General features: G+C 37.5%; 1 long non-coding RNA gene across 12 annotated transcripts; it reads right to left on the reverse strand.

The window, feature by feature from the left end:
• Positions 1 to 43,452: 43,452 nt before the first annotated feature.
• On the reverse strand, positions 43,453 to 239,625 carry LOC103350577 (uncharacterized). Of its 12 annotated transcripts, none has more exons than XR_011387802.1 (5): positions 239,444 to 239,625; positions 238,839 to 238,891; positions 183,549 to 183,626; positions 47,908 to 48,000; positions 43,453 to 45,960 (listed from the first exon to the last, which is right to left on the reverse strand). It is a non-coding gene; the product is annotated as an uncharacterized lncRNA (long non-coding RNA). The 12 variants fall into 12 exon arrangements; XR_007908941.2 differs by lacking the exons at positions 43,453 to 45,960; positions 47,908 to 48,000 and adding exons at positions 123,327 to 127,002; positions 129,373 to 129,442; XR_007908944.2 differs by lacking the exons at positions 43,453 to 45,960; positions 47,908 to 48,000 and adding exons at positions 137,876 to 142,235; positions 142,880 to 143,075.
• Between the last annotated feature and the right edge of the window lie 48,733 nt (positions 239,626 to 288,358).

The following is a 288,358-nucleotide window of genomic DNA, read 5'->3' on the forward strand; positions in this document are numbered from 1 at the left end:
AATGGCTGGTTGATGTCCACAGAATGAGTCATGCTAGCCACTTGAGTAAAATCTTCTGCTGCTGAGATCATCCTGTCATGAATATTCACAGGAGGCATTAAATCTTTATGCTCTGTGACATTCTGAGAACTTTATCCACATAACTATTCCCTAAACCGTCCTGTTATTAATTCTTTTCCTTCCAAGCCACCAGCAAGCTCATTAAGCACAACCATAATTCAAGGTGGATTCATGTCTCTGGCCATGTTTCCTTCTCTGAAAAGTAAGCCACCAGCTGCTCTGACCTAGTTTCTTACCATTGAGATTCTTCACTCTCTCTTTCAAGGCTAACCCAGCGTGGAACTACCGTGCTATAGCTATCTACTTTAGGATGATTTCCCACACTGCATAATCTATAAATCAAGACCAAACTGATCCTTCCTTAGTCATTGATTTTCAGGAATGTCTCATGGAGTGAAGAGAGAGGTTTGAGAGGGATAATATAGCACATGTAGCAGAAATGAAAGCCAAGGGCATTTGAGTCACCCACTTACTCATGCAGCTTAGTTGTTTCTTCACAACCTGCTTGAAAGGATCTTGTATATTTCACTTCCATTTGATGAGGGAGTCCTGTTGCCCATAAGCTCCCTTATAGCTTCATGGGACAAATAATATCAGGTTCGTGATGTGAAACTCACATGCCAATTTTTTGGTCTTTGGTCAAGGTTCTCTGTACACTGAAGTCTATTTCCATAACCAGTTGGCATTCAGTTTCAAAATCAAATGAGGACAATGGAGCTGACATCTGTCACTGTTATTCCTTGTGATTTATCTGTAAAAAATTTTCTTACTCTTACTACTGTATATTCCTCTGGTATAGAAATCATATTTCTAAATGGAGAAATTCTGGTGAGGGACTCAACGATGATTCCACTGAGGTTGAAACAACTACTGAGCAATTTGATACTCCTTTATAGAAATGGAACTTAATGCCACTCCCCTTCAGAGTGAACAAGATTTAGCAATTTATGTCTAGTATATGGAATACAACAGTAATGCCATTATAAAATGTTATAAATGATGGAAGGTCTTCTGTCTCTCTCTTTGATCACTTGCTCTTGGGAAGCTACATGTCATCTCAGAAGGATACAAATGGAAGCATTTGAAGAGACCCATGTGGTGAGGCACTGAAGAATTTTGTCAAAGCCAGCAAGGAATTAAGGTCTCCAAATTTAGACATGAGTGAACTTGGAAATGGATCCTTCCCCAACTGGTTCTTCAAATGACACTACAGCTGTAGCTGACAGCTTAACCATAACCCCAGGAAAGATGGCAGAATATTTCACTTTTACACATCTAGATCCCTGGCCCACAGAAATTGTGATAAAATAAGTGTTTAACACTGCTAAATTGTATCATAATTTATTATGTAGCAATAGATAGATTTTTCACATTTACTTGCTTATTTTAATTTGTACTTATTTATGGGGTACTATGTGATGTTTTGATGCATCTGTACATTGTATGATGTCTAATCAGGGTAAATAAATTTATCTCCTCAAACATTCAACACGTCCTTGTGATAAAATCAACCAAAATGCTATCTTCTAAGTTTTTTCTTTTTATAGAAAAATATTCAGTACATTATTGTTATCCATAGTCACTCTACTTTGCAGTAGAATCCCAGAACTTCTTACTCATATTTACCTATAATTCCATACCCCTTAATAGCCTTTCCTTTTCCTCTCTCCTTCCTTTCCTCCCTAGTGTCTTTAGTAGCCATCATTGTACTTTTATCTTCTAATGAGATCCTTTTTTTTTCAGATTACATATATTAGTAAGATCATGTAATACTTATCTTTTTGTGCTTGGCTTATTGCATTTAACTTGTTGATTACCCAGTTCCATCCGTGTTGTTGCCAGTGATAGAATCTCACCCTTTTAATGAATAATATTACATTATATATTTGTACTACACTTTCTTTATCTGTTTATCAGTGGATACATATGATGTGACCTCCATTCACTAAGGGCTGAAACTTGTGGCATTTGGCCTCAGTTTACATAAAGCTTAGTGGAAGGTAAGATTTCATAGGAAGATCTTGTGGACTACTGAAAGAGCTTCGGGTTTTGCTTGGATAAAAATGGAAAGCTACCAAGAGATTTTAAACAAAATAATCCTAATATATGTTGACAAGTACCACTATTTGCTGGTCATGCAATAGACTATAGGGGGCTAAAGTAGTGAGACATATTAAGAAATTTTGCAATAATCCAGATGATTGCTATAATAGAGTCTCAAATAGGGTGTTAACACTAAGTACTGTGAGCAGTTTGAAATTTGATTATTTGAAAGTAGAGCCAATAGGATTTTAAAGTAGATGAAATGTAGGTCAAGACAAAGACAGGAATCAAAATGACTCTGTAGTTTTAGCCAAGCAACAGAATATTTAGAGATGCCATTTATTGAGGTACAAGTAGAACTCATGTGGAAAAGAGTTTGGGAGTTTACTTTTCAACATGATACATTTGAGGTGTCTGTTATCTTTCCAGGCAAAGTGTCAAATAGGCATTGGATGTGGTGAAAGGAAGAGCATGAGGGATTCATTTGGGAATTATTGAAAAATATTTGATAGTTAAAGTCTTAGGAATCTATGAGACCACCAAAAGTGTGAGCACTGACAGAAAGGAAGACTCCAAGCATTGGGATTCTCAAAAGTAAGAGGTAGAGGAAAGAGGAGACAACAGAAAAGGAAAATGAAAATGAAGATAGTAATGTAGGATCTTTATTTTCCAAAATTATAGGATAGAAGTGAGTTTATTTGCAGATAACCCAATAAGACGTCTTTGCTTTATGTCTTTCAGTGGCTTCATTTTGTACTTTGAAGCCTTGATATTGTATTGCCAAAATAGTCAAAATATTCAGACTTTCTGCTTTCCTGCCCCGTACATTGCATGATTTGCTTCAGATCCAGGTCTCCATATTTGGAACACCAGCATTGTAACTGACAGTCACTTTTAGTTTAGCTCAACCAAAAAGAACTGAGTCCTTTAAAATGAGACATTTGATTCCTTTTGATATACTTCCCTGGTGCTGGTCACTCTTGTGTGTGATGATTTTTAGAAAGCTCCTTCAAAATAGGTGCAATAGCTATCTTTCTATATCACAAAATGTACAATGGATTAAATATTTTAGATTATGTTGTACAGAGAAACAGATAAATTTTCCATGTCAACTTATAGATTGGTGTATATTAATCTCTTATATTTGCATGCTGCCTGATAATTTAAAAATGTTTTTCACAGTAGTATTTATTGTCTTTGGTATCAGACATATACCATATAAAGAACTCTAATTTAGATAATAAAGTATAAATAAAGGAGATACATTTCTTCCTGGGAATTTATGATCTCTACTTTCTTCTTCTTTTTTGTATATTTTCCCATTTGTAATATGACAAATGTTTAAAGAATATTTCAATGAATTATAAATATGGTTAGTATCAAATTCCAGAGAAACAGTGAGATACACAAGTTTAATTTTTTAACAGCATGCTCCTTTGTTTGAGCTGTAAGTGCTCACAGATGGTAACATGATCAGAACTTTCATTTTGAGCAGAAGAAAAATATCATCTCAGCATTGATAGTGTCCTTAAAAATGACATATGCCCTAGTAGACAGAAGCCACTTCATGAAAATTGTGGAATGCTCTGTGAAATGTTTTAGCAACCCATAGAAAATACTACTTTACATTTTGTTTATAGCTTCTGCTTTCCTTTCAAATATATTTTTGATTGTTTGTTGGCATATACAAACAACTAACACTGCTAACTAGCACATAAACAGATAATGCTATTATATTGCCTTATATAGTTATTGCTTTTGTTTTGCTTCTGAAAATTATTCTATCCATTCAAGAAAGTCAGTGATGTAAGAAAATTTTATGCTGGCCCTTCAGCAAGACTGACTTTAATGTTAGGTTACATCTATGCTCTGTGTTCTCTCAGGCAATTATTGAAAAATGCATTTGCAATTTGCTTTATGTCTTTTTTATACTTTCATTTGCTGTCATGCATCATTCACTTTTTGGAAGTGCCTTCATTCCAAGAGGACAAACAGCCAGCGTTGCCTACTTCTGTGCTTTACCATTATGTTTTAGAGCACTCCCTTGGAATTGAAGTAGACTAATTTTTCTAAATAAAAAAAAACACTCACACCAGATTACACTGTGCTCCATAACTCTGCATAAACAGTTAGATGCTCTCTTACCCCATATGAAAATTTAAAAAGAAAGAAATAATTATCTTTGGTGATCTGACACCCGCAGGTTTTTGAAAGTAGCAATGTTTCATGGGCCACTCTATATAGGAAGAGCTGATGCTTACAAATTTGATTATTCACTATTTTTATCTCATTTTTGTTCATTTAAAGATAGACTATTTTTCTGAGTGATCAAATGATTTTTAGGCTGCTCCGTATCTTCAAGAGGGATATTTTTATATTTGTGTAGAACTAAACTCCATATTTTTAGTGTGAAAATAAAAAAAGTAATTTACATCAGTAACTATGAAAACAGAAGAAGTTATCAGTAGAGAAAGCTTAATCTCTTAGGTAGTTTTTCCACTATTTAAAAAATAATTTTCTCAAGAGTTAGGGAGAAAACTGCAGTGGAAACTCCATGGAAGTTAGAAGGATGCAGTGGATCTACGTGGAGGGTTTGCGTGTGCAACATGAGCATGGACACAACATAGGAATCCAGCAGCCACAAACCTCAGCACCAGCTTTGGAGAGTGAGAAAACACCAGATTGAGAAAAAACTAGTAGTCCAAGACATTGGCAAAAGCTGTGTGGAGAGCCTGGCGTGAGCCCAGAGCCCTGTTGGGGACAAAGTACCTGCCCACCTAGAGGAGAAATAGGAGCACATTTCTCTCTCCCCAACCTCCCAACAACAGTGCCTTACAACTAGATGATAGAGAGTGGGTGTCATTTTAGATATACACATCAGCTGTGCTAACTTGTATTCATGTGCCTAGCAACCAGCTGAGAGGAGACACTGAGTCTGGCTGGGAGGCTTGACAGGGGGCTGGGTGCCCAGGTAGGACTGTGAGGCCCCTAGCATCCCAGAATGTCACAGGTTCTAGGACTTAGGCTGCCTGGGCAGAGCACCCACTGGTGGCTGGTTCTGGGAGCATCTCTGCCTCTTTGTGGATGGAACAGACTGGCAGGGCAGAGTGGATCCCCAGCACCCCATGACTGTGGGAGCATTGTGTGCTGTGACTGTGAAAACACTGTGGCTGCGTGGGAGGATGCAGGATGTGGCTGGGTCACAGGACAGTCACTGTGAGCAGCTTCACATGCTCAGAGCTCCTTGATTGCCTGGGTCTGGTCAGTGCTGTGGGATCAGTATTAACAGTGAGTACTGCAGGGATCGTTTGTATGATTTTTGTGGTAGCAGTGCAAATAAATATTGTACCCACTGGGGCTAGCACCTAGGCATTAGTCACCTTGAAGGAGAAGAGCTGAGGGTGAGACTATGCCAACAGAGCTGATAAAACCCTCCCATTTGATAAAAAACAAAACAAAACAAAACAGGAGATCTACCACATCCAAGTTGGGTGTCACCTTGGATACTCCCCTAACCCTGGAGCACTGAACAGAGCTCCCTGGTGATACCTGGGACATGCCGCTGGGTATTCACTGAAAGAGCAGAATCTCCACTAAGCCACAGAGGCCTAATTCAAAGATAAAAGCCATCGGGGAAAAAAAAAGACACCAACAAGTATCTCCACAAATGCCTAAAAATAAACAGAAATTGAAGAAATAAGAAAAGAATAAGGAAGACAACATGACTGCCTCAAAGGGACACAACAGCACTTCGGTACTAGAATGTGAAGATGAAGTGATGAAATGCCATATATGGAATTAAAAAAATCAATCATAGTGTTACTCAGAAGTAATTACAAGCAAATCCATGAATTACAGAAATATATAATGACATAAATGAAATTTTTTCCTATGAAATTGAGATTTTAAAGAGAAATCAAAATGAAATATTAGAAATGAAGAATTCAGTGGATCAAATTAAAAAAATGCAGTGGAAAACCTTAAAAATAGACTTGGTAAGACAGAAGACAGAATATTCAAGATAGAAGACAAATCTCTGGAAATTCTACAGTCAGACCAAAAAAGAAATTAGAAAAATTCAAAACAGTTTTGTGGATTTATAGGACATTATCAAAAGATCCAAAACAGGTCTTAGGAGTTCTTGAAGGTATAGAAAGAGAGACTGGATTAGAAAGCTTTTTCAGTGGAATAATTACAGAAAACTTCCCCAGTTTGGAGAAAGAAAGGGATGTACAGGAATAGACATGACCAGAAAAGATCTTCACCATAACACATTGTACACATTGTAGTCAAACTTTCCACAGTAAAACATAAAGAGAAGATTCTAAAATGTGCATGAGACAAATGCCAGATTACTTTCAGAGGATCTCCAATTGGACTCATAGCTGTCTTCTCATCAGAAGACCTACAGGCTAGGAAAGAATGGTGAGATATATTCCAAGTCTCAAGAGAAAAAAAACTGTCAACCCAGAATACTGTACTTGAATTTATGAATGAAGGTGAAATAAAAGATCTTCCATAACAAACAAATTGAAAGAATTTGTCACTACTCATCTAGCCTTACAAAAGATGCTTAAGGATATGCTACACACAGACACATTGAAAGAAGGTCATCACTATGAAAGAATGTGAAGGCAGAAAATCTCCCAGTAAAAATACAAAGGAAATCCAAAGTAAACAATGAGAATACTTATGGGAAAATGGCAGGGCCCAAGTTGTTACTTATCAATAGTCACCTTGAATGTAAATGGTCTCAATTTTCCAGTTAAATAATACAGATTGGCTGAAAGGATTAAAAAAAAGGAATCCCATCTATTTGCTGCCTGCAAGAAATACATCTCACCAACAAATACACCAGCAGACTGAAGATGAAAGGATGGAAAAACATATTCCATGTTAACAGAAACCTAGCCATCCTAATATTGGGCAAAATACACTTTAACAGAAGACACTATTAAAAGGGACAATGAAGGGGTTGGCACTGTGGCTCACTTGGTTAATCCTCCACCTGCAGCGCCAGCATCCCATATGGGCACCGGGTTCTAGTCCCGGTTGCTCCTCTTCTACTCTAGTTCTCTGCTATGGATCAGGAAGGCAGTGGAGGATGGCCCAAGTGCTTGGGCACCTGCACCCTCATGGGAGACCAGGAGAAGCACCTGGCTCCTGGCTTCTGATCAGTGTAGCTCCTGCCGTGGTGGCCATTTTGGGGGGTGAACCAATGGAAGGAAGACCTTTCTCTCTGTCTCTCTCTCTCACTGTCTAACTCTATCTGTCAAATAAAAAAAAAAAGGACAATGAAAGGTACTATGTAATGATTAAGGGATCAATTCAACAGGAAGATGTGACTATAATAAATGTATATGAACCCAATTACAGGACACCTGACTATTTAATATAAATATTAATGTATCTTAAGGAAGACTCAGATTCCAAAACAAAAGCAATGGAGGACTTCCAATACCCCACTTTGAGCAATGGACAGATCAACCTGACAGAAATTCAGCAAGGAAACAAAAGAGTTAATTGACATTGTAGACCACATGGACTTAATGGATATATACGTAACTTTTCATCCTACAGTAGCAGAATACATATTCTTCTCAATGCCTGGGGCTTGGCCAGGTTTAAGCCAGGAGTCTAACACTCCTTCTGGGTCTTCTACCCAGATACAGGGGCTCAAGGACTTGGACCATCCTCTGCTGCTAGTTGTTCTCCCATGTGTATTAGCACGGACCTGATCAGAAGTGGAGCAGCCGGGAAACTAACCAGAACACGTCTGGGATGTTGGCTCTGCAGTCAGCAGCCTAACCCACAGGTTCACAAGGTCATCCCATAAAATATCATGTTCAGTAGAGTCATTACATGAAAATTATCTCATTGTTCTGCTTAAGCACCCATATTACTGTCCAAATTAAAGTTTCTTTGAATGACTTATACCTTACCTCAAACTCTGAAATTGCAAAATTAAACCTTAGGTCTTCAAGCCAACTGCTTTTATGTAAAAATGTCTGAGATATGCAAGCAAATATGAATTTCTACTTCAAATTTTTATCTCTGAATTATCTTTGACTCATGCTTTCTTTAACCTTCAAAAATCAGCATTCACTTAATCCTAAATCTCATATTATTCTTGCAGACTTTCTGAAACTAGTTTATTGCTTTCCAAACCTAAATCCAGTCTTTCTGTTAGGGATCTCCTACTAAATTGACTGCAGTATAGCTTTGGTTCACAGTGATGTCAATCAAACTCAGTAAGCAATTTCTCTGGTCAGAAATGGTCTACAGTTGTGATGCAGATGTCTGTAGGATGAAGTTCATCCTGGCAAGGAAACTCCTTGTGTCTGGTCCAACTCTATTTCACTGTTCCACAGTAAAAATTCACAACTTTGTCCAGGCTTCTCTCTTTGCAGTTTTTCAAAATGTTTTTGTGTTTTCTATGTTCTAACCTTTGTATTTATTCCTTTTCTCTGCATTTTTAAAGTTTTACAATACTTATCATATATATATTTATATATCAATGTAAAGCATACAATGGAAAAATGGAAAACTCGTGTTTTTCTACTTTACCTAAAATAGTGCTAGTACCCTCCACCCTCATCTCGTATGATTTATTTCTCTTTTTTATTTACTTTTTCTTAAATAATTTTTATATTTGCATTCATTGGCAAATGTATGCTAAGCAGAATCTGTTGATTCCTCAACTTGCCAGATGATAACTCAGCTTCTCCAGTATATTTTCCTATTTTTGCATCAAGCAATAATTATGTTCATAACTCCTTTTTGGATATCTTTAAATTGTATTTCTATTATTAGTATTTTCATTCTGAAAAATTTCTGATACTTTCTAGCTAAGTTAACTTCCATGTTTTCCATTTATTCAGTTCTATATCTTTCCTAGGAGTCATTATTCTAATTATTTTTTCTTCAGTGCTAATCTTTACTTTAAAACTTTAAAGTTTTGGCCTGTCCAATTAATACCACCTGAATACTCTTTTTGTATGATTCTTTGCTTTATTGCCAAATCTCATATTTTATATCCTCACTGTGGACCACACTGCTCATCAGGTTTTCCAAAAAGAAAATTTAAAAATAAAACATTTTGAATAATGGTATGCCTACAATTTGCTTTAATCTATCTTTAAACTTGATTGATTTTCAGAGACAGAATTTTAGGTTGAAAGTAGTTAAACTCAGAATGTTGAACTAATTCATCTGTCAATGTATTCTAGCATTCAATTTGACTGAGAAAACATCCATTGTTATTTAGACTATTGATCTCAAATATGGACCTCCTTTTGTCTCTTTAGAACACTGAATAGTTTTTCTTTAATTTTTGTACTCTAAAGTATTCAGTGATTTGCTTTGGATGTTATGCTGCCCCATCCCATTTATTATTTTATGAATTAGAAAGCTCACAAAACCTAGTCATGTGGCATTTAGTTCTAGGAAACATTATTCCCCCTTTGTTTTTGATAATTCATTATTTTCTTTTTCTTCACTTTCATTATTCTATATTTTATTATGTTAGTTAAGACTATTGAATATACTGAATTGGTCACTTAAATCTATGATATCTGTGTCATAATTTGAAATTTCATTTTGTGATATTTTTATATTTCTTTCAGTTTGGTACTTTGAACAGACTTGACTACCCAATTTATACAGATGTTTAAACCTCTAATCATAGGTTCATGGATTTGGAAGAGAGACAACTTAATTATGGTGTTTGAAAGTAGGGTCTTTGGGAAGTGATTGGATTGGATTAGTTGCCTCGGTGGAGCTCTGTGACAGTATCATGATGGGTTTATAAGGAGAGACCGGGTAGACGAGCATGTTCTCTGTCTCTGCTTCTGTTGATTGTCGTGGGATCTTTACTGGGCATTCTGCCATTCACTGGCCTCATCAAACATGAGACCAATGCAAAGACCATACTTCAAGATTTCTTTTAGGAATAAGGGATTCATCCTAAGATGAAGGACATAATGAAAATTTACTTATTCTGGTATAAAAAAGTACCATACCTTTACAAGTTCTAGGCAGTCCACCCGTCATTCAATATTCTAACTGTTCAAATTTCAGTATTCTCCAGAAGAAAATATAAAAATCAAGAGTGTTGGCAACATATCAATAATATAAATATATGTAACTATTACAATATATGGAAAAAATAGAGAATATGATCTACAGTTTAGGGGAAAAATAAGAATAAATAAAATACAAGCCATCAACTAGAATTAGCATGCAAAGAGTACAGATACTATACTATCCTTCAAAAGCAATTTCCAAGATGAAAATATATATGTGTAAGAAATTCATTAAGTTTTATTCTTTTGAGGGAAAAAATGAAAGAAAGTTGAGGAAATCTAGGAGAACCATCAGACTGTGATGCAGGTCTGAGTGTAAGTGAGAGAGAAAAGGAAAAAAGAATGATACTAGTATATTAGACTGTAGTGCTGTTCTTAAGAAGGCTTTTCAGTAGCCCTCAACCAATCTGGCAGACACACACGTTCACATTGTGCACATGCCCCTGGAATGTCACGAACGAGTCTTCAAAGAGGGCATACATGAACTTCTTCACACAGTGAGTGTCGGTCTCCCTTCCAGATAGCACACAGAAGCCAGAACAACTCTGCAGGGATAAGAGAAGGTGCACAGTGTTGAACTCTTTAGGGCACTGACTGGGAAAATATATGGGAAGCTGTCAGCACCAGCGCTGATCTTGCAGGACTGACACGAGACACAGAATCCCAAAACTCCTCTTTCCCCCAAGATGGAAAAGGAGGAATAGGACAGGCACCTCCATAAATATGGCTTAATAGAACCCCAAATATTTCGGAGTAGGCTGATTTTTCGGGGTCTTTTTCCCCAAAAGCTACTCATTTAAGAATAGATAAAAAAATTTTTGTTCTTAAATGTGAAGATAGTAACACAAGCCTTCAAGAACAATTGGAATTAAAAAAAATCATCCAAACAATAACATAATGTCTCAGTGCCTAAAATCAAAGAAACAGAGATCTAAAAATTGCCTGACAATGTATTAAAAACAATCATCTGCTGTGGCATAGTAGGCTAAGCCTCCTGCTGCAGCTCTGGCTTCGCATATTGGTGCTGGTTCTAGTCCCAGCTGTTCCTCTTCCAATCCAGCTCTCTGCTTATGGCCTCAGAAAGCAGTAGAAAATAGCCCAAGTGCTTGGGCCCCTGCACACGCATGGGAGATCAGGAAGAAGCTCTTGGCTCCTTGCTTTGGATTGGCCCAGCTCTGGCTGTTGCAGCCCAGCCATTTGGGGAGTGAACCAGCAGATGACAGACATTTCTCTCTGTCTTGCTCTCTCTCTCTCTCTCTCTCTCTCTCTCAAATAAAGAGCATCTAATCATCATCATCATCATCATCATCCTAAAGAAGGGCAGTAAAAACACAAAGAAATAACTATGCTATATCAGGAAAGTAACACATGAACACAATGAGAAATTCAACAAAGATAAAAAAAATCAAAAAAAGAAACATTAAACTGTGGTATACATCAAAAGTACCTAACAGATATTTATACATTTCTTAAAGCAGTTTTAGCATACACATTCTTTCAGCAGTGTGTGGATTCTGTGCAATCAATTATATATACAGCTGCAAAACAAGTGTCACCTGGTTCAAGAAAATCCAAATCGGATCATGCATGTTCTCTGACCACAATGGAATAAACTAGAAATAAACAGCAAAGGAAATATTAGGAATTAAACAAATACACAGAGAAAGAATTCATGCCTTTGAAAGAACAATGAGTTATTGAAGAAATAAAAAGAGAAATATAAGTTTCTTGAAGCAATTGAAAATGGTAGCACAGTGTACCAAAAGCAGGACTAACAGGGAAGTTTAAAACAATAAGGTCCTATGTTAAAAAGAAAGGAAGGAAGGAAGGAAGGAAGGAAGGAAGGAAGGAAGGAAGGAAGGAAGACCTGAGGCAGGCATTTGGAGCAGTGTTTAAGTCATCACATTGGAATGTCTGAGTTCCAGCCAAGATTCCTCCACTTCTGATCCAAATTCCTGCTCTTGCATCCCAAGAGGCAGTAGACATGGCCCAAGTATTTAAATCCTTGCCACCCATGTGGGATCCCTGGTTGGAGTTTTGAGTTCCTTGTTTCAGTCTGATCCAAGCCTGGTCGTTGCAAGCATTTGGAAGTGAACCAGTGGGTGGAAGATCTCTCTCTTTCTGTCTCTCTCTCTCGTTCTCTTTCTCTCTGCCTCTGTATATCTCTCTGCCTTTCAAATAAAATAAAAATAAATAAAAATTTCAAAATTTAGAAAGACCTCAAATAAATAGCCTAAGGAAACATCTCAAGGAAGCAGAAAAAAAAAAAAAAAGAGAACAAATCAAACTCAAAAATAGCAGAAGAAAAGAAATAAAAATGATCAGATTAGAAATAAGTTAAATAATTATCAGGAAAGTATCACAACAGATCCTTGGAATGAAGAAATTTTTTGAAAAGATGAACAAGAGATCCTTACTGAGAAACACTGTAATCAAAATGTCAAAATTATAGGAAAACAAGTTTGAAAGTAGCAAGACAAAAATGACTTGTCACCTATGAACTAACTTTGAAACATTTGTGGAAAAGTGAAATCAAAGATAAATTCATTTCAGTGTAAAAATTTTGAAATCCACGTATCTTTTTTCTATATTATGCATGTTCCTTGAACTTTTGGTTGTTGTCTTATATGCATAGATTTCAAAAAATGTTTTGCAATAAAATAAACTTATTTTTTAACTCTATTTCAGCAAGTTTTTAAAGTGCCTTCATACAAAGGAATCTTCATAAGGCTATCAATGGGTTTCTTTTAAAAATATTATTTATTTATTTAAAAGGCAGAGTTACAGAGAGGCAGAGTCAGAGAGAGGGAGTTCCGCCATCCAATGGTTCACTCCCCAAATGGTGGCAACTGTCTGAGCTGGGCCCATCTGATGCAAGGGGCCAGGAGTTTCTTCTGGGTCTCCCATGTAGGTGTGGGGGCCCAAGGACTTGGGTCATCTTCTACTGCTTTCCCAGGCCATAGCAGAGAGCTAGGTCAGAAATGAAGTAGCAAGGACTCCAGTGCTCATATGGGATGCCAGCACTGCAGGAGGTGGCTTTACCTGCTGTGCCACAGTGCCATTTCCTATCATTGGATTTCTCAGCAGAGTGAGTTCTGAAAGAACTAAATTGCCTACCAAGAATACTTTATCCTTAAGGAATTAAGGACATAAACCCTTTTCTGAAACAAACCTATGTTCATGAAACATATTGCATCCTTGTTGTTATTTCTTATAATGTTTTTATCTGAGTTTGCTATTATATGGGCATGAACTTTTCTTTGATGGAATAATTACATATTGCTTCTTAAGAGAACTTTAGTGGTTTGTGTCTTTCTAGATCATATCCTATTTTATTTAAAGTGTGCATCCCATATGGGTGACATTCCAAGTCCTGGCAGCTCCACTTCTGATCTAACTCTCTGCTATGGCCTGGGAAAGCAGCAGAAGATGTCCCAAGTCCTTGGGCTCCTACACCCACATGGGAGATCCCAGTGAAGCTCCAGGATCCTGGCTTGGGTCTGGCCCAGTCCTGAGTGCTGGACTGTTGGACTGCAGCTATTTGGAAAGTGAATCAGCAGTTAGAAGATCTCTTACTTGTTTCTCTGCCTCTCTGGAACTCTGACTTTCATATAAATAAATAAATCTTTTAAAAAAAGAAATGTAAAATTGTTATTTTGAAAAATCCTCCAAGCAGGGAACTATGGTGCTTAAAATCCTAAAGATGAGGGGTTGTAATTTTTGAGTAGAAAAACCAGTTAACATTAAGGATCTGTGCCTGGAAGAAATATATTAAACAAAAAGGCAGGATGAAGTTCAGCTTAGCTACAATGAAGTCATAAGAGGAAGGAGGATGTGAGAGTAGAAAATTTGTGAGGGACAAACTTTGCAGTGATGAGACAAGGAGTTTCATTTCTTTTCTTAGCACTCTGGGGTAACAATACCCTCTCCCAACCCCTCAGACAATGAGAAACCATTGAATTAATTCTGGTTGTAATGACCAGAACAAGTGAAAATTGCCGTAAGTGAAAGCATGCCAATGTAGCCATCCTCATGAGTGAGACAGTAGCTTGGATTAAAGAGAAGAGGGGCTGGGAGAGAATCAACAGACGATTGGAAAGAAATTTTGCAGGGGAAATGAACACCACATTGAGACTGAGAAAACCCATTTATTTAAGATATCATAAGTTTAAGAGATAGCTCCACAGTTTTTTGCTTACGCATTGGATGTGTTCTTTTTTTTTTTTTTTAAACTTTTATTTAATGAATATAAATTTCCAAAGTACGACTTATGGATTACAATGGCTTCCCCCCCATACCGTCCTTCCCACCCACAACCCTCCCCTTTCCCACTCCCTCTCCCCTTCCATTCACATCAAGATTCATTTTCGATTATCTTAATATACAGAAGATCAGCTTAGTATACATTAAGTATGGATTTCAACAGTTTGCTCCCACAAGAAACATAAAGTGAAAAATAATAGATGATTTTTTTTAAAATGATGATGAAATCAGAGCAGACCTATTGTCATGTTTAATCCCAGTGAGAGTCAAGTTGGGAATTGATAATTTCTTTTTTTTTTTTTTTTTTACAGAGGATCAGTTTAGTATGCATTAAGTAAGGATTTCAACAGTTTGCACCCCCATGAAAACACAAAGTGAAATATATTGTTTGAGTACTCGTTATAGCATTAAATCTCAATGTACTACACTAAGGACAAAGATCCCACATGAGGAGTAAGTGCACAGTGACTCCTGTTGTTGACTTTACCAATTGACACTCCTGTCTATGGCATCAGTAATCTCCCTATGCTCCAGTCATGAGTTTCCAAGGCTATGGAAGCCCTCTGAGTTCTCCGACTCTTATCTTGTTTAGACAAGGTCATAGTCAAAGTGGAGGTTCTCTCCTCCCTTCAGAGAAAGGTACCTCCTTCTTTGATGACCTGTTCTTTCCACTGGGATCTCACTCGCAGAGATCTTTTGCCAGAGTGTCTTGGCTTTCCATGCCTGAAATACTCTCATGAGCTTTTCAGCCAGCTCCGAATGCCTTTAGGGCTGATTCTGAGGCCAGAGTGCTATTTAGGACATCTGCCATTCTATGAGTCTGCTGAGTATCTCACTTCCCATATTGGATCATTCTCCCCTTTATTTACTCCATCGGTTAGTGTTAGCAGGTACTAGACTTGTCTATGTGCTCCCTTTGACTCCCAGTCCCTCCACCATGACCAACTGTGAACTGAAATTGATCACCTGGAACAGTGAGATGGCATTGGTACATGCCACCTCGATGGGATTGAATTGGAATCCCCTGGTATGCTTCCAACTCCACCACTTGGGGCAAGTCAGCTTGAGCATGTCCCAAATTATACATCTCTTCCCTCTCCCATTCCCACTCCCATGTTCAACAGGGATCACATTTCAGTTAATTTTCAACACTTAAGAATAACTGTGCATCAATTACAGAACTAAACCAGTCATATTAAGTAGAACAGATAAAAAAAAAAACTACTAAGAGGGATAATGTATTAAGTTGTTCATTAACAGTCAGGGCTATGCTGATCAAGCCACCGTTTCCCATAGTGTCCACCTCACTAGAACAGGTTTCCCTCTTGGTGTTCAGTCAGTCGTCACCGATCAGGGAGAACATATGGTATTTGTCCCTTTGGGACTGGCTTATTTCACTCAGCATGATGTGTTCCAGATTCCTCCATTTTGTTGCAAATGACTGGACACATGCAACCTACCTAAATTGAACCAGGAAGACATCAAAAACCTAAACAGACCCATAACTGAGACAGAAATTGAAACAGTAATAAAGGCCCTCCCAACAAAGAAAAGCCCAGGACCAGATGGATTCACTGCTGAATTCTACCAGACATTTAAAGAAGAACTAACTCCAATTCTTCTCAAACTATTCAGAACAATCGAAAAAGAGGGAATCCTCCCAAATTCTTTCTATGAAGCCAGCATCACCTTAATTCCTAAGCCAGAGAAAGATGCAGCACTGAAAGAGAATTACAGACCAATATCCCTGATGAACATAGATGCAAAAATCCTCAATAAAATTCTCGCCAATAGAATGCAACAACACATCAGAAAGATCATCCACCCAGACCAAGTGGGATTTATCCCTGGTATACAGGGATGGTTTAATGTGTGCAAGACAATCAATGTGATACACCACATTAACAGACTGCAGAAGAAAAACCATATGATTATCTCAATGGATGTGTTCTAAACATTATTTGAGATAGGAAAAAGTGGGGGAAAACAAGGGCTGCAGGATGCAACAGTCTGCTCAGCCAGTACAACACACCAGATGACTTTAGTGATAGACATTTATTTCCCACAATTCTGCGGACTGAGAAGTCTGAGGTCAAGGTTGTGGCCGATTTGATTCCTGGCGAGGGATCTTTTCCTAGCTTGCAAGTGCCCTTGCTGTGCCCTCAAATGACACAGAGAGTGAGCTCTGGTCTCTCTTCCTCTTCTTGGATGAACATTAATCTCTTCCTTGGGGTCCTATTTTCATGACTCTGCCTAATTTTAATTACCTCCCCAGGGCTCCACCTCCAAATGGCATCACATTAGGGATTAGGGCTTCGGTGCAGGAATTTTAGGGGAAACATTCAGTCCATGACACAAGTGGAGAAGTGATATGAAAGATTTTGCATGTGAGGCCTTAGAGTCCCAAGGGACATGGATAATAAGCAGATAAATCTTATCTAGTAACATGAATTTCTTAATTAACAAAAATCGTATAGGTTTTAAACATTTTGGATAATTATTCAATAAAGGACAAGTATCTAACATTGAATGGCACATGTAGGCGAAAAAAAAAAAAACAGTTTCATGCTCCATTCACCTCCCACAAATCTTTGAGGTAGTTATTATTTCTATTATATAGATGAAGAAATTGAGTCTCAGAAAATTTAATTTACTTAAAGATATACAGAAATGGCAGAGCTGGGACTGGATGGGAGGTCCTTTAATTTCAAATCCCAAATGCTTTCCCTTCAGTTAAGACTCCACCAAGTTAATATATTGACTTAAATTCTACAAATCATTTAAACTTCAGAGAATGTACTTTAACAAATATAAAAGAATACCTCGAATATTTGTTGATAGATGGAATGAAAAGGTAACAAAAAACTTTGAAATCCACGCATATGACAGTCTTCAAAAAAAGTCATGGAAAATGCGTAATATGTGGAGCTGGCATTCAGCCTGGAGGTTAAGATACTCATATCCCCTTTTGGAGTACCTGGGCTCAGTTCCTAGGTCCAACTCCTGACTGCAGCTTCCTGGTAATTCAGATCCTGAGACTTAGTGATGATGCCTCAAGTAATGGGGTTCCTGCCTGTTATGTGGGAAACCTGGATTTCCTTCTGGGCTGCTGACTTGCAAATACTTGGGGAATGAACCAGTAGATAGGAGTTTTCTCTCTTTCTGACAGTCTCTCAAATAAATAAAAATTTAAAATATGTGCATTATTGAAAAGCTATAAATAAACTTCAATTCTTTTGCACGTTTTTTAAATTCTATTTTCCAAGAAGTTTTTGAAGTTACTGCTTATGAACATATTATACATTTAGGATATAAATAATTTTACAGATAAGTAAAATAATTGAAATGATTATGTGTACCTAAACATTTGTCTCATTCATTTCATATACTATCTTAAATTTAAAAAATTATTTGCACAGCTTATTAAAATGATGTGCTAAGAAGTTGTGCTGGTGCCATGGTTCACTTGGCTAAACCTCCATCTGTGGTGCCTGCACTCCAGGTTCTAGTGCTGGTTGGGGCACTGGGTACTAGTTCAGGTTGCTCCTCTTCCAGTCCAGCTCTCTGCTATGGCCCGGGAGGGCAGTGGAGGATGGCCCAAGTGCTTGGGTGTCTCTCTCTCTCTCTCACTGTCTATAACTCTACCTGTCAAAAAAAAAAAAAAAAAAAAAAAGCTGTACCTTTCATTCCAATTCCTATAAAAATTTTCATACATTTCAAGTGAATGGACTTCAATTTAAAAACATCAAAAAGAAATCAAAGTTACTGACATATTAAGCTTTACTTCACACAATTATTTGATATGGATGTCTTAACACACATCATATATAAATATATATATATGTGTGTGACAGATACTGACAGTTTGGATTTATTCTGGCACACTGCCTTATATTTGAAAAATTTACTGCTAACATTTACCCTTATTTTTCCACTGGCTCTTTCCTTAAAAAGAAAAAAAAATCAGCTAGCATAATAATTCTACAGACTCTAATAAACCACACTGATGAGATTTCTGGTTTCCTTGGGAAGGTGTTTTGGTTTTCTTAATGTTTTATTTATTTTTGTTTGTTTCATACAGCTCTCAATTCTTATACTACCTATAGAATGAAAAATAGAAGTTTAGGTAAACTTATTGTGGTAATGACTGTTTTCTATCAGCTGTAATGATGCAGTGTTTATTTTGTCTTTTTAATACAAAGTCTCTATTCATATTTATTCATGCATTCATGCCTCCAGTTCTTGTATTATGTCCAGAGAATTTTATATTTTGAATTCAACATGAGTTGTTGGTTTTTATTTTTATTTATTTATTTATTTTTGCTTACTGTTATTTTGGATAATTTTTAAACAGAATACCATTAAAATAAGTTACCAGGGCTTTTAAAGTAACTCTTTTCCATTCTTGGACATGTTTCACTAATTCCTTATGTAATGTTCCCAGTTAATCAAATTTAATGACTGTGTTATTTTGATAATTGAATAAAAATGAAAACAACAGTACACAACTTTTTTTTAACTTTTTGAAGTGGAAAATTTCATAATATCATATGACATCTATTTCAATTTTACCAATGATAGCAATCACTGGTTTGAAGATAGCTTGTGGTGTCTCAGAATCTATAAGGACTGAGAAGATATTTGAAACTATGAGTCAGAAAATACAAACTCAGATGGTTTTTGCTTTGAGACTTTAGGGGTCCAGAACTGAATTGATCACACTCCTTCATTCAGGAAGCCTACCTGTTCATAAAAACCCCTCTTTTATAATTTTCCAATTTATCACTAACTCTAACATTTTAAAGACATATATGTTGTATTATTCCTGAGTACTATGTCCTTCCATCACACACACATATTCATTCCTCAGTGATAGATATGTGGGCTTAATTCCACTAACAATTATTTAAGTTGCAAAAACTGCTATAAATATTTATGATGGTGTTTATTAGAAGAAACGTGTAAGCAATACCTGTATTTTTTTAAGATTTATTTATTTATTCGAAAGGCAGAGTTTCAAAGAGAGAGGGAGAGACAGAGAGAGTGGTCTTCCACCTGCTGGTTCACTTCCCAAATGGCTGCAAAGACAGGGGCTGGGCCAGGCCAAAACCAGGAGCCAGGACATTCATCCAGATCTCCCAAGTGTGTTCAGGGGCCCAAGGACATGGGTCAACCTCTGCTGCTCTCACAGGCGTTTTAGAAGGGATCTGGATGGGAAGTGGGGCTGGATGGGAAGCAGGACTTGAACTGATGCCCATATGGAATACTAGCACTGCAGGCAGTGGCTTAACCCACTGAGCCACAGTGTGGGCTCCAGCAATTCTTTAAGGTGTACATCCAAAGACAGAACTATTGAGTTGTAAAATATTTGAATATTTAATATCACTGAATAATGAACATTTACTGTGAGAGAAATACAGCAACTTTTACTTCAGTCAAGTTTATATTCCATTTTTTACAAAAATTATAGGTTCCAACTGTACTTCTCCATTTTTATAGTTGTATTTTCCTAATGATGAATAGTAAGTTTTCTACATATTATAATTCCTTACCAGCAAGCACTAAAAACATATGTTATGCTTCTCAACTCTTTATTTTTTTCTCAGGGTCTTTCATTTAACACACAGAAAACATTTAATTTGGTGTTTATACTTTATCAGTGCTATGAAATCATCCATATTGTAAGATCACAAAAACATTCATACTTGTATATCTATTCTTCCTATGAGTTTGTAAATTTACCATTAAAATTTAGATCATTAGTCCACATGAAATCTGCTTACTTATTTCGGTGTGTGTTTTGGATATCTTCTGGTTGCTTTCATTTTCTAAGTGAAATAGGAAGTCATTATGTGTAGGGGAGGAAGTGCTGAAACTTCCCTCTGTGTTTGCGTGGCTGTGATTTTTATGCTTCAGAACTAATTTAAATTCAAGGTCAAAATATTTTCCTCCTCCACCCAGTGAAATTTTAGTTTGTGAAAGCAATAGAAAACTTGCTTCCTTGCCATTTCAGATGGGAGATGAGTCAGAATCAATTAATAAGTAAAAAAGGCAAGGACAAAATAAAAACGCATGGACTGTGCCAGAGATCGATTTTGCCTCCTCAGCACGTCTTTCACTTCCTTCAGCTGTTCAGCTACTGCGAATTTCATCATGCATTTCCTTTCTCATAGAAGTCCCCCCCCTTTTTTTTTCCCTCCTGTGTGGTTTATTTTGAGTCATCTTTTATTCCTTCTAAAATTCAGGCCAGAGAGAAATATCAGTTCAGTTATTCTACACATATATGGGTACACGCAGACAGTTAAAATGAGAAATTCTAGTGTTTTTATTCATTTGAAGCAGTATAGTACAACATTTTCATTTTATAGATAGCAAATAAAAAATCAGTTCTTGACGATAAATGGAATAACCTTAAATGTGGTGAACTTCTAGTGGGTTTGTGGATATTTTTGATCAGTTAATTTTTAAAAAGTCTCCTTTTAAAATTTAGAGATAATTATAAACATTGTTGATTAATTTCTATGGACTTATCTGAAATTATTTTGCTGTAAACATATATTTTGGAAACAATAATAGAAACATGTAATTCTATATTATAAAATCTTATGTCATTTAGAAAAGGAGAAATTTAATATGTTAAAAATTATAAGTCAGATATTAAAAACTGAAATGATTCAGAGACAATGAAGATTGCTCTTTTAGACCATGGTTTTTGATGAGTGCCAGCTTTGTGATACACTATATTGGGCTCTATGGAAAGAATGGTTAAGGAATAATTGTATTTGATTTTTTTCTCTCTTTCTATGTGTCTCACTCAGCAATGCTCCCTGCTTCTGAGGAAAATTTTCTGAAGAAACAGTCATGTCTCTAGTCCATAGTATATTAACTGGTCAATATAATGGAGGGGGGCCATTGAATCCTTATCTTGGGGATTTTTGACTGGATACTAGGTGAATCACAGTACCTTACATTTCGTATTACTGGGATCATAAGACTTACAGTTGCAGAGATGTACAGAGGCAATTTGATATAAGAACTGGAAAAGGGGAATGTAGAGGATTAAAGACATTCAAAAAGGATCTAGGATAAGATAAATTCATATTTGAAGAGATTTCCTTTGTCTAGGTATTAGTGGGCTTCATTATAGTTATACCCAAAGTTGTCTCATTTGTATCTTTGGACCATGTGAAATGTTTTAGTAGACTTAGTACATTCTTCTTTTTTTTTTCCCCCCTGAAAATTTTTCTAGTTTGGGTTTGCCCCCTACAATCAACAAAGCAGCCTCTAAAATAGCCATCCTCAAGCAGATGAAAAATTAGCCAAGAAGACAGACATGGAACTGTTAACTAAGTGATTTGGGCCATCATTTCATTCTGCTTAGCCTGGGGAGGATAAGAAATATTGGACAGGAGCCAGCCATGTGGCATAATGGGTACAACCACATCACCTGTGACTCTGGCCTACTGTGTCAGCACTGGTTCCTGTTCCATCTCTTCCACCTTTGAGCCAGCTCCCTTCTAATGGCTGGGAAATACAGTGGAAGATCGTCCAAGTGTTTGGGCCCCTAACACACGTCTGGGAGACCTGGATGAAGTTCCTAGCTTCTGGCTTTGGACTGGCCCGGCCCTGTCCACTGGGACCATCTGAGGAGTGAACCAGCAAATGGAAGATGTGCTTCCTGTCTCTCCCTCTTTGTAGCTCTGACTTTCAAATAAATCAATCTTTTTAAAAAAGAGGGACACTTTGGACAAAAGAGGTAGAATTTACTAAACGTTTTCAATTAGGGTTTTATTCAATGAGCTAATAACCAAGAACAATTTAAATGGTTGTTGTTTTCCTTAAGAATCAAACTATTTAGTTAGTAGAAAATAGAAACATAATGAAATAATTAGAACAAAACACACACTTGAGATTCCATATGGAAGAGGTGCCTATGGTAGAGTGGTTAGGGAAGCCTCAGTGAAGACAATAACCGCACAAAATAACTAGAGGGATGTACAGATTCCAGTTCATTTATCCATAAAATCTCCTGAGTTATCACTAATACACCAGACATAATTATAAATGTTGGCATTTAAGGTTAGGGTCTTGTCCTGAGAAAGCATCTAGCATATTGATGATGAAGAACATACATAAGCTTAAAGTTTGGAAATGAGTGGGTCACAACTCTTGGATTAGTCAAAGAATGATTACTGTTATCTATTTGCAAAATAATCACAAATTTGGGGCTGGCGCCACGGCTTACTAGGCTAATCTTCCTCCTGCGGCGCTGGCACCCCAGGTTATAGTCCCGGTTGGGGTGCCAGATTCTGTCCCGGTTGCCCCTCTTCCAGTCCAGCTCTCTGCTGCGGCCGGGGAGTGCAGTGGAGGATGGCCCAAGTGCTTGGGCCCTGCACCCACATGGGAGACCAGGAGGAAGCACCTGGCTCCTGGCTTCAGATCGGCAGCGCTGGCCGTAGCACCCACTTCGGGGGTGAACCCCCTAAAAAGAAAGACCTTTCTCTCTGTCTCTCTCTCTCTCTCTCACTGTCTAACTCTGCCTGTCAAAAAAAAAAAAATTACAAATTTGTTGTTTCAAAGCAGATCTAAAATTTCCTTTATGGCCATAGCTTCTCTTGTGTGGCACTCTTTTGTGATGTGAAACTGGAGGTGGCTGAAATGGGATTCTTAATTTTCTCAACAGCTCCTTCTGAAATGATGTGACATTTAGGTGCATTTGTATTTGAGCAAGAGCAAGGCAAAATCTGGTTTCCATAGCAAATTTCTTTTTTAAAACACGGAGCTTGCATTTAAGTTTGTAGGCTTCAGTTACTTAATTATTTTGTTTGTCTGCAAGAAGAGCTTTCTCTTGGGCTAACTCAAGGGATTTTACATCACAATATTATTTGGATGGACAACTGCTCCATGGTGAGCAATCAAATCCCAACTTCCAGAATTTAGAGGCAGGAAGAAATTATTTCATGAAAATAAAAAAAACAGGAGTATTGGGGCTGGGCCATTATTCTGGATTCAAGACAAAATTTTTCTCAACAAACTATAATCCTCCTTTTTTAGTGCTTTAATGAGTTGCTGGTTTCCCTCACCTTCTATTATGCATTATTCCTCTACAACATTGTCTATTCTTTCTGTTGACATTTCCCTACAAATGAACTCATATTTCTTGTAATTGAGCTAATTCATTAGTTCTCATACCTTTAGCTAACCACTCATGAGTTCTGAATCTATTTGAAGATCTCTGCATTCTTCCAGCTTCAGCTACTGCTGCTGCTTCTTACTTCTTTTCACTAAATTTTGAAAGCAATTACTTACCCTTTAATTATTCCTGGGAGAACCATGGCTTCTCCGGGCTTTCATGTTTAATGCTGACATGGCTGGTGCAAGGATCATGATGTCCTTGCACTAGGGAGACATCATTTATGGTTTAGTTTTAGGCATTCTTCTGATGATCTGTAGTGGCTGATGATGAGTGAAAACTGGGTAAGGGAACTGTAATCGACTTTAAAAAGAAAAAGCACAGATTTTAATTTGAGATTTATAGAATGGTTTCAATTATTTGAAAATGATTAAGGTACATTTCAAACATTCAGACACATATTAATCAGTTTTATCTGTTTTTTTTTTTTTTTCGGAACTTTCCTTCTTGTGTTTTATTTATCTTTCCCTTTCTGTACTCTGTAATTAGTATCTTCTGTGAATATCTGTATGCTGCCCAATAGTAATTTTTAATAAAACCCTCAATATTGTTCACAATCTTTCCATTTTTTTTTTAAGCAAAAAATATATCTGCATAAAAGCACCGCAATGTTTTGCTTTTCAGTTGTGGAGTTAGTAGAAATTATTCCAAAATATAAACATTTGATGCAATCAGAATATGTATAGATTTTTTGTTAAAATATTAGATACCACACTAATCAGAGAATGAGTAACTCTACTAACCAATGCAAATAAATGAATGGAAAATTAATCAATTTGTGTATGATGAGCAGAAAAACTTTTAAGACTTATTTTTACTATTCTACTAACTCTACACATGATTTCATCTTGCTGACAGGTATCACTATATTTTGGAAAATTTTCCTTTTGGAAAATTGTTTTCAAAATCTATTCAACAAATGGTTACTTTAACCCTATTTTTCTGCATTTATTGGAACAAAAATTTAAGGTCTTTAATAAAATATGATTCTTTAAAAGAGTGATTCTTTAAACACTATGCCATTGACTTGTTGCCTGCATATTTGATGAGAAGTTTTAACAATCTTTACTTTGAAAATGATCTCATTTCAAAAGTAATTTTGTCAGGATTTCAGAATATGGCATGGAACAATGTGAAAAGAATCTAAACTGCAACCCTTTTGATTTTAAAAAAATTTAATTCTAAGCAAAACCTTCTTCAGTGTGTGCTATTCAAAGACATTGTTATGGAATTGGCGTTTCACAGTGAATCTTCTCCAAGAAAACATTTTCATCTCCCAAGAATCCTCTTCTGTCCCCTGAGGAGCCTTCTAAGCAGGACCTTTCATACTAATGTGATTGCATCCACACTTTCCCTGCTGTCTCCACATTTATAGGCTCCTTGATAATCTAAAATCTTGAGCAGAAAATACCATTTTGCTTTGTGCTACATTTGGCTGTTTTTGAGTAAATGTTGGAGGTGGTGATCCTGTCCTCTTGTTGGAGAGTGACACGATCTTAATGCTTTCTTTATACTTAATTGTTTTGTATATTTATATAAAACATTTATAAGTTTGCACAATATACAAACATGCAAGCTGCATATATCTATATAGTATACAAAGAACATAAATCTTTTTATGTGAATATATATTTACTGGTAATATAAATTGATTGACTTCAGAAAATGCCATTCCATCTTTAGTGAAATCTTTGTAGCAGTAGTTTTGGTGAACTTGGAGTGGGAAATCTTTCCAGTGAAAGTCCAAAGAATAAACTTTTTTTAAAAAACATATTGTAAAAATACAGTTCATTAATCTGATAATGTTCTATTTGAATGTAGGGACAGAAAATGTATCATCTAAGTGACCTCATTACTAATTGACTGCATTACATGGACATTATTTAACAAAGGTAACAAAATGTCTAGAGGCAGGAAGGCCAGAAGTTTGATAAAAACACAGACACACAGACACAAGAAAACTTTAACTCAATCACTTTTAGAATATCCATTTGTTTGAGCACTCCTTAGATGTTATTCCTCAAAAAGTAATTTATACCTCAATGGAAGCCTGATGGAGTACAGGGAAAATGGTATTCTCTTCTCAAGACTAGATACAATCAAGGAGCGCATTAACATGGGTGGTAGCAGGGAAAATCTCTATACAGTAACATTAATATTTATGTGGATAGAGGACGTAGTGGCACGAAGCGTCTGTCTCTGTGAACATAAATCTCATGTACCAAGTATTCTCTGTGAAGTAGGTGGGGTGGGGGAGGCTTGTGCTACTTGTGTTATTACTTGTTAGTTTCTCTGTACTTTGGCTAATCCATACAAATCTAAATGGTTAGTAGGGTTCTAAGTTAGCAAAATATTGGTGCCTATCAGTTTCCTAACCTGGTTCCTCCCACCCTCCTTGTCTCACTCCACTTCCAGCATGGGTCAAAGGTTATTACAGCAAATGTGTTTTTATGCATTATTTTCAGATTTTCAATATTTGTTCTTAAGGCAGATTCATTAGAAGCAGGATTCTAATTATTATTTTCTTACCTATTTATCATGCTTATGAGATAATGTTTAGTAACATCAGGTCTACATAACTCTAATTGAAAGATCAGCAAGACTTTGTTCTCATGTACTTGCAGTTCATTAATAAACATTGCCTGCCTGTCCTCATTTTTCTTAAGAAGGAAAAATCACAAAGACAACTTTGGGAAATTTCCCTCAAATTCCTTATTGATGATATTTTTTAGGAAAGGATATTGATATGATTGGGAATATTTACAAGTGTCTGTTTTAATTTCTTTATGTTATTCATGGATACAAGCCAATTAAAATAAATTTTATTTTCTGGGGGTATAAGTTTTAACACTTTTTTTAAAAAAAATTATTTATTTATTTGAGAGACAGAGAGAGAGAGAGAGAGGTCTTTATCTGCTGGTTCACTTCCCAGATGGCCACAATGGCCGGAGTTGGGCTGATTCCAGGAGTCAGGAACTTCTGGGTTTCCCATGTGGGTGCAGGGGCCCCTGCACTTGGGCTGTCCTCCTGTGCTTTCCCAGGCCATCAGCAGAGAGCTGTATTGGAAGTGAAGCAGCTGGGACACAAACAGGAGCCCCTATGGGATGCCAGTGCTGCAGGTGGAGGCTTTTTTTTTTTTTTTTTTTTTTTTTTTTTTTTTTTTGACAGGCAGAGTGGATAGTGAGAGAGAGAGAGACAGAAAGGTCTTCCTTTTGCCCTTGGTTGACCCTCCAATGGCCGCCACGGCTGGTGCGCTGCGGCCAGCGCACCGCGCTGATCCCAAGCCAGGAGCCAGGTGCTTATTCTGGTCTCCCATGGGGTGCAGGGCCCAAGCACTTGGGCCATCCTTCACTGCGCTCCCGGGCCACAGCAGAGAGCTGGCCTGGAAGAGGGGCAACCGGGACAGAATCTGGCGCCCCGACCGTGACTAGAACCCGGTGTCCCAGTGCCGCTAGGTGGAGGATTAGCTTATTGAGCGCCGGCCTAGGTGGAGGCTTAATGTAGTATGTCACAGCACTGGAAGTCTAACACTTTTGCCTTTATTTGTGCTTGAATTGTGAAGCATGTCTAGCTTGTTCTTCAAAAATTCTGGTTAATATTAAGAAAGTTAGGTGAGTGATAAAATTGCCTCAGATGTTAGTTGGAATACAATGCCATTTGAAGTTCAGGTTTTTGGGGGTACCAAATAGCTACCGCCATAGAGTAATAAGGATCTCATGGAAAATGCAAAGACTATAACTGGAAGTCAGATGCTTCCAATGACAATGAATAGCCTAGCAGGAGGGAAGATTAAATTGCATAAATTGCAGAGTTAGGATTGTCATGTTACTACGAAGCTCTCATTACTGTTTTAGCATACTTTAATAACTCCTACTTAACATATTTTAATTAAACATTATCTACTTATTGTATATTTAAATGAATTCTATTCCTCTGTGAAAAATAAAATCTATGAGAACATATTATTGAAAGAAGGTTTTATTCTTTTATGTCAGAATTTATTTTATAGAACATTTCTGGGAGTAGAAGGGATCAAATGACATAAACTTTGCTTTACACCCTTCAAGTGTGTTAATATATATTGATGTGATCAACTCAGTAGCATTACTATAAGTGACTAAATTATTTATGTTGCTGATAATTTATGTTTTAGAAATGTCCGGACAAGAACTGAAAAAAGTCATCAAATGTGGGCTGTGCTCAATTTTGAAAGCATATTTTTACAATCATACTGCATCATGGATGTCCTTGGGACCTGCATGGCTTATGACTATGCAAAACAATAAACTGGTTTCTAATATCCATCCCACCAAGAGCCCTATCAAGTAGAGATTTGATTAATTTTCCTATAAAGACATTGTGGTAACAGTAGGAATGTTACAGTTTAACTATGCCTACTACAGGTAGATAGATGTACAATGGTTATGAAGGGTAAAACTGAGTCAAGGAACTGTGCAAAATAAAAAAAGTAAAAACCTCTATCTGTACATAAAATACACATCTTCAGGGCCTTTTAGAGTGATTTCTGATTATAAGAGTCAAAAAGGTAAACTGAGGGGCAGGGATTATGGTGTATCTAATATGTTAGCACTTGGAGTGCCCACATCCCATATCGGAGTGTCTGGTTCAAGCCTGGCTACTTCACTTCTGTTCTGCATCTTCAGTAATGTGTATCATGGGGAGCAGCAGGTGATGGTTCAAGTATTTGAGTCCCTGCAACGCAGGTGAGAGACCTGCGTGGAGCTCCAGGCTCCTTTATTTGGCCTGGAAGAGTGAGCCACTTAGTAGACAATTTCTCTTGCACTCTCTTGCTCTTGTTCTTTCTGTCATTCTGCTTTTTCAAATAAATAAAAACAAACTGTTTTTAAAAAAATATGAACTGAACAAATATATTATGATACTTAGGTTTTCAACAATCAGTGGCATATGGACACTTTCCAATGCACAACTGTAATAAGAGTTTTCTGTCTGTTCCTTCAATCCAAAGTAAATTAGAAGCAAACAGAAGGGGGGAAAAAGGGTAGCCCTGGATAGTTAATAATAATTACATCAAAAGTGACAACAAGCAACCTAAGAAAGGCAGAAGAGAGAGAAAAATTTAAAAGCAGAACAGAATTGTCAATCTACACAAAACAGTAGATGGCTACATTAGCAATCAAGTGAAATCATGAAGAAAATGTGTTCACTGTCCTAGTTTGAGGATGTATCAAAGGGATACATGTATCCTAAAACATGTTAGGACTATTGAAATTCAGCGCTAGGACACTAGAGTGCATATGCCTCAGGTATTGTGAAAGTTTTGCTTATATAGAAAATCTCGAATCCTATACTGATAAATAAAATTATATTTATAAATAAAACTACCCATGATGCAAAAAGAAAATTAAAAGTTGGAAAATGACAAGCTAAGCTATATTTTAGTCAATCTAGTCAATCAATAAAAAAGTTGACATTAGGCCGACGCAGTGGCTCACTTGGCTAATCCTCCACCTGTGGCGCTGGCACCCAGGGTTTTAGTCCCGGTTGGGGCACGGGATTCTGTCTCGGTTTCTCCTCTTCCAGTCCATCTCTCTGCTGTGGCCCGGGAAGGCAGTGGAGGATGGCCCATGTGCTTGGGCCCTGCACCTGCATGGGAGACCAGGAGGAAGCACCTGGTTCCTGGCTTCGGATCGGCGCAGCGCACCAGCCATAGCTGCCATTTAGGGGGTGAACCAACGGAAGGAAGACCTTCCTCTCTGTCTCTCTCTTTCTTACTGTCTAACTCTGCCTGTCAAAAAAAAAAAAAAAGTTGACATTAAAATAGAGTTCAAGAATCTATAAATCAGATTGTTTAACAAATAATATAAAATATAAAATGTTCACTACAGTTCTAACTTTATATAATATGTGATGCTATGATAATAAAATTCATTTAATGTTTTCAAAATAACCTGTCACAATAAATAATATACAATCTAAATAACATTCTGGATTATAATTCAGAAGGCATTTTACTTCATTTATTAATTTACCTATGCATTTATTTGAAAAAATTTCCAAAGGCTTTCTATATAACCACTTCAATTTTATTTCAATACACCAAAAGACTAAGAGATCCTAATGGTTTAGGAAGGCACCTCTAGTAACTGCCATGTTACCAGGAAGAGACCTCTATCCAGAGAGCTGGATGACAGATAATATTAGCTTATAACTTTGCTCTAAGCATGATAAGATTTACCAGTATTCACTGAAAACTCAAGCCTCAGATCTATTTATACAGGATGTAACTGGGTAAATTTGATAGGCAAATATTGAAACAAAGTAATTCAGTGAATCCAACAATAAAAATAAACTCATTGATAAGTCAAAGGTATATTAATGTCCTATCAAAGTAGTACTTGCAATAGCTGTGGTATTCTGAAAAAGGCCAGATATCTGAAGGTTTTTGATGCTATCACTAAACCACTCTCCATGAGAATTCTCAGCTCATTATCGTCTTTTGACTGTAAAGCGAGCTCCAAGTTAAAGATGTTTAATCATAGCGTAGGTGATCATCTTGGGGTATATGTTTGTTAGTCTGTTAGTGAGAAATTGACATAAGGAAGCTGAACAAAATTATAAAATCAGTGCTTAATGCTTACTTTTCAAGATTATAATAATTCAATATTACAAATCTTAGATAAAAATAATATGAATAATATGAAAAATACCCATGTACCTCCATGATTAAAGAGATGTTAACAATTTGTGTTATTTACTTCTTAACTACATCATTTAAAAACTAAAATGTTAAGGAAACAGCTAATGCTCTAAGACTCCATCCTTCAGCCCCATATGCTTCCTATGCTTGGACAGATCTCTGATGTCAACAGATGTAGTTCACACACGTGCCTTTCTGTTTTACGTTCATATATAAGATTTTTTTTTTATTTGACAGGTAGAGTTACAGAAAGTGAGAGAGAGAGACAGAAAGGTGTGCCTTCCATTGGTTCACTCCCCAATTGGCTGCTACGGCTGGCACTGCGCTGATCCACAGCCAGGAGCTAGGTCTTCTTCCTGGTCTCCATGCGGGTACAGGGGCCCAAGCACTTGGGCCATCCTCCACTGCCCTCTGTGGCCACAGCAGAGAGCTGGCCTGGAAGAGGAGCAACCAGAACTAGAACCCGGCTCCCATATGGGATGCCGTTGCCGCAAGGAGGAGGATTAACCAAGTGAGCCACGGCGCTGGCCCCATATATAAGATTGTTCATATTTTTTCACTGTGTAAAAATGACACATTTCCATTAATTTTTATTTTATTCAGCATTACAGTTTTGACAATTTTTAAAAAAGATTTATTTATTTGAAAGCAGAGTCACAGAGCAAAATAGAAAGAGTGAGATCTTCCATCTGCTGGTTCATTCCCTAAATGACTACAACAACCAGAGCTGAGCTGATCCGAGACCAGGAGCCAGGAGCTTCTTCTGGGCTTCTGACATGGCAGGGGTCCAAGAATATGGGCCATCTTCCACTGCTATTTCAAGGCATATTAATAGGGAGTTAGATTAGAAGAAGGGCAGCCGGGACTCAAACCAGTGTCAACATCAGATGCTGGCACTGCAGGTGGCAGCTTTACCTTCTACACCACAGTGTTGGTCCTGAGTTTTGACATTTTTGACATGTTCATACATATAGATAATATTTGTTGCTTTTTTTAAACTTTTATTTAATGAATATAAATTTCCAAAGTACAGCTTATGGATTACAATGGCTTCCCCCCCATACCGTCCCTCCCACCCACTACCCTCCCCTTTCCCACTCCCTCTCCCCTTCCATTCACATCAAGATTCATTTTCGATTATCTTAATATACAGAAGATCAGCTTAGTATACATTAAGTAAGGATTTCAACAGTTTGCTCCCACACAGAAACATAAAGTGAAAAATAAGAGATGATTTTTTTAAATGATGATGAAATCAGATCAGACCTATTGTCATGTTTAATCCCAGTGAGAGTCAAGTTGGGAGTTGATAATTTCTTTTATATTTGTTGCTTTTAAATACTATATTTTGTGTTATAAGAGTTTATATCCCAGTCAATATTTTCACTGCTGTCATGCTATCTAATGCTGTCCTGATATCTTTAGTATCTTTGCATACATAATTAAACAAGGACGAGTATTTTAAAGGAGGAGGTCTTGTGAATGAATTGAAATCAGAAGAAACGTAGACAAGGGAAGGAGAAAGCCTGGACGATCTGATTTTTGTCTTACCCTAATGACTTGATTTGACTCTACCTAAGAAAAGAGGGCTAGCTAGTGGAACGGTGTAAGTGAGGGAACTTTGGTACATTTACTCTATTTTAGCAGTCGTGATAAAGTGGAGCAGAGCTGAGGCATTGTGAACTATTCCTCTATAAACACAACTTCAGAGAACTAGGGAAGACTAAAAAAAAGGTTGAAACATTTGGTCCACTAAGGATATTGCAGGTGTTTTTTTAAAGTTCTTTTTTATTTAAAGGAACTTATTAATACATTATATTCTCAAGGTCATTAATAAGTTCCTCAAGGTCATAGGAAATGTCTAGTTATTACAACACAATCCCTATCAATTCTCATATTAATGGGATATTAACAAAGAGAACAGATTCAAAGTTCTTAGATACAGTTCTAATAATATAATGCAGCTTTGATGATATGAAATCCCACTGTGACAAACCATTTGTTAGTCTTCTTCAGAATGATTCATTTTTTCAACAAGGCCCAATTACCCAAACCACCCTGATCTCAAGTCTTTCCATAGGTATTTTGAAGTACTCCCACTAAAGGCAGAAAATACTTCACAGCCTAGAATTTGGGTTCAATAAATGACAAACTTTGGTCAGTATGGATATTAATAAATGGTCGTGGGGTCACTGTTGTGGTATAGTGGGTAAATCTGCTGCCTATAGTGTCGGCATCCCACATGGGTGCCAGTTCAAGTTCTGGCTGCTCTTCTTCTGATTCAGCTCTCTGCTATGATCTGGGAAAGCAGTAGAAGATGACCCAAGTCCTTGGGCCCCCACACCAACATGGAAAACCTGGAAGAAGCTCCTGGCTCCTGGCATTATGTCAGCCCAGCTCTAGCCATTGTGGCCACTTGGGGAGTCAACCAGTGGATGGAAGATCTTTCTCTCTCTCTTTTCTCTCTCCCTCTCTCCCTCTCTTCTCTCTTCTCTCTCTCTCTGCCTCTGTAACCCTGCATTTAAATAAAAACAATGGTCTTGCTCTTACAATTTTGCCATCACCATGACAAGGTCTTACCTGGTCTACCTACTGGTCCAATGCAAATGAATGCATATGGACTAGTTTTGGGAATATGAAGAGATCTGCAACAGACTCATGTTGTGATCAGCCCCTCAAACTACCATAGCCTCCCTAATAAACCAGCAGCTCTTCTGTGAAAACCTCTGATTAAATTTTTGAGTTGCTGTTATACCACATTATTGGGACTATAGTTAGCTAATTCCAATTTTTATTTAGGAGTCAGTACACTAAAAGTATCGATATTTTCCAAATTAATCTCTAGGTTTTTTTTTTTTTAAGTTTTTTATTTATTTGAAAGTCAGAGTGACACAGAGAGAGGAGAGGCAGAGAAAGCGAGGTCTTCCATCCAATGGTTCACTCCCCAATTCACTGCAACAGCTGGAGCTGTGGCCATCTGAAGCCAGGAGTCAGGAGATTCTTCTGGGTCTCCCACATGGATGCAGGGGCCCAAGGACTCGGGCCATCTTCTATTGCTTTCCCACGCCATAGCAGAGGGCTGGATCAGAAGTGGAGCAGACGATACTAGAACCAGTGCCCATATTGGATGCCGGCACTTCAGGTCAGGGTGTTAATCCACTGTGCCACAGCACTGGCCACAATATCTAGTTTTAAGCCCATCAAAATGAGGGTCTTAACAGGTTTCTGTTCTGTTTTGTTTTATATACATTTAAAGGATAATTCTGAAAATGCATAAAGAAATAAAAAAATAAGTATCCTCAAGGCAATTTGCCAGAGAAGAACATGGTGTATGAAGGGCTTACACAGTTAGGTAACAAGATCTATTATAAAGTTATAGTGATTAAAAACAGTAATATAATAAAAGCCATGACCCATTGGATAGGGAGGAGGTGTCAGAAACAGGTCCACACATATATTGTCAATTTATCACAAAGAATTCATTAAATGTAAAAGGAGAAGAACAATCTTTCAATGAATTGGGCTGGAACAACTGGATATCTCTATGGAAAACAGACTTGATGAATATATCACATTATACAAAAAGTGAATAAATTCCAAATGGATTGCAGATCTAGACAAAAAGTAAAAACAAGTAAAAAAAATAGGTTAAGACCTAATTCACACCCATAAAAAATTCTCAAAAAAAGACAAATAAGAACTAATGATCAATGAACAGAATGATAACTTTAAGTACATTAAAATTGTCTTATCCAAAAGACACACTCAGGGGCATTTGATGAAATGACTTAGGTTGCTCTTCAGGGTATCCACATTGCATATTATAATGCCTGGCTTGAGTCCTGGCCATAATACTTCTCATCCAGTTTGCTGCTAATGTGTATCCTGCAGGCAGTAGGTATCGGCTCAAATACCTAGGTCCCTACAGCCTACCTGGAAGATTCTAATAGAGTTCAAGGCACAAACTTAGCCTGTCCCAGCTGTGGCTGTGTGGGAATACAGGGAGTGAATGAACAGTTGAACAGTTGGATCTCTCTCCTCTCTCTCCTTCCCTTCCTCTCTATCTCTCATTGTGTGTGTGTCTTCCTTTTGAATAAAATGAAAATAAAGACATAAATAAATGGTATTAACTAAAAGACATATTAACAGTAAAAGATAACCTACTATATGTGATAAAGTGCTTGTAGAACACCCATCCAGAGATGGGCCAGTCTCTGGACAATACAGAAACACATACAGGTCTGTAAGAAGAAGAAACTCAAATGACAGCAAAATGAGCAAAGACTTGAGCATACTTTATGAAAAAAGGTGTCTAAATAACCATGAATATATGAAACAAAAATAAATTAAAATGGCCAATAAGCACATGAAAATACCCAGCATTAATCAACCAAAAAAGCTAAATTGAAACTGTAATAAGATACCAACACACAAGCAAAAGGATTGCAATTTAAAAGTACTGCAGTCCTTGTACATTGCTTTAGAAATGTGAAATGGTAACCATTTTATAAGATAATTGTTTCTTGTGCATTTAAACTTATATCCATACTAAGATGCAGCAATATCTTTCTAGATATATCTAGGATATCATAGATAACTGAAAACTTGCATCCCCAAATGACTTGTACCAAACATTCAATGGAGTTATGTTCTGAATAGCCCAAAACTGAAAACCCAAATTAATATTAATGGAAGAATGCACAAATTGCAATATATTTGTGTGATAGAATACTTCAAAACAATAAAATGGAACAAACTACTGTTATATATTATAAAGGGAGTGAGTCTGAAAACACATTATGCAGACTAGGAGAAGGTACATACTGTACTTGTCTAAGTCAGTGCCTGTGAAGTTCTAAAATAGAAAATACTAATGTATGAAGATAGAAATGAGAATAGCAGTTGCCTCTGGAATGAGGGATACATAAGCAAATTAGTTGGCATGACGGAACTATATATAATTATAGGAGCAGGGCCGTGGGTTATATGAATATTTGCATGTGTCAGATTCATCAAACAAGATCAGAGCTCTACATATTGTATAAATTATACCTCAAAAAAGAGAAAGAATTATCTTCCCAAACCAAAGTGTTTTATTCTTAGGAAGTTGTTAAAAGGGATAACACTTAATTTATAGAAATAAAAATTATATCATAGATAAGATCTAATATTACAGACATAATTTAAAGAGAAAAGGATTACTAGAAAATACTAAACACACAGGATGTTGTGATTTATAGTTATTAGGGAAGCATTCTCCAAAGATATGGTGAGTTCCTGAGTTCTGAAGGAGAGATTTTTGTAGATGAAAAAGAAGAGATTATCAGACATTCTAAGCTAATCTAAAAGCAGATACAAAAAGCTGGCATTAGCATTCTGTGCTTCATAATTTAAATAAATAGAAAAAACTAATGAAAATGAAAATATTTAAATGAATATATAAAATAGTCTTCCTGTTACCTATACTTTTTTAAACTTTTATTTAGTAAATATAAATTTCAAAAGTACAGTTTATGGATTACAATGGCTTCCCCCCCCCCAAAACTTCTCTCCCACCCGCACCCCTCCCATCTCCTGCTCCCTCTCCCATCCCATTCACATCAAGATTCATTTTCAATTATCTTTATATACAGAAGACCAATTTAGTATATATTAAGTAAAGATTTCATCAGTTTGCACCCACACAGAAACACCAAGTGTAAAATACTGTTTGAGTACTAATTATAGCATTACTTCACATTGGACAACACATTAAGGACAGATCTCACATGAGAAGTAAGTACACAGTGACTCCTGTTGTTGACTTAACAATTTGACACTCTTGTTTATGGCGTCAGAAATCTCCCTAAGCTCTAGTCATGAGTTTCCAAGGCTATGGAAGCCTTTTGAGTTCGCCGACTTTGATCTTATTCCGACAGAGTCCTAGTCAAAGTGGAGGTTCTCTCCTCCCTTCAGAGAAAGGTACGTCGTTCTTTGATGGCCCTGATCTTTCCACTAGGATCTCACTTGCAGAGATCTTTCATTTAGGTCTTCTTTTTCTTTTTTTTTTTTTTTTTTCCAGAGTGTCTTGGCTTTCCATGCCTAAAATACTCTCATGGGCTCTTCAGCCATATCCAAATGCCTTAAGGGCTGATTCTGAGGCCAGAGTGCTATTTAGGACATCTGCCATTCTATGAGTCTGCTGTGTACCCCACTTCCCATGATGGATCGTTCTCTCCCTTTTTGATTCTATCAGTTAGTATTAGCAGACACTAGTCTTGTTTGTGTGATCCCTTTGACTCTTAAACCTATCAGTGTGATCAACTGTGAACTGAAATTGATCACTTGGACTAGTGAGATGGCATTGGTACATGCCACCTTGATGTGATTGTATTGGAATCCCCTGGCACGTTTCTAACCCCACCATTTGGGGCAAGTCCGATTGAGCATGTCCCAAATTGTACATCTCCTTATACCTTTTAAAACAAGAGTAAAGTGAAATCATTCTTTACAATTAATAATTGTATTTTTTTTTTTATTATTTTTGACAGGCAGAGTGGACAGTGAGAGAGAGAGACAGAGAGAAAGGTCTTCCTTTGCCGTTGGTTCACCCTCCAATGGCCGCCGCTGCAGCCGGCGCACCGCGCTGATCCGATGGCAGGAGCCAGGATCCAGGTGCTTTTCCTGGTCTCCCATGGGGTGCAGGGCCCAAGCACCTGGGCCATCCTCCACTGCACTCCCTGGCCATAGCAGAGAGCTGGCCTGGAAGAGGGGCAACCGGGACAGAATCCGGCGCCCCGACCGGGACTAGAACCCGGTGTGCCGGCGCCGCAAGGTGGAGGATTAGCCTATTGAGCCACGGCGCCGGCCCAATAATTGTATTATGCTAGTACTTGGTTGATGTCAAATTCAACAAAAGTGCATTGACTGATAAGTCATAATCCTTCAATTCAGAATATCCAAAAATCCACAAACTAAGTTTACAATATTTATTGAACTTTAATCTTTTAGATAAATAGATATATTCATTAATTTGTGTTCATGGTGTCTTTGTTCAAGGACACTTCCATACCAAAATCCACAGCTGCTCAAGTCTCTTGAAAAAATGGTGTAATACTTGCATAGAACCTATTGTCATGTATACTTTCCTATACATTTTTCTATACTCTATCATCTTTACATTACTTGCAATATCTAAAAAATGAAAATGATAGATAATTACTTCTTTTATTGTGTTATTTGACAAGGAAAAACTATATCATGATCATTACAGAAACAATGATGTGGAAACCTGCAGATATAGAGGGCAAGCTACATATAATTGGCATGTTTACATATTACATATCCAAATGAAAATGCAAAAATTAATTTAGACACACTCAGTGTCTGAATAATGAATGAAAACATAGAAAGGATTCAGAACGAGAAACATCTGTAGAAAGAATGCCAAATGAGGGTGAACATTAGGCAACCAGAAAGCATATAGAGTTATGAGGAATACTATCATGATGAGAAATATATATTGATTTTTAAAATAAAATATCTAAGGTCAATTTTAAACTGTTGCCAGTGCTTGACTGTCCCTTTATCCATGTAAGTAATTTTTATGGCTTCAGCAAAAATCTGATATGTTAAAAACTGAATGAATAGAGGAAGAATACTATACCAATTTAAGGAAGACACTCAAACAATAAATGACCTGCAATACCACATACCATATGGGAACCCTTGTTCGAATCCCGGATGCTCCACTTCTGATTCACCTCCCTGCTAATGCATGTGGGGAAAGCAGCGGAAGTTGCTACCCTTCATTCTTACTACCCTTCATTCTTTTTCAATCCTGCCCTAACGTCCCTCTCTCACTCTATCACTTCTATTCTCTCTCTCTCTCCCTCAACCAGCATAAAAAGTCACCATCTGTACAAAATTTTCTGCCAAATTAAGGTAAAATGTTTAATGTCAATGTACCAAATTTCAATGCAGTCAGTGACTTTGCTATTAAATACAAAGTATGGGCTGATGAGTGTACTGTGTCCTTCTGTGATAGCTCCTTCTTGGGACAATAGTAGTTCCGCATCTTTCCACATGAATATGGGTGCAGAGTTAAAGAAAAGAGGAAGGGATGGTGGAAGGGGTGGCAGATGGGGACAGGAGAGCATATTTTATATCTGCTAATTCTTTTTTTAAATAAAGATTTACTTATCTACTTGACAGAGTTAGAGAGAGGCAGAGGCAGAGAGAGAGAGAGAGAGAGAGAGAGAGAGGTCTTCTATCCGCTGGTTCATGCCCCAGTGGCCACAATGGCAGGAGCTGAGCTGACCCAAAGCCAGGATCCAGGAGCTTTCTCCACATCTCCAATGAGGGTTCAGGCGCCCAATGACTTGGGCCATCTTCTATTGCTTTCCCAGGCCATAGCAGAGAGCTAGCTGGATAGGAAGTGCAGCATCTGGGACTCGAACCAGTGCCCAATGGGATGCTGGCATTGCAGGCAGCAGCTTTACGTGATATGCCACAGCACCGGCCCATATCTGCTAATTATTAAAAGCAGCCATTGAGCAACCTGTATAAAGGAATATTACTAAAGGGAAATGTGTTTATTACAAAGGATTTATTTTGCAATTAGCTATCTTCTCTGGTACATATTGAAATATCATAAAGCCCTAAAAATGAAATCTATGAGATGTTCTGAAAATAGAATATTGATTGGTTTCTCACAATAAAGTGACCTACCAGATTTCCTTTTCTTTTTCCCTTTAAACATTTTTCTATTTCTCATTAGTATTCTGATGACAAACAAAAGTTAAGAATAAAATTTAATTCTGCCTGCTATAAAACTAAGCTAACTAAATCAACTCAACATCTGAATCCATACAACCCCAATGAAGAAAACTCCAGATAGAATTTGCAAGTCTGGTGACTACCAATTTACTTCTGATTTACTAATCAAATTGACTGCTCCTCTAGTTGTTAATTATACTTCAACACACAAATTACATTTCCCTTCTGCATATAGGTATCTCCCTTACAATATTCAAATGAAATGCTATTATTACATGTATACTCAATGTAGCTTAGAATAATGAGGAACTCATTCTACAAGATTTTAAAGACATGAGCTGTTCTTTTGACATATTTGAGGACCAATACATTTAACTAGAGATCAGTATGAAAATGACAACCATTCATCACTTTAGGAAATTCTATTTTTGCTCCCAATATATAGCTAATATTATAAAGACCAATAACTGTATTTGCTCATTGGTTGCTATTCCCTCTCTTCTGAACAAGGTTATCTCTTTAGAAATTCATCTCTTACCTGAAACATGGTGTTTACTGTCTTTCTAGAATTGTTCTTATCATAAAACACTGTGTAACTTGTCCTAAAAATAAAACTCTCATAATTCTGCATTTTCCTCCAGCTATCAGACTATTTCTTTGCTCCCCTTATAAAAGTTTCCCTTTCTCTCTAAACCATTCCTATTAAGCGCTGGCCTCTACTATCCAATTAGGTGGCTTTTGTCATAAGTAAAAGTGAGCCTGCAGGACAAAATCCAATTGTCAATTTTCAGTTGTCACTTTATTTAACTGGTGAGTACCATTTTTTCCAAACAGATCACTCTCCTCTTCTTGTTGCACTTTGTCTTTAGTTGACACTCCAGTATCCAAGCTCTTGGTTTTCTTTCTATCTCACTTGGTCACCACTTCTCAGTCTGTTTGGATGTTCCTTTTCATTTTATCAACTTCTATGTATTAATTATCCGCAGGCTAGGTCTGGAGAATTTTCTCTTTCTGAGCTCATTCTCTAACTCATGGTTGTTGTAGACTAAATTTTATCCCCCACCCCCACCAAATACATATATTGAGGTCCCAATCCACATTATGAGGGTATTTGCAGATGAAGAGACTCTGGAGAGGTAATTAGTGTTATATGGGTCATAAAGATAGGATTCTAACATGATAGGGCTAGTGTCCTCACAAAATAAAGAGGCAATATCAAGCATCCTCTGTCCACATGTGCATAGAAGAGGAGGCCATGTGAGACCACAGCAGGAAGGCAGCTATATTAGAAATCAGGAAAAGAGACCTCACCAGAAATCAACCACGCAGGCACCTTGAACCTGGACTTCCAGCTTTCATATGTTTGAGGAAATAAATTTCTGTTGGTTGAGTGTCCAATTTTTGGTATTTTGCAGCCCAAGAAGATGAATACAGCAGCAGACCAATATATTGGTTCTGGAATTTTAGCTGCTATATTTGGTTTGCTAGAAGACATAGACAAGCACAGCATAGTGGAATCCACCTACTTCTGCAGTTTCTTTTTTTTTTAACTTTTATTTAGTAAATATAAATTTCAAAAGTACAGTTTATGGATTACAATGGCTTCCCCCCCCCAAAACTTCTCTCCCACCCGCACCCCTCCCATCTCCTGCTCCCTCTCCCATCCCATTCACATCAAGATTCATTTTCAATTATCTTTATATACAGAAGACCAATTTAGTATATATTAAGTAAAGATTTCATCAGTTTGCACCCACACAGAAACACCAAGTGTAAAATACTGTTTGAGTACTAATTATAGCATTACTTCACATTGGACAACACATTAAGGACAGATCCCACATGAGGAGTAAGTACACAGTGACTCCTGTTGTTGACTTAACAATTTGACACTCTTGTTTATGGTGTCAGTAATCTCCCCAGGCTCTAGTCATGAGTTTCCAAGGCTATGGAAGCCTCTTGAGTTCGCTGACTCTGATCTTATTTAGACAAGGCCATAGTCAAAGTGGAGGTTCTCTCCTCCCTTCAGAGAAAGGTACGTCATTCTTTGATAGCCCTGATCTTTCCACTGGGATCTCACTTTTAGAGATCTTTCATTTAAGGTTTTTTGGGTGTTTTTTTGTTAGTTTGTTTGTTTTTGTTTTTGCCAGAGTGTCTTGTCTTTCCATGCCTAAAATAGCCAGATCTGAATGCCTTAAGGGTTGATTCTGAGGCCAGAGTGCTATTTAGGACATTTGCCATTCTATGAGTCTGCTGTGTACCCCACTTTCCATGTTGGATCGTTCTCTCCCTTTTTGATTCTATCAGTTAGTATTAGCAGACACTAGTCTTGTTTGTGTGATCCCTTTGACTCTTAGACCTATCAGTGTGATCAATTGTGAACTGAAATTGATCACTTGGACTAGTGAGATGGCATTGGTACATGCAATGTTGGTGGGATTGTATTGGAATCCCCTGGCACATTTCTAACTCTACCATTTGGGGCAAGTCAGATTGAGCATGTGCCAAACTGTACATCTCCTCCCTCTCTTATTCCCACTCTTATATTTAACAGAGATCACTTTTCAGTTAAATTTCAACACCTAAGAATAAATGTGTGTTAATTACAGAGTTCAACCAATAGTATTAAGTTGAAAAAAATACTAAAAGGGATAAAGTATTAAATTGTATATCAACAGTCAGGACAAGGGCTGATCAAGTCACTGTTTCTCATACTGTCCCTTTCACTTCGATAGGTCACTGCAGTTTCTGATTTAGGAAGTCTGAATGTGGGCCCAAGAGCTTACCTTTCCAGCAAGTTTTCCAGGGGTTATGATGTGGTTTGTTCCAGCTCTACACTTAGATGCATTGGTATAGGGCATTTCATATAGGCCATGGCTTTGAATATCAACAATGACTTTACTTTTCTGCATCAACTGACCAGGCCATGGTCTGCTTAGAAGTGTGAATAAACTCTCTTTCTGGGTTTGTTTTTAATGGTGTTTCCAGAATGGAATAGCATCATATTGGTAGACTATGAACAAAGCAATTTTCCCTCCCCAGTAAGGGTGGACGTAATTCAATCCACAAAGAGCACAAACAAAACAAGAAGATAAAATAAGATTATGGATACTCTCTGCCTGACTTTCTGAGCTGCTATCCCAGTCTTTTCCTGCTCTGATTTCTTGATCTGAGATATTGGTCTTTTTTCACACTTGGATCAGGATGAACATCCTTGGCACTCCAGATTCTCAGGCCTCAGACTCAGATTGGAATTTTCACCTGGCTTTCCTGGATTTTGGCTTGCAAAGGGATGACTAAGGAATTTACAGTCTCCATAATTGTGTAAGCCAATTCCTTGTAGTAAATCTCCTTCTAGAAAGAGGTCAATTGATTGATAGACATAGATATTGATCTAGGTATGGACAGTTTTATCTGTATATAAAATTTTACATATAATATACAATTTTCCAGTATTTTTGCTTTATACTCTACTATCTACACATTAAAGAAAGATTGGAAAAAGTCAGCATACTGTTAGAACACTACTTTATGCATTTTATTTTTCTTAAGAGAAGTTAGCAAAGAACTCTGAAGGTTTCCTGCTATTTCAGAAATGCAATACAATTTATAAATTACTATCTTTACAAGTGAAGTGTTTTCTCTGTCTAGCTTTTAGCTTATTTTAACTTAGATGTATATCATTATACTGCTGTTATCAAAGAGAAAACACTTTCGATAACTGCTCTAATTTAGACAGTCTCCATAAAAGGGTTGCAAATATTTTACGAGATTATTTCAGAAGTAAAAGATAAATGATTATTAGTTGGTGCAATGATGTATCAATTTTTTTTTTCAAAAAGAACCAAGTCAATTTCACTGTTCTTTTGTATTTTTTGTTTCAACTTTGTTCATCTCTTCTTTAATTTTAATTACTAATATATAATCTATTGATTCTTATTATCTAATGAACCATAATGCATACACCAACTATGCCTCCCAGTTATATATCTAATGACCAGAGTGCTCTCTCAATTCCACAGTTACATAACCAAATGCCTAGTTGACTACTCCATATTATCTCAGACTTAATGTGTACTAAATTGAGCTTCTGATATTCCTAAAAATCTGCTCCTCTAGTGATAACATAGCTTAACTAAAAGACAATCCCACCCTTCTGATGATCAGACCAAAAACCTTGAAGACATACTTACTTCCATTTTTTAAATCTTATACTATATATTTAATCTATTTACAAATTTTTTTTAGCAATCTCTTCAACCAATATCTATAACTGGATGATTTCTCACAACTGTTGCTATTATTGCTTGTGTACAAAGAACTGACAACTTTCATCTTCATTATTAGAATTGTTTTCAAATTGGTTTTCTTCCTTTATTTCTTTTTTTAAGATTTTATTTATTTATTTGAGAGATAGAGTTACAGAGAGAGGGAAGAGACAGAGAGAAAGGTCTTCCATCTGCTGGTTCACCCCACAAATGGTTGCAATGGCTGGAGATGGGCTGATCCGAAGCCTGGAGCCAGGAGCCAGGAGCTTCTTCTTGGTCTTCCATGCCGTTGCAAGGGCCCAAGCACTTGGGCCATCTTCCACTGCTTTCCCAGGCCATAGCAGAGAGCCGGATCAGAAGAGGAGCAGCTGGGCCTCGAATAGGTGCCCATATCGGATTCTGGCACTGCAGACAGAGGCTTAGCCCATCACGTCACAGCACTGGCCCTCCTTTACTTCTTATTACTCTCTTTCTCATACCAAGGTTTTTTTTTTTAAACAAAACTCAGATGGATAGTTTAAAACCATAAAGAAAATTATGCCATTTATTTGCTTCAAACTCTCTCATTATTTCCTTTCTCACTCAGAGTTAAAGTCCTCCAATGGCCCCAGAAGCCACACAGTCTCATGCTAATGACCATAGTGCTGACATTTTTTTCCTACAACTTGAGTCCTTTAACTCAGTTTTAACCACACTGAAACACTGTTTTTCGAATATGCCAGTTTTATGTGTTTTCCCTGTACTTGCTTTTTCCTGTGCCAAGTAGTTATCATCATCTAACACATGATCAATTTGCTTTTATTTTTATCTCTCACATTAGAACGAAAGTATTATGAGAATGATTTTTATATCCATTTTGTTCATCACTATATTTCCAGAGTTCAGAATACTGATCATACATAATAAGTCCACAATAGATATTTGTTAGATTAGAAAAATAAGTGTAATATACAAGATATAAAAAAATCAAAGATGGAATTGAAATGTTCTTTTCTCCTTTGGAAAGCATTATAGCAAAATGATGAAGAACATGAGTTTTAGAGTCAGGTTGTCTGGGTTGCATCCTGGCTGTGTTGCTCATTTGACCTTGGGTAAGTTACTTAATGCCTCAGATCTCTCTACAGACTCATCTATAAAATGCAGATAACAGCATGCCTGTGTCACAAGGCCACGATCACTATTAAATAAATTAATATGCATATAAAGCACTTAAACGAGTTCCTGGAACAGAAAATTCTATGTAAGATTTTAGTATACTTCAGAGGCAGGTTTGCTGAATAAAACTTATTTCACGGATGCGTTGACTTTTCCCAGGTAGAAAATGGAGTGGCTATTAAGACAAGCATAGCACATCTTTATTCTGCCAGTTATCTTGACATGTCAGAAAGCAGCAATATTTCTCTGTTCATACTATAGAGTCCATGTGCTCCATGAGCAGAATGAAAGCCTGCATAACTGACATAGGATTTGTTTTTTTCATAGGATTTAGACTGTTCTATGATGCAAAGTTACTTCTCTTCTTGAGAGAAACATTAAATGCAATAGGGAACTGGCGGACTTTGAAATCAGTGTGGTAGATGGTGCTGTAATAAAATCTCAGTGTCAAGCCCTCCTCTATGAAGAAATTACTGCCCGTGTCAAGATCAGTGCTTTACTAGCTATATATATTATGCAATATAATATATATTATATTTAACATATAATATTGTATATAAAATATAATATTATATATATTAGAAACTCTTAAATATACTCCAGATCAATTCATTTTCCAATGTTGCCATAACAACATGCTATACACTGGATGGCTTAAACAACAGAAATTTAATTTCTTGGATTTTGGAAGCCAGAAGTCCAAGATCAAGATATCAGCAGGTTTGGTCTCAAGAGAGTCCACTCCTTTTGGCTTATAGATGATTGTCTTCTTGCTCTGAACTCACATGTCACATCTTCAATATATTTATACTCCTGGAATCTCTTCTGGAAGAGTTTACTGCATTTTTGCCATGGATAATATGTCACCATTAGTACTAGCATTTTAATGTAAAATAAATATCACTAGGTTTTCATGAACTTTCATTTCACTTCCCATGTTATTGGATATGCTCCAGGAGCAGTAAAATGTGAGTTTCATTTAGGAAAAATATTTTAGTAATTTTATTGTGAAAGTTGTATGAATTCCAAAGTCTTTACATTAGGTTACATAGGTTGATAACTTTTTATTCTTCTCTACTTCAAGAAAAATTAACTGATGCATCCTTTTTTTCTAATTCAGTACATGAAAGCTTTGAAATTTACGTGTGACTCATGGACAAATTTGGAAGGAAAAGACTGTATTTACTCTGGGAAATTCCAAGAGCATTTCCTTACCATGCAAAAATTATGAGCCAATTTAGATTATACGGGCATTCTAACAACTCTTCATCGGTGCTGACAACTTCAGCAGTTGTGATTTAAGAACTTGGGTCATTTCCTTTCATGCCTTTTCCAAGACTTATAATGAGTGGAGAACAAATGAGGAAAATAAATTTTTAGTGAATCTACTTTACTTTTGATCAGATATCAAGTCTTGATAACTTGAGACATCCTAGACTGATGGTGTTCGTTGAGGTTCTGAGAAAGAAAAATGCAATTAGAAGTGCGGGCATTTGTTGCAGTGGTTATGAGAGCACTAGGAGGATTGGCATGTTGGCACAGTGGGTTAAGTCACAGCCCGCAATATCAGCATCCTATATGGGTACTTGTTAGAGTCCCTGCTGCTCCACTACTAATCCAGTCCCCTAGTTAATGTGTCTTGAAAAGCTTCAGAGATGGCCAACTGCTTGAGTCCCTTCTATTCACATGGGAGACCCAGGTGAAGCTCTAGACTCCTGGCTTTGGTCTGATCCAACTACAGTTGGTGCGGCTATTTGGGGAGAGAATCAGCAGATGGAAGATCTCTCTCTCTTTCTTTCTCTCTCTCTAACTCTACTTTTCAAATAAAAAAAATAATTTCTTTTTTTAAAAAGACAACACCTGAAATGCCTGCATCCCATATCAGAGTGCCTTGGTTTCAGCCCTGAATCCACTTCTGATTTGAACTTCCTGTTAACGTGCACCCTGGGAGGCAGTAGGTGAAAGCCTATATACTTGAATCCCTGACACTCAGGTGAGATTGAGTTCTAGGCTCCTGGCTTGGCCCAGCATCAGCTGTTATGGGCATTTGGAGAACCAACTCATGGAAAATCTGAAAATCTGTGTTTCTCTCTCTCTCTCTCTTTCTCTCTCTCTCTCTCTCTCTTTGCCTTTCAAATAAAGAAAAAAGCAAAAACTTAGACCTGAGTTAGAAAGAAAGACTGAGGGTATTTCTTAAATTCAGATTTCATTCATTTGAAAAGCAAAGTGACACAGAGGTAGAGACACAGAAACACAGAGATAGAAACAGATATAGCAAGGCATCTTCTACGTGCTGGTTCAATCTCCAAATACTTACAATAACCAGGACTAAGCTTGGCTGAAACCAGCAGCCAATAATTCCAACCAAGTCTCCCATGTGGGTGGCTGGAATCCATGTATGTGGGCCATCATCAGCTGCCTCCCAAGCATATGTGCAGGAGGCTGGATCAGAAGAGGAGATGGGACTTGATCCCAAGCACTCCCATATGGAATGCAGCTGGCCAAAGTGGTGGTTTAACCTCTTGTGCCACAATGCCCACTCCAAGACTAAGAATTTTTTCATTGAAAGTTCCTCATCCTGAAAATGCTGCCCTTTGTTTCATGGTCATATTTTTCCCTTAAGTGTTATAAAAAATATAGTCTTATAAACAACAAATCTGACTTCATAGCTTTCCATGCTCAGTGCCAACATATGAGATAATTCAAAAAATTTGTGAAAAATGGTATGAAGAGATAAGTTTATTTTGGTGTAATTTTTTTTGAAATCTGCGCATACAAGGAGTATTCATAAAGTTCATGAAAAATATGTGTCATAAAAAACTAGGAATGAATTTCAGAAGTGTTTTGCACCAAAATAACTTTTCATTCCATTTTCCACAAAGTCTTGGAAATATCTATGCAGTCTGTTATGAAATGTTGGCCTGGAAGTGTGGGAAATGCAAGTATTGGCAGGACGGAAAAGCTGCCAACTTCCTGGCCAATGGAGTGAAATGTGAGCTCCTTTTCTACTTTAAAGAGATGAGATTTCAGCCAAGAGTATTAGGCCTGCACCAACTTTCTACAAGTGGGTATAATGTATAAAATTAATTTTAATGCATATTCAGTTGTATATATAGGGATGTTGCATCTGTAAAAATATAGTATTAATCCAAAAACACAGTATTCAGTCTTGGCAGGCTCAAATCTACCTTGACGTGAGCTGGGAAATTGCAGGTTTGACGATATTTGAGAAGAAACAGATTGATATGTGCACTAAGCAGTCATGCGTGTCTGGGTGTATCATTATGCTACCTTGGATCCATTCTTATAAATTACTTCCCCAGGCAAGAATAGAGGAGAAAAAGAAGTGAAGGGTAAAAAAATAAAGCAACAAATAACAGAATAGACAGCGGAGATTGTTATTACATGAAGGTGATGGTGAGTAGAGTGAAGACTTGTGGCAACAGCAGCATAGACAAAGGGCTCTCAGGAGATTGACTGGAAACACAGCCCTGTAATCTGGAAGACAAAAGGATCATCTTCACCTCAGGAATCTCCAAAAACATCAGAATTTCTCCCCATCAGCAATGTTGGTTTTGTGGTTTCAGTTATATGTGGTTAACCAAGGATCACAAATATTAAGTGGAAAAGTCTAGAAGTAAAGGACTCATAAATTTAAATGAGCACCATTCTCAGTATCAAGGTGAAATCCCACACCATTCTTCACCATCCCAATTGGATATCTGTCTCAGTTATCAGTGCTTTGTTCAAATAGCACTTATTTTATTGCTTATTAATGGCCCCCAAATTTAAAAGTAGTAATGTTGGCAACTTTATTATAATATATTGCAATTATATTATGTTTAAGTAACATACATATATATCATATTAAAATACAATTTATATAATATGTTAAAATGTTAATATTATAAATTATTATTGATCTATTATCATATGCTTAATTTATAAAATAAACTTTATCATAAGTGTATATGAATAGGCAAACACACTAAATGTAAGGATCAGTACTATCTACTATTTCAAGCATTGACTGGGTATCTGGGAATATACGTGCTATGGTTAAGGGGCAATGACTGTAATATCAATTTAATGCTTTCAATAGTCTAAAACTGAGGGTATTAAAAGAAAAATGATCAAAACTTCATCTTTTTGGCCGGCGCCACGGCTCATTTAGCTAATCCTCTGCCTGCAACGCCGGCACCCCAGGTTCTAGTCCCAGTTGGGGTGCCGGATTCTGTCCTGATTGCTCCTCTTTCAGTCCAGCTCTCTGCTGTGGCCCAGGAAGGCAGTGGAGGATGGCCCAAGTGCTTGGGTCCTGCACCCGCATGGGAGACCAGGAGGAAGCACCTGGCTCCTGGCTTTGGCTCAGTGCAGCACGCCAGCCATAGCGGCCATTTTGGGGGGTGAACCAACGGAAAAGCAAGACCTTTCTCTCTGTCTCTCTCTCTCTAACTCTGCCTGTCAAAAACAAACAAACAAACAAAGAAACAAAAAACAAAAAACTTCATCTTTTTGTGTTTCAGTAAGTGGAAAAAATTGTGTAACTCTTTCAACTCTTCTGTGCCATGACAATTTGCTAGTCAACACAACTGGGAAGTGTGTTGAAGGGTCCTTGAAGCTAGGCAAGCAGGCACTTATTCTATTTAATAAAAATGCAAAAGTTTTGGATTTTTTAAATAGTATTCTACTTTGTCAGAATTTTGGGGGGTGGTGAGGGGTTAATCCACGTGGCCTTTTATGAATCCATGCAATGTCTATACTGCAGATCAGGTTCCCTGGGGAAGTACCTCTGAGATGGAGATTAGCTGCACAAAATTTATCTAGAAAGCACTTGCAATGAACACCTATGGAAAGAAAAACGATGGGAAGGCAGAGGGAGAAATGGATTCTGGAGCAGTCCCAACAGACTCAGGCAAAGCACAACAGGCTCTAAGGCTGAGATAACCTTCAGAGCTGTCACATTAGCTGAGAATTTTTGTCCTTTGCTCAATCAGTTATTAAGCACATGCTGGCCTGGGAAGGAGGTCATAACCTGAGCTGGGAGCTTGGCACTGAATTCATATGGGTGGCAGGATCCCAGTGACTTGGGCTGTCCCCACTGCTTCCCAGTATCCCCATTAGCAGCAAGTTGGAGCCCTGCCACCCATGGGAAAGCTGGATTCAGTGCCAGACACCAAGTTTAGTCCTCAAAGTGTTACAGGCATTTGATTGGCAAATCAAGGGATGTGAGAACTAATTTCTCTCTCTCTCAAGCTCTCGCTCTCACTCTCCTCACTCTCTCTCTCCCTCTGCTTTCCAAATAAATCAATAATTTAAAAATTAAACCACGTATCTGATCCAGAATAGGAAATGTTATTAGGAAGTAATTTCATGAGCACACAGACTTATTATACAAGTTCTCTATGGGAATTTCAATCTCATTCAAATAGATAAACTAAGATATTTAATGTTGCTTTAGCTTGAAATGGTGCTAGAAGAGAAAGCCATTTAATTTAAAATTGACTTCAAATAACAAAGCACTGAATTCAAAGTGGCTCAAACATTAAGAAAATACACTGACTTAACAGGACTAGAAACTTAAACATTGAGTGGGATTCAGGACTTGCTTAATCTGATAGTTCAATTTCATTTCCCTGTGCTTCCTTTGGTTCTGTTCTTCTGTGTAAGGTAGTTGTTTTATAATATCTGCAAGAGTTTGGGTTCCAAACGAATTCATAAAACCATCCCTATGGAAATTATATCTTACTGTAACTTATGGTTTGAGTTTTATGCTTAGCATAACAGGAGACATTAGAGGGTATTATTTATTTTAAACTTTTTATAAAATATTTTTATTTACTTATTTGAGAGGTAGGGATTAGAGAAAGGTCTTCCATCTGCTGGTTCACTCCCCAAATGGCTGCAATGGCTAGAGCTGGGCTGATCTGAATCCAGGAGCCAGGAGCTTCCTCAGGGTTGCCCATACAGGTTCATGGGCCAAAGCACTTGAGCCATGAACTAATGGCTTTTCCAGACTATTAGCAAAGAGCTGGATTGAAACTGGAGCACCCTGGACACGAACTGGCACCCATATGGCATGCTGGCAATGCAGGTGGAGACTTAGCTTACTATGCTACAGTGTGGGCCCGAGAGGTATTTTATTTTAAACTAACATTGGTTTAACTAAACATAGTAGCCTTATATCTAGAGTAAATACAGTTATTGGTGCACAGATATGGACAGTAATTTTCAAATGTCTTGAAATGTGAGAAAGATTCTGTGAAATTCATCACTCCATATTATCAAGAATTTCTTAAACCCCCAACAACCATACTTATAAAACACTCTCCTGTAAATTGCAATTATAGTTGCATTTTCCATTTGCATTTGTGTAATCACTTAACTATGGTAGCAATATCATATGAAAAAATTCATACTTTTGAAAAGAGACAGAAACTCATCTATTTGTGAATCAAAGGAAGAGACTTATCAAATATAAACAACAAAATGTTATATATAAATTATCCAGAAATGAAATAAAATGGGAATAATTCATTAACAAGATCTAGATGTATATAAGGTACATTTATTTTAAGAAATTGTTCCAGTAAGTGTAATCCTATGAAATTTCCATTTCGGTTCTTGCATAGTCACTTAAATAATAACAATAAAGCCAAGCAGAAAAAGTCCAAAATTATTTTAGAGATAAGAAAAAATAAATTCTTGTTGTGTTTCTGGATTACTTCCATGGATTTGTTAACAATACAAATAATGTAAACATACAAAAATGCAAATAAGATTAAATGGAAGTAGTTAAATCATAAGCTTCATTATGAAACAATCTGTAGTTATAAAACTTATGATGAGAAATAATTCTACAAATCTTCCATTTGAAGAAAAAAATGATACTACAAAAGCAATTAAGTGAAATAGCAAAAATTATCAAATAACAGTATAGAAAGAAAACAAAAGACAGCTTGCTATGGTTTTGGAAATAGGTTCATTAGAAGATAAATGTAGAGAGAGACTCACTTCTTGTCACAGACTGTATGAATACAAGATCAGGTCTTGCACATAAGAATTTTTCACAGTGCCAGTGAGGATGTGATAGCCTAGGGAAGTCATGTGTAGAATGGATGTCTGGGGAGATCTGCTCTTGCTGTCTAGTAATACGAAAAGGGCAGGAGCCCTCTTCTTGAGACCCCTATGAAGTATGGCTTCTGACATGGGAATAGATGATAGACCAGAGCCCAGGCAATGACACCCCATTATGTAGGGGCAACTGAGTTAAAAGGAAAGTCCAAGGGTCGTCCAGGGCAAGGAGCAGTTCTACAACTTGGAGGATGCAACCCTTCAGAATGGAGTTGGCCAGCAGGGGGTAACCTGCTCCTGGGGTCATGTTCCCATTGGAGACATCTGTATGCTGGGCACCAAAGCCCAGATCTCCATGCCACTGCAGCCCAAAGCTGCTGCTTCCTCCAGGATGTGTTCATCCACAGGTTTCCTGGTGATCTTCTCAGCCCACTGCCAGATGTCACACAAGGAATGTTGGGGACATAGGGGGACATTTAATGGACTTTGAAACATTTGTGTTTGCTTTTTCCCTCAATTGAGATTGGCCTTAAGTTTCCTCTTTTTTTCCCCTTAAATTGTCAAGGTTTCTCTTAACTCTCAGCACTCTCAATCAATTACAGTGAGGTTTTGTTTCTCACAGGAAATAAGCTGGCTTTGATAACAGGCAGTGATTGTTTTCCATTTTTTCTTGAAAATTATTACCTTGTATATTATTAGTGTCCAACACCTCAAGTGCTTGGCTGAGTTATTCAATTGCTTTGGAAATATTCCCTTTTATGGAAAATTTCCTCTAAATTGAATATTTGGAAAGGAAAAATCCATTTCCTTTTCTCAATTCAATTCAGAAAAGATTAGATAATTTTAATGGAACTTTTTCATTTTTCTTGTTTTTTTAATATTTATTTTGAAAGACACAAAGAGAGAGAGACATCTTCTATCCACTGGTTCACTGCCTAAATGATTGCAATAGCCACAAGTGGGCCACCCAAAGACAGGCATCTGGAACTCAGTCTGGGTCACCTATGTGGGTTGCAGAAACTCAAGCACTTGAGCCACCACCCATAATGTGCATTAGCAAGAAGTTGGATTGGAAACAAACTCAGGACTTGAAGTCAGGGAATCCAATTTAGGATCTTGGCATCCCAGGCAGCAACTTAGTCACTATGCCACAAGCATGTCCCTCTTCTCAATTTTTGATTATTCTATTCTTAGTGAAGTTTTCTCACTTAGAAATATGGGAGATAATATGGACTCACAGTGGATCCATTATGCTATCTTTCACCTGAATTAAAAATTATATATATTTTTTGACAGGCAGAGTGGACAGTGAGAGAGAGAGAGACAAAGAGAAAGGTCTTCCTTTTTCCATTGAACCCCCCAATGGCCGCTGCAGTCGGCGCGCTGTGGCTGGTGCGCTGCACCAATCCGAAGCCAGGAGCCAGGTGCCTCCTCCTGGTCCCCCATGAGGGTGCAGGGCCCAAACACCCGGGCCATCCTCCATTACACTCCCGGGCCACAGCAGAGAGCTGGACTGGAAGAGGAGCAACCGGGACAGAATCCGGCACCTCAACTGGGACTAGAACCCAGGGTGCTGGTGCCACAGGCTGAGGATTAGCCTAGTGAGCTGCAGCACCGGCCTAAAAATTATATTTTCAAATAATTTCCAAGCAGTTTTTGTTTCTAGCTTCTGTTGTAATAAATTAACCAAATTTTAGTGGCTTAAAACAATTCAAATTTCTTATCTCATAATTCTGGAATAAGAGTTTCATAGTTTCAATGGACTAAAATCCACATAGCAATGCTGCAATGCTTCTGGAGACTCAAGGTAGACTCCATTTCTTGTTTTTTGTTTTCTTATTTTTGTGAGTTTTTTTTGTTACTGTTTTGTTTTGCTTATGTTTGTTTTTGCTTTTTGAAGCTGGTCACCTTCCTGGCTTGTGGTCTCATCACTAATTCCAGCTTCTGTGGCCACGTTTCCTTCTCTGACCCTCTTATCTTTCTGACCCTCTTACCTTCCAGAATCTCTGTGAGACCCATCCAAACACCCTAGGATAATCTTCCTGTCTCAAAATCCCTAACTAATTGCATCTGCAAAATCTCTTTTTGCTGTGTAAGCCACCACAGTCACAGGTTCTGCATACTAGGATTTGGTTGTGGACATCCATGGGAGAGTTAGTGTTCTGCCTCCCATAGTAAATGTTTAACTTGACCAGATCATTCAGTCCCTTCAGTCTGTGAAGTAATGTCTAGATTCTGATGCATTGTTCTATGGAATTCCACATCACCACCATTCATGGGGATCTTCTCCAATAGAATGTGTCTACGCAGAGACGTATCTTTTAGAACTTGTTCTGGTCCACTTTTAATTTCACTCATTCTTACTTTCCTCCTTCTGCTTCTTGCAAAAGCAGTTACACCTTACCCTGAAGATCAGATTTTCCAGATCAGATTTTATTTAGTGTCGCCTAAAGCTGTTATTCATTCTTCTGTTGTATTTTGAAGACTGTTTTGGTTGCAGCTTTCTTGAAATTGGAAGTGTTCTGGTGCATCCTTTAAGTAAATGAATGTGTCCTGTTCCATTTGCCAGCATAGCTTGTAAAAAGTTAGATTTCCATTCTTTCAGTCCTTTTTCTAAAAGCTTACCTTTAAGTCCAGATAAAGGACTTTCCAATTTTTTATTTAATCTCTCCAAGTTTCTTTTGTTTATTTATGTGCTTTAATTTTTATTTATGATAATATAATCTCAATTTGACTTTCCTTGATTCAAGGCTTCCAAATAATGATAAGCATCTAAGCATTTTTCTAGGTCAGGATAGAAACTTCACTGGTCAGTTCTGTATTTCTTTTTTTTTAAGATTTATTTATTTATTTGAAAGTCAGAGTTATGCAGAGAGGAATGGCAGACAGAGGGAGAGAGAGGTCTTCCATCCACTGTTCACTCCCCTATTGGCCTCAACGGTCGAAGCGGTGCCGATCTGAAGCCAGGAGCCAGACCTTCTTCCGGGTCTCCTGCATGGGTGCAGGGACCCAAGGACTTGGGCCATCTTCCACTGCTTTCCCAGGCCGTAACAGAGAGCTGAATGGGAAGTGGAACAGCTGGGACTTGAACTGGTGCCCATTTGGGATGCTGGCACTGCAGGTGGCAGCTTTACCTGCCATACCACAGCGCCAGCCCCAGTTCTGCATTTCTAATTGCAGGGTTAGAAAAGTGGAGTTAGTGAATTAAAATTCTGCATCCTGCTAACTAAGAACACCACCATCTGCCACAACAATCCTCAGAGATGTGCCTTATCTCAGATGTTTTATCAGCACTGCCCCACCTGGCTCAATGTCTCCAGGACCAGAGTAATAGAATAACACAGCCATTGGTAAATGTTCTATCCTACAGGGTTCTCAGCAGAACACCACCAGGTTGCCAAGACCCTGCTGATTACCACAGAGCCCTGTGAGCATTACTCCATGAACCATACCAGTGCTTGGCAACTCAGGAAGACCTCATGGAGTTGGAATGCGAGAATAAGTGCATAAGGAAGAAAATCTCCTGTTCTTACTCACTTGGTAACACACACAGACAGGAATAACATATCATGACCGTGGATTGCCCAGAAGCTCATGGCATAGATCTCTGGCTAATCCAGATCTGCTTGCTTTCCTAAGGACTCAGGAAATCAATGCAGTTCATCTTTGGAGTCATTTCTTGGGAAGCTCCACGATGGGCAATTGCAGGCCACCAACACTTACCAAAATTTCATCTTCTCTTGAATAAATTTTCACTATGTGACCTCAGGTTTCATCCTATGCACAAAACTCACAGAAAATTTGGAACTCTCATTGCCCCTCCTAATTTGTTTATGGTCTATCTTACTAGTACTTTAGGAGGGACCATAAAATGCTTCAATGCAGGGTGTGCTGCAGCAGGCTTGTGTCAGCTGGTGAGCTAGTGTGCATGTCTCTTTCAGATTCCACCAAGGACTCTGATGACTACAAATCATTTATGGTGGGAACATTTACACCACAGGAATTGCCAAATATTTCCATTCAAGCCTTGCTTTTTCTAAGCAGGCAGTGGTAATTATTTACAAGCACAGCCTTGCCTGAGAAGGTTTAAATCTTAGCTATGTCTTTTATCTGTTCCCAAGCTTAGGCTACCCTTCCTCATCCTTTGCTTTCTTCACCATTGTCATCAAGATGGCTACCCCAAGCCCCAAGGCTCAGAGGCTTTTGTCTCTCAGATTCCTTTCATAGCTCCTATTGAGAGAAATCTAGAGTGACTCCCACAACCTAAGGGAAACTCAGGGAGGGATCTAAACACTTCATATACATTTCTATGCAGCTGGTGTTTGCCCACATTGTTTCCACTACTGCCACTATGACACTTTCTCCTCTCAGAGTTCAAAATGGAATAAAAGCCTCCTTGATTTTATGCTTTATTTTTATTGGGTTCTATTTCATTTATTTATTCTCATTCCCATATTTAATTTAAGTGATAGAGAAATATTATTCTCTCATCCCCCATATACCTATATCCTTTTTTCCCTTGACTTTTCTATTTATTTCTATAAGTTTTTCTTTCTAAGCCAAGGCTTCCTATGATTTTAGTTATTCTACGTATAACTGGCAATAAGGAACAAATAAATGGTGTTTAAAAACTGCGTCTTTTTTTTATTTATCTGAAAGGAAAGAGAGAAAAAGACAGATGACAAAAAGAAAAGAGATCTTCCATTTGCTGGTTCACTCTCCCAATGCCTGAAACAGCCAGGACTGGGCCAAGCTGAAGCCAGGAGCCAGGAAATGAATCCAATTCTCTCACATGAATGACAGCCAATGACTTGAGTCATCACTACCATCTCCAAGGGTGCATATTTGCAGGAATGCTGATATCAGGAGGAGAGCTGGGACTTCAGCTATGACATGGGAGGTGGGCTTCTTGATCACTGCACCAAACACCCAAAATAGACATTTTAAGATTGGATGATTTGGCCGGCGCCGCGGCTCAATAGGCTAATCCTCCACCTAGCGGCACCGGCACACCGGGTTCTAGTCCCGGTCAGGGTGCTGGATTCTTTCCTGGTTGCCCCTCTTTCAGGCCAGCTCTCTGCTGTGGCCTGGGAAGGCAGTGGAGGATGGCCCAAGTCCTTGGGCCCTGCACCCCATGGGAGACCAGGAGAAGCACCTGGCTCCTGCCTTCGGATCAGCGCGGTGCGCCGGCCGCAGCGCACCAGCTGTGGCGGCCATTGGAGGGTGAACCAATGGCAAAAGGAAGGCCTTTCTCTCTGTCTCTCTCTCTCTCTCTCTCACTGTCCACTCTGCCTGTCAAAAAAAAAAAAAAAAAAGATTTGATGATTGTTTCTCGCTCTTGTCTCTTCTGTTGAGGAATAGTGTTTTTTTTTTTTTTATTTTTTTTCTTCATACTATTTGTTGAAATCTTTTACTTAGTGAAGGGTTAACTATCTGACCATTAAGTAAACTGAAAATAGATCTTTGTAAAAATTAAGAGTGGGAATGTGAGAGGGAGGAAGTGAATGAATTGAAGTGTGCATGGGAGGAAGGGTATGGGGGAAGTGTCACTATGTTCCTAAATCTGTATGTATGAAGTATGTGCAACTGTATAATTTAATTAAAATTCAACAATAAATAAAAATTGCATATCCTCAAAAAAGAATTTTTTTTTAATTTGGATGAGTACATATCATGGATCTAAGAGATTGAGCTAGGGATCATGGACTCTCCATGATTTCTTTTTTAGGCAGCAACTGTCTTCTTCTTCCTGAGGTACAAAAATTTCATGTTTTAATGTTAATCATAAAAGGACTGAAGAAAACCATCATTATTAGGGGAATTAACAATTATATGTTTAACATTTTGAAAAACATTTTCCATTGAGGAAAAAAATAACAAACAAAATACTACATTTCAACAAAATGTCAGCAATTAAAATGAATTTTATATATTTTGACTTTTAAGGACTAAAGATATCATTTATTTATATATTCCTAAGCTTTCAAATTTACAAGTGTGAAATGAGTATTAATGTCCTAGAAATGTCAAAACATTAAATAATGACAATTTAGACAAAATAAACTATACATTTATTGAGGTAATCTCATGTTTCTGAAATGTGACATGGAAAATACTTTATCCAGTAGCATAATTAGTAGCAAACACATAATCAGTAAATTTACTTTATTATAAAGAATGTGACAGGGCCGGCACAGTGGCGCAGTGGGTTAATGCCCTGGCCTGAAGCGCCGGCATCCAATATTGGTGCCAGTTCAAGACCCAGCTGCTCTACTTCTGATCCAGCTCTCTGCTATGGCCTGGGAAAGCAGTGGAAGATGGCCCAAGTCCTTGGGTCCCTGCACCTGCATGGGAGACCCGGAAGAAGGTCTTGGCTCCTGGCTTCAGATCTGCACAGCTCCGGCTGTTGCAGCCAGTTGGAGAGTTAACCATTGGATGGAATCTCTCTCTCTCTCTCTCTCTCTCTCTCATTTTCTCTCTTTCTCCCCCTGCCTCTCCTCTCTCTGTGTGACTCTGACTTTCCAATAAATAAATAAATCTTTAAAAAAAGAATGTATTCTGTGACTGTATTTTTTAGCATTGTAATTAATGTAATGAGGCTAAGTAGACTTGCCCAAATGATTGAAATCTATCCCTTAACTAGTAATTAAAAAGTATACATGAAAGAAAAACCAATAGTATATTAGACATGATGTATTTATTGGTCATATTCTGATTACTACACTTGAGATAGTCAGAGTTACCCTCAACACTATTCCATCCAAGTCTATCAGTGAGGGATGTTCTCATTCCAATTCAACTTTTATAATATCTTCAATGATTTTTCCAGGTTGTCATTCTTCGTATGTCATCATGCCTTGGTAATTGGTGTGACATTAGGGATGGGCAAGATGGCGGAATAGGAAGGGAGCACACTGATAGTCTGGGGAGAGATAGTTTAATAAAAGTGGAGATACTGCAGGTTCAAGGAAGAGTAGGGGAGGAAACAACACAAGAAACTCTTCCGGAACGCGTGACTCACAGCGGACCTGCGTGGAGAGCGTGGGAGCCCACAGTTCGGGACATCAGCGGCAGACTCAACACACCAGCGCTGGAACGCGAGGTGAGCCGAACCTCAATAGCCCGAGACACCGGCAGGCAAGCGGAGAGAGGAGACTAGAGGGAACGACCCCCGGGGGGGGGAAGTTCACAAGGCTAACTGGAAGAGAGAGAGAGAGAGAAAAAAGGGTGACTAGTACGGACACGGGTTTCTCTCTCTCCGCTCACCTCTCAAGGGCGAGCAAGACAAAGAGCAGGCGCTATCTTGGACATACGTCATAAGCAGAGCGACCTCAGGTCTGCACCGGCCCTGAGCCTAGCAGAAAAACCTGACTCTGGGCGGGGCGAATTAACAGGAGATTAGGAGCTAGTAAATTTGTGGTGCTACTGAACTGAGACTGTGAAAAAAGAGACGGTGGGGGAGAGAACTCACGGAATTCATGTGAGCACTCTCCAGAGACGCTACAATTCCGTAACTTTGGCAACCCAGTGGGAGGCTGAAGGAGAATTTGAGCCCACTCTGAGGGCCGAACAGATTCCCTGTGGGGATCTTGGGAAAGAGCTTCCGATCTCTGGCTCCTGTGGGTATATCATTTGCCTGCTAACTACCTCCAACTTCGTTCAGCTGTGCGGAATTACTTCCCTTTTGAATCAAAAAAAAAAAAGAGAGAGAGAGAGAGATTTACCACGCCTAACCTGGGAGTGTCACCTTTGGCACACCAAACAGAGCTCTCAGGCCACACCCATCTCAAGCCCTAAGGCTCCATCAAAAACAGATAGTCCACTTAATCTAGAGTCATAGTATAACAAGAAAAAGCACCACAGTGAAGAAACCAAATATCTCCAATATGCCAAATAACAAACGCAAAAACCGAGGTAATAAAAACAAGGAAGTCACCATGACGCCCTCAAATGAAAAAGACACCCCAATTCAAGATTATGAAGATGATGACATAGAAGAAATGCAAGAAGCAGATCTCAAAAAATTGATAAGAACATTAAGAAGTTCTCAAAAACAAATTCTGGAACTACACAAATCCTTAATGGACAAGATAGAAAATCTCTCTCGTGAAAATGAAATATTAAGGAGGAATCAAAATGAAACGAAACAACTAGTACAACAGGAAACTGTGATAGTGACTGAAGTGAAGAATTCAATAGATCAAATGAAAAACACAATAGAGAACCTTACAAACAGAATGGGTGAAGCAGAAGAGAGAATATCGGACTTAGAAGACAGAGAACAGGAAAGGATACAGTCAGACCAAAGAAAAGAAGAGGAAATTAGAAATCTGAAACATATTGTCGGGAATCTTCAGGATACTATTAAAAAACCCAACATTCGGGTTCTAGGAGTTCCTGAAGGCATGGAGAGGGAAAAAGGATTAGAAGGCCTTTTTAGTGAGATATTAGCAGAAAATTTCCCAGGTTTGGAGAAGGACAGAGAAATCCTAGTACAGGAAGCCCACAGAACCCCTAATAAACACGACCAAAAGAGATCCTCACCACGACACGTTGTAATTAAACTCTCCACAGTGAAACATAAAGAAAAGATCCTAAAATGTGCAAGAGAGAAACGTCAGATTACTCTCAGAGGATCTCCAATCAGACTCACAGCTGACTTCTCATCAGAAACTCTAAAAGCTAGGAGGGAATGGCGAGATATAGCCCAGGTACTAAGAGAGAACAACTGCCAGCCCAGAATATTATATCCTGCAAAGCTATCATTTGTGAATGAAGGTGAAATAAAGACTTTTCATTGCAAACAGAAATTGAAAGAATTTGTTGCCACTCGTCCAGCCCTGCAAAAGATGCTTAAAGATGTGTTACACACAGAAACACAGAAACACGGTCATCAATATGAAAGAAGGTAAAGGAAGGAAACCAAGGAAGGAAAGCTCACAGCAAAAGATCACAGGGAATTCAAAGCATATATTAGAACTTATCTTTGGCAAATGGCAGGGCAAAGTTACCACTTATCATTAGTCACATTGAACGTGAATGGCCTGAACTGTCCAGTTAAAAGACACAGATTGGCTGATTGGGTTAAAAAACAAAACCCATCTATTTGCTGCTTACAAGAAACACATCTTTCCAACAAAGATCCATACAGACTGAAAGTGAAAGGCTGGAAAAAGATATACCATGCCAACAGAAATGAAAAAAGAGCGGGCGTAGCCATCTTAATATCGGACAACATAAACTTTACCACAAAAACTGTTAAGAGAGACAAAGAGGGACACTATATCATGATTAAGGGATCAATTCAACAGGAAGATATAACAATTATCAATGTATATGCACCTAACTACAGGGCACCAGTTTATCTAAAAGATTTATTAACGGACTTAAAGGGAGACTTAGACCCCAATACAGTAGTACTGGGGGACTTCAATACTCCACTCTCAGAAATAGACAGATCATCCGGTCAGAAGATCAACAAGGATACAGTAGATTTAAACGACACTATAGCCCAAATGGATCTAACAGATATATACAGAACTCTCAATCCTACAGCTAAAGATTTTACATTCTTCTCAGCAGTACATGGAAGCTTCTCTAGGATTGACCACATACTAGGCCATAAAGCGAGTCTCAGCAAATTCAAAAGAATTAGAATCATACCATGCAGCTTCTCAGACCATAAAGGAATGAAGTTGGAAATTACCAACTCAGGAATCCCTAGAGCATACACAAACACATGGAGATTGAACAACATGCTCCTGAATCAACAATGGGTCATAGAAGAAATCAAAAGAGAAATCAAAAACTTTCTAGAAGTAAATGAGGATAACAGCACAACATACCAAAACTTATGGGACACAGCAAAAGCAGTGTTAAGAGGAAAGTTTATATCAATAGGTGCCTACATCAAGAAATTGGAAAGACACCAAATAGATGAGCTTTCCATTCACCTCAAGGATCTAGAAAACCTACAGCAAATCAGACCCAAATCTAGTAGGAGAAGAGAAATAATTAAAATCAGAGAAGAAATCAACAGGATTGAATCAAGAAAAACATTACAAAAAATCAGCCAAACGAAGAGCTGGTTTTTTGAAAAAATAAACAAAATTGACACCCCATTGGCCCAACTAACTAAAAAAAGAAGAGAAAAGACCCAAATCAATAAAATCAGAGATGAAAAAGGAAATGTAACAACAGACACCACAGAAATAAAAAGAATCATCAGAAATTACTACAAGGACTTGTATGCCAGCAAACAGGGAAACCTATCAGAAATGGATAGATTCCTGGACACATGCAACCTGCCTAAATTGAACCAGGAAGACATCGAAAACCTAAACAGACCCATAACTGAGACAGAAATTGAAACAGTAATAAAGGCCCTCCCAACAAAGAAAAGCCCAGGACCAGATGGATTCACTGCTGAATTCTACCAGACGTTTAAAGAAGAACTAACTCCAATTCTTCTCAAACTATTCAGAACAATCGAAGAAGAGGGAGTCCTCCCAAATTCTTTCTATGAAGCCAGCATCACCTTAATTCCTAAGCCGGAAAAAGATGCAGCACTGAAAGAGAATTACAGACCAATATCCCTGATGAACATAGATGCAAAAATCCTCAATAAAATTCTCGCCAATAGAATGCAACAACACATCAGAAAGATCATCCACCCAGACCAAGTGGGATTCATCCCTGGTATGCAGGGATGGTTTAATGTGCGCAAGACAATCAATGTGATACACCACATTAACAGACTGCAGAAGAAAAACCATATGATTATCTCAATAGATGCCGAGAAAGCATTTGATAAAATACAACACCCGTTCATGATGAAAACTCTAAGCAAACTGGGTTTGGAAGGAACATTCCTCAATACAATCAAAGCAATCTATGAAAAACCCACAGCCAACATCCTATTGAATGGGGAAAAGTTGGAAGCATTTCCACTGAGATCTGGAACCAGACAGGGATGCCCACTCTCACCACTGCTATTCAATATAGTTCTGGAGGTTCTAGCCAGAGCTATTAGGCAAGAAAAGGAAATTAAAGGGATACAAATTGGGAAGGAAGAGCTCAAACTATCCCTCTTTGCAGATGACATGATTCTTTATTTAGAGGACCCAAAGAACTCTACTAAGAGACTATTGGAACTCATAGAAGAGTTTGGCAAAGTAGCAGGGTATAAAATCAATGCACAAAAATCAACAGCCTTTGTATACACAGACAATGCCATGGCTGAGGAAGAACTTCTAAGATCAATCCCATTCACAATAGCTACAAAAACAATCAAATACCTTGGAATAAACTTAACCAAAGACATTAAAGATCTCTATGATGAAAATTACAAAACCTTAAAGAAAGAAATAGAAGAGGATACCAAGAAATGGAAAAATCTTCCATGCTCATGGATTGGAAGAATCAACATCATCAAAATGTCCATTCTCCCAAAAGCAATTTACAGATTCAATGCAATACCAATCAAGATACCGAAGACCTTCTTCTCAGATCTGGAAAAAATGGTGCTGAAATTTATATGGAGGCACAAGAGACCTCGAATAGCTAAAGCAATCTTGTACAATAAAAACAAAGCCGGAGGCATCACAATACCAGATTTCAGGACATACTACAGGGCAGTTGTAATTAAAACAGCATGGTACTGGTACAGAAACAGATGGATAGACCAATGGAACAGAATTGAAACACCAGAAATCAACCCAAACATCTACAGCCAACTTATATTTGATCAAGGATCTAAAACTAATTCCTGGAGCAAGGACAGTCTATTCAATAAATGGTGCTGGGAAAACTGGATTTCCACATGCAGAATCATGAAGCAAGACCCCTACCTTACACCTTACACAAAAATCCACTCCACATGGATTAAAGACCTAAATCTACGACCTGACACCATCAAGTTACTAGAGAACATTGGAGAAACCCTTCAAGATATTGGCACAGGCAAAGAATTTCTGGAAAAGACCCGGGAGGCACAGGCAGTCAAAGCCAAAATCAACTATTGGGATTGCATCAAATTGAGAAGTTTCTGTACTGCAAAAGAAACAGTGAGGAGAGTGAAAAGACAACCGACAGAATGGGAAAAAATATTTGCAAACTATGCAACAGACAAAGGGTTAATAACCAGAATCTACAAAGAGATCAAGAAACTCCACAAAAACAAAACCAACAACCCACTTAAGAGATGGGCCAAGGACCTCAATAGACATTTTTCAAAAGAGGAAATCCAAATGGCCAACAGGCACATGAAAAAATGTTCAAGGTCATTAGCAATCAGGGAAATGCAAATCAAAACCACAATGAGGTTTCACCTCACCCCGGTTAGAATGGCTCACATGCAGAAATCTACCAACAACAGATGCTGGCGAGGATGTGGGGAAAAAGGGACACTAACCCACTGTTGGTGGGAATGCAAACTGGTCAAGCCACTTTGGAAGTCAGTCTGGAGATTCCTCAGAAACCTGAAGATAACCCTACCGTTCGACCCAGCCATCCCACTCCTTGGAATTTACCCAAAGGAATTTAAATTGGCAAACAAAAAAGAGGTCTGCACCCTAATGTTTATTGCAGCTCAATTCACAATAGCTAAGACCTGGAACCAACCTAAATGCCCATCAACGATAGACTGGATAAAGAAATTATGGGATATGTACTCTTTAGAATACTATACCGCAGTAAGAAACAACGAAATCCAGTCATTTGCAACAAAATGGAGGAATCCGGAACACATCATGCTGAGTGAAATAAGCCAGTCCCAAAGGGACAAATACCATATGTTCTCCCTGATCGGTGACGACTGACTGAACACCAAGAGGGAAACCTGTTGGAGTGAGGTGGACACTATGGGAAACGGTGGCTTGATCAGCATAGCCCTGACTGTTAATGAACAACTAAATACATTATCCCTCTTAGTAGTTTTTTTTGTCTGTTCTACTTAATATGACTGGTTTAGATCTGTAATTGATGCACAGTTATTCTTAAGTGTTGAAAATTAACTGAAATGTGATCCCTGTTGAACATGGTGGTGGGAATGGGAGAGGGAAGAGATGTATAATTTGGGACATGCTCAGGCTGACTTGCCCCAAGTGGTGGAGTTGGAAGCATACCAGGGGATTCCAATTCAATCCCATCGAGGTGGCATGTACCAATGCCATCTCACTGTTCCAGGTGATCAGTTTCAGTTCACAGTTGGTCATGGTGAAGGGACTGGGAGTCAAAGGGAGCACATAGACAAGTCTAGTACCTGCTAACGCTAACTGATGGAGTAAATAAAGGGGAGAGTGATCCAACATGGGAAGTGAGAATCTCAGCAGACTCATAGAATGGCAGATGTCCTAAATAGCACTCTGGCCTCAGAATCAGCCCTAAAGGCATTCGGAGCTGGCTGAAAAGCTCATGAGAGTATTTCAGGCATGGAAAGCCAAGACACTCTGGCAAAAGATCTCTGCGAGTGAGATCCCAGTGGAAAGAACAGGCCATCAAAGAAGGAGGTACCTTTCTCTGAAGGGAGGAGAGAACCTCCACTTTGAATATGACCTTGTCTAAACAAGATAAGAATCGGAGAACTCAGAGGGCTTCCATAGCCTTGGAAACTCATGACTGGAGCATAGGGAGATTACTGATGCCATAAACAGGAGTGTCAATTGGTAAAGTCAACAACAGGAGTCACTGTGCACTTACTCCTCATGTAGGATCTCTATCCTTAATGTGCTGTACATTGAGATTTAATGCTATAACGAGTACTCAAACAATATATTTCACTTTGTGTTTCTATGGGGGTGCAAACTGTTGAAATCCTTACTTAATGCATACTAAACTGATCCTCTGTAAAAAAAAAAAAAAAAAAAAAAAAAAAAAAAAAAAAAAAAAAAAAAAAAGAAATTATCAATTCCCAACTTGACTCTCACTGGGATTAAACATGACAATAGGTCTGCTCTGATTTCATCATCATTTTAAAAAATCATCTATTATTTTTCACTTTATGTTTCTGTGTGGGAGCAAACTGTTGAAATCCATACTTAATGTATACTAAGCTGATCTTCTGTATATTAAGATAATCGAAAATGAATCTTGATGTGAATGGAAGGGGAGGGGGAGTGGGAAAGGGGATGGTTGTGGGTGGGAGGGACGGTATGGGGGGAAAGCCATTGTAATCCATAAGTCGTACTTTGGAAATTTATATTCATTAAATAAAAGTTTAAAAAAAAAAAAAAAAATTGGTGTGACATTTCTAATCTCTTTACCACTGTCTCACATATATCATCTTCTTTTCATCTAGTCCTAGTTTCTTCTATGCATCATTTAATCCAACCACATTGAGCTTGTTCTTATATCTGACAGTTCTTGAGCTTTTCGGTAGCTTACTAGCAAAGATCAGCAAGGTAGATTTTAGATATAGAAAACTTACCCTGGATTTGTACAACATGTCCTCCTACAATGGATGAGTTTAAGGGTAGAAAATTGATCCATGTGGGGCCAATTAGACTTCTAGAATTCAGAATTCAGAGTAAGACACCCTAATTCAACTGGTTCTCAGAATGCAGGAAGCACAAATGTGAGAACTATAGCACAAATAACTTGCAACTTCCATTGTCTGAGCATTTGAAAGTGTTGTTCTTCAAAGAGATAAGGTTCACCAAAAGCATCAGCTGCAAAGAACAAAGTCTCACAGCTTACTGTTCTCAGTCCCAATGTTTTCCTCATGTTGCTGTATTTTTGCTCTTGTATTTTATGATGCACACCCAAGTTCACAAAATGAATATTTGCTTTAAAGCTAATTTTTATGATTTGTGTTTCTTGCAACAGTAAAATCTTCACAAATATGTGATGTGATCAGGAGTTAAATATGGGAAGTCATTGGCAATTTTGGAAGACACTTAAATTTCATGCATCTCAACATTACCCTACGAATACCTTTTTATTGAATTATACAATAATTGTTTATATTATGTTCCATGATCATCTTTATTTTCAAATCATCTGATCCAATCTTTATCACTATGCTTATGTGACTTGATTAATTGTTACATTTTCCAAGGTAAGTTGTCCCCGGAAGTGTATCTTCCCATTTCCCAGATCCCTTCACATGCAGTTATTTTCACCAAATGATTGTGAAGAGAACTGATGTACATCACTTACAAGGTGGAATCCTCATGTGGATAGGGAGACTTCATGTTCCATTTTCCTGCCTACATGTATGCAGGGGATTTCCTACAAGTAGACCAACAACAGATTGCAAGTCCCTGGGCTCCAGCTTCGCCATGCAGAAGGCTACCTACTGACAAAAAGTATATGCATTAATTGCTATCTAAAAAGTATGCTTTTATTATGGGAAATATAAGATAAATAAAACCTAGGGATTTGCTTGTTATCACCAAATTCAATAGATTATAGACTGCACAGTGACTCAAATTCTGAAAAGGTAGAATAAATGTTTGTTGATTAACAGTATGAATTCCTCTAAATAAAACTAATTCTTCATATGTTAATTCCTTCTAATATGTGTTAGTATGTAATAAAGCAGGTCTAGAAAAATGTAATTTTAGGGGTAAGACAAAGTCCTGTATATCTTAGAACCTCAAGGCAACCATGATGTTAGAGATTAATGCATTTTAGTTAAGACTTTACCCCATGAAAGTACATATTATTGGATTTTAAGACCTGGTTATACTCCTTTAAACATTGATGGGAATTTCTCATTATTTGTTCTTTGAGATTGGAAAATTTCAAGGTACACTCAGATATACTGTTAGAAGTCACTTTATTATGTTGAACAGTATATGATAACAATGTAAATTCACTCAATGAAATGTAAAATAGTCCAAAAAATTTTTTAGAGATTTCCACTGACTCTTCTTTTTAAATTAAGATTTATTTTATCTATTTGAAAGACAGAGTTACAGAGAGAGGCAGAGATAGAGAGAGAAAGAGAGGTCTTCCATCTGCTGGTCCACTCCCCAAATGACCAAAAGGGCCAGGGCTGAGCTGTTCTGAAATCAGGAAGCAGCAGCTTCCTCCAGGTGTCCTCTTGGGTGCAGAGGCCCAAGGTCTTGGACCATCCTCCACTGCTTTCCCAGGCAATAGCAGAGAGCTGGATCAGAAGAGGAGCAGCTGGGACTGAAACCAGTGTCTATATGGGATGCCAGTGCTTCAGGTCAGGGCCTTAACCCACTGTGCCACAGCACCGGCCCCTCCATTCACTCTTTTTTTTTTTTTTTTTTTTTGACAGGCAGAGTGGACAGTGAGAGAGAGAGACAGAGAGAAAGGTCTTCCTTTGCCGTTGGTTCATCCTCCAATGGCCACCGCAGCAGGCGCGCTGCGGCCGGCACACCGCACTGATCCAATGGCAGGAGCCAGGTGCTTCTCCTGGTCTCCCATGGGGTGCAGGGCCCAAGCCCTTGGGCCATCCTCCACTGCACTCCCGGGCCACAGCAGAGAGCTGGCCTGGAAGAGGGGCAACCGGGACAGAATCCGGCGCCCCGACCGGGACTGGAACCCGGTGTGCCGGCGCCGCAAGGCGGAGGATGAGCCTATTGAGCCACGGCGCCGGCCCTCCATTCACTCTTAAAACAATCTCCTTAGTTATATTTTAAGAATATATTTATAGGGGACGGTGCCGTGGCTCACTTGGTTGATCCTCCACCTGCGGTGCCAGCATCCCATATGGGAGCCGGGTTCTGGTCCCGGTTGCTCCTCTTCCAGTCCAGCTCTCTGCTGTGGCCTGGGAAGGCAGTGGAGGATGGCCTAACTGCTTGGGCCCTTGAACTCGCATGGGAGACCAGGAAGAAGCACCTGGCTCCTGCCTTCGGATCAGCGTAACTCCAGCCGTAGCAGCCATTTGGGGGGTGAACCAATGGAAGGAAGACTTTTCTCTCTGTCTCTCTCTCTCACACTGTCTAACTCTATCTGTCAAATAAATAAATAAATAAGAAAACAAAAGAAAAAAGAATATATTTGCATATTTTTTAAAAAAATTATTTATTTATTTGAAAGGCAGAATTACAGAGAGGAAGAAAGAGAGAGGCCTTCTCCATTATTTGCCAACGGCCAGAGCTGCGCCGATCTGAAACCAGGAACTGAGAGCCTTTTCCGGGTCTCCCATGCAGGTGCAGGGGACCAAGGACTTGAGCCCTCAAGTGATCAGAAGTGGAGCAGCCAGGACTCGAACAAGTGCCCATATGGGATGTTGGCACTGCAGGTGGTGGCTTTACCTGCTATGTCACAGCACTCGCCCCGCTGTATATATCTGAGTATTGATTTTAAAATGATTATATTTGTATGACATCTTATTGCAATTTAGTTAGTTAAGGTTGGAATGACAAAAATATATTGTATTTTTGTTTTGTATTTAAAATTCTAATTACAGATTTTCTTTTATCTCCTTAAATCAAACCCAGTGAAAGCAGAAAGAGAGTTTGTACATCTTTCTTCAATATCTGTGGCCATTAGCATACATGTATGTATCATTATTGATACAAATATATTTTTATCAAACTTTGTTTTATATCTTTGTTAAACCAATGGTTAAGACTGTTATATTATTATAGTTTTAATGAACTGTTCTTATTTTAAATTTTATTGTACCTAAACAAATTCATCATCTTTCCATTTGATTACTGTTTATGGCCCTTGCCTTACTATTGCTGAGCTAGGGTCTTTTTGCTTCCTACTTTTTGATTTCTTCAATTAGTGGGACATTAAGCCTTTGACTTTAATGTCAATTAAAGATGTTATCAAAAAAACTAAAAAAGACAGGGACTGGCACTGTGGTACATCAGGTTAAAGCCCTGGCCTGAAGTGCCAGCATCCCATATGGCAATGGTTCTTGTCCCGGCTGTTCCTCTTCCTATCCAGCTCTCTGCTGTGGCCTGGGAAAGCAGTAGAAGATGACTCAAGCCCTTGGGCCCCTGCATCTACTTGGGAGGCTCCGGAAGACACTCCTGGCTCCTTTCTTTGGATCAGCGCAGCTACAGCCATTGTGGCCATCTGGGGAGTGAACCAGTAGATGGAAGACCTCTCTCTCTCTCTGTCTCTACCCCTCTCTGTAACTCTTTCAAATAAATAAATAAATCTTTAAAAAAAAAAAAACTAAAAAAAGACAGAAAAGGAAGGAAGGGAGAAAAGGAAGGAAGGAAGATAGAAAAAGAGGCAGAGGAAGAGAGAGAAAGAAAGAAAAAAGAAATAAAGGCAGAAAGGAAAAGGAAGGAAGGGAGAGGTGATAAATGGATGGTGGGAGGGAAGGAAACGGTAGAAGGAAGGAAAGGAATAGTGTTACATACTTAGTATTGTATCTACAAGCTAGACTGAATTTGTCGCCTTTGTGCTAATATTACATTAACATGGAAAAAGTATCAGAAAAATGTAGATTCTTCACACAGAGATAAAATAATACTGTCAACATAAAACAATCAAGGAGTAGGAAATATCAGTGTTTATCAAATACATAAAAAATTAATGTTTACCAATAATATTAAATAAGTTTTGATAAAATTACTTGATAATATTATGATTATATATATTTATACTAGCTATATTAAATATGTTATATAAAATAATCATAAGTTATTTTATTAGCTTATGCTTATTTTATAAAGAGAACCCACCAAATAACCAAAATGGTTACATAAAAGAAACTTTATTTTCATTTGAACACACACTGCAAGCAATATGTCATTAGGTTGAGCTATTTTTCCAGGCATTATCTGTCTCTCATTGTCATCAACCATTGTGAAGCAATAAACATCCAGATTCTTCATCATTCCTTCATCATCAATAAATTAAAACATATATTTTATATTCATCTTGAATTTGGTTTGGGAAATGAAATTGAAATAAATAGGAAAAGTTGAAATTAACAAAAATATATTTGCTCTTTGCTCTATCTTTTTTGGGAAAGTAATGATGGTCAGGTCTTGACATAACAGTCATTAATAGGCATTTTGGAAAGAGTAAGAAATAAAACAATGAACATTTAGAATGTTTCATTAACTCTGTCTTTTGCTTCCTTTGTGATCATGAACAAAGAATTTAATCTATCTTGTTTCTAGCTTTTCCATCTTAAAATGGAGATACTTTTGGTAGGATATCTCAAGCATTGTTATAAAGCAAAAGAAAAAGATAGTGTTATATCAAAGCATTTTGATCATAACTTTTTTTTTGCCAAATATTCTCCAATTATGCTTGGAGAAGATACTCTTTTTGTGAACACATGAAAATATCTCAGGTGTCTACTGCTGGGAAAAATAAATAAGTAAAAAGCTAGGACCTCAGAGCCTGCAAGAAATCACTTACTCACCAAACCAGGGGAGTTTACCTCTTGAAACACAATGAGATGAAAAACTTTCTCTAAAAGCTCTATTTAGAATACCATCTGGTCCCAATATGATTCATAAAACAAAGGCTGATGGGGCTTGGCATATCTGAGACTCTATCATTGAATCAGTGTTTGCCATGATACCAGTTTATGGATGAACAGCAAAATACAAAACAATGAACAGCAAATGGAACCCAGCTCAGGAGGTAATATAACCTAATTATAAATGAGGCATGACTAATAGAGTTTTAGTGACTAGACATATTTAGTGTTATGATCATCAGTTTGTAGGCAACATACTAAGAACCCATGAATAGGGTCTGAAATAATAGATCCAAAGAAAAGCAGCAGTACTGGAAGGGTGAACAGATTGCTAGGCTGAATTACAGTGGTGAGAGCCAAAGTGTAATTCCAAAACTTTAGAAAAAGTCAGGGCCATGTGCTACCTGACTTAACACAGAGATGATGCCAATGTGTCCAATCAAGTATACTTCTCAGAATTTGAAAGGGCTTGGTTAGTAATACTAAGTTTAATATAAGTAGAATTAATTATCTGAAAGAATCATGCTAGCTTAATATTCTCTTAAAGGGAATGCATTTTATAGGAGGGTGTATCATATATTCAGACACATGCATTGGTATTTGTCTAACTATTCCAAACTCTCCAAGTGGACAAAAGTCACATTATTGGATTGTCAGACTCATTTTTAAAAACTGATCCTCATGTAATGTTTCTACTTGTTGTGAGTACCTTCGCAAAATGAAATTTCACTATTTAATGCTATATAATACAAAAATTTTATGGCTTAAATTCTGAAAAAATGATCTTAATTTTTCATTCAATATCATACCCACGTGTAAGGTATATACCGTATGTCAGAGTACATGCAAGTGTGTGCACATACATACTTAATGGAACAACCTAGAAACAAGACATTGTCTGAGATTATTCAACCTCCAGGGGAAACTGGTTAGTTTCTAAATCATAGATATTAGAATCATTTGCTACCCACAGACAGTGCTTTTCCTTGATTCATTCTATAAATAAAAATAACAAGATATAAAATGAAAATTGCAACACTTGGTGGAATACTCAAATGCCATTTTCAGGGCAAGATGTAGGAAGAGAGAGGGGGTTCTACTGATAAATATCTTGATTTGCAGCAGAATGTCACATAGTAAAATCTGCAAGTTGAAAGGAATGCAATTATTTATCATTTTTTTGACAATCTGTAAGTGAACAAAGGAATGCAAACAATGAGAGAGCTGAGATGTTAGACAGTGACCTAATAAGACCTGAGAAAGGAATCTGGATGAGAAATATCTCTAAGTTCCATGAAACTAAAAAATTGATAGATATTTATGGTCCATTAAATTATCTTGGAGATTTTACTACCATGTCCTCCAGGCTCCATTCCGCCCACTTTTCCTCTTCTCTTCTCTTCTCTTCTCTTCTCTTCTCTTCTCTTCTCTTCTCTTCTCTTCTCTTCTCTTCTCTTCTCTTCTCTTCTCTTCTCTTCTCTTCTCTTCTCTTCTCTTCTCTTCTCTTTCTTTTTTCCAATTCTACTCCAGAGATACTCAACCAAGGAAAAAGGAAATTATATGACTGACTTTGCTTTAGATCCAAAAGAACATTCTCACTGTTGCAGAATCAGGATAGGATAAGTTGTACTACAATGACATTTTCTAAAATTCAGGGACTTGGTATCTCACGGGTTCATTTCTTGCTAGTGGAGTTTCCACTACACTTGCTCACATTCCATCTGCTGCAGTCCTGGATGACTTCAGAGCAGCAGTCTCAGTGATTCAGGGTACTTTCATCTTTGGATACATCGTCTTAGTACACAATTCCTCCTTAGTCACAGGGAGAGACTGGAAAATTGCTCATGAGCTACGCAGCCTCAGCCAAAAAGAGACAAATATCAGATCAGTAATCATTTTATAGTGTTTGTCCACCCACTGGGGCTTATAAAGTAGTATATTCTCTGTGCATAGACAGGGAAGACAGTCAAATATCAGAGAACTTTCCAAAGGACTATCACATCATAGCTGATTTTTAAGACAGTGATGTTGTTTTACAAAATGCCATTTATAACCTTAAAAAAATCTGAGCAAATGTAATATAAATTAAAGGACTTCACTGTTTTTCTGTAACTTGAAGAATCAAGGTTCGCAGATTTGTCTTGAGGGCAATTTGGTTAAATTTACCAATGATAGCTAAAACATATAACTGGAAAAGCAATTTCTATATACAGAGATGGCTATAAAATGATAAAAACATAAAAGGCAACCCCAAGATGCTCACTTCTTCAAACTTTATTAACCGAATTACTAAAACAATCATTATTCTGTTCTTGTGAATTTTCTATCTTCTTTTGTTAACATTACCTGGACCAGTTCAGGAATTCTACATCATTTTCAAAATGTCTTTTATGCAGTTTATTTCTTGTGTGGTTTCATGCCAACATGATTAGATATAATTATCAATAAATTTACCTTATTGTTTGTTTTGGGATTTATGTAACTACTGGTATCTTCATTTCTTTCTACATAGTCTGAAAATATGCTTTTAAAATAAGATTTGCGTATTTATCATAAAGGTGAGTTAGAAAACACCATAATTGCTACTTTTTTAAAAAAGATTTATTTATTTGAAAGGCAGAATTACAAATAGGCAAAGGCAGAGACAGAGAGTTCTTCCATCCACTGGTTCACTCCCCTATTGCCTGCAGCAGCTGGAGCTGTGCAGATCTGAAGCCAGAAGCCAGGAGTCTCTTCTGGGTCTCCCACGCGGGTGCAGGGGCTCAAGGACCTGGGACATCTTCCACTGCTTTCCCAGGCCATAGCAGAGAGCTGGATCGGAAGTGGAGCAGCAGGGACTCGAACCAGTGCCTATATGGGATGCCAGCACTACAGGCTCTGGCTTTACTCACCATGCCACAGCACCAGCCCCAATTGCTACATTCTTAATCCTGGCATTTTGTACATGTCTCATGCAATAAATGTCTTTATTGAAATTCTACCATTGGACTGTCTTGTCACTGGCACTTCATTTATTTCTTCTGCTTCAACAAACTTCCTTCTTACAAATAAGTCTTTCAACTCCATCTTACTTTCTTCTGAGGATATTCATTAACAACTTTTCATTTATTTTTAATGGAAAGGAAAAAACATTTTGAAGAACTCCACAGAAGCCAGCCATTTATGAGTGTATGCTGGTAGGCATGCCTCCAATTCAGTTAACTTTGATTAGCGCAGAGGTAAAAAGGAGGCCCCTTTGTGAGAAAAGCTACAGAGCAAGAAAGAGGAAGATGAGGCCCAGCAGGGGACAGTAGGAGAGAAGGAGTGACGGAAATGGAATTATGTATGTTCTCATTAACAGACAGACGGACAAGGTCCAAGCCCACGGTGTTAACTTTTCGAGTGTGTTTCACTATATATGTGATTCCTGTGATGACAGATTTTCATCCAATTTCAAAATTTTACCCTCCTCCTTAAATTGAAGTCTTTGGAAATCCTAACTCTGATATTTTTTGTATCGTGACAATTTCATCTTTTGCAAGTTTCAAAACTGATGTAAAGTATGCTGCAATGTGTTTTAGGAGACATTGATCAGGAAGAGAAAAAGAGGAGGGGGGGGTGTTTTGCTTAGTGGTTAGGATGCCCGCATTCCTCATCAGAGTGCCTGTGTTCAATTCCTTGCTTTGATTACTGATTCAAACTTTCCACCCATGCAGACCCCAGAGAGCATCAAGTGATGGCTCAAGAAATTGGGTCCCTGCAACCTTTATGGGACCTGGATTGAGTTCCTGGTTCCTGGATCTGCTGTATCACAGCTGTAGCTGTTATAGGCATTTGATGAATGAACCAGAGGTTGAAAGTTTGAAAAAACTGTCTCTCTCTCTTTCTCTCTCTCTTTCTCTCTCTCTCATGTATTTCTCTCAAATAATAAATTTTAAAAATTAAGAATAAAAGCAGAAATACTTTGCTAGAAAAATGTTTTCTTAAGAATAGTTACTATCTACAAGATGATATCGTTCTCATGAAAATTCAAGAATAATATTTAGAAACACTTCATGAAAGTTTCTTCTAGATATCATACTCAGATAACATTAGCACTGCTCAACAACATGATCCTATGTACTTCAAGTTTTATTTTATGGAGGAGGCTGACACATGGAGCTGCCACTTTATCCTAACAGAAATTTTGTTATTTTCACAAGAGGTAACAAAAAAGACTGGAAAGATGCCTTTTCTGTATGTCCACTCAATAGTAGTTGTAAAATGTCAAAGAAAGAAAATCATTTTGCGCTAGTGCTGTGGCACAGTGGGCTAAACCTCTGCCTGCAGTGCTACCATCCCATATGGGCAACGGTTCATGTTCCAGCTGCTCCTCTTCTAATCCAGCTCTCTGCTATTGCCTAGGAAAGCAGTGGATTGGCCCCTGCACCCACATGAGATTCCTGGAAGAAGCTCCTGACTCCTGGCTTCAGATTGGCCCAGCTTTGACCATTGTGCCCTATGGGGAGTGAACCAATTGATGAAAGACTTTTCTCTCTGTCTCTCCCTCTCTCTGTCTGCAACTCGACCTCCCAAATAAATAAAATCTAAAAAAAAAGAAAGAAAGCCAAAGATAAAAGAGTTTTTTAAAGCATCTGAAAAATTTGCACTTCTTAAGTCCTATTTACCAAAACACTAATATCATTTTGATGGTTTCCTTTCAGACTCTCATTATCCCATTTACAAATATTACTTGCACAGGTCATAGGCAACTTTCCCACAGTATCTTCCTGAAGATTCTCCTGCTTGTTTGCAGTTTAGCAATGATTACTGAATGCTCTAAGTGAAACAAGTCTTTTTTTCTTTCTTTTGAATTTTATGTGATTGTATGTTTAATTGTTTTGATTGCATTTTACATTTTTAACAAAATTATTGGAAATGTTTAATAAGTATAAATTTGCATTTGGTACAATGGTTAAGATGCCTTGTGAGATATTCACACCCCAAGTTGGGGTGTTTGGGTTTGAATGCCAGCTCATTTTCCAACTCCGGTGCCTACTAATGCCCACCATGGGGAGCAGCAGGTGATGGCTCAAGTTGTTGAGACCCTGCCATCCTTGTAGATTGAGTTCCAAACTCCTGGTTTTGGCCTAACCCAGCCCTGGCTACTGTGGTCATTTGGGGAGTCAACCAGCAGATGGAAAATCTCTGTTTCTCTGCCTTTCAAACAAATAAATATAAATAAACAAATAATTTTTTAAAAATTTATTTGACAGGTAGAGCTACAGACAGTGAGAGGGAGAGACAGAGAGAAAGGTCTTTCTTCCGTTGATTCACCCCCTCAAATGGCTGCCATGGCCGGCGCTGCACCGATCTGAAGCCAGGAGCCAGGTGCTTCCTCCCAGTCTCCCATGCGGGTGCAGGAGCCCATGCACTTGGGCCATCCTCCACTGCCTTCCTGGGCCACTGCAGAGAGCTGTACTGGAAGAGGAGCAGCCGAGACTAGAACCAGCGCCCATATGGGATGCCAGCGCCGCAGGCAGAGGCTTAACCAAGTAAGCCACGGCACCGGCCCCAATAAATAAATAATTTTAAAAATTTAAGAAAATATAAACATTGTTACTGCATGTTTACTCTTTCTACTTTATGTGGCTATAGTAAGTGAAACTTCTTTATTGAAAGTATGTCATGCATGGCAAATTCATGTTTATAAATAATCATAGAACTAAATAGTGGAACTTTATATTACTAAAATTACTACATAGAGTCCACATGCAGACTCATATGTAGATATCTTTAATAATTAAATATCAATATCTTTATTAAATATTTAAATGACTAAATGGCTAGAAACATAAGTAACAACAATAAAAGTATTAATTCATTTTAACATAGTATTTTTTCATAATGTGGCCAAGTCTATGCTACTTTATAATCTAATTTATAAAATCATTAATTAAATAAAATGCTCAAAGTAAAAATAAGAAAGATTCAAGATAAAATAGATAAATCTAAGACTTGATATCAGAAATTTGTTGTATTTCTTAAGGAATGACAGCAGGTAACAATTTAAACCATAACTGTACCCTAATAAAGTTTTCTTATGTTTCAATAAGTAGCATTAGAAGATAATTCTGTTAGGGCTGTTATGTCAGCTGTGCTCCTTTAATGAGCCAGCCTCCTTCTAGCTCAAGGTTCATCACTGCTAAGAATGAAAGCTTTGCTGGCTACAGCATTCTGGGTGGTCAGCTTTTTTCCTTTGGGACTTGGACTATATAGCCCCATTCTCTCCTGGCCTATAGGGTTTCTCTTGAGAAATCTGCTGTCAACCTGATGGAAGTTACTCTGAAGTGATCAGACATCTCTGTCTTGCAAATTTTAGCATAGTTTCTTCATGTTTTATTTTTCAAAGTTCAAATATAGTGTGCTGTGGTGAGGATCTTTTCTGATCATGCCTACTTGAGGTTGTATGCCTTCCTGTATCTGGATGTCTTTCTCTAAATTGGGGAAATTCTTTGCTATTACTTCACTGAATAGATTTTATAAGTCTTTCTCTTATTTCATACCTTCAGGAAATACTAAGACTCATGTATTTGGTCATTTGATCATATCCCATGGATCCTGAACAATGTCTTTTGGTCTTTCTAATTTTTCTTACTTTCTTTTTTTTTCTGTATTTGAAGATATTTCAAAATAACTGTCTTCTACATCAGATAGCCTTTCCTCTGCTTCATGAAATCTGTTGTTAAGGCTTTCCAATATGTTTTTTATTTGACTTATTGAATACTTCATTTCAAATAATTCTGTTTTTTTTAATAAGTCTCTGCACAATTTCTCGTCCATGTCATGTACTGATTTCCTTATTTTATTAACTGTTTCTCTGTGCTTTATTTTTAGAAATATTTTAAAGATTTATTTCATTTATTTGAAGGCAGCATGAAAGAGAGAGAGAAAGGGAGAAAGAGAGAGGGAGAGAGAGAGACAGGAATTGCCCATCTGATAGTTCGCTTCCCAAAGGACTAGTTTGCAGCAACTAGGGTTGGGCCCTGCTGAAGCCAGATCAGGGAGCTTCATCCAAGTCTCCCAAGTGGGTGCAGGGACCCAAACACTTGAGCCATTTTCTGCTGACTTCCCAGACACATTAGCAGTGCGCTGGATTGGCAGTGGAGCAGCTGGGACTCAATACCGGATGCCAGCATAGCAGACAGCAGTTTTACCTACTAGGTCACAGTGCCAGCCCATTCTCTATGCTTTTGAGTAACTTACATATATTCTTTTGGACTTTTTTCAGAAATTTCATTTAATCTCCTTTTCTTTTTTTTTTCTTTTTCTTTTTTTTTTTTTTTTAACTAAGAGGGATAATGTATTAAGTTGTTCATTAACAGTCAGGGCTATGCTGATCAAGTCACCGTTTCCCATAGTGTCCATTTCACTTCAGGAGGTTTCCTTTTTGGTGTTCAGTCAGTTGTCACCGATCAGGGAGAACATATGGTATTTGTCCCTTTGGGACTGGCTTATTTCACTCAGCATGATGTGTTCCGGATTCCTCCATTTTGTTGCAAATGACTGGATTTCGTTGTTTCTTACTGCGGTATAGTATTCTAAAGAGTACATATCCCATAATTTCTTTATCCAGTCTACCGTTGATGGGCATTTAGGTTGGTTCCAGGTCTTAGCTATTGTGAATTGAGCTGCAATAAACATTAATGTGCAGACAGCTTGTTTGTTTGCCAATTTAAATTCCTTTGGGTAAATTCCAAGGAGTGGGATGGCTGGGTCGAACGGTAGGGTTATCTTCAGGTTTCTGAGGAATCTCCAGACTGACTTCCATAGTGGCTTGACCAGTTTGCATTCCCACCAACAGTGGGTTAGTGTCCATTTTTCCCCACATCCTCGCCAGCATCTGTTGTTGGTAGATTTCTGAATGTGAGCCATTCTAACTGGGGTGAGGTGAAACCTCATTGTGGTTTTGATTTGCATTTCCCTGATTACTAATGACCTTGAACATTTTTTCATGTGCCTGTTGGCCATTTGGATTTCCTCTTTTGAAAAATGTCTATTGAGGTCCTTGGCCCATCTCTTAATTGGGTTGTTGGTTTTGTTTTTGTGGAGTTTCTTGATCTCTTTGTAGATTCTGGTTATTAACCCTTTATCTGTTGCATAGTTTGCAAATATTTTTTCCCATTCTGTCGGTTGTCTCTTCACTCTCCTCACTGTTTCTTTTGCAGTACAGAAACTTCTCAATTTGATGCAATCCCAATAGTTAATTTTGGCTTTGACTGCCTGTGCCTCCTGGGTCTTTTCCAGAAACTCTTTGCCTGTGCCAATATCTTGAAGGGTTTCTCCAATGTTCTCTAGTAACTTGATGGTGTCAGGTCGTAAATTTAGGTCTTTAATCCATGTTGAGTGGATTTTTGTGTAAGATGAAAGGTAGGGGTCTTGCTTCATGATTCTGCACGTGGAAATCCAGTTTTCCCAGCACCATTTATTGAATAGACTGTCCTTGCTCCAGGAATTGGTTTTAGATCCTTGATCAAATATAAGTTGGCTGTAGATGTTTGGGTTGATTTCTGGTGTTTCAATTCTGTTCCATTGGTCTATCCATCTGTTTCTGTACCAGTACCATGTTGTTTTGATTACAACTGCCCTGTAGTATGTCCTGAAATCTGGTATTGTGATGCCTCCGGCTTTGTTTTTGTTGTACAAGATTGCTTTAGCTATTCGAGGTCACTCGTGCCTCCATATAAATTTCAGCACCAATTTTTCCAGATCTGAGAACAAGGTCTTCGGTATCTTGATTGGTATTGCATTGAATCTATAAATTGCTTTTGGGAGAATGGACATTTTGATGATATTGATTCTTCCAATCCATGAGCATGGAAGATTTTTTCCATTTCTTGGTATCCTCTTCTATTTCTTTCTTTAAGGTTTTGTAATTTTCATCATAGAGATCTTTAACGTCCTTGGTTAAGTTTATTCCAAGGTATTTGATTGTTTTTGTAGCTATTGTGAATGGGATTGATCTTAGAAGTTCTTCCTCAGCCATGGCATTGTCTGTGTATACAAAGGCTGTTGATTTTTGTGCATTGATTTTATACCCTGATACTTTGCCAAAATCTTCTATGAGTTCCAATAGTCTCTTAGTAGAGTTCTTTGGGTCCCCTAAATAAAGAATCATGTCATCTGCAAAGAGGGATAGTTTGAGTTCTTCCTTCCCAATTTGTATCCCTTTAATTTCTTTTTCTTGCCTAATAGCTCTGGCTAGAACCTCCAGAACTATATTGAATAGCAGTGGTGAGAGTGGACAACCCTGTCTGGTACCAGATCTCAGTGGAAATGCTTCCAACTTTTCCCCATTCAATAGGATGTTGGCTGTGGGTTTTTCATAGATTGCTTTGATTGTATTGAGGAATGTTCCTTCCAAACCCAGTTTGCTTAGAGTTTTCATCATGAACTGGTGTTGTATTTTATCAAATGCTTTCTCGGCATCTATTGAGATAATCATATGGTTTTTCTTCTGCAGTCTGTTAATGTGGAGTATCACATTGATTGTTTTGCGCACATTAAACCATCCCTGCATACCAGGGATAAATCCCACTTGGTCTGGGTGGATGATCTTTCTGATGTGTTGTTGCATTCTATTGGCGAGAATTTTATTGAGGATTTTTGCATCTATGTTCATCAGGGATATTGGTCTGTAATTCTCTTTCAGTGCTGCATCTTTTTCCGGCTTAGGAATTAAGGTGATGCTGGCTTCATAGAAAGAATTTGGGAGGACTCCCTCTTCTTCGATTGTTCTGAATAGTTTGAGAAGAATTGGAGTCAGTTCTTCTTTAAATGTCTGGTAGAATTCAGCAGTGAATCCATCTGGTCCTGGGCTTTTCTTTGTTGGGAGGGCCTTTATTACTGTTTGAATTTCTGTCTCAGTTATGGGTCTGTTTAGGTTTTCGATGTCTTCCTGGTTCAATTTAGGTAGGTTGCATGTGTCCAGGAATCTATCCATTTCTGATAGGTTTCCCTGTTTGCTGGCATACAAGTCCTTGTAGTAATTTCTGATGATTCTTTTTATTTCTGTGGTGTCTGTTGTTACGTTTCCTTTTTCATCTCTGATTTTATTGATTTGGGTCTTTTCTCTTCTTTTTTTAGTTAGTTGGGCCAATCGGGTGTCAATTTTGTTTATTTTTTCAAAAAACCAGCTCCTCGTTTGGCTTATTTTTTGTAATGTTTTTCTTGATTCAATCCTGTTGATCTCTTCTCTGATTTTAATTATTTCTCTTCTCCTACTAGATTTGGGTCTGGTTTGCTGTAGGTTTTCTAGATCCTTGAGGTGAATTGAAAGCTCATCTATTTGGTGCCTTTCCAATTTCTTGATGTAGGCACCTATTGATATAAACTTTCCTCTTAACACTGCTTTTGCTGCGTCCCATAAGTTTTGGTATGTTGTGCTGTTATCCTCATTTACTTCCAGAAAGTTTTTGATTTCTCTTTTGATTTCTTCTATGACCCATTGTTCATTCAGGAGCATGTTGTTCAATCTCCATGTGTTTGCATAAGCTCTACGGATTCCTGAGTTGCTAATTTCCAACTTCATTCCTTTACGGTCTGAGAAGCTGCATGGTATGATTCTAATTCTTTTGAATTTGCTGAGACTTGCTTTATGGCCTAGTATGTGGTCAATCCTAGAGAAGGTTCCATGTACCGCTGAGAAGAATGTAAAATCCTTAGCTGTAGGATTGAAAGTTCTGTATATATCTGTTAGATCCATTTGGGTTATAGTGTCATTTAAATCTACTGTATCCTTGTTGATCTTCTGTCCTATTGATCTGTCTATTTCTGAGAGTGGAGTATTGAAGTCCCCCAGTACTATTGTATTGCGGTCTAAGTCTCCCTTTAAGTCCATTAACAAATCTTTTAGATAAACCGGTGCCCTGTAGTTAGGTGCATATACATTGATAATTGTCATATCTTCCTGTTGAATTGATCCCTTAATCATTATGTAGTGTCCCTCTTTGTCTCTCTTAACGGTTTTTGTGGTAAAGTTTATGTTGTCTGAAATTAAGATGGCTACGCCTGCTCTTTTTTCATTTCTGTTGGCATGGTATATCTTTTTCCAGCCTTTCACTTTCAGTCTGTATGGATCTTTGTTGGAAAGATGAGTTTCTTGTAAGCAGCAAATAGATGGGTTTTGTTCCTTAACCCAATCAGCCAATCGGTGTCTTTTAACTGGACAGTTCAGGCCATTCACATTCAATGTGACTAATGATAAGTGGTAACTTTGCCCTGCCATTTGCCAAAGATAAGTTCTAATATATGCTTTGAATTCCCTGTGATCTTTTGCTGTGAGCTTTCCTTCCTTGGTTTCCTTCCTTTACCTTCTTTCATATTGATGACCGTGTTTCTGTGTTTCTGTGTGTAACACATTTTTAAGCATCTGTTGCAGGGCTGGACGAGTGGCAACAAATTCTTTCAATTTCTCTTTGCTATGAAAAGTCTTTATTTCACCTTCATTCACAAATGATAGCTTTGCAGGATATAATATTCTGGGCTGGCAGTTGTTCTCTCTTAGTACCTGGGCTATATCTCGCCATTCCCTCCTAGCTTGTAGAGTTTCTGATGAGAAGTCAGCTGTGAGTCTGATTGGAGATCCTCTGAGAGTAATCTGACGTTTCTCTCTTGCACATTTTAGGATCTTTTCTTTATGTTTCACTGTGGAGAGTTTAATTACAACGTGTCGTGGTGAGAATCTCTTTTGGTCGTGTTTATTAGGGGTTCTGTGAGCTTCCTGTACTAGGATTTCTCTGTCCTTCTCCAAACCTGGGAAATTTTCTGCTAATATCTCACTAAAAAGGCCTTCTAATCCTTTCTCCCTCTCCATGCCTTCAGGAACTCCTAGAACCCGAATGTTGGGTTTTTTAATAGTATCCTGAAGATTCCCGACAATATGTTTTAGATTCCTAATTTCCTCTTCTTTTCTTTGGTCTGACTGTATCCTTTCCTGTTCTCTGTCTTCTAAGTCTGATATTCTCTCTTCTGCTTCACCCATTCTGTTTGTAAGGCTCTCTATTGTGTTTTTCATTTGATCTATTGAATTCTTCACTTCAGTCACTATCCCAGTTTCCTGTTGTACTAGTTGTTTCGTTTCATTTTGATTCCTCCTTAATATTTCATTTTCACGAGAGAGATTTTCTATCTTGTCCATTAAGGATTTGTGTAGTTCCAGAATTTGTTTTTGAGAACTTCTTAATGTTCTTATCAATTTTTTGAGATCTGCTTCTTGCATTTCTTCTATCTCATCATCCTCATAATCTTGAATTGGGGTGTCTTTTTCATTTGAGGGCTTCATGGTGACTTCCTTGTTTTTATTACCTTGGTTTTTGCATTTGTTATTTGGCATATTGGAGATATTTGGTTTCTTTACTGTGGTGCTTTTTCTTGTTATACTATGACTCTAGATTAAGTGGTCTATCTGTTTTTGATGGAGCCTTAGGGCTTGAGATGGGTGTGGCCTGAGAGCTCTGTTTGGTGTGCCAAAGGTGACACTCCCAGGTTAGGCATGGTAAACCTCTCTCTCTCTCTCTCTTTCTTTTTTTTTTTTTTTTTTTGATTCAAAAGAGAAGTTATTCTGCACAGCTGAACGAAGTTGGAGGTAGTTAGCAGGCAAATGATATACCCACAGGAGCCAGAGATTGGAAGCTCTTTCCCAAGGACCACACAGGGAATCTGTTCGGCCCTCAGAGTGGGCTCAAATTCTCCTTCAGTCTCCCACTGGGTTGCCAAAGTTACGGAATTATAGCGTCTCTGGAGAGTGCTCACGTGAATTCCGTGAGTTCTCTCCCCCACCGTCTCTTTTTTCACAGTCTCAGTTCAGTAGCACCACAAATTTACAAGGTCCTAATCTCCTGTTAATTCGCCCCGCCCAGAGTCAGGTTTTTCTGCTAGGCTCAGGGCCGGTGCAGACCTGAGGTCGCTCTGCTTATGACGTATGTCCAAGATGGCGCCTGCTCTTTGTCTTGCTCGCCCTTGAGAGGTGAGCGGAGAGAGAGAAATCCGTGTCCGTACCAGTCACCTTTTTTTTTTTTCCTCTCGCTCCCAGTTAGCCTGGTGAAGTCCCCCCCCCCCCCCCGGGGGTCGTTCCCTCTAGTCTCCTCTCTCCGCTTGCCTGCTGGTGTCTCGGGCTATTGAGGTTCGGCTCACCTCGCGTTCCAGCGGCTCAGTCCCGCGGCTCGGCTTCCGTGCGGTGGGCGACCTTGTTCTCCCAGTAGGTCCTCCAATTCACGACCACTCAATCCAGAAGGGTTTCCTCTGCAATATTTTCCTGGTTCTTTTTTCTGAGGCTACCGTAACTCCCCTTTTATTAAACTAAATTTTCCCGGACTATCGGTGCGCGCCCTCACTATTCCGCCATCTTGGCTCCCTAATCTCCTTTTCTTTTAGTCTAATATTAACGTGTTATCTTGTTCATTTTGGGGAATTATATTACCTTTCTTGCTAATGTTTTGTGGGTTTCTGCATTGATTTTTGCGCACCTTGGGGATCTCTTGTTACTGTCTCCTCTGGAGGATCTTTTTTTTTTTAATAGAATAAAGGCTTCATTCCTTGGAATGTGTTTCTGGGATTCAGTGGCATGCCTAAGGCTTATACTTGAGTTCCAGGGGAGTGTGTTATGTGAGGCCATGGAGCTATGACTGTTAGTTGTGGGTCTGAAAGGATTTCTTTTTTTAACTTTTATTTAACAAATATAAATTTCCAAAGTACAACTTTTAGATTATAGCGGCTTTTCCCCCCATAACCTCCCTTCCACCTGCAACTATCCCATCTCCTACTCCCTGTCCCATCCCGTTCTTTATCAAATTTCATTTTCAATTATCTTATATAGAAGATCAATTTAGTATATACTAAGTAAAGATTTCAACAGTCTGCACCCACACAGACACAAAAAGTATAAAGGACTGTTTGAAGACTAGTTTTACCATTAATTCACATAGTACATCACATTAAGGACAGAGATCCTACATGGGGAGTAAGTGCACAGTGACTCCTGTTGTTGATTTAACATTGACACTCTTATTTATGGTGTCAGTAATCACCCGAGGTTCTTGTCATGAACTGCCAAGGCTATGGAAGCCTCTTGAGTTCACAAACTCCAACCTTATTTAGACAAGGTCATAATCAAAGTGGAAGTTCTCTCCTCCCTTCAGAGAAAGTTACATTCTTCTTCAATGGCCTGTTCTCTGAAAGGATTTCAGAGTGACGTTCAAGATGGACGGGGTGGAGCACCTCTGACTACTTTCAGTGGGAGGATAGGACGTTGGTGCTTGCTGGTATGTCACAATTCCAGCCCTTCTGTTTGCCAGGGTGAGCAACCTGATTCACAGCCTAGAGAGAATTTACAGTGCCAGCACATGTTCCCACCCAGGCACACACACCATTAAGAGCACTGCCCCTCTCTTTAATGTGTTCTCTTACTCTCCATGAAACCTGTCTCCAGGATGCAGGGAACTCTGAGTCTCCACAGTCAGACCAGACAGATAATGGGAACCCAGCAACTATCTATGACCCTCTCAGTTACGTGGCCTATGCACAGAACTCCCAAAATCACAAAAGACATGCATCAGCTGTCTGCCCTGGAAGCTGCCCTGACTCTGGCAGCCTCCTGCAGCCGGACTGTCCAGTTATCCAGTCTGGACAGAGTTCAGTTGTGACTCCACCATGCAAATTGTGTCTGGCAGCTTGGTGGAGGGAACGAGGAAGGCAACTTGGCCCTTCACAGAGGTAGTTGCCAAGACCTCTGCCAGTTTCCCAGGCCATACTTGAAGGCACCAGAGACCATGGACGTGTCCTTCAATCAAAGCTGCCAGGGACGGGGACTGCATTAGTCTCTTCTCACCTTATCCTGGCAAAGTGGCATTTCTCAGCCAGGAGTCAGCCATGTAATGCAGGAGCAGCTAGCAGCATGGCTGGTGCCAGCATGTCCCCTTATTTTTGTCTTATTTTCAAAATTATAAGAATGTTATATTTAAAATATTAATGTAATGAAATATTAATGTTACATTACTTTACTCATAAATGAGTAAAAATAACTGAAACATGAAAAAAGTGAATTTCTCTAAATTACTTAATATTAAAAATTTAGAGACTAATTTTGTTGCATAATTTGCTCACTTTTGAGCTCATTTCATATAGAGTAAGCATGACAGGTGGTATAATACAAATGTGAGGACTTTTTTTATTAAAAAACTGATATAGGTTCCTTTTAACAGTGCTGACGAAGAGTTAAGGGAAATCAATATAACATCCTGTGTGTAACACATACTTCTCATTTTAGAAATGCTCATATCACTTAAGTACATTTAAAATTATGGTAAAAGAGAATCCAAATGCATGGTTACTACACTAAACTTTGATGATTACATTTTGAAGACTATTTTCTTACAATTCTTTAAAGCAATAGCTTATCAAAAATATGTCAGTGAGTTCCTTTCTTTGTGATTTAAATAGAAATCATAATATGAATTGGAAGCAAAAGATGATATCACAATTTCAATTTTTATTTTTTGTCATATAAACATAAACCACAAAGTATCCAGATGTATTGTATTTTTATGAGGAATTTTGTAGTTGTGAAATTATATTCAATATCCAACTCATAAAAATGATGTGATAAAAAGCTTTCTTCCATCTATTTTTTTTTTTTTGACAGGCAGAGTGGACAGTGAGAGAGAGAGAGAGAGACAGAGAGAAAGGTCTTCCTTTGCCGTTGGTTCACCCTCCAATGGCCGTCGCGGCTGGCGCGCTGCGGCCTGCGCACCGCGCTGATCCGATGGCAGGAGCCAGGTGCTTCTCCTTGTCTCCCATGGGGTGCAGGGCCCAAGTACTTGGGTCATCCTCCACTGCACTCCCTGGCCACAGCAGAGCTGGCCTGGAAGAAGGGCAACCGGGACAGAATCCGGCGCCCCGACCGGGACTAGAACCCGGTGTGCCGTCGCCGCTAGGCAGAGGATTAGCCTAGTGAGCCGTGGCGCCGGCTTCTTCCATCTATTTTTGAAGTTACATTATTTTTTGTTGTTCTTCTCCAACCTAGCCCAATATAAAAAAGTAAAGTATCTCATGAACAAACAAACTGAGAATCAGTCAAGATTGGCTCCAATAATGCCTGTCAAATTGAAAACTGCATGGGGCTAGTGCTGTGGCTCAGTGGCTAAAGCCACTGCCTGTAGTGTAGGCATCCCATATGGGCGCCGGTTCAGGTCCCCTCTGCTCCACTTCCCATCCAGCTTTCTGCTATGACCTGGGAAAGCAGTGGAAGATGGCCCAAGTTCTTGGGCTCCTGAACCCGTGTGAAAGACCTGGAAGAAGCTCCTGGCTCCTGGCTTTGGATCAGCGGAGCTCCAGCTATTGTGGCCATCTGGGGAGTGAACCAGAGGATGGAAGACCTCTCTCTCTGACTCTTCTCTCTCTGTGTAACTCTGACTTTCAAATAAATAAATAAATCTTTAAAAAATAACTTAGATTGGTTCAGATTTATTGCATAAGCAATAAATGCTTATTGGGCTTAGGGGGAGCATATACGTGGCAATTGCAATGATCTCCTGCATTATTTATGGCAATAAATTGTCTGACTTTGTGTTGTGATTCAATTTTTGGTTACGTGTATTAAACATAATTTTGTTACAGTGCCAAGACCAAAATATTAGATTTTATAATTCAAAATTTTATTTTATTTAATTTTTGGCTAGGCTCTTATTTAATCACATAGTTGAATTTTTTCCAAATAAAGAAAACCAGAAATATACCCTAAACATAGTAAAGCATTAGATAACTTTGCTTACTGGTAAATTCACTTTGTAAATTAAAAGAAAAAACAAACCATCATATAGATTAGCAAAATGTTTGTCATTTGAGTCATCCAACAGGGCTACCCAAATGTGAGTAACATCCTAGACTTTTCCTTGCTGCAGATTCATATGGTATTAGAAATTCCAAATATTTAGACCATGATTCATCTAAAGATGATTGAAAGTAAGCTGAGTCCTTGCTAAATTTAATTTTAACTTGGTATTATCATCCTTTCTCACTAGTAGTATGTTGTTAGGAATTTAAAATATGCAAACCCCTATCTCATTTGACATACAAAACTGTATTTAGATTACTTTATGACATAACATGATTTTCATTATTATTAATATATGTATTATACAAAAATATATTTAAAAGAAAAACCTTATTCCACTTACTACACTTAAAATGATGTGTTTTCCTAGAAAAATAATCCCATAATTCTGAATAATGAATTTTCAACTCACTTTTAAATCAAAATTTAAACTTAATATCCACATTCAGTGTAAACCTAATCATTGAAATACTCCACTGGGATGCTTCTTTGCCTTGCATTTGAAGAATGTTATCTTTCAGGTCGCTTTCTTTGCTGCTGCTAATTGTGAGGACAAACACGGATTCTAGTTCTTGTTATTCTTATTGACCAATCCAGCATCTGGAACATTCCTTCCTTTCAGAACATGTTTATTGAATTCTCATAAACAAATGAACATAACCTGATGTGACTTTCTGGCATGATATCCAACAAGGAGACATCTATTTCTATTGTCATTTCACAAAGAGGAAATAGTGACACTGAGAGGTTAACTGGCTCAGGTGTTTTACCATGAAAATGTAAGTTAATTTGATCCCAGGATTCAATGGTGCAGTGAGTCACATATCCAGTGATCTATTTGCATAAAGAAATAAGGATGATTCCAGCTGGGAGTTCTCCTGGGAAAATGGAAAATAAATTTCCACATGTTTGAGTTGTGTATAAGAAATATACCACTAACAACAAATACATAATTGTTTATAAGCATTTCATATTAATCACAATAATAATGTTTTTCTTTTATTAGGTAGCTGGGACTAAGTAATTTCTTTTTTAAATTTTATTTAAGGTGTATAAATTTCTATGTACAAATTTAGGAACATAGTGATTCTTCCCATCCTACCCTCCCTCCCACACATGCTCCCACCCTTCTTTCTCTCCTCTCTTCTTTATTTAGAATGATCTATTTTCAATTTCTTTCATACTCATAAGATTAACCCTACAGTAAGTAAAGAGTTCAAAAAATAGTATGAGGGAAAAAAAAAAAAAAAAACACTGATCCTCAACAGTAGGGACAAGGGCTGTAAGCAATCATCCAATCTCAAAATGCCATTTTCACTCCAATACATTATATAATACTCTATTAGCTGCCACAGATCAGGGAAAATAAAACAAATGGTGTTTTTCTTTTTTGGGACTAGCTTATTACTAAGTATAATGGTTTCCAGTTATATCCATTTTGTTGCAAAAGACAGGATTTAATTTTTTTTACCACTGAGTAGTATTCCACAGTGTACATATGCCATAATTTCTTTATCCAGTCCTCAGTTGAAGGACATCTGGGTTGATTCCATATCTTAGCTATTGTGAATTGAGCTGCAAAGAATGTGTTGGTACAGATAACTTTTTCATATGCTGATTTTTATTTCCCTTGGATAAATTTCCTGGAGTGGGATTGCTGGGTCATATGGTAGATTTATTTTCAGCTTTCTGAGGTATCTCCATACTGTCTTCCATAATGGCTGCACCAGTTTACATTCCCACCAACAGTGGATTGGGATACCTTTACCCCGGCACTACATAGTTTCTAAACTGTACCTCCCATAAAATCTTTAGCACAACTTTCTCAAGTAGAAGTCATAGGGAAGAGCCAATTTCATGAATGTTATGTGTGTTGTTTGAATAGTTACTTTAAACTGTAGTAGAAAACTTCACACTACCTAATGCAGTAAGTTATGTGCTGGACAACCACACCTGCAGAGAACTTACTAGGTAGAGGTTTGCTTGGTTCCCATGGGACAGAATCTAATAATGTCCAAACTAAAAATAACAATTTTGGCTCAGTTGAAAGTACAGATCCCCTACTCAACAGAAGCCTGATGTTTCATCAAAGTCCTGAGAGTAAAGAGGTAAGTAACAGCTTGAGTGAGACTAATGTACTGACACCTCAGAAGTCTTTGTCAGGAATCTACAAATATGGACTCTGAATACCCAAGCTCTTCAGCCCCTGATTTACTGTTGCCAAGGGCTGGGATATCAGCCCTTCCCACCAAACCATGAAATTCTAATTTTCACCTCAAGTGTTCTGGATGAGGCTGGTGCTATGGCACAGTGCGTTAAGCCACAACTTGCAGCTCACTCCAGGATTCAATAAGAATGGGATTTCCCTACTATATTTTAAGATGGGAATAAAGGGATACTTAGAATAAATTTTTCTATTTTAGAAATATTTATATTTATTTTTAAACTATTGGTTGAACTCTGTAATTAATACACAATTACTCTTAGGTGTTTAATTAATGCTATAACTAGTTTCTGTGTGGGTGCAAACTGCTGTAATCTTTACTTAATATATGCTAAATTGATCTTCTGTATATAAAGATAATTGAAAATTAATCTTGATGTGAATGGAAGGGGAGAGGGAGTGGGAGAGGGGAGTGTTGTGGGTGGGAGGGAAGTTATGGGTGGGGGGGAGTTATTGTAATCCATAAGCCGTACTTTGGAAATTTATGTTCATTAAATAAAATAAAATAAGAAAATTGTTAAAGGAAAAAAAGAAATATTTATATTTATTTTAGAAATATTTCTATTTAGAAATATTTTCAATATTTTCTATTTTCCATTTGGAATTCAAATAATTCTACCACATTAAATCAAAATATGTAGATGACAGATATAATCAAAATGATATGGAGAAAAAATGTAACATAAAACCTTAACCTTACTTGATATTTTATTCTGTAGAGAAAGGTAAGAAAGAAAACAGATTTTGAAAGAATTGCCATAATAGCTTGCATGTGGAATAAGCAGTTTTTCTCATGTTAAATGAACTCAGACATGGAAGTACATGTTCTCTCATGAGTGGGAACTAAAACAAACAAACAAGCAAACAAACAAAAAATAAAAACCAGAAAACTAAACTCAATCCAAACACAGAATGGGAGAAGATGGGATGAGGTTAGAGACAATTTGGATAAAAGGATTAGGGGAAGCTGGAGGTGGATTAATTGTGACAAATCTATTATACTCATATTGAATGCTAATTATAAGCAAAAGTGGGTGTGGTTTATAGATTGTGACAAACACACTACTATAAGATGTTAAAAATAGAGGAAGCTGGATGTGAGCTATATCAGAACTCTGTTATTTCACAATTTTTGTTTGTAAACAAAACTACTCTAAAATAAAAAATCTCTTGAAAAAAAATAAGAGCTTTTGATGCAGCTTAAGGAATAGTACCACATTTTTACTTAAGGTAAATTTCTATGAAGTATTATTTTATTATAATACTCTATGACAAGAGCTGAACAGTGTGGGGAACCTGTAACTGAATAAATTTTTGATTGCTGTCTAAGAAGTTTAGTACTATAATATTTAGCAAAATGTGAAAATAACTAATGACTTTAATGCCTCAGCTACCTGTCAAGTGTCTTAAAAAATTGATAAGTATGAGTTAGCAAATACAAAATTTGATGTAAGATTATAAGACTAATAGTATCTTTTATGGGGTAAAAAAAATACTGTTTGATGTTCAGAGAACAGGGAATTTTCAGTGGTGAATTGACACCTTCTTCCCTTTAAGTGAAAAATGCAATCTCTGTGAGCTAGAGGATTTGGCAAGATTTTATGTTCTATAATATGAAACTTGTAATGTAGCCAAATAACAATGTTGTTTTAATATTTTAGTGCCAGAACAATTTATTTATATATTTATATATATATATTATATACACTAAGTGAATCAGCTCATTGAATCACATAAAAGAATTTTATAATTCTGAAAAAAACAGAAAGATACCATGCACAATGCAACATTATAGAGATAGAGTTATGGCCACAAAAATTAAATAACTTGTACTGTGTTCACCCAAAGACAAGAATGATAATCCTCTCTCCCAACTCATATAATCCAGCATGGAACACTTAAGCCTGTCACAGACTGGTAGTAACACTGATCCCTTGGTGTGGGGGATAATTAAACTTTATTAAATCATTCTAAAACCTTATAAAAGCAAACACCAAAATCTTATAAAAAAAGGATTGTAATCTACAAAACAACTGAACTTGTGGGAGTTGGTTTAAAAGCTATGATGGCTAAATTAGAAGATTTACATGGAAATTTTAGCTGCTTTCCATTTGGTATTATTTCACCATGTAATTACTTTATCATTTTCAATTAATGTAAGTGAATGGTTCTCCTCAAAGCAATTTTAGGGTGGGTTTTACTTAAAACACTAAATGCTTAAAAAATTTGCTTGAGGTTCATCATATATTGCCCTAAAAGGGTGTTAATGGTACTTTCAGAATTTCTTCAGTATGTTTATAATTACTGAAATACCTCTTGAAATCCGTACCTTTCTACCTAAATTTCCGAACAAATTTGGTGAAATGAAATTACCTTTAAAATAAATAAATGTGATACATTCAACAGATCTGCCTATTAAATTAAAAACTGTTCACTTGTTTATCATTTTATAATTATAAATATTACTAGCTAGTGATTTGTGCTATTAAATCTGTTTCTAGGTACTATGCATATCTCATTCAGATGCTTTGCTCCTATTCTCAGACACAGAGCGATCCTTCTCTTTCCCGCCTCTTCTTGTCAAGATTGCTGTAAAGAATGGATCTAATACTGGTAAGTTACAACATGGTATGAATTAACATTGTGAATTCTCATAGTGCCACTTGAAATGTTACTTTAATCATGAAGTTGAAGTTAACCCTACCCAGTTTACAAGATTCTAGATACCAATGTGAAAAAGAACTCTGCAGAGTTATGTATTTAAGATATAAAATAGTTAACCTCATGTATTCTACTTCTAAAAATAATTGTTTCCAATAGCTTATTGGTTAGGTCATATTAACTCAGTGTAATTTATCTATACCTTAATAATGGTGGCTTGAAAAGTTGATAGTGTTTGGGAAGAGAAGTGTGGACTTTCAGAGCATCCTTTCATCTGAGGACTCCATGTGCAACCCCAAAAACACAGCGAGAGTCCATTCCCATTGAAATATAGGCTTTCAGTAGGAACACTGGTCATTCTACAACCTTCTGATGTTGGATTCCAACTCCCATTTCACTCTCTTTTCTTAACAACTCAAGTTTGTGTGGTGCTGACACTTGGGAAAGTTCTGTTTCTTTCTTGTATTTTCTCCTCTTGAGAACTTCTCTTCTAGTAGAGGGGAGGGAATTAGCAGTTCTATTATGACTATTTCATAAGTCATACATCTAAAAGACATACGACATGTTCATTGTGAAAGACCTTACATTTGCACTGTTTGTCTCTTTTATTTGAAAGAGGATAGAAGATAAAAAGACAAATGATTTAGTAAACCAAATGCTCATGCTGCCAAAGTACTCCAAAAATTGGAAACTTGATCACCCTAAAGCATTCTTCTACTTTCTATCTGTAGACTAATGAAATTCAAAAGGAAATTTCAAATTGTACACTTTTAAAGATTTGTTTCTTTTAAAAGCAGAATTATACAGAATGAGAGAGAGAGAGAGAGAGAGAGAGAGAGAGAGAGAAAGAGAGAAATTGGTGTGTTTTCTATCCGCTGGCCCACTTCCCAAATGGCTACAACATCCAAGGCTAGTCCAGGCTGAATTAAAGAGATTCATTTGAGTCTCCCACATAGGTGACAGGGGCCTAAGCACTTGTAACAGCTGCTGTTTATCTGGATGCTTTAGAAGGGAGCTGAGTGGAGCTCATAAGTGGAGCAGCCAAGACTTGAACCAGCACTCATCTGATATGCCAGCACCATAGACATCAACTTGACATGCTGTACCATAGCTCCAGACACTGAAAATATATTTTGATAAAGTATAACCCTGTTAGAAATGTGCCAGGGTATTCCAATACAATCCCATCAAGATTGCATGTACCAATGCCATCTCACTAGTCCAAGTGATCAATTTCAGTTCACAATTGATCACACTGATAGGTCTAAGAGTCAAAGGGATCACACAAACAAGACTAGTGTCTGCTAATACTAACTGATAGAATAAAAAAGGGAGAGAACAATCCAACATGGAAAGTGGGGTACACAGCAGACTCATAGAAAGGCAGATGTCCTAAATAGCACTCTGGCCTCGGAATCAGCCCTTAAGTCATTTGGATCTGGCTGAAGAGCCCATGAGATTATTTTAGGCATGGAAAGCCAAGACACTCTGGCAAAAAAAAAAAAAAAAAACAACAACAACTAAATGAAAGTTCTCTGCAAGTGAGATCCTGGTAGAAAGAATGGGGCCATGAAAGAAGGAGGTACCTTTCTCTGAGGGGAGGAGTGAACTTCCACTTTGACTATGACCTTGTCTGAATAAGATCGCAGTTGGCGAACTCAAAAGGCTTCCATAGCCTTGGCAACTCATGACTAGAGCCTGGGGAGATTACTGACGCCATAAACAAGAGTGTCAAATTGTTAAGTCAACAACAGGAGTCACTGAGTACTTACTTCTCATGTAGGATCTCTGTCCTTAATGTGTTGTTCTATGTGAATTAATGTTATAACTAGTACTGAAACAGTATTTTACACTTTATGTTCTGTGTGGGTGCAAACTGATGAAATTTTGTTTAATATATGCTAAATTGATCTTCTGTATATAAAGATAATTGAAAATGAATCTTGATGTGAATGGAATAGGAGAGGGAGCGGGGGAGGGGAGGGTTGCAAGTGGGAAGGAAGTTATGGAGGGAGGGAAGCCATTGTAATCCATAAACTGTACTTTGGAAATTTATATTTACTAAATAAAAGTTAAAAAAAGTATAACCCTATTAGTAATTTTTTATTATCCTCAAGGTGAAATAATCATCAAAAAATGAAACTCGCTGGTTTTGTGGTGTAGCAGGTTAAACTACCTTCTATGACACCAGCATCCCACATGGTTGATGGGCCCAGTCTGGCTGTTCAAATTCCAATCCAGTTCCTGGGAGGGCAGTGGAAGATGGCTCACATGCTTGGGCCCCTGCCACCCACTTGACAGATCTGGCTGTTATGGCCATTTGGGGAATGAACCAGTGGATAGAAGATCTCTCTCTCTATCTCTCTCTCTTCTTGTGTGTGTGTGTGTGTATGTATGTGTGTATGTATGTGTTTGTCTCCCTCTCTGTAATGCTGCTTTTCGTAAATAAATAAATAAATCTGAAAAATGAAAGTAGAAGCAGAATGGCTTTTTGTCAAACAGATGGCAAAAGAATATTTTAACACCCCTTAAATTTCTGTTTATTACTGAAATGCTCAACCAGATTATTCAAATAATTCATTGTATGCTCTTGTAAATATTTTAAATCTTGCCCTTCAGAATATTTTAATTGTCTTTTGTAATAACTCCCAGACTCCCCTGTATATCTAATTTTATGAATAATACAATAATACAACTATTGTTGAACTTTTTCTAAAGGCAAGACATCAAAAACAATCAACCAAATTAGATGACAAACTGCTACATTTCTAGGACTCTGTGAAGTTTCTTGAAAGAAAGATCTGAAGTAGATCTGGGTCCAAGTTATGTGAACAAAAATGAAAGGACTACAAAGAAATATGTTGGAATTGCATAACTTGCAACGTTCTACCACGGTGTTATGAGTTATACTTTATTTCCACAAATGATTTTGAAGAAGGTTGACTACAAAGGAATAATAGAATGTGTAATGTTAAAATATCACTAATTATATTGACAAATATGTTGTGAATATTATATTTTAAATTTTTGGTCAGTTTTCAGAGCAGTTATTCTTCATATTCTATGAAATACTTTTAATCAATAGGAATTACATATCTTATTGCATCACATGTTCTACAAAAAGCCTTTTGTAAAATAACATATTCTGTTATACCACCAACTTCCTTTAATGTTTGTACAGATTCTTGAAACTACCTTATAAATTAAGTACACAGAGTTTTTCAAATAAATGTTGAAAAATGATGAGTGACATGTAAATCTACAGTACTTACACCTACTGAAATATAGAATCAAAGTTTCTCTCAAATAAATGTCATAAAATACTGCCTATGTGTGGTTAAATAAATCCATTTTTTTCTGCAAGGATAAATTTTAATGACTCTGATCTTGGATCTAGGATTTTCTGTACCTAACTGACTCCCTTTGTGCTAATATCACTTATCACAAACAAAAACCCATGATGAAATTCTATTCCATCTCCTCTTCCTTTGCAATTATCCATCTCTCCATAATGTACATGTGAGCTAGAATTTAGTTTCATGCAGTGACTTTGCAACCAAAACTTAAAAACTCATGTGAATAGATAATTGGCATTTACATTTGAGTTTTCACGAATGGCTTAGGTATTTGTAATGAAACAAATGCCATGTGTGTGTGTGTGTGTGTAATGAACTAATTTCACAGTTTCAAAATTCTTATTCCCAAGATTTTTCTTCAAAGTTTATGTTTATTTTATTTATTTTTAATTTTATTTAAGTTAATACAAGTTTCATGTATTCATATATACAGATTTAGGAATATAGTGATACCTCCCACCTCTACACTTCCTCCCACCAAAGCTCCAAACCTTCTTCCTCTTCCATCTCATATTCCCACTCTTAATTTTTAAAAAGATCTATTTTCAGTTTACTCAAAATAAAATAGTTCAACAAATAGTATGAAGAAAGAAAGAAAAAAACACTGTTGCTCAACAGAAGAGACAAGGGCTGTAACAATCATCAAATTTCAAAATGTCCATTTCATTTTACTCCTAAACATTGCATTTTAGATACTCTATTAGTTACCATGGATAAGATTCTTCCATTGTAGAAAAGGTTCACATATACATATAAGAAATTTTCATCTGCCTTTACATTTACTTCAAAATGTTCAAAAATATAATAAAATACATCATGCATATAATTTCATAGCTCTCTTAAAAACATAATTTTCCGTTTTATTGGAAATTTTCACTGTATTCAAGGACATTATTTTGAAACAAAACTTTAATGATGTCAAGTAAATATTGACATCAGCAAATGAAAGTGTTCCACAAATGTTTTTAATAGAAATTAGAGATGTCAAATATTTGTGATTTGCATTCTATAGTAAAGTTATTATTGCACACTTTAATTGAGAAGATGTTACCCACAGATTCTTTTCATAAGTTTGAAATTTAGAGGTTTTGAACCAGAAAATGAGCCCCACCCATTGCCTTTCTGAAACCAAGAAACACTAGGGCCACGGAAACGAAAAACAATGGAAGTGTTGAGAGCAGAATCTGAGTCATTAAGCTTACAGTCAGATGTCATTGTTAACACATACACTGTCTTAGTACCAAATACGTTTTACTGACTAGTCAGCTTGTAAGTAATGCAGCAAAGTAATACAAATCCATTTATCAGTCCTATTCTCCTCAATGTATTTATGATATATTTTTGCTTTTTAATCAGCCTGACCTCAAAAGGAATTTGGCAAAGTTCTTCCCAATTGCTTGCTCATAAGGCTGACCTACATTTAATTTTAACAATTTTATGTGTGCTTTCCCCACAGTGCAGCACTCCCACTTGCATCTACCAAGTATGATTCTCCAAGATATCTTTCCTCCTCTCTTTTATTCTTCTTTCACTTTTTTGTTTATTGCTAGCCTACCAAAAGACAAAAAAAGAAGGAATGAGAGAGGGAGAGGGAAGGGAAAGAGAGGGAAAGGAAAGAGAAAGAGGGCAAGGGAATGGAGGGGAGGAGAGGGGAAGGGAGGGACCACTGGGTAGTCAGTGGTCACAGCATTAGAACAATAATTTCTTTTAATGAATAACATTCAAACCGGAATGTAATTCTGTTATTTCTACTTTTCTTAGACAGCATCTTTCTCCATCTGTCCTTAGAATAGAACCAAATCCTGCTTTAGTTAAATTTAGCATCTGTGATAAACATGTGGGGTAATTCAAAGACCAGCAGTCTGGATGGAGTCAAACTCTTAGAAATGTAGAAAAGCTCTTTTTTTTTAACCCACCATAAGGGAAACACCACCAAAAACTGTGCCAGTGAGAACCCCAGATGTAACATGTAGAGCGGAATACCTCCCCAAGGCCAATCTTCTTGTCATCTTTCTTTCTTAGAGTGATCTCCAAAACCAGAGATCTTTTTATTTCTTCCTAAGGAGTGAGGTCATCTATTTCTCCCAAAGGCTACCCAAGGAAATGCTTGCACTTCCTGAAGCACCATGCCCATCATGCCCTATCTCCTATAATTTCTGCTCCCAAAGGTTTTGGTCATTTCAAGGGTTTTGCTACAAATCTCTTCAGGGAGATAGCACCTTCCAAAATATAAGAATGTTGCTCATTTTTATTTTTATAAGTCTTGATCTGTTTATGGTTTCTTCTTCCCTCCAAGACAGAAAATGAAAGTCCTGGAGGATCTTTAGCCCATTACTTTGCATATCCCAAGGAAAAGTCTTTGTAAATTCCCCTTCTCCATATGTTTTCTTATTGGTATCATTTTCCTACTATAAGAATGTCATAAGAAGAGGTAAGCTTTAATTCTATTACTTCCAATAATGACTATTTGTGAATTTCTAGACTGGTAAAGTTCATTAAGCCTTTGCTCTTCTCATAGAAGTCTATCTTTATACAATACATTACACTGAAAGGTGACAGATGACTTACAAAGAAATTTCAACACAGCAAAAAAAAAAATAATTCCACATTTATAAAAAATAAAAAGGGAGGGACAGACATTTAGTACATGGTTAAACATTGGTTAGAATGCAGACTTTCCATTTTGGAGCCTGGATTGAGTCCTGATTGTGCTTCAGATTCGACTTCCTGCTGATGTTCACCCTGGGAAGCAGCAAGTCATTATCCAAGTGGCTAGGTCATTGCCACCCAGGTGGCAGACCCAGATTTATCCCATTCCTGGCTCCTGGCTTTAGCCTGACCCAGCCCCAGCTGTTGAGGGCACTTTAGGGTGAAGCAGTGGATATGAGATCTCTCTCTCTCTCTCTCTGTTATCTGTCTTTCAAATAAACAATATAAATAAATATTTTTGAAAATAAAATAAAATAAAGGAAATTAGAAAATTTCAAAGAACAAAATTAAAATAAATTGTCAATAAAACAATAGAAAATTGCATTGCTTGAATAACTTCACTTTCATTTTAAATTAATTTTACTTTGTTGAAGGAAGAATGCCCAGGATACCTAATTTAAGTAACAGAAGAATGAATTCAAGTGTATTTCAAAGGAGTCCTGAAAAATCAAGTAAAACAATAAATTCATCTTAGTGCAAAAAAATTACAAATCAGTGCATTTTTTTCATAATACACACTTTCAATGGACTTTTGAAGGCACCTGATATAAAGACAAATGTGGACTTGGGTTCCTGTTAGGATCAGATGCCACCCTAAGGACTGTTACTGTGCTCTTAGTCCTAGCATATCTTTGTACTTTCCTCTGATTTCTTTGTTTCATTTTTTTCTGTGTTTCTTTCCATTTGTTTTGCTTTGTTTTGGCTGCTTAAACTTTTTTTTTTAATTTTAAGGTATTAGTAATTCCTCTGCTTTGTCCTGGCTGTTTCATTTCTATAGTATTACATGGTCTATCTACCTGTTGTCCTTTGGTAAAATATTTGGTTTCTCCTTCCCTTTCATCTCCCACCATGCTGCCAAGTGCATAGTCTTTAAGGATTTCTCCCCTTCCAAAAAGATAATATTGAAAGAATTCGTTGTATTGACCCTGTTCATCTATTCATTTTAGTTAATGACCATATACAACTAACCAGTCCATGATTTGGCTACTTGGGTGTAAAACAAAACAAGACAAATGAACAAGAAACTCATTCCAGTATAATCACTGAGATGAAGAGAGGGTCACATGATTAAAGTTTTAAAAAGTGAAAATAAATAAATAATAAAGTAAAAAAAAGGGGGATGCCCACTCTCACCACTGCTATTCAGTTATATGCTTTATTTTTCTTGCTTGATTGTTTTGCCTGTTATATTTTTTATATTCAGATAAATCCCTCAAAATCTTCACAAAAGAGATGGTAAGAGTCATACTTGTTTTGATCCCGATCTTTAAAAAATATTTTCACTATTTCAATATTATAATCCAGCATATGATTATTTTTTGCAAAAGCTGTTTTTGTGATCCAAAAGAATGTGCACCCAGGTCTTGGGATGACGTGTTCTATATAAACTACTTAGCCCAAGCTCATTCCTTTGTTCTTAAAAGTTTTATCTTTGCTGCTCTCCTTTTGTCTAAGCATCAAAGACCAAGATAAATGTCTTCTTATATTCCTGAAATACGCTAAACAATGCGATCATTAAAAAAGGAGTGATGGTATTGAGGATTTTTATGTCAAATCATAACTGGACAAAGTTGAAAGCATTAGGAAAAGCGTTAGCAGACTGGGGAAAACAAAATGACCAACCATTTTACATCCTTTAGTCATTTTGTTTACAATTGGAACTCTAGGAACTCAAAATTAACTTCCTTGCCAGTGAGCTTGTTATAGACATCAGAGAAAGTTTTCACCTTATGCTCCACGTTATTCTGCTGTGCTTTGCCCAGATGAACTTTTAGGATCCAGCTGCCATCCAGCTTCACCTGAATTCTCTTGGCCATGATATCAGCTGGGAAGATCAAGTCCTCAGAGACCACATCATGCAAGGTTGTCAGAGTGCAACTCCTCAGGTGCTGTTTTTTGTATAGCTTTCCAGAGTTGGCTTAGGAAGAACTCTCCTGTGAGCAATAAAGACAATATGCTTCCCAGTACACTTATTCTGCAATTCACATACCAGCTGGACGAGGAATGGGAATTAAGATGGACAGCTTTTTAGCCACCATCATTAGGTTTCAGAGTCAATAAGGCATTCTTAATATTCATTGTATAGAAGGCACTGAAAATAAAATACTAGACTTATAAAATATCAATAAAACATTTTACAATATGAGTGAAGAAACAAGACATACGTCAATTTTGGTAGAGGATGGCATTTAATACAAAAGTTCTAAAAGAATGCAACGCAAGACCAGTTGAATCCAAGGAAAAAGGTCATTTCTAGCCAGCGTAATCAAAAATGCCCACAGAGAAGGCAGTGGAGTCTTAAGGAATGAAGAAAATCATGACAGGCAAAACTGGAAAGAGAGTATAGTTTTTAAAAGCAAAAGAGACAGTAAAATAGATTTTTCCAGAAAAGGGAGTTTCCTCACTGAGTATAGAGTTCATCATATGCCAGATGCTGATAAGATGTCCAGGTAGGGGATTGTTGTAAGTTGAATTGTGTCCTCTCAAAACTCCTATGTTGAAATGTAACTCCCAGTCCTTCATGGGACTGTTTGGAAGATAGGACCTTTCAAGAGATAATTAAGTTAAAACCATGCCATTAGGATCGGCTCTAATCCAATCTGGCATAGAGACATCAAAGATGCACACACAGAGAAAAGGAAATGGGAGGACACAGCAAGAAGGTGATCTCTGTAGTTCAAGTAGAGAGGCCTTGAATGAGTCCAAATTGGTTCATAATTTATTTTGGAATTTAAGCTTCTGAACTGGGTGAAAATAAATATCTATTGTTGAAACTGCTCGGTTTGTAATATTTTTAAATGGCAGTCTCGGCAAACTAATGAAAGAATGCAATGAAAAAGTAAAGGATTATGCCTGTTTCTTTGATTAAACTTCAAAAACCATCACAGGGGTCGGCACTCTGGTGTAGTGGGTAAAGCTGCTGCCTGCAGTCCTGGCATCCCATGTGGGCTCCGGCTTAAGTACTGGTGGCTCCACTTCCTATCCAGCTCTCTGCTTTGGCTTGGGAAAGCAACAGAAGATGGCCTAAGTCTTTGGGCCCCTGCATCCAACTGGGAGACCCAGAAAAAGCTCCTGGCTCCTGGCTTCAGATCAGCATAGCTCCAGCCATTGCGGGCCAATTGTGGAGTGAACCAGCAGATGGAAGACCTCTCTCCCTTTCTGTCTGTCTCTCTCTCTTTCTCTCTCTGCCCCTCTCCCTTTCTATATACCCTTCTCTCTCTGTGTAATTCTGATTTCAAATAAATAAATAAATCTTTAAAAAATCACAGATATATACTTTCTCTTTTAAAATAGTTATTATTTGTCAGTCTCAGCTGGTTGTTAACATAAAGACCTCCAATTCTTAACTTCTTGCTTTATCTATTATCTGTCATTCCATTTTCACTGCTATAACAGGATTGTAAGTTTTTCTTTTTAAGATTTATTTACTTATCTTAAAGCAGAATTAAAGAGAGGCAGAGGGAAAGAGGTATTCCATAAACTGATTCACTCCCCAAGGCCGCAACTGCTGGAGCTAGGCCTTTCTGAAGCCAGGAGACAGGAGCTTCTTCTGGGTCTCCCATAAAGGTGCAGGGGCCCAAGGACTTGGGCCATCCTCCGCTGCTTCTCCAGGCCACAGGAGAGAGCTGGATCTGAAGTGGAGCAGTCAATACCTGAATGGGTGCCCATGGGGGATGCTGGCACTGCAGGCGGCAGCCTCACCCACTACGCCACAGCGCCAGCCCCTGGGACTACAAATATTAAAAATATCTAAATATATTATAACTTCAACCACATCGGATCTCCCATTGTTCTACTAGCTCAAGAAAAGTTCACAAATATCTATATATGAGGGAGATGAATTAATGAGGGCAAAAATGGAAATAAGAATACAGACAACATTATAGACTTATAGAATAATACTTAATTTTAGAAATGAAATATGAGGTTAATACAGTTCTATATTATTTGATGGTCAAAAGCAGATTTACTCTTGAGAGAATTCAGGTTCCCCTACTTATTATCTACCAATTAAGACTTTTTCCAAAGATGTTAACCATACTTGGGGAAAGTGATCAGTATGGTACTCATCTCCCATTCATCTTCTGGTTTGAAATTGTTGCAGCATTTTTGATAAGCACATCATCCTTATATGGAGAGGACAGCCATGACTCATACAAATTAATTTAACTTTGGTTTTGAATAATTTACCTGTTTGTTTAATAGTCTTCTAGGCTTCTAGCAGTAGTAATTTGTGAAAGCAATAACAGTCCCTATAATTTTAATATCAACTGATATATTTAACTACAAAGTGTTGTTTAATGGTGAATTGGTTTTTTCCTGAAGGATGGCACCTGAGCCTCCTGTTTATGCTTCCTCTCCTGTGATAGTTGGTATTCTACAAAGAAGATCTATTCCACAAATATGGAAAACATAAATTATAGCCAGAAAGTGTCACAAATGCCGGTTACTAGAAAAATGAATGAATAAGCAGCAATTAAAAAAAGCCATGGATCAATGATGAGGTGAGTCATGAGAAAGGGTTATGATCCATTTAATTATGTGACCTTGAGTTATAAAGAGGGAAAGGTTAGGAAGATAGTTCACGCTTACTCATATACCAATAAAACAAACCTTTTATGTTTCGGATAAAAAAAAATCAAAGGATACCAAAGAAGCAGTTTATTTTGTTGGGACAGCAAGATGAATAAAATTATATTAAATAATGATTTTTCATATTATCTTGTACTGTTAGATGTTGTAGAGAAAAGAGAGCTGCAAACAATCCTTTTTTAAAAAATGTAGGCATGCAAAAGGGAAGACTAAGAATACTTGGGACGTGGAATTGATAAAAGACAATTATTATACTACTTCATGTTACTCTATATTCTTACATTTTTCTGTGCAACAATTTAGTGACATCCAGTAATATTGCTTTTTATAGAGAAGAAATTGACAATGCATTTGGCTTCAGAAGTGTTTCTGAACTAGTTCCAAAAGAGACAAAGAGGAAAATATGTGTATGTGTCTATATCTATATGTATCTACCTATCTAATCTAGCTATTCCTTCTTTTTTATTTTTTTATTTATTTTATTTAATTTTTTTTTGACAGGCAGAGTGGACAGTGAGAGAGAGAGACAAGGAGTAAGGTCTTCTTTTGCCATTGGTTTACCCTCCAATGGCCACTGCAGCCGGCGCACTGCGCTGATCTGGCAGGAGCCAGGTGCTTATCCTGATCTCCCATGGGGCACAGGGCCCAAGCACTTGGGCCATTAGCTATTCCTTCTTGAGTTTGAGAAAACACATTTCTTGGGATAGCTAGACTAGGTCTCCAAGTCAGAATTTTAAAAAATAACTTTGTAATTCACATATCCAGCCCATTTATTAACAATGTGGAGATCCATTTTATTTAAGTTCAAAACATTCACATTCTTATTGAGAAAAAGAGAAAGCACAAATCACAAGTAAAATCAAGCTGATTAAATTACATATTTACAGCTGCTAGTTGTCTTCATCATCAACAACATATGTTTTTCAAAGATTCTTCATGAATAAAGCTAAGTATAAGTTTCTGGGTAAATGAAGGCATCAGATACAGTGTTTTAAAAATAAGATATATATTTTTCTCATTTGCAGACACTGCCTACTTTGAGCTCAGATAGATTTATGACAGATGTTTGAAACTCCATGATATTGTAGAAAGACTGTATAGTGAGCTTCCAGAAACAGTTCTCCCCACACAACAGTGCAGATCTTGCCCAGTGAGGGGAGGCTGAAACTGTGAAGCCTAGACTTCCCAGCCTCTGTCTGTACCCACACAAATAGCAAGAAGCAGGATCCCATTGTCTCTCCCACAAGGCTCATTTCCAATTCACACTTTCATAGTGTATGTCTGAAGGTGTGGGACCTGAGTTACATACGCAGATTGGAGTAGGGAAGATAAATTTATTTCATTTCACTATATTATGGGAAAAACAATATTTTAAGACGAGGAATTATCAAAATTAGGGGAAACTGCATTTAAAAGACTTTAGGTAGCCACAAATGGTATGTATTTATATACAGAACCAACCTGTATTTTATTGACATTTCCAAAGTTTAGTTTTCTAAGTTCATTAACTATTTATAACATGTAAACATTGGTAATACCTAGAAACTCTGATTTTTAGAAAAGTATGTCATAAGCAGGGTGCTGGGGAAACACCTGTGATGCCAGCGTCCAATCTGGACACCAGTTAGAGTCCCTGCTGCTCTACTTCTTATCCAGCTCCCTGCTAATGGCCTGGAAAAAGCAGTGGAAGGTATTACAAGTGTTTGAGTCCCTGCCACTCATGTGGGAGATCTGGATGAAATTCCTGGCTCCTGGTTTCTGACTTGGCCAGCTTGGGAGTGAACCAAGAGATGGAAGATTCTCTCTCTCTCTCTCTCTCTCTCTCTCTAACTCTGACATTCAAGTGAATAAATAAGTCTTTAAAAATAAAAAGAAAAGTGACCTCATCCAGGGAAGATGGTAAAACACTTTTTTATTATCAACTCTTCAGTAGCATTATGCTTACATTTCCTACATGTTATTTACATTATCTTTATCCCACCAACTAAAATGGTAATTGTGCTTCTAAATGGCCTAAACCAAATAAGCCAGTAAGTTGCCAAGAACTGCTTAAAATATTCACTCCTATAATTTCTAATAATAATATATCTATAAATACTGCCAGTGCTTTTTTCTCTGTGTGAATAAAATACAGTGGCCTTAATCTTTTTTTAAAAAAACTCTAAATTCCTTCAACAGTTCAGCTCTTTCCTTTCTATTTGTAGTGATATTTGTTTTGAGTCTGCTGAGATACAAATATTGATTTATTTCACCACAGGAGTAACTTTGAACAACACCGGAAAGCAACATGTTCTGGATAATGAAAAAGATTATTTTCATTTATCCTCTTCGAAGCCATTCTACATGGTATTCTCTCAGGGGATCATGGAAAAATTTAAAAGATAACCTCATGAGGGAGCCTAGCAGAGAGTGCCACACAATCAGGACACACACAGTAACTGCTTCTCCATTCAATTTCTCTCCTTAGTCCTTCCTCAGTTAAGTTCAGAAAAGAGTTAACTACATGCCTCCTACCTGCCAGGTGCTTTATGGACACTGGGGTGAATAACTTCACAGCACTGATTTCAAATCTTTTACAGACAATGAAATCAACATCCATTTCCATAAAGATGTGGAATGAGCCCTGAGAGGTCACCTAGAAAAGTTGCCACATGGAAGAAGAAAGTAATTTCTACTGCCACTTTCATGAAGTAAGTGGTGAGGGCTATCTGGAAAGATAAATTGGAGTTCAACAATTCAGGAACATATGCCAGGTCAGTAAAACACATTCTTCTAATATATCATCCATTTTAGGCAACAAAATAAAGACGATGTGGTCAAACCCAACAACCCATCAACTACTGGTGTAACAACTTTACACAGATTGGAATGCTTCCAACTACTCTCCAGTCATATCTGATAGTAGATACTCACTGAAAACTTGAATCATAGTATTCTTTTTTTTAACTTTTATTTAGTAGATATAAATTTCCAAAGTACAGTTTATGAATTACAATGGCTCCTCCCCCCATAACTTCCCTCCCACCCACAACCCTCCCATCTCCCGCTCCCTCTCCCTACCCATTCACATCAAGATTCATTTTCTTTTATTTTTATTTTTATTTTTATTTTTTGACAGGCAGAGTGGACAGTGAGAGAGAGAGACAGAGAGAAAGGTCTTCCTTTGCCGTTGGTTCACCCTCCAATGGCTGCCGTGGCTGGCATGCTGTGGCCGGTGCACTGCACTGATCTGATGGCAGGAGCCAGGTACTTATCCTGGTCTCCCATGCAGCTGCAGGGGCCCAAGCACCTGGGCCATCCTCCACTGCACTCCCTGGCCACAGCAGGAGCCAGGTGCTTCCTCCTGGTCTCCCATGGAGTGCAGGGCCCAGCGCACCGGGCTGATCCAATGGCAGGAGCCAGGTACTTATCCGGGTCTCCCATGGGGTGCAGGGCCCAAGGACTTGGGCCATCCTCCACTGCACTCCCTGGCCACAGCAGAGAGCTGGCCTGGAACAGGGGCAACCAGGACAGAATCCGGCACCCCGACTGGGACTAGAACCCCGTGTGCCGGTGCCACAAGGCGGAGGATTAGCCTAGTGAGCCACGGTGCCAGCAAGATTCATTTTCGATTATCTTCATATACAAAAGATCAATTTAGTATATATTAAGTAAAGATTTCATCAGTTTGCCCCCACACAGAACACAAATTACCAAATACTGTTTGAGCAGTATTCATTAATTCATATTAAACTACACATTAAGGACAAAGATACTACATGGGGAGTCAGTGCACAGTGACTCCTGTTGTTGACTTAACAAATTGACACTCTTGTTTAAGGCGTCAGCAATCTCCCCAGGCTCTAGTCATGAGTTGCCAAGGCCATGGAAGCCCCCTGAGCTCGCCGACTTTGATCTTATTTCGACAAGGCCATAGTCAAAGTGGAGGTTCTCTCCTCCCTTCAGAGAAAGGTACCTCCTTCTTTGATGACCTGTTCTTTACACTGGGATCTCACTTGCAGAGATCTTTCATTTAGTTGTTGTGTTTTGTTTTTTTTTTTTTTTTTTTTTTTTTTTTTTTTTTTTTTGCCAGAGTGTCTTGGCTTTCCATGCCTAAAATAATCTCATGGGCTCTTCAGCCAGATCCGAATGCCTTAAGGGCCGATTCCAAGGCCAGAGTGCTGTTTAGGACAACTGCCATTCTATGAGTCTGCTGTGTATCCTGCTTCCCATGTTGGATGGTTCTCTCCCTTTTTTATTCTATCAGTTAGTATTAGCAGACACTAGTCTTGTTTATGTGATCCCTTTGACTCTTAGACCTATCATTATGGTCTATTGTGACCTGAATTTGATCACCTGGACTAGTGAGGTGGCATTGGTACATGCAACCTTGATGGGATTGTATTGGAATCCCCTGGCACATTTCTAACTCCACCACTTGGGAAAAGTCAGCTTGAGCATGTCCCAAATTGTACATCTCCTGTCTCTCTTATTCCCACTCTTATATTTAACAGAGATCACTTTTCAGTTAACTTTAAACACCTAAGCATAATTGTGTGTTAATTACATAGCTCAACCAATGGTATTAAGTAGAACAAATATCATGCGGAGTGAAATAAGCCAGTCCCAGAGGGACAAATATCATATGTTCTCCCTGATTGGTGACAACTAACCAAGCATCAAAAAGGAAACCTGATGAAATGAAATGGAGACTATGAGAAACAATGACTTGATCAGCCCTTATCATCACTGTTGATGTACAATTTAATACTATATCCCTTTTAGAATCATAGTATTCTTAAATTAAGTCATGGGAAAAATCCCAATTTTATTGCCTAATATGAAAATGAAAAAAATTTACATTGAAAACATAAGCACACAAAGAAGAATAGCTTTCTTGCCATCAACACATAATGAATGCTTATGGAAAGTACATATGTCTCAATGCACTGGTTAAGACAGTGTGTCTATGTTTATTGTGATTGAACTCTAGGATTGAGGTTAGGGTTAGCACAAAGAAGAATCAGCCACGAGGGGACAAGTTGAAATGGCAATATTATTTAAAGGAAACAGAAAAAGAAGGTGAAATATAGCAAGGGAGAAATACGTATGTGAAATTAAAAGATTTTTTTTCCAGTAAGGGAATTGGAAATTGAGATCGGTTCTGACTGTGAAACTGCAAGGCAAGCATATAAAGAAAATCATTTAGTTGACAGGACAGAGAGCAAAGGAATCTTTGAGTGGTTTCTAGATGTTTCTTTAGACTATAAAGATGTCTAACCACTCTGCAATTCCCAATATTTTGTTATTTTCCAAACTAAATACTTCAGGTTCTTGTCAGATGTGATATTATTTCAAAGTAACTTCATAAATATTTCTGAGGAATTTCTTGAAGTGCTTTTTTGTCACCGGTCATATCTATGGTTACCACATAGAATCAAGATTTATTCTGGTATATTTTGATAGTCAAGGGCACTACTCACAAAGACTATATTGGAAATGGTATTCACTCTCCTCTCCTGGAGTGGTACAGTGTTCACAGTGTATAACAGTGGACCTATGACTTCTTCACAAACTGGTGCAGGGACCTAAGGACCTGGGCCATTAACCACTGATGTCCCTGGTACATTAGCAAAGAGCTGGATCAGAAGCGGAGCAATTAAAGTGTTGTTAAAATGGAAAAAATAATTTGTATTCATTGAGTATTCTCAGTATACAGAAAAACATGAACCGGTGCCCATATGGGATACCGGTGCTGCAGGCAGGGGCTTTAAAGTGCTGCACCACAGTGCTGGCCGCTAGACTTCAGAGTTTAAAGTATAAATCATTAATTGAGGGTTTGTTATGGACTGGATTAAAGTAAGGTATATCCAACTCAAAAAATACTTTGTGTACCTCCTCCTTCTGATTCAAAATTTTATATTGATTCCATTGGATTTATTAAAAAAAAAACAAGTTCTACGTGTATACAAGTGTCTACTGAAGAAGGAAGTTAAACAAGATAAAGTTGTGCTATTACGTTATGGTAATCTCAAATCTGATACCAAAAACAAACTCCCTGATAACTGCTAATTACAAATAGGACAACTTTGAAATTGGCCACCCGACCTATGAAGAAGTCTGCTTCCCCCTGCTGGAAGTATCCAATAGCTGCACTTAATTCAGAAATTTTCTCTAACATTATCAATGATGTAGTAAGAGGTCACAATTATTAAGCTCTTAATAAATGTTCTTTGTATGGGGAGATAGAACAAATTTCACTTTTAATAGTGGACATGATTAAAGATTTCTATGACAGCTGAGGATACTGCAAAAATTTTATCTAGGCCTTTTCATAACCATAGCATACATATAGCAACACATTTGAGGCTATGGAATATGGTTCAATACTCTAATACTTGGAATGTTTTCTTCTGACCCCAATCATTCTCAAATATGTGCCCACATCTCCCACTTATTTGAAAAATCCACAATCATTTTGTAGAATCTCTAGTTAAAGGAAATACATCTTTGTTTTCTTTCTGTAGATGTCACATAATTTTCTTCTTTCTGTACTGTTCCTTTCGTACTTCATTTCTTTTAGAGAAATCTTCAATGTCTTGTGGAGGCCTTTTGTTCTTTAACCAGTTACACATTTATTTCCCTGTAATGTATCCTATAGGAATTAAACTGTCTGAGTCCTTCCATATATCCATGTGTATATATATTTTATGTAAATATTAAATACTTACACAACTTAGAAGTCAATGGAGGGATAATATTTCAAAATAATTTTATATGTACCCACAAAAATAAATGCATCAAATTTCAAATATATATGATGTTCTTTAATACTTAATGGAGAACGTTAAGAAAAGGTCGCTCTATTAAACAAAAATTAGTAAACACAGTGATTGTAATAGCTCCTGAAGCTTCTGAGTAAACAACATATCATAATTATGTCTGGGAATCATTTGGATGTTTTCCAATTGTCATCAGGAAATGAGGTGTATCCTCAGGAAAATAATTAAAAGAAAATTGTAATATAATTTTCCAGGGAAATAATAAACACTCACCGATAATGGTTATCAAAGACAAATTGGTGCTGTTCAATTAAGTTCATTTCCCAAATTGAGTTTGTGTGTTACTTAAGGAGGTGTGTTGTGTAGAAAGATTTCTAAGACAGAAAAGATCTCTAGTGATAGATGGCAGATGAGAAAAACAAGACCATTTTCAGTTTTGAGATTTAATAGAATAATATCTCATGGGGAATATTTGATAAATATTTAAAATCTCAGTCCATTTCAAAATTTTAAAGCCTGAGGTAAAGATATATAGTTTTTAGTAAGAATAATGTTTCATCTTATTTGACCATTCTTTGTTCAGAATAAGTCAAGTCACTATTGTCTATAAGTTACATTGCTAATTAGTGACCTTGAACTTGACTTCATAATTTTCACACTGTCAGTCACTTTTTAAATTTCACAGCACAGACACCAGAATTTAAAATAGGCAAGGATGTAACCCTGGGAGATCAAAATTCAAAGTAAAAAAATAGACAAAATGTCAAATTCCTTAGTGCCAATCCCGGGATCCAAAATAGACAAAGATCTAATGCTGGGAGAACAGAATTCAAAGTCAAAAAAGCATCTAAAATTACTTTGACAGTCTCACACAGGAGCCTTGTGTTATCCCTATGCAAGTTTCAGTTCTGCTATTATTATAACAGTTTAAACTGAAGTCACACATTGATATAAATCAAGAAAGATAATTTGAAAGATTTATTGTGGCCTAATTTGGAAATTTAAATTGATCAGTGGATGCTGGTACAAATAATTCTTAGAGGTCTAAAGCTCACAAAGTTCTCCAAAAGTAATTCTTTTTTTATCGATACATGCTGATAACATTTTTCTTTATAGTGAGAATACTCAAGGAATACAAATTAATTAATTTTTCCATTTTAACACCACTTTAATTGCCAATAAAATGGATGGATTAACAGCAATTTGGAATGATATAAAAAAAGAAGCTAATAGGACCTAAAGTGAAGACCTCAGACTAAGAAATTGTTATACAAAGACAAAAGTGAAACACTAGAAGATACTGGAGTAGGCATTAATTTCTTGGCATTGATTTGCTTTTGTTGCCAAAAGCACAGGCAACAAAACCAAACTAAGCAAATGATGTTACATCAAACTCGAAGTTTCTGTTCAACAAAGAAAACAAGTAAAGCCAAGAGACGTCTGACAGAATGGAAAGAAAAACCATCAAGCTACTTATCTGAGAAAGGAATATATTCAGAATATGCCAGGAACTTAAAAAAAATACAAAAAAGCATGAATCCAGTTAAGAAATGAGCAAAGGATCTGAATTTTAGATATTTCTGAAAAACAGAATACAAATGCTCCAGAAACATATGAAAACATGCTCAATATCACTAGCCCTCAGGGAAATGCAAATCAAAAATACAAGGAGATATCACCTCACACTGCTAGAATGACTAATATCCAAAGACAGAAAATAATAATGCTGGCAACGGAGCAGAGAAGGGGGAACACTTATACACTGTTGGTGGGAATGCAATATAGTAAAACCACTGGCGAAAGAGTGTGGAGACGTCCTTCCTTCCCTCCTTCCTTCCTTCCTTCCCTCCTTCCTTCCTTCCTTCCCTCCTTCCTTCCTTCCTTCCCTCCTTCCCTCCTTCCTTCCCTCCTTCCCTCCTTCCTTCCTTCCTTCCTTCCTCCCTTCCTTCCCTCCTTCCTTCCTTCCATCCTTCCTTCCTTCTCTCCTTCCCCCCTTCCCTCCTTCCTTCCTTCCCTACTTCCTTCCTTCCTTCCTTCCTTCCTTCCTTCCTTCCTTCCTTCCTTCCTTCCTTCCTTCCTTCCTTCCTTCCTCTCTCTCTCTTTCTTTCCTTTCTTTCTTTTCTTTCTTTCTCTCTCTTTCTTTTCTTTCTTTCTCTCTTTCTTTCTTTCTTTTCTTTTTCTTTCTTTTCTTTCTTTTTCTTTCTCTCTTTCTCATTCTTTCTTTCTTCATTTATTTTCTAAACAATTTTTTATTTACATAAGGTGAACAAATTTCATGTATTTCACATATACATATTTAGGATCACAGTGATACTTCCCACTCTACCCTCACTCCCACCCATGTTACCAAGCTCCTTCCTCCTTCCTTTCTTATCTTCCTTTTAATCTTTACTACAACATACTTCCAAGTTTATTTTATAATCATACAATTAACCCTCTACTAAGTAACAAATTCAACAAAAAGTAAGAAAAAAAGCTGTTCTGCAATATTAGAGACAAGAGTTGTAAACTGTAATAAATTCTCAAAATGTCAATTACTTTTTTGTACTCTATTAGCATAGATCAGGGAAAATATACCATATCTGTCTTTTTGGGACAGATTATTTCAATAAATATAATGGTTTCCAATTGCATTCATTTTGATGCAAAGAACAGTATTTCATTCTTTTTTTTTTATCACTGAGTAGTATTCCACAGTGTGTATATACCATAATTTTTTTATCCAGTCATCAGTTGATAAACGTACGGGTTGATTTCATATCTTCGCTGTTGTGAACTGAACTGCAATAAATGTAGGGATACAGATAACTCTTTCATATGATGATTTCATTTTGTTGGGTAAATTCCTAGGAGTGGGATGGCTGGGACATATGGTAGATCTATTTTCAGCTTTCTGAGGAATATCCATACTGTCTCCCACATTAGCTGTACTAGCTTAAAGCCTCACCAACAGTGGATTCAGTAACCATTTCCCCAACTCCCTCACCAGTATTCATTGTTGTGTTGATTTCTGTATGAGAGCCATTCTAACTGGGGTGAGTGAAACCGCATGGTGGCTTTTGTTTGCGTTTCCCTGCTAGGTAGTGATCCTGAGCATTTTTTATATATCTATTGGCCATTTGAATTTCATCTTTTGATGTTGTTTCAGTAGGAATATAAACTAAACTGGTGTCTGCCTCAATATTGCTAACATCATAACAAATGACTTAGACTTAGGAGAAATCAATCTGAAGAAAACACCTAGGGAAGATAGCAAATCTCTTCCAAGAAACAGAATTAGGCATTCAGATATAGCTTGTCCCTTAATATAAGTTAACTTTAAAAACAAGTTATGAACAACCTGGAACCACTTATAAAAGCAAACATTCAGAAACTGGCCCCCTCTCTTCCCATTCCTCTGCCGAAATCCCATTAAGTCTAGCAGTTTGTATTGGCATTCCTCCACTGCAATTACATAAATCAGAAACACTAAAGACATCAATTTTTCCTTTTAGCTGACCTTTCCAAGTCGGGAACTCTGAGATAAGAGACTGGGGGACAAAGAGATTTTCAGGATTTAGAAATCACATACTGCTGAGACAGAGACTGGTTGAATCCCACTTTCCACATTGCCATTTATGGAGGGAATTTTCTCCCAGCTGACTCTGCCAATGCATTGTGGGAAAGGTGGGGTCTGAATTCCTATTCCAGGTCCTTTCCTTTAACCTAGAGAAGCGTTCTAAATACAGGCACATATGAGATGTACAAAGTGAAAAATACACATGCACACACACACACACACAAATACACACAAGCATAATTCAGGATTAGAGTAAGCCAGGAAGGGAAAAGGATGGGGGAGGGAAGTAGAGACAGTGCCTCAGCATCCTGTCTTGTTCTCCTCTGTGCAGAGAGAGCTCAATGACTATTTTAAATGAATAAATGTTCATAAGAGATTGAAATAACTATAATGTGTGTTATCAAAAATTATAGGATAAAATGTTACAGCTTAATATGCTGCTATAATTTTGTTTTTGTCTTTAATCATTTTGTAATTATAAAAGATATTTTACAATAAAATTGAAAATATTACACTTACTCTTTATCATTTAATAATACATATTTATGGGATGAAGTGTGATAATTTGACACATTTTATGTGTGATGGTCATGTCAGGTTAGTGAGCATTTTTTATTTTAATTTAAAATCACTAAATTTCACATCAATGTAATTTAATTTCAAATTTCCATGATAAGCCGGCGCCGTGGCTCAATAGGCTAATCCTCCACCTTGCGGCGCCGGCACACCGGGTTCTAGTCCCGGTTGGGGCGCTGGATTCTGTCCCGGTTGCCCCTCTTCCAGGCCAGCTCTCTGCTATGGCCAGGGAGTGCAGTGGAGGATGGCCCAGGTGCTTGGGCCCTGCACCCCATGGGAGACCAGGAAAAGCACCTGGCTCCTGGCTCCTGCCAGGATCAGCGCGGTGCGCCGGCTGCAGCGGCGGCCATTGGAGGGTGAACCAACGGCAAAGGAAGACCTTTCTCTCTCTGTCTCTCTCTCTCACTGTCCACTCTGCCTGTCAAAAAAAAAAAAAAAAAAAAAAATTTCCATGATAATTTCTAACACAGTCTGAAAGCAGAAATACTGGCAAAAAAAAAAAAAGAAAATTTGGTGATGCTAAAATAGCAAATTATTTTATGGCTTTTAAAGAAATTTTTCTGCTGGAGATTTCACTCAGTAGTTCAGACATCAGTTAAGATGTTCACATTAGGGCCAGTGCCGTGGCATGGTTGGTTAAGCTACCACATACAAAGCTAGCATCCCCTATCAGAGTGCCAGTTTGAGTCCTGGCTGCTCTGCTTCCTATCCAGCTTCCTGTTATTACATGTGAAAGTATTGGATGATTACCCAATACTTAGACCCTTAAGTGAGACCTAGGTGGAGTTTCTCGCTCCTGGCTTTGGCCAGGAAGCCTTCTCTCACACCCTGTCTCTTTCTTTCTTACAGTCTATCTTTCAGATAAATGACTGTAACAATTAAAAGATGCCCATATCCGATATTGAAGTTGTGCGGGTTCAATTCAACATTCCAGCTTTTGATTCTAGTTTTCTCTAAGTGCAGTCCCTGGGAGACAGCAGATGATAGCCCAAGTAATTGTCTCTGCCTCCCATATGGGAAGCCTGAATTGAATTCCCAGCTCCTGGCTGTGGCCCCAACCCCATCCATGACAACTGTGAGCATTTGGGAGTTAAAAAAGTATGGGAGCTCACTCAATTTTTCGTGTGCGCGTGTGTGTGTGTGTGTATGTCTGCCTTTTAAGTAAATAAATACATGGGTATTTTAAACAGTGAAGTAAAAGACATAATTTTAAAAATTCAAGTTTCAAAGCACACTAGAATAAAAACACATGAATAAAATAAATACAATATTATTACCCAGACACTCAGTTTTCTAATAATGGCAAGCTAGGTATAATAATGAAAATTTAATATTTTTTGGAATCCAATAACTCTTTTGATGTTGTCACAGATTTCTTAAATATTTATATATTACTTTTTATTGGCATGATGAATTATGAAATAACTTTTATATAACAATAGTTATTCCACATCATTAGCATTCCTATCATGAAAATAAAATTAAATATCTACTATAGGGAGATGGATTCACAAATTTATTGTTGCTCAAATTGGTAAATTTCCTCTAAGCTAAATTTATTGCTATCTTTACTTTTATAATTTCTTAAAGAGAAGTAGCAAGAAAATGTTGGTAAAATGTTTGTAGGTTATAATTTCTATGGAGACAAACAAGATAGTCATTGACCTGTGTTCTTACCTTACATTTTTTATTAGGTGAAGGTGTTTGGTATTCCTTAAGATGTCATATAATCTTCAAAAAATATTTGACTTTTAGAATGCTATAGTTAAGAGTTATAATAAATTGATTTCTTTATTTGTATTTGATAGTCACTTCTTTGCTGAAATACAATCTCTCTTAAAATACTGGTGAGTGTTATAAATGTGTAGCTGTTCCTAATTAGCACTAGAACTGAAATTCTGGCAAAACCAAGGAGTACTCTTCAGATTTATATTCACTGTTCCAAGAAAATAGAAACATAGCATTCCACACAGCAAATAAATCAAAACAATGCTCAAACTAAAATATACTAATAGATCAGGAATGTGAAAGCACAATTCCAGTTGCTATTTAGTATTTACGCAGCAAAGACTTGTTTCTTTTTATTAGTTAGGTTATTGCACAGTTGTCCATTAACATTGACCTCATTGACCTAATAATTGCTCTAATAAAACTGCATTGTAGCCGGCGCCGCGGCTCACTACGCTAATCCTCCACCTAGTGGCGCCGGCACACCGGGTTCTAGTCCCGGTGGGGGCGCCGGATTCTGTCCCGGTTGCCCCTCTTCCAAGCCAGCTCTCTGCTGTGGCCCAGGAGTGCAGTGGAGGATGGCCCAGGTGCTTGGGCCCTGCACCCCATGGGAGACCAGGAGAAGCACCTGGCTCCTGGCTTCGGATCAGCACGATGTGCTGGCTGCAATGCACCGGCCGCAACACGCCAGCCGCAACGCGCCGGCCGCGGCGGCCATTGGAGTGTGAACCAACGGCAAAAGGAAGACCTTTCTCTCCGTCTCTCTCTCTCACTGTCCACTCTACGTGTCAAAGATAAAAAAAAAAAAAAAAACTGCATTGTAAACTATTCCGTAATTTGTCAGAAGTTATGAATTTGTAATGCATCAGATCATTTCAAATCTTTTTAGATACACATTGAGAAACTGTTAATAGACTCAATGTTGATTAATGATTTTTTCCCTAATTTTCCATTCAACAACCAGAATTTATAAAATAAAATGCCTTACTAAGTGCAATTTATTTTTTACATCATTTAACAAATATTACAAAGAAAACCGTGATGCTATAACCAGAGCTTTCAGTTTATGAACTACTATAGTCAATGTCATGGCTTCTGTTAGTAAGTCATTATCTTATTAATTAAAAAGCCTATTTGATTTCTCCCAAAGAAAAGTCAAACATTTTGAAGACAATAAATATCACAAGACTTTTCAAACAAGAGACAAAACTTTAAAGAAAGTAATTATATAATATCAGTTCAGCACTACATACCTAAGGCCATGTGAGAATGCAGTTGTAAGCCATAGTTTTGACTATCGTTGGCTTTGCATAACATTAGTGATTTCAAATATCTTCTAAAGAGTAGAACAAAATCTCATTAAAATAAAATATCAAACGTATTTAAAAATCTGAGAATTCCTGTGTCAGTCTACTTCATTCTTTATCCCCACATCCTTTATTCCAAATAATTGCACAAATTCTAGCCCTCCCATGACATAATCTGAAAACCATGGGTTCTTTATTTTATTTTATTTTTTTTACAGGCAGAGTGGACAGTGAGAGAGAGAGAGAGAGAGAGAGAGAGAGAAAGGTCTTCCTTTTGCCGTTGGTTCACCCTTCAATGGCCACCGTGGCTGGCGCGCTGTGGCCGGCGCACTGCGCCTATCCGAAGGCAGGAGCCAGGTGCTTCTCCTGGTCTCCCATGGAGTGCAGGGCCCAAGCACTTGGGCCGTCCTCCACTGCACTCCCTGGCCACAGCAGAGAGCTGGCCTGGAAGAGGAGCAACCAGGACAGAATCCGCTGCCCCGACCGGGACTAGAACCCAGTGTGCCGGCGCCACTAGGCGGAGGATTAGCCTATTGAGCTGTGGCGCTGGCCAACCATGGGTTCTTATCATTTATGAAGACATCGAAGATAAAAAGAGTTAAATTCTAATAGAATTAGGGTTAACACTCAGTTCTCCAATTTTATTTTGTCTTTCTATTAGCAAGAATCCTTCAGTTCAAGGCAATATATGTGGTTGCAAGGATGGGTTTCAAAATTTAAAACTCTAAGTTTAATCCTGGCCTCCCTACTGTTACTATAAGCAATTCTTGAACATTCTAAGTGTCATCTTCCTCATTTTGATGAACATGAGCAAACAAAACTACATAAAGGGTTCACCACAGCATCTCCACATACTAGCTGTTCAGTACTTTCTTTAAAGTAATTATATATTAGCTATAATTACTGCTACTTCAAAGTTACATAGTGTACTTGGGAACTAAAATTTCAAAGTTCCACAATGTTTCAGTTCCTTTACCCAGATTCAAACTATGCCTGATGCATGCCATGCACAAAGGGTCTCATGTATCACAGCTTTTAAGAGTAAGGTGAGGTGTCTGCTCCCTCACAAATCCTAAACCACCATTCAGTGAATTTTTTCTCTTGTTCAATGCTGTGTTAACCACACTGGTTTTGTCTTTGTTTATATTTGTGGTCACTCATTTTTAGTGCTCTGTGTCCTTTCCTTGCCAACGTGTTTTGTCTGGGACCTCTGAACTCCATTCTAGTGAATCACTGTCATGTTAAATCCAGAGAAGATAGCGTTAGGGACAATTAGCTATTTACTTCCCAGAAGAACTCTTGGTTTCTGTGCAAAGTAATATGCTTTCATTCTATGTATCTCCAATACTTAGAAAAGGCCTTCTGTATTTGCTACAATATGCTCTCAAGCTTACTGAACAAAAAAACATTTGGTACCTTGTTAAGCACCTCCAGCATTGGACTGCACATACATGAGCATATCGGTCTGAGTATAAAACCAGACAGATTCTGATGTATGAAAATACAAGGAAGGGTTAGTTGTGACTGGAGGTTGTTGATGAGTCCACAGGAGAAACTGTAATTAATCACTTGATAATTTAGCTTATTTTCATCAAGTAAATGAGGAATTATTATGAAAATTAATGGAGGATTGCATTTTGTTTGTTGGAAACTAACAAAAATTGTTAATTATTTCAAAAGAAAACATAGTGTAAACAGTAACACTGTTTGGGATATTTGCATTGTTAATATAAAACAACTATAAAAATGTGTGAATCTTCATGTTTCACTCAAGGAGATTCTATACAGAGTGTAAAAATTCGAATCCTTCAATATGTCTTCCAATGAAGTCGTGTCAAATATATAGATATGAAATTTGTGTTACTTTGTAAGAAATTAATATTTTATATGTTATATAAAAACAGATATGTCTTGTTATTTTTAAAATCACTTAGGTGAGTTATATAATCTATGAATTTAATTTCATAATCAGAAAGGTAGAATTATGGAATATTTGTTGTAAAGGAAAACTGACAGCTGAGAAGTATAGGTCCAAAAGAACCTAGATACCATTTTTATTAACAGAAACATTTTTCTGATTATGAAAGTAATATAAACTTTTAATTAATTTCCTGCTATAAACATATACCACAGACTTGGTGGTTTAAGACAACAGAAATTTGGGACTTACACTCTGGCATAGTGGGTAAGCCTGCAGTGCCGGCATCCCATATAGGCACCAGTTCAAGTCCCAGCTGCTCCACATCCCATCCAGCTCTCTGCTATGGTCTGGGAAGGTAGTAGAAGAGGGTCCAAGTCCTTGTACTCCTGCACCCACGTGGCAGACCCAGAAGAAGCTCCTGGCTCCTGGCTGCAGATCAGCCCAGCTCTGGCTGTTGTGGTCATTTGGGGAGTGACCCAGCAGATGGAAAACCTCCCTCTGTCTCCCTCTCCCTCTCTATCCCTGCCTGTCTCTAACTCTGCTTTTCAAATAAATAAATCTTAAAAAAAAAAAAAAAAGACAACAGAAATTTATTTTCTATCAGATGTAGCGAATAAAAGCCCAAAATCAAGATGGCGGATGAGCTATGCTTTCTCAGAAGCCCCTGTGGAAGAATCATTATTTGTCTCCCCCGGCTTCTGGTAACTAGAAGTGATATTTGGATTCTTACAGCTTCACTCCAGTATCTTCTCTGTCTTTAGATAGCCATCTCCCCTTTGACTCTATTGGTTATATTGAATTAAAGCCCACCTCCATCATCATATCATAAAGATCTAAGACAGAAATCACCTCCTCAGGGACTCTATTTCCAAACAAACTCACAACCACAGGTTCTGGGGATTAGGATTTCAACATATTTTTGGGGAGACACAACTCAATTCATAATAGGCTTATTGTAAGGGGCCAATGTTGTGGTGCACTGTGCTAAACTGCCACTTGCACTCTCTATAGGTGTGCTGGTTCCAGTCCTGTCTGTTCAGCTAACAATCTAGCTTTCTGCTAAAGCTCCTGAGAAGGCAGTAGGTTATGGCACAAATACATGGGCTTTGCCACCCATATGAAACGGCAAGAAGGAGTGGTGTTCTGGCTTCTGGCTTTGGCCCAGATCTGGTTGTTTTGGCTCTTTAGGGAGTGAAACAGCAAAATGAATCTCTGTCTCTCCTTCTCTCTCTCTCTCTCTCTCACTCTTTCTGTCTTTCTGTCTGCATCACTCTGCCTTTCAAATAAATAAATGAAGAAATTTTTTAAAATACACTTAGTATTATATTAAAATGTAGAATGTATAGAACATTTTCAAGTACTTCTTATGAAAATTTGCATTTGAACATAATTTGTCCATTGCATTTCATTTTTCCTTTATAAATAAAGGAAATGTAGACTAATGTTTTTAAAGTAAAAATTATATGAATAAGTTTAGGCTCTTACTGAATTTAATCAAATTGCTTTACCAAATGCCAATGCTAATTATGCTCTCCTCAGTAGTGTAACACTTACGTGAAGTCATCTGTCCTCCAGCACTGCTCATAGCCTTGGCCTATCTACTTAATGAACTTCAGGGTTTTCTATAATGTGTTTACATATACTACTGGTAAAACTTAATGTTATTGTTGCAAAGTGATATATTATGAGAAAATAAGTCAAGCTAATTAATGGATAGTATTTCTAATGAAATATTTCATTATGAAAGTTTGAACAAAGCTTTTTACTGGCATAGTATTTGCCACTACAAAATCAAATAAGAACTCTAGAGAATGTTGTAGATGAGGTATACAATATTATCTTGGAAAAAAATGAAAAATAAAAATATTTCGTATTTATTCAGTATTTATTTTTGTAATATAAGTTAAACTATAGGTAATACTAATGCAATCTCGCAAAAACAAAGAATCACTCATTTCTAAATCTTGGTTCTCTAGAAACCAATCTTAAGGCCAAGCTTACTTGCAATCGTTTCACTGCAGTTAGGAGTACAATCACAGATATGGCAGCAAAATAAGGAAAAGTGATTAGTAAGCAGAAAAGGTGGAATGTAAATATGGTTGTGTCTTGCATAGATGGCCCAGACTTTAGAGAAAACACAACAAGTTATTTTTTCTTTTCTTTTTTTTTTTTTTACAGGTCGAGTTAGACAGTGAGAGAGAGAGAGACAGAGAAAGGTCTTCCTTTTCCGTTGGTTCACCCCCCAAAATGGCCGCTACAGCCGACACGCTGCACCATATGAAGCCAGGAGCCAGGTGCTTCCTCCTTGTCTCCCATGTGGGTGCAGGGCCCAAGCACTTGGGCCATCCTTCACTGCCTTCCTGGGCCACAGCAGAGAGCTGGACTGGAAGAGGAGCAACTGGGACAGAACTGGTGTCCCAACCAGGATTAGAACCCAGGGTGCCAGCGCCACAGGCAGAAGATTAGCCAAGTGAGCCGTGGTGCCGGCCCAGGTTATTTTTTCAAATTGGATATTTCCAAGAGATGGTATGAAACCACAGCCTATCAGAGCATGTTATCACAGAACCAATACAAGGAATGCATAATTAAATGACAACTTACTTTTTCACACTTTCCATGGACTGACACGTTATGGAGAAGGTGAATTTTTCAGTTATATGTCTCAAGTCTGCATATACAAGGAAATCCTCATAAGATGGACAACAGAAGTTACTTACTAGAGTTAAGCTAGATATTAGATCTTAATAAATCATTCAAAGAAGGAAATACCTTCTGAATCCAGAGAGGTGGCTTACCAAAGAGATAATTGTTTATTTTTTTTTTAAGATTCAATTTATTTGTTTGAGAGGTAAAGATACAGACAGTGAGAGGGAGAGACAGAGAAAGGTCTTCCATCTGTTGGTTTAGTCCCCAAATGGACTCAAGGGCTGGAGCTGGGCTGATCCAAAGCCAGAAGCCAGGAGCTTCCTCCGAGTCTCCCATGTAGGAACAGGGCCCCAAGTACTTGGGCCATCTACAACTGCTTTCTCAGGCCATAGCAGAGAGCTGGATCAGAAAAGGAGAAGCTGGGACTAGAATCGGTGCCCATATTGGATGCTGGCACTGCAGGCAGAGGATTAATCTATTGCACCACAGTGCTGGCTCTGTTTCTTTAAAAAAAAAAAAAAAGATTTTCTTCACTTATTTGAGAGGTAGTTACAGAGAGAAAGGGGGAGAGACAGATAGAAAGGTCTGCCATCCACTGGCTCACTTTCCAAATGGCTGCAACAATGGCTGGAGCTGGACTCGTCTGAAGTCAGGAGACTTCTTCCGGGTCTCCTACATGAGTGCAGGAACCCAAAGACTTGAGCCATCTTCCACTGCTTTCCCAGGCCATTAGCAAGGAGCAGGATTGGAAGAGAAGCTACATGAACAAGTGCCCATAAGGGATGCTGGCACCACAGAGGCTTAGCCTACAGTGCCAACCTGAGATATTTGTTGCTTGAGGAATGACACAATCTCTCTCCAAGTAACTCTTCCCCAACATTATGCTCTGAGTTCCAGAATAGTACATCTGGCAGCCTACTTGGCATTTTTACTTAGATACCAAATGAATAGTAGTTCTTAACTTTTCTAGAAATTAACTACTGAGAGCCTTCTGCTGTAACATTTCTTGAGCAAAAATCTAACACATGTTCCTTCTGCCATACTCTCATCTTAATGAACACAACTCTCCTTCATTCATTCTCACATGCCAGAAACCTGGGAATTATAATTGACTCTTTACTCCTTCTCACTTTTTTTTTTTTTTTTGACAGGCAGAGTGGACAGTGAGAGAGAGAGAGACAGAGAGAAAGGTCTTCCTTTGCCGTTGGTTCACCCTCCAATGGCCTCCGCGGCCGGCGCGCTGCAGCCGGCTCACCGCGCTGATCAGATGGCAGGAGCCAGGAGCCAGGTGCTTTTCCTGGTCTCCCATGGGGTGCAGGGCCCAAGCACCTGGGCCATCCTCCACTGCACTCCCTGGCCACAGCAGAGAGCTGGCCTGGAAGAGGGGCAACCAGGACAGAATCCGGCGCCCCAACCGGGACTAGAACCCGGTGTGCCGGCGCCGCTAGGCGGAGGATTAGCCTAGTGAGCCGCGGCGCCGGCCTCCCTCTCACATTTTAAATGTTATCCATCATCAATCCTGTAACTGTTAAATCTATAATTATATCCTTGTGTCTATAGCTATTCCTGAAAATATGAATTATAATTTCTTCCTAATATTTTCCAAACATCCACTCTTAATTCTCTAACCTCTATATTCCTACCGATACCAATCTTTTCTGAGCATGGCTAAGAGAAACATGTGTCTAAAACATGAATTTTACAATGTAGCATGAATATTTAAAACATTAGATATAATATTGTGTTTTATAAGATATTACAAATTTATATACATTATTCCTAGAATAAATATTAATAAAGGAGAAAATAAAATGATTATAGTGGTCTTACACAAAGATTTACTGAAAAGATATTAGATTGCTCACAAGATCAACAAAACCCTGGAGCACAAGGTATTCAAAAATTAGGAAAAAAACAGATGGCTAATTTATGTTAACTTCATGGGGCCATGACAGTCCAGATATTTAGTAAAGAATTGTGCCAGGTGTGCCTGTAAGGATGTTTCTGAATGAAATTAATACTCAAATCTGCAGACTGAGTAAAGTATTTGGGCTTCATCCAATCTCTTGAAGGCCTACACATAACAAAAAAGCCAAGTAAGGAGAATTCATTCTCTCCACCTGGTTGTCTTTGATCTGAGTCATCCATCCTCTCCTGACTTTGGACTCAGACTCAAACTTGAATTTACATCACTGGCTCCCCTGGGTCTCCAGCTTGCCAACTGCAGATCTTGTGACTTATCAGTTTCCATAACCACATGAACCAATTCCTTATCATATATATCAGTATACCTTGAACATATCTCATCCAGATATGTGAAATGCAGAATTCTCCAAAATCTACAACTTTCTGAGGACCAACCGATATGATGCCATATGTGGAAAGGTTTGTATCTCATGTGATGTGTTGCAGTCAAAATGCCAGCACTCTAAAAATATTGTATAAAATAGCCTTCAGGCTATGTGTACAAGGTATATATGAAACACAAATGAATTTTTGTTTAGATTTGAATTCAATACCAAGACTCTTCATTATATATATATACACACACACACATATACATATATGAATGTAAATATTCTAAATTCTGGAAAAAATCTGATGGCACCATGTGCTTCCTTTATACCACTTACATATTTATAATTTCAAATTTACCTTTGTGATTATTTGGTTACCATCCATCTCCCCCACTAGACCTTAAGAAGAATGAATAACCCATGTCTTTGCTTGCTAATTTTTATAATCCCACAGTCCTTAGATCATAAGGAGTGACAAATTACTGGGGCAGACTTTCTAAAACATGACATTATCAGTATCATACAGCTGGTATTGTGGGAAGCAGAGGAAGCACCTGTCTGGTTTGGAGAAAGGCAGTAAGAAATCACCTGGGTCTGATTTCCTAAGAGTACTCTGTCTTGGGATACAGATTCTGTTAATAAGATTGGAAGTAAAACTCTCCTCACTGTCCCCATTTTGCTGTAATATTCCTGGAGACTGTCCATTGTTCTAAGAGACCCACAGGGATGTGAATATTCTCTGATCCAAATCTAAAAATTATCCATGCTGGGGTTCTGAATTACTCCTGAAGCTAAATGACTGTTGCCAGCTAGAGACCTTGATAGGAACACTGTCACTAGGGGAACAAAGAATGAAGGTAGTGATATTGAGAATTTCTGTGTTTTCAAACTCAAATTATATGTATGCATATTTATATGTATATATGATGTGTTATTACATATCATATGTAATGTATATCTAAATATATGCATATATGAATATGTAAACATACTTATATGCATATATATATACAAGTAATAACTATATTTATATGCTTTCAAATATATGTTTAAAAAGTTGAGACAGTATGAAACGTCTTAAATAATTCTCACATTGGCTTTGCCAGGGATAACAATTTCAAAATTAAAATTTTCTGTGTCTGTTTCACTAACTTATTTTAGCTAATCATATTATACCTAGAAAATAATATATATTCTTTTTGAAGATTCATTTCTTTATTTGAATGGCAGAGTAGCAGAGAGAGAGAGAGAGATTTTCCAACTGCTGGTTCAGTCCCCAAATACCTGCAATGGCCCTGGCTGGGCCAGACTGAATCCAGGAGCCTGGAGCTTCTTCTGCATCTCCCATTTAGGTTCAGGGGCTGAAGCACTTGGGTCATCCTCCACTACCTTCCTAGTACATAAGCATGGAGCTGTATCAGAAGTGGAGCAGCTGGATCTCAAATTGGTGCCCATATAGTATGCTGCCACTGCAGGTGGCAGCTTTACCAGCTACTCCACAATGCTGGCCCCAAAATATATAGTCTTAGGATGCCATGCTAAGTTTCATTTTTTGTTAACTGAACTATATCTTAATTGTATCATAAGCTCTTTACTCCTTTGGAAATCACTTTTATAGCTGTTAAGTCTAAAAAGAAAAAAACTCAAGAAAAATCAATTCTGAACAAGTTAAAAAGAGAAAAGCAAAAATCAAAACTGTAACAAAATGAATTGATGTCACTAATGGATAATATTGAGAGATGCTGCTTACAGGAAGCTGAATATCATATCAAAATAGAACGTGACACTGGGGAAATTCCGATGGAAGATCCAGTTTCTGCAATAAATGTCATAATAAACAAGTCAGGAGAAGTCAGATGTTATCCATTCCTACAGTCTTTTCAGATTCCCAAGAGAAAAGTGACCCTCTCTGCTGCTAATTTCAGGCTGCTGTCTACATAAAATATTGTCAACACTCCAAAATGGGAAGAAATGAAGACAGATTTTAGAGAAAAGTCAAAAAACACTTATACACTATAAATATAATACATTCTACCCAATTAGTTGACAATACTTTATTCCGTCACCTTTCATTCATTCAAAAAGTGAAAATATAGTTTTCCTTCTCCTTTGAAAAGATAATAATCATCATGGGTGGAAATGGGCTCAGGGTGCCAGGAACAGAGTGAGGCATCTTCATTAAGGCACATCAGGTAACCTGCGCAGCCTGAAAGGTCCACATATCCCGACGGCTCAGGATGTGTCTTCATCTTTTCATCTAGGATGTGTTTTATTTTCTTTTTTTCTCAAGTAATTTCTTTGTGCAAGAAAGGTAATATGCCCTTTGAAATTTCCTACAGTCTGGATTTTTGTTGAGTCTATGAAACTCTCAGTTTAATTTTCTTCATTTTTCAGAAAGATTACTTTACATGAAGAGCACCTTCTTCCACCTGGGGACATGTAAGTGGTTGTCTCTATTTTTGTGACAAGAGCAGGCATTCAGATATGCTTGATTCCTTTTCTCTTTGTTTCCAGTTGTCAAATTAATGGTTAGTTCACTGACATAGTCCAATGATGAACTATTAATTAATGTATTAGCATCATTATGAGCCCACAAAAATATGTGATGTAGTGCAGTCTAATCTTTTTATTATTTTTATGGATGATCTCATTATCTTTTGGAATCAGTGACAACCTCTCCATCTGAGCACTGTGCACACATCTCTTGCTTTCTGTGTGGTGTGTTCCAGTCTTATCATGCATATTTCCTGCCCAGTCCTTAAATCAAACATTTCTCCAAAGGAATCCAATTTTTCCTTTTTTTTTCTTTTCTTCTTTTTACTGTGAAAGTATAGTTATACAAACTTTCAATGCCTGTTAACATTGTTTTCCTGAAAAGACAAAACAGGCATCACTTCTTTTATCATGAATTTGAACCAGAGGAAATGTTTAACTTTACCCTGGAGCTCTTGGATCAACAACCAAAGCTATTTTCAAATGAACTTCATTGTTAGGCAATTAGACAATTCAAGAATAAGGAAGGAATATCACATATTTCTTAAATGTATTGTCAACAAAGAAAATGACCAACTCCCATTGACTCCTATCCTTCCAATTTTATATTTAGCTTCAAAATTTATACAAAAATAGATGTATACATTTCTGAAATGATCATAAACTTTTTTCAAATACCATCACCCTCCATTTGTACATAGTGGTTATTTGCTTCTGCTTCTTGGTCTCAAAGTCTGGGCTTTTGTCATAGTGTGCCACCACTGATTGCAAAGAAAGATATCTCCAAATAGTCTTAACTTTGGGACTGAGAAGTCTGTAAATAATATTGTAGAAATCAATTAAATATCTTGTTCTTGAAAAAAATAGCTTGTATGTTAGAATTTCTATTTTCAGTTTTAATAAAAGACACTACTTTGCAGGCTTCAGTGTGCCAGATACTTGAGAGAGAGACTGTCACACATACTATTCTGTTGCTAACTTTGGATACATTTTTTAAATCCTCCTGCAATTACAATACATCAGATCTTGTAGAAAATGAAAATAAAACTGAGAATCTGACAAGTGAGTGAGACTATTAGAAAATTATGGTTTTTAAGAGTTTAATTAAAATAAAACAGTGATTACAGTATACCACATAAAGGAATAATCAGCACCTCTTATATTACCTACTCCTATTCCTTTGAGGAATAGATGGGTTATAAATAAGTGAATTAACAGTTCCACCTTCTAATAATGACATTCTTACAAAAAAACTAAATCTTTCCATTTTTCTTTTCTTTCCATGAGATTTTAATAAAATTCTTTGCTTTCTTTCTGATAATAAGAGGATCATGACAAATATAATTGATTCTTATATACATGAAAGAATATCAGGGAAGAAGAGAGGGAGAGAGTGAACACATTTCCCTAACATAGTGACCTGGGAGTTTTAACGAGCTCAAGCACCCATCATTTCTAGATGCTTTAAATAATTTTGAAGCTTTAGTGGACAAAAGTTCTGGACAATATCCAATAAAGCCAGTAGCATTGATATGACTGCATATGTACTTTCAAAATAATACTTTATTAACAATGGCTTTGTGCCAATGTATGCTACACATTTTGAAAACTTCAGTTTAGCTCTACCATTCTTTCTTAAAACTCATATTTCAACTTTACCAATAGCTATAGGAGGATAGTTCTAAAGAGGAGGGGTTCATATTTTTTTTTCAATATTCTTGATTTCTTTCAAGATAGTTTCATTGTTAAATCCTCTAGCTCATTCTCCACTCATTCTTTATCTTTACAGCTTTTGTTTTCAAGAATATTTTTCTTTTAATTTTTTTTAAATTTTAAAAATTTAATTGAGAAGTAGAGATACATAGAAACAGACAAAAATACAGAGAGAGAGAAAGAGAGAAAAAAGACAGAAACCAAGTGTGTTCAAATCTGCTGACTCACTATCCAAATGAAATGCCCACAACAGCCGGAGCTGTAGGGAAACATGAATTCAGTACAGCTCTTTCTCATGGGTGGTAGGAATCTAACTACCTGAGCTATATCCTGTTCAACTCCTGGCTAGGGTGTGCACTAGCAGGAAGTAAATTCAGGCATGTAGCCTGGTCTTCTGTTATTGAGTTGGATTATTTTGGAGAACCAAATTAGAATTTAGTTTTACTTAAGCCATCACAAGCTAAGTATGTTAATTAGGACTTGAAGAGACAAAGAAAAATTCAACAGGAGAGGTCAAATCTGTGTAAATTTGGAGAGAGCAACAAGAACTAAGGATTGATGGTTATAGTGCTGCTTGACACTGGAAGGGTTTTGGTGGAGAGGAATATGCAACCAGAAATGAAAGAAAAATTCAGGAGGGCATGGGAGGAAGATGACAAGAAAATAAACTATCTTAGGGTCTTGAGAACAATCCACATGTCAGTGGCCTACACAAACCCCAGTATTGGTGAAAGACAGAACTTGCTGTGGAGATGGACCTGCATTGTGGGTTGACAGGAGAAAGAGCAAAAAACATACTATTACATATTAACGAAATGTTATACTGTGCACTTTGCTGTTTCAATTGAATATTCTACATCACTTTCTTGAAAGATATTTTAATCACAGTTTTAACTATTATCTGCATATAACTTGCAAGAACTTTTCGAAGTGATCGTTTGTGAAGAATGTGTTCTCTCTGCTTTACTATAGCACATACCATCATCTCACATGGCCCCACAAAAATTCTTAAACTGATCATTAAACTATATTACCAAATTTGCACTTCTTTTGTAAATCTGGATAAAGTGCATATTTCTTCACCAACTCTTTGCCTTTCTGGAGCTGAAAGGAGAGAAACAAAGGAGATACCTTTTCATATTTGCACACAGCTCTTTAATTTGTAGCTACTTCATTGGCTTCAGAAAGAAATTAGCTGTTTTTCATGACTTTTATTCATTCATAAGATAGCATTTGGGGAGTACTTGCCATACATGAAAAATGCAAATAAATGAATTTTCTTGTGTATTAAAATATAAACAAGAAATATGTCAGTTCTTTGCAGCTCTGATTTTTCTATCAGAGTGTTGATTATAGATATATTTCTACCTTTCTCAACATAGGTTATTTTAAAGATACACAGTGTTAATTTTTGTTATTTTGTATGATAGGTTTTTTTTTTTGCTTTCACAAGCTTTCAAGTTTTCATTTTAAAAATACACAGTGCCATCACTCTAGTTCTGACATGAGAGGATAAAACTAGCATCATTGCTCTAATCTTCTTAAATCTGTCAATCATAATTTTTAGATGTTTTTGTAATTTTTCTTTATGTCACATGATTCCATCTTTATTTCAACCTAAATGTCATAAGCATTTTTCATTCTTATTAAAAATATTTTAAAATGAAATATTTAACTATTAATAACCACATATTACCCAATAGCTATGAAATGTAAGAAATATATTTACTTATTTGAAATGACAAATCTGCTTTATGCTCTCCTAAATAGTCATCCTAATTTTTTAGTGCAATTATTTCTATTGTACCTTGATAACTCTTGGCTTAGTAAATAGGTAATTTCACACCTGAATGCTACTAAAACATTCACAATTTCTTCAAAGACAGTTAACAAAGCTTCCTGCTTCAACAACTGGTATCTCTGAAGAGCTAACAAATTGTCAGAAGGCAAATTAGAACACTGAATTTCTAAGAAACATTTTTGTGAACTTCTGATAAGGTTGTTTTCTAAGCTATGCACTGAGGACCTTCTGTGTTAAATATATATAAGCATACTATTATGAAAGAGGAAAAAGACAAAAAGGCTAAGGCAGAGTGACAGAAATGGGTAAATGTTCTGGAAACCATAGCAATCAGATGCACTCTTTTCATTGGTCTTATTCAAAGTGCAGGTTAGACATCACTTTACTTAGTCCTGCAGTGTAGGTCAGAGTTCAGGCTCTTAGCACGGACCCCTTGAGGTCATCCCACTCTAAACATTTCATTAGAAATGACAACTTATAAATTATAAGAAGTTGAGAATTAAAATACAGTGAAAGCAACCACAAAACTTGTAGCATGGATATAAAATTTTTCAAAGAAACAGGTAGCATTTGAGTCCTTAAAACAATAAGAAAAATTTAAAATAAGAGCAAAGATTCAAATCAAAGTATAAAACAATAATAGAATAAATCAAAGTATAAAGAAGGAAATAAAAATAGGAGCCCAAATTATTTAGTAAGACTTAAAGAAACCTAATAACAAGAAATATCAATACAGCAAAAAGCAAAAACAAAGTTAATTAACATGGTGACTGAATCTCTAGCAATCATCCCACTACAGAGAGGCCATTTATGTAAGCAGTTACTTTCACAACAACTTCAAAAGTCTGATGCATTGTTTTAGAATAATAAGAAGAAAAAACAAATTGAATAAAGATGGAAAGACATCTCCCCTCAAGTAGCACAGTAGGGAGACAGTCCAGTGTTCTCAAGAGGAGCCTTTAGACATGCTCCAACATTGAGCAGAGCCTTGTGCCCTGGTGGAACACCACGTATGACTGGAAGTCTCACATAGGTCTGGAACCCTTGAGACTGTGTAGGGCCTGATGATTGCTATTCACATATGTCCTGGCCTAGTGCCTATCTAAACAGCAAATGCACTGCTTTTATCACTCTTCACCAAACCTAGGCAGGCAGCAATAAAAGCATATTGTACTGTGCTGTGCTGGTAAAATTCAACACTGGGCAGATAGTAATGGTCTCCGTCTCCAGACAATTGACTTTAGATAGATCCTAGACTTGTTCTGGTGCCAAGTGGAGTTCTGTAACTCTATTTCATTGTCTTATAACCAAGCCAGCATCCCCTGTGGCTAGTAGGAGTGGCCTTGGGCAGACAATCCGTAGTGGCGTGGACTTTGTGGACTTCCCACATGCAAGCAGTAGTCATCTTAGTACAATATGGGCATTATGGTATTGGTGGCCATAGAATTAGGCATCTGGTTTTAACCTCAGCTATAGGAAAGAGGCTTACCAGGATGGACTACCCCTGTCTAAACACTTCCCAGTTCATTCTGAATAATATACCAACTGAATTTTTAGGATAAATTTGAGCTTGGGTAACCCTCCAGGATTTAAACATCAACAAAACACCAACAACAGAACTGTGGCAAACCTCAACTTCAGGTCTCATTTAGTGACAAAATAGCAGGAGGGTCTATCAGCTCAGTGAAAAGAAATATATTACTTAGAATTCCTAGGACATTTTGGGAGTAGAGCCATTGATGATGGAATAGAGACTATGATTACAAAGATATGAGGCCCCAAGTGGGTGAGGACAGAGTCTAGAAAAAAGGACAGAGTCATTATTGGGGACCTAAGAAAGGTGCTGTCTAAGCAACAAATAAGTTTCCAGATTAAGAGGCCAATAGAAACTGACAGAATGGGCCTGATAATTATCTGCTGAGTTATCTCTTCATATGGAGCATATCCTAAGGGAGATGTGAACCTCCTTGGGAAGACACCCTAGCTGGCCTGGGAGGAGAGCTGGCCAGGTGAAAGCAGGTGGCATCTCTAACAGAAAATTTACAATTCTGCTGGCAATGTTGCTGATCCTACTTGGCCGTCCCCTCAGCAGTGGTGGTTACTTTGGAAGCTGGTCCGAGTAAAAGGTTTTTCAGCTTAGAACCAGCAAGGTCTATGGCTCTGACCTGAAGTCCTTCAACTCCAGGGCAGTTCTATTTTCCAGCAATCAACTCATGGCTGGCAGAGCTGCCAGGGCTCTTCATAAACTGACTTCTGCTGAAGCCTTGACTTTCCATATAAACCAAAGCTGTGGACTGGCCTGTTGGGTCTCTTTGACATGCATCTTCTCAGACCTCAAAGGAATTTGTAAGTGTAAAGTTGTCTAGTTCTGCATACCTTCCTATGGACTTACTTCTAAGGGTACAGTTTAAAAATTTGTCATGGGACTCTAAATCCCATTGAACTTGGTGGTAAAAATGCCATCTTAATTGTTAAAGTGATGGTTTTAAGTGTTAGAGTGAACATATAGATAGGATTAAGTGTTAAAGAGATTATGTAAATAGGATCAAGTGCCTGGTAATACTAATAGATAGAATTAAAAAGAAGAAAATGTCCAACATGGAAAGCAGTCCACACAGTAGACTCATAGAAGGAAAATCACTTAAAGTAATATTCTGACCGCAGAATCATCCCTTAAGACTTTCTGATCTGTGTGGAAAGCTCATGAGAGCATTTCAGGCATGGAAAGCCAAGACAACGTGGCAAAAGTTGCTCTACATGAAGGATCTCTGTGAGACCCTAGTGGAAAGAAATGGCCATCAAAGAAGGATGTACTTTTCTCTAAAGGGAGGAGAAAAGTTCCACGTTACTTATGACCTCATCCAAATACTGACAGTTTGTGGACTCAAAGGCTTCCATAGCCTACATGGCTCATTTCAAGAGCCTTGGATGGTCACTGATGTCATATATAAGAGTGTGAATTGTTAAATTAACAACTGGAGTCACTGTACACTAACTCCCCATGCAGGATCTCTGACCTCAATTATTTCGTATGAGAGTTAACTGTGAAACCAATTCTCAAACAGTTTATGTGTGTGTGTGTGTGTGTGCGCGCGCGTGCAAATTGTTGAAACATTTACTTAGTATAGAGTTGGTCTTCTCTATACAAAGTTAATTGAAAATAAATCTTAATGGAAAATGGGACTGGGAAGAAGAGAGGGAGAAGGAGGAGGGATGAGAGTATAGATGGAAGGGCTGATGTGGTGGGAAGAATAACTATATCCTAAAGTTGCACTTAAAATTTGTATTCCTTAAAAAATAAATGTATATAAAAATAATTCTTAGGACAACAACAAGCACAGATTGCTGTAACTAATTCTTCAATGTATGGACAATACTGTATGTCAACTCATATCATGAATACTGAACACTATGACCATATCTAGCAAACAGAAGATGTACCAGAAACTACCTACCTGGTAACTAAAAAACTCAATTACTCTGATAGAGAATTCAAAATGTTAGTTTTAAAAATTCAATGAAGGGCCAGCAATGTGATGTAGTGAGTGAATCCATCACATGCAAAGTCAGCATCCCTAACTGTTCTGCTTCTGATCCAGCTCTCTGATAATATGCCTGGGAAAGCAGCAGAGGATGGCCCAGTTGCTTGGGCCCCTGAATCTAAGTGGGAGACCCAGAAGAAGCTCCTTGCTTTGGCCTAGCCTATCCCCAGGCATTGCAGCCATTTGGTGAGTGAACTAGCAGATGAAAAAGTGCTCTCTCTGTCTCTCCCTCTCTCTCTATGTCACTCTTTCAAAATAAACAAAATAATTTTTTTTAAAAAAGAGAACTCAATGAATTTCAAGTGAACACAGAGAAGTAATTTAAGATTCTAATAGAGAGACTTGACAAACAGCAGTAATTTTCAAAAATATGAGAGAAATACCTGAAGTAAGCAAGCTTGCTAAGATAAATTAAGAACGCTATAGAAAAATATCATAGTTGGGAAATAACAAACAGTGAACTCAATGACAAGGTATTTAAAAATACACAGTGAATATACAGAAAAGAAAAGAGTATCAAGAAAAATGATCAAAGCTTGTAGAAAAACTGGGACAACAGGAATTTAGCAAATAACTGAATTATTATGATTTAAGAAGAACTTTAGAATGGCAAAGGGGTAGAAAGTATATTCAAAAACATGATGATAGAAAATTTCCCAAACCTAGAGGAAGATATAACTATGTAGGTACAAGTAGGTAAGCGTTTATCAATCAGATTAAATTTAACCTCAAGATGTAAGTCTACCCCAAGACATGTTATAATGAAGCTCTCCAAGGTTAAAGATAAAAAGAAGATTCTTAAAACTACAAGAGAAAAGAAACAAATAAAGGTGCCCAATTCACTTGACTGTAGATTTCTCAGCAGAAACTGTATAATCAAGACAGTAATGACATAGATCTTTAAGTAAAAAAGGGAGAAAAAGTGCCATCCAATAATACTGCACATAACAAAGCTATCCTTAAGATGTAAGGAGCTTGGAGGCAGCAGGGAGAAGCAAGGAGGGGGCCACGAAGTCATAAAGACATTCTTAGCAAACATAGCTAAGTAAATTTGTGTCTTCCATGCATATATTATAAGAAATGCTAAAGTTAGTTCTCCAAATTGAAAGAATAAGATATTAATGAGTTAGAAGAAAATAACAGAAAGTAGAAAATACAGTCACTATACAGAATACTCAGAATGCTCTAATATTATCAACACAGTATATAAATTATTCATATCTTTAATCTGAAGACTAAAAGGCAAAAAATTAAAATAAATGTTATGTTAATGTGTTAAGAAACAGACAACATAGAGACAAAATAGGAAATCAACATACAAATGTAGGGAAGAATGAAGTGCAAGTGTAAAGTCCTTTAATAGTATTTCTTCTCTCTTTTTTGTTGCTTTTTTCCTACCTTAATAATCAATATCAAGTTAACCACATTTTAAAATAAATTATTATAATGTAAGAATTTTTGTCAAGGCTCTTGATAACCACAAAGCAAAAATATACAACACATGTATCAATCATCATCATCATCACCACCATCAAAATATACTTCTAGGGAAAAATCACTTCATTATAAAAGAAGGCGAAAAGGAAAGGACAAAGAGAGAAAGAACTTAAACCACAATTGGAAAATATGTATCAAAATAGCATCAGTAAGATTTAACTCATTAAAAACTACCTTATATGTACATGAACTAAAGTCTCCAATTAAAGGACATAGGTTCACCAAATGAATTTTAAAAGACTCAACTATATGCAGCCTTCAAAAAAGTGAGTCCACCTTAGGACATACATAGACTGAACATGAAAGTATGGATTAAGATATTACAAAGAAGTGGAAGTCCAAAAAGCAGGCATAGCCATACTTATAAGTATGATAAAATAGATTTTAAATCAAAATCAATAAGAAGAGGACAGGTCATTATATAAAATAAAAGTTGACTTCAGCATGATGAAATAACAATTATTCACCCAGTATTGCAGTGGATACCTAAAAAGAGAGATTGAAAATATTTTGAGTGGAGGACTTTAACTCTCCACTTTCAGAAATGGACAGATCATCCATACAGAAAACAACCAAACAATAGAGTTAATGTACCCCAAATCAATTTGATCTAGTGTATATATATATATACTAGTATATATATATATAATATATATATGTATATATATATTCCATCCAACATCTCCAGGATACACTTTCTTCTTAATGGCACATGAAATATTTTTCAGGATGGAGCATGCAGCATGTCACTAAACAAATTTCAATCATATCGAGTGTCTTTTCTGATCACAATTCAATAAAACTAGAAACAAATAACAAGAAGCACTTTGGAACCTACAAAATGATATGAAAATTAACCAACTTATTCTTAAGCAATAATGGATGAAAGAAGAAATTAGTATGGAATTTTAAAAATTACTGAAATGTACAAAAATGGAAACACAACATAATAAATCCTATAGGATACAGAAAAAGCAACACTAAGAAGAACGTTTACAGTACTCATGACTGCATTGAAAAATGAGAAAGAGGGGCTGGCTCTGTGAAGTAGTGGGTAAAGTCGCTGCCTGCAATGCCAGCATCCCATTTGGGCACCAGTCTGAGACCCAGCTGCTCCACTTCTGATCCAGCTCTCTGCTATGGCCTGGGAAAGCAGCAGAAGATGGCCCAGGTCCTTAGGCCCCTGCACCCATGTGGGAGACCTGGAAGAAGCTCCTGGCTCCTGTCTTCAGATAAGCCCAGCTCTGGCTGTTGTGGCCATTTGGAGAGTGAACCAGTGGATGGAAGACTTCTCTCTCTCTCTCTCTCTTTCTCTCTCTCTCTGCCTCTTCTTCTCTCTCTGTGTAACTCTGACTTTCAAATAAATAAGTAAAGTTTTTGAAAAATGAGAAAGTTATGAAATGAATAACTTACTATTAAATCTCAAGAACTAAAAGAGAGAGAGAGACAGAGAAAGAGACAGAGAGAGAGAGAGACTGAGAGAGAACAAATCAAACTCCAAAATAGTGGAAGGAAAATAATTAAATCAAAATAAGAATAAACTAAAATAGATTTCTTTCAATGAAAAAGATCAGTGAAATGAACAATTTGTTCTTTGAAAAGAGAAAAACAACTGAGAAGTCCTTAGAAGAGAAACTAAGAAAATAAGAGTAGACTCAAACAAATAAAACCAGGGATGAGAGAGGACATTTTGCAATCCCCTATGGGTGCTGGATTCAGTCCCGGCTGTTCCACAGCTACCTGCTAATGTGCCTGGGAAAGCAGCAGAAAATGAGCCTAGTCCTTGGGCCCCTGCCACCCATGTGGGAGACCCAGAAGAAGCTCTTGGCTCCTGGCTTCAGAGCAGTCCAGTTCCAGTTGCTGTGACCATTTGTGGAGTGAACAGCAGATGGAAGATCTTTCTCTCCCTCTCTCTCCCTTTCCTCTGTGTAAACTCTGCCTTTCAAATAAATACATCAATCTAAAAAGATCAAACAAGTTGATTCATGAGGTTTAAAGAAAGAACTCATCTCCATAACATAAAAGGTTAGGTGAAGCAGCAAGTGTTGACGTCGAAACTGCAGCATATTACCTAGATTTACTTAAACTAATTAATGAAAACCAGTATAGTACACACACCAACAGTGTGGAAGTGGAGCCTGGTTAAAGATTGTTATGAGCAATGATACAACAATAAATGTGATAACCAAAAAGAAATGGACAAATTCTGGGCATGTACATCTTGCCTCATGAACCAACCTCTGTAGCTTCAAACTTGTCTTTTGTAGCTTCCTATTTCCTTCAGCCTTCATAGAATTGAGCAGTTGGGGCTTTCCTCTGGGTTAGACTTTGGTTGAAAGGAATTCTGTGACTTCTTTGATCTTCTATCCAGACCACTAAAACTTTCTCTATATCAGCACTAAGGCTGTCTTATCATTCATGTGTTCACTGGAGTAGCACTTTTAATTTCCTTCAGGAACTTTTCCTTTGCATTGCAATTTGGCTGTTTGGCACAAGAGGCCTAGTTTTCCGCCTATCTCAACTTTCAGCTTGCCTTCCTCACTACACTTGATCAGTTCTACCTTTTTTTTTTTTTTTTTTTTTAAACTTTTATTTAATGAATATAAATTTCCAAAGTACGACTTATGGATTACAATGGCTTTCCCCCCATACCGTCCCTCCCACCCACAACCCTCCCCTTTCCCACTCCCCCTCCCCTTCCATTCACATCAAGATTCATTTTCGATTATCTTAATATACAGAAGATCAGCTTAGTATACATTAAGTATGGATTTCAACAGTTTGCTCCCACACAGAAACATAAAGTGAAAAATAATAGATGATTTTTTAAAATGATGATGAAATCAGAGCAGACCTATTGTCATGTTTAATCCCAGTGAGAGTCAAGTTGGGAATTGATAATTTCTTTTTTTTTTTTTTTTTTTTTTTTTTTACAGAGGATCAGTTTAGTATGCATTAAGTAAGGATTTCAACAGTTTGCACCCCCATAGAAACACAAAGTGAAATATATTGTTTGAGTACTCGTTATAGCATTAAATCTCAATGTACAGCACATTAAGGATAGAGATCCTACATGAGGAGTAAGTGCACAGTGACTCCTGTTGTTGACTTTACCAATTGACACTCCTGTCTATGGCATCAGTAATCTCCCTATGCTCCAGTCATGAGTTTCCAAGGCTATGGAAGCCCTCTGAGTTCTCCGATTCTTATCTTGTTTAGACAAGGTCATAGTCAAAGTGGAGGTTCTCTCCTCCCTTCAGAGAAAGGTACCTCCTTCTTTGATGGCCTGTTCTTTCCACTGGGATCTCACTCGCAGAGATCTTTTGCCAGAGTGTCTTGGCTTTCCATGCCTGAAATACTCTCATGAGCTTTTCAGCCAGCTCCGAATGCCTTTAGGGCTGATTCTGAGGCCAGAGTGCTATTTAGGACATCTGCCATTCTATGAGTCTGCTGAGATTCTCACTTCCCATGTTGGATCACTCTCCCCTTTATTTACTCCATCAGTTAGCGTTAGCAGGTACTAGACTTGTCTATGTGCTCCCTTTGACTCCCAGTCCCTTCACCATGACCAACTGTGAACTGAAACTGATCACCTGGAACAGTGAGATGGCATTGGTACATGCCACCTCGATGGGATTGAATTGGAATCCCCTGGTATGCTTCCAACTCCACCACTTGGGGCAAGTCAGCCTGAGCATGTCCCAAATTATACATCTCTTCCCTCTCCCATTCCCACCACCATGTTCAACAGGGATCACATTTCAGTTAATTTTCAACACTTAAGAATAACTGTGCATCAATTACAGTTCTACCTTTTTTTTTTAAAAAAATCCTTTTTTAAAAGATTTTATTTATTTATTTGAGAGGTAGAGTTACAGACAGTGAGAGGGAGAGACAGAGAGAAGTTTTGCTTCTGTTCGTTCACTCTCCCAAATGGCCACAGCAGTCAGAGCTGGGCCAACCTGAAGCCAGGAACCAGGTGCTTCCTCCCAGTCTCCCATGCGGGTACAGGGGCCCAAGCACTTGGGCCATCCTCCACTGCTTTCCCAGGCCACAGCAGAGAGCTGGACTGGAAGAGGAGCAGCCAGGACTAGAACCGGCACCCATATGGGATGCCAGTGCCACAGGCAGAGGATTAATGCACTGCGCCAAGGCATCAGCCCGTTTTCTACCTTTTGATTTAAAGTGACAGACATGCAATCTTTCCTTTCGCTTAAGCTCTCAGATGTCATTGTAAGGTTATTATTAGCCTAATTTCAATATAGCTTTGTCTCAAGGAATAGGGAAGCAGAGGAGAGGTAGAGAGAAGGGGAAATGGTTAATCACTGATGTGGTTAGTACATTTAACGCTTATTCATTAAGTTCACAACATATAAGGGTGCATGTCCATATGTGAGTGGCATTCTAAAGCAATTCTATTAGAATTACAGAAAAATTATTAGAATTATGGTGACCACCGTTCACCATAACAGATATAGTTAACAATGAAAAATTTTGAAATATTGTAACAATTACCAAAATGTGAGGATGCGTGTATGACATAGCACTTTGCTGGTTGTAATACCCATATCCCATCTTGGAGTGCCTGGTTTGAATTCTGGGTACTTTATTTTCCATCCGGCTTCCTGCTAATGCATACCCTTGGAGGCAGCAAATTATGGCTCAAGTACTTGGGTCCAAATTCATCACGTTTAATCTCTACTTTATACCCAGGAGAATTTAGCCAAGTTCTCTACCACTTAGAAACAAAGATTGCCTTTTCTCCATTGTCCAATACCTCATTCCTTATTTCCATCTGAGACTTCAACAGAAGCATCATGTATACAGATTCTGATTGACCCTGTAATTTATCACAGCCCAAGGAAACTAATACTTTTCCTCCCTTTCTCCCCACCTCCAATCCCTGCCAACTACATATCGGTTTTCTGTCAATGTAGTTTAATATACCAAATGTCACAAATAACATCATACAACACATATCCTTTTAAGTAAACTTATTTCACCACACAAAATCTATAGCAAAATTACTTCAACTGCTGAATATATAAATCATCTGTGCTACATATAAATGCTCCTTGATATGTGATAAGATTATATCCTGATAAATCATCACAAACTGAAAATATTTCAATTGAAAAATGCACCTAATATATGTAACATACCAGTCAGAGTGTCGGTGGTTTCCTAACAGGATCATGTGATTATCTGGGAGCTATGGCTATATGTCACCACCGAGCATCATGAGAAAGGCTCATACTGTGTGTTGCTAGCCTGGGAAAAGATCTAAATTCAGTGTTCAGTTTCTACTGAATGTCTATCACTTTCACACCACTGAAATGTCACAAAAGTTTCCAAGGTCACACAGACCAGTCTGGTATCACTCTGAACTTGATCCTGGAAATACCGGTTGTTCAAACTGTATAAGAGTTAAGTTACCCAAAGAACAAAATAAGGATTTCTCTCAAGAATATATCCTTCATTTATTCACATAGTAAACACGATTTCATTCATTCTTCCTTCAAACAGTACCCACTATTGTTTAAATGCTCTTTTTTACTCCTTCCCCCATTGCCGTGTACTCAAGAAATTCCAAGGATCAGAATCCACTGTCAACATATCAGGAGCTCATTAGGAATGAGACTCTTGGATTTGATCACATTCTCCAATTGGCATGTGAAGGATTTCCAGAAAGACCATTTGGGGATACAGGTAAAACATGGTTTATTTTGAAAAGTTTTCTTTCTGCTAATAGTGAACAGGGAGATACATTTTTTTTACTCGAGTGAATACTGTTGTATTCAGAATTATGCTTCAAGTTGATAAAGGTCTCCTGCCAGCAACCTGGCAATGAGGTTTAGGCTCCAGTTCTCTACATGCAATGGATGACCCTTTCTTGCCACTTTGGATCACTTGAAAATTGTAAGTGATAATGAGAAAGGGCTCTTCCTATCAGTAGATCTGACTCCTCTTGAGGTGGTGCTTCAAGCCAATCTCCTGTTATTCCAACACTACTCTAGTGGTATAAGAGTGAGAGACCCATTGTTAGTTTTTATCCTCAACTTACAATGGAGTTGCATCTCAATAAACCCATAATAAGTCAAAAATACTGTTAAGTCTAAAATGCATTCAATACACCTAACATCCAAAATATCACAGCTTAGCAACATAGTATACTCTAAGACATTGGTTGTTTCCTGTCATGATAGTTTGCCAGTCTAGGATTTACAGCTTAATCTGCTGCCCGTAATTGAAGAAGGTATCATACCACTTATTGCAAGTCCAGGAAAACACAAAAACTCAAACTTTGACAGAGGGTTTCTACTGAATGCTTATAGCTTTCACACCATTGATAAAATTAAAAATGCTAAGTTGGACAATCCCAAGTCAGAGACTCAGTGTGTGCATGAGTGTGTTTGTGTGTGTATGTGTGCATGTTTAAACACAACAAATAGAAGACTACAAGATGGTGGAATAATGACAGGTGGTCTGCTCTAGACTAGGTGAAAATAGGAAAAGAAGTAGAGAAGGAACATTCTCAGGGGAAAGTTGCAGGGAAAACTGCAGTGGAGATCTTGCAGAAGCAGGAGAGAGACCATGTGGAAGGCGCAGACACGCAGCAACAACCATGGACCAAACAAACAACCCCAGCAGCCCTGAGCCAGAGAAAGCACCAGCTTTGAAAAACAAGGTGAGATTCAGAGCTCTGTGCTGCTGCTGATATAGCCAGAGGGAGAGCCTAGCAGACTACATTGTCTTTGAGTTCATCCCAGAGCCCTGAGGGGAACATTGCACTTGCTCACCCAGAGAAAAAGAAAAGGGGCACATCTCCCTCTCCCCATTTCCCACCTCAACAGTGCCCAGCAACTGGCTCGAAGAGAGTGGTTGATATTTTGGACATCAGTAGGTAGCAGCTTCTGCACGACTTCTGTGCTCACCCAGCAACTGGCAGGGACAGTCTCCATTTTATCAGCAGAGGCAACCGCTGTCGCTTTGCTGCATCCACTTGGCAATGGGCAGGGAGAAGGACCACTTCCAGCATTAACACTGCCTCCAGGGACTGTTGTGAAACAAATACGGCTGCAGCTGGGGGGTATTATGAACACATAAATCCAGGGATTTTACCAGAGGGAAAAATCTGCTTTCCCCACTGACTTTGAGTCTGGCTGAGAGGATTGACAGGGCGAGGCAGCCATATCTCACTGAGTGGCGTCCCTAACTTCCCAGCAAATCACAGACTCTGGGGCTCTGGGGCTCAATCTGCCTAGACAGATCACCCACAAATAGCAGGCTCTGAACCCCCTCAGCCTCTCTGTGAATGGGACAGTGGAGTGGAGTGGAGTGGAATGGATCCTGTACCCTGTGACTGTGGGAGCACTGAGTGCTGAGACTGAGAACACTGTGACTCCTTGAGAGGACATAGTTGTAGCTGGGTCTCTGGCCAATCATTGTGACTGGCTCCACATGCTCAGACTCCCAGATTGTCTACAGTGGGTCACTGCATCGAGGTCTGGGCTCACACTGAGGACTGTGCAGATCTGTTGTATGCTCATGTGGAAACATCGATGAGTTTTACATACACTGAGGATTAACACCCAGGCATTAATCACATTGAAAGAGAGGAGGGAAGGGTGTGATCAAGCCAAACAGAGATGACCATGCCCCCTCCCATTCTCTTAACAAGAGGAGATCTACCACACCTACCTTGGGTGTCACCCTCGCAAAGACTTCTTGGAAAAGACCCCAAAAGCACAGACAATCAATATAAAAATTGATAAATGGAATTGGGGCCAGCGCTGTAGTGCAGTAGGTTAATCCTCCACCTGTGGTGCTGGCATCCCATATAGGTGCTGGTTCAAGTCCCAGGTGTTCCTCTTCCAATCCAGTTCTCTGCTGTGGCCTGGGAAAGTGATAGAAGATGGCTGAAGTGCTTGGGCTTTGGATAAACACAGCTCCAGCCATTGCAGCCATTTGGTGAGTGAACCAATGGAAGGAAGACTTCTCTCTCTGTCTCTCCCTCTCACTGTCTATAACTCTACCTTTCAAGTAAATAAATAAAGTCTTTCAAAAAATGGGAATACCTCAAGCTGAGAAACTTCTGCACTGCAAAAGAAATACTCAGCAAAGTGAAGAGATAACCAACAGAATGGGAGAAAATAATTGCAAACTATGCAATTCATAGAGAGTGAACATCCAGAATCTATAAAGAGCTCAAGAAATTCAACAACAACAAAACAATCAAGTTAAGAAATGGGCAAAAAACTTAAGTAGGCATTTTTCAAGAAAGAAAATCCAAATGGCCAGCAGACACATGAAAAAAAATGTTCAGGATCAATAGCCATCAGGGAAATGCCAATCAAAATCACAATGAGGTTTTACCTCACTTCAGTTAGAATGGATCACATACAGAAATCAACAAACAACAAATGCTGGCAAAAATGTAGGGAAAATGGTACCCTAATCCACTGTAGGAGGGAATGGAAACTGGTATATCCACTGTAGAAGATAGTATAGAGATACCTCGGAAATCTCAATGTAGACCTACCATATGATCCAGTCATCACACACCTGAGAATTTACCCAAACCAAAAGAAATTGGGATATGGAATGGTGATTTGTATACCCTCATTTATTTCAGCTCAATTCAAAATAGCTAATATAGGAAATTAACACAGATGTCCATCAACTGAACACAGGATAAAGAAATCATGGTATATGTACACTATGGAACACTACACAGTGGTAAAAAACATGAAATCCTGTCATTAGCAATGAAATTGATGCAACTGGAAACCATTTTACTTATTGAAATAAGCCAGTCCCAAAATGACAAATACCATGTAATCTCTCTGATCTGTGGTACCTAATAGAGTACCTAAATGGTAATCTATGAAACTGAAATTGACCTTTGAGATGCAATGATTTTGAATGGTCCTTGGCTTGACTGTTGAGGAACAGTGTTTTGTTTGTTTGTTTTAATGGTCCTAGTATTTGTAGAACTCCTTACTTAGTGTAGGGTTATCTTATGAGTACAAAGTTAACTAAAAATAGATCTTTGTGAAAAACAAGAATGGGAATAAGAGAGGAAGGAGGAAGAGGGGTGGGAGTGTGGATGAGGAGAGGGAGATAGGATGGGAAGAATCATTATGTTCCTAAATTTGTATATATGAAATGCATGAAGTTTGTATTCCTTGAATAATTTTTTTAAAAAGATAAAAAAGCTATAAGCTATTCATTTTTCTCTTTCAGAGCAAAATAATTTTTATACCAGAGCTTGGATGTTTTATTATGTTAATTAAAGGATAAGATTGCAGAGAAATAAAGCATTTGAGAAGAATAGAGTGGACTTAGCTTGTCACAGAACAAAGTTAAATTATAAATAAAATGGGATCTGGTGTTGTGGCTCAGTGAGTTAAAGCCTGGCCTGCAGTTCACAGCCCAACTGCTCCACTTCTCATCCAGCTCCCTGCTAGTGTGCCTGAGAAAGCAGCAGAGGTTGGCCCAGGTGCTTGGGCTCGTGCCCTCAACATTGGAGACCTGGAAGAGGCTCCTGTCTCTTGGCTTTGGCCTGGCTCAGTCCTGGCTGTTGCAGCATTTTGGGTTTGAACCAGCAGATGAAAAATCCCAATCTCTCTCTCTAACTCTGCCTTTCAAATAAATAAACAAAACTTATAAAATAAAAATAAAATAAATTGTATTGTCCCAAAAAAAGATTTATAAAATCATATGCTTCAGAAATACATGTTTTATTATAATGTACATAAAGTACATACTTGCTTGTTAAGTGCCATTTTTAATTTTTAACTAAAATTTTGGGGTTCTAAATACTCTTTTCATAGTGTGGCTGTATATGTATATGCATTTATTTACAAAGTTTAAAGTGTATCATAATTTTAAAATTAAAGAAACATGTACACTGGCAAACAAAAGATTGGTACTCAGGAAAAAAGGCCTTTAACTACATAAAATAACAAAATAAATACTCAAAATTTTACTTTCTATAGAAGTCAATGCTCCTTGTTTTATTTTTATTTTTTAATTTGCTTTTTTAAGATGTGTTTTTACCATTAGATGGTATGAGAAGAATCAACACAAAAGACATTTTGCAAAGACCTGCTCAGCAACTTTTCCAGGGTGAAGAGGGGACAGAACACAATGAATAAAGACAAACACCAGAGACTATGGGATGGGAGGGGCAGAGGGAGCATGCCTGCGAGTGGGGAGGGAATGTCTCCGCCTCTCAGGCACTTTTATTCCTTCTGTCTACCATTCAGCCTTGCAGCATCATCAGCAAGTGTGTGTTTGTCCAAATCGGCATAATTTTACCTATGTGAACAGACCCTGGCCTGTTTGTCTTAGGCAATATCTCAGGAAGAAAAAAAGATCATCTTGTTGGAGGAAGATGTCTAAGGCCTCTGCGGCCTGAGCCTTTCCACAACTTAAGGCATGAGAGGACTGTTCCCAACATCCTTAGCCTTCCAAGGAATGTAGACGTGATGTTCTTGTCTCCTCAAGAGATCTACAGCATCGTTGGCCTTCCAAGGGATGCAGACATACTCCTATCTTTTTCCTCAAGAAATCGCCAAAATGCATCCAGGCAGTCCCCAGAAATATTTGATTTAGGCACTTACTATTTTGTTTTTTAATCTACCTAATCATTTTGTAGGTAAAGGTAGAAATATTTTGTTGACATTATTCTTTCATTGTACATATAGATAGATAAAAATAGAGTGCTAAAACCATACTTACTATTAAGTCAATCAAAACAATAAAATATATGATTATAAAATCAATTGGTTAAATCAATTCTATTAAGCAAAGAATAAAAAATGGCTTACCTTACTCCCCACTCACACCTAGGGATTTGTACCTAAGGCCTGACTATCCAGAGAACTGCAGGTAGACTTCCACCAGTGTTATGCAGTGGAGCTCAGATTATGGTGTAGTTCAAGGTTTTCAGAAGAACTTGTTAAAATGCAAATATGGCCCATCACAGTCTCTACTAAAATAGAATCTCAGCAGATGGGAGGCTGTCATCTGTATGTTGACAAGTTTTCCCAAGTGGTTCTGATGCATCCCAGGTCTCATGCTGGTCTAGCTAATTATTTTAGGATGTCCCTGCAGGTTTGACACCTTCTTCCCTTTTTCCTAGATTGTGAAAAAGTGGGAGTCTACTTATATAATACTGGATAGTTTAGGATCTTCGAAAAGAATACTGCCTTAGTTCCTAAAGCATGAAATGCTTATAAAAGAGCCAGCAGATGCTCATTCCTACAGATGCCACACAGCTATGAAATGCCAAATCCTGCCATCTTCTTGGGCACTGAAAAAGAAGGGCATGTTTGGTATACATAAATATCCAACAAAATGTACATTTACAATGACTTTGAGACTTTAAAAATCTTATCCCCTGTGAAGTGACTCATTCATGTGAAAATCTCTGAACAAGATTGATGTTGATGTTTTCACTTTTCTCAACACTTCCATAGTCACTATTACTGGGATTAAAGATCTTAGATATTTTACAAACACATATATGAATTACACCAGTTTGCAAGTTCTTAAAAGGGCACAATTCTTATTTCTCTGGTCATAAATACAATTTTTTCCAATGTGACAAATTTTTTTGTGTAATGGGGATGGGATGGGATTTATTCTTAATTCTATGTGATTATTATAGTATCCTCAGACTACATTCACTAGCTTTGATTGTTAGGAAAATCTCATATTTTTGCATTGAATTTGTGATTAAATATTATCATAAAAACTTTTTATTTATTTGTATTATTTATTTGAAAGGCAGTCACACAAACACACATACACACACACAGAGAGAGAGAGAGAGAGAGAAAGAGAGAGAGAGGTTCTATCTACTGGTTAACTCCCAAAATGCTCACAATAGCTGGGGCTATTACAGTCCAAATCCAGGAGACAGAAATCAATACAAGTTTTGCACATAGGTGACACATACTTAAGCCATCTCTTGCTGCCTCCTGGGGTGCTCTTTAGCAGGAAGTTGGAACTGGAAGTGAAGCCAGAACTCCAACTAAGGTACCCTGATTTGGGGTGCAAGTTTCCTGGGCAATATCTTAACCACTGCACCAAATGCCTATCACAAATTTTTTTTCAACTTTTATTTAATGAATATAAATTTTATAAGTACAACTTTTAGATTATAGTGGCTTTTCCCCCCATAATCTCCCTCCCACCAGCAACCATCTCATCTCCTACTCCCTCTCCCATCCCATTATTCATCAAGATTCATTTTCATTTATCTTTATATACAGAAGATCAACTTAGTATATACTAAGTAAAGATTTCAACAGACTGCACCCACACAGACACACAAAGTATAGAGTATTGTTTGAGTAGTAGTTTTACTGTTAATTCACATAGCACAACACATTAAGGACAGAGATCCTACATGAGGAATAGGTGCACAGTGATCCGTTGTTGATTAACAATTGACACTCTTATTTATGACGTCAGTAATCATGAGTTGCCAAGGCTATGGAAGCCTCTTGAATTCACAAAGTGGAAGTTCTCTCCTCCTTTCAGAGAAAGGTACCTCCTTCTTAGATAGTCTGTTCATTCCGCTGGGATCTCACTCACAAGGATCTTTCATTTAGGTCATTTTTCTTGCCACTGTGACTTGGTTTTCCATGCCTAAGAAACCCTCATGGGCTTTTCAGCCAGATCCGAATGCCTTTAGGGCTGATTCTGAGGCCAGAGTGCTGTTTAGGACATCTGCCATTCTATGAGTCTACTGTGTATCCCGCTTCCCATGATGGATAGTTCTCTCCTTTTTAATTCTATCAGTTGTTATTATTAGCAGACACTAGTCTTGTTTATGTGATCCTTTTGACACTTAATCCTATCATTATGATCAATTATGAACTTAAACTGCTTTCAGATTATCTCCCTGTTCAAATTAAGAATTTCTATTGTGTAATATGCTATCATTCTGGTTAGGTGCAATATTTTAAGATTTAAGATAATTTTGATGCTTGATAGTCTCATCAGTTATAGTAACTAGGATAAAACTGTGTCATTGAAAGTTTTCATAAGTTTTCTGTAGTGTCATCCAAGTTTATTAAAAATTGGCCGGTGCTGCGGCTAACTAGGCTAATCCTCCACCTTGCGGCGCCAGCACACCGGGTTCTAGTCCCAGTCGGGGCGCTGGATTCTGTCTCGGTTGCCCCTCTTCCAGGCCAGCTCTCTGCTGTGGCCTGGGAGTGCAGTGGAGGATGGCCCAGGTGCTTGGGCCCTGCACCCCATGGGAGACCAGGAGAAGTACCTGGCTCCTGCCATCAGATCAGCGTGGTGCACCGGCCACAGCGGTCATTGGAGAGTGAACCAACGGCAAAGGAAGACGTTTCTCTCTGTCTCTCTCTCTCACTGTCCACTCTGCCTGTCAAAAAAATTAAAAAAATTTAAAAATTCAAATTTATTGCAAATTATGAACAGCACAGAATCAGGGATACAGGTCTAAAAGACCAACCTCTATTGTCATTTTCTAGTAATAATTTTAAGTATGGACATCAGGTTATTTCCAAATTCTTCTAATAGTATTATTACACAACATGAAATTTACCATATACTACAAATAATATTTAATTATATTTTTCATACTTAGAAGTATATCCAACTGAAGGTAGCCATATATTTATTCCTCTGATGAGGGTAGAAGTGAAGAAATAATTAGCCTCATTTATCAGGAAGACATAAAAGAATTTTCTATTGGAATACAAGTGAAAAGTCTTGGATTTAGTAAAAAATTTCATATCACCTGGTGACAAATTTGTATTGTCCTTCTGAAATGGGTATTTAGAATCTTAAACACAAAACTGTGTAACTCTGGGTGTGTTTGTGTGTATACATGAAAAAGTTTAAAATGAAGTGGTTCTCATGATATAATTACAAAATTAAGCATATATTAGTTGTACAGTTTTATAGTTTCTGATAGTAAAGAAAAGTAGTAATAATCATGGTGCTCTCTCTGGCCTCAGAATCAGCCCTTAAGGCATGCGGATCTGGCTGAAAAGCCTATGAGAGTATTTCAGGCATGGAAAGCCAAGACACTCTGGCAAAAAAAAAAAAAAAAAAAAAAAAAACCTAAATGAAAGATCTCTGCAAGTGAGATCCCAGTGGAAAGAACAGGTCATCAAAGAAGAAGGTACCTTTCTCTGAAGGGAGGAGAAAACTTCCACTTTGACTATGACCTTGTCTAAATATGATCAGAGTCGGTGAACTCAAAAGGCTTCCATAGCCTTGGCAACTCATGACAAGAGCCTAGGGTGATTACTGATGCCATAAACAAGAGTGTCAATTTGTTAAGTCAACAACAGGAGTCACTGTGCACTTACTCCTCATGTAGGACCTCTGTCCTTAATGTGCTGCACATTGTGATTTAATGCTATAACTAGTACTCAAACAGTATTTTTCACTTTGTGTTTTTATGGGGGTGCAAACTGTTGAAATCTTTACTTAATATATGCTAAACTGACCTTCTGTATATAAAGAGAATCAAAAATGAATCTTGATGTGAATGGAAGGGGAGAGAGAACGGGGAAAGGGGAAGGTTGCAGGTGGGAGGGAAGTAATGGGTGAAAGCCATTGTAATCCATAAGCTGTACTTTGGAAATTTATATTCATTAAATAACGGTTAAAAAATGATGGTTCTCTATTGAAATAATTGATTGATTTATCCTGAGTTGATATCACATTTGAATCATTATCATACACATTTTATAAAGAGACAGAATCACTAATACTTTGAGAATGTGCCTGAAGTGACATGGCCGATGGGAAGTAGTTTTTGTATTCAACCTCTCCAAACAGAAATAAAATTCCTTTAATGTTGGTATTAAATGAAATATTAACATGGAAGTGCAAAATGTTATTATTTAGATACTGTGTCACAGAAGAATCACCAGAATTCTTTGCAAAAAGTAATTGTCTTCTTGGGCTAGTGGGTAAGGCTAAGTATATGAGCTAGTGGGTGATACTTAATGTTTATGCAATGGTGAATATCAAGCACAAGAAGAAATAGGGCATGAAATAATTGAAGAACATAATATCCAGAGTAATGATAGAAAATTTTATCTTAAAGTAATGGTCCAGCGAGAAATCATGGTGGAACATAGCTTAAGAGTCTTTTGAAAAATGGAATTAGATATGATATTCGAGGATTATTTTTTATTTGCTGTTTGGTTTTTCCTCTCTCAGAAGCCCCTAAATACCTCATAAAAACATGGTTAATGGTTAATGTTTTGAGTACTTAAAAAAAGTAGCAATATAACCAATAGCCTGAGAACAAACTTTCTTCTAACTGTAAATCTCCAGAAATAGCCTGGTCTCAAAGAACACCGAGTGAACACTAGCAAGGTGCTTAACTTTTCTATGTTTTGTTTTCATTGTACATTTTACATGTACACATAAAAAGACTGCAGGCCTTTCAAGGAAGATGCACTGAAAAATTATTTGTCTTCTGAATAAGTGAATGACAGGGTTTTGATCAGGACTTTTTAACAAATGTATTTTACAAAGAGAATTGTGTTAACTATATGAAACTATTTTTCTAAGAAAAAATTGTTAACAATAATTGCACATATTTTGGACTACAGTGTGATATTTTAATACATGTATTCAATTTTTACTGACCAAATCAGGATAATTAAACTTTTGGAGGCTTGGAATTCCTTTATTTTATTTGTGTATAAAATATATGCTCAGTTATTATGACTACAGTCACTTCACTACAATATATAAATTACTCCTTTGATTTCACTCTGATTTGGTACTTATTGTCTAAACTTCTTCTATTCCCACCAACCCCTGTGTTCTGATTGACTTTCCTTAGCATCCACATATGAGGAAGAGGATGTATTATTTGTCACAATTAATAAATCACACCTAGTTTCCTCTATTTTTTATTTTTAAAAATTGTCATTAGCTTGAACAAAAAAGGACATAAACATTGGAAAGTTAAAAGAATCCATTGAACTCCCAAACTATTAGGGTAAGTAAAAAGGCTAAGAAAAAATATTCAGGTATAAACATGGCCCATGTTTCATGTGAAAGGAAACCATGATCCTTGAAAATGTGACAAAGATCCTAGAGAGCAGAATCAATAGCTTTTGAGAATTACACTCAGAAATTTAACATGTGTGTCACTGAAGTCAGCATTATCATGAAACTGTGAGTGTTGCATGCCTCTAGTTCTTCTATTTTACCCATTTTTTAAAATTTTATTTGTTATACAAGTTTTATGTATTTCATTTATACAAATTTAGAAAAAACAGTGACACTTCCCCTACACCCTCCCTCCTGCCCGTGCTCCAACCCTTTCTCCTCCTCCCTCTCATATTCTCTCTTAATTTTTACAATCTATTTTAAGTTTACTGAATTATTGTATAGTTAGCCCTACTATAAATAAAAGAGTTTAATAGTATGAGATAAAAAAAAAACACTGTTTGTCAATGGAAGGCACAAGGGCTGTAAAAAAATCATTGACAACTAACCGAGCACCAAAAAGGAAACCTGTTAGAGTGAAATGAACACTATGAGAAACGGTGACTTGATCAGCCCTTGTCCTGACTGTTGATGAACAACTTAATACATTACCCTTCTTAGAATTTTTTTGTTTGTTCTACTTAATACTTTTGGTTGAATTCTGTAATTAATACACAGTTATTCTTAAGTGTAGAAACTTAACTGAAAAGTGATCCCTGTTAAATATAAGAGTGGGAATAAGAGGGGGAAGAGATGTGCAATTCGGGACATGCTCAAGCTGACTTGCCCCAAATGGTAGAGTTAGAAACATACTAGGGGATTCTAATTCAATCCCCTCAAGGTAGCATGGACCAATGCCATTTCACTAGTCCCAGTGATCAATTTCTGTTCACAATTGATCATAATGATAGGACTAAGAACCAAAGGGATCACATAAACAAGAATAGTGTCTGCAAATACTAGCTGATAGAATAAAAAAGGGAGAGAATGATCCAACATGGGGAGCGAGATACACAGTAGACCCACAGAATGGCAGATGTCCTAAACAGCACTCTGGCCTCAGAATCAGCCCTTAAGGCATGCAGGTCCGGTTGAAAAGCCCATGAGAGTATTTCAGGCATGGAAAGACAAGACACTCTGGAAAAAAATAAATAAATAAATAAACCTAAATGAGAGATCTCCACAAGTGAGATCCCAGTGGAAAGAACAGACCATCAAAGAAGGAGGTACCTTTCTCTGAAGGGAGGAGAGAACTTCCATTCTGAATACAACCTTGTCTAAATATGATCAGAGTCGGTGAACTCAAAAGGCTTCCATAGCCTTGGCAACTCATGACAAGAGCCTAGGGTGATTACTGACGCCATAAACAAGAGTGTCAATTTGTTAAGTCAACAACAGGAGTCCCTGTGCACTTACTCCTCATGTAGGATCTCTGTCCTTAATGTGCTGTACATTGTGATTTAATGCTATAACTAGTACTCAAACAGTATTTTTCACTTTGTGTTTTTATGGGGGTGCAAACTGTTGAAATCTTTACTTAATGTATGCTAAACTGATCTTCTGTATATAAAGAGAAATGAAAATGAATCTTGACATGAATGGAAGGGGAGAGGGAGTGGGAAAGGGGAAGGATGCGGGTGGGATGAAAGTTATGGGGGGGGAAGCCATTGTAATCCATAAGCTGTACTTTGGAAATTTATATTCATTAAATAAAAGTTTAAAAAAATCATTGAATCTCAAAATGTCTTTTTCACTATAATACATTATATTTCAGGTACTCTATTAATTATCTCAGATCAGGGAAAACAAATGATATCTGTCTTTTTGGACTAGCTTATTTCAAAAAGTATAATGGTTTCCAGTTGTATCCATTTTGTTGCAAAAGATAGGATTTAATTTTTTTACAGCATAGTAGTACTCCATAGTATATATATTCCTTAATTTCTTTATCCAGTCTACCGGTGATGGATGTCTGTGTTGATTTCATATCTTAGCTATTGTAAATTATGCTGAAATGAACAAGGTGGCTTCATATGCTGACTTCATTTCTCTTGGATAAATTCCTAGGAGTAGAATGGCAGGATCATATGGTAGGTCTATATTCAGATTTCTGAGGTATCTCCATACTGTCTTAAACATGACTGCACCAGTTTACATTCCCACCAACATTCTCACCAGCATTTGTCATTTGTTGATTTCTATATGAGAGCCATTCTAACTGGAATGAGGCAAAACCTCACCATGGTTTTGATTTGCATTTGCTTGATGACTAGTGATTTTCTATATGACTAGTGTGTGCTGGCCATTTGAATTTCCTCTCTTGAAAAATGCCCGCTCAAGTCCTTTGCCCATTTCTTAACTGAATTGCTTGTTTTATTATTGAATTTCTTGAGTTCTTTACAGATTCTGAATGTCAACCCTTTATCAGTTGCATAATTTGCAAATATTTTCTCCCATTCTGTCAGTTGCTTCTTCACTTTGCCAAATGTTTCTTTTGCAGTGCAGAAGCTTCTCAATTTCATGTAATCCCATTTGTGAATTTTGGCTTTGATTGCATGTGCTTCTGGGGTCTTTACCAAGAAGTCTTTGCCTATGCCATTTTCCTGCTGAGTTTCTCCAGTATTCTCTAGTAGTTTGATAGTATCAGGTAATAGATTCAGGTTTTGATATATTTTGAGTGGATTTTTGTGTAAAGTGTAGGGTGTGGGTCTAGCTTCATACTTCAGCATGTTCAGATCCAATTTTCCCAGCAATATTTGGTAAAGAGACTGTCCTTGCTCCAGGGATTGATTTTAGCTTCTTTGTTAAAGATAAGTTGGTTGTAGATGCATGGATTGATTTCTGAAGTTTCTGATCTGTTCCATTGGTCTACAAGTTTGCTTCTCCAGCAGTACCAGGGTGTTTTGATATAAAACCCTGTGGTATTTATTGAAATCAGGTAATGTGATGCCTCTGATTTTGTTTTTGTTGTAAAGATTGCTTTAGCTATTTTAGGGTCACTTATGTTTCCATATGAATTTCAGCATCATGTTTTTCTAGATCTGAGAAGAATATCAGTGGTATTTTGATTTCAGTTGCACTGAATCTATAAATTACTTTTGGTAGTGTGGACATTTGGATGATGTTGATTCTTCCAAACCATGAACATCAAAGATATTTCATGAAATGTTATAATTCATATCTCCCTATTTAATATTTTCCCGATTTTTATTGCAGAAGGGTCTGCTTACTACTGTGAAAAATCCAAGAACTCTCTGGGCTTCAATTGTCAAAAAAATAAATAAAATAAAATCACAGTCAGTATAAATAACCTCTTGGAGAAGAAATTGAAGCCTTAAGAACTTTCAGCAGGCTCATTGTCTGCTCTGTTGTAGGTCTCTCTTGCCACATGTTACTACACTTCCAGTCTCTAGTGCCCACTGTTGTGACATGGCTCCAGAGCAGTCCACCACCATTGATTTTTCAGGGAACAAGAAAAGAAGAATTGTATTTCCCTTGTTTATACTGGGCAATTGTCAACTCATGATACGATAAGCCTCATATGTCACAGACAATTAGTTTCCTATATGCAAGAACCTCCATAACGTCCCTTTCTGCCTTCCTACTCCAAAACCACACATCAATTTGGCTAGGAAAAGCTTCCTGGATCACACACATAAGAGGAGCAAATTCTTCTCCTAGATATACTAGATGTTTGTTTTGTGCCACATGCCTGCTGAATTTCCTCTCTCATAGTTGGGTGGAACAGTAGGTATTGTGTTAAATACATCAGGACTATGCCGGAGCATCGGAAGTATTTTTGTTCCTAGTATTTCAAAGAAAACAGAATAGTCATTAATTTCGCCCCTCTTCCCGTTTGGAAGATACACTCTCCTGTGAAAATTTTTTTTTCTTTCCTCAGCCACTATTAAAACATAGACATGGAGCCAAATGAAAAGATTTTATCAATCCAAAATATGTCCCAATATATGTAATTTTCTCATAAGGATGAGTGCCTTCTTGCCAGAAAGCCAATGATTTTAACTTTACCTAAAACTCAGCTAAGAAATCTCTTCACTAAAAAAAGTACACACTTTAAACCTTGTATATATTTTAATTTAATACCACTGGAAGAAAAATAGACAAAGTAAATCTCACAGTAGCTAAAATTTCCCAAGAGAAATTGATTGTATATTTTAAAAGCTGCCTAACTGAAGAATCACATTCTATTGACAGCATGAGAAAATGTGACCATTGACCATATAAAAATTTTACTAATGTGACTATAGTATTGTGAAATAATTGTCCTCCTTTTATATTCTTTTCTTTTATCTCACAAAACAAAAGCCTACAAATTACTTTAGTGCCTTGGGGAACATTTGTAAGGAAACAGAATATAGAAGTAACCTTAAGGTTTGGTTTTTATTCATTCTAAACTCTTAGAAGAATTGAGAGATTTAAAAAAAGTTAAATAAAGGAATGGAATTTGGATAAAGATTCTGGCAATGTGGGAAAATGATACTCCTCTCCCTAAAAACTAAAATAAGAAAGAATTCAACCAGTGGAACAGAGAGACGTTCTTGTGCCATAAGAGTAAAGAGAACCTGTCGCCTGCTGGCCAGCAGCTTCTAAAGGATAATGACTGAAACATGAGAAAACAATTTGCATTGTGCCTAAGCAGCAGAAAATAGGACAGGAAGCCTTACAGACGACTTCAGTTACAGTAAGAGATTAGAAGAAACGTGCTGGTCCTGAAAGGGTATGTGGTAAAGAATCTTACAGCTGTGAGAACGTGATATTATGAATTAAATAAACCTTACCCAGTACATTGACACTGTATTCTACTGAAAAGACAAACTTTTATAGAAGAGGTGAGAAACCCATGAAGAACTGAGGTGATTTCCACTGGCCTAGAGTAATCGGTATTGGATATAGGGACAAATACCATATGTTCTCCCTGATCGGTGACGACTGACTGAACACCAAGAGGGAAACCTGTTGGAGTCAGGTGGACACTATGGGAAACGGTGGCTTGATCAGCATAGCCCTGACTGTTAATGAACAACTTAATACATTATCCCTCTTAGTAGTTTTTTTATCTGTTCTACTTAATATGACTGGTTTAGTTCTGTAATTGATGCACAGTTATTCTTAAGTGTTGAAAATTAACTGAAATGTGATCCCTGTTGAACATGGGAGTGGGAATGGGAGAGGGAAGAGATGTATAATTTGGGACATGCTCAGGCTGACTTGCCCCAAGTGGTGGAGTTGGAAGCATACCAGGGGATTCCAATTCAATCCCATCGAGGTGGCATGTACCAATGCCATCTCACTGTTCCAGGTGATCAATTTCAGTTCACAGTTGGTCATGGTGGAGGGACTGGGAGTCAAAGGGAGCACATAGACAAGTCTAGTACCTGCTAACGCTAACCGATGGAGTAAATAAAGGGGAGAGTGATCCAACATGGGAAGTGAGATACTCAGCAGACTCATAGAATGGCAGATGTCCTAAATAGCACTCTGGCCTCAGAATCAGCCCTTAAGGCATTCGGATCTGGCTGAAAAGCCCATGAGAGTATTTCAGGCATGGAAAGCCAAGACACTCTAGCAAAAGATCTCTGTGAGTGAGATCCCAGTGGAAAGAACAGGTCATCAAAGAAGGAGGTACCTTTCTCTGAAGGGAGGAGAGAACCTCCACTTTGACTATGACCTTGTCTAAACAACATAAGAATCGCAGAACTCAGAGGGCTTCCATAGCCTTGGAAACTCATGACTGGAGCATAGGGAGATTACTGATGCCATAGACAGGAGTGTCAATTGGTAAAGTCAACAACAGGAGTCACTGTGCACTTACTCCTCATGTAGGATCTCTATCCTTAATGTGCTGTACATTGAGATTTAATGCTATAACGAGTACTCAAACAATATATTTCACTTTGTGTTTCTATGGGGGTGCAAACTGTTGAAATCCTTACTTAATGCATACTAAACTGATCCTCTGTAAAAAAAAAAAAAAAAAAAAAAAGAAATTATCAATTCCCAACTTGACTCTCACTGGGATTAAACATGACAATAGGTCTGCTCTGATTTCATCATCATTTAAAAAAAAATCATCTATTATTTTTCACTTTATGTTTCTGTGTGGGAGCAAACTGTTGAAATCATACTTAATGTATACTAAGCTGATCTTCTGTATATTAAGATAATCGAAAATGAATCTTGATGTGAATGGAAGGGGAGAGGGAGTGGGAAAGGGGAGGGTTGTGGGTGGGAAGGACGGTATGGGGGGGAAGCCATTGTAATCCATAAGTCGTACTTTGGAAATTTATATTCATTAAATAAAAGTTTAAAAAAAAAGAAATTAATTTTGATTATACCAAAAATTGTTACTGTTTACCTAAATATATTCATGGATACCTTTACAGTTTCTGAATGTATGTCCTAGAATTAATCAGTGAAATATTAAATTAACAATATCCCAAGCTGCACATGGCAAATTCGTAACTTCCTGAAGACTGAAGAAGTATTGAATATTTTGATATATTTTACATTTAGTAGATTTACTCAGGAATGTTGAGCTCAGTTGAAATAACGGACAAAAGATAACTCTCATTACAAAAAGTAATAAGCAATAAATTTTTATAGGTACAGAGTTGATAAATAGCAAGTATTCCTTGAAACAAGTACATAAAAGTCTCATGAAAAAGTTAAAATGGAAAAAAGGAAATAATTCAAATTTGCAATATAGAAAATGAGGTAAGCAACTAAATTTGCTCAATGTAGTCTATTTTAATAAATATTTTGCTGAAGAAATGGAATCAATATTGCTATAATCCTTATTTTAAGTCATGCATGCATTAGATCAGCATAAAATACCATTAGTATCAAAATTAATTTCAAGACAGTATGACCTACAGATCCTTTGTCCTGACTTGCTTATGTCTATATACATCACTAAAATAGACCTTTTAAATGATTGACCCAAGAGAGATACATTCAATGGTAATTTTCTCTTTCTATCTTTGAATACAAAATTTAGCAAATTATTGAAGATTGCTTTTTTACAAGAAACAAAAATTAGTGACAGAAGGACAGAAAGGAAAAGAAGAAAGGAGGACAAAAAGGAAAGAAAACATCTAAAAAAGAAAAAAAAGGGACATAAGCATATTCTAATGGCATTAATGTCCAGCTGGGTCATTTGAGAGTTATTTCAGTGATATTATTGAGTAGGTGGAAGACTGTAATTATCTGGTAGAAATGAAAGTTTAGGAAACAAAAATAAGGATGAAGCACATTATTTCAAAGTCCTACTCTGAAGGACCATGATCAAACTCACAGCTCAGTTTTACATCTTAGTTTTATTGGACCTGTTCTGAAATGTACTTACTATTCACCCTAGGTTTCCTTAATCCTTTATTTTTGGCCTGAGATTTCTTCCAATACTGTCAGTTCATCAATAAATCTTTTAAGAAGGTTTTCTTTTTTTCCTACACAGTTTTGATCCAAATAAAGTGTTCTTCCATTTCTTGTGAATTCTCTTAGAATGAGCTATTATTGAGCTGTTTATAATGATTAGTTGTGTCATCATTTGCAATCCTTCAATTTTATTTATTTTGGTCTTACTGGGCTAACCGAACTCTCAAAGCATTTAATAGAAACACTATATAAAGGATATTACATAGGAGAAGATGAATGGTCAGATGGAAGAGATGCATAGGGTGATGTATGAGGCATACCACCCTCCAGGAACCTCCTTGTGTTCAACTGTCCAAAAGCTCCTTGAACTCAATCCTTTTTTGTTTTTAGTAAGGCTTCATTACACAGACATACTTGATTACATCATTGACCGCTGGTAATCACTTCAATCTTCAGCCCTTCTCCCATTTCCAAAGATTTGGGGATGGGGCTAAAAGTCTCAACCCTCATCATGCCTTCGTCTTTCTAGCATCCAGCTTCCATCTTAATGATACTGAGGCCACCGTCTACCAGCCATCTCATTAGGATATAAAACGCTCTGGAGATTCAAAGATTTTAGGAAACTGGAAAAAGATCAAACATATATTCCATAATATCACAGCATTTAACTGAATTCTGTTAGTGCTTTTAAGACATACAACTATTCTGTTTCCTCTTAGTTTAATAGAAGATGTTTCTCTACAATTTTTCCCTTTATGTCTAAATTTTTTAACTTATTGGTCTAAAACAGGGATCAGCCAGTTCATATTTTTTTGAAAAGGTCCAGATAGTAAACACTTAGGCTGGCAGGTCACAAATGAGCATTATCCCCAGTTATTTGTTTCTTCAGTTTTCTTTGAGTTTTGTCTTTGTTTAATACCCTTTTAATAGTGTAAAATTCATTCTTAGCTTGAGGATTGTACAAAAATGAGTTTAGGGCAAACTTTGCCCTAAAATTCATTGTAATAAATTTTGTTTTTAAAAAACTCACTGTCCTTATCTGGTTTCTGTTGCTATAAGTGAGTGCTACATAAAGAAAAAAAGTTCATGTAGCCACAGCACTGAAGGCAGGGAAGTTCAAGGTGAAGTGGCTATATGATGTGAGGTCTTTCTTGTTTGGAACATCTTTTCAGAGTCCCATGGTGGATCAAGGCGTCACAAGGTAAGGCAGAATGTCTTAATTCAAGTCTCTCCTCATAGTTCCAGTGGATTAGAAAAACACCATTATGGTTTTGTTTAACCCCAATTAGCTCCCAAAGATCCCACCTACAAATACATTAAATTGATTGAGTACACTTTTTAATATCTCACAATGGGCATGAAATTTCAATAGGAGTTTTGGTGGGGACATTAAAACCATTCATCTATAATCCTTGTAATAATAGCATTTTGTCATTACTGGTATCGGTTAATGTTGACTTTTCTATTTAGCTACAAGATTATCAATTTTTTTCAAAAGTTATTTATTTACTTATTTATATACTTAATTCTTTGGAAGCAGAGTTACAAAGAGAGGGAAAGATACAGATCTACCATGCACTGGATCATTCCCTCAAATGCCTGCAATAGTCTTGGCTGGACCAAGACAAAAGCCAGGATCCAGGAACTCCATCCAGGTTTCACATATGGGAGACAGGAACCCCAGTACTTGGACCATCACTTGCTGCCTCCTAGGCACATAGTAAGATTATTCATTTTATTAGTTTTTTTAAAAAAATACAAATAATGAGAATATAGCTTGTCTGAACTATGTAATTATTTAAAAGTACTTAGATATCAGCTATAAAATTAAGATATTTGAATTGTATAAAAACGGATAACTTTGGGGGCATAGTAGGTAAGGATGCCGCCTGCCTTGCTAGCATCCCATATGGACGCTGGTTGGGGTCCTGGTTGCTCCACTTCCAATCCAGCTCTTTGCTATGGCCTCGGAAAGCAGAAGAAGATGGCCCAAGTACTTGGGCCCCTGCTTCCATGAGGGAGACCTAGGGGGAAGCTCCTGGCTCCTGGCTTCGGATAGGCACAGCTCTGGCAGTTGCAGCCAATTGAGTGAATCAGAGGATGGAAGGCCTCTCTCTCTGCCTCTCCTCTCTCTGTGTAACTCTGACTTTCAAATAAATAAGTCTTTAAAAAAAATGGATAACTTTGTCATCAGTAAGCTATCCACTTTAAAATAAAGACAAAAATAAGACAGTACATCATAAAGATTGTGGAAAAAGAATAAAAAACACACGTGTTTTTGATGCAAAAAATTCTTAAACTCATAGTTTTTTTTACAATATACATGTTCCACTATCTTATTAAAGATCCTTCATATTTAAAAGTAAGTGGATGGACAAAAACTGACATGTGAACTCTAAACAAAGAAGATTGGAGGGCTATATTATTATCTGACAAAGCAGAATTAGGGACAGAAAGTATTACCAGGATTTAAAATGATACTTTGTAATGATATAAGAATAATTAAAAAATCCAAATGACTATGCATCTGATGATAAAGCTTCAAAATACATGAGGAAAAATCGAGAGAACTGGTAAAAGAAATTGGCAAATCCACTATTAAATTTAGGATTGTTGGCCAGCATTGTTGTGAAGTGGGTAAAGCCTCTGCCAACATGCCATAGGGGCACTGGTTTGTGTCCCACCTGTTCCACTTCCAATTCAGCTCCCTGCTAATGGCCTGGGAAAAGCAGCAGAAGTTCCTGGGATCCTGCCACCCACAGGACACCCAGAAGAAGCTCTTGACTCCTGTCTTTGTCCTGACCCAATGCTAGCTGTAGTGGCCATTTGGGGAGTGAATTAGCAGATGGAAAATCTCTCTCTTTCTCTCTCTCTCTTGCTCACTCTGTGTGTCTCCATCTCTCTCTTTAATTCTGACTTGCAAATAAATTAATTCTTTTTATAAAAAAATTGGGGGATGTTAAACCCTTGTCCCAGCAATTGCTAGAACAAACAAATAATAAATAAGTGGAGATAAATCTTGTGCAATGTTGTCAAACAACTGGACGTAATTGACACATCTTGAACATTGTGCATATTTTATTCAAACAATAACCAGAATAGATCTTTTATTTGGCTGAAAAATGGGCCTCAATAAATTGGTTTTTGTTGGTGGTGATGTCTTGCTCAGTAACAAAGCGGCTTTATTCATGGACAGATTTGGCCCAGCAGATTGTTCTACGAGCTTTTGATCTACCATTACTGTGCTTGTGTAGCCTTTGGTAGCCTGAGTTTTATGAGAGAGGATCGAATATTAATGTCTCAACTTTGGCAAATTTGTTGTTTAGGACTTTGTTTCCTCTGATCATATCCAAGCTTCTTTAGACAGGGTCTGTATATACCTAGGTTGATAAAAGTGTTGGAGAAACTATGATTTTTGTACTAGATCAAAGTGTTCATGCTTTTGCTCCCACTGACTTTTGACCTGGAAATTACTACCTTGTCAGTATTCAATGCTTTTAATATGTACTTTTAAAATTTTGATCCAGCACTTTGAATTATTTACAAAATTATGAATACTCTATCCTATTTTATTACCAACATCATAATTCTAGTAAGCTGCTTATGAGACTCTGCCCCAATAATGTTGATTTTTCTACCTATTATTCATGGTTTGATGAATAAATGGTATTCCCTAACATACTCACTCAGTTATCTACTTATTTTACATTTCTTCTGTTAGACTTTTAAGAAAATCATTAACCCAGTTTTGCTTGTGCTATATTTTAGGTACTTTTCTATTTCAACCAAGTGATTTTAAAATATTTTAGATAAAATAGTTTTTAACTGTGCCAATTCTTAGAATAACTAAGAATAAAACAAGTAGTGTTGACTGTTTACCATAATTCTGGAAAGCTGTGTGATAGTGTGACTTAATAGCTTTCACATACATTTGAGTTTTACAGTAAGAACTCAGAGAGAAATTTTTACTAAAATGTTCAATTACTTCATCTTCTCTATCTTTTCATCCTGTTATATTCAAATAAGTCTTTTTTAAACCACCTCCTATTTCACCTTTCTTGAAAATTTTCTCTTTTCTCAATTTGAAAAATCATAAATTATGGACTTTGATGTGATTGAACTTTATTATAAATTACAAACTGTTTTTGTATTTATTAAGAATCCTTCTACATAGCATACTAAAAACATGGAGAATTTAAGTGCTAGGTGAAACCTCCTTTCATAGCATGTGCAGGAAGAAAAGCTCATAAAACATTTTCATTCTTTTGTCTGTAGAGGATCCAGAACTCAGAGATCATGTTGAAATTCTGACAATGAGTGAAAAGTTTAAAGAAAGGCTAGTGATGTGTGTGCTCCTCCACTGCTCATCAAGTTCTTCTTCATGTTTACTCACAATTAAGACAAATAAGCAAGAATATAAATATTTATTATCAAGTTTTCTGCATGCATTTTTAACCACTAACTTTGTATAGTTTGAGCACACGGATCGTAATACATATTTACTATAAGAGATTGTATTTTAAGTTACAAGGAGCAAAAATTTACCAGACTTTTAAAATTTTCTTAAATCTCACCAATATCATTTAATATTTTTGAGACAACTTTACCTGGCTCTTAACCTATACAAAATAATGTTACTTTCAGCAGAACTAACTCAAATACAATGTGAAGCTCAATTTCTCTAAAAAAAGAAAAAAACCCACTCATTTCTTCCACTCATTTACCCATAACGTTAAAGGTAATTCATGGATTCTAAAATATCACTGAACTTGACTTCATTAAATGTTTTACCCTTCAGATGATTTTCAATTTCATTTTGCAATAATTTTGCATGGAGGTCTCACTTTATTACTATTATAATTATATAAACTCATTTTTAGAATATTCAGTGATTTGAAATTACATTATGACCAGAGGTAACATTATTTTTGCTTGACAAGAAGTAATCACCAGTTCTTTATACTAATAAATTTCAGTCCCCTACACAAATGCATTGCTTTGGGGCTTCAAATTATACTTGCTCAAATAATACCATTTATCCTTGGTGAGTCTCTTCTATATAAGATTATGTGTTGGTTTATAAACCAGTGCTTGTAACACACTGTTTCTGTTGGTATGTTATACATCTTTAATCTGGACCTTCAAGACTCATTTTAGTTTTAAAATTGTTCTGCTATTTTCTAAATAAGTTTCATGTAGAATTCTTCAGTACTGAATAAAATTTTTTCTGATATTTCACTGAATTTCTAGTCTAATTTGAGAAGAACTGGCATTTTACAAATTTGAGCCTTCACAAGAATAACAATTCAGTTGGCAACAGAGGATGGGAAGGCAACCAGAAATGAAGGCAATTTGTCTTCAGATTTCATTTTGCTTCCTTGAAATCAGTGAGGATTCGATATACTGGGAAAGGAGTCAAGAGAATATCATAGACAAAAACCCAAACAACGGACTCTGATGCCAGACTTTGTCCAAATTCTAGACCTAGTAATAACTAGATATGAGATTGTAGATATACCACTTAATATATTTTAACTTCAGTCTCCTTATCTACAAACTAACATTAACAAGGGCCCTTATGTATGGCACCTGTAAAAATCACTGTTTTCATATGTAAGGTGCTTAGAATAGAGCATGCAGCAGGCATTAAGTAAGTGTAAGTTATTTTTATTATTTTTATTCTTAGGGTAAAACAACTATTGTGCTTTGAGGTCATGAAAAAAAGAGAGCATATATTGTGTTTGGGATTGTTTTGGTGAATCACACAAGTGCAGCCCAATGTGGAATAAGGTGAGAGTCACTTTCTGCAAGTTTGGTCAGATCTAAGAAAGAAACAGAATGGGGGTGGGGTGGGAGAGAGAGAGAGAAAGACAGGAAGGAAAGAAGGAAAGAAGGAAAGAAGGAAGGAAGGAAGGAGGGAAGGAAGAAAGGAAGGAAGGAAGGAAGGAAGAGAGAGAAGAAAGAGAAATTGACAATGACCCAAATATCTTAAAATGCAGGACATGTTAGAAATTAAGTTAGTTTTCCAATATCATTTCCAGTCTTCACAAGTGAAGAAATCAAATTCACTGGAAGTTGGGTTAAAGAAACTGATGAAAAGAATTCCTTTGGATAAAATTGTTAGAGAGCTATGAAATTTTGACTTCTGCTCACCCATGTCAAACGAGGATAGTCAGTCAGGGATTGCTGTATCACTCTTATTAATACAAGTAAAAAGTTAAAATACTGGGGTATGGTACAAGGAGAATGCCTAGGTGTCCAGGAACAGCAAATAAATCCATACCACGAAGGACAACTCAAATTCATCAAGGGAGAGCCAGCTTTTAGTTATCATCATAAGCACTCCACCTAAGATAACCAACTGGAAAGACCAAAGGCCCTGCTAGATGGTTTATAGCAAGGGGTCCTGGAGGCTGACATTGGAGTTGAAATCAGCAGATCATAGAACACTAGGCCTCACCAAGACGGCTACACTGAGAAGTTCTTAACAAGATCTCTAGAGAAACCCTCAAATATCCCCTCAGCTGAAGGAGTCAGCAATTGACATTGATACATCTAGAAACTGCAGACACAGCTTCACATTGCACCACTAAAGTAAGGCTTTCTGCTCCTTGTATATCTTCTACCTCTCTATTCCAATCCTGGAGCAACCAGATACAATTGGGAGAATAATAGAAGAAAGAAAAAAATAAGAAAAGAGCTTAGCTGTCTGAGCAGATCCTGTCAGAAGGAAAGATGAAATTTAGAAATGAATGATGTTTATTTAGTGCTCCTTAGATTGCATTTTCCCTCTACCTTAAAGAAAAGGAAATATAAATGATTTTTAAAACCAGGAAAAGAAGCTCAACTTCACCCATGTGTGCGTTGAGACTATATGCATACTAAAGCCACAGTATGACTTAATATTTACTTATCAAACTGGTACTGACAGAATATTTGTGACACTGTTGAGGAAGTTGTGTGGAAAAAGGCACAATTACATATTGATGGTAGATGAGTACATTGGAACATCTCTATAGGGTACGATCTATGAAAATTCAAAGTGCAAATATCAATTTACCAGGAAAATTTCTTCCAGAAGTGGTTCCTGCATATAAGCTGGCACATGTATAAAGTAAACTAATGCAGAAGCATTTTCATGACAGCACGACTTGCTATGCAAAATATGGACAAATATCTAAATGTTGAACTGCAAAGAACTAGGTTAAAAATATTTAATGTACCTTCATAGCAGAGAAACAAGAGAACATTTTACTATTATCAAAAAATGTTGAAGAAACTCTATAAGTATAAAAAATAAGTTGATACAATATTAAATGAAATGAATCATGATATAGAGCAACAGATATACTTTGCAAATACATTTGAAAAATATATCTATATTCATATTTTTATGTATGAGTGCTTTTAATATGATTACATATTTCAGAAAATAATGTTTGTTTCTACTGATATTTGATTGATTAGGTATAAGGGAAAGACAGGCAGTTCTTTTCAGCATATATACTTTATTTATTTATTTTTAAAGATTTATTTTATTTATTTGAAATTCAGAGTTACACAGAGAGAGAAGGAGATGCAGAGAGAGAGAGAGATGTCTTCCATCCACTGGTTCACTCCCCAAATGGCCGCAACTGCCAAAGCTGTGCCAATCCAAAGCCAGGAGCTTGGAGCCAGGAGCTAGGAGCCAGGAGCTTCCTCCAGGTCTCCCTTGTGGGAGCAGGGGCCCAAAGACTTAGGCCATCTTCTATAGCTTTCCCAGGCCATAGCAGAGAACTGGATCAGAAGTAGAGCATCTGGGACTCAAACCGGCGCCCATATAGGTAGCCGGCACTGCAGGTGGTGGCTTTACCCACTACGCCACAGCATTGGCCCCCAGCCTATATACTTCAAAATATTGTACCTTGTGCATTTACCACCTGCTTATATAATAAAAATAACAAGATAATTTCTCAATAAAAAAGGAATATTTGGAAAATCCTTAAAACATTAAGTAATAAGTTTTCAACTGTGATTCAAATGAAATTTTATTGGGAATTGCCTAAAATAGTCCCTGACAACATGGCGCCTTGCGGATGTTCGGGGGGCGTGTTTATGGCCGCTGAGATTAATCGACAAGAGATCAGACCACCTGCAGGGATAGGTCCGCTTTAGTTCCGGACACGTGGACAGTGCATGATCCCTATACCTCGCTTAAGGTGCCCCTGTGCGTAGTCCACCCGTGCCTGCGTGACCTTTTCACTGATCGGCTCCCCTATTACGCATGTCTTTTGTAAGCCTTATAAGCCTGTACACTTCCTCAATGAAGTAGTTCCTGCTTCGACAGAACTCACGGGTGCTTGCTGTGCTCTTGACCCGTTGACCTTACCTTTCCCGTTCGCCTTGTCAGGGAGCGCTTGTACTGTCTCCTGCTGGTCAGGGGCCAGCCTCAGGCTTAAGATCCCAACAAGATTTTTGTGTTATTCTTAATGACTCACCAGATATAAATAATGACAAAAAAATGTTTTTATTTGAAAGAAAAACTCAGTCACAACATTAACTGGAGGTAGATCAAAACTAGGATACATTATTTTAAGAGGCAGAAAACGTGAGTGTTTGGCAGTGTCAAAAAAACAGATATGTATGATTGCAACTAAGCAATCCAAGGCATATATGTGGCTGGCATCTGGAGTATCTTTAAGGGCTCTAGAACTAAACAGATGTGATGTTTTTTCATAAATAAAATAAAATAAGGTGACACTAGAGCAGAAATAAAACTGTGACATTCTGACATTCTTTAATTTTTTTTACAGATTTTTGAGGCTATTGACAACCTAACACACCAGCTGGTTATGATCCTCACAGAGTAGATAAAGAATAAGACCACCAGCTTCTTTATGAGAGAGACATCTGATTACAGGGAGGAGACAACTGCCTTCACACTTCAAAGCAGCCTGTGACAATATGATGGGGAGTGGAGTATGGACAGATTAAGTAGTCATCAAGCTGAGAATGCAATTTTTAAATTGATTTTATTTCTTTGAAAGGCAAAAACCGACTGAGAGACATCTCCCATTCACTAGTTCCAAAAGCCTGCAAAGGCTGGGAAGGGGCCAGGTTGAATCCAGGAGCCAGGAACTCAATCCAGATCTCACACATGGGTGGTAAGAATCCAAGTACTTGAGTCATCACCAGCTACCTCACAGGGTAAGTATTAGAAGCAAGTTGGAACTGAAAGCAGATCCAGGACTGAAACTCAGGGACTTGACAGGGGACACTGTCCATAAAATCAGCATCCTATCTCTTGGACAATTGACCACCCCAAGCAAAGAAATTTAAATGAAGCAGAAACCCAATCCATCCACAAGAAGGATAAAAAATACAGGCTGACAAGTAAAGATGAAGAAAAACACTAGAAAATAAACTTAATTCAAGCACAATTTGGGAATATTAAGTAATAATTGAAATAAAAAATCTACAAATTAAAATTTAAAATAATTTGTTGACATTGAATTGCATAGAATTTGCAAAATCTGTGGTTACCAACTGCTGCCTTTGGCTATAATGATGCAACAGTGGACATGGAATTTTCTCAAACTATTTATCATTATTCAAAAATTGCCTAAGCATTCTTTGTCAAATCTTTATTTTTTTCATATTTTAAAAAGTTCCATCTTCCAATCAAAATTCATTTGAAACACATGCATCTGTGTAATCTACATTTTTGTCCATAATGAAGCCCAATTTCAAGAGAGGTCTGGCACAGATTCTTTTGAAAAATGTTTGTTATGCAATTATGAGATTAAAAAATATAATTCCTTAAAATTGAAAGCAATTATCTAAGGTTAAATGGTGGTAGGCAAAATGGAAATGCTCTATCACCATAATGACCTACAAACATACATGAAATTACCAACAAGGTCAAGTTGTGTGCTTGAAGTGACAATTGCAGAAAGACTTCTCTCCAACTTCTCTCTCACCAATGAGGGACAGCAGCCCTCTGAGCCAGCAAACACAGTCCACATGACTCCCCACCCACCTGGCGGCCTTTCTCAAGCTCCACAGGCACTTCACCTCCCCTCTCAAGAGCATTGAGAGATTATTGTCATCAAAATGCCTTATGCTCGAAAAAAATGCTACTAACACTTTAGCTCTATCACTTTTACGTCAGGAAACTTTGGTAAATGTGGTACCACTTTCAAATGAGTAAAAAACAAAAGTTGCTTTTCTTAATTGATATTTTTAAAACACTATACTTTGATTGAAATAAGAATATTTCATGTTGATATTTAAAAAGAATTTGACACACACAACATATTTTTTCAATTTGTCTGGGAATTTTAAAAAGATAGCTGAATTACCATGAATATTAATATTATATATGAGTTGATAAAATAAGCAATCTGATTTCATACTTTACATAGAAATTCAAAAATTGCCAAGATGGTCTTAAAGCACAAATAGGAAGAGTTTATCCTACCAGATGTCAAGTGTTTGTAGAATGATGCAATAGCTAAAACCAGGATAGATAGACAACTGTAACAGAATTGGGAATCCAGAATGACCCATAGAGATAGGTTTAGCTGATGCACAACAAACGTGCCAGAATACTAAAATGATAAACATGGAAGTATTCACATAGGGAAAAAGTAAACCTTAATGCTTAAGTAAGAAAGCAAAATATCAGATGGATTAGAGGTAGCATCAACATGTTTAACTTTGTGAGAGTAAAACAATTAACCACTTTAGAAAATGACTTAAAATGTCACTTCTTAACCTTAGGATGCTTAAACAGACAACAAAAATACTAGATACAAGGAATACAAGTGGTGATTTCGATTTTATTGAAAATGAGGACTTCTTCATCAGAATCCATACTTAAGACTAAGTTAAAAAAATCAAGCCACAAGATTAAATATTTTCATTTCAATATGGCCAATAAAGGATTCATCTCCATAATATATAAATAATTTCTACAAGGAAGCAAGAAAGATATAGACTATGTAATTGAGTACAAAATGGAAGAAGCATTACAAGAAAGAAGATATCCATGGGGCCAGCGCTGTGGTGTAGTGGGTAAAGCTGTCGCCTACAGTGCTGACATCCTATATGGGTGCCTGTTCAAGTCCCAGCTGCTCCACTTCCAATCCAGCTCTCTGCTATGGCCTGGGAATGCTGTAGAAGATGGACTAAGTCCTTGGGCCCCTACACCCATGTGGGAGACCTGGAAGAAGCTCCTAGCTCCTGGCTCCTGGCTTCAGATCGGTGCAGCTCCGGCCATTGTGGCCAACTGGGGAGTGAACTAGCAGATAGAAGACCTCTCTCTCTCTCTTTCTCTGCCTCTCTGTAACTCTGCCTTTCAAATAAATATAGAAAGAAATCTTTTTTTTTTAAAGATATCCATATGTAAATAATCAATTAACTTTCAACAAAACAACCTAGACAATTGAAATAAGGGATAGCTTTTTCAAAATCATGTAAAACAAATAAACACCTATATAAGAAAATTAACTTTTAACTTGTATGATATAAAGAAAATTAACTCCAAGAGGATAACTACTAAAATTTAAAGCAAAAACTCACAGGAAAAAAACAGAGGAAAGCAAAACTTTATAATCTTTGATGAAGAAAAAAATCTTAAATATGTTTCCAAAGGCATGAGGCATAAAAAATAAAATTCATTAATTGTACTTTATTAAAAATTGAAACTCCCTTGAAAAGATATCTGCCTACAAAAATGAAGATATGAGCCACAAAATGGAAGAAAGTATTTACAATGCATGAATCTTTATCAAGGATATATAAAGAATTCCTATATGGCAAAGATAAGATAAAAATGTCATTCAAAAATATGGACCAAAGGTTTGACAGAAGAAGATATATGAATGATAAATAAATACATAACAATTTTCCAACATCATAGTCAATAAGAAAATGAAATTAAATAAGACACCAATACATGCTTAATAGAATATGTAAAATTTAACTATTGCTTGTATGATTATAATCTGGTAAAATCCAATTAGAAAAGACTTGTCTGGATCTATGAAAAATGAACACAGAGGCATTAAATAAGCCTTCAATTCTGTCCCTGAAAGATATATATGTATATATTTATGCACAAGAATTTTTAAAGTAATATTAATCCAACTGTCAAAAAAATTTTTTTTTAATTTTTTGACAGGCAGAGTGGATAGTGAGAGAGAGAGACAGAGAGAAAGGTCTTCCTTTTGCCGTTGGTTCACCCTCCAATGGCCGCCACGGCCGGTGCGCTGTGGCCAGCGCACCGCGCTGATCTGATGGCAGGAGCCAGGTGCTTCTCCTGGTCTCCCATGGGGTGCAGGACCTAAGCACTTGGGCCATCCTCCACTGCACTCCCAGGCCACAGCAGAGAGCTGGCCTGGAAGAGGGGCAACCGGGACAGAATCCGGCGCCCCGACGGGGACTAGAATCCGGTGTGCCGGCACCGCAAGGCGGAGGATTAGCCCGGTGAGCCACGGCACCGGCCAACTGTCAAAAATTTGAAGCAAACTAAAAGTCCACCAAAAATAGTATGGGTAAATAAATGTCATTTTATTTATTTATTATTTATTATTATTTACGTCTCTTAAACATCTGAATTTCCTGATCATCTAGAAATTTAGCTATCCAACTCTTAACCACAAACCAGTTTGATTCTTAGAGGAGAAAAACTTAGAAACATCAAACAATATTCATTTGGTTATTTGTCATATGTTATCCTTAACAAAATTGCTAAATTTTGCTATTTGGCATAATGCAATATAAAAACAAATAAAATTAGCAAACAAAATACCAACACATTCTGTTAGGAGATCTAAGCTTTAGTCTGGCCTTTGTAATTGTGTGAACTTGGATGAGCCATTGAAATCCTCATGTATCACTACATTCATTGGAAGATTTTGTGTAAGAGGTTCCTTAGCCTCAGCAAACATTGGTAAAGATAATCTCAGTTACTTATATGAGTAAAACAGATTTAAACATGACTACATTGCCTGAGACAATTCTTAAATATGAAGTATTCAAATTTTATGATGAAAAGATAATTGCTACTCACAAAAAGAAAGCATCAAAGTGAAACACCAAGACAGGCATCATGCCAGACAGTAAAGCTGCTTATATTTAGAGATTTTGAATATGAAACATGATAACTTGCTGTTTTAGAAATAAGCATAACTATTTCATTTCTTAACTGTGGATGAGCACCTAAACATTCATCCCAATATGTTTTTATATAAAAATTAGGAAACTCTTTCAATTTTGTTTCAATGCAGTACAAAAATTATATTATGAGAATTTCATTTATAAGATAAATATTAAAGGGCCGACTTTGTGGTGCAGTGGTTAAAGCCCTAGCCTGAAGTGTTGACATCTCATGTGGGCAATGATATGTGTCCCAACTGCTCAGCTTCTGATCCTGCTCCTTGCTAATGCACCTGGGAAAGCAGAGAAGGATAGCCCAAGTGCTTGGGCTCCTGCACCCATGTGGGAAATCCAGAACAAGCTTCTGGCTCCTGGCTCCTAGCTCCTAGCTCCAGCCTGGCCCAGACCCTGACACTGTGGACATTTGGTGAGTGAACTATCATATGAAAGACCTCTCTCTGTCTCTACCTCTCTCTAACTATGCCTTTAACATAAATAAAAATAAATTTTAAAAAAGGGTAAATATTAAGAAAGTCAAAAGCAAACACTATGCGATGCAACAATTGGTCAAGATATAATATAGAATTTAAGATATGAAAAAAATAAAATTGTATGTACCCAGAGCAATTTGCTAAAGAAGTTGTAGTCACAAATACAAGATGAAAATTCTAGGAACCTGAAGCCTAAACTCCAACAGTCCTGAACATATGATATGTACTAATTCACTCTGATTAGAAAATTATTCTAAGTCCATGCTTTCAGAAATGTCAACTCCCTCCACGATAGCAGTGCGCATGCTTAGCTTATTAAAAGGACAGTTGAACGATATAATTTAAAGATAATCAATGACCCCACTTAATATTTGCAATGACTGACTACAATATATGAGTATAGCCATCATCTGATCAAAATAATTTTTTTCCAGTAAAATAAGTTTGTTCTAGTTTTTCTAGGTCATTTAGATGCATTGATAGCTCATTTATTTGATGCTTTTCAACTTCTTGATGTAGACACTAATTATTATAACTTCCTGCTTAATAATGCTTTTACTGTATCCCATAAGTTTTGATATGCTATATTCTCAGCTTCATTCCTTTCCAGGAATTTTCTAACTTTGTTTTTGATTTCTTCTATAACTCACTGTTCATTCAAGAGCATGTTGTTCATTCTCCGTGTGTTTGTATATTTTGTACAGATTCTTAAGTTGTTAATTTCCAGCTTCATTCCATTGTGGTGGGAAAAGATGAAGGTTATTATTCCAATTCTTTTTTTAATTTGCTGAGACTTGCTTTATGGCCTACTGTGTCCATTGATGAAAGTTGAGTGTTGATGTCCCCCATTACTATTGTATTGTAGTCTATGTCTACCTGGAGATCATTAACACTTGTTTGAAATAGCCAGGTGCCCTGGCATTGGATGAATATACATTTATTATAGTCACATCTTCTGGTTGAACTGATCTCTTAATAATTACATAGTGCCCTTATTCATCTTTTAACAGTTTTTGTGTTGAAGTTCATTTTGTCTGATATTAGTATGACTACATTTGTTTGTTTATGCTTTATGTTAGAATGGAATAACTTTTTCCATCTTTTCATTTTCATTCTGTGCCCATATTTGTTGGTATGCTGTGTTTTTCATAGGTAACAAATAAAATATTATTTTTAGTATATTTAACTAACCTATATCTTTTAATAAGAGAACTTAGGCCATTTACAATTAAAGTTATTATTGATAAAGTTATTATTGATAACAATTTGGTCCTACTTTTTTCCATAAATATTTGTATTATTAATTTCAATTTCCTTTATACTTTTACTAGGAGATTTTCTGCCTTCAAATTCTTTGTAATGATGACTCCCTGTTTCTGTATGTAGTACTTCCATAAGAATCATTTGTAAAGGTAGACAGGTGGTGAAAAACTTTCAATTTCTATTTGTTTTGGAAGGTCTTTATTTCAACTTCATTTATAAATGAGAACTTTGCTTGGTACAGTGTTCTGGATTGACCATTTCTTTCATTTAGGACTTAGACTATGTCCATTCTCTCCTAGTGTGTAGGATTGCTGATGAGAAATCAGCTGTTAATCTAATTTGAGATCCTTTGAGGTAATCCAGCATGGCTTTCATGCATGGTTTAGAATTTTTTCTATGTGTTTTACTGTTGAAAGTTTGACTATAATGTGTCGTGATGAAGATCTTTTATGATCATTTTTTTTTTTGACAGGCAGAGTGGATAGTGAGAGAGAGAGACAGAGAGAAAGGTCTTCCTTTTGCCGTTGGTTCACCCTCCAATGGTCGCTGCGGCCGGCGCATCACGCTGATCCGAAGCCAGAAGCCAGGTGCTTCTCCTTGTCTCCCATGCAGGTGCAGGGCCCAAGGACTTGGGCCATCCTCCACTGAACTCCTGGGCCACAGCAGAGAGACTGGCCTGGAAGAGGGGCAACCAGGACAGAATCCGGCACCCCGACTGGTACCAGAACCCGGTGTGCCGGCACCACAAGGCGGAGGATTAGCCTATTGAGCCACAGTGCCGGCCTATGATCATTTCTATTAGGATTTCTGTGTGCTTCCTGTACTTAGATGTCCCTTTCTTTCTCCAAATTAGGAAAGGTTTCAGCTATTATTTAACTGAATCATCTTTCTAGACCATTCTCTCTTTCCACACCTTCAGGAACTCCTAAAACCCATATGCTTGACAGTTTGATAGTATCACACAAATCTCATGACCTACTAAAAACACTCAAGAATCAGCAAAAACAGATCTCTGAACCTAATAAATAAACTTTAGAGATTTTATGAAACAGAAAGTAGAAGTTTAAATGGTTAAAAAAACTTTCTTAACATATTCTACATACTTTAGTCATTTAATTATTATAGTTATATGAAAACTGGACACAAGAGAAAAATCGGACAATTATAAAATCGGGCCATGTTTGAGGAAGCTTCAGCACAGAGCAACACTTGACTGAACAAATAGTGATGCTCTGTTCTAATGGGCCAGTAAGGGTTAGGAGTGAATCAATCAGGTCTATTCAGCACAATAATTAACAAATCAGAGTGTCAGGCATTTGCTATAGCAACTAAGATGTTTTTTGGGACTTCTGCATCCTGTATCAGAGAACCTGGGTTCGAGTACTAACTCCACTTCTGATCCCAGCTTTTTGCTAATGCGCATCCTGGGAGGCAGCAGGATGACTCAGGTTAGTTGGATCTCTACTGTGTAAGAGACCTGGATTAAGTTCTTTTTCCTGCCTTCAGCCTGGCCGTGTCCTGATTGTTGTGGGAATTAAGGGAGTGAACCTGTAGACTTTCTCCTCTCTCTCTCTTTCTCTCTTTCATCTATAATAAAGAACTCAGAAAAACCAACAGAAAAATTATTGTGCATTGGAAAAAATATTATTTGTATAAGGATGAAATTTTTAAGGTTGAAAAAGTGATTAGATTCCACTTATCAGAATACCTGTTTTGTGGTAATTTGACAGAGATCAACTCAATGCAAATAATACATTTTTGAACTCTACTATATACCAGAAGTTTCTTATGAGGTGCAAGTGTGATGGGGAATTTAATGAAATCTAAAAGATATTGAATAAAGAAAAACTTCCATGAGTTTAGTTTTGTGAAATTATCTAAATAAGGTACCTTACTCAAATATACAAATTAACTGAGATATTAAATGAAAATCACATGTAATATATTTGAAGGAAATAAAAAGACTGGGGAATATCAAAAGGGTAAGGACTCTAGCAAGTTTTTTTTTTTTTTTGAAGAATGAGATTTACCATATGATGCCTATGCCCAGAAAGGCCTGAAACAAAGACTAATATTAATGTGTAATAGAGACCCAGCCAGCATCAGCTTTTCATCAAAGAAGCATGAGAAAATTTGGCAAGAGGTATTTTCCCCCAATTTAAAAGAAAAATAAAATCCCTGTTTCAAAACAAGAACTGTAATAAGCAGGGAGATTTCAGACATGGTAAAATGCCAGGGAAACTATACATAATATAGCTACGTTAGACTACATTTTTAAAGCCTTAATGCTTTTGAGCTCCACTTAGTCCAGATTGCTACTTTATAGTTACAAAAATGAGATTTGCTGATAATTACTCACCTCCAGACATTGGCCTGAAACCTAGATCTCCTGACTGCCAGTCTCCTTTGACAAGATGCCTTTCAAAACTTAAAATATGTCACAAATTGAGGACAACATTTGCATTTGCTTCAATGATGTGCTGTTCACATATTCCCATAGATACCCATGGAAACAGTTAAATAACGTGTACCATCAGTTCAGCATACCAAGCACAAAAAAACAGTGAAATTTCTAACTTAGATCATTTCTACAAACTGAGAAAGCATTCTAGCAAGACAAAGCAATTTAGTATAATAACAAGAAAAAATTACCTTTGTATGCTTCATTATTCTTTCAAAGGTACTAGAGAATATTCCTAAAACCACAGATCCCCAAACACTAGCACAAAGCTGGAATCAGCCTGATGTCTGTAACATATTTTATTGACAAAATGGAATCAAAATGTAACTGAAATATTTCTTCATTTTAGAAACACCGAAGAAATTTTTAAAAATTATTTGCATAATAAGATGCTACTGAAACTGGAGCCAGATTCTGGTTCTTTAATAGGTCTTAGGATATGTTATTACATTTATATGCAATCTTATGTTAAAAGTAAGGCTATATTCTATATTTAAATAATGGGCTGTCGATAAGTGTAACTTATTGAAGTTCTGAAATTACCATATTCTGCTTTGAAAATAATTTAATTCACGCTTTAAATGCATACTTATTATTTACAGAGACTCAGATGAGAAGTTTTAGATCTGAAAAAAGGCTTTGGACTACAAGGCTTTTTATCTCACCAGAAAAACTAGATCTAAATTCTACATATGTCCCTAAATTACTGTAAATATTAGTAAGTTAAATATTTGTAAAATTTGCTTCTTCATTTTCTTTTCTGCCAAAAGGAGACAATATCTTCAGGGATATCGTTAAGTTTAAATAAATTCTGTGTGTAAAATTTATTGAAAAATAATAGATGTATTCAAATCCTTATTTTTAAAAAATAATTTTCATTTGCTTATGTATACATTATCTTTACAGAGAGTGTTTTTATTTTATTTTTGAAATTTATTTATTTGAAAAGCAAAAAGACAGCATCTTCATTCACTTGTTCACTTCCCAAATACTCGAAATGGGAAAGGAGCTAGGAGTTGGGAACTCAATCCCGGGTCTGCCACGTAGGTGGCGGAAACTCACTTGAGTCATAGTAGCTCAGAGGCAGCAGGTGATGGGTCAAGTGGTTAGGTCCCTGCTACCCATAAAAGAAACCCAAATTGAGTTCTGGATTCATGACTTCATACTATTTCAGCCCTGGCTGTTGTAGATATTTGGGTATTTGGGGAGTGAACCATCAGATGGGAAATCTCTCTCTCTTTCTCTCTCTCTCTCTTTCTCCCTCTCTCGCACATGTGCTCTCACTCATCTTGCTCTCTTTCAAATAAAATGAAAATAAATGTTTTTTCTTTCTTTAAAAAAAGATGCTTTTGTCACAACAGTCAAGTTCAGCATATATAAAGGGAAAAGAGTCATACGTTATTTTACTGCCACATATCCAAAAACTATTGCATTTGAGATGGAACCAAGATGATGACTCAGAGGCTCTGGCAACCACCTCTCCACAGATACCAATGTGAAAAGCTACACACACAATAAATTACGCTCATAAGAGCTTCAGAAGCCAAGTAAGAGACCACAGTGTAGTATTTTATGATAATCACAAAGGAAGTTGCATTGAAGAAAATAATAAGGAAAAGAGGTGATGCTGTCACCTCTTCCCCTGCTGTAAGGAGCATGGTATGGATAGACACATCCTACTGTGGAGAGGGAGGGCAAACTGAATCCCAGTGCCACATCCACTGAGAAAAAATTAAACTGAGGTCCCAGCCCACGCCCACCTGCCCGTACCTTTTAAGTTTTTGGAGTCTCTGCTACCTCCTCCCCCTTCAAGCGCCAGCAGAAAGCCAAAATCCAGCCACAAGGGTTGCCAGGAACAACACGGAGCTTAAAGCTTGACCTACCCTGCTGAGACCCAGCACCTGATAAAACCCAAAGTCCTCTGGCCACTGGCATGTGCTCACTGACTGACATTCTAGACTTGTCTGGCATCAGGCAGAGACCAGAGTTCTGGAGGGTGGAACCCAGTTTTGACATAGGTAATAGCCAGCCTCTGGTGGACTTAGGTGACATTCCCAGGAACTCTATAAAGGGACCAGGGACTGTGAGATCCAGATGTCAGTCTGGGGAAGTCTGAGTGGCGACAGAGTTATTTTATCACTCTTCCAACCTTGTGAAAACAATAAGGGGCCATGAGACTAGGTCTTGGGACTCAGTACAGGGCTGGTAAATCCCAATGTTAGACAGATCCGGATTGGCTTTGTTAGGTCAATGCCTTTTGAAGTCTCTGCACTTGCCCCATAGACTAAGTAAAAATAAACAGACTGCTTAGAATTTCTAGGACAGGCACAAACAAATCCAGATTACTATCACTAATCCTACAATGCACAGATTTATTGTACAGCAATAAGCACCAAGAACCTCCATGGAACCGTGATCTCCTCTAAAGGTCCAGAAACAAACCATCTAGCAATTAAAATTTGCAAATGTTCAGAAAATTTCAAAGCAGCTGTTTTAAATAAACTCAAGAAAACTCAGAGAAATGACTCAATATTTTAACAGGGAGGTTCAATAGAGAGGTAGAAGTAGTTAAACAAGATCAAGAAAAAATCCTTTTACAGTAAAGCACAGTAAGTGAAATTAAAACTGGGATGGAGGCATCATAAGCGCGGTGGATCAAAGAGAAGAAAGAATCAGTGAGCTTGAAGACAGGATACACACAATTGAAAATACACAGTTGTGAAAGAAAAAAGGGGAATGAGGAAAGCCTACAGAAAATATAGCATAATGGGAAAATTGGATGTCTACATTCAGAGGTATCAAACTAGACTCCTGTCTCTCAGCTTACACAAAAATCAACTCAAAATGGATTGAAAAACTAGATATGAAACCTGAAACTTTGAAACTGTTAGGGGAAAACAATTCAGGAATAGTCAAGGATTTTATAGACCTGACCCCAAAAGCACAGGACATGGAAGCAAAAATAGACAAATTGGATTTCACACTTAATCTTAGCCAAAAGGCCAAGAAGCGATTACAAATTGGGTTTCATCAAACTAAAGAGCTATTGCACAACAAGGGAAATAATCAACAGAGTGAAAAGACAATCTACAGAATGGTAGAAAATATTTTCAAGCTATACACACCTGTGAAAGGGTTAATGTCCAGAATATTTTTAAAAACTCAGTAGTAAAAATAATAATAAATCCAATTTATATATGGACAGATCTAAGCAGACATTTCTCAAAGAAAAATATTAAAAAGGCCAACAAGTACAAACACTCATCAGGGAAATGCAAACCAAAACCACAATGACATATCACATTACTCCAGTAAGACTGGCTATTATGAAAAAGAAAAAAAAAAGATAACAAGTATTGGCCAACATGTAGAGAAAAAGGAGCCCTTGTACACTATTCTTAGGAATGGAAATATGGAAATTGTGGAAAACAGTATGGAGTCTCTTAAAAAACTAAACTAGAGCTACCATATGACCTAGTAATCCATCCTGGATATATATCAAAGGAGGATGAAATCCATGTATCAAAGAAACAGTTGCATTCTCAAATTCATTGTAGCAATGTTCACAATAGCAAAGAAAAGCAAACAACAGTAAGTGTCCATCCACTTGTGAATAAATGAAGAAAATGTGTTGTATATACACAGTGGAATATGAGTATATCATAAAAAGAATGCAGTCATTTGCAGCAATAAGGATAAAATGGAATATTATTAAGTGAAATAAATAAGATGTAAGAGGACAAATAACACATGATGTCACTCATATGTGAAGTCTAAAAAATATGTTATCTCAAATAAGCTAAAAATGTAATGGTGGTTATCAGACACTGAGCAGGAAAAGAGAGGGGTGAGGGAAAGGTTGATTGATGGGTATGAGGTCACCACTAGATATGAGTAAGAAATTCTAGAGGCCCAGCATTGTGGAGTGGTGGGTAAAGCTGCTGCCTGCAGCACTGGCATCCCATATGGGTACCAGTTTGAGTCCCAGCTGCTCCACTTCTGATTCAGTTCTCTGCTATGGCCTGGGAAAGCAGTAGAACATGGCCCATGTCCTTGGGCCCCTGTATCCACATAAAGGAAACCTGGAAGAAGCTCCTGGCTCCTGGCTTTGGATAGGCACATCCTCTGGCCACTGCAGCAATCTTGGGAGTGAATCAGTGGTTGGAAGACCTCTCTCTCTCTCTCTTGGCCTCTGCCTCTTTGTAATTCTGCCTTTCAAATAAATAAATAAATAAATCTTTAAAATGAAATTTGATTTCTATTGTACCATAGGCAATAACATATAATGGTAATATACTATATATTTTTACATTAAAAACCTACTGAATTACATTTTCATAAGCATAAATGTAGTGATTATAATTATAGACACAAAAAGAAAAATATTATTGAAATATGGCAGAATACTTCAAATATATTTACTATTACTTTATCTAAATGGGTTTGATTCATGTTTCATTCTCCATATCTTGCATCTGTTTAAATACTATGTCATTGACAGTTTGAAATCCAAAGGTTGAGCTTATGAGGTGACTCTACAAACATTGAAATATGAATCAATTGTAACCAATGTATGTAACTCGGGGGAGTAGAAATATGGTGAGCTACTATGAAAACACTAAGTATCTACTAAAACTAAACATACTCCTGCTTTATGACCCAGCAATTCTACTGTAAAGTATATACCTGGGAGAAATAGGAAATCATGTCCACCAAAATAAAAGTCAGGGAGAAGTTCAGAGAATTTGTATGTGTAATGGTCTAAGTAGAAATGTACTAAATATCCATCATATGAGTATATATCTGAGGTTCTATGATGGCATACTACATTGCAATAGAAGGAGAGCAACTGATACAAGTAAAATTGTGAATCACTTCCACAGTTATAAAATTAAACAGGGCCAGCACTGTGGCATAGCAGGTAGAGCCGCCGCCTAAAGTGTTAGAATTCCATATGGGTTCGAGACTGAGCTGCTCCACTTTCAATCCAACTCTCTGCTATGGCCTGGGAAAGCAGTAAAAGATGGTCCAAGTCCTTGGGCCCCTGCATTGCGGGAGACCCAGAAGAAGCTCCTGGCTCGTGGCTTCGGATCAGCCCAGCTCCTGCATTTGGGGTTTACTGAGGAGTGAATCAGTAGTTAGAAGACCTCTCTCTCTACCTCTCCTTCTCTCCCTGTGTAACTCTGACTTTCAAATAAATAAAAATTTTTTTAAAAAAAATTAAACAAAAGAAGTCAATCACAAAAGCATCTGTACTGTGTGATTCCACACAGTAGGTAGGAAGTTAAAAAAAAAGGCATAATTTTATTTGGTGATTGAAATCATTATTACTCATGCAAATGAGATGCTGAAGTCTACAAAAAATAAAAAGTATTCTACTGGTATTGGTATTAGGCAGTAGGCCGATCTGGAAGGGTGTTTGCAGGGACTGTTAGAAAAGGCCACAAACAAAGTGAGAAAAATCAGAGAGAGTGATTCAATGTATATACTGGCAGAACACTTAGTAAAACTCTGATCTGAAATAACATGGGATACAGAAGGCATTTGCATTGTCATTGGTGCAGTGGGATGCACAGGAAAGGGAATTATAGAATATTAAGAGAAATATTGGAGTCCCACATCATTGCGAGTGGAATGTGAGAGAGATGACAGATGCCTCTTCCCACGCCTCTGCATTCACAGACCCATTCATGCATAAAGCGTTTCAGTCATCCTCAAGGGCCTTCCTGGGATGGTTTATTTTTTGTTTTATGTTTTTTTTTTTTTTATGATGGGCAATGGGGTTTTTGGTTTTTGTCATAAGCTTAGTAAATGCTCTTTAATCTGAGTTTCCCACTCTAATAATTTAAAATGTTGGTAGCAGATATTTTAGAATATTCATAAAATTTAGAAATATGTGAAACAAAATCATCTCACAAATTGAACCCAGAAATCAACTTGATTTACTGGTTCTGCTCCAGACTGCCTTCAGCTTTTGCCTGAAGTTAGTTTGTTTGGGCAGGAATTCTTGATCTGTATTAGTGATTCACAATTAATGAACTGGATTAGAATATCCTGGAGAGATTTTCAAGAATACAAATGTCTGGATCCTACATCTGTACTTCATTTTCAAACATTAGAATCATCGGATTTAATGAGTTTGATTGGTTTGAAATGTGGCTTTGTCATTGGAGTGTTTTAAAGCTCCCCCAATACAACAGTGCTCTCTATTTCATACATGGAAAGCCAAGACACTCTGGCAAAAACAAACAAACAAACAAACAAACAAACAAAAACCTAAATGAAAGATCTCTGTGAGTGAGATCCCAGCAGAAAGAACGGGCCATCAAAGAAGGCAGTACCTTTCTCTGAAGGGAGAAGAGAACTTCCACTTTAATTATGGCCTTGTCTAAATAAGATCGGAGTTGGCGCACTCAAGAGGCTTCCATAGCCTTGGCAGCTCATGACAAGAGCCTCAGGTGATTACTGATGTCATAAATAAGAGTGTCAATTGTTAAATCAACAATAGGAGTCACTGTGCACTTACTCCTCATGTAGGATCTCTGTCCTTAATGTGTTGTACAATGTGAATTAATGCTATAACTAGTACTCAAACAGTACTTTATACTTTGTGTTTCTGTGTGGGTGCAAACTGTTGAAATCTTTACTTAGTATATACTAAACTGATCTTATGTATATAAAGATAATTGAAAATGAATCTTGGCCGGCGCCGCGGCTCAATAGGCTAATCCTCCGCCTAGCAGCGCCAGCACACCGGGTTCTAGTCCCGGTCGGGGTGCCAGATTCTGTCCCGGTTGCCCCTCTTCCAGGCCAGCTCTCTGCTGTGGCCCGGGAGTGCAGTGGAGGATGGCCCAAATCCTTGGGCCCTGCACCTGCATGGGAGACCAGGATAAGCACCTGGCTTCTGGCTTCGGATCAGCGTGGTGCGCTGGCCGCAGTGTGCTGGCAGCAGCGGCCATTGGAGGGTTAACCAACGGTAAAGGAAGACCTTTCTCTCTGTCTCTCTCGCTGTCCACTCTGCCTGTCCAAAAAAAAAAAAAAAAAAAAAAAAAGAAGAAGAAGAAGAAGAAAATGAATCTGATGTGAATTGGATGGGAGAGGGAGTAGGAAATGGGATGGTTGCAGGCAGGAGGGTGGTTATGGGGGAAAAAGCTATAATCCAAAAGTTGTACTTTGGAAATTTATATTTATTAAATGAAAGTTAAAAAAACTGGATCACATAGCAAAAACAAAAACAAAAACAATGCTCTCCACTGACCTGATTTAATTGGTACAGAGAGGAGCCTGGGCATTGATATCCTTTAATTACTCAGGTGAATACAATGAAAATGAATACCCATTTTATTCTAAGGTATATTATTTCCCTGAATCCATGCACATTAATTTTCCAGGTTATACCCTTGGATTAATATATTATGTGAGATAAAATATGGCATTTCTGTGCTCCAACATTTTGCATTTTTTTCTGCTTTTTGTGAGATACATTGTACCTATCAGAAATTTCATACATGTATATCTATATTTGTTACATATATATGTATATATATATATAGTGTGTATGTGTTGCATATGTGTGCCTCTGTGTCTGTGTGTTTACAAGTTTACTTACTCAGAGACTGATTAAGTGGAAGAATGTGAAGTTTCAGTTCTCCTGTGAGTCAAAGCCATTCAATGTTTCCAAGGGTACCTAAGGCAGGAGAGAGAGGCTTTTAATGAAATTGGGTGACCATATCAATCCCACATGTGTGATGAATGCAATTATTTCAGGAAAAAACACACACTCCAAAGAGGAAGGCACAAAGCATAATTGCTTCTACTATAGTAATTTAGCTTATTTAGTTTTGGAGAGAAAAGAAGCAAGCCAGCATCCTCCATTAGCCTAACAACTATTACACAGTTTTCCCTTTCATCCATTTCTTTCAGACTTTTCTTACTCTTGAAGCTTTCTGAAGGATATCTGAGTGATCTAATATTAACTGCCCCCACACTATTTTAACCACTGCTATTAGCACAGTGGATGAGCATTACAACTTGTGAAGCTCCAAGAAGTATTGGTGATTTTTATTTAAAAGGACTCCTAAATTGTTTGCTCTTTCCTCCAATTTATATTCCAGGCAGAATTTTTCTCGTGACATTTTAGTTTCTTAGGTCAAGCTAAAAAAATACTATAATTGGTGACAAAATGTAAGAACCTTGAGTCTTAAACCTTTGCATATATAGTTTACATAAATTCAGAAAGATAATGTGATGAGGTGAAATATAATAGTGGAGTAGTTCCCACTTTGGGTCTCTGAAACAACCAAATAATCATCAGAGGAAAATTAGGTGGAGGAAGGGGAAGGGACGGACTTATGACCACTAATCAGAAAATCTGTTACTATTTAGTTGAATGGAAGATATACATAAATATCTGTACATGATCTCTGTAAATAGAACATCCAGAATTGAGAAGTTAGCATTCAATACAGTACTTACCAGACTAAACTTGTAGTATTAGAAGTTCTGAAAATATTTTATTATGTTAGTAAACTTACTTTATTGTGTTCCATAGTAGTAGCCAAACAAAATGTATCCAGGCCGGCGCCGCGGCTCACTAGGCTAATCCTCCGCCTGTGGCACTGGCACACCGGGTTCTAGTCCCGGTCGGGGCGCCAAATTCTGTCCCGGTTGCTCCGCTTTCAGGCCAGCTCTCTGCTGTGGCCCGGGAGGGCAGTGGAGGATGGCCCAAGTGCTTGGGCCCTGCACCCCATGGGAGACCAGGATAAGCACCTGGCTCCTGCCTTCAGATCAGCGTGGTGCGCTGGCCACAGCACCCCGGCCGTGGCGGCCATTGGAGGGTGAACCAACGGCAAAGGAAGACCTTTCTCTCTGTCTCTCTCTCACTGTCCACTCTGCCTGTCAAAAAAATAAATAAATGTATCCAGTGGGAAGCCAGCTTTACCACATGTGGAAAAGTTGCAAAAAACACAGAAAGAGAATTATATTGTATGTTCAAAATGCCGTAACACGAGATGTATGTAATTGTCAGAAGACATACTATGAATGAAAATAAACAAAAGATTTTAAGAACCTTCATGTGATAATTCTATGAGACCCTGGATACTTGTGTGTAGGCTGACAACACCTGAAACAGAAGCTATGGAAGGCACTTATATACAGTAGAGTCCAATTCATGAGAAGGTACAAAAACTCTGAACTTTTGCAATTTGTACAATTTGAATAAATAACAATTGTGTTTGAAATTAATGGGATATAAAAGTAATTTGTCACCCTACTATTCAGTGCTAAAGTGTCAAACCACCAAATGCTAAAAATATAAAATCAGTTTTTATAACATTAACACATCTGTTCTCAATTTTTCTGGCAAAGGACTTTTTAAATTGTTACTAGCCAAGTGATCTTTTTTGAGAAAGGCATCATTTAAATACCAACTTTGCCATCGGTAGAAAACACAGTGTTGCTAAGATAGCTGGTTTCTTAGCTACAAAAAAAAAACTCTTTTCAAAGGCAATGAATTTCCCTTCCTAAGTTTTAGAGAATTGATATTGAAAAGGACTAAAAAGCGTTCAGGTTGACTATACAGAATTAACAAAGTATACATTGGGGAAAGAATGACTTTTCCTATAATAATCCATTAGATCTTAGCACCTTTAAGTGTCTAACCTATAGAAATTACAATCCCTTAACATTTTCTCCCGATTTCTAAATGTAGAGAGAAATTTAAATCAATATAGATTAATAAAGGAATAATTAGTCTTAAACTGTATTCTTGTCTTGTATTTTGTAAAATTATGACTTAGCTAATGGATTCAAGATTTCTTTGTACCAAGAACAGTTGCTTTATACTATCCTTCCTTCTTTTTTTTTAAACTTTCATTTAATGAATATAAATTTCCAAAGTACATCTTATGGATTACAATGGCTTCCCCCCCATAACGTCCCTCCCACCCGCAACCCTCCCCTTTCCCACTCCCTCTCCCCTTCCATTCACATCAAGATTCATTTTCAATTCTCTTTATATACAGAAGATCAGTTTAGCATACATTAAGTAAAGATTTCAACAGTTTGCTCCCACACAGAAACATAAAGTGAAAAATACTGTTTGAGTACTAGTTACAGCATTAAATCTCAATGTACAGCACACTAAGGACAAAGATCCTACATGAGGAGTAAGTGCACAGTGACTCCTGTTGTTGACTTAACAAATTGACACTCTTGTTTATGGCATCAGAAATCACCCTAGGCTCTTGTCATGAGCTGCCAAGGCTATGGAAGCCCTCTGAGTTCACTGACTCTGATCATATTTAGACAAGGCCATGGTCAAAGTGGAAGTTCTCTCCTCCCTTCAGAGAAAGGTACCTCCTTCTTTGATGGTCTGTTCTTTCCACTGGGATCTCACTCGCGGAGATCTTTCATTTAGGTTTTTTTTTTTTTTTTTCTCCAGAGTGTCTTGGCTTTCCATGCCTGAAATACTCTCATGGGCTTTTCAGCTGGATCTGCATGCCTTAAGGGCTGATTCTGAGGCCAGAGTGTTGTTTAGGACATCTGCCATTCTATGGGTCTGCTGTGTATCTCACTTCCCATGTTGGATCATTCTCTCCCTTTTTTCTTCTATCAGCTAGTATTTGCAGACACTATTCTTGTTTATGTGATCCCTTTGGCTCTTAGTCCTATCATTACGATCAATTGTGAACAGAAATTGATCACTGGGACTACTGAGATGGCATTGGTACATGCCACCTTGATGGGATTGAATTGGAATCCCCTGGTATGTTTCTAACTCTACCGTTTGAGGTAAGTCAGCTTGAGCATGTCCCGAATTGCACATCTCTTCCCTCTCTTATTCCCACTCTTACATTTAACAGTGATCACTTTTCAGTTAAGTTTCAGCACTTAAGAAGAATTGTGTATTGATTACAGTATTCAACCAAAAGTATTAAGTAGAACAAACAAAAAAAAATACTAAGAGGGATAACATAGTAAGCTGCTCATCAACAGTCAGGGTGAGGGCTGATCAAGTCACCGTTTCTCATAATATTCATTTCACTTTAACAGGTTTCCTTTTCTTTAGGAAAATGAGTGCAGTTATCTTTCAAGAAGAATTCTATGATCTCTCTGGGCCAATCTAGACAGGCATAAGGGGAAAAAACTGTCAATTTTAAACCAATTTCACTCTGTTTTTGTTGTTTTGTTAAGATTAGATACATTAAATAATTTTTTTAAAAAAACTTATTGGTATAAATTTCCCTTTAAGGGCTGGTAGATTAGACAAAAGGTGAGAGAACACAAAAATAAAATAGTTAAATAAAATAAAGACTCCTTTCCACATCTCCTCTCACTCTAATGACTAATATGTTTAAATGTTTTAAAGATATTAGTCAATTTTTTTTTAATTTTTAAAAAGATTTATTTATTTATTCAGAAGGCAGAGTTACAGAGAGAGAGAAAAAGAGACAGAGAAAGAGATCTTCCATTTGCTGGGTCACTTTCCAAATGGCTGCAACAACTGGTGCTGGGTCAGGCTGAAGCCAGGAGCCAGAAGCCAGAAGCCAGGAACTTTCTCCGCATCTCCCATGTGAGTGCAAGGGCCCAAGGACTTTAGCCATCTTCAGCTGCTGTCCCAGTTGCATTAGCAGGGAGCTAGATCAGGCACCAGATCCAGCAATCAAGCACTGGGCACCTGCATGTCTTAACCTCTCATCTAGCCATCTGCTCCTCGAAAACACTTTATTATGCATGAATGTCTAACTTAAGGTAGCACACTTCCAAGTCCTACATACCAGATTTCAAGTACACAGAAACTGCAAAAAATGGTGGGAAATTGGAATTAAAAGATAAGTTTGGCGCAAAAAATTTTGTGAAATTTGGGGCAGGCACTACGATGCGGTAGGTTAAAGCCCTGGTATGCAGCATGGGCACTTGTTCAAGTCCCGGCTGCCCCACTTTTGATCCAGCTCTCTGCTATGGCCTGGGAAAGCAGTAGAAGATGGCCCTGCACCCATTTGAGAGACCCAGAAGAAGCTCCTGGCTGCTGGCTTCAGATTGGTGCAGCTCCAGCCTTAGCAACCATCTGGGGAGTGAACACTAGCAAATGGAAGTCTCTTTCTCTCTCTCTCTCTCTCTCTTTCTCTCTCTCTCTCTCCTCCCTCCCATGTCTCTGTAACTCTACCTTTCAAATGAATAAATAAATCTGTAAAAAATTGTGAAATTCATCCACAAAAGGGCTTTTCAAAAAAAGCTAATGGAAAATGTGTATTATGAATAGAACCCTACCATTCAACCCAGCCATCCCACTTCTTGGAATTTGCCCAAAGGAAATTAAATTGGCAAACAAAAAAGCTGTCTGCATATTAATGTTTATTGCAGCTCAATTCACAATAGCTAAGACCTGGAACCAACCCAAATGCCCATCAACAGTAGACTGGATAAAGAAATTATGGGACATGTACTCTATAGAATACTATACAGCAGTCAAAAACAACGAAACCCGGTCATTTGCAACAAGATGGAGGAATTTGGAAAACATCATGCTGAGTGAATTGAGCCAGTCCCAGAGGGAAAAATATCATATTTTCTCCCTGATCGGCGACTACTAACTGAGCACCAAGGGGGAAACTCGTTGAAATGAAATGGACACTATGAGAAACAGTGACTTGATCAGCTCTTGTCCTGACGGTTGATGTACAATGTAATACTTTATCCATTTTAGTATTTTTTTTTGTTCTAGTACCATTGGTTGAACTCTGTTATTAACACACAATTATTCTTAGGTGTTTAAATTTTAACTGAAAAGTGATCCCTGTTAGGAATTTGGAAAACATTATGCTGAGTGAAATAAGCCAATCCCAAAGGGACAAATACCACTTGTTCTCCTTGGTAGGTGACAACTAACTGAGCACCAAAAAGGAAACCTGTTAAAGTGAAATGAATATTATGAGAAACGGTGACTTGATCAGCCCTCACCCTGACTGTTGATGAGCAGCTTACTATGTTATCCCTCTTAGTATTTTTTTTTGTTTGTTCTACTTAATACTTTTGGTTGAATACTGTAATCAATACACAATTCTTCTTAAGTGCTGAAACTTAACTGAAAAGTGATCACTGTTAAATGTAAGAGTGGGAATAAGAGAGGGAAGAGATGTGCAATTCGGGACATGCTCAAGCTGACTTACCTCAAACGGTAGAGTTAGAAACATACCAGGGGATTCCAATTCAATCCCATCAAGGTGGCATGTACCAATGCCATCTCAGTAGTCCCAGTGATCAATTTCTGTTCACAATGGATCGTAATGATAGGACTAAGAGCCAAAGGGATCACATAAACAAGAATAGTGTCTGCAAATACTAGCTGATAGAAGAAAAAAGGGAGAGAATGATCCAACATGGGAAGTGAGATACACAGCAGACCCATAGAATGGCAGATGTCCTAAACAACACTCTGGCCTCAGAATCAGCCCTTAAGGCATGCAGATCCAGCTGAAAAGCCCATGAGAGTATTTCAGGCATGGAAAGCCAAGACACTCTGGAGAAAAAAAAAAAAAAAAACCTAAATGAAAGATCTCCGCGAGTGAGATCCCAGTGGAAAGAACAGACCATCAAAGAAGGAGGTACCTTTCTCTGAAGGGAGGAGAGAACTTCCACTTTGACCATGGCCTTGTCTAAATATGATCAGAGTCAGTGAACTCAGAGGGCTTCCATAGCCTTGGCAACTCATGACAAGAGCCGAGGGTGATTACTGATGCCATAAACAAGAGTGTCAATTTGTTAAGTCAACAACAGGAGTCACTGTGCACTTACTCCTCATGTAGGATCTTTGTCCTTAGTGTGCTGTACATTGAGATTTAATGCTGTAACTAGTACTCAAACAGTATTTTTCACTTTATGTTTCTGTGTGGGAGCAAACTGTTGAAATCTTTACTTAATGTATGCTAAACTGATCTTCTGTATATAAAGAGAATTGAAAATGAATCTTGATGTGAATGGAAGGGGAGAGGGAGTGGGAAAGGGGAGGGTTGCGGGTGGGAGGGACATTATGGGGGGGAAGCCATTGTAATCCATAAGATGTACTTTGGAAATTTATATTCATTAAATAAAAGTTTGAAAGCAAAAGAAAAAAGAAAAAAAAGAAAAGTTATGCATGAATGTTAAAATATTTTTGTTTTAAAATAAACTTATTTTTTAATTCCACTTTCCCACCAACTTTTTTAAGTACTCTCACATACAAATCATTAGAAGTATTATGAAAATAGTTTCATTAAGTCTGAAGATTACATAATACAGGATCTCAAGGTGGAAAACAAACACTTCAATATTATACATGTATTTTAGAAATGAATAAGCAACTCAGCTAATAAAAATCTCTAGTATGTTTAGCTTGTGATATTTACGCTACTTGCTTAAAATCACATAAAAACAGAGGCAGAAACTGCATTTGAGTGTCTCACATTTGGACATTAGATACTCCATGTCCCTACCTTTTAGAGTGTAAGGGAGGGTCTGTAGGCTGAATTTGTGGCCATTTTGTGTATGTGGATTTTTCCTTTCCAGGGGTCAGCATGGCCTAATTCTCTATGGAATCCTTTTCATACCCCAAGTCTAGGTGTTACTCTTGTCTTCCCTTTCTCACCCACCAAACCACCCTGGCCACAGTAATGATATCTCCTCTCAAGGCATTAGATAGTTTAACATTCTCAAATTCCCCTCATCCCTTTTCATGAGGGCAAAAATTTCTGATCCCTCCCTTGTATTCTTCCAGCATTTTTTATATACCCAATGACTCTTGTTGTAGTATGTCATTGTACTGTCTTAGAAGAAAGTTAAAGAGCAGCAGCAGCGACTTGGAGGACAACAATGGAATTAGGGCTCTTGTTAAAACAGTCAACAGATCTGTAGCTGAATTTTTGAGCCGGGTTGTGTAGTACACACCCACCTGGATACACATGAGCTGGACCAGGCAGCCGTTTCTGGAATAAATTCACTAAACTATTCAGCAATTTGTAAAACTATCCCTCTTGCTTCCTGAGGTTGGAACTGTACCCTTTATCATATATTATCATCATCCCTGCACCCATCATAATTCCTGGAAAACAGGAGATATGATTCACAACCCTACCATCCTGCAGTTTGATTTTGTTGTCACCATTTTGTAAAATCTTAGAATAAATACTCAAGACTTCTTGAATTTTGTATCTAAGTAGATTACAATATGAATAAACCCTCAATACATTTAATTCTTTTAGTTCTTTGCTAGATTGGTTTTAGTTCAGTAGACAGCACCCTGCATTCTAATTCCAAGTAATGGAGTCATTTTGTAGGCTGTGTCACTACTTCTCCTAATCTAACCCTACATTCTCAACAGTGCTAGACTTCAGGGACTTTTTATTCCTATTGCTAAGTTGAGTGTCTGTACATATTAGCTATTTGCTTAATGTCAATGTAAATTCATTATTTATTTGATATAAATAAAATTATAATGAATTGGTACAATTTCAACATTTTAAAAATTCTGACAAGCAGTGAGGGAGTGAGAGCAAGAGTGAGAGTAAGAGCAAGAGAGAAAAAGAGAGAGAAGGGAGTGAGCTCCTGGGCTGAAGACAGGTCTCCCACGTGGATGGCAAGAAACCAACTACTTGAGTCATCACATGTTGCCACCCAGAGTATGCATTAACAAGAAACCTGCATCAGGATCTGGAGTCAGGAATTGAACCCAGGCATTCTAATGTGGGCTGTGGGCATTTTTTCCTAGAAACCCTTTATATAAGGTATACAAACTTCATATACGTCATAAATACAAATTTAAGAACATAGTAATTCTTTTCATTCTACCCTCCCTCCCACCTGTACTTCTTCCTCACTCTACTATTCCCATTCTTATTTTTACTAAGACCTACTTTCAATTAATTTTATACACAAAAGATTAACCCCACACTAAGTAAAGAGTTCAACAAATAGTACAAAAAAAAAAAAAAACTTCCTCAACAGTCAAGACAGAGACTGTGCAAAGTCGTTGCATCTCAAAGTGTCGATTTCATTTCTATACATTACCTTTTAGGTATTCCATTACTTAGCACAGATCAGGAGAACATAGGGAATTAGTCTTTTGGGGACTGGCTTATTTCATTAAGTATAATGCTTTCTAGTTACAACCATTTTGTTACGAATGACAGGATTTTTTTTGCTGCTGTGTAGTATCCCATGGTGTACATATGCTATAAATTCTTTATCAAGTCTTCAGTTGACAAGCATCTGGATTGATTCCATATCTTAGCTATTGTGAATTGAGCTATAATAAACATAGGGGGACAGATAACTCTTTCATGTGTTGATTTCATCTCATTTTGGTAAATTCCCATGAGTGGTATGGCTGGGTCATATAGTAGGTGTATATTCATTTTTCTGAGGAATCTCCATACTGTCTTCCCACTGGCTATACCGGTTTACATTTCTACCAACAATGGATTAGAGTACCTTTCCCCCACATCTTTGTTAGCATTTGTTGCTTGTTGATTTCTGTTTGAAAGCCATTCTAACTGGGGTGAGATGAAACCTCATTGTGGTTTTGATTTGCCTTTTCCTGACGGCTAGTGATCCTGAGCAATTTTTCATGTGTGGCCATTTGGATCTTCTCTTTTGAAAATACATGCTCAAGTCCTTTGCCCATTTCTTAATTGTATTGTTTGTTTTGTTGTTGATGAGTTACTTAACTCTTAACATATTCTGGATATTAATCTGTTATCAGTTGCATAGTTTGCTAATCATTTCTCTCATTCTGTTGGTTGCCTCTTCACTTTGCTGAGTGATTCTTTTGGGGTATTGAAGCTTCTCAGTTTAATGTAATCCCATTTGTCAATTTTGGCTTGATTGCCTGTGCCTCTGAGGTCTTTTCCAAGAACTCTTTGCCTATGCTAATGTCTCGCAGAGTTTCCCCAATAATCTGTAATAATTTGATGGTATTAGGTCATAGACTTAACTCTTACAACCATTTATAGAGGATTTTTGTAAGGCGTAAGGTAGGGGTATTGATTTGTCATCCGCATGCAGAGATCCAGTTTTCCAAGCACTAATGTTTAAAGAGACTGTCCTTGCTCAAGGGATTGATTTTAACTCCTTTGTCAAAGATAAGTTGGTTATGGATCTATGGATTGATTTCTGGAGTTTCTATTCCATTCTACAGGTCCAGCCATCTGTTTTTTTGCCAGTACCAGGCTGTTTTGATTATAACTGCCCTGTGGTAAGTCTTGAATGAAACCTGGTATTGTGATGCCTCTGGTTTTGCTTTTGTTGTATAATATTGCTTTAGATATTTGGGGTCTCCTATGTTTCCATATGAATTTTACCATCATTTTTCATATATCTGAGAAGAATATCCTTGTTTTTTTTGGTTGGTATTGCATTGAATCTCTAAATTACTTTTGGTAGTATGGACATTTTGATAATACTGGTTTTTCCAATCCAGGGATATGGAAGATTTTTTTCCATTTTTTGTGCCTCTTTAATCTCTTTCTTCAATGTTTTATGATTTTCATTGTAGAGATCTTTGATGACTTTGGATAAATTCATTCCAAAGTATTTAATTTTTTTGTAATTATTGCAGGTGGGATTATCTTAGAAGCTCCCTCTCAGCAATGGCATTGTCTGTGTGTACAAATGCTATTGATTTTTGTGTGTTAATTTTGTATCCTGACACTTTACCAAACTTTTATCAGTTCCAATAGTCTTTTGGAGGAGTCTTTTGGATCCCCTATATATAGAATCCTGTCATTTACCAAAAGAAATAGTTTGACTTACTCTTCCAAATTTATATGCCTTTGATTTCTTTTTCTTGACTGATGGCTCTGGCTAAAACTTCCAGGACTGTATTGAATGGCAATGGTGAGAGTGGGCATCCTTGTCTTGTTCTGGACCTTAGAAGAAATGCTTCCAACTTTTCCCCATTCAAAAGAATTAGGGCAGTAGATTTGTCATAAATTCACCTGATTATGTTGAGGAATGTTCCTTATACACCCAATTTGTTAAGGTTTTCATCATTAAAGAATGTTGTATTTTCTCAAATTCTTCCCCTGCATATATTGAGATAATCATATGCTTTTTGTTCTTCAGTCTGTTAATGCTACTTATCACATTGATTGACTTGTGAATGCTGAACAATTCCTGCTTACCAAGGATAAATCCCATTTGGTCCAGGGTGAAAGATCTTTCTGATGTGCTGTTGGATTTGTTTGGCTAATATTTTGTGAGAATTTTTGTGTCTATATTTATCAGGAAAACTGGTCTATAATTCTCTTTTTCCTTTGTATCTTTTCCGGTTTAGGAAGTGAGATGATGCTGGCTTCAAAGAAAGAGTTTGGGAGAATTTCCTCCATTTCAAATGTTTTTTGACTAGCTTGAGAAGAATTGGAATTATTCTTTAAATGTCTGGTATAATTCAGCAGTGAAGACATTGATCCTTGGCTTTTCTTTGTTGGGAGGGTCATAATTACCTATTCAATTTCTGTCTTGATTATTAGCCTGTTCAGGTTTTCTATGTTTTCATGACTCAACCTAAGTAGGTTGTATATGTCAGTAATCTACCCATTTCTTCTAGATTTCCAGATTTATTGGCATTCAACACTTTGTATTAATTCCTGATGATTCTTTTTATTCCTCTGGTATCTGTTATATTTCCTCTTTCATCACTAATTTCATTGATTTGGGTCTTCTCCCTCTTTCTTTTGGTAAGCTAGACCAGAAGTGTGTCAATTTTCTTAATGTTTTCAAAAAACCAGCTATACATTTAGCTGATATTCTATATTTTTTGTTTCAATTTTGCTTATTTCTTCTGTAACTTTAATTATTTCTTTTATCCTATTAATTTTAGATTTAGTTTGCTATTGTTTTTCTAGGTTCTTGAGATGCATTTTAGCTCATTTATTTTGTGCCATTCTAATTTCTTGATGTAGGCACTCATTGCTGTAAACTGTCTTCTTAACATTGCTTTTGCTGTATCCCATAAGTTTTGCTATGTTGTATTGTCATCTTCATTTGTTTGCAGAATTTTTTTTATTTCTCTTTTGATTTCTTCAATGACCCATTGTTCATTCAGGAGCATGTTGTTCAGTCTCTATGTGTTCGCATATGTTCTAGAGGTTCTTAAGTTATTGATTTCCAGCTTCATTCCATTGTTGTCAGAGAAGGCACATGGTATGATTTTGAATTTTGAATTTTTGAATTTGCTAAAACTTGCTTTATAGCCTAGCATGTGCTCTATCATAGAAAAAGTTCCAAGCACTGGTGAGAAGAATGTATATTCTGCATCTGCAGTATGAAAAGTTATGTAGCTGGCCGTCGTTTCCACTTGGTCTACGTTATCAAATAACTCTATTGTTTCCTTGCTGATTTTCTGTTTGGTTGATCTGTGCATTGCTAAAAGTGGGGCATTGAATTCCCCCAAGGTGAAACCCAAGTTGAGAGTGGTAAATCTCCTGTTCTTTTTCATCAGAGGGGAGGGTTTTATCAGCTCTCACCCTTACCTCCTCTTCTCCATGGCAACCAATGCCTGAGCACTAACCCCAGTGGGTGCAATATTCATCCAGAAGGGATCTGTGCAGTCCTTGGTGTTAGCAGTGATACAACAGAAATGATCCTCCCCAGGCAACCAGTGGGAAGGCAATCAGTGGGCCCTGAGCACGTGGAGCTGCCCACAGCAATTGCCCAGAGATGCATCAACATTCTGTGCCCTTTTATTCAGCCACAGTGTTTTCATAGTCCCAGCACAGAAGACTTCCACAGTCACAGGTACCCAGCCCCCTGTCAATTCTCCCAGCCAGACTCAGGAATCTCCCGTCAGCTGGTTGTTGGGTATGCAGACACAAGCTAGTGTAGCTGTTATGTATATCCAAAATGGTACCCACTCTCTCGGCTAGTTGCAGGGCACTGTTGTAGGGTGGTCAGAGAGAGAGAAACATGTTTGTTTTTCCCCCTTTAGGTTGGAAGGTACAGTGTCCCCAACAGGGCTCCAAGCTAGACGCATATCAGGCTCTTCCCACAGCTTTATCGCCAGTGGCTTGAGCTGCTGCAGTCTGGTCTCATCTCACTCTCCAAAGCTGGTACTGAGGCTCTCAGTTGTTGGATTCCTGTGTTGTGTCCATGTTCGTGCAGTGCATCTAGGCCCTCTACATAGATCCACAGTATCCCTCTGACTTGCGTAAAGTTTCCACTGCAGTTTACTCCCTAACTCTTCCTCAAGACTGCACTCTTTCTTCTTTAAAACTATCTTCTCCTAGGCTAGAGCAGTAAGCTCCCTCTGTATTCCACCTTCTTCAAGTTGATCCAGGATGCGAGCAACTTAACTTCTAGGCTAAACACCCACTATCCACATTTTTATTCAAATAAATTGCAAAAAAAGTTAGAATTTAAAAGCCTTAGATTTTATTTTAACCTATTTCAATACTTTACCTAAAGATGGCCAGATAACTTCAGTTGATTGATTCAACAAATATTTAATACATGTAAATTATGTATGAAATCATATCCTATGTGCCAAAGATAAATGATTTGTTTTAAAAATGCTGAAATTGACTGTACATATGCAACTTACATTTTCACAAGAAAGCATACAATAAGCATTTATCAAATAAATAGTATGTTATTAGACAGTGTTAGGTGCCATGAATATAAATACACTAAATAACTCACTTAAGTTCATGTAGGCTGAGAGCTAAATTTGAGCTCCCACTATTATCTCTTATTCCTGGTCTGAGGTTTCTTAATCTAGTGTTACGCCAATAATTATAGTATCTCCACATCAAGACATTATAGAACTAAACTGCAGTTAGTATGCAAGATTGCAACTGAGTGATAGATTGTATAAATAAAGATAAATTTAAATTGCTGTAATAAAGATACTCCATAGAACACAAATAGTCTCAAAGCTGAGTTCATAGTGTTAGGGAAGCTCTGCTTGTATTTCAATAATCAGAAGCTCAGATTCCAGGGCAGGCAGTTGGCACGTCCGTAAAAGACATTATTTAGGTGTGCCCACATCCTGCCTGGGTTTGACACCTGGCTTCACTCCAGATTCCAGGTTCCTATTAATGAGCACCCTGGGCACACAGAAGACAGAAGGTAATGGCCCAAGTAATTGGGTCCATGCCACCCACATGGGAGACCCAGATTGAGTTCCTGACTCCTGGTTTTGGCCTGGCCCTACCCCAGATTTTGTGGGCATTTGACAAGTGAACCAGCAGATGGAGGATCTCTCTCTCTCTTTCTCTTTTGTCTTTCAAATATATTAAAAACAAAAACCCAAAATAAACAAAGCTCATATTCCTTAATCTCTTTGTAATATAGAGTATAATTTTATCCAGTGCCTAGAGGCTGCCACAACTTTATTCTGCCTATAGAAAGCAGAAAGGGAAGTGAAGGAGCACACGCTAATATATTAAGGCCAAGAACTAGGAGTGGCCAAATTATCTTTTTTTTCCACATCCGAGGGATTGAAATAAAGCACCAATAAAGCATCACTGAATCTAAAGGGGGCTACAAAATAAAACACAACCGGAAATCTGTCTGCCCAGCTTAAACTCTAGTCAGGGGTAAATGGATTCTCTCAGCTTAGAAAGAAGGAAATTAATGTATCAGGGAGGGAGGAAGTTAGTCATCACTGAGACGCTATTATTTACTTTTGTTTACTTCCACTTTTTAGAAAAGAAATCAGGAACATAGGGCAATATTGGCAAAGACAGGGTTTTCAAAAGCAATGAGGCATTCAATGTAAGGAATCTGGTGACTGGTGACATTAGCTTGGTGAGCAGTGGCCCAGTTTCTACTGCCTGAGAAACTGAATCTTAAGGTTTAGAAAAATCTTTACATAATTCTCCAAGAAAGGTATTCAAAAAAAAAAAAAAAAAAAGAGGGGAAGGAGAAAAGTAAAAACAAAAACATCACACATGGCATCTGTTTACGTAGTGTGCAGTAAAATTTATTCAAGTGAGTATTAAAGTCCACTTTAATGAACCATAACTGCATTTTAAATTTGCTGTTCTGATCAGCATTCCAGCTTACTTCATAAACTCAGAATATTACTTGCAACAGCTGAGGTTACATATTAGCTTGCCATGAAGTCAGTAAGGAGGGCAGCTGTCTAAAACTAGCAATTTAGCAATCCCATAGCAATTCAAACAAAATTGCTGAGTCACAGAGATGAGAGTGGTAATTGTCTGGGGTACTGGGGTCAATTGTTTGGACTTCCTCTATTTGTCAGAAGGCAGTGTATTTAGTACTTTGAGCAGATGCGTTTTAGTGCTATTAACAACTTCCTGACCAGCTCTTCATCTGTGAACCTCCATGTAAGAAGACATTTCACAGAGTATCACTACAACAGGAAAATGTTCATGATGATATCGTATTACTTTACCTAACTTCTCATTTTCTCCTCCATTTAATTCACTCTTAAGCAAACTTAAGGAATTAGTCAAGTCCTGTCTCTTTCAGTAGAGGAAAGATATTTACAAGGTAAACAAATCTGATAACACTACAGCAGAAAATAGAACTATAAGTAAAATGTAAGTGAGCTACTTCAGGAAAAATGAAAATCTCTTATATTAGCAAAAATAATCATAGCATGGACTGGTCAATGTTAAAAAATTAAGGCTATAAAGAAAATAGCACATCATTTGTATTTATTAGAGTTATTAGTGGAGGACTCAGAATTAAGAGAAGGGTGAAAAAGATTGGATAACAAGGAAGGAAGAAGAATAGAAAAAAATCTAAGAGTGCTACCATTTGGGACACAAGCATTCCATAGTGGAATGCCTAGTTCGAGTCCTGCTTACATTTCAATTTTAAACCAACTTCCTACTAATGCATCTAGAAGGCAACAGATGATGGCCCAAGAACTTGGATTTCTGCCACCCATGTGGGAGACCTGGATGGAGTTCCTGGCTTCTGGCTTCAGCTTTGTTGAGCCCCAGCTTTTGCAAGCATTTGAAAAATAAAAGAAGATGAAAGATTTCTCTCTCTCTCTCTCTCTCTCTCTCTCTTTCTTTGCCTTTCAAATAAATAAATCTTTCAAAAACCAGATTACCATAATTTATTAAAAAAGAATATATTAAGTATCTACTACATGCCAAAAGCTACTGTCAATATCTTATGATACAACCATAATTATGATACAACCCTTTTATTGTAGGGATGTAGATAGATAGGGGAAGAGTTGAGGTTTGACAGCCTCCACAACAGCAAAAGTCATTGATTGATAGCTCCAGTCAAACAACTGGTAGATGGCCCCTTGACCAAAAAAAGTTGATGATGTGTGGTTCAACAGCTGAGGACAACCTGCAAATGGGACAGCTGGAGCCTGCCAATATGACAAGTCCCCCTGTATGCCCTATCTAAATGTTTTCTATGTGCCATGCAGGCCTACTGCCCCTGCACCAGCAAACCCCACCATAATTTTCTGTTAGCAAAAACTGCATGTTCTATAATGTTCTGAACCTAGAACTAGCTGGAAATACTCAGTTTGGTTGCAGGATTTGTACCCTTGGTGACATTTAGGACATTATGATGAAGTTACCATAGAGGGCACTGCCATTCCTGTGGTGGAATGAGAAGGCCATGCCAAGATGGCCACTGGCAATCAAGCATCAGTTACTTAGGAATGGCTTCGAAACCCACCTGGCAACAGAGCCTGCCTGGCAACAGGCTGTGATTGGTTAGGGCATAAACCGCCCCTTGACCGGATTGGCTGCCTTGGCTATTTAATCTGCTGTACCAACTGAAATAAACGAGCCTGCAGGCTGCTTGCATCTGGCCCGCTTTCACCCGACTCCCGGGGTCTGTGTGGTCACTCCGCACCTCTTGCCCCCACCACACTCCTCCTCTCAGAACGAATCCACAGCAACACATTCCTATCATGCACCTGTTATCATAAAACTTCCTATATTTCCTAAAACATGGAAATTGAGAGTGTTGCTGCAAGCCCTTCCCTCAAATCCACTTTCTTTTAGATATAACTGGGCTCCACCCCAGACATCATCCCCTGTTTTTCTGGAGGGTATAAAGGGGAAGGCTAACTTTGTTGGGAGAGAATTTTTTGTTGTTGTTGGAGATGTTTCCTACGTTGAGGACTTTTACTTGTTGAGGGGCTTTCTCCCTTGATGAAGTCTTTTCACTGTTGGATAGTTTCCTTGAGGGTTTTTTCTGTTGTAGGTTTAAATTACCTTCCAGGGATCATACAAAGTATCACTGCTGCAGTAGTTCAGGAATTTCTTTTATACATTTAGTAGAAATCACATAATCTTTAAAGATCAATATTTTTTTTTATTTTCTCTTTTGTATTTTATTGTTGACCTCCTCTATTAATCAATTATGTTAATTTTCCATTGCCACATAACAAATTATCACAAATTAAGTAGCTTAAAAATACTTGTTAATAATCAGAAACCCAGATAGAACATAACTCAGTTATGTCTTAAGTTTAGTCTTAGAATACCAAAGCCAAGGTCTATTCAAAGATGTGTTGCTTGCTGGAAACTCTGGGATTATATGTACTTCCAAGGTCATTTAGGTTGGACCCTGGATCAGTTTTTCAGCATTGTCTCACTGAGGCCTGTTATCCCATTTTGGCTGATAGAGTGAATTGAGGGCATAGCAGACTTTCATCTTAGAATTTGCTTGAATTTCTTCTAATGCTTTCCATGTGGCAAAGCCTCCAGAAATGGTGAGTAGACTTCCTGTCATGCTTCAAATATCTCTGAATTCTTCTACTGCATTTGCTCTGACTCCAGCAGAGAAGATACTCTGTTTTTATGGACTCAGGATTGTATTGGACCCATCCAAATGAATTGGGGTAATCTTCTACCCTTAAAATATATAACCAAATTAAAGTTTCTGCCATGTAGAGTAACATATTCACACATATTAGGTTTAGAGTGTGAACATCTTGGGGAGTAGATATCAATAAATCATCTTCACTGGATGTCAAAGGAAATATGGAATATTTTAGTTTTTCTTTCCCTTTGCTGTTTTTCTTTTTAAGAGACCTTTCTAATACCTTTCATTTTCTATATTTTATTATGAGAAAAATCATAATTGAAATGATAAAACATTACCGAATATTAGAATGACATTTTATAATAATCTTATAAAATTAAACGTTTTAAAGACTGCTTTGTTATATTTCTAACTTACATTCCTAATTTTCACTATATTTTAAGCCATGTTAACACATATTACATAAATTACTAAGACAATCATTTCTTGAGCACAGTGGATCATTCAAATAGCCTCATACTTTTCATTTTTAAAATTTTTATTTATATGAATGAACAAATCTCATGCATTTCATGTATACAATTTTTTTTAAATTTTTTATTTTTATTTATTTATTTTTTTGACAGGCAGAGTGGACAGTGAGAGAGAGAGACAGAGAGAAAGGTCTTCCTTTTGCCGTTGGTTTACCCTCCAATGGCTGCCACGGCCGGCGCGCTGCGGCTGGCGCACCACGCTGATCCAAAGCCAGGAGCCAGGTACTTATCCTGGTCTCCCATGGGGTGCAGGGCCCACACACTTGGGCCATCCTCCACTGCACTCCCAGGCCATAGCAGAGAGCTGGCCTGGAATAGGGGCAACTGGGACAGAATACGGTGCCCCGACCGGGACTAGAACCCGGTGTGCCGGCGCCACAAAGCGGAGGATTAGCCTAGTGAGCCGCGGTGCCGGCATCATGTATACAATTCTAAGAACACAAATGATACTGACTACCCTACCTTTCCTCCCTCCCTTACTCCTACCTTCAGTTCTCTTTCTGTCTTATTTTTCTTTTACTTTCTGCAACAACATATTTTTAATTTACTTGATGACAAGCTTAACACTCTACTAAGTAAGGAATTACAAGTAAGTATAAAACCACTGTTCCTCTGGAGGATAGGCAAGGGCTATAAACAATAATCAAATTTCACTCACATACATTACATTTTTTGGACTCTGTACATTCATTAACACAAATCAGGCAAAACTAGATTTGTCTTTTTGGAATGACTTATTTCACTAAGCAAAATGGTCTCCAATTAGAAGAGAACTCAGGGAACTTCTTAATAAGGAAGCATAGAAAAAGGATACAAAACTATGAAAATATGCAAGTCATTGACATTTTTATCCCATGAAAACAGCATTTTAATTTTTGAATATTATAAAACTAATTGATCATATATTCATTCTTGGAACTCTCCCTGTACAGTTAAATCTACAAAACATGCTACTGATGGTTTTAACATCAATATTCATTTATAATACCATCTTGAATGCCAGCATTAAGTTCCTTGGTCACAGTAGATTTTTATTATTTACTTACAATACTGGCAATTTCAATTCGTGATACCCCAATTATTTTCTTGTTTGAAACAATAAGACTTGAACCCAATGGACCGTACTCATGCACAGAGTGGATTTCTTCTACTATACAGTAGGAAATTATGAACCTAGGCCATCTTGTGTTTCCCCCTGTGGTGGAGAAACCCCTGTTTCCCTAGTGCCTCATAGTACTCTGAAATAGAAATGTTGCCTCCAAAGCCAAGGGCTTCAAATCCTTTTGAAATACATCAATATTAGAGAAAAAAAATCTATGAATCTCTACACTGATCTTTGGCTGTTTAACCATTTTTTATAAATGTAGAGAATCATAAAATATTCACTTCTTGACAAAAATTATTCAAAAAGAAGTAAAAATCATGAATTCTTGATAAAATAATATATATTAAAGTATATGAAGATATTAATACAAATAAATAATTCCAATAAATTCACAAAAGGAATAATATTCATAATAAATTTGTGGATCACAAAACCTCAAAGTCTTAAAATATATAAAAAGATTTTTTAAGAAACCTTTCCCATTGGAAAAAAAATAATATTCTGTTAAACAACTTGGGTGAACATTTTTTTGAATTTACTTATATCTCAGAAATATCACACATTGAAGTTCTAATCCCTAGTATCACAAAATATGAACTTATTCAGAAATACAGTCCTTGAAGATGTAATTAATTAAGCTAAAATGAAGTCATGCTGGAGCAGGAACAGCCCTGAAACCAATCTGAATGAAGTCCTTATAAGGAAACCTTTGTACCAGACATGTGCAGCAGGAACATGATGTGAATGGACAGAGAAGATGACCTGCTGACACCACGTGGAGAGGCCTGGAACAAATGCTTCTCTTCCATCCCGCTAAAGGAACCCAGCTTACATGCATTTTGGACTTCCATTCTCCAAAACTGTGAGACAATTTCTGTTAATTAAGCCATTCAGTTTGTGATATTTTGTTATGGCAACACTAGCAAATGAATATAACAGTTTTTCTATAAACTGACAGTAAGTCAAAACACTATAATAGAATGATTATCTTATAGGATATTTAAATAATCAGAATTTTCTACTTATAATATTTATTTTTTGATGGTGGAAAAGGAAGAGGCCTTTATCTGGAGAAAAAGGCAAAAAACATTTTAAAAGAAGTATGAAAGAGTGAAAAAAAAGCATGAATTAATAAAATAGCAGTTGGAAAATTAAAGAATCTGGATATTTGAAATAAATACTGTATATATTCTTTGCAACATCTGACCAACAAAAAGCACTTGGAAGAAAAAGAGTACTTTAGTACAGAGCAGTAAGTTATACAATGAAATATAAAATCTTTATGCAAAGATTGATTTTTTCTATTGAAAGAATAATTGCTGAAATTGATTCAAACCATGATAGATGGGATATCTCTGTATGTTTCTGTCCCTTTACCTTTCACATAAATATACTACCTTTCCTATAAATAAAAAATAAAATATTTTTCAAAATTATATAAAAGTTCAAAATTTATTTTAAAAAATCTTTAATAAATGTAATCATCTTGAAAGATAAGTTATTATCAAAGTCTGTGATGAAAAATCAACATATGGAAAATATAGAAAATAGCAACTAAATTTTTAAGAACACTTTGGGAAGAAAAAAGTTAACTAATGAAATTTTTTTTTTTTTTTTGACAGGCAGAGTGGACAGCGAGAGAGAGAGACAGAGAGAGAAACAGAGAAAGCTCTTCCTTTGCCATTGGTTCACCCTCCAATCCACGGCCGGCGTGCTGTGGCCAGCGCACCACGCTGATCCGAAGGCAGGAGCCAGGTGCTTATCCTGGTCTCCCATGGGGTGCAGGGCCCAAGCCCTTGGGCCATCCTCCACTGCCCTCCCAGGCCACAGCAGAGAGCTGGCCTGGAAGAGGGGCAACCGGGACAGAATCTGGCACCCCGACTGGGACTAGAACCCGGTGTGCTGGCGCCACTAGGCGGAGGATTAGCCTGTTGAGCTGTGGTGCTGGCCAACTAATGAATTTTCTATTTTGCTTACTTATGGATCTACAATAAAAGAGAAATCACTTGGGGGTTCCAAGATGGCAGAATAGTAACAGGACAGTCTGAATCACATAGGGTAAAATTAATATTGAATTGAAACTACACTCCTGAGATAAATCCATGGGGATTTTGCAACAGGAAACCCTTAAAGAACAGTAGAGACGGTCCAGGTCCACAGTGAAACAGTGAATTACAACAACAACAACAAAACACAGTGGAGGCTCTGACCTGGAGAGGAGAGCACCAGTCCCTTAAGACCAGGTGAGAGGGGAATCTGTGCATCCACCAAGCCACAGATAGCACTGGAATTAGTGTTTGGTGAACTGCTTTTGAAGTTCAATGTGGGAAAAAAAATGAATGAACAAATAGGTAGGTGGTACACCTCCCTCCCCTTTCCCCAACCCTGCAGGGACAAGCAGCCAGCTGGAGAAGCCATTCTGCCCTTTTGTTTTTGTTTTTCTATTTTTGGACATAGGCAGGTGGCTGCTGCCCCTGCTTCCTGTACATGTTCCCACCAATAGTGGGGGTCATTTCATTCTCCACCCAAACAGTGAGGGACACAACAATACAGAAGAATTTCTTCCCTCTCCATGCAAGTGGTATGGCAAGAGTAAGCCCTGCCTATCAAAAGCTTGTGCATGCCTACCATCATTGTAAAGTGAGCCAGGCTCCAGTAGGCAGGGGTTCCATGCAAAAACCATGACCCACAGACCTATCTCAACTCATAACAGTGGGAACTGTGTTCATAGGAAAGTCAGCACAGATCAAAGGTGCAGTTCATTAAGCAGTGTGAACTAGTGCTGAAAACACCAGGGGCTAACATCAGGGTGTCATGCAACTGTGAGGTGAAGGGCAGGTCACACCAACAGAGGTGAACACCCTCCTCCATACATATAAAAAGAGGAGAGCTACAAAGCCCCATAGGGGCCTTACCTTGGATATTTGCTCCCTGGAATTATGAATACTTAACAGAGCAACCAGGTCATACCCAGCACACACCTCTTGTTACTCACTGAAAGTATTGATGTCCCACTAATCCACAAAGACACAAAAAAGGTAAAAGCAACCAGACCAAAAAATGCTAGAAACAAATGAGTAAATATTAATAAGAATAAGGGAGACACTACTAGCCTCCAAATAGAACTCTATAATACTTCAGTAGCAGAAGGTAAAGATGAAAAGATTGAGTATATGTCAAGAGTGGAATTCAAAAAATTAATTATCAGATAACTTAGAAGCAAACAGAAGCAAACTCATGAATGAAATGAAAATTTTCCCATGAAACTGATATATTAAAGAGAAATCAGAATGAAATACTGGAAATGGAGAACTCTATAGATCAGATAAAAATACAGTGGGAAGCTTTAACAACAGAGTAGGTGAGACAGAAGAAAGAATTTCAGAGCAAGAAGACAAATTTCTGGAAATTTTATAGTCAGACCAAAAAAAAAAAAAAAAAAAGAAGAGGAAGAAATTAGAAAACTAAAAAACACTGTTGGAGATCTACAAGATACTATCAAATAACCCAACACATATGTCCTAGGAGTTCCTGAAGGTGTGGAAAGCCAGAAAGGATTAGAAGACATTTTAAATGAAATAATAACAGAAAAATTCCCCCAGTTTGGAAAAGGGACATCCAAGAACAGGAAGCACACAGAATGCCCAATAGACATGATCAGGAAAGATCTTCACCAGGACATACTGTAGTATCACTTTCCACAGTAAAACATAAAAAGATACCAAAATGTGCACAAGGAACCCCAATTAGACTCACAGCTGACTTCTCATCAGAAATTCTACAGACTAGGAGAGAATGTTGAAATATATTCAAAGTCCAAAAAAAAAAAAAAAAACTGTCAGAATACTGTACCCCACAAAGTTCTCATTTATGAATGAAGGTGAAATAAAGATCTTCCATAACAAACAGAAATTGAAATAACTTGTAACTACCTGCCCAGCCCTACAAAAGATGCCCACAGTTGTGCTATACACAGAAACATAGAAACCAGAACATCATTAAGAAAGAAGGTGAAGGCCGAAAATTTCCCAGTAAAAGTAAAAGAAATCCAAAGTGAAAAATAGAACTATTAATGGAAATATGGCAGGGCAAAGTAATTACTCAACAATAGTCACCTTGAAAGTAAATGGTCTCAACTCACCAGTTAGAAAGCACAAGGTGGCTGAATGGATTAAAAAAAGAAATCCCATCTATTTGCTGCCCTCAAGAAATACATCTTACCAACAAAGATGTATGAAGACTGAAAGGAAAGGATGGAAAAAGATAATCCATGCTAACATAAACCAAAAAAGAGCTGATATAGCCATCCTAATATCAGACAAAATAGATTTTAAGACAAAAATTGTTAAAGAAGATGAAGAATAGCACTATGCGATGATTAAGTGATCAATTCAACAGGAAGATGTGACTATAATAAACATATATGCACCAAATTGGAGGGCAGGTGTCTATTTAACAGAAATGTTAATGGGTTTCCAAGGAGACATAGACTCCAATACAATAGTAATGGAGGATTTCAATACCAATTTTTAGCAATGCACAGATCAACTAGACAAAAAATCAGCAAGGAAACAACAGACTTAATCAGCAATATAGACCAAATGACCTAATAGATATCTACAGAGCTTTCCACCCTATAGTGATAGAATACACACTCTTTTCATCAGCACATACAACTTTCTCTAGAATTAACCACATGCTAAGCCATAAAGCATGTCTCAGCAAATTCAAAATAATCAAAATCATACCATGTATATTCTCTGACCACAATGGAATGAAGTTGGTAACCAACAACTCAGGAATCCCCAGAACATATACAAACACATGCAAACTGAACAACATGCTCCTGAATGAACATTGGGTCACAGAAGGAATCAAAAGAGAAATCAAAAACTTTCTGGAAGTAAATGAGGATAACAACACAACATATCAAAACTTATGGGATACAGCAACAGTAGTGTTCAGAGGAAAGTTTATAGCAATTGGAGCATACATCAAGAAATTGGAAAGGGCCGGCGCCACGGCTCACTAGGCTAATCCTCCGCCTAGCGGCGCCGGCACAACGGGTTCTAGTCCCGGTCGGGGCGCCGGATTCTGTCCCGGTTGCCCCTCTTCCAGGCCAGCCCTCTGCTGTGGCCAGGGAGTGCAGTGGAGGATGGCCCAGGTGCTTGGGCCCTGCACCCCATGGGAGACCAGGAAAAGCACCTGGCTCCTGGCTCCTGCCATCGGATCAGCGTGGTGCGCCGGCCGCAGCGCGCCGGCCGCGGCGGCCATTGGAGGGTGAACCAACGGCAAAGGAAGACCTTTCTCTCTGTCTCTCTCTCTCACTGTCCACTCTGCCTATCAAAAAAAAAAAAAAAAAAAAAAAAAAGAAAGAAAGAAATTGGAAAGGTAGCAAATAAATGAACTATCAAGGCATATCAAGGACTTAGAAAAGCAACAGCAAACTAAAACCAAAACTAGTAGGAGAAAAGATATAATTAAAATTAGAGAAGAAAGGAACAAATCAAAAGCAATAAAACAATACAAAAATCAGTAAATCAAAGAGCTGGTTTTTTGAAACTAACCAAAAAAAGGAGGATGAAGACCCAAATTAACAAAATCAGAGATGAAAAAGGAAATATAACAAGAGACACCATAGAAATAAAAAGAACCATCAGAATTTACTACAAAAACTGTAGACCAAAATATTGGGAAACCTAGAAGAAATGGATAGATTCCTGGGAACATATAACCTACCTAAATTGAGTCATGAAATTTTGAAAACCTATACAAACCAATACCCAAGACAGAACTCATATCAGTAATAAAGACCCTGCCAAGAAGGAGAAGCCCAGGACTAGATGGCTTCACTGCTGAATTCTACCAAACATTTAAAGAACTAACTCCAATTCTTAAGCTATTGCAAACAATCACAAGGGAGGGAATCCACCCAATTCTTTCTATGAAGCTAGCATCACCTTAATTCCTAAACTTGAAAAAGATACAACAGAGAAAGAGAAATGCATAGCAATCTCTCTGATGAACACAGATGCAAAACTAGCCAACCAAATGAAACAAAACATCAGAAAGATCATCCACCTGGACCAAGTGGTATTTTTTTCTGGTATACAGGGATGGTTCAACATTTGCAAATCAATGAGATACATAACATCAACAAATTGAAGAACAAAACCATATGATTGTCTCAATAAACACAGAGAAACTATTTGACAAAATACAACACCCTTTCATGATGAAAACTCTAAGCAAATTAGGTAAGAAGGAATAGTCCTCAACACAATCAAGGCAACGTATCACAAACCCATGGCCAGGGTCCAACTGAATGAGGAAGAGTTGGAAGCAATCTCTCTAAGATCTGGAACCAGACAAGGGTGCCCACTCTCACCACTGCTTTTCAATATAGTCCTGGAAGTTCTAACCAAAGCCATTAAACAAGAAAAAGGAACAAAAGGGATACAAATTGGGAAGGAGGAAGACAAACTATCCCTATTTGCAGATGGCATAATCCTATACATAGAGGTTCCAAAAGACTCCACTAAGAGACAATTGGAAGTCATAGAAGAGTTTGCAGTTCAGAAAGATATAAAATCAACATACAAAAATCAAAAGCCTTTGTATACAGAGACAATGCCACAGCTGAGAAAGAGCTTCTAAGATCAATCCTATTCACAACAGCTACCAAAAAATCAAATATCTTGGAATAAATTTAACCAGGAATTACAATTATCTCTGTGATGAGAATTACAAAACACTAAAGAAAGAAAAAGATGAAGACACAAAAAGGGGAAAAATCTTTCATGTTCATGGATTGGAAGAATCAATATCATCTAAATGTCTATACTACCAATAGCAATTTACAGATTCAATGTGATACCAGTCAAAATACCAATGACATTCTTCTCAAATATAGAAAAAACAATGATGAAATTCATAAGGAAAGACAGAATACCCCAAATAGCTAAAGCAATCTTACACAACAAAAACAAAGCCCAAGGAATCATAATACCAGGTTTGAAGACATATTTAAGTATAGTTATAATCAAACCAGCCTGGAACTATCACAGAAAATTATGGCTAGATTCATTTAAAAGAATAGATACTCCTGAAATTAATCCAAGCATCCACAGCCAACTTATCTTTGACAAAGAGCTAAAATCAACCCCTGCAGCAAAGACAGTCTCTCCAACAAGACTGGATCACCACATGCAGAAGCATGAAGCAAGAGCTTTATCTGACACCTTCCACCAAAATGCACTCAAAATGGAATAAAGACCTAAATCTATGACCCATCACCATCAAATTATTAGAGGACATTGGGGAAACCCTATAAGATAGCCATAGAAAAAGAATTCTTGTAAAAGAACCCACAGGTACAGGCAATCAAAGCCAAAATCGATAAATGGGATTATATCAACTGCAACATGATCAATCAGTAAAATTAATAGACAACTGACATAATGGGAAAATATTTGAAAACTATAGATCTGATAAAGGATTAATAACCAGGAAATATAAAGAGATCAAGAAAATCAACTACAACAAAGCAAAGAATCTGGTTAAAATATGGGCAAATGACCTACACATCTTTCAAAAGATGAAATCCAAATGGTCAACAGACACATGAAAAAATGCTCAGGATCACTAGCAGTCAGAGACATACAGATCAAAACTACAATATTTCACCTCATCCCCATTATAATGGCCATCATACACAAATCAACAAAGAGCAAATGCTGGCAAGTATGTGGGAATAAAAGTATCCTAATCCATTGTTGGTGGGAATATAGACTGGTAAAGGCACTATGGAAGACCATGTGGAGATACCTCAGAGGTCTGCAAATAGACCTAACATATGACCCAGCCATCCCACTCCTAGAAATCTACTCAAGGGAAATTAAATCAGCATATGAAAGAGCTATCTGTAATACCATGTTTATTGCAGCTTAATTCACAATAGCAAAGACATTGAATCAACCAAATGACCATCAACTAAAAACTGGATAAAGAAAATACGTATACCATGGAATACTACACAGCAGTAAAAAAATGAAATCCAGTCATTTGCAACAAAATGGATGAAACTGGAAACATCATACTCAGTGAAATAAGGCAGTCCCAAAGGGTCAAATTTGATATGTTTTCCCTGACATGTGATAACTAATAGAGCACCTAAAATACAACATATAGAAATGAAATTGACACTTTGAGAAGCAATTATTTTGAACAGCCCTTCGCTTGACTGTTGAACAGCTTTGTATTCTATATTTTGTTTATCTTTTCCTTTATAATATTTTCCTTACCTTTTTCTCTTTCATATGATTCATTGAACACTATACTTAACATAGAGTTAATAATATATGTATAAAGTTAATTAAAATGTATCTTATTAAAAAAAGTGAGAATATGAAAGCAAAGAAGAAGGAAGTTGGAGTGAGGGTGGGAGGGCAGGCATAGGAGAAAGAATTACTAAGGTCATAACGTTGTAATTGTGAAATGTATGAAGTTCATATGCAAAGCAATATATATAGATTCATATGGACTAATTTCTAAGGGTACTGCTTAACAACTTGCCATAAGACCCCAAAATCCCTTTAGCTGGCTAATAAAAATAGTAATTTAAATGTTATAAAGATCAAATGAGTAGGAATAAGTGGAAAAATGACCTTATAGATATGATCAAATGCTAAAGTGGTCATATAAACAGGACTAAGTGTTTTGAAACACTAATTGACAGAATTCAAAAAGAGTGAAGGCTCCAACATGGAAAGCAGTCCACATAGCAGACTAATAGAATGACTATCACTTTAAGTAGCACTTCAATCTCAGAATCATCCCTTAAGACATTCAAGTTTGACTGGAAAGCTCAGGGGGTGCATTTCAGGAATGAAAAGCCAAGACACTCTGCAGCTCATGTCAAGCACCTTGGGTGATCACTAGTGTCCTATATAAGAGTGTAATTTGTTAAATAAACAACAAAAGTCATTGTATTAACTTCCCATGCAGGACATTTGTCCCTAAAGAGTTGTAACATGAGACTTAATAGTAAAACTTGTTCTCAAGAATTGCTTCCTTTTAGTGTATTCAATGGAGGATATTCTTATGTCTCATAAGGTATAGTTCTGTTTAAGAGCTCACAAAAGATGTATCATCCTTGAGTTCTTCTTTAAAGACTATCAAGTTTCTAAAAGGAAAGATGGGGGAGGAAGGAAGGGAAAAGAAGAGTTAAAAAAAAAGTGAAATCACCTTCAGGAAAAAATAACAAAGAACAACCCTTGTATAGAGGAACAGACTCTTGAGGAACAGTTCTCAGGTTTTTTTTTATTCCATTCTTTCTTTTTTTCTTTTTTCTGTTTCGTTTTCATTCTTGAACTAAACAGGAGAGGGAGGAGAAGGGAGAGTGAGTGGGAGGGTGGGTGTACTTGGAGAATTACTATGTTCTTAATGCATTTATGAGATACATACAGACTTTTCATTGCAAACAGAAATTGAAAGAATTTGTTGCCACTCGTCCAGCCCTGCAAAAGATGCTTAAGGATGCATTACACACAGAAACACAGAAACACGGTCATCAATATGAAAGAAGGTAAAGGAAGGAAACCAAGGAAGGAAACCTCACAGCAAAAGATCACAGGGAATTCAAAGCATATATTAGAACTTATCTTTGGCAAATGGCAGGGCAAAGTTACCACTTATCATTAGTCACTTTGAACGTGAATGGCCTGAACTGTCCAGTTAAAAGACACCGATTGGCTGATTGGGTTAAGGAACAAAACCCATCTATTTGCTGCTTACAAGAAACACATCTTTCCAACAAAGATCCATACAGACTGAAAGTGAAAGGCTGGAAAAAGATATACCATGCCAACAGAAATGAAAAAAGAGCGGGCGTAGCTATCTTAATATCGGACAACATAAACTTTACCACAAAAACTGTTAAGAGAGACAAAGAGGGACACTATATCATGATTAAGGGATCAATTCAACAGGAAGATATAACAATTATCAATGTATATGCACCTAACTACAGGGCACCAGTTTATCTAAAAGATTTATTAACGGACTTAAAGGGAGACTTAGACCCCAATACAGTAGTACTGGGGGACATCAATACTCCACTCTCAGAAATAGATCAATAGGACAGAAGATCAACAAGGATACAGTAGATTTAAACGACACTATAGCCCAAATGGATCTAACAGATATATACAGAACTTTCAATCCTACAGCTAAAGATTTTACATTCTTCTCAGCAGTACATGGAACCTTCTCTAGGATTGACCACATACTAGGCCATAAAGCAAGTCTCAGCAAATTCAAAAGAATTAGAATCATACCATGCAGCTTCTCAGACCATAAAGGAATGAAGTTGGAAATTAGCAACTCAGGAATCCCTAGAGCATACGCAAACACATGGAGATTGAACAACATGCTCCTGAATGAACAATGGGTCATGGAAGAAATCAAAAGAGAAATCAAAAACTTTCTGGAAGTAAATGAGGATAACAGCACAACATACCAAAACTTATGGGACGCAGCAAAAGCAGTGTTAAGAGGAAAGTTTATATCAATAGGTGCCTACATCAAGAAATTGGAAAGACACCAAATAGATGAGCTTTCAATTCACCTCAAGGATCTAGAAAACCTACAGCAAACCAGACCCACATCTAGTAGGAGAAGAGAAATAATTAAAATCAGAGAAGAAATCAACAGGATTGAATCAAGAAAAACATTACAAAAAATCAGCCAAACGAAGAGCTGGTTTTTTGAAAAAATAAACAAAATTGACACCCCATTGGCCCAACTAACTAAAAAAAGAAGAGAAAAGACCCAGATCAATAAAATCAGAGATGAAAAAGGAAATGTAACAACAGACACCACAGAAATAAAAAGAATCATCAGAAATTACTACAAGGACTTGTATGCCAGCAAACAGGGAAACCTATCAGAAATGGATAGATTCCTGGACACATGCAACCTGCCTAAATTGAACCAGGAAGACATCAAAAACCTAAACAGACCCATAAATGAGACAGAACTTGAAACAGTAATAAAGGCCCTCCCAACAAAGAAAAGCCCAGGACCAGATGGATTCACTGCTGAATTCTACCAGACATTTAAAGAAGAACTAACTCCAATTCTTCTCAAACTATTCAGAACAATCGAAGAAGAGGGAGTCCTCCCAAATTCTTTCTATGAAGCCAGCATCACCTTAATTCCTAAGCCAGAGAAAGATGCAGCACTGAAAGAGAATTACAGACCAATATCCCTGATGAACATAGATGCAAAAATCCTCAATAAAATTCTCGCCAATAGAATGCAACAACACATCAGAAAGATCATCCACCCAGACCAAGTGGGATTTATCCCTGGTATGCAGGGATGATTTAATGTGCGCAAGACAATCAATCTGATACACCACATTAACAGACTGCAGAAGAAAAACCATATGATTATCTCAATAGATGCCGAGAAAGTATTTGATAAAATACGACACCCGTTCATGATGAAAACTCTAAGCAAACTGGGTTTGGAAGGAACATTCCTCAATACAATCAAAGCAATCTATGAAAAACCCACAGCCAACATCCTATTGAATGGGGAAAAGTTGGAAGCATTTCCACTGAGATCTGGGACCAGACAGGGATGCCCACTCTCACCACTGCTATTCAATATAGTTCTGGAGGTTCTAGCCAGAGCTATTAGGCAAGAAAAAGAAATTAAAGGGATACAAATTGGGAAGGAAGAACTCAAACTATCCCTCTTTGCAGATGACATGATTCTGTATTCAGGGGACCCAAAGAACTCTACTAAGAGACTATTGGAACTCATAGAAGAGTTTGGCAAAGTAGCAGGGTATAAAATCAATGCACAAAAATCAACAGCCTTTGTATACACAGACAATGCCATGGCTGAGGAAGAACTTCTAAGATCAATCCCATTCACAATAGCTACAAAAACAATCAAATACCTTGGAATAAACTTAACCAAAGACGTTAAAGATCTCTACGATGAAAACTACAAAACCTTAAAGAAAGAAATAGAAGAGGATACCAAGAAATGGAAAAATCTTCCATGCTCATGGATTGGAAGAATCAATATCATCAAAATGTCCATTCTCCCAAAAGCAATTACAGATTCAATGCAATCCCAATCAAGATACCAAAGACATTCTTCGCTGATCTAGAAAAAATGATGCTGAAATTTATATGGAGGCACAAGAGACCTCGAATAGCTAAAGCAATCTTGTACAACAAAAACAAAGCCAGAGGCATCACAATACCAGACTTCAGGACATACTACAGGGCAGTTGTAATCAAAACAGCATGGTACTGGTACAGAAACAGATGGATAGACCAATGGAACAGAATTGAAACACCAGAAATCAATCCAAACATCTACAGCCAACTTATATTTGATCAAGGATCTAAAACTAATTCCTGGAGCAAGGACAGTCTATTCAATAAATGGTGCTGGGAAAATTGGATTTCCACGTGCAGAATCATGAAGCAAGACCCCTACCTTACACCTTACACAAAAATCCACTCAACATGGATTAAAGACCTAAATCTACGACCTGACACCATCAAGTTACTAGAGAACATTGGAGAAACCCTTCAAGATATTGGCACAGGCAAAGAATTTCTGGAAAAGACCCGGGAGGCACAGGCAGTCAAAGCCAACATCAACTATTGGGATTGCATCAAATTGAGAAGTTTCTGTACTGCAAAAGAAACAGTCAGGAGAGTGAAGAGACAACCGACAGAGTGGGAAAATATATTTGCAAACTATGCAACAGATAAAGGGTTAATAACCAGAATCTACAAAGAGATCAAGAAACTCCACAAAAACAAAACCAACAACCCACTTACTTAAGAGATGGGCCAAGGACCTCAATAGACATTTTTCAAAAGAGGAAATCCAAATGGCCAACAGGCACATGAAAAAATGTTCAAGGTCATTAGCAATCAGGGAAATGCAAATCAAAACCACAATGAGGTTTCACCTCACCCCGGTTAGAATGGCTCACATGCAGAAATCTACCAACAACAGATGCTGGCGAGGATGTGGGGAAAAAGGGACACTAACCCACTGTTGGTGGGAATGCAAACTGGTCAAGCCACTATGGAAGTCAGTCTGGAGATTCCTCAGAAACCTGAAGATAACCCTACCGTTCGACCCAGCCATCCCACTCCTTGGAATTTACCCAAAGGAATTTAAATTGGCAAACAAAAAAGAGGTCTGCACCCTAATGTTTATTGCAGCTCAATTCACAATAGCTAAGACCTGGAACCAACCTAAATGCCCATCAACGGTAGACTGGATAAAGAAATTATGGGATATGTACTCTTTAGAATACTATACCGCAGTAAGAAACAACGAAATCCAGTCATTTGCAACAAAATGGAGGAATCTGGAACACATCATGCTGAGTGAAATAAGCCAGTCCCAAAGGGACAAATACCATATGTTCTCCCTGATCGGTGACGACTGACTGAACACCAAGGGGGAAACCTGTTGGAGTGAGGTGGACACTATGGGAAATGGTGGCTTGATCAGCATAGCCCTGACTGTTAATGAACAACTTAATACATTATCCCTCTTAGTAGTTTTTTTATCTGTTCTACTTAATATGACTGGTTTAGTTCTGTAATTGATGCACAGTTATTCTTAAGTGTTGAAAATTAACTGAAATGTGATCCCTGTTGAACATGGGAGTGGGAATGGGAGAGGGAAGAGATGTATAATTTGGGACATGCTCAGGCTGACTTGCCCCAAGTGGTGGAGTTGGAAGCATACCAGGGGATTCCAATTCAATCCCATCGAGGTGGCATGTACCAATGCCATCTCACTGTTCCAGGTGATCAGTTTCAGTTCACAGTTGGTCATGGTGGAGGGACTGGGAGTCAAAGGGAGCACATAGACAAGTCTAGTACCTGCTAACGCTAACTGATGGAGTAAATAAAGGGGAGAGTGATCCAACATGGGAAGTGAGATACTCAGCAGACTCATAGAATGGCAGATGTCCTAAATAGCACTCTGGCCTCAGAATCAGCCCTAAAGGCATTCGGAGCTGGCTGAAAAGCTCATGAGAGTATTTCAGGCATGGAAAGCCAAGACACTCTGGCAAAAGATCTCTGCGAGTGAGATCCCAGTGGAAAGAACAGGTCATCAAAGAAGGAGGTACCTTTCTCTGAAGGGAGGAGAGAACCTCCACTTTGACTATGACCTTGTCTAAACAAGATAAGAGTCGGAGAACTCAGAGGGCTTCCATAGCCTTGGAAACTCATGACTGGAGCATAGGGAGATTACTGATGCCATAGACAGGAGTGTCAATTGGTAAAGTCAACAACAGGAGTCACTGTGCACTTACTCCTCATGTAGGAATTTGCCCAAAGGAAATTAAATTGGCAAACAAAAAAGCAGTCTGCACATTAATGTTTATTGCAGCTCAATTCACAATAGCTAAGACCTGAAACCAACCCAAATGCCCATCAACAGTAGACTGGATAAAGAAATTATGGGACATGTACTCTATAGAATACTATACAGCAGTCAAAAACAATGAAACCCATCAACGGTAGACTGGATAAAGAAATTATGGGATATGTACTCTTTAGAATACTATACCGCAGTAAGAAACAACGAAATCCAGTCATTTGCAACAAAATGGAGGAATCTGGAAAACATTATGCTGAGTGAATTAAGCCAGTCCCAAAAGGACAAATATCATATGTTCTCCCTGATCTGCGACAACTAATTGAGCACCAAAGGGGAAACCTGTTGAAGTGAAATGGACACTGTGAGAAACAGTGACTTGATCAGCCCTTGTCCTGACTATCGATGTACAATTTAATAATTTATCCCTTTTAATTTTTTTTTCTACTTAATACTATTGGTTGAACTCTGTAATTAACACACAATTATTCTTAGGTGTTTAAATTTTAACGGAAAAGGGATCCCTGTTAAATATAAGAGTGGGAATAAGAGAGGGAGGAGATGTACAATTTGGGACATGCTCAATCGGACTTGCCCCAAATGGTAGAGTAAGAAATATGCCAGGGGATTCCAATTCAATCCCATCAAGGTGGCATGTACCAATGCATTCTCACTAGTTAAAGTGATGAATTTCAGTTCACAATTGATCACACTGATAGGTCTAAGAGTCAAAGGGATCACACAAACAAGACTAGTGTCTGCTAATACTAACTGATAGAGTCAAAAGGGAGAGAACAATCCAACATGGGAAGCGGGATACACAGCAGACTCATAGAATGGCAGATGTCATAAATAGCACTCTGGCCTCAGAATCAGCCCTTAAGGCATTCGGATCTGAGCCCATGAGAGTATTTCAGGCATGGAAAGCCAAGACACTCTGGAAAAAAAAAAAAAGAACACCTAAATGAAAGATCACTGCGAGTGAGATCCCAGTGGAAAGAATGGGGTCATCAAAGAAGGAGGTGCCTTTCTCTGAAGGGAGGAGAGAACTTCCACTTTGACTATGACCCTGTCGGAATAAGATCGAAGTCGGCAAACTCAAAAGGCTTCCATAGCCTTGGCAACTCATGACTAGAGCCTAGGGAGATTTCTGACGCCATAAACAAGAGTGTCAAATTGTTAAGTCAACAACAGGAATCACTGTGTACTTACTCCTCATGTGGGATCTCTGTCTTTAATGTGTTGTTCTATGTGAAGTAATGCTATAACTAATACTGAAACAGTATTTTACACTTTATGTTTCTGTGTGGGTGCAAGCTGATGAAATCTTTACTTAATATATACTAAATTGATCTTCTGTATATAAAAATAATTGAAAATGAATCTTGATGTGAATGGAATGGGAGAGGGAGCGGGAGATGGGAGGGGTGCGAGTGGGAGGGAAGATATGGGGGGGGAAGCTATTGTAATCCATAAACTGTACTTTGGAAATTTATATTTACTAAATAAAAGTTAAAAAAAAGTGAAGGATTCTTGATAACAATCATATGGTGGGAAAAGAAGGGTCTATTGTCATTTACACAGTATGATTCAGGGGAGCAATATTTAAAACTGTAAACTAATGTCAGTCATACAATTTTATACTCTATTTGTATTGGCTTCTATATTTAAAAATGTGATATTTGTCATTGTTTGCCTTATTTCACTTAACTTAATGATCTTCAGTTCTATGCATGTTGTTGCAAAATTCAGGATTTCATTTTTTATCACTGCTTAATATTTCATCATGTACATATGTCATATTTTCCTTATCCAATTATCAGTTGATGGACATTTACATTGATTTCATATCTTTACCCTAGATCCTAGCACCTAATGAAAATTTAATTATCATTTTATGGATTTTTGAACAAATGTTAGTAGATCCCTTTTGACTTTCACTTAAATGTTTCAAGAAAATATTTATTCTGTATTTAAAATTTTAAATTGTAACTATAGGGTTAACACAATGTACTGTGAGTAGTTAAAATGAGCATTGTATTATGCCAGAGTTCGAGGGCTCCAATGAAAGCTTTAATAATAAGAAATTACTTTAAGAATGCTAAGGTATACAAAGAGATTTATATTTTAATCAAGAACTAAGAGCTACAATATATATCTATGTTCTTGGCAATATATTCAAATTTATATAGCAATAAATATTTAAGTAGCATTTGAGAAGGCTCCAAGTAGACAATAAAATGCAAGGGAAACAAATTGTTGGAATTCATAAAAAAGAAATTATTTGCCACATGAACAGAATAATAAGGGGAGTAACATGCTTAGGTAGTTTCCAACAGCGGAGCACAGAAGCCAAAATTCAGCCATTATTGGTGAAAATATGAACAATTCATATTATGTGAGTACTTACTATGCACTCAGCACTATGGTGATCATTTCCCACACCTATCACTTAATTATCATCATGTTTTTAGTATATAATAATTATTACTAGCAATTTTCAGATTAAAACCTGAGGCATGGAAAATTTTATTAATGTGCCTAAAGCTCCACAACTAGGAAGCGGGAGGTGCTTCACAGTGAGTAATCTGATTCAGAATCTCAAAATTACAGTTTTCCTGGTGAAGACCTGAGAATGTGTCCTGGGTGGGACAACGGAATGGCAGAGTGGGGGGGGTGGGTTTGAAGAAGTTAAAAGGTAAATAGGGCCGGCGTCATGGCTCAATAGGCTAATCCTCCGCCTGCGGCACCAGCACCCCGGGTTCTAGTCCCGGTCGGGGAGCCGGATTCTATCCCGGTTGCTCCTCTTCCAGGCCAGTTCTCTGCTATGGCCCGGGAGTACAGTGGAGGATGGCCCAAGTGCTTGGGCCCTGCACCCCATGGGAGACCAGGAGAAGCACCTGGCTCCTGGCTTCGGATCAACGCGGTGCGAACTCTGGCGAAATTAACTCAGTTGAAGGAACTGAGTATATTATCCTAACTAGATTGTAACTGATTATGTCACAGATTTATGGCCAACACTCTGCACCAGTCTTTTCTTTCCACCCTCATGTAAAGGACATTTTTACTAGGCTTCTGTCTTTTAGTTATTTGGCTATCTGAACCAATGTTGGTGAAAAGCAATGCTTTTGCAAAAGCCCAAATAACACTAAACATTTCCTCTCTTCATGAGGCTCTCTGTGTATCATTATGTACATGGGGATACAATAAGCATAGGATAATTATAACTTGTGCACATGATGTCAGATGACTATTATTGCCACATTCTGCAGATAAAGTGTCTTCAAAGCACTTTTCTATAAAGTCATTGAAAGTTAAATATAGTACTTCAGCCTGGTACCACACAAATTATGGAGTTGGTCAGTCATGGAAATAAAATTACATTTAGTGTTCCCACTGGCATTATAAGAAGTAAAACTGAAGAGGGTGATCTCACACTGAAAAACAGGTGTCCCAGATTCTTAATGTTGTTGGTTTTCAAACTGAACTCGTCATGATTTTTAAAATGAGTCCTCAGAAGCCTGAGAGAATTATTGCATTTGGCTCAAGAGTTGGCTATTTTCTACTTGCGAACAACCATGGTTTGACAGATTCTGGCTCATTAAGAAATAATTAAATTCTCTGTGATCTAATTTGAGTTCGCAACTCATGTCTGCATTTGTTTTTAATTTTTCTTGACCTTCATTTAACAAATGCCCATACACACTGGCTGAGAAGTGTAACGTGTCAGAGTTTGGCAGTTCATTTCATTTCCTCCTCAAACATAAATGTCTTCAACTGGAAATCATGTATTTCTAATTTATTCTAGCTAGGTTCACTTCTCACTCATATGCTATTTTTAAAGAAAAAAATTAAAAGGGTATTCAGTTGTTACTGGGGATACTGACTCAGCCCTTGAAATACATTGATTAGGTCACTTTTTCATATGCTTGAAACAAATTACAACGTAATTACAAAGCAACCTTAACTCACACATACAACAATTAGAAAAGTAATCAACTCTGAACCAAGTGCCAAGTTGACTCATTATAGAATAGTCTTCAACACGTCCAAAGAAAACACTCATTTTGTACTGTTTTGTTTCATAATTTTATGAAAGAAAATGTATAAAATAGAAAATCTAAATGTATCCAAAGGCATAATTTACAACTCTTTCCCACAGGAAGTAGCAAATAAAATCTAATTACTTATTTCAAAAATAAATGTGAAGAAAGAAGCAAAAATTAGAAAAAGAACAGCTGATTCCAAATAAAACTGACTTTCACTTCTGAAGACTTTCACTTATTAAGAGAATGAAAGTACTCCAAAAATTATTAAAACAGAAAGAAGAGCATATAGAATATATGAAGAGTAGGCATAGACTACACTAGTTAAAGTAAATTAATTTTGAACACAAAAATTACTTCATCACACTCGAAAGAGATAATTCATAATTAGAAGGTTTTTAAATCAAAATCTTATTAAGCAGGTGTATTATTTATTCATTTTCCTAGGCAAATGCATCTGACTGGATTTATTTAGGTCAATATTTTATTTGTTGATCTTTTCTCCTTTTATTTCATTTTAATAGTTTTATTGCGATGCAATTCACTTACCATATAATTCATCTATTTAAAATACACAATTCAGTGCCATATTAAGTGCATTTATAGAAGTGTGCCATCATCACAATGAGGGTGAAAAAAGTGCCTGATGTGAAATGCCAGCCTCCATTCCAGATGAAATGTTAGTTACAGCCATTGTTCAAGTCCCTCCTTCCCACAAAATGATAGATCCATGATTTGCTAAACCACTCCTGACATTCTTTTATTTTTCTTTATAGACAGTACATTCAAAAATCATCTCTTCTAGCTATCTTGAGATATGTTAATTATATTCACCTTGCTATGACATAGGACACCAATTTTTCTTCAATGCTCTATGTGTAACATAGTAACTTTCTCTTTCCCCTTACTCTCTCCTCAGTCTCTAGTAAATACTATTCTATTCTCAACTTTTATGAAGTCAACTGTTTTTAGATTCCATATGAAAGTGAAATCATATGGCTTGTTTCTTTTTTTTTTTTTTTTTTTTTTTTTTTTTTGACAGGCAGAGTGGACAGTGAGAGAGAGAGACAGAGAGAAAGGTCTTCCTTTGTCCGTTGGTTCACTCCCCAATGGCTGCTGCAGCCGCGGCCGGTGCACCACACTGATCTGAAGCCCTGGTCTCCCCTGCAGGTGCAGGGCCCAAGGACCTGGGCCATCCTCCACTGCACTCCCTGGCCACAGCAGAGAGCTGGACTGGAAGAGGAACGACCAGGACAGAATCCAGTGTGCCGGCGCCACAGGTGGAGGATTAGCCTATTGAGCCACAGCGCTGGCCGTGGCTTGTTTCTTTCTGTGCCTGACATACTTCACTTCACACAATGTCCACCAAGTCCACTTGAGTTATCAAAAGTGACAAGAATTCCATGCTTTTTGCGGGGGTAGAATAGTATCCCATGTGTATATCACATTTTCATTCTGCATTAATTTGCTCATGGATATTTAGATAGAATCTATATCCTGGCTATTGTGAATAGTGGTACAATAAAAATGGGGTCATAGGGGTCTTTCAACATGTTGATTTTGCTACCGTTGGGCATATATTCCATGGTGGGAATGCTGGATTGCATCATAGTTTGTTTCTAGTTTTTCGAGGAAACGTCAAATGTTTTACATAACTAAGGTGTCTTAGCGTATAAGAATTCCTCATTCTCCTCATCATCATATTTTCTCTTTTGATAAAAGCCATTCTTTACCGTGTATTTATTTATTTACTTCCTTTTATTCATTTGAAAGGTATACAGATAAAAGTTATCGAGTAGTCTACTTCTGAAATGTCCACAAAGCTGGGCTAGACTGAAACTGGGTGTTCTGTATGAATGGCATGGTCTCATGGACACAAGCTATCACCTGCTACCTCCAAGAGTGCACCTCAGCAGAAAGCTAGAATTGGAAGAAGAACTAGCATTCAAATTCAGGCACTCAAAAATGTGATGTGGGCAACCTAAGCCGCTTGACAACTGTGCCATATGCTTACTCTTGATAATGGTTGTTCTCAGTATAATGAATGGTGTCTCATTGTGTTGTTGATTTGTGTTTCCCTGATGGTTAGTGATGTTGAACAATTTTTTTTCATATATCTGTTGAGCATTTGCTTGCTTTCTTTTGAGAAATTTTTTTAGATCTTTATCCTATTAACAGAATGAAGTAAAATGATACTACTTTTCCCACATATTCACAGATCCTCTTGCCATGGCCTACAATTTCCCAGCCACTGTCAGAGTTGGCCAAATAAATTGATTTGATCAATGAACTGTAAGCAAATAATACGTGCGGCATCCAAAGAAGAAAGTTTACATGTAATTTCATGGTTCAGGTCAATTTTGTTGGTTAGTTTCTTCCCTGGCTTCTCCTATGGGATTAGTTTAACACAAATAGGGATTATTCCTTCTGCATGGGTTATTGAATCAGAACATGTGGGTCAGGGCCAGCGTTGTGGTGAAACAGGTTAAGATACCATCTGCTAACAACAGCATCTCCCAGGTGCACCAGTTTGTGTCCCAGCTGTTCCACTTCTGTTTCAACTGCCTGCTAATGCCCCTGTGGAAAAAAACCTAAGATGGCCCAAGTAGTTAGACCCCTGCACCCATGTGGGAGACCTGGTTCTTTGCTTCAGCCTGGTCTAGCCTTGGCTGTTGCGGCCATCTAGGGAGTGAACCAGCGAATAGAAGATATCTCTCTTCCTCTCTCTCACTCTCCTCCTCTCACTTTCTCCCTTTCTGTAACTCTAGCTTTCAAGTAAATAAATAATGATTTTTTTAAAACAGAACATGTAGAGTTGACTATGATGACGAGAAATAAATAATATGAGGGACAGAAGAAAAGAATGTTGTTCTTGTAATCCATTGAGATGTTGCAGTAGGTTGACAACACAGTGAAAACCATAAAATAAAACGGGCACATAAGACTGTAATTTTGCTATTTAAAAAATATAAAAAACTGGTGCTGGGCTGCAGGCTATACTCAGATCCTCAAAAAAAAAATCAACTATTATTATACAGTGTATTAGAAGTCTTGCCTACGATAATTTGGAACACAGAAAATGCAAAAATGAACTTTTGACTCTGGGAAAAAAGTGCAATACAGAATGTTATCAGCATAGATTGGTTGTTTTGTGCTTTTGATAAAGTCAGGAAAGAGTCTCTTTCTGCTAATTGTTATGAAAGACAAAGTAACACACTCTGATATTCTGAGACTGAAGAAGCTGAAAATGGAGCTGTTTCTTATCTACTATTTTAGAATAATATAAAAACTTGAAATGATTTGGGCTACTAAGCTGATTAAGTCTCATCATAAGTAAGACTCAGGGGGCTGGTGCCACGGCTTACTTGGTTAATCCTCCACCTGTGACACCAGCAACCCATATGGGCGCAGGGTTTTAGTCCCAGTTGCTCCTCTTCCAGTCCAGCTCTCTGTTGTGGCCAGGGAGGGCAGTGGAGGATGGCCCAAGTGCTTGGGCCCTGCACTGGCATGGGAGACCAGGAGGAAGCACCTGGCTCCTGGCTTCGGATCGGCATAGCGCTGGTCGTAGCGGCCATTTGGGGAGTGAACCAATGGAAGGAAGACCTTTCTCTCTCTCTCTCTCACTGTCTATGACTCTACCTGTCAAATAAAAAAAAAATAAGTAAGATTCAGGATCAAGAAAAGGATCTTCTTCAAAACCTCTTGTTGATTTAAGGTGACCACAGTGAATGATTTCAGTTGCATAAAGTAGTTTCAGGAAATGCACCAAGGAGCTTGATGGCACAGAAGTCAAAACTTAGAAGCTGGATGAGTTCTAGCTAGGTTTATGCCTTAAAAAATGATAACTTTTTTCAAAAAAAAATTCTACTAAAGAAAATATGGTTAATGCACCACAGGTTTGATGTAATCTGGTTTAATTTAAAGTTAGATATGTAGATTTTTTCAATAATTACAAGTCCATCTGATGAGTTAAGATAAAATATCTGAAAAATTAAGGAAAATACACTAAGAATTTAAGTTTAACTGTTTTAAGAGTCCTAATGACAACCACCCTATCAATGCTTAGAGGGATTTCCATGTTTAATATGTGTCACTATAGTTTTGGCTAAATATACACTCAATTTATTTTATTATGTAATTTTCATAAATAGCATTCTGATTCTAAATTAGAACTAGTTGAAGGATAAAAGCACATTTAAGAGAAATGTTTTAATTAGCCTACATTGTACACATATCTTGAAATATCACACTATAGCCCATAAATACATTCAATTTTTAATAAAAATTTCTAAAAAGATAAATGGTTCATATTATATATTCTTGATATTGTTAACAGCAATTTTAGAGCTTCCAAAATGTTATTAGAACTTAAATATGTTATAGAGAAATGGAACAAATTATGTGTGTTAAGTCTTTTTCAAATATGTAACTTTCTTGAATATTGTATTTTCTTTATTAACTGGTTTACCTACTTCATGAAGACCAATCCAAGAAGAAGCAAATACCCAGCTGGGAATATGTGCCTAGAAGTTTAGGTTTTGATAGAAGGCATCCTTCAATAATATAGCCATTATTTATGACTATAAATCATAAACACTCCACCAAAGGAGCTAGGACCTATTGGAATTATTTTTGTCTGATTTTTTTTTCTGCATGTGTATAACTTTAGACATTTTATTATACCTTTGTAGTATCAAGAAATCTTGTTCTATATTTTTATCATCCTCATGTATAAACTTATGCATATCCGCATCATTGCTTTTAACTTATTAGAATTTATTTCATTGCTTTGTTTTTTTTTTCCTTTGAAGTACTCATACATACTTAACATAATCAAAGAAGGACATAATATTGGCTAGTTTTTAAAATTCCCCATATGTAATAATTTTAATATTAAAATTTGATTTTAATATAAGATCTAAAAAAAAGCAAAGTTGTATGCACATGGATTTCTAGGTTAGTGCAGAATCAAATCTTAGTTTCAATCATGTGGAAAGATGCCCTGATCCTTCCTAACTAGGATCCCAAGAAGAAAGGTTTGGACTGAATTATTTGAAGGCTCTGACCTGACCTACTGACCCAGCAAGTTTGAAAGCTTAGTTTAATAGGCACTGGATAAAGTGGGGCCTTAAGGGATCTTAGTCATTGAGGTTAGTTCCTTCTTACACATATTTAGAAGTGTTTTTCTTAGAAACTTTATGATCATAAATAAAATCCTTATGGAGGAAGCACTATATAACAGCTGCTATGAAATAAAGTGTACATAAATTCTCTTATTTACTCCCAAATGATCATATAATATAGTTATTATTCTATGCCATTTTATAAATGAGAATGAGAATTTTTTTCAAACTAAGTATCTTGCCAAAATCTTTTGCAGAGAACCAAACAATACCTCTCAGCAGCAGGTAGGGACAAAATAGCCTCTTCAGCATAGCACTTTTAGTTCAAATATTCCCAGGACAATTTCCAAGAAGTGATCAGATATTTCCGAGGTCTCAGCAAGAGTGAAAGTACAATGTAGACTTCCTGTAGGTTTTCCATCTCCACTGTTCACTGCGGTCTAGTTCATACTTGGAGACCTCCTTGGAGCACTAACTTTCCTTTTTGAGTTTCTGAAAACTTGCTTATTTGCAGACAGTTTTCAAGTCTTCTCTTTTCTCAGGCCAATCATCCCCACTACTCTTGTAGATGTAAATGCTCCCACTCACACTCTTTAGGAACTCTGCTTATGAGACAATAAAAGCATTAGAAGAATGAGACAATAAAAGCATTAAAAGCAGGAAACATCAGTGGATGTACACAAGACCCTGACAAGTGCTTGGGCCCCTACACCCATATAGGAGACCAGGAAGAAGCACCTGGCTCCTGTCTTCGGATCAGCGCAGCGCCGGCCTTGGCAGCCATTTGGGGATTGAACCAATGGAAGGAAGACCTTTCTCTCTCTCTCTCTCTCTCACTGTCTGTAACTCTACCTGTCAAAAAAAAAAAAAAAAAAAAAAAAAGAATTCATATGCTATAAGAACACCAAGTTAGTAGAAAACCAAGCCATGAGAAAATGGTGTATCTCTACACTCGGGTCAGCAGTAATAGACTCCCAGCATGGGTCCCAGATATGAATGAGCAAGACTTCAGATGACTCCAACACTGGACATAGATTCATCCTTGTTTAACCCACCTGAATCTGAGAAATTCTTTTCTCTGAATTTTCAATACCTTCATATGATTAAACATATTGTAACTATATATATCAGATCCTAAGCATATTCCTGAATTCATTCAAAACTTGTTATCCAATCATTTTACATCCATTGTTGCCTCCAAACTCCTACCTCTATTCAAAAGGCTAACAATTTTAAAATTTGTAAGAAGTAAGTCAGGGATGGTATTTGTCCTTCATCCATGTTATAATTCCTGGGTTCCTGTTTCAGCTCTGCTCGCAATCCAGTTTCTAGCTAATGTACACCTTGGAAAATAACAGGTCGCCGGCGCCGCTGCTCACTAGGCTAATCCTCCACCTGCGGCGCCAGCACCCCGGGTTCTAGTCCCGGTCGGGGCACCGGATTTTGTCCCGGTTGCCCCTCTTCCAGGCCAGCTCTCTGCTGTGGCCAGGGAGTGCAGTGGAGGATGGCCCAAGTGCTTGGGCCCTGCACCCCAGGGGAGACCAGGATAAGTACCTGGCTCCTGCCATCAGATCAGCGTGGTGTGCCGGCCACAGCACGCCAGCCATGGCGGCCATTGGAGGGTGAAGCAACGGCAAAAGGAAGACCTTTCTCTCTGTTTCTCTCTCTCACTGTCACTGTCCACTCTGCCTGTCAAAAAAAAAAAAAGAAAGAAAGAAAATAACAGGTAATGGAGAATAGCTAATAATTGTCAATTTGCCTAGACCATGGTGCCCAGATACAATTCTTGAGATATTCTAGATTTTTCTGTGGGATGTTTTTGTATGAGATTAACATTTAATGTGGTTGATTTTGAGGGTCGGCGCCGCAGCTCACTAGGCTAATCCTCCGCCTTGCGGCACCGGCACACCGGGTTCTAGTCCCAGTCGGGGCCCCGGATTCCGTCCCAGTTGCCCCTCTTCTAGGCCAGCTCTCTGCTGTGGCCAGGAAGTGCAGTGGAGGATGGCCTGAGTGCTTGGGCCCTGCACCCCATGGGAGACCAGGAGTAGCACCTGGCTCCTGCCATTGGATCAGCGTGGTGCACCGGCCGAAGCGTGCCAGCAGTGGCGGCCATTGGAGGGTGAACCAACAGCAAAGGAAGACCTTTCCCCGTCTATCTCTCTCTCACTATCCACTCTGCCTGTCAAAAAAATAAAAAAATAAATAAATAAAGTGGTTGATTTTGAGTAAAGCAGATTGTCTATTATAATGGAGGTGGGTCTAATCCAATCCTGTAACAACAGAGTGACAAACCGCAAGCAAGAAAGCATTCTGTCACCGCATAGTCTTTTATATTGAACTGCAGAGTGTGCTCTTCCTCTGTGTCCATAATGCTAGCTCACCCTGCATATTTTATTCTCACCAGCCTTTATAATGGCATGATCCAATTCTTTTTAACTTTTATTTATTTGAAAGGCAGAGTAATAAGGAAATAGAAACACAGAAAAAGAGGTAGATCGTCCATCTGCTGGTTCACTTCCCAAATGCCCACAACAGCCAGGGGTAGGCCAGAGCATAGTCAGAAAATAAGAACTCCATCTGGGTCTTCCACATGGGTGGCCGGGATTCAAGTACTTGAGCCATTACCTAATGTCTCCTAGAGTGTACATTAACAGGAAACTGGATCCAGGCATTCTAACCCAAGAATCAGGTTTCCCAAGCAGCTACTTAACCCCTGCAAAATAACAACCACCCATTTATGACCCATATATCATGCATGATCTTGTAAATGATCTTTTCAGATACAATCAAGCATAAAATGAGATCACATTGGATTATGGTAGGTTGTAACTCAATGACTACTGTCTTAATAAAAAAAATTTTGACACACAGACAACAGGGGAAAGGCTGTGTGACAATGGAGGCAGTGATTGAAATGATACATTTACAAGGGAAGAAACCATCAATTGCTGGCAACAGCAAAAAACCAAAAAGTATGCAATAGTGTCTCCAGACTTTCCACAAAGAATCAACCCATACAGCACTGTGACTACACTTCTTGCTTCCAGAACGTGAAAGAATAAATAACTTTTTGTCATTTTAAGCCATCCAGTTTGTGATAATTTGATACTACAGCCCTAGGAAATGAATACAAGTTTTCAAAATAAAGTATCATGATATGCTCTATGAAAGACAAACACACAAAGAAAAAACAAATAAACAAAGGAATAGAACTAAATTTTAAACTAAATAACTCAAGTCCTTTAGTATCATGTGTAACTCATTAATTTCTATTCCTTATGCTATGATATTGGCAAAGATTATTTCACAAAAATAAGAACCACATGTAAAAATGTTTTTATTTCCTTTTGAATTTTAGACTGTTTTCATTCTGATTGTTCATGTGCTTTTTCGTGCAAAAATTTCATAAATATTTCAGTATAACCTTTTGATTGCTTTTAGAAAACTCCTGCTCATGAAAATCCCTCAACTACTCTGAGCCACATTGCTCAAAAGAAACGCTGTTCTTTGGACATAAAAGGAAAACCCCAAGTAATATAGTTGGATTTTCATTCAGAGCCTGCTTAAGCAAAGAGAGATAATAAGATAATTACACTTCTATATTAACAATTCTTTAGATAATATACAAATTGATCTTGATTTAGTCAAACTATTCTTTTTTTATTTAACTTCCCACAGCATAATTAACTTTTATCTTCATTCTAGATATTTAGACATTTTCACCAAAATCTTAGTTTCCTGATGACTACTCTAATAAATCACTATATATTTAGTCACTATAAGCAACTATAAGCTGCATTGACCTCAGCAGCAGAAAGATAACAGGAAAACAGGAGGGACCGTGTTCCCAAGCATTAGTTGACAGAAATTTTCAGTGAAGAGGTAACCTCATTTGATACTTGCTTGTGTCTGCAAAGTCCCTTTACAAATGCTTTACTCAGGGTTCCATAGAGAAATGAAAGAAAGAGAGCGAGTGAGCACAATGTTTTCTCTCACTCAGTATTATGGAGGCCAAAATTCTGCAATTAAGGTCTTAGCAATGGCCAAACTCCCTTGGGAGGATATACAGGAAACCATTTTCTTGCCTATTTCAACTTTTTTTTAATCTTTGGGTAGTCCTTGACATGTGGCCAAATTACTCCAACATCAGATTCTGTAGTTACACATCCTCCTCTGTGTGTCAGTTGTAAGGATCCTTATCATTGGATTTAATAGCCATATGGATAAACTGGGATCTATTTATGTTTTAACTCAAAACCCTTAATTAAAACTGCAGGGAGATACAAGATGGCTGAATAATGAGATGCTGCAATGACCACAACAACAGAGAGATCACAGGAAAACAGGAGGGACCATGTTCCCAAGGATTGGTTGACAGAAATTTTCAGTGAAGAGGTAGAAGAACAGAACACAGACTACATGGTACCATGAAGAAAGAGGCCCTGTACCATAGCTAGGCTTGTCATGAAACCAGTCATATTGAAAATATGTTATCACAAAGCTTAAAGAAAAAGAAAGCAAGGAGAGAGGCAGAGAGGGAAGGAAGGTGAGAAGTATCATTAGGTGCTTAAAATTATATATCTGAAATACATGAAATCTTTTCTCTTTAAATACATTTTAAAATTAAAAATAAATTTTGCATTTGTCTAGCCACGGTCCAAGGGCAGGGGGAACTCCATCTTCTAAGGTCAAGGTCAAAAGTAGTTACCTTGTGCCTCACCACTTGCAGCTTTAACTGAGGGAGAATCCACAGTATCCAACTGATTCAATCCCCAGCCTGCAGACTTAACTGGGGTCCCAGGGGCTACTTTGCAACAAAAAAGGAAGACACTATGCCTCCCTCCACTCCCCGACATGGCAAAATGCTGGATTCCATTGGCTATGTAGAAAGATGCTGCTGCTCCCTGTTCTGCTGCTACAAGAAGAAACCAGAGCCAGAGTGAGGGCAATTTATGGTCTGATGAGTAGACCCCTGCATCCTACAACAGTATGAGTTTTGGACGTAAGCCCCAGAGCTGTGCTCACTCACTCTACATGACACAGGGTCTCCCCTCAGATTCTTGGTGCTAGTGGCAGCAGCAGCCCCCCAAAACCAAACCAAACCTAAGGAAGGAGGTTTCTGCACATCAAACAAAACAATCAATAGATTTGAGGAGACAGCCAACAGAATGGGAAAAATATTTACAAGCTACTCTTCTGAAAATAAATAATACCTAGAATATATCAGCAACTCAAAACACTCAACAATTAAAAAAAGTTCAGTAAATAAATGGGCAAAGGGTATCAACTGAAAGTTCTCCAAAGAAAAAAATACAAATAAATTAAAAAAATGGAAAAAACGCTCAACATCAGTAGTCATCAAGGAAATGCACATCAAAACCATGAAGAGATGACATCTTACTCCTGTCAGAATTGTTCCTATCCTAAAGACAGAAATTAGCAAATGTTGGCAAGAATGTGGAAATAGGGGAACACTCATGCACTATTGATGAGAATGTAAATCAGTGTAGCCACTGTGGAAAAGAGTATAGAGATTTATTTGAAAATTAGAAATAGTTTGCCATACTATCCAGCAATCTCACTTCTGAATATATACCCAAAATACATGAACACACTGTATCACCATTTTTATAACAGCATTGTTCCCAACAGCCAAAATATGGACTCAACAAACTTGTCCATCGTAAGATCAATAGATAGGCCTGCGCCTCGGCTCGCTTTGCTAATCCTCTGCCTGCTGTGCCAGCACCCCGGGATCTAGTCCCTGTTAAGGCGCCAGATTCTGTCCCGATTGCTCCTCTTCCAGTCCAGCTCTTTGCTGTGGCCTGGGAAGGCAGTGAAGGATGGCCCAAGTGCTTGGGCCCCTGCACCCACAGGGCAGACCAGGAGGAAGCACCTGGCTCCTGGCTTTGGATCAGGGCAGCGTGATGGCCGTAGCGGCCATTTGGGGGTGAACCAATGGAAGGAAGACCTTTCTCTCTGTCTCTTTCTCTCTCACTGTCTAACTCTGCCTGTCAAAAAAAAAAAAAAAAAAAAAAAGAATGCTATACCACTATAGTTTTAAGATCTGTGATTATTTAAAAATGTACTGTATTTGAGTGAAATTGACATGCTATCATTCAATTAGTCCTATAATTCTGCTTATATTCCTATATTCATGCTGAACTATGGTCTCTTTATACTTATTGAACTCTTTATTTAGTGGAGCATTAAGACTTAACTATAATTTAAATTAAAAATATTATTTCAGAAAAAGAAAGAAGGAAAGGAAGGAAGGGAAGGAGGGACGAAGGGAGAGAGGAAGAGAGAAAGAGAGAGAGAGAGAGAGAGAGAGAGAAAGAAAGGAAGGAAGAAAGAAGGAAGGAAGGAAGGAAGGAAGGAAGGAAGGAAGGAAGGAAGGAAAAAAAGGAAAGGAAAGGAAAGGAAAGGAAAGGAAAGGAAAGGAAAGGAAAGGAAAGGAAAGGAAAGGAAAGGAAAGGAAAGGAAAGGAAAGGAAAGGAAAGGAAAGGAAAGGAAAGGAAAGGAAAGGAGAAGGAAAGCAGGGACCAAGGGATAAAATATCATTATATTCTTAAGGTTATAACTATGAACTGTATTAAATCTGTTAAATCTGGGGAGGGGGCACAATTAAACCCACTAGACTAGAGATTATGTTTTACTTATGAGTTTCCTTTGTTAATTAAATAATAAATAATGATTTATTTATCATTAAATATTATTTATTATCAATATCTATCAATAAATAAATATTGATATTTATTTACCAACAAATATCAATAAATATTTGTTTCTCAATTAAATAATAAATAATGATTTATTTATCATTAGATGTTATTGCTTGAATGAAAGTATTCTATTCCCATAGCATTTGAAGCATGCTCAACTAATAACATTAGCAACAACACTTTTAACTCCAATTAGAAAAGGCTCAAAAATAACTATTATCAGCTAAATAAATGTTTGACAAAAGACATAAAATCAATTAAATGTATTTCTAATATTAAAATCACAATCTGAATGTTGTTAGACAAAAAGTATTTGAATATTGAAATTAAAACACCTAAAACATAACATTTACGTAGCAACATATAGAAAAAATGATTTCTTCATCTCCATTATACTAATAGAATGATTTTTCCTACTTTTAATTATACCAACTCACTTTATCTTATGGTTATATCACATCAAATTTTTGTGTTTCCTTCAAAGACTACTGCATCCTTCAGAGCTCAAAATGGTTGCTTTGCCTTCATCATCTCTGTTAATGTCATTATTGTCCATTAAAAATTGAAAATCTACCATTCCATTCTCCTCTTCCATCTGCTCAACATCTAGTCATATTAAAGTATTCCAAGGATTTTAATCTCTAAATATCTTTGGATTCCAAACATCTATCTTTCACTCACCTCTATTTTTCTGAAGCCTTGGCTCAGTGTCACGAGCGCCACTTGTCACACAGCTCGACAAGGCTAATGCGGCATGTCAGAGCACGGGGAAGAATCACACAGAATCATGATAGTCTTTTCAATATAATTTATTATTCAATGATCAATATCCCCCCCCCTCTCTCTATATATATATATTCAAGGCACACATCTAAAGGTCAATATTACCCAATATGTCAATATCACTTAATAGATCATAACACACATCTAGAAGTAAAGAAATTTCCAGAAGTATCCAGCAATGGTAATAAGTATGAAGCATAAAAAGAATAAAAGCATAACCAGTCTAAACACTCATGGCTAAGGATGCAATATGAATGCTGCATTCTCAAGGTTCGTATCATGGTCATGAAAAAGTCAAAGTCCAAAGTCCAGAATCCAAAGTCTCCATTACCACTCGGGGAGATGGATCTCACAAGAGTCACTTACAGGTAGGAGTCATGGAACGACTGGCACTCTGGGCAGTAGGCTCGAAGTTCCCAGGCGGACGTCAAGGCAAGGAGTTAGAGAGGTCCCCTGATGAGAGGTGTGGTCCTGCTTCGAGGTCAGGTCTGGCAGCCCCTGATGAGAGGTGTGGTTCTGCTTTGAGGTCAGGTCTGGCAGCCCCTGATGAGAGGTCTGGTCCTGCTTCGAGGTCAGGTCTGGCAGCAGGCTGAAAAGAGGTCCGGGTGAGGTGGGCTCCAGCAGGGTGGCGAGCAGAGCTTCAGTCAGTGGAGACTCCAGCACTTTCACTTGCACTGAGCATGATCCCCGAGAAGCTGAAGAGCAATTGTGAAGTTTGCCTCTTTATCCCTGCTCTGGGGTAGGTGGGGGTGAAGGTGTCCTTGTGTGTCACCAACCACAAGCTCATCCTTTGAGGTGTCACCAACCAGATGTTGGTGCCTAAGGTGTCACCAATGTTTTAGAGGTCTTCTGGGTGTGGCCAATCATGGTGCCATATGTAGTAAGGATGAAGTAATGCAGTAGCCAGCTGGTTGGCTTCTTCTTAGGATGTAATGTCCCCCAGTCCTTATCAGGCCTTAGCACCTGTGTCTGGGCAGTTCCTGGTACTTAGTGGCCTTAGCGCAAGTAACTCCATTTTGGTTTTGCTTTTTTTCTTTATTTTTGGGTTAGCGGTGCTCTGTAACTCTTTTGTGACTTCTGTGGGATTCCCCAAACTCAGACACTCAGCACCGCTTATTTGATTAATTGTAAATATTTAGCGTGACACTCTTAGCTCACATAAAGTCTCTGGACTGCATGTACACCTTCTTTGTGTTCTTTCCGAAATACAGATCCACCCAATTAATTCACAGATTTAGGAAACTCTGAGGGGTCCACATTCATAGGCTGAAGTCCAAATTCTCTTTTATGACATACAATCTATTTGTTCTTCCATGAACCTCTAACTCTCCTCACACTGAGCTAAATTGAAGTTTCTATTATTTCTCTCAAGAATTCCAGACTACTTTACTCAATGGTTTTTGACTTAGAATGCACAGCAGTATCCCACTCTTCATTCTCCTTATTTAATAATAAATTCCTATTGGTGTTTCAACAAGCAACTTAAATAATCTGTCTCATCTCTCATCATGTGCATCCACCGTTTCCTATTAATGGTGATAGTTTCACAAAAAAATAGGACTGACATTCTCACATTTTTCACCTGTATAACCTATTACTAAAGCTTTGAAGAAATTCCATACTGGTTTTGTTACAGTGTGATCTGTATCTTGAGTCCTCAATTTTCTTCCCAAAGATCACAGCGGCCAAATACTGCCACAGAATTTGTCTCTCCAATAAAGAAAATAAAGCCAATAAAGAAAAACATCTCCCCCTGAACAGGGGCTGCAGGAACTTAGCCCAACACCATGGTTGAAATAAATATTGACTTGTTGATGTCTCCATGTTTCACTTTTTCAAGAATTTTGAATGTTACTTATACCTAAGAAGGAAACCAGTAAGTTGATATCTTCTTCCTTTTTTTAGGACTTAGACCACCTCCATGAGTAGAAACTATTCAGTTATACTAAAAACTCAAGAGATCATCAGATGCCCCCAAAATATCTGGAGTTAATAGGCAAAATAATCTATTTATGAACATTAACATAAGTCATGTCCTATAACTGAGCTATATATGGTACACATATGTTACAGAAGAGGAAGCAATCACTTCTGAACTGAAGAAACAGAACCTGACAAATGCACACAATTTTAGTAAAAGTAGAAAGTCACATCAGAAAGGTAAATCCAGATGGACTGAATATTTAGTATAAGCAATGAGTTAAGATAATATTATGTGTTCAATGATAGTGATTAAACCATGATGCAATGATAGAACACTTGGTGTGCTTAAGTGAATGTGGGAAATGGTACAATGGTAAGCATGAAAAAATTGGATGGAAGCCTAAGGAATGTGCTATTGTTCAACAGAAGCAAATTTATTGCCATAGTATTTTAAATAATAACACATAAATAAGAACAGTTTATTGTTCATTAATAATATTAGTGACTAAAGCTGTTTTGATAAATTCATACTAGGGATTGCAAAACCAATAAGATACGTACATATGCATTGTCAAGAAAAATCACCAAGATACACTGTCACAAAAGCAACTCACACAGTGTTCTCTTTCTTCTTCCTCTGTCACTCGTTCTCTCTCTTTTTCTATAAATTGTATATAACTCATTTGAAGAACTTTAAAATATATCAAAATCAAATTATTTCCACCATATAATAGGCTGTTATTAATTTTATACTTCACAAGAAAATATTCAACAAAGAGGCACTGAAGGCATTCAAGCATAAGGACAATACAGTATGTTCTGCTTTTGTGGAGAGAATTTTTATCAATCCTTAAGAGTTGTAGAGATATCAAAATTTGGGAAATGTTTTACTATCCTTAGTTTTGTAGTTGAGTGTCTTTTTAAAAGTTTTAATTCTTATTTAGAAAGTTTCTTTTGGGACTGGCATTGTGGTGCAGTGGGTTAAGCTGCCACCTATGATGCCAACATCTCAAATAGGTGCTGGTTCAAATCTCAGCTGTTCTTTTGATCCAGCTCCTTTCCAATGCACCTAGGAAAGAAGCACAGGATGCCCCAAATTCTTGGATCCTTGCAACACACATGAGTGACCAGTATCAAGCTACTGACTCTTAGCTTTGGCCTGGCCCAGCTTTGGCCTTGGTGGACATATGGGGAGTGAACCAGTAAATGGAAGTTTTTTCTCTCTCCCCTAACTCTTCCTCCCCCCATTAACTCTGCCTTTGAAACAAATAATCTTTTATAAAAAAAGTTTGAGTATTTTCCCCCTTGGATGCTGATTTGAAAGGAGTGAAAATGAATTTGTAAATGTAAAAGTACCTGTTTCCTAATTACCAAAAATTGTTTACTGGCTTCTCTTTTTCTTGACATACAAAGAATGTCTTTGCTTTTACAATCATTTGGATTTCCTGAGGAAGAGCTCTTCAAAACCTAAGTACAAATAATATGCTAAATAAACTTCCAGTTTTCAACTAAGTCATCTCTACAAGAAACAAATGAAAATGAAGATATTCTTCTGGAGAATTCAGCCACAAATTGGACTGGTTCTTCAATGCATGCCTGTGTGAGCCATTTAAAAGAACACAGGATGTCACCAAAAAAAGTTGAGGGGATAGTTTTAAGGCTAAAAATTGTAAGGTTAAAATAAGATGCATCTTCATCTCCCCAACATTAAAATAGTATTAAAAGGGAGAAATAGAGGTCTTTTGACGTCAAAATCTGTAAACCTTATTGGCTACATGTTATGACTTATTCAAGATCACTTGCAATGTAAGACTTCATTTTTTGTCCTTTAGTTTGAAATCCCTTGCCAAGGTGCTACTACCTGTGAGAGACAAATGGGAAAGACTGGTGAGTAATACCTAGCAGTCTGCAGACACGCAGAGGAGCACTTCAAAAGCATACCAAGTTGGTAACACTGAGAACATTTTTTAATGAAAATACTACATTTCCTGATTTTGAGTTTAAATAAAAAATAAAAAAAACTAAAGGTATCAAGATTCTAAAAAGCTTGAAATTAATATTTTATCACTTAAGATAAATCAGCAGTCTTTATTGAATGTCATGATTACATTTTCTTAGAATGATTTTTTCAAACAAGCAACTAAAATGTAGATTTCAAATGAAAGAAACATTATCTTTGGGTTAAAATAATACATATTATATACTTATGTTGAAATTATATAAATATACATATATTTATACAAATATAAATTCATCTGCTGAGTTATACATAATATGATTGGTTTATATAAGGGAAATATCCTAAAGAAAATAAATTTGTGAATTTAGGTTGTGAAATTAATGCCAAATAACACACAATATTTTAACTCTAACATTAATAAAATAAGTAGCTGTTCTTTAGTAGGTGTTACAATGGAAGAACAAGATAACAATTCCTTTTCAATGATACCAAATGGTATAAAATTTGCTGAAATTTGTGATGAATGTAAAATCCTTATCCTCAGAAATATGTTTGAAAGAAATTAAAATGCACAGGTAAAAAGTATTTAGGGCAGGTTTCATGGGCCTTGCTTTGCTTCATTTCTTAAAAAAATGGGGGGTTAGTTCTTTACTAATATTCAGTACTAATAAATAATATTGGGAAGGCATATGGTGCAGCAGTTAAGTAAATATTTGATAATGTGTGTATAAAGAGATATTTACTTGATATTCATGGGATGGCTGATTAGCTGGCAGTAAATGGGCCACACTGAGCTGAATCTCAAATGATCACCAGAGCAAATAGCTACACAGAAGATGAGCTGAGAAAGAAAATCAGACAGAAAGAAAGAACTGGAAGGTCCTGGAACTTGCCAAGCATTTCTTTTCAAAGAAATATTTTACCTGGATTATTTCTTTAAAATTGTAGAATGAAAGAATATAGATGTACAGTTTATTTGGGCTTTCATACCAGAGATAGATAGATGGATGGATGGATGGATAGACAGACAGACAGATACAGAGATAAGGATAGGGATACAGATAGAGATAAAGATGATATAGATAGAAAAATGAGACAAAGATAGAGATAAAGAGTTTATATGTATGTGTGTGTATATATATTATATTTAGGAAATCATATTAAGGCAAAAATCAATTATTTTCATGAAATTTCAGCTATTAAGTATAAAATAACATAGAAAAACATGTTTTATTTTACTTTTTATTTTTTCTCTAGATTGACTTACTTAAAATCCTAACTATGATATGCTTTTCTCAATAAAGATCTCTACCTCCAGAATTCAGGAAGAAAAATTCATGACTGAAAAGCACATCTGGACCTTTTCAAGGGCCATTGCAACTTTGCTCTGATTATTACTGAAATCCCTAAATTGCAGAGGAAATGAAAATGGTATTTGTTCATTTAGCAGTTCAATAGTCAGCACCGAATTCCTTTGTTATCAAACTAAGGAGAATATATCAGAAGCCTTACCCATGAACAATAAAATCCTCACTTCACATTCGCATTTGCCTTTCTGAGTTGAGCTGGAATTTGTACAAGATATAAAAAAGCATTATTTCAGGGTTGGTCTTGTGGTGCAGAGGGCAAAGCCACTGCCTACAATCTTGTCATCCCATATAGGCACTGTTTCATGTCCTGACTGCTCCAATTCTAACCCAGCTTCCTGCTAATGGTCTGGGAAAACCAGCCAAAGATGGTCAAAGTTCTTGGGCCATCCTACAGATGTGAGAGACAAGGAAGAAGCTCTTGGCTCCTGGCTTCAGTTCCACCTAGCCCGAGCTGTTTTGGCCATCTGTTTCTCTTCCCTCCCCCCCAACCTCTCTCTCTCTCTCTCTCTCTCTCTCTGTAATTCTGACTTTCAGATAAGATAAAATAAATCTTTAAAAAATGCCCTATTTCTAAATAATACTAGACTTTATCTGGGTAAGCCAGGCCTTTAGAAGTGCATGAATTTATAATTCATATGAATATATAATCTAATTTCTCAAAAATTTGTGCAGTATCCAATGGAGAAAATAAGTCACCTGTATCAATCATCCTAAATTACTAAAATAGTTTATGAATATAAACCTCACCTCTTCTCTTCCAAGATGATCAATGTCTGGAATTAGCCAACAGTGGGTACAACCCCAACCCATGCCGGCACATGAACCATACAAAGGATCTGTGTGAGCATGGAACACTCTGCAATCACCCAACCAAGGCAGTCAGTAAGCTCTTAGCTTCTGAAGCTGGACATAGGGATTACCCAGAAAACCAGTTACATCCCACATCCTATTGTGAACTCACAGAATTCTCATAGTCCCAGCATGCAAGGCTCCCAGAATCATGGGGTACAAAGGATCCATTATGAGGCCCACAAGCCTGTCCTGTCCATGGGGGAGCAGAGTTAGTCCCAGAGCAAGCTGTCTGTGTGTGCTCCACTTTGGCAGTTCGAGCCATGGAACCTGTGATAGGATGAGGACAGAGGTCCTACCTGGGAAGTTAGTGCACAGTGACTCCTGTTGTTAATCTAACAATTAACACTCTTATGTATGATGTTAGTTATCATCCAAGTCTCTTGACATGAGCTGCCTAGGATATGGAAGCCTTTTGAATTCACAAAGTCCTTCAGTATTTAGACAAGGCCATAAGCAAAGTGGGAATCCACCCCTCCCTTCAGGGAAGAATATCTCTTTCTTTGATGAGCACTAATCTCCACTATGGTCTCACTCACAGAGGTCCTTTTTATGTAGGACATTTTTGCCACAGTGTCATGGCTTTCCAGGTCTGAAATGCTCTCATGGGCTTTTCAGCAAGACCAGAATGCCTTAAGAGCTGATTCTGAGGGCAGAGTGCAGTTTAAAGTGATTGTCATCCTATAAGCCTGCTATGTGGACTGCTTAGCATGTTGGAGCATTCACTCTTTTTTAATTCTACCTATTAATATTATCAAATGCTTAATACTATTTATATCATCACTTTAACACTTAATCCTATCCATAGGATCACTTTATTTATTTTATTAAAGATTTTATTTATTTATTATGATTTATTTATTTATTTGAAAGACAGAGCTGCAGAGAGGCAGAGGCAGAGAGAAAGAGAGAGAAGTCTTCCATAAACTGGATCACTACTCCCCAGATGGCCACAATGGTTGGAGCTGCGCTGATCCAAAGCCAGGAGCCCAGAGCTTCTTCCAGTTCTCCTATGCCAGTGCAGGGGCCTAAGCACTTGATCCATCTTCCACTGCTTTTCCCGGCCATAGCAGAGAGCTGGACTGGAAGTGGAGCAGCTGGGATGAACCAGCACCTATATAGGATGCTTGCACTGCTGGCGGCAGCTTTATCCATTATGCCACAGCAGCAGTCCCATTTTACTTATTTGAAAGACAGAGTTACAGAGAGAGGCAGAGCCAGAAATAGAGGTCTTCCATCTGCTGTTTCATTCCCCAAATGACCATAATGGCTAGAGATGAGCTGATCCAAAGCCAAGAGCTAGGAGCTTCTTTCAGGTCTCCTACATGGGTGCAGGGGCCCAAGGACTTGGGCCATCTTCTACTGCTTTCCCAGGCCATGGCAGAGAGCTAAATTGAAAATGGGTTAGCTATGACTTGAAGTGGTGCCCATATGGTATGCCAGCACTGCAGGCCGGGGCTTTTCCCACTGCACCACAGCACCAGCCCCCATATAATCACTTTAACAATTAAAATGCTATTTTTACACCCAGCTTAAAGGATTTGGGGTCCCATGGCAAGTCTTTAAACTGTACCTTAGCAGTAAGTCTGTAGGATTGTATACAGAACTATACAGCTTTACAGTTACAAACTTCAAACATTTCATAGTTACAACTTTAGGAACATGGTGATTCTTCCCACTATGCCTGCCCTCCCACCTGCACTCCATCACTCTTCCTCCTTATTCTCTTATTCAACTGGAGTTTTTTTTTTTTTATGGATTACAATGGCTTCCCCCCCACACCATCCCTCCCACCCACAACCCTCCCCCTTCCCACTCCCTCTCCCCTTCCATTCACATCAAGATTCATTTTCGATTATCTTAACATACAGAAGATCAGCCTAGCATACATGAAGTAAGGATTTCAACAGTTTGCTCCCACACAGAAACATAAAGTGAAAAATAATAGATGATTTTTTTTAAATGATGATGAAATCAGAGCAGACCTATTGTCATGTTTAATCCCAGTGAGAGTCAAGTTGGGAGTTGATAGTTTCTTTTTTTTTTTATAGAGGATCAGTTTAGTATGCATTAAGTAAAGATTTCAACAGTTTGCACCCCCATAGAAACACAAAGTGAAATATATTGTTTGAGTACTCATTATAGCATTAAATCTCAATGCACAGCACATTAAGGACAGAGATCCTACATGAGGAGTAAGTGCACAGTGACTCCTGTTGTTGACTTTACCAATTGACACTCCTGTCTATGGCATCAGTAATCTCCCTATGCTCCAGTCATGAGTTTCCAAGGCTATGGAAGCCCTCTGAGTTCTCCGACTCTTATCTTGTTTAGACAAGGTCATAGTCAAAGTGGAGGTTCTCTCCTCCCTTCAGAGAAAGTACCTCCTTCTTTGAAGACCTGTTCTTTCCACTGGGATCTCACTCACAGAGATCTTTTGCCAGAGTGTCTTGGCTTTCCATGCCTGAAATACTCTCATGGGCTTTTCAGCCAGATCTGAATGCCTTTAGGGCTGATTCTGAGGCCAGAGTGCTATTTAGGACATCTGCCATTCTATGAGTCTGCTGAGTATCTCACCTCCCATGTTGGATCACTCTCCCCTTTATTTATTCTATCGGTTAGTGTTAGCAGGTACTAGACATGTTTATGTGCTCCCTTTGACTCTTAGTCCTTTCATTATGATCAATTGTGAACTGAAATTGATCACTTGGAATAGTGAGATGGCATTGGTACATGCCACCTTGATGGGATTGAATTGGAATCCCCTGGTATATTTCCAACTCTACCATTTGGGGCAAGTCAGCCCGAGCATGTCCCAAATTATACATCTCTTCCCTCTCTTATTCAACTGGAGTTTTAAGATGGCATTTTTTCCCTAATGGTTGCCGAGTGCCATTTGGGAAGGGGAAGGAAATGTCCTTTTCCTTCACTAGATTAGATGGGTATCCTACCTCCTGCTAGGGCTTCAGGCTGGAATAAAAGTCACTTTGTTCCTAAGATTCTCCTTCAGGCAGTATCATCAGTGACATGGATTGCAACAGTCTGCTCTCACTGCACTCTCAGAAGCTGGCGTCTCACCAGCCCTCAGGAGCAAGAGTTGTCTATGGTGTCCCTGTTTGCTGCTGAGTATCAGTCCTTTCCATGCTGCACCATAGTCTCTTCTTTCTGCAGAATTCTCACTGCAAGCTGTTCTCCAAATCTCCCCTGGGAAAGCACTTTCTTCGCTTTTCTTCTGTTATTTTCTCCTGGTCAAAGTCATCAGGTCTTTTCCCTATTCAGCCATTTTGGAATCTACTTTTAAGTTTTCATTATAGAGATTTTTTACATCCTTGGTCAAAATTTCCCAATTAAGATTTTTTTGTACTTGTTGTGAATGAGACTAATCTTACAAGTTATTTATCAGGCATAGCTCTCTTTCTGTATGCAAATGCTACTGATTTTTGTGTGTTGATTTTATATCCTACAACTTTACCAAACTCTCTTTTGAGTTTCAAGAGTCTTAGTGGAGTCATTTGGTCCTCCTATGTATGGGATCATATCACCTGGAAACATAATTTTTTTTCTTAATGGTTCTTGCTAAAGCTTCCATAAGTATACTGATTAGTAATGATGAGGGTGAGCACATTGTCTGGTTCTGGATCTTAGTAGAAATGCTTCCAACATTTCCCCATTCTCTATGATGCTGCCTGTGAGTTTGTCATATATTGCCTTGATTGTATTGGAGTATGTTCCCTACATAATATAATTTGAGCTGCAATAAACATTAGGATGCAGACTGCTTTTTTGTTTGCCAATTTAAAATCCTTTGGGTAAATTCCAAGGAGTGGGATGGCTGGGTCGAACGGTAGGGTTATCTTCAGGTTTCTGAGGAATCTCCAGACTGACTTCCATAGTGGCTTGACCAGTTTGCATTCCCACCAACAGTGGGTTAGTGTCCCTTTTCCCCCACATCCTCGCCAGCATCTGTTGTTGGTAGATTTCTGCATGTGAGCCATTCTAACCGGGGTGAGGTGAAACCTCATTGTGGTTTTGATTTGCATTTCCCTGATTGCTACTGACCTTGAACATTTTTTCATGTGCCTGTTGGCCATTTGGATTTCCTCTTTTGAAAAATGTCTATTGAGGTCCTTGGCCCATCTCTTAATTGGGTTGTGGGTTTTGTTTTTGTGGAGTTTCTTGATTTCTTTGTAGATTCTGGTTACCAACCCTTTATCTGTTGCATAGTTTGCAAATATTTTTTCCCATTCTGTCGGTTGTCTCTTCACTCTCCTGACTATTTCTTTTGCAGTACAGAAACTTCTCAATTTGATGAAATCCCAATAGTTGATTTTGGCTTTGACTGCCTGTGCCTCCCGGGTCTTTTCCAGAAATTCTTTGCCTGTGCCAATATCTTGAAGGGTTTCTCCAATGTTCTCTAGTAACTTGATGGTTTCAGGTCATAGATTTAGGTCTTTAATCCATGTTGAGTGGATTTTTGTATAAGGTGTAAGGTAGCGGTCTTGCTTCATGATTCTGCACGTGGAAATCCAATTTTCCCAGCACCATTTATTGAATAGACTGTCCTTGCTCCAGGAATTAGTTTTAGATCCTTGATCAAATATAAGTTGGCTATAGATGTTTGGGTTGATTTCTGGTGTTTCAATTCTGTTCCATTGGTCTATCCATCTGTTTCTGTACCAGTACCATGCTGTTTTGATTACAACTGCCCTGTAGTATGTCCTGAAATCTGGTATTGTGATGCCTCCGGCTTTGTTTTTGTTGTACAAGATTGCTTTAGCTGTTCGAGGTCTCTTGTGCCTCCATATAAATTTCAGCACCATTTTGTCCAGATCTGAGAAGAAGGTCTTTGGTATCTTGATTGGGATTGCATTGAATCTATAAATTGCTTTTGGGAGAATGGACATTTTGATGATGTTGATTCTTCCAATCCATGAGCATGGAAGATTTTTCCATTTCTTGGTATCCTCTTCTATTTCTTTCTTTAAGGTTTTGTAATTTTCATCGTAGAGATCTTGAACGTCCTTGGTTAAGTTTATTCCAAGGTATTTGATTGTTTTTGTAGCTATTGTGAATGGGATTGATCTTAGAAGTTCTTCCTCAGCAATGGCATTGTCTGAGTATACAAAGGCTGTTGATTTTTGTGCATTGATTTTATACCCTGATACTTTGCCAAACTCTTCTATGAGTTCCAATAGTCTCTTAGTAGAGTTCTTTGGGTCCCCTAAATAAAGAATCATGTCATCTGCAAAGAGGGATAGTTTGAGTTCTTCCTTCCCAATTTGTATCCCTTTAATTTCTTTTTCTTGCCTAATAGCTCTGGCTAGAACCTCCAGAACTATATTGAATAGCAGTGGTGAGAGTGGGCATCCCTGTCTAGTACCAGATCTCAGTGGAAATGCTTCCAACTTTTCCCCATAGATTGCTTTGATTGTATTGAGGAATGTTCCTTCCAAACCCAGTTTGCTTAGAGTTTTCATCATGAACGGGTGTTGTATTTTATCAAATGCTTTCTCTGCATCTATTGAGATAATCATATGGTTTTTCTTCTGCAGTCTGTTAATGTGGTGTATCACATTGATTGTTTTGCGCACATTAAACCATCCCTGCATACCAGGGATAAATCCCACTTGGTCTGGGTGGATGATCTTTCTGATGTGTTGCTGCATTCTATTGTCCAGAATTTTATTGAGGATTTTTGCAACTATGTTCATCAGGGATATTGGTCTGTAATTCTCTTTCAATGCTGCATCTTTTTCCAGCTTAGGAATTAAGGTGATGCTGGCTTCATAGAAAGAATTTAGGAGGACTCCCTCTTTTTCGATTGCTCTGAATAGTTTGAGAAGAATTGGAGTCAGTTCTTCTTTAAATGTCTGGTAGAATCCAGCAGTGAATCCATCTGGTCCTGGGCTTTTCTTTGTTGGGAGGGCCTTTATTACTGTTTCAATTTCTGTCTCAGTTATGGGTCTGTTTAGGTTTTCTATATCTTCCTGGTTCAATTTAGTAGGTTGCATTTGTCCAGGAATTTATCCATTTCTGACAGGTTTCCCTGTTTGCTGGAATACAAGTCCTTGTAGTAGTTTCTGATGACCTTTCTTTCTGTCTCTACCTCTCTCTGTAACTCTACCTGTCAAATAATTAAATAATAAATTTTTCAAAAAAGTAGCCTTGTTTTCTAGGTTTAGATATTTATGCAACAGTAGATTTTAGAATCTAACAATGTGGTCTCTGGAGCCCAGATATCTAAATTTTATCCCAAACCTGCTATTTAGTTTGTGTAACTTAATTCATCTTTGGCTTATTCCTTATCTGTGAAAAGGGGAAATAACAGACTTCCTATTATTTGTACAGAAATTAAGATTTAAAACTTAAGGATATCTGAAAATTTATACAGTATGAAGACAGATTAGGGGCCAGCATGGTGGCATAGCAGGTTAAGCCCCGGCTTGCAATGCTGGCATCCCATATCAGAGCATGGGTTCAAGTCTCAGGGACTCCACTTCCAATGCAGCTCTCCACTAATGTGCCTGGGAAAGCAGCAGAAGATTGTTGAAGTGTGGAAAACTCAAGTGGAGTTCCTGGTTCCTGGTTTCAACCTGATCCATCCCTATTGGATGTGGCCAATTGGAGAGCAAATGGAGGCTCTCTTTCTCTTTCTCCCTCTCTCTGTCACTCTCTTTTAAATAAATAAATAAATCTTTAAAGAAAGAGAGAGTTTTCAATCTCCTTTTACTATTTTGAACATGATTCTGCATCTATTCCCTACTTTGTGGTTGATAGACTCAAAAACAACAAATCAAACTTGAAAAATTGCTATCAAGTTTGAGACCCTATACAAAATTGCACCATTCAAGATTCTAAGGCACTAAAGACACTGTTCTTCCCTATGGTTCATCTATAGCCAAGTCTGTGAAAAGGACATCTCCAGGTTTTATTATTCCCAGTTGTCAGGCAGGTAGGAATATAGAGTTAGCCTTTAATGCCTTCCTTAATCAATAGATTAATACACATATTGTAAATATACATTGACTATTTCAGATGGAAGAAGAATTAATTATTATTTCATTTTCACAAAGTGTGAAAAGAAAAATCAAGATAATGGATAAGTGGTATAAAACTGGGCATTTAGAAAATGTTTTAGATTGTTATTTTTTATATTGTGTATTTGAAAGGCAGAGAGATGGGTAGGGGAGACAAATAGAGAGACAAACAGGGAGAGATTCCCTATCTACTGGTTTACTTCCTAAAGGCCCACAATAAATGGAGCTGGGACAGGCCAAAGTCAGTGGCCAGGAAATGTAACTGGGTCTCCCTCAAGGACAAGGACACAGCTACCTGAACCATCACCTGCTATCTGCCAAGGTGCACACTAGTGGATACTTGGCACTGGAAGGAGATCCAGGACTTGAACCCAGCACTCTGGTATGGAATGAGGGCATCCCACATAGAATGTTTGAACTAATGTACAGGGTCCACTCCAATACACAGAAAAGTTTTATTCTATTTCAGGCTTTTTAATTACCTACCATGTGAACAAACAAGTCATAGTTCTTATGTTTGAACTTCAGTATTTTCATGTGCAGAAGGGTGGGAGGCAGTCTTAGGCTAGATTACAATGATCTTGCCTAAGTTCATAGTTTTATTTCTCTATAAAGCTAAGTTATTATTAATTAGCTTTAATTAATTATTAATTAGTTTTGTTAATATCAGAAATGTGAAAGGATCTGTTGATTATGAAGATAACTTTTACTACCCACCCAGAAGTCAGGCTTAGAGATCAAGAGTATATTCAGAACATACTGTTCTAGCTCAGTTAACCTGTTTCAAACTGTACAAGTTTAAATTGAGTAGGAAACTGATATCCATACTGCAAAGACACAAGGTAAAATCTAGGAGGCTAGTGTAAGATTACTATAAGAGTGGGAATAAGAGAGGGAGGAGATGTACAATTTGAGACATGCTCAATCAGACTTCCCCAAATGGTGGAGTTAGAAACGTGCCAGGGGATTCCAATACAATCCCATCAAAGTGGCATGTACCAATGCCATCTCACTAGTCAAAGTGATCAATTTCTGTTCAGAACTGATCACACTGATAGGTCTAAGAGTCAAAGGGATCACACAAATATGAATAATGTCTGCTAATTCTAACTGATAGAATCAAAAAGGGAGAGAACGATCCATCATGGGAAGCCAGATACACAGCAGACTCATAGAATGGCAGATGTCCTAAACAGCACTCTGGCCTCAGAATCAGCCCTGAAGTCATTTGGATCTGGCTGAAGAGCCCATGAGATTATTTTAGGCATGGAAAGCCAAGAGACTCTAGCAAAACAAAACAAACAAAAACCTAAATGAAAGATCTCTGCGAGTGACATCCCAGTGGAAAGAACGGGCCACCAATAAAGCAGGTGCCTTTCTCTGAAAAGGAGAGAACTTCCACTTTGACAATGACCTTGTCTAAATAAGATCGAAGTCAGTGAACTCAAAAGACTTTCATAGCCTTGGCAACCCACGAAAAGAGTCTAGGGTGATTACTGACGCCATAAACAAGAGTGTCAATTTATTAAGTAAACAACAGGAGTTACTGTGCACTTACTCCTCATGTAGGGTCTCTGTCCTTAATGTGTTGTACAATGTGAATCAATGCTCTAACTAGTACTCAAACAGTACTTTACACTTTGTGTTTCTGTGTGGGTATAAACTGTTGACATCTTTCCTTAAAATACACTAAATTGATCTTCTATGTATAAAGATAGTTGAAAATGAATCTTGGTGTGTATGGAATGGGAGAGGGAGCGGTAGATGGGAGGGTTGCAGGTGGGAGGGAAGTTATGGGGGGTGGAAAGCCACTGTAATCTATAAGCTGTACTTTGGAAATTTACATTTATTAAATAAAAGTTTAAAAAAGATTATTACTCTTCAACTCATTAAGAAGCTAAGTCCATCCACGAACATCTCCCTTTTTTGTGGGTTCCTGTGTCCAGGTACCATCAGCAATCCATGCTTGGTGGCCCAGAAGATAAGCAGATTGGAGATTCCCTAGTTGGCTCCAAGTTCCATAATTTCAGAATCTCTCTCATTCTATACAGTACTACATTTTCTTCTAATTATTGTAAATCATTATGCTAGAAGGGCCGCTCCTTTCCTGTTGTGAGTTGAATTTTAAAAGAAATACCTATACCTTGTTTTATCATTGCTTGGTCAACCATAGATAGAGAGCAAAATGAAAATCCTAGCTCACTCCACAAACCACAAAAGTAGACCCACTTACTCAATTAATACTATTAAAACACAATAAATTGCATGATAAACAACAAAATAATTTTATTTATTCCTTTGCTTCACATCATGAACAAATTTCAATTTTGCAGGAAGTCTTAGATTAATATAGAAATATAATAAACTATGATCTTAATTTTCCTATTTGTCAGATAATGATTTTTTCTTTATCTAAAATATAATGGCATTTAAGCACAAATTGCTTCTTATCTGTTGTTTTCACGTATTGATATTCTGAACTCATTAACAAGATGCCTTGTGTTCTGAAACCAGATTGTCACTAAAAATCTATGTTCACAAGTTTAACAATATTGAATGCAAAACCTTGGAGTTCATTAAAATGCAGAGAGTTATTTAATAGCATCTTCAAAGTTCTTCATTAGCATATTTTCCTTCCATTCTTTATGATGATAAAATAAAGGAGAAATAAAGGGTGACAAATAATATTTAATTCTTAAAATGACAGAACAAAAGAAAAATAGGTAAAAGCTTATATTAAAGAAGAGTCGTGATTTTCTGCTACCCTCTGAGTTCGGCAGTTCTGGAACCAGGACTGTTGGCACTATATTACACAGTCACCTGAGCTCACCTAGTGGAATGTGCAGAAGACCCTATCTGCATTACAGTGCTCCAGATCCATGCCTGTTGGTGCACAACCCCTGCATGTGAAATCTAGGACTGTGTAAGGCCTCCACTGCATTCTGCGGCTCTGGAACTGCAACTGTTATCTCTGTAAGTCCTGGAAACACCTCACCTTGCTTTCTGGGACTTGAAGAAGGTCCTATCTCCATTGCGATGGTGCAGGCCCATGGCTGCCAGCACATAATACCCAGCATAACCTTTACTTTTCCTGGGGGACCTGAACAAGGGAACTTTCCTGCATTGCAGCTCCAGAAGTGTCATATTGCTACTATATTCCCCAGAGTCACCTATCGCCCCTGCCTGTATTCCACTACTCCAGGCCCATGCCTGTCCATGCACAATCCCCAGAATAAACAGCATCACACTGTGGGACCTGCGGTGAGCTTCATATCCCTCAGTGCTTGGACCAGAGATTTAGGTGCTATTAACTCCAGATTTGTGCACGCCCATACAGCAAGCCCTAGGGAAGTTTCTATCACCTCCCACAGTTCCTAGACCAGAATTATTGGTGCTGAAAGCCACAGTATCACTCAGACTTTCCTAACAGGAAAAGGAAATGCCCTTGTCTGTGTCCCATAGAACCAGCGATATGGCTACTATCATTGAAATTATTCAGAAATTTTGGAGCTGAAAACTTTAATCAATGAGATAAAAATATAATTGAGAGTTTCAACAAGAAGATAGGCAAAGAAGAATTTTTGACACTGAGGACAAGACTTTTGAAATAATCCATCCAAACAAAAGTATAGAAAATATAGAAAAAAGAATTTAAAATAATAAAGAAATCCTACAGAACATATGGAATGTCATTAAGCAAACAAATATTCCTATTGTGAGGGTATCTGAAGGAGAAGTGAGAAGGAAAAAGGTGTTGAAAACTAATTTAATAAGCCTTAGTTGAAAACTTCACATTGCTGAAAGAGATGTGAACATCAGATACAGGAAACCCAAAGGAACCCATTCAGAAGCAATGAAGAATGATGTTCGGGACCAGTGCTGTGGCGTAGCTGGTGAAGCTGCCGTCTGCAGTTCTGGCTGTTCCACTTCTGATCTAGCTCTCTGCTAATGGCCTGAGAAAGCAGTAGAAGATGGCTCAAGTCCTTCGGCCCCTTCTCCTTTGTGGGAGACCCTGAAGACGCTCCTGGCTCCTGGCTTTAGATCAGCGCAGCTCCAGCCATTGTGGCCATCTGGGGAGTGAACAAGCAGATGGAAGACACCTCCCCCAGCCTCTGCCTCTCTGTAACTCTGACTTTCAAATAAATAAATAAATCTTTAAGAAAAAAAAAGAATGATTATCTTGGGGCCAGCAATGTGGAATAGTGGATAAAGCCACGGCCTGCAATGACAGCACACCATACGGGTGCCAGTTCAAGTCCTGGTTGCCCTGCTTCTTTTCCAGCTCCCTGCTAATGTGCCTGGGAAAGTGGTGGAGAATGGCCTAGGTACTTGGACTCTGCAACTTTTTGTGGGAGACCCTGATGAACATCCTGGCTCCTGGCTTCAGCCTGGCCCAGCCCCAGCCGTTTCACCCATTTGAGGAGTGAAGAGACAGATGGAAGACCTCTCTCCTCTCTTTCTCTCTGCTTCTCTCTCCTTCTCTCTCTATATATTTCTGTCTTTCAAATAAATAAATCTATCTTGGAAAAAAAAACACCCTCACAGACACAAAAAAATATGCTTCTCCAGCAATCTAGGTATCACTTACTCTAGGATGGTTCACATTGAAAATTCACAATAACAATGTCAGTGAATATTTCCATTGTCTCATCATTCCACTTAAAATTTTTATATATTATTTTTATATATTTGAAAGACAGATAGGGAGAGAGAAAGAGAAAGAGAAAGAGAGATCTTCAGTCTGTTAAATCACATCTTAAAAAACTGCAACCACCACAGTTGAGCTAGGATGAAACTAGGAGTCAGGAATTAATACAGGTCCCAACTGTGAGTGGTAGGGACCCAAAAAACTTGAGCTATCACTTGTTACCTTTAACAATCAGTTGAAATTGGAAGCAACATTGGGACATGAACCCAGGCACTCAAACATGGGCATCCCAAACAGCATCTTAACTGATTTGTCAAATGCCCACTCCTCATTCTGTTTTAGTAAAGTGACTTTGTAAGTTGTCATTCTGCAGTTTGTGTTTATTTTGTAACCCTTGCATTTTTTTACATAGTGAGAGAGATTCATAATAAGATATATTTCATTTTTGCTTTGATGCTGTACCTTCTTTTACAAATGTGGAAGCTGAGAATTACAGTGATTGTAGGACAAACTTCACAATGCTGATGGTAAACTCCTAAAGTGGAGTTAGGATTTGAGGCCAAATATTTTTACTTGAATTTAATGATTTTCTTTTAGCTCCTGAAGTTTCTACATTATAGTAGATATGTGGAATACCAAAAGCATACTGCTGCCTAGAGATGTGAAAGAATTCACAACAGAATCACAAAGTGAGGGTTCACCACCTTCCAGCAGCATGAGTACTCCATGCCAGTGTGCCTGCTGCTTAGGAGCGAGAGATCAAAGACCCCCCTGTCTTTTTTGGCCTGAGGGATCATAATATTTCTTCACAACGGATCCTGATGTTTCTTTTCAGGCATATTGGTTATTCTAACTCAACCTCTGCAGGGCATTGAACAGCTGCCACTTCTCAAGGTATTGAAGCTGTTAGAAACATGAAAACCACATTTCCAGCTTACAGGATGTGGCAAATTGTGAGTTAGAACAGGCTACCTCCTGATATTTACCAACCATGGAAAATAACAGCACAATCTTATGCTAAGGGCAAGGTAGTAAAAAACTAATGAACAAATACATTGCATTAAGTAGAACATCTTCTACTTATTGGAAATACGTGTTATACTTACTACACATATATATGAGCATATTTACAATCATTTGGCATTCTAGAGACACATAATAATTCTAGAGACATATAATAATGCAAAATTAACTCTGAATGTTGTTTTGCTCTCAGCATTTATTTACAATGAATTCTTTAATTAAAAAAGAAAATTAGTTAATTTCATGTTTATAATTTTTATATTAATGTACAGAAGTATTATTTGTTGCCAAAATTAAAAAATTGTAAAATGTTAAACTATTTTCAAATGAAAATGCAACAGATGAACATTTCTTAACCTGCAAGCCACTAACACTGACTGGTTTATAGAGTTGATGCAATATTAAAGGGATAGTGCTAACAACAGGGAGGTGACCCAGAGTTACACAGAGGTTTAGTTCTAGTTCTGGAATAAGACCTGCTGGGTTGAATTCTAATTTTCCAAATACCTTTTCAGAACTCTAGGCAACTTAGTTGAGCTTTTTGTACTTCAGTTCCATAGTTTGTAAATTCTAACAAATTCCTCTCTTGTAAAATTGTTATGAAAACGTAATAAGACGACCCACACAAATGCTTAAGCTCAGCAACTTTCAGTTATGCGCTTCTATGACTATCATCAACACGACAACCTCTGTCAATTCATTTTTTCTAAAGTTTCATTAATCGATACCATCATTCACTGACTACTTAGATGATGATTTTAAAATATCCACTCTAAACAGGAGACGGTGTCAATCCAAAATTTCTATATTATGATATGATATCAAGGAGTCTCTCCATTTTCTTAGATTTTACCAGATTTTCACTCTGATTCAAAGAAAAGCCTCCTATTGTTTTCTATAAAGGACTTATGATTTATTAGAAAAAATAAATTTTCTTTGAAAACAATTTATAATTGACACTAACTGTGAGACAGTGGTATTTTTGATAAGTTATAAATTATGTATATAATAATGACATTTATCTTTTAAACATAGCAATTACCTTAATATTCTCACTCCTATTCCATATTATAGCCAGTTAAGAAAAACTAAAGGAAAGGAAAATGTATAGAAAAGATTAAGTTTTAGAATAAGGAGAAAAAGAAGAAAATAAAAGAACAGAAAATAATCACAAGATTGGAAGGAAAACGTGATACATGTAAAGGTTCTTTGGCAGAGAATCATATTCTGCTGCCAGAAAACACAAAGTATTTTAGGCTACGGCAGGTTCACAGGTGCAAAAGGAGCTACTGATCGTATCACACTGGTCCTTCACAGAAGTCTGATTTCCCTCTCACGGCACCCAGTGATATCTCCAGAGTCCACACACTCTGCCAATGTGCAACTTCAAAATCTGTCTTGAGATTCTCTTATTCTTCAGCTACCAGGATGGTCAAAATTAACCATCCACTATCCAGTGAACAGCACTTAATAAACACAAGTACCCAACAAATCTCTCCATTATATATTTGTTGTAACCCAGTGCTGTGACTCTGCAAGTCACTCCACTGCCTCTGCCAGCACCGGATACCACTCACGGTGATCTAATGACCTGATGAGAGCAGTAGGCTCCCACTGGGAACTTTTGCTCCATGAATGAATGCTTCTGTGTGTCATGGATCATTTGAGTAGGTTATCCTCAATGACTAGAAGTTAGTTCATGAAAATTCCCTACGGTACTAGAATACAATTTCAAGACATTTTGGGTTGCAGTGTCTTGGAATCATATTGTTGAGGGGAGAAATGCAAAGCACAGATTTTGTAACCATTTTTAAAAATTGCATTTACTTATGTATTTTGAAAAGAAGAGTGATACACAGATAGATCCATTTGCTTGTTCACTTCCCAGACAGCCACATCATCCAGCCTTTGCCAGGCCAAAACCAGGATACAGGAGTCCTTCTTGGTCTCCCATATAGATGGCAAAAGCCCAAGTACTTGGGCCAACTTCTGCTGCCTTTCCAGGAGTAATAGCGAGAAGCTAGATCAGAAGCAGAGCAGCCAGGACTTAAACTGGCACTCTCTGCAGGATACGGGGATAGTAAGCAGCAGCCTAACCTGCTACACCGAAATGCTAGCCCTGGATATTTGGCAACTTTGTTTTGCCTAGCTAGATATTTCCTTTTTACGAAAATGTAAATTTGTCATTTAACTCTCCTGTTGAAACTTTTCTTTTAACGTGACCCCATGCACTCTGCAGGATCTGGCTCCTGGCACATGCTGAATACTCCACATAAAAATCCAATTCCCTCCTTTTACATAGTTAACTCTCACAGATTCTCCATATTATTTCCTCCATATTATTTAACAGTGTCATATGTGTATTTGTGTGTATTAGTTATAATTTGATTAGGATGTAAATTTCACTGTTATATTTCTTTTCTATCAGGAATAATTTACAAATGTTAAAAGCTAAAAATAATAGTTGTTAAATGACTGAAAACTGAATTACACTTTTATAAAACAAACATTACCATCACTTTCAATTCCTTTAAAAAGAATATTTTAGCAACAAGTATTGTGATGCAGTGAGTTAAGCCTCTTGTGATGTTCCCATCCCATATCACAGTGACAGAATAAAGTTCTACTTCCAATTCTAACATAGCTTACTGCTAATGTGAACCTTGGTAAATTGCAGATGATGCTTGAGGGAGAATTTCATGGTCGTCTCTGACTTTGATTCCAGCCTGGAGTGCTAGCAGGGAACAGGGTGTCCACCCAACCCCTGGAAGGGAGAGTGCATTGCCTTCCTCTCCTCCCACTACGAAGACATCCTGCAACCAACAGTCATGAAACCCCATCTTAATATAGTAAATAGAGGCTTCCACATGACTGGGGGATTTTATCAGAAGGATAACGTCCCCACTGATTTCAGCCTGTCCTGGAGAGTTTGCAAAGGGTGGGGTGCCCATTTAGGCCAGTTAGGTGCTCCTCTCCCCTCCTCTATCGTGGCACTTGGACTCAACTCGTGAAGGCAGAGCACTGAACTACCTCTATCAGACAGGGAATTTGCTCCTGGAATGCCGCAGCTCTCTCTGTAGACAGGGGCACTTGTGGGGCTGAGAGTGGATTCCTTGTGCCTGTGACTGTGGGAATCCTGTGTGCAAGAGGATTGGGGTGTCACTGGGTCTGGCTCCAGAGGTTCAGACTTGACTGAGTGCTGGGGTAGATCACCGAAGAGGGCTCTGAGCTCACACTGAGGAGCTCATGATCCCTTGTGCAGTTCATGCCCTGAATGGACGGGGTGTGTGGGCACGGTGGACTCACCCCAGGGAGTTAGTTCACCTTGGCAAATAAGGGCTGAGGGTGTGATCATGTCAGCCCACAAGATCATACCATTCCCTATGCTGATGATAGAGATCCGCTACTTGGGTGTCACTCTGGACTCTTGCCCCACCCTCAAGATCTGGCCTGAGCTCCCTGGCCCCACCTAGCACATGGCTCTGGAGATCTGCTGAAGGAGCAGACACTTCATAAGCCACAGAGGCATATTTCAAAGATTAAAATCCTCAGAGAAGAAAATCAACAAGTACTTCCACAGATGCCTAAAAGAAATGTTGAAATACAAGAATCCTGAACAAACAAACAAGACAATATGATTCATCAGAAGGGTCACAAAAACACTTCAATATTAGAATGTGAAGACGAAGAGACTGATGAAATGCTTAAAAGCAAATGGAAAACATTGATGATAAAATTACTCAAAAACACAGAGAAGCAAATATATGAATCCAAGAAGTCTTATATGACGTGGGAAAGAAATTCAGCCTGGCAGGCAGAAATATTAAAGGAAAATCAAACTGAAATATCATAAAAGAAGAATTCAATATGTCCCCCTCCTTTCTTTTATTTTCCATTTATTTTTGAAATAGTGTAATTTCAATTTACTTAATAATTTCAGGCTTAATAAACCACTAGCCATATTGTTCATGTGTAAAGTAGAAATACCACTGTTCCACTAGCCATCCCTCTCCTAGGAATATACCCATAGGTGGTTAAATCAGCATAGGAAAGAAGTATTTGTAGTAGCTCCCATGTTTGTAGTACCTCAATTTAGAATATCTAAGATAAGGAATCAACCCAGATGTCATCATATGATGACTGGATAGAGAAAATGTGGTGTGCATATATACATATATATGTATATATATATATGATGGAATATTAGTCACCTACAAAAAAGAATGAAATCCTGTCTTTTACAACAAATGGATGCAATTGGAGACCATTATGATTAGTGAAATAAGCTGACTGCATATTTGATGATTTCAGCCAACTGGAACTGTTTTGCAGTGATGTAATTTTTTTTCTATTGGAATGCTCTTTGTCATGGTCAGAGGTTCAGAAATCATACAAACACAATTCAACACTAGAAAATGTAAGCAAGAGCTAGCATTGTGTTGCAGCAAGTTAAGCTACTGCCTCCAACCCCAACATTCAACATGGGCACTGGTTCAAGTTTCAACTGCTCTCCTTCCAATCCACTTCCATGCTAATGTGCCTGGAAAAGCAGCAGAAGATGTTACAAGTACTTGATTCCCTGAACTCATGTGGGAGACCAAGATGGAGTTCCACGTACCTGGCTTTGGCCTAGACCAGCCAGGGCTATCATGGTCACTTGGAAAGTGAACCAGTGAATAGAAGACATATTCATATTCATATTCATACTCATGTTCATATTCTCTCTATTTCTCTCTCTCCCACTCTGCCTTTCAAATAAATCATTTTTATAAAAGAAAATATAAACCATACACATATATATTTTAAAATGTAATAGCAGGTCACATGTGTTATATTTAAATAGTGTCATAAACATGTTAAACAGGACACTGTTATAAATATTTAATAATAATCATATAATAAGCATATCAAAGATTTATCTGTACCCCCATGTTTATTGCAGCTCAATTCACAACAGCTAAGATACAGAATCAACCAAAATGTCCATCAACTGATGACTGGATAAAGAAATTATGAGATATGTAAACCATGGTTTGTACTACACAGTGATAAAAAATGAAATCCTGTTGTTTGCAACAAAATAAATGAAACTGGAAAACATCTTACTTAGTGAAATAAGCCAGTCCCAAAGGGACAAATACCAAATGTTCTCCCTGACCTGTGATAACTAGTAGAACACCTAAAGGCAATCTGTAGAAGTGAAATTGACACTTTGAGAAGCAGTAGTTTTGAACAGCCCTTGTCTTGACTGTTGGGAAAGATTTTTCTTTTTTTTTTTTCTCATATTATTTGTTGAATGCCTTACTTAACATACAGTTATTCATATGTGTATAAAGTTAAATGAAAATAGATCTTAGGAAAAAATAGGAGCTTGGAATAAAAAATAGGAAGAGGAAGGGGGGTTGAAGTGCGGGTAGGAGGGTGGGCATGGTGAGAAGGATCATCATGTTCCTAACATTGTAATTATGAAATATATGAGGCCTGTAAATGTAAAGCCCTATAGTTCTGCAGACATTCCTATAGACTTACTTTCAAGGGTATAGTTTAAAAACTTGTCATGGGATGCCAAAACCCAAGAAGTGGGGAACAGGGGAAGCATTTTAAGTGTTTAAAGTGATCATAGGGATAGGATTAAGTGTCAAAATTACCATTAAGATAGGATTAAGTGATAAATCAATCATACAAATAGAATTGTTTGGTAATAATAATAGCTAGAATTAAAAAGGCATGAATGCTTCAACATGGGAAGCAATACAAACAGCAGACTCATAGAATGACAATTGCTTAAAGTAGCACTTTAACCTCAGATTTAGCCCTTAAGGCACTCTGGTCTGGCTGAAAAACCCAGGAAGTACTTGAAGCATAGAAAGCCAAGACAGTAGCAAAAAATGTTCTACATGAAGGACCTCTGTGGGCGAGACCATGCTGGAAAGAAGCAGCCACCAAAGAAGGATGTACTTTCCTCTAGAGGAGAGAGCTTCCACTTTGCTTATGGCTTTGTTGAAATACTGAAGGAGTTTGTTGATGCAAAAGGTTTCTGTAGCCTAGGAAGCTTTTGTTAAGAGCCTTGAGTGATCACTGACATCATTCATAAGATTGTTAATTGTTAAATTAACAGCAAGAATCATTGTGCACTAAATTCCCATGCAGGACCTCTGTCCTCAAAGAGTTGCATTATGAGAATTAATAGTAAAATTTGTTCTCACATATATAGTTCATTTTAGTGTATTATGTAGAGGGTGTTCTTATGTCTCACAATTTTAGATAAGCCTAAGTGCCCAACTCCATTTCTTGTCTCCTAGTTGCTTCTTCAATTAATGATAAATTGTTTCTCAAAGAAAAAGAAAGTATATTATTGCAAAAATTAAAAGAAAAATAAGAAAGGAAGTAGAAAGAAGGGTTAGAGTAAGGGAAAGAAGGAGGACAGAGTGCAAAGCTGTCATTATGTTCTTAAAAACATGCCAGGGGATTCCAATTCAATCCCATCAAGGTGGCATGTACCAATCCCATCTCACTAGTCCCAGTGTTCAATTTCTGTTCAGAATTGATCATAATGATAGGTCTAAGAGTCAAAGGGATCACATAAACAAGACTAGTGTCTGCTAATACTAACTGATAGAATTAAAAAGGAGAGAAGGATCCAACATGGGAAACGGGATACACAGCAGACTCATAGAATGGCAGATGTCCTAAACAGCACTCTGGCCTCAGAATCAGCCCTTAAGGCATTCGGATCCGGCTGAAAAGCCCACAAGAGTATTTCAGACATGGAAAGCCAAGACACTCTGCAAAAAAAAAAAAAAAAAAAAAAGAGAGAGAGAGACCTAAATGAAGGATCTCCACGAGTGAGATCCCAGTGGAAAGAACGGGCCATCAAAGAAGGAGGTGCCTTTCTCTTTCTCTGAAGGGAGGAGAGAACTTCCCACTTTGACTATGACCTTGTCTAAATAAGATCGGAGTCGGTGAACTCAAAAGGCTTCCATAGCCTTGGTAACTCATGACAAGAGCCTTGGGTGATTACTGACACCATAAACAAGAGTGTCAATTTGTTAAGTCAACAACAGGAGTCACTGTGCATTTACCCCTCATGTAGGATCTCTGTCCTTAATGTGTTGTTCAGTGTGAAGTAATGCTATAACTAGTACTTAAAAAGTACTTTATACTTTGTGTTTCTGTGTGGGTGCAAACTGTTGACATCTTTACTTAGTATATACTAAATTGATCTTCTGTATATAAAGATAATTGAAAGTGAATCTTGATGTGAATGAAATGGGAGAAGGAGCAGGAGATGGGAGGGTTGCAGGTGGGAGGGAAGTTATGGGGGTGAAAGCCATTGTAATCCATAAGCTGTACTTTGGAAATTTATATTCATTAAATAAAAGTTAAAAAAAAAAAAAACTTTATGTATGAGGGGCCGGCACTGTGGCTCACTTGGTTAATCCTCCGCTTGCGGCACCAGAGTACCATATGGGAGCCGAGTTCTAGTCCCAGTTGCTCCTCTTCCAGTCCAGCTCTCTTCTATGGCCTGTGAAAGCAGTGTAGGATGGCCCACGTGCTTGGGCCCCTGCACCTGCATGGGAGACCAGGATGAAGCACCTGGATCCTGTCTTTGGATTGGTGCAGTGCCGGCCTTAGCGGCCATTTGGGCAGTGAGCCAATGGAAGGAAGACTTTTCACTCTGTCTCTCTCTCTCTACTGTCTATAACGCTACCTGTCAAATAAATTTAAAAATATATATAAAATACTGTATTATGAGATACATGAAATTCATTCCATTTATATAAATAAAAAATTTAATAAAAAAGAAATAAATGTTTTGGATTATTCTTTGAAGAGGATATTATTTTTGCACTTATTTATAACATTTTTTGGAAAATCATTCAGACATTTAGATAATTACCTAAATTAGGGGGTATGAAAAATGTCTAGTATCTAACACTCTTGTTCTAAATATCCAGACATAATATCTTTTCCAATTAAAGTAGCTCATCACTATTTGAGGCTAAAAAGGGATCAGGATTGCAAGTAATTCTAAAATTGGTTCACTTATCACACAAAAGGAGCTATAATCTGTTTGGATGTTGTATCCACATGAACAAAAAAAATATTTTTAATGGAAGTGCCTGCATGGACTTTTAATACAAGTGACCTAATATTCAGTGACAACAGTGTACCAACAAGATTGTATTTTACATTGCTAGGTGAGCAGTATTTTCCTCTTAGGAGATTTCATATTTTGTTACATTGTAGATTTTGCTATAATTTATGTTTGACATTCCTCATGAATTTAATCATAGGAAATTTTGTAAAAATAATTAAGCCAAAGAGAAAACACTGATCTGAGTTAATTAAACATTAAATAATTTAGTTCATGTTTCTACAAATTCTCCTTTAAATAACTACATGGTAACAGCAAAATGTTTTACTGATTGTGTTTTGTGATCATATTTTTTGTAATCATCTCTGATTTCTCACCATAAACTTTGGTTATGAAACCTGAAGTAGATATAAATGTCTAAAATAATGTACACAAGTGTATTTCACATCCCTATCTTTATCAATAAATGCACAAAAAACCTAGCCTCACATATCCACACTTACTATGGTAGGAAAGGCAATGTCAAATGAAATATGGTTAAGTATTTTATCTTAAGGATGTCTGAAAATCTGGTCATCTTTTTTTTAAAGAAAAAACAAACCAAACAGGTATACACATTCAAGTGATCTATACTTTCTTAGAACCTGTGCCAAGAACAAAGACATTTCTTTATTAATTTACTCACTATTAGAAAGCACACTTTATTTTGATGTGTAATTATGATGGAATATTTAGCAAATTTTTATTTTGATGCCTCAATATTCACATGGGCATCATAATATTTCTCTAGGAGAGAATCTAGACACTGCATGATTTACCATACAGAAGAAAACTAAAAGCTTCCAACAATCAATCACTTGATTCAGCACACTCAAATCTGAAATCTCAAGAAATAATAACAGAAAATAAAGTAATAATTTAAACAGAATAAGTGAATATAGCAATGTGTCTGATATTTCTTTGGAATAATGAGAGGACTGAAAACTCAAGAAGGCCCTTTGAAACCCGAGAGATAATATATGATAATGTCATGTAATAGGTGTATTAAACTTGTTTCACCAAAATAAATAGAATCCATTGCCAACTCACCAGTATCTATTTTTTCTGCTACATCAGGCATTGTGCTAGAAGTAGGAATTATAATGGTCAAGACATACACAGTACTTAATCTCAAGAATATTGCATAATGCAATATATAGTAGAAAGTTACAGTTTATAATAATGGAGAATAAAGGCAATGTAAGCCACTCTGAGGAATCAGAAAGTGTTGCTCTACAAGTCCTTTCCTAAATGACAGATCAAGGATGTATTGGTATTAATTTGAATAGATTGAGAAGGTTGTAAATGCATCTAAAAAATGCAAAGAGCTTGAGTAAGAGCCTGAATTGAAAAGAAATTTATACTTTCACTAAAACATGAGCCGTGGATTTCATTACTCAGAGAGGGATTGGCCTTGGGCAAAATTCTTTAGAAGTTTGAGTTTTTCTCTGCCTGTTTTCTATAATTTTTTTCCATTTTGGTACATATGCTTTACCAGCTATCTATTCCATCAGCAATTTCAATGAAAAGGAAGACTTCTCTATGCAGGAATTAAATAATCAACAAAACCTAGGCTCAATGATGATTTGTTTTGCATTAAGGACATTGAAAGGCCTGAGGGGAGTTGATATCATTGGGGATACTAGAATCTTAATGAGTTCTTATAATACATACTTACAGAGAACTATTCTTTTTGATAATTGGAAACTTGAATTTGGTATATGACAGTTTATCAACTGAGGGACTATTGATGTAAGGGTGACATCCTCTTCACACAAACAGGTTATGATGTGTGTTGCCCAATTTAAATATGTAGAAATTAATTCCATTTTTCAAATACATCACTACTGTGGAAGGAATAGTTTTCAGGATATGAGGGCAAGAGACTAGATGGACTCGTATTTCATGTTATAATTTATGGGAAGGTCCACAGGTTGGCCTTAGAGTCCAGTTGACTCACTCTCTGTCTTCCTAACCCACTACTATCAAGGTAAAAACCTGTGTAAACAAATGTATCAAAAAGAGAACACAGACAATCTTTTATATATCTCTAAAGCTAGAAAAGAATCAGTTGTTTAACAATGTCTGCTAATATAATGAACATGATCTACAAGGAAATTGTTTTCAAATATTTGATATTTTGTAGCATCCCTATGGTAGGCCTTCTGCTGTGCCCTGAAAAGAGAAAAAAAGGACCTATAAAATATGCCCCTTTGGGCAGGTGTTGTGATATAGTAGGTAAAGCCACTAACTGTGACCTCAGCTTCCCATATGGGTGGCAGTTCAAGTACCATATGCTTCACTTCTAATCCAGCTTCATGCTGAAGGCCTTAGAAAACCAGGTGTTTGTGCTCCTATACAGATGTGGAATACTCAGATGAAGCTCCTGAGTCCTGACTTAGGCCTAGCCCAGCCCTGACCATTTCAGCGATCTGCAAAGTAAACCAGCAGATGGAAGATCTTGTTTCGTCCTCTCTCTCTGTAACTATCAAATAAGTAAATAAAGCTTTTTTTAAAAAAAAAAAACGTTCTTTTTCTCAAATAACCCCTTTTGGATATATAAAATGAATTTATGATAGCCAAATAATAACAAAAGCAACATCTAATGAGAACTAATTTAATCAATCTCAAGAAATCAAATCACTGATTAAATACTGCTTATTAACTGATACCAAAATAATCCCATCCAAAGCATGCTTACAAAGTATATATTTCATTTAATTTTAAATAATCATTTAAATTTCTTAAATATTTATTTAGTCTGCATTTTAGAGTATGAATATTTTATATGTTAAACTATATATATATATATTGCTATTTAAAGACCTATAATGAAACAAACATTTACAATACCAAAAATTAAATTATACCTATAAAACATTAATTAAATACTTTATCCTGTGGTTTCAGAAGCAAATATTTAAATATTATAAGAGAAAACTTAACATGAGCTTGATAGCATTGTGCAAACAATGGTGAAGAGAGACAACATGTATATCCAATATCAGAATATAAATGACCAAATTAAGAAAGAAGGCAGAAGTATAATGCTGATAGCAATCTTTCTGATGGAAACATAAAAATAATCTAATGATACTCTATGAAAAGAATAATTTAGGTAAATAATTGAGTATGGAATTAGAAAATATGTTGCTACTAAAAAGTTGAAGCACTAAGCTATTGATACAATTATTGTTCAATTTTTGAAAGTGACTACTAGAAAGAAAAAAAAAACAAACTACCACATGGTATCCTATAAGGAAAAGCATAGGAGGCTCTCAGCACTAGGCCTGGTTTTGCAGAACATGAAGAAGCCATAAAATCCATAGCTGTGCCCCCTAAAATAAATAAGAGGTATGGAGCATATGCATCCATAGAAAGATCTAAAAGTCTCTTTAATTTGTATTGGGGCTAACTGGAGGGCTTTCTCTTGCAAACTCCTTCACTAAACCCTGTAAGAGATGAATATAGCAACACAAAACTTCAAAGAATCCAAAGCCTCTAGAAAAAAATGACACCATTAAAGAAACAAAATAACAGCGATCACTTTTCAGTTAAGTAAGAGTGGGAATAAGAGAGGGAAGAGATGTGCAATTTGGGACATGCTCAAGCTGACTTACCTCAAACGGTAGAGTTAGAAACATACCAGGGGATTCGAATTCAATCCCATCGAGGTGGCATGTACCAATCCCATCTCACTAGTCCCAGTGATCAATTTCTGTTCACAATTGATCGTAATGATAGGACTAAGAGCCAAATGGAGCACATAAACAAGACTAGTGTCTGCAAATACTAGCTGATAGAATCAAAAAGGGAGAGAATGATCCAACATGGGAAGTGAGATACACAGCAGACCCATAGAATGGCAGATGTCCTAAACAGCACTCTGGCCTCAGAATCAGCCCTTAAGGCATGCAGATCTGGCTGAAAAGCCCATGAGAGTATTTCAGGCATGGAAAGCCAAGACACTCTGGAAAAAAAAAAAAAAAAACTAAATGAAAGATCTCTGCAAGTGAGATCCCAGTGAAAAGAACAGGTCATCAAAGGTGATACCTTTCTCTGAAGGGAGGAGAGAACTTCCACTTTGACTATGACCTTGTCTAAATATGATCAGAGTTGGTGAACTCAAAAGGCTTCCATAGCCTTGACGACTCATGACAAGAGCCTAGGGTGATTACTGATGCCATAAACAGGAGTGTCAATTTGTTAAGTCAACAACAGGAGTCACTGTGCACTTACTCCTCATGTAGGATCTCTGTCCTTAATGTGCTGTACATTGTGATTTAATGCTATAACTAGTACTCACACAGTATTTTTCACTTTGTGTTTCTATGCGAGTGCAAACTGTTGAAATCTTTACTTAATATATGCTAAACAGATCTTCTGTATATAAAGATAACTGAAAATGAAACTTGATGTGAATGGAATGGGAGAGGGAGAGGGAAAAGAGAGGGTTGTGGGTGGGAGGGAAGTCATGGGGGGGGCATTGTAATCCATAAGCTGTACTTTGGAAATTTATATTCATTAAATAAAAGTTAAAAAAAAGAAGAAGATTTGCATTTCCCTGATTGCTAGTGATCTTGAACATTTTTTCATGTGTCTGTTGGCCATTTGAATTTCCTCTTTTGAAAAATGTCTATTGAGGTCCTTGGCCCATATCTTAAGTGGGTTGTTTGTTTTGATCTTGTGGAGTTTCTTGATTTCTTTGTAGATTCTTGTTACCAACCCTTTATCAGTTGCATAGTTTGCAAATATTTTTTCCCATTCTGTCGGTTGTCTCTTCACTTTCCTGTCTGTTTCTTTTGCAGTACAGAAACTTCTCAATTTGATGCAATCCCAATAGTTAATTTTGGCTTTGACTGCCTGTGCTTCTGGGGTGTTTTCCAAGAAGTCATTGCCGGCCCCTATATCTTGCAGGGTTTTTCCAATGCTCTCTAATAATTTGATGGTGTCAGGTCGTAGATTTAAGTCTTTAATCCAAGTTGACTGGATTTTTGTTTAAGGTGTAAGGTAGGGGTCTTGCTTCATGATTCTGCACCTGGAAATCCAATTTTCCCAGCACCATTTATTGAATAGACTGACCTTACTCCAGGGATTGGTTTTGGACCCTTGATCAAATATAAGTTGGCTGTAGATGTTTGGATTGATTTCTGGTGTTTCAATTCTGTTCCATTGGTCTATCCATCTGTTTCTGTACCAGTACCATGCTGTTTTGATTACAACTGCCCTGTAGTATGTCCTGAAATCTGGTATTGTGATGCCTCTGGCTTTGTTTTTGTTGTACAAGATTGCTTTAGCTATTCGAGGTCTCCTGTGTCTCCATATAAATTTCAGCACCATTTTTTCCAGATCTGAGAAGAAGGTCTTCGGTATCTTGATTGGTATTGCATTGAATCTATAAACTGCTTTTGGGAGAATGGACATTTTGATGATATTGATTCTTCCAATCCATGAGCATGGAAGATTTTTCCATTTCTTGGTATCCTCTTCTATTTCTTTCTTTAAGGTTTTGTAATTTTCATCGTAGAGATCTTGAACGTCCTTGGTTAAGTTTATTACAAGGTATTTGATTGTATTAGATTGAAAAAGGGACACTAACCCACTGTTGGTGGGAATGCAAACTGGTCAAGCCACTATGGAAGTCAGTCTGGAGATTCCTCAGAAACCTGAATATAACCCTACCATTCAACCCAGCCATCCCACTCCTTGGAATTTGCCCAAAGGAAATTAAATTGGCAAACAAAAAAGCAGTCTGCACATTAATGTTTATTGCAGCTCAATTCACAATAGCTAAGACCTGAAACCAACCCAAATGCCCATCAACAGTAGACTGGATAAAGAAATTATGGGACATGTACTCTATAGAATACTATACAGCAGTCAAAAACAATGAAACCCAGTCATTTGCAACAAGATGGAGGAATCTGGAAAACATCATGCTGAGTGAATTAAGCCAGTCCCAAAGGGACAAATATCATATGTTCTCCCTGATTGGCGACAACTAACTGAGCACCAAAGGGGAAACTTTTTGAAGTGAAATGGACACTGTGAGAAACAGTGACTTGATCAGCTCTTGTCCTGACGGTTGATGTACAATGTGATACTTTATCCATTTTAGTATTGTTTTTTGTTCTAGTACCATTGGTTGAACTCTGTAATTAACACACAATTATTCTTAGGTGTTTAAATTTTAACTGAAAAGTGATCCCTGTTAGGAATTTGGAAAACATTATGTTGAGTGAAATAAGCCAATCCCAAAGGGACAAATACCACTTGTTCTCCTTGATAGGTGACAACTAACTGGGCACCAAAAAGGAAACCTGTTAAAGTGAAATGAACACTAGGAGAAACGGTGACTTGATCAGCCCTCACCCTGACTGTTGATGAGCAGCTTTATATGTTATCCCTCTTAGTATTTTTTTTGTTTGTTCTACCTTATAGTTTTGGTTGAATACTGTAATCAATACACAATTCCTCTTAAGTGCTGAAACTTAATTGAAAAGTGATCACTGTTAAATATAAGAGTGGGAATAAGAGAGGGAAGAGATGTGCAATTCGGGACATCCTCAAGCTGACTTACCTCAAACAGTAGAGTTAGAAACATACCAGGGGATTCGAATTCAATCCCATCGAGGTGGCATGTACCAATGCCATCTCACTAGTCCCAGTGATCAATTTCTGTTCACAATTGATCGTAATGATAGGATAAGAACCAAAGGGATCATATAAATAAGAATAGTGTCTGCAAATACTAACTGATAGAATCAAAAAGGGAGAGAATGATCCAACATGGGAAGTGAGATACACAGCAGACCCATAGAATGGCAAATGTCCCAATAGCACTCTGGCCTCAGAATCAGCCCTTAAGGCATGCAGATCCGGCTGAAATTCCCATGAGAGTATTTCAAGCATGGAAAGCCAAGACACTCTGGGGAAAAAAAAAAAAAACCTAAATGAAAGATCTCCATGAGTGAGATCCCAGTGGAAAGAACGGGACATCAAAGAAGGAGGTACCTTTCTCTGAAGGGAGGAGAGAACTTCCACTTTGACTATGACCTTGTCTAAATATGATCAGAGTTGGTGAACTCAAAAGGCTTCCATAGCCTTGGCAGCTCATGACAAGAGCCTAGGGTGATTACTGATGCCATAAACAAGAGTGTCAATTTGTTAAGTCAACAACAGGAGTCACTGTGCACTTTCTCCTCACGTAGGATCTTTGTCCTTAATGTGCTGTACATTGAGATTTAATGCTATAACTAGTACTGAAACAGTATTTTTCACTTTATGTTTCTGTGTGGGAGCAAACTGTTGAAATCTTTACTTAATGTATGCTAAACAGATCTTCTGTATATAAAGAGAATCGAAAATGAATCTTGATATGAATGGAAGGGGAGAGGGAGTAATAAGGGGAGGGTTGCGGGTTGGAGGGACGTTATGGGGGGGAGCCATTATAATCAATATTCTGTACTTTGGAAATTTATATTCATTAAATAAAAGTTAAAAAAAAGAAGAAGAAGAAGAAAAAGAAACAAAATAAAGCTCCAGTGACAGGCACCAAAGAAATTGAGATCTATGAGTTATCTGGCAAGTAATTCAAGGCAGTAATCTGATTAGATTCCAAGATGTCTGTTAGGGAAAAGAAGTGCTGATATGAACCAGGATAAGATAGCAGAAGAAAAGCATAAGAAGTGTATTCCCAGAAGAGAGTTACAGAGAAGCTTGTAGTGAAAATTCTACAGAAAAGAAAAAGACACCGTGGAGCAGTGTGGAAAGAGCAGATGTCCAGCAGTGAGCAGGGACATCACACATATCTACCACAGCTAGGGGATGGAGGAGATGCTGATATCTGAGACCCAGTTGAGAGCAGACTGTGGTAGCCCATGCCATAGATGATATTCCATGAAAGAGATCATAGCAGACCACACTGACTTTAAGTTTGATATGGAACCCTATCACGGGGCAGGCTACCCACCTAACCCAGTGAAGGAAAAGCACATTTATTTCTTCCCATTCCCCAACAAGGATGCCTGGCAACTGGCAGGGAAAATGCCCTATCTTGACTCTAGTAGAGGTTTCGGCAGCTCTCATGCATGTGACAAGAGAATTTTACCAGAGGGGAAAAATATCCATGTTTTCCAGACTTTGAGTGCCCAACTGCTTCCAAAGGCTCTCCAATTACACTGACAGCTGATTTTTCTTCAGAGAATCTAACAGGAGACAAAGACAACAGTAATGAGGGACTTCAACATCACACTTTCAGCAATGGACAGATCAACTAGACAGAAAATTAACAAAGAAACAACAGAGCTAATTAAGGCCCAAATAGACCTATCTAATATCTGCAGAACTTTTCATCCCTCGGTTGCAGAATACACATTCTTCTCATCAGTGTATGGAACTTTCTTTAGGACAATACACTAGGCCATAAAGCAGGTTTCATCAAATTCAAAAATAATTTTTTCCTGACAGCAAAGGAATGAAGTTGCAAATTCACATCTTAAGAATCTCTAGAATATACGGACACATGTTACTGAACAGCATGCTCCTGAATGAATGGTGGAGCATAGAGGAAATCAGAACATTGCTAGAAATGAATGAAGTTGATAGCACAACATATCAAAACTTATGGTATACAGCAAAGGCAGTGTAAAGAGGGAAGTTTATAGCAATTAGTGTCTACATCAAGAAATTGGAAAGGCACCAATAAATGGGCTATCAATGCTTTCTCTTGTTGATAATCACATGGTTTTTGTTCTTCATTTATTGATGTGTGTATGTTGAAGCATCCCTGCATACCAGGGATGTGTGTGTATGTGCGTGTATAATATATAATAAATATATAATATAGAGAGAATATATTTATTCTAGTATATAATCTATATATACATACTATATATACTCTCTATATGTACTCTCTATATATAAATATATATATGCATAGATATATAGCAAATATTAACAGATTAAAGAAAAAAGCAGACAGTAATACATAATATTAAGGGTACTTTCATACTTCACTTTCAACTATGGACAAATCATTCAAGCAGAGAATCAGTGGGGAAAATATCAGACTTAAATGCACTTTAAATCAAATAGACCTAACAGACATATACAGAACATTTAATGCAATGATATCTGAACACTCATTCTTATCAAATACAAACAGAAAGTTCTCCAGAATCAATCAAATATTAAATCACAAAATAAGTCTTAACAAATTGAAGAATATTTGTCTCACATCAACAAATTTTTCTGACCACATGCTATAAAACTTGAAATCAGTAAAGGAATAAAATTGGGAAACTCACAAATATGTAGAAATTAAACACTATTCTCTAGAGTAATCAAAGGATCAAAGAAAAAACTAAAAAGTATCTTAAGACAAACAAAGTGTAAACACAAAACTTATAGTAGATAGCAAAAGCATTTCTAAGAGGAAAATTTACAGCAATAAAATGCCTACATTAAGAAACAAGCAGATTCCAAGGACATTCTTCACGAGGCTAGAAGAAATAATCTGAAAATTCATATGGAAACAAAGAAGACCCCAAGTACCCAAAACAATATTAAACAATAAAAAATAAAGCTGGAGGCATTACAATAACAGATTTGAAAATACTGCAGACCTGTTAAAATCAAACAGCTGGAACTGGAACAAAAATAAACATGTAAACTAATGGAACAAAAATAGAAAACCCATAAATTAACTCACATATCTACAACAACTAATCTTTGACAGATTAGCTAAAGCCATTCCCTGGAGAAAGGACAATCTCCTCAACAAATGGTACTGGGAAAATTGGATTTTCACATAAAGAAGTTTGAAACAAGATTGCCACATTACAATCCATGTGAAAAATCAACTCAAAATGCATCAAGAATCTAAACTTACCACCTAAAGCCATCAATTTACTAGATAAAACCTAAGGGGAGATGCAGCAGAGCATTGTCATAGGCAAAGACTTCTTAGATAAGACCCCAGAGGTCTTATCCAATAAAAGGAATATAGATGACTGTGATTACATTAAACCAGAAGTTTATGCACAAAAAAATAAGTAACTAAGTGAAGAGGAAACTGACAGAGTGGGAGAAACTATTTGCAAACCATGCATCTGATATAGGATCAATATCCAGGATATATAAGGACCTCATGAAACTTAACAAGAATGAAACAAGCAATCCAGTTAAGAAGAAATGGTTTGAGGATATTAACAAGTGTTTTTCAAAGGATTAAATACAAAGGGCCAACAGACACATGAAAAGATGCTCAAGATCACTAGCCATCAGGGAAACGTAAACAAATCCACAAATACAATGGTCCCAAAACATATGAAAAAGCAATAAATGCTGGAGAGGATATTGGGAAAAGGTACTCTAATACACTTGTGGTGAGAATGAAACTAGTACAACTAATATGGCACAAATATAGATTCCTCAGACATCTGGAAATAAATCTACCATATGACCAGGGCATCCTACTCCTGGGAATTTACTGGAAGGAAATGAATTCAGTATACGAAAGAGTTATCTGTACCATCATGTTTATTGCAGCACAATTTACAATGCCTAAGCTACGGAATCAACCCAGATATGCATCAAATGATGACTGAAGCAAGAAAATGTGATGTATATATATACACTATGCAATACTATTTAATCATAAAAAAATGAAATCCTTCTTTTGCAATAAAATGGAAACAACAGGAGATCATTATACTTTGTGAAATAAGCAAAAAAGTCCAAAAAAATACAAATATTACATGCTTCCTCTGATTTATGTTAGCTAACATACAAATTAAAAAAAAATCAGGGCTGGTGCTGTGGCACAGTGGGTTAATGCTCTGGCCTAAAGCACCAGCATCCCATATGGGCACTAGTTCGAGATCTGGCTGCTCCTCTTCCTAACTAGATATCTACTATGGCCTGGGAAAGCAGTGGAAGATGGCCCAAGTCCTTGGGCCCCTGAACCCATGTGGAAGACCGAGAAGAAGCTCTTGGCTCCCGGTTTCAGATTGGCACAACTCCGGCCATTGCAGCCAATTGGGGAGTGAACCATGAGATGGAAGACCTCTCTCTCTCTCTGCCTCTACTCTCTGTTTAACTCTGACTTTCAAATAAATAAAATAAATCTGAAAGAAAAAAAGAAAGAAAGAGAGAGAGAGAGAGAGAGAGAGAGAGAGAGAGAGAAAGAAAGAAAGAAAGAAAGAAAGAAAAGAAAAAAATAACCTTGTGGTATATGAGTGAAATTGACATCTCATGATTTCATTATTGTTTATAACCCTTGTTTATATTCCAGTGGAACAGTGGTCTTTCTGTTTTTCACTTGTAGAACACTTTATTATTTTTCTTTCCTTTTTTTCCTTTTTTTAACTTTTATTTAATGAATATAACTTTACAAAGTACAGATTATAGATTACAATGGCTTCCCCCCCTTAAGTTCCCTCCCACCTGCAACCCTCCCCTCTCCCACTCCCTCTCACTTTCCATTCACATCAAGATTCATTTTCGATTCTCTTTATATACAGAAGATCAATTTAGTACGTATTAAGTAAAGATTTCAACAGTTTGCAACCACACAGAAACACAAAGCATAAAGTACTGTTTGAGTACTAGTTATAGAATTAAATCACAATGTACAGCACATTAAGGACAGAGAGCCTGCATGAGGAGTAAATGCTCAGTGACTCCTGTTGTTGACTTAACAATTTGACACTCTTGTTTATGGTGTCAGTAATCACCCTAGGCTCTTGTCATGAGTTACCAAGGCTATGGAAGCCTTTTGAGTTCACCAACTTCGATCTTATTTAGACAAGGTCATAGTCAAAGTGGAAGTTCTCTCCTCCCTTCAGAGAAAGGTACCTCCTTCTTTGATGACCTGTAATTTCCACTGGGATCTCACTCACAGAGATCTTTCATTTAGGTGTTTTTTTTTCTTTTTTTTTTCTTTTTTTTTTTTTTTTTTTTTTTGCCAGGGTGTCTTGGCTTTCCATGTCTGAAATACGCTTGTGGGCTTTTCAGCCAGATCCAAATGCCTTAAGGGCTGATTCTGAGGCCAGAGTGCTGTTTAGGACATCTGCCATTCTATGAGTGTGCTGTGTATCCCGCTTCCCATGTTGGATTGTTCTCTCCTTTTTTTTATTCTATCGGTTAGTATTTTGAGACACTAGTCTTGTTTATGTGATCGCTTTGACTCTTAGACCTATCAGTATGACCAATTGTGAACAGAAATTGATCACTTGGACTAGTGAGATGGCATTGATACATGCCACCTTGATGGGATTGAATTGGAATCCCCTGGTATGTTTCTAACTCTACCATTTGGGGCAAGTCCGATTGAGCATGTCCCAAATTGTACATCTCTTCCCTCTCTTATTCCCACTCTTATATTTAACAGCGATCACTTTTCAGTTAAGTTTCAACACTTAAGAATAACTGTGTATTAATTACAGAATTCAACCAAAAGTATTAAGTAGAACAAACAACCAAAAAAAAATACTAAAACAGATAAAGTATTAAGTTGTTTTCAACAGTCAGGGTAAGGGCTGATCAAGTCACCATTTCTCATAGTGTCCATTTCACTTTAACAGGTTTCCTTTTTGGTGCTTGTTTAGTTGTCACAGATCAGGGAGAACATATGATATTTGTCCCTTTGGGACTGGTTTATTTCACTTAGCATGATGTTTTCCAGATTCCTCCATTTTGGTAGAACACTTTATTTGAAGGAGTGTTCAGCCTGTGACTATAAAGGAATTTGAAAATTTGTTATCGCAAAAATTAAAGGAAAAAAAAGAAAGGGAAGAAGGAAAAGGAAGAGAGGGAGGACAATATGTTAGGTTCATCTATGAAATCTGTTCTCTTTATATTAATTCATAAAAATATTTTTAAAATTAAAAAAACCCTTCTCAAGCTCTTCCAAAACAGTAAGTGAGGTTGCACTTCAAACTCATTTCATTATGCCACCATTCTCTGATATCAATAATATTATAAGAAAAGAAAATAACATTCAATTATTACTTATAGCCATTGTCTATATTCTCAGTAAACTTAAGGGTCTTTTTGTCTTTTACTTCTTAAACTTCTTTAGTAAAGTATTAAGCTTTTTTAGTGTAAGAAAAGAAATTTAATATTCCTGATGATCAAAGAAATCTTCAGTGAAATACAAGCAACTTGAAATCATCCTCACTTCAATTGATCAATCACCATGATCAAGTAGAATTTATTTCTGGGGTACAATTAAGGTCCCAAAAGGCAAATCGATGAATGTCAAACACCACATTAACAAAGTGAAGTCAAAAATCAGAAGATTATCTTAATAGATACATGAAACCAAGTGAAAAACAAATAAATATTTTCAATACAAATCTCTCAACAACTTATGTAGAGAAGGAATACACTTCAACCAAAAAAAAAGGCATCTGTGATAAGCCCACATATTATATTATGCTCAATAGTGAAAACCTTCCTCTAAGACAGAAACACAACAGCAAATATACTTATTCTCACTACTACTATTGAACATGTTATAGAATTCCTTCCCACAGAAATTGGACAAGAAAGCCAAACAGAAAGGAGGAAGGAGGAAGGAGGAAGGCAGGAAGGCAGGAAGGAAGAAGGCAGGAAGGCAGGAAGGCAAGAAGGCAGGAAGGTGGAAGGCAGGAAGGCGGAAGGCAGGAAGGCAGGAAGGCAGGAAGGCAGGAAGGCAGGAAGGCAGGAAGGCAGGGAGGGAGGGAGGGAGGGAGGGAGGGAAGATAGAAAAGAAAAATGAAAGAAAGAAGAAGAAAGGAAAGCAAAAGAATAGAAGAACAAAAATATAAGGCATCAAAATCTAGAAGAAATAAGTAAAATATCTGTTTCTTCATCTTACATATAGAAAAACCCACAGACTCCATCCAAAAACTTTGAGAAGAAATAAACAAATTCAGTAAAATTGAAGGATACAATATCAACATACAAAAATGAATTGATTTTCTATACACTAGCAACAAACTACCCAAAAAGAAAACAAGGAAGATAGTACATATACAACAGCAACAAAAGAAATAAAACATTTAGGCATAAATTTAACTGGGGTGAAATACCTGTACACTAAGCACTATAAAATGTTGATTAAAAAATTGAAGACACAAATACATGGCAGGATATTCCACGTTCATGAATTTGTACATGGGTTACCTGGATTGAGTACTTAGTTCCTGGCTTCAGTCCAACTCTAACTATTGCAAGTATTTGGAGAGTGAATTAGTAAACTAGAGGATAAATGATCTCTCACTCTTGCTCTCACTCTTGCTCTCATAAATAAATGAAAATAAATTAACTTTAAAAAAAAAACAACCAAGCAGCAGCCTTGATGCTTTGCTGTTCACAAATTTCTCCCACCAGTTTTTTCATCATTCTTAAATTCAGTCTTCCATAAAGCTTGTTGCCTCAAAGATCACATTAGCAGGAAGCTGGAAGTGGGTACACAGCCAGGACTCAAACCCAGATACTCTTATTGGCATCAAAAGCAGAATCCTAAACACTGCATAGACAAAAAGGAACTAGTTGTCAATCATCAAGACAACGTGAAAAAAATCCTCAAGCTCATTTTAGAAATCCTTGCCACACCTCCAAGCACTGGCCCAGGGCTAGAAGAGCAGAACTGCTATAAGGAATAGGCACAAGGTATGCTTCATTAGGTCACTGCTAAAGATCACTTTGGAATTCTGCTACTGGCCTGCTGGCAAATAATTCCACAGCTGTTCCAACTGTATTTCAAGAAAGTCCAGGCACAGTTCATGTTGGTGGCAAAATATTTTAGTGTCCATAGGGTCCTAATTCTATAAGAGCTATAGAGTCATTTTAGCTTCTACAGAAATTTCAAAATAAAACAAGATGAGGCCAGACTGAAGTTCGTTGCAGGGAGGAAACCACTGCAGTAACTCTGCACTAGAATACCTAGTGGAACCATGGGAATGAAGCCTCAGCTTGGATCACAAAAAGTAGAGCAACCAGCTCCACAACTGGGAAATTGGCAGACATTATTATGCTGCCTATAACAACATCCATGGAAGGATGCAATCATCAAGTTGTTCAAGCAAGGGTAGCTTGAAACTTCAGGGGTCTACCCCAACCAGTGTGTGTAGGTTGTAGTACGTGGAGCTTTAAAGATTTAATGCCTGCCCTCCTGGGTTTCTGTCATGCTGGGAATCAGTGACCTCTTTTGATTTCCTTATTTTTCCACTTTGTAATGAAAATCTTTATCTTCTCTCTACCCTGTATTTTTGGGAGGTAGATAACTTGCTGTCGTTTTGTTTTATAGGTTACCACCTGAAAAGAGTTTGCTTTTGAGTTTTAGAGATTTTGTAATTGGGTTTTTGAGGTATGCTGGATTGAATTAGAACTTTGGACTATTGTCATCAAATGAATGCCTTTTGCATTGTGAGATGGACATGAGTTTTGGGGATTCAGAGCAGACTACTGTGGTTGGGATATATTTGTCCTCCAAGGACTCACATGCCAGGGCAGGTGTTATGACACAGCAGGATAAGCTGCCACTTCAGATATATCAGTGCCAGTTTAAGTCCCAGTTACTTCAATTCCAATTCAGCTCACTGTTGATGTGCTTGGGAAGCAGCACATTATGACTCAAATACTTGAACTCCTGCCATGCACATGCAAGACTTGGACCAAGTTCCTTTCTAGTGGCTTTAGCCTGGCCCAGTCATAGTTGTTGCAACCACTGGGTGTAAGAATATATATATATATATATATATTCTTATATATATTCATATATATATATGTTGTTTATAAAATATCCAACATTGGATAATTTGTTATAGCAATGGAAATATATATATATATATGTATATATGTCAACTAAAAAAAACACTCATATGCTAGAGATGTCAAGGACATAGAATCTTTAAGAGGTGGGGCCCAGTGCAGAGTCATTAGATTATTGTGTCATTGCCCTTGTAGTGGATTAATGTTGGTCTCCTACACGGCAATAGTTCCTGTGAGAATAAGCTATTTTAAAAAGATCAAGACTAGGGGACTGGCACTGTGGCATAGCAGGTAAAGCTACTGCCTGCAGTTGCCAGCCATCTCATATGGTCATTGATTCAAGACCTAGCTGCTTCACTTCCAATCCAGCTCACTGCTATGGCCTGGGAAAGCAGTAGAAGATGGCCCAAGTCCTTGGGCCCCCACATCTACCTGGGAGACTCAGAAGAATCTCCAGGTTCATCATACAATGTGATAGAGTTACAACTGCTAAGAGCATAAAATTTTAAAACAAGTTGGCATTTAGGTATTCTTAAGCCTCACTTTAAGTCTCTCAGTTTGCCTTATTGCCACTAAAAACATGATTGTGAACTAACTGGCAATATGGAGAAATGAGAAGAAAATTTCAGTGGTCCCATTGCCTTCCTACTGGTTTTTGATGAGCATTTTCAAAAAGGACCATTATAATTGGTTGTGGGACATTTATATAATACTTTGAGCTAATCTTAAAAAAGCACTTTTCTATTCATAAACTGTATATTAAAATAATTGGTAAGTGAATACATACCTAATTATAGAAAGTACTTAAGGAATGAAGCTGACCAATCATGGTCCATCAGAAAATATTTGTGTCAGCTCTCGGATAGAATTAGGAATTCTTATCTGTTCAATCCACTTCTTGAAGGAAAAAAAGTCATTTACCATGAAACTAACAAAGCATATGGTTCAAGTTCTTTTGTTCTATCAGCTCCTTAAAAGGGATTCTATAGTCAATTTCTTATAATATTTTTGGGAGAGACATATATTCTTTTTTCTTAAATGAGGCAGTCAAAACTCTGTTAACTTTTTCATCCACTTATCTCCCTAACACCAACACTCAAACTTCCTGGTAAGAGTTGTGAGTTTAAAGCTTTCTACCTGTATTTTCAGGGAAATAAAATATGCCAACCTAATTGTGCTAAACTAAACTGTAGCCCTAATCAATCATTGATGAGCTCACTCAGGGGTCCCAGAAAGCAAAAAGAATTGCCATTTTCTCAAGCACTTCCCCAGAAACTGACAATGGACTCTCTGTGACATCATTAAATATTGTTTCACACTGAGGCTAAATATTCATTCCCATAGCTATTTAGTCATTGATGTTGTCACCTTAACTTCTACTAAATGAGAAGTATATATCATAAAAACTGAAGTTAGAGATACCATGGATTGGAGAAGAAGGAAAAAGGGAAGAAACATTATTATGGAAAGAAGTTTGAGTAGGGCTTTTTTAATAAGGAGAAATCAATTGATATATGAAACTGAACCTTGAACACCGTCTTGAATGAAAATGCTAGGTACCATCAGGACACAGTCTCCTAACCTTCCTTTCTTGACTTAAAGTGTTCTTGTCCTGGCTTTCTGATAGCAAATCAACTGCTTACTAAAGTTATTTCACTGCATTGAGGGGTAGGATGGTTTCATCCCTGTCCCTGGTGCTGAATCAAAATACTGAGGACAAAGATTGGGTAAAGGAAAGAGAAAGTGTAATCTATCAACAGATAAGGAGGTAGCAGATTTCCATCACAACATCTACCACCCTGCTTACTGGAAGTGATTTGGAGTTTTCAAACAAGGCTGCAAGAAAGAGGAAGCTGGTCTGACAAAATCGTGAAGGAGCTTTGATGAGCCTCTAATGTAGAGCCAGGTGCTGAGGCTTTCACGTTTCATCGTGGTGATCCTTGAGGTCCACAGGTGGTAAGATTAGACCAAGCCTGACCATGTTATTTTATTCCAGGTGTCTGCAAAAGAAGTTGATATATGGAACAAGGTAAGTGCACCTTAGGTCATAAGCATGAGGAAATCCAATAATCCATCCACAAAGCAACAAGATGCTCTACATGAGCTGCCTTCATGTCTCCTGGTTGGTATAATGACCAAGTGGGTATTACAGCCTAGGGTCTATACACAGGGGGTGCGCTGCTTTCTGCCACAGACCAAATTCGAGTCCCAGAAACCCCACTTCTGATCCAACTCCCTGCTAATGTGCAAGGGAAACCAGCAAATGATAACCTAAGTCCTTGAACCTCTGCACCCATGTGAGAGACCCTGAAGAAACTCCTGGCTCCTGGCTTCAGCAAATGTGGCCATTTGGGGCATTAACCAGTAGATGGAAGATCTCTCTCTTCTTTCCCTCGCCCTCTGTGTAACTCTGCCTTTAAAAATAATTTTTTAAAAGAGAATTAATTTCAAAATATGCTAGAAATATGTAAAGACTAAAAAACAAAAATATCATCAATATTAATGATGTGGAATCAAAAAGATGCCATGAAAAGAGAAAAACTTTGAAATCTCATTTTAATACTTGAGTGTTCCTAAAGTCAGTGAAGCCATTAAAAGTGAAGAATAGAAAACTCCATCTTGTTTGACTTTTCATTTTTCAATTCAATAAGTTAAACAAAAGGTTGAAATCTGCTCTATTTTTAAAATGCCACCAATTGTCTTCTTATCAGAAAACCATTATCTTTTGACCTAACACCTGAAGGAGTAATCAGTCTGCCACCAGGTGATAAGTTAGCTCCTGTCATTCTAGTCATGGTAGGTATGAACGTCTTATGGAATTATTACCTAACTTCAACCAAATCCTTAACAGAATCTGATTTAATTACACATAGAACCAGTGCTTAATTCCTAATAACATTTGAATAGGAACATAAATTCAAAATATCATGATAAAAACCTATGGAAAATTCAACTCACAATAAAAGCATTCTATAATTATTAGTATATTTTTGACTTCATGTACTTAATGCAAAAAACATGTTTTAAGCTCTATTTATTATATCTGTGCCCAAACCCACATCTACCCCAAGTATAGAGCATTTGTTTTTCTATTCTCTCTCAATTTTTGTAAAGAAATAAAATGTCATCATTTCTGAACATCTCTAACTAAATACTTAATATGTCATTCAAAGTAGGCTGAAGGAAAATCTATTCTCTTTTTGATCTAAAGTACATTTTTCTCAGATGACTCAGTATAGTTTAAACTGACTCTTTAACTGTTATATCCAAATGTCCATAATTCTCCTTCTCCACCCAAAACAGTTCAATAGAACTCCTAGAGATATAACCTAATTTAACACTCACTTAAAAATTAATATCTATGGGTGACAACAAAATAGCCTGTTGGATTTATTGTTTTTGATATGTAATTGAAAAAAGTCTTTTTTATTAAGCTACATAATTCCAATAACTATTTTCAAAAGAATGCTAACTAGAATGTGATAAGTGCACATAACTCTTCAACAAATGCCTGATATTAAAGGGAACTCTTTTGACAATAACTTTATTTAAATCTCAATTACCAATTTTCATGTGATAAAAATGGGTACCCGAATGAAAAATTCTCTTAAGTATACAATAAAAAAAGTCTAATTGTTTTCTTTCAATAGGTGGCAGCATACTTGGTTTCTGTCAAGAATAACTGATAATCACAGTACTGCTAGAAGAAGTGCTCAATTTTCGGGAAGTTGCACCTGTGCTTGCAGCTGCTGCAGGTCAATGGCAGACACTCAAGCTGAAATTGCGGAAGCTCTAAAACTGTTGACAGAAGAACTCAATTTTATTGCCCTCACATTTCAAGTGAGTACATCAGGAAAAGTGTTAACCAGTTATAAACTCGTCTGTAGATACTGTCACCAGATAGACAGCCATATTATTTCAGCACTCCTTTCAATTTTTGTCTTATTTTTTGTTTTAAAAGTAAATGCTACCTTTTATTGAGCACTTATTGTATGTTCTGGCAACTTACTAAACATTTTGCATATTATTTAAGGTTCACAGGTGAGGAACTTAAGCTCACAAGAGATAAATTATCTGCTACATCCTCAAGTCCTTTCCCATCTAACATGGGGATTTGAATTGACCTTTTAGATTTAAATCATATTATACTGGAACTCTTCTCCCCACAGGACGTTACCTCAGATCAGCAGCAACAACACTGATTGGGATATGGTGGGAAATGTAGAACCTCAAGCCCTATCCCAGATACAACTGATGAAGTCTAACAAAATTTTCACATGAGTTGGATACATATTCAATGAAAGAAGTACTGTATAAAGCATTTTTTCACTGAAAACAGTTCAAGTAACCCTTCTAGATATCCTTTACCTATCTGTGAATTAAAAACACTGACGTACTTGCAAACATTAGAAAGAATCTCAGCATTCACACTTTACCCATAAGTAATACACAAATTAAGAAAAAGTGCTTAAGAAAGTGTTCTAGAGAGCATTTCTAAGAAGCGAGGGATAAAAGATTTGTCCTAATAAAAAATCAATGTTGCTTTGTAATTTAATATCCAAGCCTCAAAAAAGATTGTTTCCTAAGTAGAAATAATTATAGTAACTGTCATGTTTTATTTAAAAATTAATTAAATTTATTCATAATGTGTTTATCCATTTATCCATTCAACAAGAATTGGCTGAACAGTTATAACATTATTCCAAAATTTTATCTAGTATAAGAAGCACCTGAAAATCTTGCTAAAACATTAATTGCTGGGTACTGTTATGCAGTTTTGAAATCAATGTATATTTTAGAAGTACCCAGGTAATGCTGATGCTACTAGTCCAGGACATACACTTTGAGAACTACTGATTCTCAAGAAGCTGAGCATTATACTACATATATGGGAGGTTAAAATGATAAATGAAGAGTGATGCAATTTCTTCCGCTAGAAACTTACACTCTTGTCACAACTACCAGGACTACACAAATATATTTAAGGAATAAAATGAGTTATATGGCAGCTGGATAAGTCTCCACTAATCTTCTCCACACATAGGCATCAATTTGAGCAGCAATTCAGATAGCAATATACCTTCACAATAGCTGGGGAAGCCTGATGAGAAATCGCAATGCCAGGTTTTAGTATAATACTAAAAGATGCATTGAAGAAGGCAGGAATAGAAGAGCTGTCAGTTACCCATCAACCAACTCCAATAGAATAGAGACATCTCTGGCTTAGGGGAAGGAGGAGGAATTAAGTCCCCAGCCTTAATGACAGACCCAACATGGTGAAATCCAGTGCCACACAGAGCCCTACAGTTCCTGTCCCCGGGCCAGCACCCACAGACTAAACTTCAGAAAAGGCATTATCCAGGCAGCCACGATTGCCTCCAGCACCCCTCCCTTAAGCAGTACCTCTGGTGCAAGCTCCCAGCAACTGGAGAGCGGGGAAAGACAAAGAATTCAATGCTAGATGTTGCAGTGCAAGGAGATAATGGTGGTCTAATATATTAAAAAAAAAACTAAGCATACAGAGAATTTTCTATTATGTCTCTTGACATCAATTCTGACCCAAATGTTACTTTACTTGGCCGGAAAGGTGTAATCAGGAAGCCCCAAGCAGTCATGCCACAGACACGTAAGGCATTAACTACATGAAAACCCTGAGGCCGGTACAGCCCCTGGGCCCATCTTGAGGGACTACTATGTCAATACACTGTAGCATTGCTCTGGAGAAAAATCCCTGTCCACATTGCACCATCCTCACCTAGGCTCTTGCTGCACAGAGTTACCTTGAAACTCCACCACACCTGGGTTCTATTAAGCAATTGCTCCCAACAGGCCCACAGACCCAGCCCTGTGAGACATATAGGAGGCCCTGTCCTCCCTCCCACCATCTGGGGAAGAACTTGGGGAGCACATCTTGAGTGACTTGGCCTGCAGAGGCCCTAAAAAACTTTTGTCCTGAGCACCCTCTTGGGGTCCTGGGTACCCCTTCTCATGTACTCTGAGTTTCAAATGTCAACCTCAAGGACAACTGAACAGCTTTTCTTGAGTGGCTGGGCCCACCAAAGCCCCGGGGAAGCAGTTAAGCAGCCCTGTCCACCATCCTATGGCACTAAAATTTTGAGGAGCTTTAGGGTTCTCTTGGGTGAACAAAGGAACAGGGACACCAGTCCCAGGAGGCAGAGCTTAGTACCTCAAAGCCCAGGTACCAGCCTACTCAAGTATCTGCCTCCCTCAGTTACCAGAAATAAACAAGCTCTAGAAGGTGGAGTTTCCTGCTTACATTGGCAATTGGCACAGACCCATAGCAGCCCATAGCAGAGGGAAATCAACCTAAAAATTAAACCAAACAGAAATGCCAAAGAACAAAGAAAAATCGTGAATAAGAATATAAAAAAACCTATGAACTCACCAATGGAGCAGGCTAAACTGTCCGTAATAGAGGCTGAAGAAGGCCGGCGCTGCGGCTCACTAGGCTAATTCTCCACCTGCAGTGCCGGCACCCCAGGTTCTAGTCCCGGTCAGGGCCCCAGATTCTGTCCCGGTTGCTCCTCTTCCAGTCCAGCTCACTGCTGTGGCCTGGGAGTGCAGTGGATGATGGCCCAAGTCCTTGGGCCCTGCACCTACATGGGAGACCAGGAGAATCACCTGGCTCCTGGCTTCAGATCAGCACAGTGCAGTGCACCGGCCGCAGTGACCATTGGGTGGTGAACCAATGGAAAATTAAGACCTTTCTCTTTGTCTCTCTCTCTCTCTCACTGTCCACTCTGCCTGTCAAAAAAAAAAAAAAAATAGAGGCTGAAAAAGAAGAATTAAAGTCATTCCAGAAAAAGAATTCAGAAAATAATAATCAGATTACTTAGAAGCAATGAGAAAGATTTAAGATCTGAACAAAAAGCATGCCCAAGGATTAGAAATCATAAAGAGAAGCCAGAATGAAATACTGGAAATGAAAAACTCAATCAACCAAATAAAAAATACCATGGAATCCCTCAGAAATCGAACAGATGAAAGAGTGAATATCAGAACTTGAAGACAAACTTCCAAAAATAATACAGTCAGGTCAAACACAGGAAGAAGAAATTAGAAAATTAAAAAACACAGTTGGAGACTTACAAGATTCAATCAAGTATTGTAACATCTGGATAATAGGATTCCCTGAGGGTGTGGAAAGAGAGAATGGATTGGAAGGCATTTTCAATGAACTAAAATCAGAAAACTTCCAAAATAGGTTGAAAGAAACAAAGAATTCAATGAACACACAGGAGTCCTAACAAAATTGACCAGAAAAGGAATTCACCACAACACACTGTGGCAACACACAGCTCAGTGAAACACAAAGAACAAATCATAAAATGTGCAAGAGAGGAACGACAAATCACATTCAGAGGTAATTCAATCAGACTCACCCTGGACTTCTCATCGCAAACCCTATAGGCAAGGAGACAATAGCATAATATATTCCAAGTTTTAAAAGATAAAGGATGCCAGCCTAAAATAATGTACCTTGCAAAGCTGCCATTTATGAATGAAGGGAAAATAAAGATTTTCCACGACAAACAGAAACTGAAAGAATTTGTATCTTCATGTCCAGCCCTACAACACTGGCTCAAGGAAGTGCTACACACAGAAATACAAAAATAAGAACTTCACTACAAAAGAAGACGAATGTAGAAAATGACCCAACTAAACTACAAATAAATCCCCAAATACATAAATAGATGTTTTAAGGAAACAGACAAAAAAGACAGTATTTAACAATAGTCACACTGAATGTAAATGGTCTCAACTATACAATCAAGAGACGCAGACTAGATGAATGATTAAAAAAGAAAATCCATCAATCTGTTGCCTTCAGGAATCACACCTCACCAGCAAAGATGCATGCAGACTTTCCTTGACAATAAAAAACTGGAGGAATTTATCATCCCAGAGAGCCCTATAAGAAATGCATAATAGAATCCTGCATTAGAGGTGAAATTGTAGCAACTACTAACAGGAAAACATACAAAAATAAAAATCTCAGTAGTAAAGCAGATTCACACAAGAGAAAAAAATCTATTTATATTCTACTTTTACTTTTTCCTAGATTTTGGGTGCTGAATTTTTGCTTATTTTCACTTTACTTCAAAAGCAGAGACAGTGAGAGACAAAGATCTACCTTCCATGGGTTGATTCACCCAATGCCCTCAAGAGCAAGGCCACAGACCAGGCCACAGCCAGGAGCCTGAAACTCAACCAAGGTCTCCCACATGAGTGGCAGGAATCAACTACGGGAAGCATAATCTTCTCCCCCCAAGGGTGAACATTAGCAGGATTTTGGATCAGAAGTGCATTAGCAGGATTTGAACCTGGCACTCTGCTATAGGATGCAGATGTCCGAAGCAGAATCTCAACTGCAGCACAAAATGCTCATCTTAACTTGCTGTATATTCACTTAAGAGGTCCTCCCCCCGCTGTATTTAATGCTAAAGTTCTGGATTTTTTTTACTTCTATTCATTAGGCTTTGATAACTTGATTATGTTGGTCTCATAAACAAATTGGAAATTATTGGATCCTTCTGTTTTTTGAAAGAACATATTCTTGTACTACCATTTCTTCTTTAAATATTTGTTGCAATTTATCAGTGAAACTATTAAGGAGGAAGATTTTTTTTTGCTTTTTTTTTTATCTTTTATTTAATGAATATAAATTTCCAAAGTACGACTCGTGGGTTACAATGGCTTCCCCCCCCATACCGTCCCTCCCACCCACAACCCTCCCCTTTCCCACTCCCTCTCCCCTTCCATTCACATCAAGATTCATTTTCGATTATCTTAATATACAGAAGATCAGCTTAGTATACCTTAAGTAAGGATTTCAACAGTTTGCTCCCACACAGAAACATAAAGTGAAAAATAATAGATGATTTTTTTTAAATGATGATGAAATCAGATCAGACCTATTGTCATGTTTAATCCCAGTGAGAGTCAAGTTGGGAATTGATATTTTTTTTTTTTTACAGAAGATCAGTTTAGTGTACATTAAGTAAAGATTTCAATCGTTTGCTCCCCCATAGAAACACAAAGTGAAATATATTGTTTGAGTACTCGTTATAGCATTAAGCCTCAGTGTACAGCACATTAAGGACAGAGATCCTACATGAGGAGTAAGTGCACAGTGACTCCTGTTGTTGACTTTACCAATTGACACTCCTGTTTATGGCATCAGTAATCTCCCTATGCACCAGTCATGAGTTTCCAAGGCTATGGAAGCCCCTTGAGTTCTCCGACTCTTATCTTGTTTAGACACGGTCATAGTCAAAGTGGAGGTTCTCTCCTCCCTTCAGAGAAAGGCACCTCCCTCTTTGAAGACCTGTTCTTTCCACTGGGATCTCACTCACAGAGATCTTTTTGCCAGAGTGTCTTGGCTTTCCATGCCTGAAATACTCTCATGGGCTTTTCAGCCAGATCCGAGTGCCTTTAGGGCTGATTCTGAGGCCAGAGTGCTATTTAGGACATCTGCCATTCTATGAGTCTGCTGAGTATCTCACTTCCCATGTGGATCACTCTCCCCTTTATTTATTCTATCGGTTAGTGTTAGCAGATACTAGACTTGTTTATGTGCTCCCTTTGACTCTTAGTCCTTTCATTATGATCAATTGTGAACTGCAATTGATCACTAGGAATAGTGAGATGGCATTGGCACATGCCACCTTGATGGGATTGAATTGGAATCCCCTGGTATGTTTCCAACTCTACCAATTGGGGCAAGTCAGCCCGAGCATGCCCCAAATTATACATCTCTTCCCTCTCTTATTCCCACTCTTATGTTTAACAGGGATCACATTTCAGTTAATTTTCAACACTTAAGAATAACTGTGTGATAATTACAGAATTAAACCAGTCATATTAAGTAGAACAGACAAAAAAAATACTATGAGGGATAATGTATTAAGTTGTCCATTAGCAGTCAGGGCTATGCTGATCAAGTCACCATTTCTCATAGTGTCCATTTCACTTCAGGAGGTTTCCTTTTTGGTGTTCAGTCAGTTGTCACCGATCAGGGAGAACATATGGTATTTGCTGAGTGAAGTAAGCCAGTCCCAAGGAGGAAGATTTTTTAATGGGTCTGGTTTCTTAAATTTGTATGTGCATATTCAAATCTTTTTTTTCCCAGGGCAGGGCTTTTAAGGTGCCCACATCCTATATCAGAGTACCTGAGTTAGATACCCAAGTTTCAGCTCCTAATTCCCATTCCCTGCTAAAATGCAGTGGGAAATTGTGGATGATGGCTCAAGTGGCTATATTACTGCCATCTATGTGTGAGGCTGCTATTGAGTCCCTAGCTCTTGCTAGGGTTTCTGCCCAACCTGGCCCTTGTAGACATTTAGGGAGTGAACCAGTGGAGAGGAGCACTCCTCACACTTCCAATCAAATTCAAACTGTCTGCTTTCCATATAAATAAATAATTTTAAAATATTTTTCTTCCATGTCAGTGTTCTGTATTTCTATTTGTGAAGATATTTCACATAATTTTCCAAATTTTTTACATAAAACTGTTAGGCATTCTTTTTTTAAATGCAAAATAGAGCAACCTTATCATACAGCATTCCACTTCTTGGTATATTTCCAAAGAAACGTGAATCATCAGTTGAAGAGACATTTGTACTCCCATGTTTGTTGCAGCAATATTCACAACAGCTGAAGTCTGGAAATATGTAAGTGTCCATCAACAGATGAAGTTGTAAGGAAACCGTAGTATACACACATAATGAAATATTATTTGGTCATAAAAATATTGAGATCCTGACATGTGTGACAATGTGGATGATCATATGGTACACTATGTCAGGTAAGTCAGGCACAGAAGTATAGGGACTCTAATAAAGATAAACTGATCTCATAGAAGTTGAGAGTAGGACAGTGATTGCAAGTCAGTGGGGAAGAGATTATAGTGGTGGGGATGGGGAGAGGTTAGCCAATGAGTAGCATACTATAGTTATAAAGAGGAGAAACTTCTGGTTTCTTGTCTCACAGTAGGATGAATACAGTTAACAACAGTGTATTGTTTATTTCAAAGTTGGGAAAGGATTTTTTTTTTGACAGGCAGAGTGGACAGTGAGAGAGAGAGACAGAGAGAAAGGTCTTCCTTTGCCGTTGGTTCACCCTCCAATGGCCGCCGTGGCCAGTGCGCTGCGGCCGGCGCACCGCGCTGATCCGATGGCAGGAGCCAGGAGCCAGGTGCTTTTTTCCTGGTCTCCCATGGGGTGCAGGGCCCAAGCACCTGGGCCATCCTCCACTGCACTCCCTGGCCACAGCAGAGAGCTGGCCTGGAAGAGGGGCAACCGGGACAGAATCCGGCGCCCCGACTGGGACTAGAACCCGGTGTGCCGGCGCCGCAAGGCGGAGGATTAGCCTAGTGAGCCACGGCGCCGGCCGGGAAAGGATTTTTAATGTTCTCACCTCAAATAAATGATGAATATTTGAGGTGATGGATATGCTGATTATTCAAATGTGATCATTACACATTACATAATATATACATGTATTGAAACATCACATTGTACCCTCAAATATGTATGGACATTTATATGTCATCAAAAATGTTTAAGATTGACAAATGGGGACAGCGTTGTCACATAGTGGATAAAGCTGCTGCCTGCATCGCCAGCATCCCATATGTGTGCCAGTTCAAGTCTTGGCTACTCAATTTCAGATCCAGCTCACTGCTAATGGTCTGGGAAAAAAGTGGAAGATGGCCAAAATGCTTGGGCCCCTGCTACCTATGTTGGAGACCTGGAATAAACTCCTGGCTCCTGGCTTCAGCCTGACCTAGCCCTTGCCATTGAGGCCATCTGGGAAGTGAAACAGAAAATGAAAAATTTCTGTCTCTCTCTTTCTCTCTTTCTCTCTCCCCACCTCTGTAACTCTTTCAAGTAAATAAGTAAATCTATTTTAAAATGCTATTTAGAAGCTATAGTTTTATTGCTCAATCTTGAAAAAGAGAACAAAAGCTAAAACAGAAAAAAAACTGTTACTATATTACTATAGAATTAATTTTCATTTAATTTTAACTGGTAAATAATCTTCTTACTATCTCATTTAGATGACTAGTCATGCCATACTATGATATTGTTAGTGTCACCATCTGTGGCCATTGTAAATACAGCAGACAATTTAACATCCAGATATTTCTTCTCTGTAGCCATTGGATTAGCTAAATAGTGAGT

This window comes from Oryctolagus cuniculus, chromosome 4 (genome assembly GCF_964237555.1).
Source record: "Oryctolagus cuniculus chromosome 4, mOryCun1.1, whole genome shotgun sequence".
NCBI classification, from domain to species: Eukaryota; Metazoa; Chordata; class Mammalia; order Lagomorpha; family Leporidae; genus Oryctolagus; species Oryctolagus cuniculus.